Below are 269,836 nucleotides of genomic sequence, written 5' to 3' on the forward strand. Positions count from 1 at the left end.
ACACACACAAAAAAACTTTAAAAATTAGCCAGGCGTGGTCAGCTGTGCACACCTGTGCACTCTTGAGTCCAGGAGTTGGAGGCTGCAGTGAGCCATGATAGCACCACCGCACTCCCAGCCTGGGCAACAGAGACAGAGATCTCTCTCTCTCTCTCCTCTCTCTCGTCTCTTTCTCTCTCTAGAAAGAGTCTTTATTTATTTATTTATTTATTTATTTAAGACAGAGTCTCACTCTGTTGCCCAGGCTGGAGTGCAGTGGCGTGTTCTCTACTCACAACTGCTGCCTCCCGGGTTCAAGCAATTCTCATGCCTCAGCTCCATGTAGCTGGGACTACAGGTGCATGCCACCATGCCCAGCTAATTTTGGTATTTTTAGTAGAGACGGGTCTCACTCTGTTGGCCAGGCTGGTCTGGAACTCCTGACCTCAGGTGATCCGCCCGCCTCTGCCTCCCGAAGTGCTGGGATTACAGGAGTGAGCCACCACGACCCGCTGAGACCTTGTCTCTTAAAAAAAAAAAAAAAAAAAAAAAAAAAAAGAGACTGGGCGCGGTGGCTCACGCCTGTAATCCCAGCACTCTAGGAGGCCCAGGCGGGCGGATCATGAGGTCAGGAGATCGAGACCATCTTGGCTAACATGGTGAAACGCTTCTCTACTAAAAATACAAAAAATTAGCCGGGCGTGGTGGCGGGCGCCTGTAGTCCCAGCTACTCGGGAGGCTGAGGCAGGAGAATGGCGTGAACCCGGGAGGCGGAGCTTGCAGTGAGCCGACTTCACACCACTGCACTCCAGCCTGGGCGACAGAGTGAGACTCTGTCTCAAAAAAAAAAAAAAAAAAAAAGAAAAGAAAAGAAAGAAAAAAGACAAAACGGGGGCGCGGGGAGGGGGCAACAAAGAACAGAAACAGAACCTTGGGGAACAGAGACACAGCGCTGAGTTGAGCAGAAATCAGGTCAGGAGCAGCAGGCAGGGACGGAAGACACGGTTCCATCGAAAGAGTGGGATCCTGGGACCCAAGAGAGCGGGAGCACAGGGAGCAGGGATGAAGATGGCGAAAGCACGACCTGCCAGGGCACTTGCTGAGGAGCCACACTCCACACCTACCACGCGCTGGAACTGCCTTTTAATTGTCACGTGCTTGCCAAAACTCAAGACAACGACGCACAATGCTGGAGGTCGGAAGCCGAGGATGACCTGCCCAGGGCCGAACTTGGGGAATGCAAGAGGCCTAGTCGGCCCCAGGGCGCGGAAGGGACTCACCCGACCAGGCCATGTCCAGACGGGGGCCCCAGGGGGCGGTGGCCAGACCACGGCCGTAGCAAGTGTCCCCCCAAGGCGGCTGCGACTTATGAGGCCTCTACTTGCACCAGTCCGGGCCACGAGGACCCGTTCCCAACCTCCCTAAGCCTCCTGGCCGCACCTCTGTAGGGCGCGAGGACCCCGGGCAGGCGGTCCCGACGTGCACCGCGCACACCTGCGTCACTGAGGGGCGACTCCCACGACAGAGGCACGAGGTGGCCGGTTGCCGGGCAACGAGAGAGAGCATGGCTGCTCCCTGCTCTCATCCGGCTCCCAGAATCTTAGATTGAGGGCGGGAAGAACAAGTAGGTTGGGTCCTGCCTTCCTCTTTCACCTTTCAGACTGGGGGAATCCAATCCAATCACCCTTGTGTACAAGAGTGGGAATCTAACTTGGCCCCAGGTGGCTCGCACCCCCAAAAGGTATTCAGTGCCTCCAAGGCTGTGGCTCCTTACGAGCCCCAATCCCTACTCAGATTTGACCCTTGCTGGTGCCAGGTTTTCCTGGGACCTCCGGGAACAGCAGCTCCCTACACAGTTGGCGATTTTCCACGGTGAGACGTTGGTGGTTGCTTTTTGTTTAGTTCTTTGAAAGTTACTCAGCTCATTCTGAAGACTGCCTGGAAAACTGCACATTTAGACTGAAACCAAAACTCATGGGCACTTTGTCTTTTTTTTTTTTTTTTTTTTTTTTTTTAACAGTTGCTAAGGGGTTTCCCCCGTCACAATCATTCTGTCACAATCTGGCCAAAACTGAACAGCTAAAGCCTGTTCTACTAGTCTGAGCATTAGAGAACCCCATTGGTGGGTTTCAAACTCTGGAGTTCCTCTGTCTATTGCAAACTGATTCTGGCACCTCTCCACGGCTTTCTTTTCTTTTTTTTCTAGACTGAGTTTCACTCTTGTTGCCCAGGCTGGAGGGCAATGGCGTGATCAGGCTGCTCCCTGGTTATAAATTCTCACTTGCTCACACTGTACTTGGAGTTGACCCCAATCTCTTCCCCACTGCAAGACCCTATTGCAGTGATCCCTATATCTATCTCGATTGACCCCCCGCTTTGAATAAAGTCTTCCATGCCGTCTTTAACAAGTGTCATTGAATAATTTTTTTCTTTTCTTTTTTTTAAGACAGAGTCTTGCTCTGTCACCCAGCCTGGAGTGCAGTGGCGCGATCTCAGCTCACTGCAATCCCCGCCTCCCGGGTTCAAGCGATTCTCCTGCCTCAGCCTACTGAGTAGCTGGGACTACAGGCACGCGCCACCATGCCCGGCTGATTTTTGTATTTTTAGTAGAGACGGGTTTCCCCAGGTTGGCAAGGCTGGTCTCAAACTCCTGACCTCAAGTGATCCTCCTGCCTTGGCCTTGTAAAGTGCTGGGATTACAGGTGTGAGCCACCATGCCCAGTTGACCCCAGTGATTTTTAACATTCGACCCAGTGATGTTTCGCTTTGCCCTTTTTGCCAGTCTTCGTTCCTTGCTAAAACAGGCCATGTGTCTTCTCCATTCTGGATGTAGGGATTCTAAACACTGCTAGTGAAAAGCAAGGACTCCCTGACAAATGCATGCTTTCTCAGTGGCATTGTGCTCCTAGTGTGGATTAGAAATTCATTCATTCATCCTTGTGGCCTTGCTGTCATATGGCCTACAACATTTCCCCAGCTTCCTATAGTATGCAACAAACTTTCAGCTCCACCCCACTCCAGTTTTACTAAATGGTCTCACCTACATCTATTTTGCATCTGTATATTTTGTATACATTTGTTTTTTTCTTTGAGACAGAGTCTCACTCTGTTGCCCAGGCTGGAGTGCAGTGGTGCTATCTGGGCTTACTGCAACCTCCGCCTCCTGGTTCAAGTGATTCTCCTGCCTCAGCCTCTTAAGTACTTGGGATCACAGGCACGTGCCACCATGCCCAGTTAATTTTTGTATTTTTAGTAGAGACAGAGTTTCGCCATGTTGGCCAGGCTGGTCTTGAACTCCTGACCTCAAGTAATCTGCCCACTTTGGCCTCCCAAAGTTCTGGGATTACAGGTGTGAGCCACTGTGCCAGGTTTTTTTTTTTTTTTTGAAACAAGGTTTCACTCTGTCACCCAGGATCATGGCTCACTGTAGCCTCCACCTCATGGCCTCAAGCGATCCTCCTGCTTCAGCCTCCTGAGTAGTTGGGGCTACAGGCATGTACCACCATGCCCAGCTAATTTTGGTTTTAATCTTTGTAGAGATGAGGGTCTCCCGCATTTGCTTGTAACGGGCATCCAGAAGAACTTTGCACAGGGCCTTTGCACGTGCTGCAACTCCCCTGGGAGTCAGCATTGCCTCCCTCGTTGTCTATATGAGGCCTCCCCATCCTCTGTATCTCAGCTGTCACTTTGTCATGGCAGCTTTCCTACGATCCCTCCTGATTTGCTTATTTGGCACTCGTGCTTCATTCCTAAAACAGTCTTCCCTTGGTTTTCAAATATCACATTCTCCTGATTTTTCCCCAAACTCTCCAGCTTGAGTTCAGCCTAATGAACTTGGCTATTTATTTATTTGAGACAGGCTCTAGCCCTGTCACCCAGGCTGGAGTGCAGTGGTGCGATCATAGCTCACTACAGCCTCAAAATCCTCGGCTCAAGTGATCCACTCACCTCAGCCTCCTATGTAGCTGGGACTACAGGTGTGCACCACCACACCTGGCTATTTATTATGTTTTGTAGAGATGTGGTTTCCCTATGTTGCCCAGGCTGGTCTTGAACTTCTGGACTCAAGTGATCTACCCACCTGAGCCTCCCAAAGTGCTGAGATTATAGGTGTGAGCCACTGTGCTCAGCTAATTTCTGTTCTTTATAAATTACCAGGTCTCAGGTACTATTAACGCAGTACAAATGGACTAAGAAACTGACCGTAGTAAAAATACATTAAACTTGGTTATTTTATTTTTTTATTTTTATTATCATCATTTTTTTGATATAGAGTATCACTCTGTCACCCAGGCTGGAGTGCAGTGGCGCGATCTCAGCTCACTGCAACCTCTGCCGCCTGGGTTAAAGCAGTTCTTCTCCTGCCTCAGCTTCCCAAGTAGCTGGGATTACAGGAACCAACCACCACGCCCAGCTAATTTTTGTATTTTTAGTAGAGATGGGGTTTCGCCATGTTGGCCAGGCTGTTCTTGAACTCCTGACCTCAGGTGATCTGCCCACCTCGGCCTTCCAAAGTTCTGAGATTACAGGCATGAGCCACTGCGCCCAGCCTAAAGTTGGTTATTTAATTAATTTATTTGTTTTGAGATGGAGTTTCGTTCTTGTTGCCCAGGCTGGAGTGCAATGGCGCGATCTTGGCTCACTGCAACCTCTGCCTCCCGAATTCAAGCAATTCTCCTGCCTCAGTCTTCCGAGTAGCTGGGATTACAGGCATGTGCCACTACACCCAGCTAAATTTGTATTTTTAGTAGAGGTGGGGGGGTTTCTCCACGTTGGTCAGGCTGGTCTTGAACTCCTGACCTCAGGTGATCCGCCTGCCTTGGCCTCCCAAAGGGCTGGGATTACAGGCGTGAGCCACCGTGCCTGGCCTTGGTTATTTTAAATACAGAAAATCCTCAAGGCTTCATTATAGACCCTTTTCTTTTCTTGTACTCTTTCCTATTGTTATGGCTTTAGGTACCATTCAATTCCCATGACCTTTGACCTCTGAGTTAAACTTTGCATCTTCATGAGAATGTTTCAAAGGCAACTCAGCCGAGGCCAGGTTTGGTAGCTCACACCTAAAATTCCAGCACTTTGGGAGGCAGAGGCAGGATGATTGCTTGAGGCCAGGATCTGGAGGTTGCAGTGAGCTATGACTGGGCCACTGCACTCCAGCCTGGGTGACAGCGCAAGATCTCCTGTCCCAGCCTTTTTTTTTTTTAAAAAAAAAGGTTAAAAAAAAAAAAAGGTAATTCAGGCTGGGCGTGGTGGCTCACGCCTACAATCCCAGTACTTTGGGAGGCCAAGGTGGGAGGATCACTTGAGGTCAGGAATTTGAAACCAGCTTGGCCAACATGGTGAAACCGGGTCTCTACTAAAAATACAAAAAATAAGCCGAGTGTGGTGGTGGGCGCTTGTAATGCCAACTCCTAGGAGGCTGAGGCAGAATTGCTTGAACCCTGGAGGTGAAGGTTGCAGTGAGCTGAGATTTTGCCACTATACTCCAACCTGGGCGACAGAGCGAGACTCTGTCTCAAAAAAAAAAAAAAAGGTAATTTGCTGAGCCTGACCTTCTTCCAGAAACGCCACTAATTTCACAATCCAGAAACCCAGGACCCCTCCCTAAAAGCTCCTTCCCTAAGCCCCCCTCTATGTAACCCAAAGCCTGTCTGTCCATGTCCATTTTACCTGCCATGTGTCTCTTTGGCCTGCCATTTCTCCTGTCTCTCCTGCCACTACCCTGTCTCACATGCCATCACCCTTTGCCTGGACTATGACAATAGCTTCCTTGTTGGCTTCCCCCATCTACTCTGGCTCCACGCCACTCTGTCCTCCATACTGCAACCAGAATGGGCTTTTCATAATGCAAATCTCATCATGTCGCCCCTTTGCCTAAAGCCAATCAGCCGCTTTCCATTGTCTGCACAATTGAGTAGAACTTTTATTTTTTATTTTTTTGAGAGGGAGGCTTGCTCCGTTGCCCGGGTTGGAGTGCAGTGGCATGATCTTGGCTGCCTGCAACCTCTGCCTCTCAGGTTCAAGCGATTCTCGTGCCTCAGCCTCCCAAGTAGCTGGGATTACAGGTGTCCGCCGCCACACCCAGCTAATTTTTGTATTTTTAGTAGAGATGGGGTTTCACCATGTTGGCCAGGCCAGTCTCGAACTCCTGACCTCAAGTGATCCTCCACGTTGGCCTCCCAAAGTGCTGGGATTACAGGCATGAGCCACTGTGCCCAGCCTAGTAGAGCTTTTAAAGGACAGTTCAAGATGCTTTTTTTTGGTGGTTTTTTTAAGACAACGTCTGGCTCTGTCACCCAGGCTGGAGTAGGCAGTGGCGCCATCATAGCTCACTGCAACCTCTGCCTCCTGGGCTCAAGCAATCCTCCTGCCTCAGTCTCTCAAGTACCTGGGAACACAGACATGTGCCACCACACCCAGTTAATTTTTTGTATTTTTTGCAGTGATAGGGTTTCTCCATGTTGCCCAGGCTGGTCTTGAATTCTTGGACTCAAGGGATCCACCTGCTTGGGCCTCCTAAAGTGCTGGGATTACGGGCATGAGCCACCTTGCCTGGCCTATGCTTTAAATGGAGCAGGCTCACCTTGGCATTCTGCCACTGGGAGCAGAAAAGACCAGCTGCAGGCCAGTGTCCCCGTCTTTGGTATTTATCCAGATCACCTTCCCACTGAGCAAGGTGATCCCACTGGTTCTTTGATCTCCTTAGAGATGCTAGCTTCTGATTACCTGCCTCATTCTCTCATTACGTGATGAGTCATTTGGGCCCATTTTCCTGCTTTCCAAGCCCAACCTTTCCCAATCTGTGTCTCCCCTGTAGGTACCCTGGCTTAACACACTGGCAGTATTAGGTTGCAGCCAATCGTGCTGTGGAAATGTCGCTCTGCAGCCCAGCCCGGCTCTGTTAGCTCCCTCTGTCAATCTTCTGCTAGCTGTGACTGGCTTGCTCTGAGTCCCTTTATGACCAGTAGCTTCTGTCTCTGAGCAGAATTGGTCACATCTCATTTTAAGGTAACAGGTTAATTTGCATTGCAAGTGTGCAGAGGGAGGAGCCACAGCCTGAACCCCCAGATTTTATGAGACCTGAACTATATGATAGTTTTTTTTTTTAATTAGTATATATTTTTATACAGGGTCTCTGTCACCCAGGCTGGAGTGCAGTAGCACAATCATGGCTTATCGCAGCTTCCACCTCCCCAGGGGCTCACATGATTCTCCCATCTCACCCTCCCTAGAAGCTGGGGCTACAAGTGCACACCACCATGACCAGCATTTTTTTTTTTTTGTATTTTTTTTTTATAGAGACAGGGTTTTGTCATGTTGCCCAGGTTGGTCTCAAACGCCTTGCCTCAAGTGATCCTCCCGCCTCGGCCTCCCAAAGTGCTGGGATTACAGGCATGAGCCACCGCACCCGGCCTTTTTTTTTTTTTTAAGAGACAGGGTCTTGTTCTGTTGCCCAGGGTGGAGTACAATGGTGTGATCACTGCAGCCTCAACCTTCTGGACTGAAGTGATCCTGACTTAGCCTCCCAAGTAGCTGAGACTATAGGCATATGCTACAACGCCCAGTTAATTTCGTTGTTGATGGGGTCTTGCTATGTTGCCCAGGCTGCTCTCAAACTCCTGTACTCAAGTGATCCTCCCACCACAGCCTCCCAAAGTGCTGGGACTACAGGCATGAGCCACCATGTCCAGTGTCAAACTAGTATTTCTTTTTTTTCCCCTTTTTGTGGAGAGCAGCATCTCACTATATTGTCCAGACAGGTCTCCTAACTCCTGGGCTCAAGCTATCCTCCTGCCTCTGCCTCCCTAAGAGCTGGGATTATGGGTGTGAGCCACCACACCCGGCTCAAACTAATATTTCTAAGACACATTCCCAGAGGTGTGGGGCTAAGTGGATTCCATGAACCCCAGCATACAAATGCAGGCTTCTCACTGGAACCTATACCTCAGAGCCACGCTGGCCGGTCAATCACCACCATGCTCCATTGCCAGGCGGAAATATTTATTTGAAAAATTGAAAACACAGATGCAATGTATTATACAAAGAAAGGTCTTAATACCATAATAAAAGTATTGTTGGAGGGAAACAGAAGCCAGTGGCCACCTGCCCTGGGAAGGTAGGCACTCAGTGAAAAATGAAATTCATTTCAAGGAACTACCCTACTGGAAACCCGGGGGAAAGGGTAAACACAGAAGAGAAGAAAAACAAACCCAACCCTACCCCTGCAAACCGAAATGTGAAAGAGTTTGTTATCAGTTTGAGACAATTGCATTATCACCAAGATGTAACCGAACCCCCCTCGGTTTGCCCCTGTGAGTGGTAATCAGTTTCATTTAGGGCCTTCAAACCTGAGGTAGTTGAGGGTCACCTGAAAGACATGTCTGGAAAAATCTACTCTCAGAATCGAACCCAACAGCATTGAATTGTTTCCTGTTGCTTTGGCTCCTGACAACACCACGGTGTGGTGCTGATCTTGTGTTTGGTCTGGACCTGGGAGAGGAAGGAATTTGGCAGCAAACAGCCGGCCTGGTTTGCTGCGTCGATGGCTGGCAGGTCTGTGGTGGTGTTTTTCTATGCTACAGGTGGTACCGTCTCTGGAGGACAAGGATGGCAGAGAGAGGGCAAAGCCAGTTTGCTTGGAAAGCCAGTGTTGGAACTGGAGGCTTTCCCTGGCAGGACTTCCAGAGATTTGGAAAGGTGGTAGAAGGTAGCAAGATACTGACCAGTTATTAAAGACCAGGGTCAAGTGGAGCCAGGAGACCCCTCTAGACTAAGGAGCTAAGAGAGAGCTTCCAGCTGCAAGCTGAGAACTAGCTCCTCCACAGGGTCGAGGGACCAAAGCCACCTAATCTGACCAGAGCGACATGTACCTGTGATCCCCGTGTTACCTGGTGGCAGAAACCTTGGTGTCTGACTTGGTAGCTGGGACAGTTCCAAGAAAAGTTGCTCTAGACAGTGGTTCTCCCAGTCACTGGGTTAGAGGGACCCGTATTCTGGTGGGATTTTAGGGGTACTGCTATGGACGGCCGCATCAGCAAACATCTAAACTAGTCTCGTTGAAACTTCTTGCTCAGATGTAAAATAACCCTGCCAAGGTGGCTCTTCTCTTCTGTTTCTTTCTCTCTCTCTCTTTTTTTTTTTGAGATGGAGTCTCACTCTGTCACCCAGGCTGCAGTACAGTGGCGTGATCTTGGCTCACTGCAACCTCCATCTCCCAGGTTCAAGCGATTCTCCTGCCTCAGCCTCCCCAGTAGCTGGGATTACAGGTGCCTTCTGCCACACCCGGCTAATTTTTGTATTTTTAGTAGAGACGGGGTTTCACCATGGTGGCCAGGCTAGTATTGAACTCCTGACCTCAGGTGATCCACCCACCCCTGCCTCCCAAAGTGCTGGGATTACAGGAGTGAGGCACCACATCCAGTCTCTTTTTCTTATGTAAAGAAACATCTTTTCTCTAGAGGCCTTAGGGCACTGTCTTACAAACTTAAGTAACAGATGCTATTTTTCAACTTCTTGTTGATTCTAAGCCATTATTTTGTTACTGTCCCATCTTGTCATGACCCATTTACACTCACCCGAGACTTGTCACTAGTGATGTTCAGTGACTCATTTAAAAGGCTGGCAGGTTCATTTTTAGCTTTAAGATGTGATTCCCGTTTTAATCCAAGGTGTGTCACTAAATACCTCTTCATCTTCCTTTTTAGAAGAGTCACAATAGGAAAATTTGATTTTGTCTAGAGAATGGGGTAGCCGTTCTAATCTGAGCTATTACGAAAGTAATTATGTGACATCTGACAGTTACTTCCTCCTGTGACACTGACTTAGCCTCTGCTTCTGTTTAAGTGCTTTCTTAACCGTTACGACTCAGGCTAAGTCGATGAAGGTTTTAAACATTTCTGTGGCTTTAAAAACAAACAATTTTTTGTTTGTTTTTAAAGAGATGGAGTCTCGCTCTGTCACTCAGGCTGGAGTGCAGTGGTGCAATCATGGCTCACTGCAGCCTCAAACTCCTGGGCTGGGCTCGGACAGAGAATCTTTTTTTTTTTTTTTTTTTGTGACAGGGTCTCACTCCGTCGCCCAGGCTGGAGTGCAGTGGCACAGTCAGGGCTGACTGCAGCCTCGACTTCCCAAGCTCAAGCAATTCTCCCACCTCAGCTCCCCAGCTAGCCGAGACTACAGGCATGTGCGCCATCATGCCCGGCTAATTTTGTTTTTGAATTTTAGTAGAGACGAGGTCTCGCTATGATGCCCAGCCTGGTCTCAAACTCCTGAGCTCAAGCAGTCCTCCCGCCTTGGCCTCCTAAAGTGCTGGGATTACAGGCGTGAGCCACCGTGCTCAGCTGGGCAGAGAATCTTAATCTGATCCAGTACACTAGACTTTTTGCCCCATTCGTAATTTGTTTTTTGGGTTTTTTTGAGACGGAGTTTCGCTCTTGTTGCCCAGGCTGGAGTACAATGGTGTGATCTCGGCTCACTGCAACCTCTGCCTCCGGGGTTCAGGAGATTCTCCTGTCTCAGCCTCCTGAGTAGCTGGGATTACAGGCACCCGCCACTATGCTTGGCTAATTTTTGGTATTTTTAGTAGAGATGGGGTTTCACCACATTAGCCAGGCTGGTCTCGAATTCCTGACCTCAGGTGATCCACCTGCCTTGGCCTCTCAAAGTGCTAGGATTACAGGCGTAAGCCACGGGTACAGTGGTGCCCGGCCGCCCCATTGGTAATTTGAAACGTATGAGTTGGAATGGCTGAGATCTAGAAGTGAGGACTAGCTACTTTTGGAAATGTTGACCCGCATCAAGAACACACTGATTGGTTTAGTTGCCACAACTGGGACAGGGAAGCCACGCACCATTCCTTCTGAGCCTTGAATCAAAAAAAATACTAAGCAGAAAGCAGCATTCAACACAAGACTGCCCAATTTCTGGTGCTGATACTTCCTTAGCCCAGTATGGAGGTCACACCTCTGAGTATGGTCATCCGAGGTCCTGGGAGAGAGTTTTTTGAATGTCCCACTTAGAAAATGCACAGAGAGGAAATTGGGGAGGGGGGTGGGCTAGGGAGATGGGGGTTGGTTCACAGTGATCAAACAGAAGTCTCACAACCCGTCATGTAGCAAAACCTAGCAATGTTCTGTTGGGGCAGATCTTGGGAAGTGCATGATGGCTACCACCAATGAGTTGCTATAGATAAAGAAGGAAGACACTGTTTTTCCAAGATCAGAAGGTCACTTAAATGCTGGGGTCCATCTAGAACAGGAAAAGTGCTGTTGGGCTGCCCATCCCTGGCAAACTGTTCATGTGCCCTCTGTCCTCATCCTGTCCACAGGGCAGCGAGAGCCTGGGGCATATGGCTGAAAGGAGTTAGAGCCGCTGGCTCTGTCCTTTCTCATTTTCTCTGACTCAAGAGCTCCGAATGATCTCCTTGCTTTGGGATCCAAGTCAGTAACAGTCCAGCACCTTGGCCTTGCTTCTGATTCTTGAAGGCTGATGTAGCCAGGCAGAAAGATGAGCCTTGCTATAGTCACACCTGAAGTCCTGATTGCTCCAAGCATCTCTTTGTAGGCTGTTGCTGCTTAAGGGAGGTTAGTAATAAATACTAAGGGTAGCAAACCAAGTATAGGGTTCTTTCCTGATGGGAGCAATTGCGTCTGATCTTCCGGGTTTGTCAATTGCGTAGAAGGTGGAACGATCTTTTTATTCAAGAGGATGCCAAGGCAGACGTCTGCAGAAAGGAGTTGGGAATCGCTCCCACGCTCCCTCTCTGGGCCAAGGGAGATGGCCCACTTGACACAGACCGTTCATGGACAGTTCATTCCAGCGGGGAAGTAGTGTTGATCTAACCAGCTCCATTCAAGCATGTGATAAAAGTTTTTGAGCCTGGTCACAGGAACTCCTAAGAAACGTGTCCTGTGAAGGCCTGGGCTGTGTGAACCCTCTTGTCCCTCTTTCTGTTGTCTTCTCCCTTGTGAAGGTGGACAGAGGCTTTCCGCTGGGGTTCAGCTTTAGGAGGGAAAGGCACTCACTCCTTCTGCCTTTTGAGGAAAGCTGTCACTCAGCAGCTCCGCCTGACCCTGGAGCATGGACTGGGTGGGCCAGCACTTGCTCAGCGTGGAGGCGGAGGTGGAGCACCGAGAGGCCTGGACAGCACCATCGCCGGAGCTGCCACAGTGGGGGGCCCTGGAGACTCAGCTCCAGGGGTGTGCCCTTTGGGAGAGTTGGCGATGTGAGTGAAACTTAAAAAAAAAAAAAATACAACCAAAAAACCCAACCAACCACCATAAGAAGCAGTGGAAATCCATGGCACTGCCCAAAGAGGGGGAGAATGGCCTTGGCATTCACAGCCAGGACACTCCTGCTGTCCTTCTGACTGTGCAGATTTCAGGGTAGTGTCCTGGTTTGGAATCCATCAGCCCTCTGATGCTCACAAGTTTGTGCAAATGATGAAACTGAAAAGACTGAGAAGAAAACAGAAAAGAAAAGGCATAAGATCTTCCCTCTCCAAGCTGTCAACGAACAACAAGCAGCCCCTCTATTAAGGATACCCATTGTTGTGGGGGTCAAATAGTCAGCAGGACTGGATGGAAGTCCTCTCTGTTGAGTGGCCCTGTCCCCCACCACCCCTCTTTGCACCTAGGCTTGCTCATGGGCAGCACTGGCCAGCCTGGATGCTAACTAGGGAGGCGGGGAAAGAACAGAGATGACCATGAGTCCAAACAGAAAGGGTGTCGCTATGGAGGGAGTCTTTGGAAGTGTCATGCAGGTCCTCGGCATTGGGTAATGGCAGTGGTGTGGCTGCCCCTGGGACTCCAAGGATTTGGCCTGTGGCTGGGGAAATGACACACACGAGATAGGTAATAAGGATTTACACTGACATATGGGGTATCGGTTTGGCTCTATTCTTTTTCGGTTACCGCTTCTTGCAGTGTAGATGGAGATGCCTCTGTTCCTAAAAGACAATGATAATTTATGTTGCAAAGCGCTTCATGCATGCATACACTCACTTAACCAAAAAACCTGCCACCATGGGGGCTCAAAAATACATTATAATTATAACCATGGTGTAATCACCTAGTCCCCGAGTTTGGTGTCTAGGACTGACTAGGATCTGTCTATGGTTGGTGCCCAGAGTCTGTCAAATCCCATAACAGTCAACAATCTTGGTTGTGATCAAGTTGACTGCTTTCGACATGCAGACAGCAACATATAGACTCAAGGTGATGGATGGCAAGTCTCTGGACTGGCAGGCTGAATGTGACTCCATGCCACTCCGTTTCTCAACACCTGATCCCTTCTATCTTTTGGCAATTGTTGCCCTTCACTGGCTTTAGATAGTCAGAATCTTGTAATTCACTTGTCCCTGTCTGCCAGATCTCCACTGACCACTATTCTTTCGTTTTTCAACTCTCTGCTGGCCAGAAACTAAATTCCCAGGGAGTTAGCAAGGTTAGCTGGGCCTGGGAGGGAATGGCAGTGAATGAGTTATGATCAATGTTTAGGTCTTAAAAGGTGACAACAAAAGCTTTTAATTCACCATAATTTCACCCAGAGTTAGACTTAAAGGTTATTTACAACAGAAGAGAAAACAGGTTCCATGAGGAGAGAAGAGAAGGAAGAAGCCACTGATCTGGTGGGTTCCTTGTTCTGTTCCATTCTAGGGTAAGGCCCTGTCACACAGCTTCCCCTCCCTGCTGTGGGTCAGTGCCCATCCTTGGAGTCAGCTCACCTTCTTCCCAGCCCTCAGCAACACCAGCAAGCTCGTAGTGCTTTTTCCGAAGCTCTCCCAATTTTTGACGCTCCTTCTGCAATTCATTTTCTAGCTCTAGCACCCTAACCTGTAAGGAAAGTGAGTGGGATTTTCTTTTGATCAGCTCTCTGAGATTTAATTTTTATGTATATTTTTTTAGAGAGATGGGATCTTGCTCTGCTGCCCAGGCTGGTAGTGAACTCCTGGCCTCAGGAGATCCTCCTGTCTTGGCCTCCCAAAGTGCTGAGATTACAGGCATGAAACACCATGCCCAGCCTACATCTATCTTATTTTGATTACCCCCTTTCTGCTGCATTGTGAATTCCTCTTCTTCTGCATTATTCACCCTGTTTCCATACTTTATCTAGTCCTCAATTTCTGCTCTCTTTTTGCTCTAATTTTTCCATTCTCCCATTCATTTATCTATCCCAGTAGCTCTTATGTTTTACTCACTGTGATCCTCTACTGGAAGTGAATGATGCTTTACAAATACCTAAATGGGAGGTGGGCTTATCTTCTGTTGTTCTGATAAATCACTATCTAAAAACGACTCTAATGTTTAGCCTAACTGTATGGTGAGTGCCAATCTAGTTGTAACCCTTCTTCAATTCCAGTTCCCTGGAAACCCAGGTAGGAACCAAGTATGATGGTTCTGATATCTTTCAGGTATTTGTGCAACTTAGGCTTATTACTGCTACAGGAAAAAGCATGGACAATCTTACTAAAGGAAAAGGTGATCTTGCCTAGCTCTACTTCTCATTAATGTAATTTATTTTATTTCTTAATTCAAGGAATATTTGCTGGCCAGGCATAGTGGCTCATGCCTGTAATCCCAGCACTTTGGGAGGTCAACGTGGGTGGATCATTTGAGGTCAGGAGTTTAAGACTAGCCTGACCAACATGATGAAACCCCATCTCTACTAAAAATATACAAAATTAGCCAGGTGTGGTGGTGCATGCCTGTAATCCCAGCAACTTGGGAAGTTGAGGCAGGAGAATTGCTTGAACCCAGGAGGCAGAGGTTGCAGTGAGCCAAGATCACACCATTGCACTCCAGCCTGGGCAACAAGAGCAAAATTCCATCTCAAAAAAAAAAAAAAAAAAAAAAAGAATATTTGCTGAGCACTGATCATGTCCCTGCTTACCTTATAGAGGGAAAAGACAAATGAAGGAGAAAGATCAGATTGCAAAGAAATGACACAGGGAAATGTAATAAAGCCTAAAAATAGTCAGCCAGGTCTAGTCTCAAAAAGTCATTTTTCAGCTTTTGTGGCCTTAAGAGCTCAGCTGCCTGGAGACCTGGAGAATAATATTCCAGGCAGAAGAAACAGCCAGAGCAAAGGCTCTAAAGCAAGACAGATCTGGAGGTGTTGGGAGAAGGAAGGAAGTTGTATATGAGACATATGATAGAGGGGTAGGGTTGCAGGATGAAGTTGAGAACCATGCAAGGATCATTTTTCACCCAGGCTCATGACCTGATGAGGAGCTTGGATGTTGTACATGCAATGAAAAGCCACTGGGAGGATTTAAGCAGAGAGGGGACATCCTGAGATTTACATTTCTAAACTATCACATGGGGAATGAATGGACTGTAGAGGGTCAAGAGTAGAAGCAACTAGACCCAGTGAAGTGGTTCCTTTTTTGTTTTGAAAAAACTTTTTGTTATGGAAAAAGTAAAACATCTACAGAGGGATGGAGACTAGCAGAGTGACCTCACTGTGCTCTTCACCCAGCTCCACCAACTAACTAACCATATGACCAGACTTGCCTCTGCAATGCTCTTTGCTATTCTCCCCACCACCCGATCGTGCCATGGGATTATTATTATTGTTATTTTTAGAGATAGGGTCTCACTCTGTCACACAGGCTGAAGTGCAAGAGTGTGATCACAGCTCCCTGAAGCCTCAAACTCCTGGACTCAAGTGATCCTCCTGCTTCAGCCTCCAGACTAGCTGGGACTGCAGGCATGTGTCCCAGCTAATTTTTAATTTCTATGTAGAGATGGGGTCTCTCTATGTTGCCCAGGCTTGTCTTGAACTCCTGGCCAAGCAATCCTCCCAACTTGGCCTTCCAAAGTACTGGGATGATAAGCATGAGCCACTGCACCCAGCCTACTACAGGATTATTTTAAAATGACTATTCATATAACATTATAGGTAAGTTGCTTTTGCAGTGGTTCAGGAGACAGACAATGGTGGCTTAGGTTACAGTAGGAAGATGGAAAGAAGTGGAAAGATTAAGCTTTTGTTTTGTGATTTAGCATTAACAGGCTTTGCAGATGGATTGGATGTGGAGGGTGAGGGAAAGAGAGGAATCAAGGATGACTGTTTGTGGCTCAGCACCCAGTAGGCGGTGGGGGTGTCATTTACTGAGTTGAAACAAACAAGGGGAGGGACAGAGTAGGGTGTGAGGGACACCAAGAGGCCTGTTTTGGACATCAGTTACATTTGAGATACTTATAGGGCATTAGTGGGGAGCTATCAAGAAGGCTGCTGGATAAGTATGGGGCTCAAGGAGAAGATCTAAGCTGTGGAGAAGATTTTGGAATTTATCCACATATAGTGGTATTTAAGTCAAGAGGGGATGGGTGCAGTAGCTCACGCCTGTAATTTCAGCACTTTGGGAGACCGAGGCAGGTGTATCACCTGAGGTCAGGAGTTCGAGACCAGCCTGGCCAACATGGTGAAACCCTGTCTCTACTAAAAATACAAAAATTAGCTGGGTGTGGTGGCAGGTGCCTGTAATTCCAGTTACTTGGGAGGCTGAGGTGGAAGAATTGTTTGAACCTGGGAGGCGGAGGTTGCAGTCAGCCAAGATTGCATCACTGCACTCCCACCTGGGCAACACACTGAGACTCTGTCTCAAAAAAATAATAATAATAAAAATAAAGTCAAGAGGGACCGAGTGAGACTGCTAAGCAGAAGTCCCTTCAGTATTCAGACAGAAATTTGGCTTTGCTGGTGATCTGTGTCTTTTCCTAAAGATGCTGAGCCAGGTGCAGTGGCTCATGGCTATAATTCCAACACTTTGGGAGGCTCAGGTGGGAGAATTGCTTGAGCGCAGAAGTTCAAGACCAGCTTAGGCAACATAGTGAGACCCCCATCTCTACAAAAAATAAAGAAAGAGGCTGGGTGCAGTGGTTCACACTTGTAATCCTAGTACATTGAGAGGCCGAGGTGGGCAGATTGCCTGAGGTCAGGAGTTCGAGACCAGCCTGGCCAACATGGTGAAACCCCATCTCTACTAAAAATACAAAAATTAGCCGGGCGTGACGGTGCATGTCTGTAATCCCAGCTACTTCAGAGGCTGAGGTGGGACAATCGCTTGAACCTGGAAGGCGGAGGTTGCAGTGAGCCAAGATCATGCCACTGTACTCACTCCAGTCTGGGTGACAGAGCAAGACTCAGTCTCAAAAAAAAGAAAGAAAGAAAGAAAGAAAAATTAGCTGGGCATGGTGGTGTGCAACTGTAGTCCCAGCTACTCAGGAGGCTGAGTTGGGAGGATCTGCCTGAGCCCAGGAGTTCGAGTCTGCAGTGAGATGTGATGGCACCACTGCACTCCAGCCTGAGGAACAGAGTAAGGCCCTGACTCAAAAAAAGAAAAAAAATTGCTGAGTGACTCATCTTGGAGTACTTTAACAATTCCAATTTGAAATTCACCCCAAGACTGATGATCAATAATTCTAGAAAAATGATATCAATTTTTTTAAAGGATCTTGCTGATACCTATTTTGCATCGTATGACTTTATAGAACAACAGAGAGAAATAATGGCATTGCTTTTGACGAGTTAAAAGGATTTTCTCTTTTAAAACTAAAGGTCATACACAAATAATTCATACCAGAAGTCTAAAACAATGTTTATAGTAAGACTATTAAGTTTGTGGATACTAAGAGATCCTGGATAACATTTAGAGGAATGTTAGTCCAAGACTAGTGGGCAAGAGTTAAGAGTCTGATCTTGGCTGGGTGTGGTGGCTCACGCCTGTAATCCCAACACTTTGGGAGGCTGAGGCAGGAGGATTGTGTGAGGCCAGGAGTTGAGACCAGCCTAGGCAACATAGTGAGACCCTGTCTCTACTTTATTTAAGGAAAAAAGAAAATGGCCGGTGGCTCACACCTGTAATCCCAGCACTTTGGAAGGCCCAGGTGGGCAGATCACAAGGTCAGGAGTTCAAGATCAGCCTGGCCAGCATGGTGAAACCCTATCTCTATTAAAAATAAAAAATTAGCTGGGCATGATGACACATGTCTATAATCCCAGCTACTTGGGAGGCTGAGGTAGAAGAATCGCTTGAACCTGGGAGATGGGGAGTGAGGTGAGCCGAGATCATGCCATTGCATTCCAGCCTGGATGACATGAGACGACTCCGTCTCAAAAAAACCAAAATAACAAAATAACAAAAAAACAAGGATTCCGATCTTCACTAATAACCTCCACCTCCACTGTTTCTTCCGGCATGATTTACATTCAGTCTTGGGTTAGTAGGTGCACCTGTGTTCATTTCCACTCAGGTCTCTCTCCCTCTGCCTTTTCTCCACGGGAACAATATTTAGAGTCCATGTCTAGGCAATAGAGGCTATCTAGACTTAGCGATGGAGCTCTCACCTGGGAATCCATCTCTTGGCGTTTGATCTGTGTCAGCGTCATGCTTGAGAAGTCCATATTGTCTGCAAGGATGGAAACAAGAAGATCTCATCAAATTCTACCCTGCCTGACTGGCACCTGAGAGGTGGACAATGCCAACGCTCTGTGGAAACACCTGGTTTGCCATTTGTCAACACTGCATGAAAGTAACTGAGGGGGCTGGACATAGTGGCTCACTCCTGTAATCCTAGCTCTTTGGGAGGCTGAGGTGGGTGGATCACGAGGTCAGGAGTTCAAGACCAGCCTGGTCAACATGGTGAAACCCTGTCTTTACTAAAAATACAAAAATTAGCCAGGTGCAGTGGTGGGCGCCTGTAATCCCAGCTATTTGGGAGGCTGAGGCAGGAGAATCACTTGAATCTGGGAGCGGAGGTTACAGTGAGCCAAGATTGCGCCATTGTACTCCAGCCTGGGTGACAAGAGCAAGACTCCGTCTCAAAAAAAAAAAAAAGTCCCAGCTACTCAGGAGGCTGAGGCAGGAGAATGGCGTGAACCCGGGAGGCGGAGCTTGCAGTGAGCTGAGATCCGGCCACTGCACTCCAGCCTGGGCGACAGAGCAAGACTCCGTCTCAAAAAAAAAAAAAAAAAAAAAAAAAAAAAGGCAGGGCACAGTGGCACAGTGGCACAGTGGCTCACACCTGTAATTCCAGCAAACTTTGGGAGGCCAAGGTGAGCGGATTACCTGAGGCGAGGAGTTCGAGACCAGCCTTGGCCAACATGGTGAAGCCCCGTCTCTACTAAAAATACAAAAATTAGCGGGCGCAGTGGCGGGCGCCTGTAATCCCAGCTACTCGGGAGGCTGAGGCAGGAGAATCGTGTGAACCAGGGAGGTAGAGGTTGCAGTGAGCAGAGATCGTACCACTGCACTCCAGCCTGGGTGACAGAGTGAGACCCTGTCTCAAAAACAGAAATAAAGAAAAAATAAAATAAAAAGATGAAAAATATGAAAGAATTTAGACACAGTCCTGTGGGATTTGGTTGGGATCACAGGGAACGATGCAGAGAAGAGCTCAAGGATGCAAGATAAGAAAAGGGTCCCTTTGGAAAGGCTACCTGTCTCTTCAATCTGTGATTTGCCGGAAATGGTTGAGGCCACGACGCCGGCAGTGGCCTGGTTCACTCCCCGAGAGGCCTGCTGCAGCTGGGCTAGGTTGGGGCTGTCCTTATCAGCTTTCACCTACCAGGACAAAGCGGATTTAGGTTCATACAACACCTAGAGCAAGAAGGACTGAATCAAATAATTGCTCTGATGGTTCTTAGCAAACATATGTGGGCCAAATGGCAATCACCAATCAGCTTCTCAAAACCTGCTGCCTACAGTCAGCTCCTGACATTATCTATCATCTGAAAAATTATTCCTGGCTTCTTTGCTTGCTGGCTCCCAAACTCTAAGCATTATCACTTATTTGGACAGTGTACCCCGTTGTAGAAATCAATCCGGGATGACAAGAAATAAGGGCAAATAAAGAACACTGAGATACTGTGAAACTCTTCAAAGGATTTTGAGCACCCGGTTTACATGAGAATTAGTTGGGGGCATTGATAGTATGGAGTCAAAAAAATTTTTGTTGTTTTTTGAGATAGAGTTTCGCTCTTGTTGCCCAGGCTGCGTGATCTCAGCTCACTGCAACCTCCGCCTCCCTGGTTCAAGCGATTCTCCTGCCTCAGCCTCCCAAGTAACTGGGATTACATGTGTCCACCACCACACCCGGCTAATTTTTTGTATTTTTAGTAGAGACAGGGTTTCAACATGTTGGCCAGGCTGGTCTCGATCTCCCGACCTCAGGTGATCCACACATCTTGGCCTCCCAAAGTGCTGGGATTACAGGAGTGAGCCACTGTGCCCGGCCTGATTCAAATTTGAAGACTAATAAGGAGGAGTTGTGGAATCTCAGAGATAAGTCAGGTAACCTGTTTATGATGCCAACCTATTCCTTATTTGAGTGTTTCTTGAATGCCAGGACTGCTAATAGGAAGTTGGCATTGCTGGGACTCTCTAAGGCCACTTGTAACGGATGTGAGGAAAGTCACGAGGGACATGTGTGGTGCACTGGGTACAGACGTTCCTTGCTGTCACATGAAAGGACTCTAAGGCCGGGTGTGGTGGCTCACGCTTGTAATTCTAGCACTTTGGGAGGTTGAGGTGGGTGGATCACGAGGTCAGGAGATCGAGGCCATCCTGGCTAACATGGTGAAACTCTGTCTCTACCAAAAATACAAAAAATTAGCTGGGTGTGGTGGCGGGTGCCTGTAGTCCCAGCCACTGGGGAGGCTGAACCAGGAGAATCACTTGAACTCGGGAGGTGGAGTTTTGCAGTGAGCTGAGTTCGCGCCACTGCACTGCAGCCTGGACAACAGAGCAAGACTCTGTCTCAAAAAAAAAAAAAAAAAAAGCTGCTGTAAGAGGATGGTATGGGACCCTTAAGAGGCTGAATTTGTATTTGGAATCGAATCTACCTGAGCCCTGGATAAATCATCTGTTGTCAGGTCCAGTTCCACCCCACCATCCAAGTACTGTCTAACCTAGCCAAGTACTCTCTAACTCCTAAGTACTCTCTAACTGAACCAAGTACCATCTAACCTAACCAAGTACCATCTAACCTAGCCAAGTACTCTCTAACCTAGCCAAGTGCTGTCTAACATAGCCAAGTATATCCCTTAGTACTCTCTAACCTAGCCAAGTTCCATCTAACCTAGCCAAGTACTCTCTAACCCCTTAGTACTCCCTAACCTAGCTAAGTACCATCTAACCTAGCCAAATGCCATCTAACCTAGCCAAGTACTCTCTAACTCAGCCAAGTACTGCCTAATGCAGCCAAGTACTCTTTAACCTAGCCTAGTACTCTCTAACCTAGCCAAGTACTATCTAACATAGTCAAGTATATCCCTTAGTACTCTCTAACCTAGCCAAGTACTCTCTAACCCCTTAGTACTCTCTAACCTAGCTAAGTACCATCTAACCTAGCCAAGTGCCATCTAACCTAGCCAAGTACTCTCTAACCTCTTAGTACTCTCTAACCTAGGTAAGTACCATCTAACCTAGCCAAATGCCATCTAACCTAGCCAAGTACTCTCTAACTCAGCTAAGTACTGCCTAATGCAGCCAAGTACTCTTTAACCTAGCCTAGTACTCTCTAACCTAGCCAAGTACTGTCTAACATAGACAAATATATCCCTTAGTATTCTATAACCTAGCCAAGTTCCATCTAACCTAGCCAAGTACTCTCTAACCTAGTCAAGTACCATCTAACCTAGCCAAGTGCCATCTAACCTAGCCAAGTACTCTCTAACTCAGCCAAGTACTACCTAATGCAGCCAAGTACTCTTTAACCTAGCCTAGTACTCTCTAACTAGGCCTTCCAGGGTCCTAGGAGGTCCAGCACAGGTCCTACCTTGGATGCAGCCACGAGCTGGGCTGTGCTAGCAGCAATTTCATGCGAACACACCATTAGCTCCTCAAATTTCCCTCTGCCTTGTACCACCAGATCAGCTGCATCCCTGATGGAAAACGACAAGAGGGACTAGGTTTTGGGCAGATGAGCCGCAACTCCTCCACAATCCCACCTCCAGACCCCCCACATCACCCTGTGTCCCCTGGGAGAGCCAGGCTCCCTTGTAAACTTGGTCCTGTTGACTTCCTGATCAATAGTTTATTGATCAGGGAGAGATTCTTTTTCCCCTCCTTAGCTATTGTTTGGAGTGGATCAATGGAAGAGGGGTCAGGGGAGTAGCCTTGGTACCAATGGATACTTACACCATGACAGTGGCTCCCCAGCCCACAGCCTTGGAGGCTGAGATGAGTCCTTCTGTCCATCGAGAGTTCTTGGCATAAAACTCTTTAGGGGATGCTGTACCCTAGGGAAGAAAAAAATAATCGTAGCCACCTTTTATTGAGCATGTACTATATGGTAGGTGCTTTTATATATATATTATCCCAAATTATCCTCATAGTAACTCTGAGACATAAGCATTAGTATTCCCATTTTACAAAAAAGAAGATTCAGAGACAAAAATGGCTTTTCTGGCTGGGTGCAGTGGCTCTCGCCTGTAATCCCAGCACTTTGGGAGGCTGAGGCAGGTGGATCACTTGAGGTCAGGAGTTCAAGACCAGCCTGGGCAACATGGTGAAACCCTGTCTCTATTAAAAATATAAAAATTATGGCATGCGCCTGTAGTCCCAGCTACTTGGGAAGCTGAGGCAGGAGAATGGCATGAACCCGGGAGGCGGAGCGGAGCTTGCAGTGAGCCGAGATTGTGCCACTGCACTCCAGCCTGGGCGACAGAGCGAGACTCCGTCTCAAAAAAAAAAAAAAAATACAAAAATTAGCTGAGTGTGGTGGTGGGTGCCTGTAATCCCAGCTACTCAGGAGGCTGAGGCAAGACAATCACTTCAGCCTAGGAGGCGGAGGTTGCAGTGAGCTGAGATCGCGTCACTGCACTCTAGCCTGGGCAACAGAGCGAGACTCTGTCTCAAAACAAAACCCTGGCTGGGCGTGGTGGCTCATGCCTGTAATCCCAGCACTTTGCAAGGCTGAGGCAGGCGGATCATGAGGTCAAGAGATTGAGACCATCCTGTCTAACATGGTAAAACCCCATCTCTACTAAAAATACAAAAATTAGCTGGGTGTGGTGATGTGTGCCTGTTGTCCCAGCTACTCGGGAGGCTGAGGCAGGAGAATCGCTTAAACCCAGGAGGCAGAGGCTGCAGTGAGCCGAGATTGTACCACTGCATTCTAGCCTGGTGACAGAGCGAGACTCAGTCTCAAAACAAAATACAACAACAACAATGAAAAACCAAAAACAAAAACCCAAAACAACAAAACAACAAACAAACAAAAAGGCTTTTCCCAAGGTCATGCAGGAAATAAATGGAAGTAAATCTTGGGCTTTTCTGACTCCAAAGCCTGCAGCATTTCTACCATATGATGACATTTCTGTATTGTATATGTAGGAATAAATATTCTCATATGAATAAGTTATGATCTGAAAAAAGTCTAGCCACTCTCTGCGATTTGCCAATAAAAAAGGAGACTACACAGTGAATATATTTAAAAATATATTTCTACTTGGATTTGAAAAAATGTTTTTATGCTTTGGAAGTGTCTGATAGTCTGAGGATCTGCAGATAATCCTTGTCCAGTCCATCTTTCTATTTTAGAAACAGAAAACATCGCCTCTCAGGAAGATAAAAGGCACTAGCAAACCAGGCCTGGCTGCTTGCTTTATGGCACTGTTCTCAGGCTCATTAACCCCTCCCTGGACTTATGCCTCCCAAGCTGCAGTGGCATATGGGGAAATAAGAAAAAAAAGATGATGATAATCCCAGCAAAGGCATGAGACCGTGAAGTGGTGCATTGGTAACAGGCTGACAGCAGAGTCTATTTGTAAGGGTGAGTTGACTCTGCTGTTGGAAACAGACAAGGCAGAGCTCCCTGTGAAAAGTCAGTCTCAGGCTGGCTTTCAGGATCTGCTTCGTTTGCAAAAGTCCTCATGTCCCCCTCAGAGTACCCAGGTTTGCAATGTAAGCAGGGCTCCCACAGCAAGTTCCAACAATGTCTGCCTGTGCGAAGGGAGCTGGAGTTGGGACCCATGCCTGGTCACCCTCTGGGAAGGTCCTGGAGCTCTGACTTCTCCCCAGGGCCTCTGCTGATGTCTACAGGAGTGGCACCTCTGTGCTCTGGTAGACACACAGAACAAGATGGCAGCATCACAGAGTCTGGTGGAGCGAGAATCTGTCACCAATGCCTGCTCTTCCTGCCCAGGGCCCACATCCACACTCACCCTGCCGCTCTCCACAATCTCTCTCTGGAGGTCCTTAGAGGCTACAATCAGCACCTGAATAGCCTGCATGAGGCTGGTACAGCAACCAAGGATCCTGCCAAACAAACAAACAAACAAAAAGTCGGGGATACACTGAGACCAAGATCCAAGATCAATGAACACGACTGTTCTCCTTTCCACTCCTAGCCAAAGGCAAGCTTAGAATGGGAAAGGGAGGTAAGAAAGGTGCTGAGATTGCTGGAACATTCTGCGGGGAGGACCCGAAGGAGAGGCTGGGGAGTGACAGATCGATTGTGGGTCTCCATCGTAAGGAATAGTGAAGCTGTGATTCCTAGGGCTTCTTTTCTTCTTTTTTGAGACAGAGTCTCGCTCTGTCACCCAGGCTAGAGTGCAGAGGCATGATCTTGGCTCACTGCAACCTCCGCCTCCTAGGTTCAAGTGATTCTCCTGCCTCAGCCTTCCAAGTAGGTGGCATTACAGGCATGCTCCACCACGTCTGGCTAATTTTTGTATTTTTAGTAAAGATGAATTTTCACCACATTGGGCAGGCTGTTCTCGAACTTCCAACCTCAGGTGATCCTCCCTCCTCAGCCTCCCAAAGTGCTGGGATTACAGGTGTGAGCCACCACGCCGGCCCGGGGTTTCTTTTCTTCTATAGTGAAACAGCAATATTGCTGTCATCGTTAATACTGTCACTGACGATTACATCAACTCAGCCCTTCCCCGTGGCTGCTACTGCTCTCCTCTAATTCCATAATAAGTACACAAAGTATGGCCCGATGCCAGGAAGACGGATCCTGCTCCCCTAGGTCCCACCGTGCCGCTCAGACCAACCTTTCATTCACCTCCAGTTTGACTCCTGTATCTCCTGCTCGGGATTTGCTGAGCATCTCCTGTTAAAAAGAAGCATAGTTTCTAAACATGCCTTGAATATTAAGGACCCACTAATGTCCTACTATACTTTCAGTCCAACATCGTGTGGTAGCTGAGAAACCTGAATCTGGAGGTCCCTAAGTCCCTGCCCACATCCTTGGGAGAGTCAGAAAAAGAATCCAGACTCTAATCTATTCAGGGGGAGTGCAGCTGTAGCAGGCTGGCTCTATGATCTGTGTCTTTTTTTGTTTTTGAGACGGAGTCTCACTTTGTCACCCAGGCTGGAGTGCAGCGGCATGATCTCAGCTCACCGCAACCTCTGCCTCCTGGGTTTAAGTGATTCTCTCTTTTTTTTCTTAACAATTTAAAAACATTTTTAGAGACAGGGTCTCACTCTCTCACCCAGGCTAGAGTGCAGTGGTGCAATCATGGCTCACTGTAGCCTCCAATTCCTGGGCTCATGTGATCCTCCTGCAGCCTCTGGAGTAGCAAGGACTACAAGCATGCACCACCACGTCCAGCTAATTATTTTACTTTTTGTAGACAAGGGGTCTTGCCATGATGCACAGGCTGGTCTCAAACTCCTGGACTCAAGTGATCCTCCCAAGGTGCTAGGATTACAGGCATGAGCCACTGTGCCTGGCAAATTCTGGTTTCTGTCTTAGGGGGTCGCCATGGCCTTAATGAACGACTATGACAGGTCTAATGAGCAGTGTTGCAGAAGGGCAGCTGCAAAGGCATCGTTTCAGGAGATCCTGCAGGAACCTCCTACCTCTATTCTGGCCGTGGCAGTTTCAATAGCAGCTGAAGTGGCCGCCATCTCCTTGTCTACCAGGTCCCCCAGCTCTTCCTGCTTGATGTCCAGGCCCCTGGGCAGGAGCTCCTGTGAACACATCACAAAGGCTGAACTGACCCTTGGGCCTCCTCTCTCTTCTCCTCTGCCACCTGTAACCCTTACAAGATGGCAGTGGGAGGAGGCCACCCAGCCAACACCTTCTGCAAGCCACAGGGATTGTGGGGGGGTCTTTCGCAGACCCCATCTGGTCCTCTCTGTGACATGAACTCTGGAACCTCATGCTCCTCCTCACTCGGGATCCACCTCTTTCCAGAATGCCATCGCTGCCTCCCCCTGCAAGGTCATTCCACCACCACTAAGACCCCAGCCCCTTAGTTGTGCAGTGTCAATTGTACTAGCTACACAGGAGGTATTTTTACAATTCGTTCTTTTGCTTTTTCTTTTTGAGACAGAGATCTCCCTCTGTTGCCCAGGCTGGAGTACAGTGGCGCAATCTCGGCACACTGCAATCTTTGCCTCTCGGGTTCAAGCGACTCTCCTTCCTCAGCCTCCCAAGTAGCTGGGATTGCAGGTTTGCGCCACCACGCTCGGCTAATTTTTATATTTTTAGTAGAGACGGGTTTCACTATTTTGCCCAGGCTGGTCTTGAACTTCCGACCTCAGGTAATCCTCCTGCCTCGGCCTCCCAAAGTGCTGGGATTACAGGTGTGAGCCATCACGCCTGGCCCTAATTTTTTATTTTTTTTTAATTTTATTTATTTATTTATTTATTTATTTTTTGAGGCGGAGTGTAGCTCTGTCACCCAGGCTGGAGTACAGTGGCCGGATCTCAGCTCACTGCAAGCTCCGCCTCCCGGGTTCACGCCATTCTCCTGCCTCAGCCTCCCAAGTAGCTGGGACTACAGGCGCCCGCCACCTCGCCCAGCTAGTTTTTTGTATTTTTTAGTAGAGACGGGGTTTCACCGTGTGAACCAGGATGGTCTCGATCTCCTGACCTCGTGATCCGCCCGTCTCGGCCTCCCAAAGTGCTGGGATTACAGGCTTGAGCCACCGCGCCCGGCCCTAATTTTTTATTTTTTTGAGACAGAGTCTTGCTCTGTCACCAGAGATGGAGTGCAGTGGCTTGATCATACTCACTGCAGCCTCCACCTCCCATGCTCAAGCAATCCTCCCACCTCTACCACCACAGTAGCTGGGAGTACAGGGGTGCACCACCAAGCCAGGCTAATTTTTTTTTTTTTTTTAACAGAGATGGGGTCTTACTATGTTGTCCAGGCTGATCTCGAATTCCTGGGCTCAAGTGATCCTCCCGTCTTGGCTTCCCAATGTGCTGGGATTGAGTTACTGCACCTGGCCTACAACTTTTTCAAATACAGATGATATCTCCCACTTTGACCTTGACTTAACTTTGCCTCCACAGCGACCATATGAGGCAGGTATTATTCCTACTGTGTAGATAGGAAGCCAGGGATCAGAGGTAGAATGTCTTGACCACAGTTATGCTAGCAAATGGCAGGGCAGGGATTTGAACTAAAGTCTGACTAATAGCAAAGCCCACGATTTTTAAAACATGATGTGTTATACATACTAAGGTATAAAATATATATGAATGGTTCAAAGGATAAGAATAAAGACGCATGTTATCCACCACCCAACTTAAAACTTAAGGAATGCTATAAGAAACATCAATACCTTTGGAATCTTATTTGTACTTGTATGTGCCCTGATTCTATCTCCCTTCCTTCCTGCCTTCTACTCCAAGAGATACAGAATTCAAGAGAGTGGTTGTCATGTACTATTTTATTTTTATTTTTTAAAGACAAAAAATAAAAGCCTGTTGCCCAGGCTAGAGTGCAGTGGTGTGATCATAGCTCACTGCAGCCTCCCAATCCTGGGCTCAAGTGATCCTCCTGTCTCAGCCTCCTGAGTAGCTGGGACAACAGGCACACATCACTAGGCTCTGCTAACTTAAACTTTTTTGTAGAATCAGAGTCTTGCTTTGTAACCCAGGCTGTATCAAACTCCTGGCCTCAAGTGATCCTCCCACTCCGGCCTCCCAAAGTGCTGGGATTTTCAGACACGTGCCACTATGCCTGGCCTGTCTTCTTCTTCTTATTTTTTAATGCCATATAGCTGCAACCCTAAACAATATATTGTTAAGTTTGAATGTTTGCATCTTTATATAAAAGGAACCATACTGTATATATTTTTCCATGACTTGATTTTTCACTCAGCATTCTACGTGTGAGATTCATCCTGTAACCTAGTAATTCTGATTCTACATAGATACTTTAGAGCAACTGACATGTGTGCATGTATGATCATAGGGGCAAATGAATAACAACCCAAACTGGAAGTAACCCAAATGTCTATCACCAAGAGAACAGACAGATGAATTAAGCGATATTCACGCAATAGATATGAGACAGCAGTGAAAAAGAATGTATCTTCTTGGATTAATCTCACAGAATGTGGAGTGAAAAAGCAAGTTGTAGAAGAATATATACAGTAGGATTCCATTTACCTGTAGTCTATAACATGTGAAACTAACTCATTATTTAGGGAGGCAAAGATGAAGACAATCATTTTTCTTTCTTTCTTTTTTTTTTTTTTGAGACAGAGTCTCACTCTGTTGCCCAGGCTGGAGTACAGTGGTGCAATCTCAGCTCACTGCAGCCTCCGCCTCCTGGGCTCAAGGGATTACCCTGCCTCAGCCTGTCAAGTAGCTGGGATTACAGGTGTGTGCTGGGATTACAAAATGCGCCACCACACCTGGCTAATTTTGTATTTTTAGTAGAGATGCGGTTTCACTATGTCAGTCAGGCTGGTCTCGAACTCCTGGCCTCAAGTGATCCGTCCACCTCAGCCTCCCAAAGTGCTGGGATTACAGGTGTGAGCCACCATGCCTGGCCCTGATCTTTTCATTTTTATTTTTTCTTTTTAGAGACAGGGTCTTACTCTGTCACCCAGGCTGGTGTTCCAGTACGTGAGTACATGGTTCACTGCAGTCTTGAGCTCCTAGGCTTAGGTGATCCTCCTGCCTCAGCCTTCTGAATAGCTGGGACCACAAGTGCTCACCATCACACCTGGCCAATTTTTAAATTTGTTGTAGAGACAGGTCCCCACTAAGTTGCCCAAGTTGGTCTCAAATTCTTGGCCTCAATTGATCCCGGCTGGACGTGGTCTTTTTATTATCTTCTTCTGGAACTCCAATTAGACATTCTATCCTCATGGTTTTTATTTTTTATTTATTTTTTGAGTAGAGTTTCGCTCTCGTTGCCCAGGCTGGAGGGCAAAAGCACGATCTCAGCTCACTGCAAGCTCCGCCTCCCAGGTTCAAGTGATTCTCCTGCCTCAGCCTCCTAAGTAGCTGGGATTACAGGTGCCCACCATCACGCCTGGCTAATTTTTTGTATTTTTAGTAGAGATGGGGTTTCACCATGTTGGCCAGGCTGGTCTCGAACTCCTGACTTCAGGTGATCCACCTGTCTCGGCCTCCCAAAATGCTGGGATTACAGGCGTGAGGCACCGTGACTGCCCCTATCCTCGTATCTTAACCGATATACTCCAATTCATAACATTGGGGGAAAAAATGGAAAAAAATGGTACTGCATAGAAATGGTTTTCTTATTTTTCTTTCCCATAGAGTCCATGTCTTTTCTGTCCCTATATACATTTAACCCAATTTTTGGTATACAGGACATATTGACTACTTATTTATAGCGGAGGCAGGGTCTCGCTCTGCTGCCCAGGCTGGAGTGCAGTGGCACAATCATAGCTCAGTGTGGCCTCCAACTCCTGGGCTCACGTGATCCTCCTGCCTCAGCCTCCCAAGTAGCTGGGATTACAGGTGTGTGACATCACACCTGTCTAATTTTTAAAAAAAATTTATTTTGTAGAGATAGGGTCTCACTATGTTGCCTAGGCTGATCTTGAACTCCTGGCCTCAAGTGATCCTCCTGCCTCGGCCTCCCAAAGTGCAGGGATTACAGATGTGAGCCACCGTGCTCGGCCACTACATCTTTAGTAAATGAATAAATACTGTGTTATGTCCATTTTGGGTATTACCTGCCCATCTAGATAAAAATCCTCAGAGACAGGGGAGCTGCCTATACTTCTTCGATATTGCCTAGTGTAATGATGAGAACACAGCAGATTCTCAGCTAACAGTCAGTGAATTAAATATAGCTGGAAAGTCCTTCGGGAGGTTTTCCCTTTTTAAATTTTTTTTTTAATTTATTTTTAAAGAGACAGGGTCTCATTTTGTTGCCCAGGCCTGTCTCAAACTTCTGGGCTAAAGTGATGCTATTTTTTTTTTTTTTTTTTTTTTTTTTTGAGACGGATCTCACTCTTATGCCCAGGCTGGAGTGCAATGGCGTGATCTCGGCTCACTGCAACCTCCACCTCCCCAGTTCAAGCAATTCTCCTGCCTTGGCCTCCCAAGTACCTGGGATTACAGACATGCGCCACCACACTGGGCTAATCTTTGTATTTTTAGAAGACACAAGGTTTCACCCTGTTGGCCAGGCTGGTCTCCAACTCCCGATCTCAAGTGATCTGCCCGCCTCAGCCTCCCAAAGTGCTGGGATTACAGGCATAAGTCACTGCACCTGGCCAGATTTTCCAATTTTATTTTTATTTATTTATTTTTTTGAGACGGAGTCTCTCTCTGTCGCCCAGGCTGGAGTACAGTGGCCGGATCTCAGCTCACTGCAAGCTCCGCCTCCTGGGTTCACGCCATTCTCCTGCCTCAGCCTCCCGAGTAGCTGGGACTACAGGTGCCTGCCACCTCACCCGGCTAGTTTTTTTTTTTGTATATTTTAGTAGAGACGGGGTTTCACCGTGTTAGCCAGGATGGTCTCGATCTCCTGACCTCGTGATCCACCCGTCTCGGTCTCCCCAAAGTACTGGGATTACAGGCTTGAGCCACCGCGCCCGGCCTGGATTTTCCAATTTTAACAATCTCTTTCTAGAATCAAGTTGTAAGTGCAGAAAGAACTAGCTCAGAACATCACTGATTCTCTGGCCATTCACCAGCATGCACACCCAGAATGACAACGTTCCTCAACGATACTACTGCAAGTACCTCGCCGATGGCCTTGATCTTGCTCAGGCAGTTCCTCATGGCTGTGCTGTCAGCATTCTCAAGGGTTCCCTCTTCCTCCAGGGAGGCCAGGTAGGCGAGGGTTTCCCTGCCGTACTGCTTACAGGCCTCGGTCAGTGCTGGAGATACAAGGCAATAGACACCTGGTTTCTTTTTTCTTTTGAGACAGAGTCTCGCTCTTGTTACTCAGGCTGGAGTGCACTGGCGCAATCTCGGCTCATGGCAAACTCCACCTCCTGAGTTCAAGCAATTCTCCTGCCTCAGCCTCCCGAGTAGCTGGGACTACAGATGCACCACTGTGCCTGGCTAATTTTTGTATTTTTAGTAGAGACGGGGTTTTGCCATGTTGGCCAGGCTGGTCTTGAACTCCTGACTTCAGGTGATCTGCCCACCTCGTCCTCCTAAAGTATTACAGTGATTACAGGCGTGAACCATTGCACCCGGCCAGTCATTTTTGTATTTTTAGTAGAGACGGGGTTTCGTCATGTTGGCCAGGCTGTTCTTGAACTCCCGCCCTCAAGTGATCCGCCTGCCTCAGCCTCCCAAAGTGCTGGGGTTACAGGCATGAGCCACTGCACCCGGCCCAACAGAGACTTTTAAAGGCCCCCTGCTCCCCTGGTCCATGAACAGCCCCTCATGCCCTGGTACTCACAGTCGGCAGGCTCAGGTGGGGCTCTGAGGCTGGTGCTGGCACCATGAGAAATGGCGTCGCTGGTCAAGTGGGCCAGCAGGGTTATGGAATGCAGAAGTCCACTGATGTCTGCCAGGATTGGAAAGGAAGTTTCTCAGGTCTGGTTGATGGTGTCACTTTCATACCCTTTCCTCCCCTATTTTATGAGTTGTCTACATGCCTTTCTTGATGCAGAGGAACCTGTCACCATTTCTGCATTCAGGTGCTTCTCAACCCTGTCCAGCTGTCACAAATGACAGAGACTATCCTTGGCCATTCTTACCTTCCGGGCAGGCCAGATACTGGCTCCAGCTTTTCTCCAGTTGTTCAGTGCAGCTGGAAATGGACGTGACCGTGGAGAGGAGGTGATCTGTGAGAGGGAACACAGGGTAAGGTCACAGCAAGTTCTCATAGCTGGCTTCATCCTCGTTAATTAAGCACTGAATAGAGGAGCTTACCTAGTGTGTAAGCTTCCTGCCTAGACGTGAAGTTCATGAGTCTCTTGACTCAGACCATAGTTTTTTCCTTAGAGAAACACAGAATTGTCTGCTCCTGGTGGATGTTTTATCAGTGTGACCCACTGTCTAAAGCAGTGGCTATCGGCCAGGCGCAGTGGCTCATGCCTGTAATCCAGCACTTCGGGAGGCCGAGGTGGGCAGATCATGAGATCAGGAGATCGAGACCATCCTGGATAACACGGTGAAACCCCATCTCTACTAAAAGTACAAAAAATTAGCCGGGCGTGATGGCTTGTGCCTGTAGTCCCAGCTACTTGGGAGGCTGAGGCAGGAGAATGGCGTGAACCCAGGAGGCAGAGCTTGCAGTGAGCCAAGATCGCGCTACTGCACTCCAGCCTGGGCAACAGCGCATGACTCTGTCTCAAAAAAAAAAAAAAAAAAGCAGTGGCTATCACACCTGGGGGCTTTAGAAAATACTACTGCTGGGCCTGGTGTGGTGGCTCATGCGTGTAATCCCAGCACCTTGGGAGGCCAAGGTGGATGGATAGCCTGAGCCCAGGTCTTCAAGACCAGTCTGAGCAACAAACCCCAACCAAAAATTAGCTGGGCGTGGTGTTGTGTGCCTGTAGTCCCAGCTACTTGGGAGACTGAGTGGGGAGGATTGCGTGAGCCCAGGAAGTGGAGGTTGCAGTGAGCCACCGCACTGTGCTCCAGCCTGGGCAACAGAGTAAGACCCTATCTCAAAAAGAAAAAAAAAAAAAAAAAAGGAAAATACTAGTGTACAGGTTCTAATGCACAGAGTTTCCAAATGTAACTGATCTAGGATGGGGCCTGGGCACCCGTAAGCTAATGCTGACATGCTGTGGGGCTGAGAGCCCCTGAGCTAAGTCTCACATGAGATTCACCATCAACAGAGGGTCAGGCTGTAAGCACTTGGCCCCTGCCAGCCGGGCAGTTGCAAGTGTACCTGCAGACCCAGCGCAGCTGATGAGAGGAGGTTCTTCAAGCTGGTTCAGGGCGTCTTGTATCACCTGCTCCGCAGCCTTCCTGGATCCCACCAGAAGCATTTTTCGTTGGTCTTTGGCAAGCTGGCACACAGATTCCTAAAAACGGTCCGGGGAGGTGAGAGTCTGCCCTAGACTCCATAATGAACCTGAGCGGCATGACCTGGCTGGGGCTCCTAGCATCTTAGCTCAAGTCACGGCCAATGAGGTCCAAGCCAGTAAGCCTGAGACAGAGAAAGGCGCCTTAACTGTGTGCACGGGGTGTGTGGCTGCCCACGGAGGCTGTGGGGATGGATCACTGCACCCGGTTCTCATGGCTGGGAGGGAATGCCAAACTTCCCTTCTCATACAAAAAAGACAGCACTCTGCTTTCCCTCATGCGCTCTGCAGGCAGTGCAGGGCCTGCTGGCATCACACCTACAGAACGTCTGCACAATCGGGCCAAGGCCCCAAACTCCTTCTCAGCAGCCCCGGGGTCCTCCTGGCCTCTGTGCATGCGCAGAGGCCCTCAGTGGGAGTTCACAGGCGCTTGCTCGTGTCTGTGTCTGTGACTTGCCTCTGTGCTGGCCAGTTTGAGCTGAGTGTCCTGCAGTTCTTTCCGAAGAGCAGATAATTCCTCATCTCTATGAGCTGCGCCACTCACCAGGCTGTCCCGCTCCTTCTCTAGCTCGGCGATCTGGGCTGCCCAGTTTGCTTCTGACTGCAAAGGTGACCACAAGGAAAGAGGGAGACGCTGGTTGAGTTAAACAGTCCCTATTTCTCAGAGGTCCAACCCATCACCTGGCTACAAGGACTGGGAAGGTGATAGCTCTTTAACCTCCCGCTCTGATTCCCTCTCGCACTGATTACAGCTGGGGCTGACTTGGCCAGGTTAAGGATGGTGGATGACAGCAATGCCAAAGCCAGGGGTGGGGCAAGAAAGGAGGCCGGGTGTGGAGGCTCATGCCCGTAATCCCAGCACTTTAGGAGGCCGAGGTGAGAGGATCACTTGAGCCCTGGAGTTTGAGACCAGCCTGGGCAACATAGTGAAACCTTGTTTTTACCAAAGCAAATATAAAAATTATCTGGGCGTAGTGGCTTGTGCCTGTAGTCTCAGTTACTTCGGGGGAGCTAAGTGGGGAGAACCTGAGCCCAGGGGGGTGGAGGCTCCAGCGAGCTGAGATCACACTACTACATCCCAGCCTGGGTGACGGAAGACCCCATCTCAATAAAAAAGAGAAAGGAGGTATTTACCTGGGCAGAAGTTTCCAGGCTGCCTTGGAGAACCTGAAGCTCCCGTTGGCTTGTGGCGAGTTCTTGCTTCAAGCTCTCTAGAACTTCCAGCTGTTCTTGAGTCTGAAAGATAAGAAAAACAGAGGGACTCTGATCTGGGTGGTAGTGACAAAGAATATAAAAACGTAAACATGTCCCAAGTGATCAGTAAGAGATCTGTAAGCTCTACTGTACGTAAGTTACACCACTCAAAAAAGTGCAGGGTGTGGGAGGAAGAGGCGAGACCCCAGAGTGTACTGAAAATGTGGAATGTCAAGGAAGGAATTTTTATTATTTATTTATTTATATATATATATATTTATTTATTTTTGAGACAGAGTCTCGCTCTTGTCGCCCAGGCTGGAGTGCAGTGGTGCAATCTTGGCTCACTGCAACCTTTACCTCCCAGGTTCAAGCAATTCCCATGCCTCAGACTCCCGAGTAGCTGGGACTACAGGCGCCCGCCACCCCGCCTGGCTGATCTTTATATTTTTAGTAGAGACGGGGTTTCACCATGTTGGCTAGGCTGGTCTCGAACCCCTGACCTCAGGCGATCCTCCGGCCTTGGCTTCCCAAGGTGCTTGGATTACAAGTGTGAGCCACTGTGCCTGGCCTCCAGGAAGGAATTTTAGAAACATTTCCCAAATGTCATGCTTAAGTCCGTAATACTAAAGGCAAACTGGGTCTTAAATTCAGGCATCCCAACAGCTGGTATATGGCTGAACTACAGCACCTCGCCATCCCCAAATGACTCTGTTTCTTTGATTTCTTGATGGTGTTTGTCAAAGAGTGGGTTGTGACTCCTTAGTAAGAATTCACAGCTAACATTTAAAAAAATGGATTAAATAGAACAGAAAATAGCCGAATGAATTCACGTAGTAAGGATAAGTATTGCTTGGTGAAACTTACTTGTATTTCCATGAGATAGATGTAGTTTTTTATGTGGGGTCACAGAAAAGTGTGAAAGTCACTCCTCTAAATCTAGGACATTTGGTTTGATCTGTCCCATATCTCTAACTCCACCTCTAAGCCTCCAATCTGCCTGTCGGTCCTGCTCCAACACAATGGTGTTCTCTTTTTTTTTTTTGAGATGGAGTCCCGCTCTGTTGTCCAGGCTGGAGCGCAGTGACATGATCTCAGCTCATGCAACCTCCGCCTCCTGGGTTCAAGTGATTCTCCTGCCTCAGACTCTCAAGTAGCTGGACTACAGGTATGAGCCACCATGCCCGGCTGATTTTTTTGTATTTTTAGTAGAGATGGGGTTTCACCATGTTGGTCAGGCTGGTCTTGAACTCCTTACCTGAGGTGATCTGTCCACCTCAGCCTCCCAAAGTGCTGGGATTACAGGTGTGAGCCATTGTGCCTGCCTCTTTTTTTTTTTCCTAATAGAGACAGGTCTCACTCTATCGCCCAGGCTGGGGTGCAGAGGGGCAATCATAGCTCACTGCAGCCTCGATCTCAAACTGGGCTCAAGCAATTTTCCCACCTCAGCTTCCCAAGTAGCTAGGATTGCAGGCATAGATGCTGCTACACCTGGCTAATTTTTACTTTTTTTTTTTTGTCTTGCTCTGTTGCCCAGGCTGAAGTGCAGTGGCACGATCACAGCTCACTGCAGTGTCAAACTCCTGGGCTCAAGCAATTCTCCTGCACTGGCATCCCAAGTAGTTGGGACTACAGGCATGCATTACCACGCCCAGCTAATTTCTTAATTTTTTTTTTTTTTTTTTTTTTAGATGGAGTCTTACTGTCACCAGGCTGGAGTGCAGTGGCATGATCTCTGCTCACTGCAACCTCTGCCTCCCGGGTTCAAGTGATTCTCCTGCCTCAGCCTCCCAAGTAGCTGAGACTACAGGTGTCCTCTACCATGCCCGGCTACTTTTGTGTATTTTTAGTAGAGACGGGGTTTCGCCATGTTGGCCAGGAGAGTCTCGATCTCTTGACCTCGTGATCCACCCGCCTCGGCCTCCCAAAGTGCCAGGATTACAAGCATGAGCCACTGCGCCCGGCCAATGTCTTAATTTTTTGTAGACACAAGGTCTCACTTTGTTGCCCAGACTGGCCTGGAACTCCTGGCCTCAAATCATCCTCCCGCACGCTGGGATCCAGGTGGGAACCACTGTGCCTGGCTTGTTCTCAAGTTTTTGTAAATAATGCTTATCCCGCCGGGCGTGGTGGCTCACACCTATAATCCCAGCACTTTGGGAGGCCAAGGCGGGTGGATCACAAAGTCAGGAGTTCGAGACCAGCCTGGCCAATATGGTGAAACCCCGTCTCTACTAAAAATACAAAAATTAGCCAGGCGTGGTGGTGGGCACCTGTAGTCCCACATGCTCGGGAGGCTGAGGCAGGAGAATCGCTTGAACCCGAGAGGCGGAGGTTGCAGTGAGCCGAGATCGTGCCATTGCACTCCAGCCTGGGCGACAGAGCGAGACTCCATCTCAAAAAAAAAAAAAGCTCATCCCTCTGTCTCTGCTACCCATGTGTTTTCCTTTCCTCAAACTCTCCTCCAGTCTCATCCTTGGAAAGCCTTTGCTGATTAGACCCATGCAACTTGGGTCCTTCCATTACTTCGTGTATGCACTGGTGATGGTGTCTGGCTGTTCTGCATGGCCGCCATGGTGTGCTCCCTGCTGTGTGATGCCAACCGACCCACAGAACTGCCCGTGGAGCAGAAGGCCACAAAGCCCCCGTCACCAACTCAGCAGCCCCCTCCCTCATTTCCCGAGTGCTCCTCCTCCCACTCACCTTCCGCTGGCCCTGGTCACTGATGCGCTCCAATGAATCCTCCAGCTGTTTTTTCTCTCGTTCCAAATCTACCTGAGCTTGTCTGGCCACGGACACCTGTTTGGTCACCTCTGCATTCTGCAAAAGAAGAACAGTGTCTTGAACCAGGAGATCCCAGGCTTAGAGGACATCCTCCTTCTAGAACAATCACACTCAGGCTGTGCACACCCTAGAGTCAGCCACAGGAAACACCTTCCTACCCAGAGCGAAGCCGGAACAGAGCTATCACCTTCAGCTGCTTGACGCTCAAGTATTTACAGAATAATAAAGAAGGTGGGTGACCTACATGGGGCTGGCACCCAGGACAGAGCACAAGACACAGAGGCAAGGAAGACTGAAAAGGTGTGATTCCCGAGATGGTGGCAATGCCTTAGAGATCAATGTAGGGGTTGCTGGCCCCAGGGAAGCCACAGGCCTGAGCCACTCTCTTCCCCGAGGTGCAGGGCCTGCAGGATGGTGATAGGGGCTGAGGGTCCTACCTTCCGCAGCAGGTCAGCGTGGTTCTGAACCAGCTCGCTGTACTTCTCCTTCAGCTTGCTATATCGCTGTTCATTGGCTTGGGCTTTCCCTGTATTGTCAAAGACCAAAGTGAGGAGTCTACCCTAGGATGGACCCTTGCCTTCCTTGCAATGAGCCAGGGTCCCTAGAAGATCCTTCTTTTTTTTTTTTTTTTTTGAGACGGAGTCTTGCTCTGTCGCCCAGGCTGAAGTGCAGTGGCATGATCTCGGCTCACTGCAAGCTCCGCCTCCCGGGTTCACGCCATTCTCCTGCCTCAGCCTCCCGAGTAGCTGGGACTACAGGTGCCTGCCACCACGCCTGGCTAATTTTTTTTGTATTTTTAGTAGAGATGGGGTTTCCCCGTGTTAGCCAGGATGGTCTCGATCTCCTGACCTTGTGATCCACCCGTCTCGGCCTCCCAAAGTCCTAGGATTACAGGCGTGGGCCACCACACCTGGCCTGAAGATGCTTCTTGTTTTGTTTTGTTTTGTTTTGTGACAATCTTTCTCTGTCACCCAGGCTGGGTTACAGTGGCACAATCACTGCTCACTGCAGCCTCGACCTCCTTGGGCTCAAGCCATCCTCCCCCTCAGTCTCCCGAATAGCTGGGCTCATGGGCATATGCCACCACACCCGACTGATTTTTGTAGAGATGGGGTCTCACTATGTCAGCCAGGCTGGTCTTAAACTCCTGGGCTCAGGCAATCCTCCCACCTCTGGGATTACAGGCGTGAGCCACTGTGCCCGGCCAAAGATCCTCCTTTGATTTCAGGAATGCATATATATTTTTCTCCCTTGAAAATCCCACTTACAGAAACTTCTTTGGGAAGTCATCTTTAAAAAGAGTTCAACTGGTTAAAAATCAAGCCAGGGGCCAAGTGAGGTGGCTCACGCCTGTAATCCCAGCACTTTGGGAGGCCTCAGGAGGGTAGATCACCTGAGGTCAGGAGTTTGAGACCAGCCTGGCCAACATGGTGAAACCCCATCTCTACTAAAAATACAAAAATCAGTCGGGCATGGTGGTGTGCTCCTGTAATCCCAGCGACTCAGGAGGCTGAGGCAGGACAATCGCTTGAACCTGGGAGGCGGAGGTTGCAGTGAGCCCAGATCACATCACTGCACTCCAGCCTGGGCTACAGAGGGAGACTCTGTCTCAGAAAAAGAAAAGAAAAGAAAATAACAACAAAAAAAATCAAGCCAGGGATTCATGCCTCTTCAGCACTTACATACATGGCATTTATTCTATGGGCGCTTTCAGATTTTTAAAACATTTAATTGAGTTGTTTTAGAGACAAGGCTCTCTGTTACCGAGGCTGGAGTGCGGTGGTACAATCAGCTCACTGCAGCCTTGAATTCCTGGGCTCAAGTGATCCTGTCTCAGCCTCAAGCGTAGCTGGGGCTACAGGCATGTGCCACCATGCCTGGCTAATCTTTTTTATTTTTTCTAGAGATGGGATCTTGCTATGTTGCCCAGGTTGGTCTTGAACTCCTGGCCGGAAGCAATCCTTCCATCTTGGCCTCCCAGAGTGCCAGGATTACAGGCATAAGCCACTGTGCTCTCAGCTTGTATGTCAATTTCTTTGTTAGGACCTCAGTCCTCTCTCCTTCTCCCTTAGTATCCACTGCCCAGGGCAAGCACTTCAGGGCCATCTTCTGTATTTCCCATCTCTGTGCTCAGCGGTGCCTCACACAGGGCTTTGTGCCTGTAGGACTCAAACCCACCCTCTGGACTGAGGCTAAGAGCTGGCATTCCTGACTATTTCTAGAAAGACAGTCTGGGGCTCCCCCGCCCAGCCTCTGTGCCGCATCCTGAGTCCAGCTGGGCTCTGCTGCCTGCGCCTGCCCCCCCGGGCCCGCCCCTGCCCCCACCCACCGCTCACTTTCTATCTCAGACAGGCTCCGTTGAGCCTTCTCGGTGTCTTCCCGCTGCCTCCTGAGCTCGTCCAGTTCTGCCCGCAGGAACTCACAGTCGTCGGCCGCCTGCTGCCGCAGGTGCTGCTGCTCAGCCAGCTCTGCTTCCAGCTCGCTGACGCGGCCCTTCAGCTGCAGCACAACCCGCTGGCTCTGTGGGGGACTCGGGTCATGAGGCCAGCCGCCCACTGCCACGGGTCACGGGCACGGGCTGGAGAAGTGGGTCCTACCGTGCTTCCAAGTAAATACCCGGTTCCCCGAAGTCAACTCCCCACGTCCCAGGAGGGTTGGACCACCTGGTCATTAGGAGCTCCTCAATCAACAGCCATAACAGGGGATGATGACAGGGGAACCGTGGTCCTCTTTAGAGTGACTGGGGGTAGCACTGGCTGTCCCTGTGGGTAAAGTCACCTGAGCAGCCACTGTGAGGGGCGGTTGTTAATATGGCACCAACACTGCTGACAGCCATCTCTTCTTTTTTTTTTTGGCGGGGGGCGTAGGGGGACAGGGTACCACTATCACCCAGACTGGAGCACAGTGAGGTGATAGTGGCTCACTGCAGCCTCAATCTCCTGGGCTCAAGAGATCCTCTAGCTTCAGCCTTCCGAGTAGCTGGCATTACAGTTATGCACCACCATGCCCAGCTAATTTTTAAAAAGTTTTTTGCAGAGATGGGGACTTACTATGTTGCCCGAGCTAGTCTTGAACTGCTGGGCTCAAGCGATCCTCCTGCCTGAGCCTCCCGAAGTGCTGGGGTTACAGGCAGGAGCCACTGTGCCCAGCAAACCAATTTCTCCTTATCGCCATGTGAGAAGGTCTGGTCTTGTTCCCCAGAGCTTCTCAGCCTTGTGGGGACCAAGGTCATCTCTGGGCATCAATCACATGGATACTGTGCCTGGCCTAAATGCTGTCCTCACGGCATGTCAAATGGAAATGCATTATGACAGAGAACACATTTTGGATTTAGCATTTCTACCAGCTTTTATTTTGTTTTAGAGATGGGGGTCTCACTATGTTGCCCAGACTGGATTCAGAACTCCTGGGCTTGAGTGATCCTCCCACCTCAGCCTTCTCAGTAGCTGGGATCACAGGCGTGCACCACCACGCCTGGCTTGCTTCTACTAATTAACCTACCCTAAGGATGAAGTCCAAAAAAGTGTCTATGTGATGCAATTTTTTTTTCTTTTTTTTTTTGAGACAGAGTCTTGCTCTGTTGCCCAGGCTGAAGTGCAGTGGCGTGATCTCAGTTCACTGCAACCTCTGCCTCCCAAGTTCAAGCAATTCTCATGCCTCAGCTTCCCAATTAGCTAGGATTACAGGTGCCTGCCAACACATCGGCTAATTACTGTATTTTTATTGTAGACGGGATTTCCCAGGGTGAAACTCTCGACCTCAGGTAATCCTCCTGCCTTGGCCTCCCAAAGTGCTGGGATTACAGGTGTGAGCCACTGTGCCTGGCCAGTGTGATGCAAATTTAACATTCAAATCTACCGTGTTTTGGTGAATCGCAAAGGCAGAGCAGATCCAAGGCATACCTCCGTCTTCATGTTTTCCAGCTGTGCCTTCAGTCCACTTATCTCTCTGTATAGTCGCTCAATTAAGTGGTCCCTGGGAAGAGAAGGGGAATGAGTTTGCTTCCATAGTGCTTCTATCCCTCTCTTTTTAATTGTGAGCTCAGGGTAGGAAATCAAAAGCTGGTATTAATTTGGGGACAATTCTTTGAAATGCCATGAATTATACTCTAAATGTTAAAAGATACTAATCTAATACTCATAAGTCCATGGTTATTGATTTTCTTCTGAGATTAAAGGGGCCAATATTTGAGGGTCAAGACATTCTTTTTGTGTGTGTTTTTGGTTTTGTTTTAGAGACAGTCTGGTTTTGTTGCCCAGGTTGAAGTGTAGTGGCATGATCACAGCTCACCAAAGCCTTGATATCCCAGGCTCAAGTGATCTTTCCACTTCAATCTCCTGAGTAACCGGGACTACAGGTGTGTACAACCTGCCCAGCTAATTTTTTTACTTTTATTTAATAGAGATGAGGTCTTGCTATGCTGCCCAGGCTGGTCTTGAAGTCCTAGCCTTAAGCAATCCTCCTGCCTCATCCGCCCAAAACGTTGGGATTATAGGCGTGAGCCACTGCACCTGGCTCTTCGAGATGTTCTTTATCTAAGAAGCCCTGGTATCATTAAGAATTCCTCTTTGGTTAGTGTTTCGAGGCAGACCATGGCTTAACTTAGCTCCTGCACCATCTGCCTGAACCCAGGTTGGACTCACTTCTCATCCTTGTTCACGCCGTTTTGACTGTTGAAATTGAAGGGATCACTGCTGAATGAACTGCCAAAGATGTCATCAAACTTGTTGTCAAATAAACTCTGTGGTTGACCAAAAAGGAGTGAGAATAAGTCAGAGTGTCAGAGAATTCTGTGTGTGGGTCAGTTGGGTGACATGGGAGAATGCCCCCTTTCTCAATTTGATTCAGACAATTTAATTTTTTTTATTTTTTTTTGAGACAGGTTCTCACTCTACTGCCCAGGCTAGAGTACAGTGGTGCAATCATAGCTCACTGCAGCCTCCAACTCCTGGCTCAAGTGATCCTCCTGGTTCAGCCTCCTGAGTAGCTAGAAGTTTAGGTGTGTACCACCATGCCTGGATAATTTTTTTATTGTTATTTTATTTTATTTATTTATTTATTTTTAGGACCTGGTTCTTGTTCTCTTGCCTAGGCTGGAGTGCAGTGGCATGATAACGGCCCACCACAGCCTTGGTCTCCTAGGCTCAAGCGATCCTCCCATCTCAGCCATGTGTGCCACCATGTCTGGCTAATTTTGTAAAGATGGGGTCTTACTATGTTGCCCAGGCTGGTCTTGAACTGGCTTCAAGCAATCTTCCCACCTTAGCCTTGCAAAGTGTTGGGATTACAGCTGTGAGCCACTGCACCCAGCCAGACCCATTTATGATCCTTCTGGTTGCCACAGAGCAGGATGCTCAGCCTCGGTTGCTGCTAGGTGAAGAGAAAGCTGAACCTGGCTAGAGTCAATGGGCTTTGGCCAGGGTCTCCCCCAGCCTCTCCCCGTACTTGCAGGCAAGAGGAAAGGCCATGTTTCTCTCCCAAGTGGTCCTCACCTGTTGAGAGGCATCCATGTCCATGAGGTCATCCTTCTCTAGGACTGGCTCACTGTCGGGGGATGAGGTCTCTGCAGGGATCACCACCACGGGGCTGATGTGTTCTGACAGGGCTGAGGCTCGCAGGAAGTTGGGTGGGTTCTGAAGACGGAGACACATCCTCAAACAGTGCTCGCTTGCCAGGCCCTGCCGGCCTCTAAGAGGGTACTTGGGGCTTCTGCAGTGCCGACAGTGTGCGGTCGGGCACGCTTACCTCAGGCAGCTGGGGGATCTGAATGAGCCGCTTGAAGTACTGCAGGTTGCTGGAGCGGTAGAACAGCTCTTTCAACCTAGGGGTGGAGAAGAACCTGAGGGGTGCTGGGTGTCTTCATCAGCCCCATGTAGGGGACAGAGCAGCCACCTGGCCTTCCTGCCCCCTCCCCAGCCCCAAGGCACAGGCTGTCAAGGAGATAAGCTCCATGGTGCTGGGACTCAATTATGATGCTACAGAGGAGGATTATTTAAAGCTGGTCCTCAGTGACCTGGTAGTGAAGAAAGAGTAATTCATGCTACACATCCTTTGGAAGAGTAGACAATCCAAAAGCTGATTTCTTCATTTCTGTAGAATATACGTTGTTATCTTGCAGACTTAACTTCCGAGAAATGTTTGGTTTAGAGTAACATGAAAAGAAACGAACTTTCTCTGAGGATAAGCCAACTAACCATAGGAAAAGGGAAGGGAATTTAATTACAAAGGTAGCTCTCTTCTCTCTTCTTTCATTACTTATTTTTGTTTTTGGACTATTCGTTCTCTTCACAATTAGGACTATAAGTTCCTGGGAAGTGGGGACTGAGCTCTGCTGAGCTGTTTCCCATAGTGCCAGGGACAGGGGAACTGTTCAATAAACACTTGGAGAATTACAATCGTTTGGTACTATGTCCTAATCTTAGGTGGACATACACATGAAGAAACCAACATTGTTTTTTTTTTTTTTTCCTCTCTCTCTTTTTGTAGAGACAGGGTCTTGCTCTGTCACCCAGGCTAGAGTGCAGTGGTGCAATCATAGCTCACTGCAGCCTCGAATTCCTGGGCTCAAGTGATCTTCTGCTTCAGCCTCCCAAGTAGCTAGAACTACAGGGATGCACCATCATGCCCGGCTAATTTTTAATTTTTTGGTAGAAACAGGGTCTTGCTATGTTGCCCAGGCTGGTCTCTAACTCCAGGCTTCAAGCAATCCTACAGCCTTGGCCTCCCAAAGTGCTGGGATTACACGCATGAGCCACCCCACACCTGGCAAACTCAACATCTTTTTCGCATTCTCAAATCTCTATTTTGAATCTAAATACTGAAGACCAAGAAACCTGAAAGGATCCAGACTTATATATTCTTTATTTTAATTTTATTTATTTATTTTGTTTGAGATGGAGTTTTGCTCTTGTTGCTCAGGCTGGAGTGCAGTAGTGTGATCTTGGCTCACCGCAACCGCCTCCCAGGTTCAAGTGATTCTCTTGCCTCAGCCTCCCGAGTTGCTGGGATTACAAGTATGTGCCACCATGCCCGGGTAATTTTGCATTTTTAGTAGAGACGGGGTTTCTCCACGTTGGTCAGGCTGGTCTCGAACTCCCAACCTCAGGTAATCCGCCCGTCTTGGCCTCCCAAAGTGTTGGGATTATAGGCGTAAGCCAACATGCCCTGCCTATTTTTAAATATTTTTTTGAGATTGGGTCTTACTCCATCGCCCAGGCTGACGTATAGTGGCACAATCATAGCTCATTGCAGCCTTGACCTCTCTGGGCCCAAGGGATCCTCACACCTCAGCCTCCAAGTAGCTGGGAGTACAGGTATGTGCCACCACACCTGGCTAATTTTTTTGTGGTTTTGGTAGAGATGGGGTCTCACTATGTTGTCCAGGCTGGTCTCAAACTCCTGGGCTCAAGCAATCTACCCACCTTGGCCTCCCAAAGTTCTGGGATTACAGGCGTGAGCCACCACGCCTGGCCTATTTTAAGTTTTTTAGAGACAAGATCTGGCTCTGTTGCCCAGGCTGAAGTGCAGTGTCATGATCACGACTCACTGCGATCTCGACCTCCCAGGCTCACGCGATCCTCCCACCTCAGCCTCCCAAGTAGTTGGAACTACAGGCATGCACCATCATGCTCAGCTCAGACTTATCTATTCTGAGATGAAAGGGGTGCATGGGCCTTAACTCCTTCAGCCTGCAACACAGAACTTTCTCCAGCTTAGCCCAACAAACGAACCCCCTGGGTTACATCCTGTCAGATCCCAAGACAGGCCTGTCTCTGTGACATCACTGCTGCTTCCCCTGAATTCAAGGACAGGGAGGTCTCAGACAGCAGCCGCGTCTGTGTGGAACAGCAAAGCGGCTACTCAGGGGAGCTGTTTTTATAAGCTAGAAGCAAATGAAAGGAAATGAAATCACCTGACCACACGTCCCCATCTTGCTGGGTTGGAGCCAACAGTAATAGGCTCGACGGCTTTCACAAGCTACCGGAATTTGACATTCCAGGAAATCAGCCCCAGGGCCTGTCTCCTCGGACTAAAGAAGCCATTTATCATAGAATATGTACTCGGCTTCTCAAATGGAACAGGGGTACCAGGAAGCGGGTACAACCGCGCACTTGTCCTTTGCTTGCTCCTGGGGAACTGGGCAGGGAGGCTGAAACTTGGCATTTGGGAGCTACGGTCAAGGGTGAGGAAATTAACAGGAAAAACAAGAGGGTGTACTTTCACAGAGCGAAGCCAGGAGGCCTTCCTCAGCTCCCTCCGTCCTCCCAACTCTCACTCTATTCCTTCACTTTTGCCTGGTTTCCTCTCCCCTCCCCTCCTTTCCTTCTTTTTTTTTATGGAGTCTTGCTCTGTTGCCCAAGCTGTAGTGCAGTGGCATGATCTCAGCTCACTGCAACCTCTGCCACCTGAGCTCAAGCAATTCTCCTGCCTCAGCCTTCTGAGTAGCTGGGATTACAGGGCTAATTTTTGTATTTATAGTAGAGACAGGGTTTCACCATGTTGGCCAGGCTGCTCTTAAACTCCTGACCTCAAGTGATCCACTTGCCTCAGCTTCCCAAAGTGCTGGGATTACAGGCGTGAGCCACTGCACCCAGCCTAAATAAAGATCTTTTTTTTTTTTGAGATGGAATCTCATTCGGACGCCCAGGCTGGAATGTAGTGATGTGATCTTGGCTCACTGCAACCTTCACCTCCCGGGTTCAAGTGATTCTTCTGCCTTGGCCTCCCGAGTAGCTGGCATTACAGGTGTGTGCCACCATGCCCTGCTAATTTTTGTATTTTTAGTAGAGACAGGGTTTCACCATGTTGGCCAGGCAGCTCTTGAACTCCTGACTTCAAGTGATCTGCCCACCTCGGCCTCCCAAAGTGTTGGGATTACAGGCATGAGCCACCGTGCCTGGCCGACGTTGGCAGCTTTTATTGAGGCGGCAGTGCACAGCCAGCAGCAGAGGTCCTGTTCCTTGCAGAGCAGGGCTACCCCATAGGCAGTGAGCCCAGAATAGCAGCTGTCATACACACACACACACACACACACACACACACACACACACACTTTTAATTATATGCAAATTAAGGGGCAGATTATGCAGAAATTTCTAGAAAAAAAGTAACTTCCGGATTGTCAGGTTTTTGCCATGGAAAGGGGCGCTAACTTCTGGGTGTTGCCATAGCAATGGTAAACTGTCACAGCACACTGGTGGGGCGTGTCTTATGCAGAGATGCTTCCACCCCTTCCCTGTTTTACTTGTCCTTCATTCCTGCCTCCGGAGTCCAGTCCCCCATCCCACCTCAGAAACAGGTCAGATTTGTAGGGTATCAACCAAACCTGCTAGTGGATTGGACATGGGGGATGAGGAAAATGGTAACTTCCAGATCTCTGGCCTAAATGGATGATGGCAGTATTTGTTGAGATAGAAAAGAATGGGGAGGGGTTGGGCACAGTGACTCACACCTGTAATCCCATCACTTTGGGAGCCAGATCACTTGAGGTCAGGAGTTCGAGACCAGCCTGGCCAACATGGTGAAACCCCGTCTCTACTAAAAATACAAACATTAGCCGGGCATGGTGGTGGGCGCCTGTAATCCCAGCTACTTGGGAGGCTGAGGCAGGGGAATCACTGGAAATGGGGAGGATGAGGTTGCTGTGAGCCAAGATCGCACCACTGCACTCCAGCCTGGGTGACAGAGTGCGACTCTGTCTCAAAAACAAAAACAAACAAACAAAAAAAGAATGGAGAGAGAAAGGTTTTGTTTTTTTTTTTTGGAAAACCTAGAGTACAGTTTGAGATTTAAGTATGCTATACCGATGTCAAATTGGGGACAAGAGGCTGGAATTCAGAAGTAAGGTCTGGCTAGAGATACATTTGTAGGGCTTATCAGTCTATAAATGTTACAAGACCAGAACTTTGGGAGAGGGAAAAGAGAAGAGGCATAAGCAGGCAACTAATGAATGGATGAAATCTCTTTCTTCTATATGCTTTTATGGGATTTATTAGAGAACGAATAGTTGCCCTAGCTATAGGTAGATTTGCCTCTGTCTGAGCTATGTTCTGTCACTTTATCACCTTAGAATGAAGATAACCTCAGGCTGGGCGCGGTGGCTCATGCCTGTAATCCCAGCACTTCAGGAGGCTGAAGCGGGCAGATCACAAGGTCAAGAAATTGAGACCATCCCGGCCAACATGCTGAAACCCCATCTCTATTAAGAATACAAAAATTAGCTGGGCGTGGTGGTGTGTGCCTGTAGTCTCAGCTGCTTGAGAGGTTGAGGCAGGAGAATCACTTAAACCCAGGAGGCAGAGGTTGCAGTGAGCTGAGATTGCACCACTGCACACTCCAGCCTGGTGACAGAGTGAGACTCCATCTCAAAAAAAAAAAAAAAAAAAAGAAGATAACCTCACCCCCCAACCCAAGTATTTAAATTTTTTTTTTTTTGGGGTCTCACTTGTCACCTAGACTGAAGTGCAGTGGCACAATCGTAGCTCACTGCAGCCTCCAACTCCTAGGCTCAGGCCATCCTCCTGCCTCAGCCTCTCAAGTAGCTGGGATCACGGGTGCATACCACTGTGCCCAGCTAATTTGTTTTGCTTTTTTTTTTTTCTGTAGAGACGGGGTCTCGCTATGTTGCTCAGCCTGGTGTCAAACTCCCGGCCTCAAGTGATCCTCCCACCTCGGCCTCCCAAAGTGTTGAGGTTACAGGCATGAACCACTGTGTCCAGCCACCTCTCACAGTGCTCTTGCATGGCTTAAATTTTATAGTGCTCTTGGATTCACCTCCATTCCTGTTACTTGAACCACTTACTTTGTAAACTGCTCCATGAAGCGGTCCCGGTGGCCTTGCAGCGTGTCGGCTGGGAGGCCTGGAAGAAATTGGAAAGAGTGTGAGCGGGGAGATTGACCAGCGGGCACGGAAGCCATGGCGGGGCTCTCGACGGGGAGGGGCCCAGCTACCCTGGGGCATGTGGCCAGCACTGCCAGGGGCCATGACTGGCCTAGAGCTGTCCCGAGGTCTGGTAACCAAGGGAGCCCAGCAGGAACCAGCAGGAGTGTGCAGACGCTTATCCTCCAAATCCTTCCACTTCAATTCGTTCCTGAAGGACAAGCCATGCTGGGCACAATAGGGTGGAAATTGTGCCCCAGACTAGAGAAGAAATGGTGACCTGACCAGTAGCAGATTGGACCATGGCAGGCCCAGGAGGGAGCAGTTCTTTCTCAGCTATTGCCTGCATTTGTTTTAGGCTGAGGCTCAGGGCTGATATTAGTCTGGAAGAGATCCACAGAGCCTGCCCAAGAGGAGGGCTGTCAGAAGGCAAAGAACAATGGACTGAAGGCTGGGTGCAGTGGCTCACGCATGTAATCCCAGTACTTTGGGAGGCTGAGGCAGGAGAATCACTTGAGGTCAGGAGTTCGAGACCAACCTGACCAACATGGTGAAACCCTGTCTCTACTAAAATCACAGAAATTAGCCGGGAATGGTGGCACATGTGTGTAATCCCAGCTACTCGGGAGGCTGAGATAGGAGAATCACTTGAACCCGGCAGGCGGAGGTTGCAGTGAGCTGAGATTACACCACTGTACTCCAGCCGGGGCAACAGCAAGACTCTGTCAAAAAAAAAAGAACAAGGGATTGAGGCTTGGGATCTGAGTTCCAGTCCTGGGTTGGTTGGTAGCTAACTCTATGACGCTGCACACACAGTAGCCTCTTAGGACAGCCTCCTCCCCTACAGAGCCAGTTCTCTGAGGTCCTGTCAGATGTGCAAATCTGCATATTGCAGCTAAAGATCACAGCCCAGCAATCCTTTTAGTGTTTGCTTTATTTGTTTAATTTGTTATTTTGAAATGGGTCATACATTCATTGGATAAAATCAGGGAACACATGTATAAAACATGATTCTTGAAATGGCAAAAGATGGCTGGGCGCAGTGGCTCCCATGTGTAATCCCAGCACTTTGGGAGGCTGAGTGGGGAGCATCACTTGTACCCAGGAGTTTGAGACCAGCCTGGGCAACATAGCGAGACCCCTATCTCTACAAAAATTAAAAAATAAAAATTAGCCAGGTGTGGTGATGTGCACTTTGGTCCTAGCTACTCAAGAGGTTGAGGTGGGGGTATCTTTTGAGCCCAGGAGTTTGAGGCTGCAGTGAGCTATGATCGCACCACTGCACTCCAGCCTGGGTGACAGAACGAGACTCATCTTGAAACAAAACAAAACAAAACAAAACCAAAATAGCAAAAGTGGACAGTGAATGAATATGGCACTTGACCTAAATGATCTTTCTCCCAAAAACCCTTAACCCCAGTTAAATCAGGAGAAAAACATCAGGCAAACAGAATTCAGGAACATTCTACAAAAAACTCAAAATGATCAAAATCATCAAAAATAAGGGAAGTTTGAGAAGTGAAACATCATAGCCAAGAGGAACCTAAGGAGACATCACAACTAAATGTCACATGGTGTACCGGATGAGATTCTGGGGCAGAAAAGGACATTTGGTAAAAACTGTGACAATCTGAATAAAGTACAAACTTTTTTTTTTTGCGCTTCGGAATCTCGCTCTGTTGCCAGGCTGGAGGGCAGTGGCGCAATCTCGGCTCACCACAACCTCCGCCTGCCGGGTTCAAGTGATTCTCCTACCTCAGCCTCCCAAGTAGCTGGGATTACAGGCACGCGCCACCACTCCTGGCTAATTTCTGTACTTTTAGTGGAGATGGGGTTTCACCATGTGAGCCACTGCACCCAGCCTTAAGTACGAACTTTAATTAATAATAAGGTCTCAACACTGGTTCATTAGCTGTGACAAATATTTCATACTAATAGACAAACAAAGGGAAAATGGAACTGGGTATACGAGAACTCCTGGTACTATTTAACTTTTCTGTGGATCTAAAACAAAAATAAATGTTTATTTTTAGAAAAGAGGTTGCAGTGGCTCATGCGTGTAATCCCAGTATTTTGGGAGGCCCAGGCGGGAGGATCACTTGAGCTCAGGAGTTCAAGACCAGCCTGGCAAACAGGGTGAAACCCCCTCTCTACTAAAAACAATATAAAAATTAGCCGCCTGTAATCCCAGCACTTTGGGAGGCCGAGACGGGTGGATCACGAGGTCAGGAGATCAAGACCATCCTGGCGAACACGGTGAAACCCCGTCCCTACTAAAAAAATACAAAAAACTAGCCGGGCGAGGTGGCGGGCGCCTGTAGTCCCAGCTACTCGGGAGGCTGAGGCAGGAGAATGGCGTAAACCTGGGAGGCGGAGTTTGCAGTGAACTGAGATGGAACCACTGCACTCCAGCCTGGGCGACAGAGCGAGACTCCGTCTCAAAAAAAAAAAAAAAAAAAATTAGCCAGGCCTGGTGGTGGGCACCTGTAATCCCAGTTACTTGGGAGGCTGAGGTAGGAGAATCACTTGAACCTGGGAGGTAGAGGCTGTAGTGGGCTGAGATTGTGCCACTGCACTCCAGCCTGGGCAACAGAGCAAGACCCTGTCTCTAAATAAATAAATAAATAAATAAATAAATATTGTAAAGAGTATCCCTCCTACCCCTTTCTCAGCTCAGAGGCAGTGTGGGTCTTGGGTATTGCCCTGCCTTCAAAGAAGGCCTTTAAACCCAAACACTTAATTATCTGTCTCTTCTCATAACTCCCTAAGCCTGCCAAGTAGCTGGGACTACAGGTATGCCCCACCATGCCCAGCTTAACTCCCCATTTTACAAAAAGGCACTGGTGATGTTCTACTGAGCAACAGCGTACTTGGAAACAATGAAAAGTTCATCTGTATTCAGCACTCTAAGCAGCTGGTTCCTTCTCTCGGGGGCCCACTCCACCCTCTCCCTTCGGGCAGGCCTGCTTGCTGCAAAGCCTTTCTAATCCCTGGGCAGCTAATTCCAATCTCCCTTCCACGAAACCATCCCAGATTAGCATCTAGGTGATGCTACATCCTTCCCTTGTACTGTCTAAATAATGAGATTCATTACTTGTCAATGACCACAGTTACAGAGTATACTGTCTTATACTACATTTTTTTTTTTTTTTTTTTGAGGCACGGTCTCATTCTGTTGCCCAGGCTGGAGAGCAGTGGCACAAACACAGCTCACTGTAGCCTTGACCTCCGGGGCTCAAGTGGTCCTCCCGCCTTAGCCTCCCGGGTAGCTGGGACTACAGGCGCATGTCACCATGCCTGGCTAATTCTTGTACTTTTTGCAGAGACAGGGATTTCACTATGTTGCTCAGGCTGGTCTCCAACCCCTGAGCTCAAGTGATCTGCCTGCATCAGCCTCCCAAAGTAATGGGATTCCAGGTGTGAGCCACTGTGCCTGCCCCAGACACATCATTTTAAACCAGGACACAAAACTGTAAGAACTGGCTGGGTGCGGTGGGTCACACCTGTGATCCTAGCACTTTAGGAGGCTGAGGTGGGCAGATCACTTGAGGCCAGGAGTTCGAGACCAGTCTGGCCAACATGCGGAAACTCTATCTCTACTAAAAATTCAAAAAACAACAACAAAAAATTAGCTGGGTGTGCCAGCCCAAGCCTGCGGTCCCAGCTACTCCGGAGGCTAAGGCACAAGAATTGCTTGAACCCGGTAGGCAGAGGTTGCAGTGAGCCGAGATCGTACCCTTGCACGCCAGCCTGAGCAAGAGAGTGAGACTCTGTCTCAGGAAAAAAAAAAAAAAAAAAAAGTATAAAAACTTCTGCAAGATCAGAACCTCCAAGCTATATATATTCTGCTAAGGGCAGCCCGGGGAACTGAAGCTAGGTAAGGGATAGGTTTCCATTTAACGAGCAGCTGTGTTTTATAATTTACATTTCTTCATAAAATTCCATTTGCACAAAGGGATTGTGTGGATGAATGGTCTGGAAATCATGACATTAGCTCATGCAGGTCTAGGCCAGGTCTGCTGATGATTTGTGCGGTTCGAAGGATACACGACATACTTGAGGAATGGTGATGTGCTTAAGCTAGAGGCAGACAGAGAGGACCATCCTGGTGATGGCGGCTGCCAGTCCAGGTGGCCTGCCACTGCCATCATGCCATCTGCAGCAGGGAGGCATGGCCAGGGCTGCACAGGGCAGGAGCCTCACCCTCCTGGGTGGGGCTGGAGCCGTCCAAGTTGTGACTGCAGATCTGAGCTTCCCTGTGTTCTTGGGGGGCCAGGAACAGGCAGGAATCCTGCCTTCCCGGGCGCAGCTGCAGCCTCCCAAAACGCAGCTGCAGACTTGGGCTTCCCGCTTCACGGAGTGGGTGGCAGCCCTGCTGCCCCGCCCCCACCCCCAGCCCCGGCTGCAGACTCAGGCATCCCTGTACTCTTCAGGGCCTGAGAAGGCTCTCGTCCCCTCTTCTGAACCTGCTCCTGCTGCCTGGCTTCTTCCTGCTGTCGGCACCCACTGTGATCTTAGAGCAAAGTTGGGGCTGAGACCTGGTGCCATGCATGGCAGCGGGAGGCAGACAGATTCCTGGGTGGAAAGGTGGGTACCTGGTGGGGGCCAGGCTGCCAATCCCACAGACTGGAGTGGGAACGTGGGGTGCGTTTTCCGGGCCTGCCCATGGACCAGTGGGGGTGCATTTCCTCCCCTCTGAGGCCCATAAAAGCCCTGAGCTCAGCCAAGCTGAGCAGAGAAGGGACAACCAGCTACAGAGAGGAGCCACCCTCTCTGCTGAGAGCTTCAGAGACCTGCAGAGACGCTAGGATGACCAGTTGCGGAGAGGAGCTCCCCACTCCATGGCCTCTTTTCTGCTGAGAGCTGAACACTCGACAGAAACACCTGCCTACAGACAGACAGCAGTACCCACTGCATCTCCTCTGAGCTGTTCCAATATTCAATAAAGCTCCTCTTCATCTTGTCCACCCTCCACTTTTCTGCATACCTCATTCTTCCTGGATGCAGAACAAGAATGCAGGCAAAGGCGCCACTGGCCCCAGAGGTTTCCAGCCAGAAAACTGACACCCCAAAGATCCTGTAACACTGGGACACAAGAGTGGCAAGCCAGGGGCTTTACTGGAGACACATGCCAAAGTCTGGGCCCTGCTCTTTTATCCTCACAATGGTCAGGAACTCCGGGGCCTTTTGGAACAGAAGCAGACAGCCAAAGGCACTGAGAAGGACTGTGTTTCTCCGGGGACATCCTCAGGCTGGGATCCTCCCTCTGGCCTGAATCTCACGTAAGAAAATCTGGCCCGCGGTACTCACAGGAGTGGAGTTTGAAGAGAAGCTTGACAGTGTAGTCATAAAGGTGGCTGCAGTCCAAGATGACCTGGATTAGCGGGGCAAGGCGGCACTGCCCTGCTGCCGTCACAGACACAGAGCGGGACATGTCCAGGGAGTTGAACACTAGGAAATAAAAGTGAGGGAGAAAGGTGGTAGAGCCAGGGGATTACAAGCAGCCTCTTCAGAGGGGCAGAGGCAGGGGTCCAACATACACCAAGGACCCATTCTGTGCGCACGTTACCTCTCTAATTCATTTAACCCTAACGACGCTCCCATGAGATAGGTAAACGTATCCCCATTAGACAGGTAAAGAAGCAGAAGGTAAGTCACTTGAAGGCTGTCACAAAGTCAAGAAGTGGTTTTGTTAGCTGGGTGTGGTGGCAGACACCTGTAATCCCAGCTACTTGGGAGGCTGAGGCAGGAGAATCGCGTGAACCCGAGAGGCGGAGGTTGCAGTGAGCCGAGATCGTGCCATTGCACTCCAGCAGCAGAGCAAAACTCCATCTCAAAAAAAGAAAAATGGTTTTGGCTGGGTGCGGTGGCTCACCCCTGTAATCCCAGCACTTTAGGAGGCCGAGGTGGGTGGATCACCTGAGGTCAGGAGTTCGAGACTAGCCTTTCCAACATGGGAAAACCCTGTCTCTATTAAAAATACAAAAATTAGCCGGGAATGGTGGCCATGCCTGTAATTCCAGCTACTCAGGGGGCTGAGGCAGGAGAATCACTTGAACCCAGGAGGCGGAGGTTGCAGTGAGCCGAGATTGCACCATTGCATCCAGCCTGGGTGACAAGAGTAAGATATCATCTCAAAAAAAAAAAAAGAAAAGAAAAGAAAAGAAAGAAGTGGTTTTGTTGAGAGGTGGTGAGTTAACAGACTCGTTGGAAAGCCCAAGAGCTAATGGGGCCAGTGATGGTTAGACCAGGTGCCTTTGCTCCTGAGACTCAGAATATCCAGTGCATCATGAACAGGTGAACTACGTGCTAGTCTGTGCAGTGACCCCGATAGCCCAGGAAAGAAGAGATTTGCTCATCACCTGGGAGAGCTCCTACCATGGCGGACATGGAGAGGGAGCCTCATCTTCCTTTTTTTCCCTTTTACGAGACTGGGTCTCGGCCAGGTGCAGTGGCTCACAGCTGCAATCCCAGCACTTGGGAGGCCAGGTGGGGGGACTGCCTGAGCCCAAGAGTTTGAGACCAGCCTGAACAACATGGCAAAACCTCATCTTTACTGAAAATACAAAAATTAGCTGGGTGTGATGGCTCACGCCTGTAATCCCAGCTACTTGGGAAGCTGAGGAAGGAGAATCGCTTGAACCCAGGAGGTGGAGGCTGCAGTGAGCCAAGATTGCACCACTGCACTCCAACCTGGGTGACAGAGTGAGACTGTTCCATAAATAAATAAAACAAAACAAGCCAGGCGCAGTGGCTCACGCCTGTAATCCCAGCACTTTGGGAGGCCGAGGTGGGTGGATCACCTGAGGTCAGGAGTTCGAGTCCAGCCTGGCCAACATGGCGAAACTCTGTCTCTACTAAAATACAAAAATTAGCTGGGTGTGGTGGCGTGTGCCTGTAAACCCCGCTACTTGGGAGGCTGAGGCAGGAGAATCACTTGCGCCTGGGAGGCGGAGGTTGCAGTGAGCTAAGACGGTGCCACTGCACTCCAGCCTGGGCGACAGAGCAAGACTCCATCTCAAAAGAAACCAAACCAAACCACACCAAACCAAATCGAAACAGTACAAAACAAGAAAAATAAGAAAAAGGGCCGGGCGCAGTGGCTCACGCCTGTAATCCCAGCACTTTGGGAGGCTGAGACAGGCGGATCACGAGGTCAGGAGATCCAGACCATCCTGGCTAACACGGTGAAACCCCGTCTCTACTAAAATACAAAAAAAATTAGCCAGGCATGATGGCGGGCGCCTGTAGTCCCAGCTACTTGGGAGGCTGAGGCAGGAGAATGGCGTGAACCCAGGAGGAGGAGTTTGCAGTGAGCCAAGATCTCGCCACTGCACTCCAGCCAGGGTGACAGAGCAAGACTCTGTCTCAAAAAAAAAAAAAAGAAAAAAGAGAAAAGGACTTGGGAGAAGGAAGATATGTCAGGACTCAAGGCTGAAACTTGGGGCACCTGTCAACAGAAGTAGAAGTCCTGCCTCTACCCTCTTGAGTTTCAGAGACGAAGTTGATCCCTCAGTTTCTCACGCTGGGGCTCCCTCCTCACCAACCCCCTGCCCCCCATCCTCAGCCAAGCAACTGGCTGTCTGGCTGCAGACACTCAGCTCACACCACTGGCCAGGCTGATTTTCCTTCTTGCACTGGCCACCCACTGCCTCCGCAGACTCTGCATGCAGCAGGCAATGAAGTGACTCTCCCTGCGGTCCCTTTGTGAGTGGAACTGGCCCAGAGGGAAGCCCAGGGCTGCCTGTATTCTGCTTCCCCTGACCGCACTAATCCCTGGTAACTGGGTTAGTCTGGCGGCTGAAAAAAAAAAAAAAAAAAAAAAATCCCAAACTGTTCTAATTAAAAGACAGCTTTCCTTCTTGACACAAATTAAAAGCAGCTGTCACTGCAAGGCAGCCATCCCCAAGTCTACCGGCTTCCTCAGGCTCCAACTGGCAGGAACCACAGACTGTTCCACCTCCCCGCCTACCCTCGATTCCCGATGACTTCCAGGAATGCCCTTTGGCACCCAGGAACATCTAGGGCAGCGTCACTGTGGACAACATACTGAGTTACTCTGTGCCTCCTGGCGCTCTTCTGTTGAGCACACGTGGCTGTAACAGTGCATATCTCTTGGAGGTCTTGGAGGACTTCAGTGAGAATGTTGTGAAAAGTGCATGGATTGTGCAGTGATTCTTGACTTTAGCTTTCAGATTGGTTACGATCACCTGGGGGAAACCGAAAAACTCAAGTCTTCCTGCAATCCCCAGAACCGCCCCCACCATCTGTTTCAATTGGTCTGTGGTATGTTGGGATGTCAGTGTGTCTCAAAAACCTCCCCCTGCCGTCCCCCATTAGGCCAGGTGCCGTGGCTCATGCCTGTAATCCCAGCACTTTGGGAGGCTGAGGCGGGAGGACTGTTTGAGGTCAAGAGTTCGAGGCCAGCCTGGCCAACATGGCGAAACCTCGTCTCTACTAAAAATACAAAAATTGGCCGGGTGTGGTGGTGGGCACCTGTAGTCCCAGCTACTCAGGAGGCTGAGGCACAAGAATTGCTTGAACCCAGGAGGCAGAGGTTGCAGTGAGCTGAGACTGTGGCACTGCACTCCAGCCTGAGCGACAGAGCAAGGCTCTGTTTGAGAGAAAGACAAAAAAAAGGCCCCAGGTAGATTCTAATTTGCATCCAGGGTTGAAAACTGTATGTCCAAGCTCAGAGGTTGTCACGTTTTAGCACGCATCAGAATCACCCACAACAGTGCCATCCAATAGAATTCTATAATGATGAAAATGTTCATATAAACTTTCTAATATGTTAGCCATATGTGGTTTTCTGAAACATGCCTGAAATAGGACTAGTGCAGCTGAGGACCTGACTTTTAAATGTTATTTAATTGTAATCGAGTTCAATGATCACATGAGGCTAGTGAATGCCCTATTGGACAGTGCACACTGGGGGTGCTTCTTAAAGCACAGGAGGCTGGGCCTGGTGGCTCATGCCTATAATCCCAGCACTTTGGGAGGCTGAGGTGAAAGAATCACTTGAGCTCAGGAGTTCAAGTCCAGCCTGGTTATATAGCAAGACCCCATCTCTACAAAAAATTAAAAAATTAGCCAGGTGTGATGGCACACACTCATGGTCCCAGCTACTCAGGAGGCTGAGGTGGGAGGATCCCTTGAGCCCAGGGAGGTCAAGGCTGCAGTGAGCTATGATTGTGCCACAGTACTCCAGCCTCGGCGACCGAGTGAGGTCCCATCTCCAAAAAAACGAAACAAAACAAAACAAAAGAAAACAAGAGAGAGTAAAGAAAAACAGCAGTGACGAAATAGGTGAACAGAATTCATTAGTTTTAACTTCCAGCTGCAGGCTCTGGGAATCTCAGGATGAATTACTTAGAGTCTTCTGGACCAGAGCGACCCAAATTTAATTCCTGGATTCAAGCAATCTTCCCATCTCGGTCTTCTAAAGTGCTGGGTTTATAGGCGTGAGCCACTGCACCTGGCAGCCTGCAGTTTTTCAAAAAGCAAGCATTCTTTTATTGTTGAGCACCTGCTATTCACCGGGCACTGGGCTAGAACAGAGAGAATTTAAAGATGAGTAGGACATGGTTCCTGATTTTAGGGAAGAGCTCAGCATCTTGTGGTGACAATGTTAATGAACAATGCATATAAAACCAGAGCAGGCTGGGCACGGTGGCTCATGCCTATAATCCAAGCACCTTGGGAGGCCAAGGCAGGCAGATCACTTGAGGCCAGGAGTTCGAGACTAGCCTGGCCAACATGGTGAAACCCTGTCTCTACTAAAAATACAAAAATTAGCCAGGTGTGGTGACGCATGCCTGTAATCCCAGCTACTCAGGAGGCTGAGGCAGGAGAATCACTTGAACCTGGGAGGCAGAGGTTGCAGTGAGCTGAGATGGTGGCACCGCACTCCAGCCTGGGCAACAGAACGAGACTCTGTCTCAAAACAAAACAAACAAACACACGAAAAACACAGAAAACCAGAGCTAGGGGTCACGAGATGGCACAAAAAAACATGGCTGAGCTCACCACCTCTACCCCTTACTCATTCTCTCAGCTAATCAAGTCCTTTTGGACCTCATCACCATCTCCGATTACTCATGGTCCACTGTCTGTCAGGAACTGGAAGGATGGCCCAAAGGCTGAAACATTTGTCTTGCTCATCCCTAAAAACCACAGCAGCATACAAAAAACTAGCCAGGCGAGGTGGCAGGCGCCTGTAGTCCCAGCTACTTGGGAGGCTGAGGGAGGAGAATGGTGTGAACCCGGGAGGTGGAGCTTGCCGTGAGCCGAGATCGCGCCACTGCACTCCAGCCTGGGAGACACAGTGAGACTCCGTCTCAAAAAAAAAAAAAAAAAAAAAAAAACCACAGCAGCGGAAGGCAGGCAGGCAGCTGGTTCCAAGAAGAGGCGAGGGCCATGGGGAGAGAGCTTGCGTCAGCCGAACTGCTACTTCTAGGCTGCATTTTCCCAAGGATGACAATTCCAAGAATCTCACTCATGCCTTCATTCAGATCTAGCACATTCCAAAGCTAAATGCAGGCTAGGTGTGGTGGCTCATGCCTATAATTCCAGCACTTTGGGAGGACAAGGCAGGCAGATCACTTGAGCTCAGGAGTTTGAGACCAGCCTGGGCAATATAGTGAAGCCTCGTCTCTACAAAAAGTACACAAAAATTAGCTGGAGATGGTGGTGCATGCCCGCAGTCCCAGCTACTTGGGAGGCTGAGATAGGAGGATGGCTTGAGCCCCAGAAGCAGTGAGCCGAGACTGCACCACTGCATTCGAGGTTGGGTGACACAGCCAGACTATCTCAAAAGAAACAACAAAAAAAAGTGAAAGCTAAATGCAAATGATTTCTGAATTATCCACATACGTTGTTCCCATCCAAATCAAAAGGATGAAAAGTTAGCCACAACAATGTATACTTGTTCATATACTTTTATGCAAACATTTCCAATGCATTTTTTTTTTCAAGGAGTCTTGCTCTGTTGCCCAGGCTGCAGTGCAGTGGTGCGATCTCAGTTCACTGCAACCTCTGCCTCCCGGGTTCAAGCAATTCTCCTGCCTCAGCCACCTGAGTAGCTGGGATTACAGGCACACACCATCACACCTGACTAATTTTTGTATTTTTAATAGAGACAGGGTTTCACCATGTTGGCCAGGCTGGTCTTGAACTCCTAACCTCATAATCTGCCTGCCTTGGCCTCTCAACGTGCTGAAATTACAGGCATGAGTCACCACGCCTGGCCCCAATGCATTTTTTAAAAAAGAAATGCATCCACTCCACTGCCTTCAATCTGACTGGGAATAGCTTAGGGCATAGACTAGATTTTGTGTTTTATTTTTATTTCTCTACTGACTTTTGTATAACGCCCTGCTCAAATAGCTACCTAGTCGGCTGACTGTCCCTTTCTCACACAAACCCAGTTTCCAACCGTATCTGGTGTTTGTCTTTCTATTTTCTGAGACAGAATCTTGCTCTGTCACCTAGACTGGAGTGCAGTGGTGTGATCTCGGCTTACTGCAATCTCCGCCTCCTGGGTTCAAGTTATTCTCCTGCCTCAGCCTCCTGAGTAGTTGGGATTACAGGTGCTTGTCACCATGCCTGGATAATTTTTGTATTTTTAGTAGAGACGGGGTTTCACCATGTTGCCCAGGCTGGTCTTGAACTCTTGACCTCAGGTGATCCACCCACCTCGGCCTCCCAAAGTGCTGGGATTACAGGCATGACCCCTGCGCCTGGCCTGTTTCTGGGGTTTTTCTGACCACATCCTGTGCTGAAGACTGGTCAATGTATTATGGAATTTGTTGCCCTGTCCTAGCCGTAGTACAACACAAAACAGAATATTCCGGAAAGGAGGCCAGTAGTAGGCATTTCTGCACAGATGAACACGCTGAAGGAAGCTGAAGGAAATTCGGGGTCAGAGAGTCCAAGCCCCAAGAGTGGGTCCTGCATATCCACATGCAGAAAAGGCCACCAGGCTTGGGCATGAGACCACCAAGCTTGCGTACGGAGACCTGCAATGTGCAACGTCGTCTTTCAGAGTTGGATGCTTGTCTTGGAACGCCCTGAGTCTCAGAACGCTGGTGCTTATGTCCCCCAGGGAAGGGAGGGGAGCCTGCTGGGAGGTGTGGGGAGGAGAGTCGCTGGAGAGAAGGGGACCAGCTGAGGCTTGTCAGGGAAGCGTTGGGGGCTGATGGTCTGGAGGCACCACAGTTCTTGGCAGACGGGAGCCTGGAAGTGTGGCCACTCCCCCTGCTAGTGGAACAGGACTCTGTGAGCTTCTCACGTGGACTTGGGTGACAACCAGTCCTGGGTGACAACCAATCCTGACCGGCTTGTTCCCATGGCTGCCAACTCAACAACAGACACGAGCCCTTCCTCCTCAGCAGAAATCGTGCCCACGAGCCTGCCCAGCTCCAAGAAGCAGACAGGACTGGACCAAGGACTGGCCAGGGCCATGGCCACAGTCCAGTGGCTGCCAAAGAGGTAAGACCTGTCTTCAGGCTTTTGGAGGCCTGTGCTTCAGGAGGGAGGCCAGTAGGAAGGGGCAGTGGGTGGCCTTTCTGCTCAGACGTGAAACCACCCGCTTTGAAAATATCTAGGAGGCCAGGTGTGGTAGCTCACGCCTGTAATCCCAGAACTTTGGGAGGCTGAGTTGGGAAGACGCCTTGAGGCTGGTAGTTCAAGACCAGCCTGGGCAACACAGCAAGACCCCCATCTCTGCAAAAAATATAAAAAATCAGCCAGATGTGGTGGTGAGTGCCTGTAGTCCCTGCTACTTGGGAGGCTGAGGTGGGAGGATCACGTGAGCCTAGTAGTTTGAGGTTGCAGTGAGCTGTAACATGCCACTACAATCCAGCCTGGGTGACACAGCGAGATCTTCTCTTTTTTTTTTTTTTTTTTTTTTTGAGATGAAATCTTGCTATGTCACCCAGGCTGGAGTGCAGTGGCATGATCTTGGTTCATTGTAACCTCTACCTCCTGGGTTCAAGCAATTTTCCTGCCTCAGCCTCCCAAGTAACCGGGATTACAGGCATAAGCCACCAGGCCCGGCTAATTTTTGTATTTTTATTAGAGACACGGTTTCACCATGTTGGCCAGACTGGTCTTTAACTTCTGGCCTCAAGTGATGGGCCTACCTTAGCCTCCCAAAGTGCTGGGATTACAGGTGTGAGTCACCGCGCCCAGCTGAGATCTTGTCTCTTAAAAAGAAAAACACTGAAGAGGTTCAGTCCCTCCCTGCACGAGGGATGGAGATACCAGAGATGGGGTGTGAGTGTTTCCATTTTCCTGCCCCTTGTGCCACATACTTTGCAGGGAGAGGAGGACTGGGAATTAGGTAGTTCCCATGAGAGCCTGGCTTAGACAGGAGGGAAGAGACTCACCCGTTTGGAAGAGGTTGAGTTCACACTCCAGGTAGTCAAACATCTCCACTGTTAACTGGAAACTGGACCCAAGAGGAAAGAGAGCTTACACTCCACAGCCTGAGGTTGGTCTGTTACCTGTCCCCTCCCCCGTGCTCTACACTACTGCCTCCAGTCTCCAATGCTCACGTGTGTGCGCAAACACACACACAACTCCAGCTCCAAGTCTTAGCCTCATGAATATTATGGCCATGCAGCCTGGTGGAGAGTCAACAGTGACAGTGACAGGTCAGGGGCGGTGGCTCACGCCTGTAATCCCAGCACTTTGGGAGGCCGAGGTGGGCGGATCACCTGAGGTCCGGAGTTCGAGACCAGCCTGGCCAACACGGCGAAACCCCGTCTCTACTAAAAATACAAAAATTAGCCGGGTGTGATGGCGCGTGCCTGTAATCCCCGCTACTCGGGAGGCTGAGGCAGGAGAAACACTTGAACCTGGGAGGTGGAGGCTGCAGTAAGCTGAGATCGAGTCACTGCACTCCAGCCTGGGTAACAGGGTAAGACTGCTTCTCAAAAAAACAAAAATGAAAACAGTGACAGTGACAGAGGGAGAGGATAGTTACCAGTGTTGGAGTCGGAGGGCAGAAAGCGAGACAGACAGGAAAGCTCTGGGGTGTGAAATAGCCAGGCAGGGGTTCTGGATGAGGCATCACCAATAAATAAGTGGCTCCAAGGCCAAGTCACCCAGGGGCTTTGGTCCCCACCCCAGCCACGCCCCCTGAATCCCCAATCAGGCCCTCCATGACCCTTATGAGAAGTGTCGGCATTCACAAAAGCGTTCTCCCTCCCTGGGCTCAGGGCAGGAGCCACTTACAAGTTGTTCACGTCACTTTCTCCAGCCTCATCCAGCTGGCGGTCACTCATCTGCAGGTTGCCTGGGAACCTGGGATTCTGGAAGGAAGGCAGAGGAAGGGAGTCAGGACAGGAGACATGAAGAGCTCTCTCTCAGCCGGGCGTGGTGGCACACGCCTGTAGTCCCAGCTACTTGGGAGGCCGAGGCGGGAGGATCGCTTGAGCCCAGCAGTTCAAGGCTACAGTTCCAGGCCACTGCACTCCAGCCTGGTTACAGAGTGAAACCCTACCTCAAAACAAACAAAAAAGAAAAAAAAACACCAGCTGGTATCATCAATCATTGCTCAGTATCTATAGCATGATCCTGTCATCTGTGTGGTTTGTCCCTGTGGCAAAGGGAAAAGGCCGCAGCGATGGGTGGCCCTTCCATCATGGGGCATCTTCATGTACGAGTGGATACTTTAGGCTCTAGGCTGGGCGCGGTGGCTCACATCTATAATCCCAGCACTTTGGAGGCCAAGCAAGGTGGATCACTTGAGGTCAGGAGTTAGAGACCAGGCTGGCCAACATGGTGAAACCCTGTCTCAACTAAAAATACAAAAATTAGACGGGTGTGGTGGCGCATGCCTGTAGTCCCAGCTCCTTGGGAGGCTGAGGCAGGAGAATCGCTTGAACCTGGGAGGTGGAGGTTGCAGTGAACTGAGATGGAACCACCGCACTCCAGCCTGCGCAACAGAGTGAGACTCCGTCTCCCCCGACAAAAAAAAAGGAAAAAAAAGCCCCCATTGCAGACTTCGCTCCTGGGCTCCATGGTGCCAAGGCCTCTGAGGTTTGACCTGGCACCTGGGACACAGTTTTCCTTTGCCCCAAGTCATGCACCCTGAGATTACAACCTTTGACCTCAATTTCAGCACCTTCACCTCTACTCCATCCCCAGCTACGCACACCCACTCCAGACTCCACCATCACCTAAAACATCCCTGCCTAGAACTCTCCACTATAGCATCTCCCTCTCTGGCTGCATCACTCAGGCCTCTGCCCTTCCAGTCCTCTCCTGCCCTCAAGTCCACCCACTACTCATACTTAAGTCTCAGAGATGGCCAGTCCCTTCCTGCTCCCTCTCCTCTCCATTTCTCTGCCTGCCTTTGCCTCCTGGCTCAGTCTCAACATCATGACTGGTGGCCTGGCTCCACTTTCCCATGCCCTGCCTGCCTTTCCACCACACTGCTTCGAAGACCTGCTGAGAGCCTGGGTCCTTGTCATCGGCTCTGCACCTAGGGCCGGCTGCCAACTGTCCCTGGAGAAAGACTCACAGCTGGTGTCCCTATGCATTCACGCTCTCTGGCCTGAACGTCTGTCTCAGTCAGCTCGGGCAGCTATAACAAGACACCACACACTGGGTGGCTTAATCCATAGACAGTTCTGGAGGCCGGGGAGTCCAAAGTCAAGGTGTTGACAGATTCAGTCCCTGGTGAGGGGCCTCATCTTGATTACGTTGCTTACACGGCAGAGGAGGGGGAATCAGGCTCTCTCCTGTTTCTCTCTCTTTTTTTATTTTTGAGAGACATGGCCTCACTGTTACCCACGATGAAGTGCAGTGGCATGATCATCGCTCACTGCAGCCTCGAATTCCTGGGCTCAAGCGATCCTCCACCTCAGCCTCCTGAGTAGCTGGTACTACAGGCATACACCACCATGCGGGCTAATATTTTTTTTGTGTGTGTATTTTTAGTAGCGATGCGGTTTCACTACATCGGCCAGGCTGGTCTTGAACTCCTGACCTCAGGTGATCCGCCTGCCTCAGCCTCCCAAAGTGCTGCGATTACAGGTGTGAGCCACTACACCCAGCCAGAGAATGAATTTTTCTTTAATGTGTGTGGGATATTTTTGTTGTTGTTTTCAAGATGGACTCTCACTCTGTCGCCCAGGCTGGAGTGCAATGGCATGATATCAGCTCACTGCAACCTCAGCCCCTTGGGTTCAAGCAGTTCTCCTGTCTCAGCCTCCCAAGTAGCTGGAACTAACAGGCACACACCACCATGCCCGGCTAATGTTTTTGTATTTTTAGTGGAGATGAGGTTTCACCATGTTGCCCAGGCTGGTCCTGAACTCCTGACCTCAGGTGATCCACCTGCCTCGGCCTCCCAAAGTGCTGGGATTACAAGCGTGAGCCACCGCACCCGGCCAAAAAAAAATTTTTTTTAAGAGACAGGGACTCACTGTGTGGCCCAGGCTGGTCTCACCTCAACCCTTGGCCTCCCCAAATGCTGGAACCGCAGGTGTGAGCCACTCTGCCCAGCCTCCTTCCCCACTCTTGTATCGCTAATTGCTAAAAACTGGAAAAGTCCTTTGCTCCTCCACGCTTGGACAATACCAGCTTCCCCACTTTCTCTGCTTTCTAAAACCAGGAAAAACAAGACAACAGTGAGCTCCAGAGCCTTTGGAAGCAAAGCCAGCTGCATCCTCATTCGACCCCAATTCTCCAAGCCTACGTGACCATTCCCTTCTGCCCTTCCATGCTATTAAAAGCTAGGGGCCTGGCCATCGGCACCAGCTGCTTCTGATGCCGCTGAACTCTGCTCTCTTTCTATACACAAGGGAAAGGGACTCCCTTGGCCTCTATCACCCCTGCAGCGCCACTGCCCCAGCTCCCATCCCAGTCCCCTTCCTCCCTAACCATCTTCCCAGTCTTGCTTTCTCCACACCCTCCCTTCTCTCCTTTTCCACCTAAACTCCTACCCTAGGCCCTTCCTCCTCCCATTTCCCATTTAACACTGTAATTTTTTTTTTTTTTTTTTGAGAGAGAGTCTTGCTGTGTCACCCAGGCTGGAGTGCAACCTCTGCCTTCTGGATTCAAGACATTCCCAAGCCTCAGCCTCCTGAGTAGCTGGGATTACAGGTGCGTGCCACCATGCTCAGCTAATGTTTATGTAGAGATGGGGGTTTCACTATGTTGGTCAGGCTGGTCTCCAACTCCTGGCCTCAAGTGATCCTCCTGCCTCGGCCTCCCATGGTTTTGGGATTAGAGACGTGAGCCACCACACCCACCAGTTCAATTTAACACTTTCAACCCTACTCCCATCTTTTTTTTTTTTTTTTTTTTTTTTGAGATGGAGTCTTGCTCTGTTGCCCAGGCTGGAGTGCAGAGGCAGCATCTCGGCTCACTGTAACTTCCGCCTCCTGGGTTCAAGCCATTCTCAAGCCTCAGCCTCCTGAGTAGCTGGGATTACAGGTGCATGCCACCACACCCAGTTAACTTTTGTGTTTTTAGTAGAGATGGGGGTTTCACTATGTCGGTCAGGCTGGTCTCCAACTCCTGGCCTCAAGTGATCCTCCTGCCTCGGCCTCCCATGGTGTTGGGATTAGAGGTGTTAGCCACCACACCCACCAGTTCAATTTAACACTTACAAAACCTCCACTCCCATCTTTTTTTTTTTTTTGAGATGGAGTCTTGCTGTGTTGCCCAGGCTGGAGTGCAGTGGCGGCATCTCGGCTCACTGCAACCTCCGCCTCCCAGTTTCAAGTGATTCTCCTGCCTCAGCCTCCTGAGTAGCTGAGAGTACAGGCGTGAGCTAATTTCTTTTTGTATTTTTAGTAGAGATGAGTTTTGCCATGTTGGCCAGGCTGGTCTTAAACTCTTGACCTCAGATGATCTGCCCACCTTGGCCACCCAAAGTGCTGAGATGACAGGCGTGAGCCACTGTGCCCAGCCCCAGAAGATCTTAAATCCAGTTCTCACCTTTCCCCACCTCCTCGTGACACCTTTACCAGAGCCTGGTCCTCCCTCCAATCACACGCTATAAGTCCCTTCCCCTCCACACCCTAAGCCTCTCCCTCCTGCTTCTTTGCCTTGCAATCCAGCCCGAGGGCAGCCCGACTCCCCGCCTCGGCCTCTGACACCCTGGCCTGGCCCAGCCTCAGTTCTGGTTTATGTTGCCTTCTATGTGCCCACCCCTCTGCCTGACCCCCTATTGTCTCCCACAGTTGCCAGACCCCTGCACACCCCTCAGCTGTTCCCCTCCCCCACCTCACAGTATCCATCATGTCACCTTCTTCTCTCTTTTTTCTGGGAGACAGGGCCTCACTCTGTTGCCCAGGTGGGAGGGCAGTGATGTGATCATAGCTCACTGCATCCTTGACCTCCCAGGCTCAAAGCATCCTCCCACCTCAGCTTCCCGAGTAGCTGGGACTACAGTTGCATGCTACCACACCCGGCTAAGTTTTAAATTTTTTGTAGAGACAGGGTCTCTCTATGTTGCCCAGGCTCGAACTCCTGGGATTAAGGAATCCGCCCTGCTTGGCCTCCCAAAATGCCCCCACCCAGCCTCATTTCCTGCCAATCTTCAGGCAGTCCCTGCTTCTTTGACTGTCCCATGGACAACTCCTAATTCTGGCTCTCATCATTGTCCTCACTGGCCACTTGGATCTTTTAAGTCCACTTTGGAAAAGTGAACTTAAAATGCAGAGTGGCCCATGTCATTGCTTTACAGCCTGATCCCCAGTGGGTCCAAGGTGCGGCTCAGGTGGGTGCTGAGGCCTCTGTGACTGAGATGCTGTTTTCCACCCTGCCCAGCCTCACACCAGAGTGGATCTAAGCCAGGCATAGTGGCGAGTATCTGTGGTCCCAGCAACTCGGGAGACTGGGGCAGGAGGATCTCTTGAGCCCAGGAATTTGAGGCTGCAGTGAGCTAAGGTGATCCACCTCCAGCCTGGCCAACATGGTGAAATCCCGTCTGTACTAAAAATACAAAAAATTAGCCAGGCGTGGTGGCTCCTGCCTGTAGTCCCAGCTACTTGGGAGGCTGAGACATGAGAATTGCCTGAACCCAGCAGGTAGAGGTGGCAGTGAGGTGAGATCGTGCCACACTGCACTCCAGCCTAAGTGACAGAGTGAGACTCCATCTCAAAAAAATAAAATAAAATAAAAATAAAATAAAAAAATTAAAAGACGGGTCTGTAGGGGAGCTTGCTATCGAAATTGTAGGAATTGCTGGATGCCATGGCTCATGCCTGTAATCCCAGCACTTTGAGAGGCCAAGGCAGGTGGATCACCTGAGGTCAGGAGTTCGAGACCAACCTGACAAAATCCCATCTCTACTGAAAAAAAAAATACAAAATTAGCCGGGCATGGTAGCGTATGCCTGTAGTACCCAGCTACTCAGGAGACTGAGGCAGGAGAATCACTTGAACCCAGGAGGCGGAGGTTTCGGTGAGCTGAGATCGTGCCATTGCACTTCAGCCTGGGCAACAAGAGCAAAACTCTGTCTCAAAAAAAAAAGAAAGAAAAAGAAAAAAAGAAATTGCAGGAGTAGGTTTGCTCTGTCACTCAGGCTGGAGTACAGTGGCATGATCACAGCTTACAGCAGCCTTCAGCTCCAGAACTCAAGTGATCCTGTTGCCTCAGCCTCCTGAGTAGCTGGGACTATAGGCATGTGTCACCACCTCTGGCTAATTGTAATTTTTTGTAGAGACAGGGTCTTGCTATGTTGCCCAGGCTGGTCTCAAACTCCTGGTCTTAAGTGATCCTCCAGTCTTGACCTCCCAAAATGCTCAGATTACAGGCATGAGCCACTGTGCCCGGCCAGGAATTGTTTTTATTAACAGTAAAATTGGCCGGGCACGGTGGCTCAAGCCTGTAATCCCAGCACTTTGGGAGGCTGAGACGGGCAGATCATGAGGTCAGGAGATCGAGACCATCCTGGCTAACACGGTGAAACCCCGTGTCTACTAAAAAAAACACAAAAAACTAGCCGGGCGAGGTGGCGGGCACCTGTAGTCCCAGCTACTTGGGAGGCTGAAGCAGGAGAAAATGGCGTAAACCCGGGGGGCGGAGCTTGCAGTGAGCTGAGATCCGGCCACTGCGCTCCAGCCTGGGCGACAGAGCGAGACTCCGTCTCAAAAAACAAAAAAACAAAACAAAAAAAACAGTAAAATCAATGCTTCTGTAACATTTTCATAAGGCAATCTAGTGGCTAGGGTTACCCTTTCTTTTTTATGTTTTTTTGAGACAGTGTCTCACTCTGTCGCCCAAGCTAGAGTACAGTGGCATGGTTTTGGCTCACAGCAACCTCCGCCTCCTGGTCTTGGGTTCGAGCGATTCTCCTGCCTCAGCCTCCCGAGGAGCTGGGATTACAGGCACGCATCACCACCACGGGTAATTTTTGTACTTTTAGTAGAGATGGGGTTTCACCATGTTGGCCAGGCCAGTCTTGAACCCCTGACCTCAGGTGATCTGTCCGCCTGGGTCTCCCAAACAGCTAGGATTATAGGTGTGAGCCACCGTGCCTGGCCAGTTGTTCTTTCTAGTTGCAAAATGGGGCACAAAGGGTGCAGAAGACATGGGCCAAAATCCCAGCCCTCATCACGTCCCGTGGGCCTGGCAATGGCTTTCCTCTCCCACAGCTGGGGTACGTGATGCACACACTTCCTCAGAAGCCTGGGCTGCCTATTACCTGAAAGAGCTGACAACTGAGCCCAGGGAGGGGCTGAGGGGATAGAGCAAGGGAGGCGGTGGTGGCGGCAGAATTGTCCGCAGAGACTCACTTTGGTGTGGTACTCCATCTTGGTTCTCAGCAGTTTCAGGTAGATGCTGCACAGCTGGCCATACCCCTCGCTCAGGTGGCCCTTTCAGGAAGAGGAGGGGAAGCAGAGTCAACAAGAAGAACATGACGGTCGAGAGATCTGAGGCCAGAAATTCTCTGGTAAAGAATCTACCTTCTTTTTTTTTTCTCCCCTTTATGTTATTTATTTAGAGATGGGGTCTAGCTCTGTTGCCCAGGCTGGAGTGCAGTGGCACAATCTCTGCTCACTGCATCCTCTGCCTCCTGGGTTCAAGTGATTCTCCTGCCTCAGTCTCCTGAGTAGCTGGGATTACAGGCATGCGCCACCATGCCTGGTCAATTTTTGTATTTTTAGTAGAAATATGGTTTCACCATGTTGCCCAGGCTGGTCTCAAACTCCTGGCCTCGAGTGATCCACCTGCCTGGGCCTCCCAAAAGGCTGGGATTACGCTACAGGTGTGAGCACCATGCCTAGCTAATTTTTGTCGTTTTTAGTAGAGATGGGGTTTCACCATGTTGGCCAGACTAGTCCTGAACTTCTGACCTCAGGTGATCCACCCACCTCTGCCTCCCAAAGTGCTGGGATTACAGGCATGAGCCACCGCACCCAGCCATCTACCTTTATTCTTAAATGTAAATAGAATCAATCTATTTTTCTTGCTTAATATGCTGCAATTTTATTCAACTTCTTAAACTTTCTTTCATTATTTTTAGTGACCAATCAGTATTATTGTAATTTATTGAACTGACTCAATAAATTCAAATGAGCTGAAGCCAATTCAAACGGCTGAAATGTTTGCTATCATAAACCATTTCAATGAACATTCCTTAAAGCACAATCCTTTGTACAAACATAAGGACTTCCTTTGATAAATTTTGGACAAAGCTGCCTACTTAAGAATGTTGAGTCTGTCCAGGCGCGGTGGCTCATGCCTGTAATCCCAGCACTTTGGGAGACCGAGGTGGGCGGATCACTTGAGGTCAGGAGCTCAAGACCAGGCTGGCTAACATGGTGAAACCCGGTCTCTACAAAAAATACAAAAATTAGCTGGGTGTGATGGCGCACGCCTGTAGTCCCAGCTACTTGGGAGGCTGAAGCAGGAGAACCACTTGAACCTGGGAGGGAGAGGTTGCAGTGAGCCAAGATTGTGTCACTGCACTCCAGCCTGGGTGACAGAGTGAGACTCCATCTCAAAATAAAGATGAGTCTCCCACCTTTGGCAAAATCATAGTCTGCTTGTGGGCTCTTTTCTTCCGTATCTCTATCTAAGAACAGTGGAGGGAATATCTCTTCCAGATGGATTCAATAGACGAATAGCATCTACACTATAACTCATGGGATGGGGTCCTGAAGTGGAATCTGTCAGCCAGGCATGGTGGCTCATGCCTGTAATCCCAGCACTTTGGGAGGCCAAGAAGGGAGGATTGCTTGAGCTCAGGAGTTTGAGACCAGCCTGGCCAACATGATGAAACCCCATGTCTACAAAAAATTAAAAAATTAGCCGGGCGTGGTGGTGTGCACCTGTGGTCCCGGCTATTCAGGAGACTGAAGTGGGAGGATCGCTTGAGCCCAGGAAGTTGAGGCTGCAGTGAGCTGTGATCATGTCACTGTACCTCCAGCCTTGATGACAGAGCAAGAAACTGTCTCAAAACATCACCACCACCACCAACACACACACACAAGACTGCCTCCTTGGTACAGGGGAAGTAAAGGTAAATAATAAAATAACAAACGCTTGTACTCCTGCACTGAGGAAGTCCTCCCAAGGGACTATGAAGAATTCTGCAGCCTCAAATCACTACTGTGATCAGGGGAGAAAAATCTGCCCTAAATTCACAAAACCTTTAGCTGAGAATTTAATTTCGAGAGATCTCAATGGAAGCAAATGCCAATTCTCTCTGGAGGAACCTGCCTTCATTACAGACTTCAAAGAATTCCCCATAGATAAAATTCCAAGGAAGATGAGCAGCTTAGAGTAGAAAATAACCGAACATAAAGAAAACTACATGGCATGGGCAAAATGCACCAAAAGTGACGGAGGACAGAAACAAATCTCTAAAGACCTTAGATAGGCTGGGCACAGTGGCTTGCGCCTGTAATCCCAGCACTTTGGGAGGCCAAGGCAGGCAGATCACAAGGTCAGGAGATCGAGACCATCCTGGCTAACATGGTGAAACCCCGTCTCTACTAAAAATACAAAAAATTAGCTGGTTGTGGTGGTGGGCGCCTGTAGTTCCGGCTACTCGGGAGGTTGAGGCAGGAGAATGGCGTGAACCTGGGAGGCGGAGCTTGCAGTGAGCCGAGATCGTGCCACTGCACTCCAGCCTGGGTGACAGAGTAAGACTCTGTCTCAAAAAAAAAAAAGATAATAGAATTACAAAATATATATGAAATGACTTTGCTTCATATATCTAAAGAAATAAGACACTGTTTCAAAATATATGCAGAGCATAACAAATTGTAAAGGAGGAGAAGCAGGGCTGGACACAGTGGCTCCTCCTGCCTGTAATCCCAGTGCTTTGGGAAGCTGAGGTGGGCAGATTACTTAAGTCCAGGAGTTCGAAATCACCCTGGGCAACATGGCAAAACCCTGCGTCTACAAAAATTAGCTGGGTGTGGTGGTGCACACCTGTTGTCCCAGCTACTTGGGAGGCTGATGTGGGAGGATCACCTGAGCTTGGGAGGTTGAGGCTGCAGTAAGCCATGATCGCACCACTGTACTCCAGCCTGGGTGACAGAGTGAGACCCTGTCTCAAACAACAACCTCCCCTAGCAAAAAACAAGCGGATTTGGAAAAAAAAAAAAAAATAGAACTTCAAGAAATGAAAACTGTACTAATTGGGCTAGGTGTGGTGGCTCATGTCTGTAATCCTAGCAATTTGATAGGCTGAGGCAGATGGATCACCTGAGGTGAGGAGTTTGAAACCAGCCTGGCCAACATGGTGAAACCCCATCTCTACTAATCATATAAAATTAGCCGGGCATGGTGGCACATGCCTGTAATCCCAGCTACTTGGGAGGCTGAGACAGGAGAATCACTTGAACCTGGGAGGTGGAGGCTGCAGTGAGCGGAGATGGCGCCATTGCACTCCAGCCTGGGCAACAAGAGCAAAACTCCGTCTCAAAAAAAAAAAAAAAAAAGAAAAAGAAAAAAAAAAAGAAGAAAAGAAAAGAAAACTGTACTAAATGAAATTGAAAACCTTATGGAGAAGTTTAATAACACATTAGACCCAACTGGAGATGAGGCAAACAGAAGGCTAGAGCTGATAAAAATTATCCAGAATACAGCAAAGACAAATAGGTGGAAAAAACTGAAAGAGTGGTTTAGAGACGTGAGGGGTAGGATGAGAAAGTCTGACACACATGTAGCCAAAATCTGAGAAGGGGCTGGGCACGGTAGCTGATGCCTGTAATTCCAACACTTTGGGAGGACGAGGAGGGAAGATCACTTGAGGTCAGGAGTTCGAGACCAGCCTGGCCAATGCGGCAAAACCCCGTCTCTACTAAAAGTACAAAAATTATCTGGGTGTGGTGGTGCATGCCTATACTCCCAGCTACTTGGGAGGCTGAGGCAGGATAATCACTTGAACCTGGGAGGCGCAGGTTGCAGTGAGCCTGGGCAACAGAGTGAGACTCCATATTTAAAAAAAAAAAAAAATCTGAGAAGGAAAAGATAGAATGGAGCACAGGCAATGTTTGAAGTGACAATGAGAAATTTTCACAACTAATAAAAGACACTAACCCACCGTCCAAAGAATCCAAAATAAATTCACTCCTAGACACATTCTAAGATGTTAAAATGGCCAGAGATAAAACACATGTTAGCTTCAAAGGAGCAACAGTGTCTCACAGCCGACTCCATGAAAATAATCAAAGCCAGAAGTCAGTGGAAAGATATCTTGAAAATATCCTCTATGTGCTGAGGGAAAATAACTGTGTCACCTTAGAACCTAAACCCAGAGAAGATACCTTCTATGAGTGAGGTTGAAATAATGACATTCTCGTCCAGGCACGGTGGCTCATGCCTGTAATTTCAGCACTTTGGGAGGCTATGGTGGGTGGATCACCTGAGGTCAGGAGTTCAAGACCAGCCTGGCCAACATGGCAAAACCCCGTCTCTACTAAAAATATAAAAATTAGCCAGGCGTGGTGGTAGGAATCGTAATTCTAGCTACTTGGGAGGCTGAGGCAGGAGAGTCACTTCAACCTGGGTAGCAGAGGTTGCAGTGAGCTGAGATTGTGCCAGTGCACTCTGGCCTAGGCAACAGAACAAGACTCTGTCTCCAAAAAAAAAAAAAAACAAAAAACTAACATTCTTAAACAACCAAACACGGTGTTAGCCACCAGTAGACTCTCAATTGTGGAAGTTATAAAAGAAATAATTCAGGCAGAAAGAAAGTGATCTCAGATGGAAGGTCTATGGAGAGCACAGAATAAAACAAGGAAAATAAAACAATAACTTACAGAGTTTGAAGATAAACATAATAAAAACCAAAATGTTATGCTAACAGATAAATTGAGGAACTGAATGGAACTAAAATATTCTAAAGTCTTTGTGTTATACAAGAAACAAAGATATGAAAGGTAGACCTAGATAAACCAAGCAAGCATTTTGTAATTATTAGAGAACATGCCCAAAACAAAAAAAGTAGATTTGTTTTTTAACCTCCCAAATAGTAATGAGGAAAAAACAGAATGAGAAAAAAATACCCAGTTAATCCAAAAGAAAGCAAGGAATGAGAGAAATAGAAGCAGAACAGATGGGACAAATAGAAAGCATAAAATAAAATGGGAGACATAAATCTAAACATACCATGTAGTATAATAAATGTAAATGGACTAAATGCCCAGCTAAAAGACAAAGACTACCATCCTGAATAAAAAACAACAACCACAAACCACACAAAATCCAACCAAATGTTATTTATAAGTGTTATTTCTAAAACGTAAAAATACAGGAATGCTTAAAGTAAAAAGATGGTGAAATATATATCAGGCAAATTCTAACAAAAAGGAAAAAGACCTAAGCTTTACATGTTACAGGGAATGTTTTCTAGCACACAGTTGGGCAATCTGGGGACAACTCTCAATTTTGTTCTGGTACCTAGTTTTGTGACTTTAGGATAAGCTGCTTCCCTTTCTGGGCCTGTGTTTCCTCACCTATGATAGGTAGATAGGACTACATAGTTGCCAACATTTTATAGGTGCAGACAGATACAGGTAAGACTGTGCAAAAAGGCTAAAGTAGTAGTTCTCAACTGATAGAGGCAAAAGAACATATCAGAATCAACCAGGGAGATTTTTTTTTTTTTTTTTTTTTGAGACAGAGTCTCACTCTGTCACCCAGGCTGTAGTGCAGTGGCCCAATCTCAGCTCGCCACAACCTCTGCCTCCTAGGTTCAAGCAATTCTCCTGCCTCAGCCTCCCAAGTAGCTGGGATTACAGGCAAACGCCACCACACCTGGCTAATTTTTATATTTTTAGTAGAGCCAGGGTTTCACCATGTTGGCCAGGTTGGTCTCAAACTCCTGACCTCAGGTGATCTGCCTGCCTCGGACTCCCAAAGTGCTGGGATTACAGGTGTGAGCCACCGCACCTGGCCAAGGGAGATTCTTCAAAATGCAAACTACCCCTCTCCATATACACACCCACGGACATCAGAATCTGGGGTGATTGTGCTCTGTGTATGGAAACGCTCTTTTCCATTGACTGTGATATTGCCACCTACCTCCTCCCTCATCCTAAAGCACTGAGAATCTCTAAACAGGAAAGAAAAAGCTCTGGCATTAAGAACTGGGTATGCTAATTCTAATTCTCAATGTACTATGACTCCAACGGGACCAGTGGAAAGAGAAGAGAAGTAGGAACTGTGGGCTGGGTACAGTGGCTCATGTGTGTGATCCCAGCACTTTGGGAGGCTGAGGTGGGAGGATCACTTGAGGCCAGGAGTTCAAGACCAGCCTGGGCAGCATAGCGAGACCCCATCTCTACCAAAAAAAAAGAAAAACAACCAGGAACCATGGCCGTGTAGCTACTGCTGAGGGATCCCAACTCATGTCACAGCTTTGTGACATGAGTTTCCATTGGCAGGAGAAGCTTCCGGGCCCTGGAACTTTCCTGAAGCGTCCAGAGACCCCAGGCAAGACTATGGATATCATGGTACTCTTTGGGGGCATCCTTCGTCTCTCTCTGGCGCTCATGGGAGAAATCCTCAACAAGCTGAAGGAGATCAATTTATTTCACCCTTCAGTCCTTACTCTGCGGCCTCCGGGGAAGGACAGGAGGAGCAGGTGGCTCCTGGGTACATCTGCAAACTCACCCACATCCTGCTCATGTCACTCAATTCATTTCTGTATCTCAGAGAGTCCTTCAGGACCTGCAGAGGCAAAAGAACAGCCCATGAGAAAATGGAGAAGGAAGGAAAGACAAAGGGGAGGAGGATGGAGAGAGGCGGAGGTGAACCTGGGGCGGGGGGACAAGATGATGGGAGAGAGGTTCACCCACCTCTGATGGGGAACCCAAAGGCCAGGAGAAGGCGGCAGTGTGGGAGAGGACAGCAGCCTCTGTGGCCCAGGCAGTTACTTTCCCCACAAGGGTCCCTGGTTCCCTACCACCCCACAGCCCTAGGAACTCACGTTCGGGTGTCCATCTCGGAGGAGTTTATGGAACACATGGCAGAACTTCCAGCAGAGCACTGCGTTGCTAGACAGAGGCAGGCGGTTGACAACAGACCAGAAGGTCTGTGCCCCTTTCTCATGGTGGGTGCCCAGTATGCATGGTGGGGGGGGTTATGGAAAACAACGGCATGGGCTCTGCCTCCCGGGACCCAGCCTGCACCTAGCCACTGCAGGGGACTGAGCCTTCACCAGCCACTGCAGGGGATAGAGGCTGCACCCGGCCACTGCAGGGAACTGAGCCTGCACCCAGCCACTGCAGGGAACTGAGCCTGCACCCAGCCACTGCAGGGGACTGAGCCTGCATTCAGTCACTGCAGGGGACCGAGCAGTTGTGAAAGTCATGGTTGGCAGTGCCTTGGAGGGAGCGCCGCTCAGAGCTAAGATACCATAGAACTGTACATTCATTCTGGGAGTTTTAGGGCAGATGGGAATACTTGTTCTAATAAAATCCACTTGAGTAGACAATTTCCCGAGATGCAAGTGTCTCGAGAGACAGGTGTGTCTTTTTCTAATTTGCACAAATACCCTGTAGGCCACGGTGGTATTGGGTTGCCCTTTCTATGAGAATGCTGAGTTGATGATGGCTCCTTCGGGAATAACTACAGCTATTTGTTGTGGTGGTTGAGATAGGGTCTTGCTCTGTTGCCCAGACTGGAGTGCAGTGGTGTGATCATAGCTCACTGTAACCTCGAACTCCTGGACTCAGGCAATCCTCCTACCTCAGCCTCCCAAGGAGCTGGGGCTACAGGCATGCACCACTATGCCTGGCTCATTTTTAAATTTTTGAGAGAGATGAGGTCTTGCTGTGTTGCCCAGGCTGGTCTCAAGCTCCTGGCCTCAAGCAATCCTCCCCTCTTGGCCTCGCAAAGTGCTGGGGTTACAGGCATGAACCACTGTGTCTGGCCTTATGACACCTAACTTTTAAACAACATTTGAGGGCTTCCTCAGGTTCTTTCTTGTGCATTATTAAAAGTGAGGGTGTGCAGGCCAGGCGCAGTGGCTCACACCTGTAATCCCAGCACTTTGCGGGGCCGAGGTGGATGGATCACCTGAGGTCAACAGTTCAAGACCAGCTTGACCAACACGGCGAAACTCCATCTCTACTAAAAATACAAAATTAGCAGGGTGTGGTGGTGGGCGCCTGTAATATCAGCTACTCAGGAGGCTGAGGCAAGAGAATCGCTTGAACCTGGGAGGCGGAGGTTGCAGTGAGCCAGGATCACACCACTGCACTCTAGCCGCCTGGGTGACAGAGCAAGACTCCATCTCAAAAAAAAAAAAAAAAAAAAGTGAGGGTGTTCTTCCACTCCTCATTAAGGACCTTGGTCCTTGCAGGGAATCCTGCACCTTGACCCCTTGGCTCCTCGTCCAGGCAGCACCTCCGGCCCCTTTCCATTTAGCCAGCCTTGTACTTGCCTTGACAGCAGCAATCTTTTGTCTAAAATGCACTTTCCGTAAACCTGAACACTCCACTTCTTCTGTAAACCTGCCTGGCCCCATTCAGGGGCACCTTCAATGTCTCCACACCTTGAATTCCCCATATATGGGATCCTGGAACCGCTTCTCCCCAGGCCTAATTCCAAACACACCCACCCCCTGCAGATAGTCATCAGTTTGCACGTAATAAAGTGTTCACCAAGGTGGGGCGTGGTGGCTCACGGCTGTAATCCCAGCACTTTGGGAGGCTGAGGCGGGCGGCTCACTAGGTCAGCAGATCGAGACCAGCCTGGCCAACCTGGTGAAACCCTGTCTCTACTAAAAGTACAAAAATTAGCCGGGCGTGGTGGTGCATGCGTGTAATCCCACCTACTCGGGAGGCTGAGGCAGGAGAATCACTTGAACCTGGGAGGTGGAGGCTGCAGTGAGCCGAGATCGCACCACTGCACTCCAGCCTGGGGGACAGAGCGAGACTCCATCTCAAAATAAATGTCCTTCTGGCCTCACATGATTTTAAGTTCGGCATTCTAGATCTCTGTCATTAGTGAGCTCTTTGTGGAGTGAAGGGAGAATTTCCACTTTTGTAATTGTGTGCTTCGACAAGATTCACGGACCCACCCACTGGACACCGTTAGCTGTAAGGACAACTCTGTGCCCGGAACTTTAGGCTTTACTCAGCAAGGCTCAGGTCACAAGTGCGCTGTCATTTAGGGCAGAAAGACTCGCCTCAGGTAGGAAACTAAATGACTCACCCGGAGCACATGTTATTTTGCTTCTGAACTGGAAGTTCGCCAATGACATTTTCATTTAGAGAGGGGTGGGCTTAAACAGATGTTTGGGTCTGGAAGCTAAAGTCAGCTTTTGATGTAGGAGTCTTTCTTTTCTTTCTTTCTTTCTTTCTTTCTTTCTTTCTTTCTTTCTTTCTTTCTTTCTTTCCTTCTTTCTTTCTTTCTTTCTTCTTTCTTTCTTTTCTTTCCTCCTTTCTTTCTTTCTCTTTCTTTTTCTCTTTCTTTCCTTCTCTCTCTCTCCTTCCTTCCTTCCCTCTCTCTCTCTTTCCCCTTCCTTCCTTCCTTCCTTCCTTCCTTCCTTCCTTCCTTCCTTCCTTCCTTCCTTCCTTCTCTCTCTCTTTCTTTCATTCTTTCTTTCTACTTTTTTTTTTTTTAGACAGGGTCTCACTCTGTCGCCCAGCCTTGAGTACAGTGGCACAATCTTGGCTCACCGCAAACTCCACCTCCCAGGTTCAAGCAATTCTCGTGCCTCAGCCTCCCAAGTAGCAGGGATCACAGGTGCCCGCCACCATGCCAGACTAATTTTGGTATTTTTAGTAGAGATGGGGTTTCGCCATGTTGCTCAGGCTGGTCTCGAACTTCTGGCCTCAAGATATCCGCCCACCTTGGCCTCCCAAAGTTCTGGGATTACAGGTATGAGCCACCGCACCCGACCTTGGTGTAGGAGTGATTTCTGAAATAATTTTTGGTTCCACTTAAAGCACAGCCCCTGCAGACTGCAAGGAAGCAGTGAGGAGAGACCAGCAACCCCCAGCCTCCCCATACTCCCTTCTCCCAGTGGACAGTGCTTACTTTTCCTGAGAGCAGCCTCCTAAACCGAAGCTGAGTGCAGAGCTAGCCGGGGACCCTGGCTTTATTTTATTAAATTTAAAATTAATTTTGTTAATTAATTAATTTTTTAGAGACAGAGTCTCCTTCTGTTGCCCAGCCTGGTGTGCACTGGTGCACTCATAGCTCACTGCAGCCTCCAACTTCTGAGCTCAACTGATCCTCCCTGCTCAGCCTCCCAAGTAGCTGGGACTATAGGCATGCACCAACACACTTAGCTAATTTTTTATTTTTTGTAGAGATGGGTCTCACTATGTTGCCCAGGCTGGTCTTGAATTCCTGGGCTATGTGATCCTCCTGCCTGGGGCTCCCAAAGTGCTGGGATTACAGGTGCAAACCACCACACCGGGCTCAGGAACCCTGACTTTGAAATGGGCAAGGAGACCTTTCTGGCATTCTTTCACATTATAAGCATTTTTATGCCCCAAGTGTGTGTCAAAGACTGTAAAATCCATTCAGGGAGAAAAAAAAGAAAATAAGAAAAATAAGACTCAGTCCCCAGCCCTCCAGGAGTGAATACCAAGGTGGCGGGCCAACCTTTTCACCGTTTGGGCATCTGTGATAAATGTGTAAGCAGCATGTCTGAAGTCAGACTTCCTAATGCTTATTCAGTTTGTATCTAAGGCAGCTGATAAAAGACCCGATAGATAAATGGGCTGGGCATGGTGGCTCAGCGGGAGGACTGCTTGAGCCCAGCTAGGAGTTCAAAACCAGCCTGGGCCATGGCGAGACGCCATCTCTATAAAAAAATAGCCAGGCATGATGGCGTGTGCCTATAGTCCCAGCTACTCAGGAGGCTGAGGAGGGAGGATTACTTGAGCCTGACTGTGTCACTGCACTCCAGCCTGGGTGACAATGCATGACCCTGCCTCAAAAATAAATAAATAAATAAATAAATAATCTTTAATTAGGCATTTCAAACCCTACTGTATGGAGTTGATTTTTCAACATTTATTCACCATTTAGAAATTATGAATCAGAGACTCATAGAATGTTAGAGCTGAACTGCTAAATCTTTGAAATCTACTTTGTTTTTTTGAAACGGAGTTTTGCTCTTGTTGGCAAGGCTGGAGCACAGTAGCATGATCTTGGCTCACTGCAATCTCTGCCTCCCGGGTTCAAGTGATTCTCTTGCCACAGCCTCCCAAGTAGCTGGGATTACAGGTGCCTGCCACCATGCCTGGCTAATTTTGTATTTTCAGTAGCACGGGGTTTTACCATGTTGGCCAGGCTGGTCTCGAACTCCTGACCTCAGGTGATCCACCCGCCTCCACTTTCCAAAGTGCTGGGATTACAGGCGTGAGCCACTACCACGCCTGGCCTGAAATCTTCTTTGTCCAACCTTTGATTCGACAGAAAGTGACCTAAGGCTCATGGAGGCCCCACTCAAGGTCCCAGAGTGAGCCCGAGAGTTCCAGTGGCGGGATGTCAGAATCTCCTTGCAGGGTCCCTTCCCTCCTCCCAGGGAACCTCCCTGGCAGCATGTGACGTGACCCTGCCGCTGCAGGCCTGGCCTCTCTGCGCCTATGTCTCGTCCTGAACAGCACGCTGCCCGATGATAACTGTCTCTCCCTTACTCATATCGTTTATCAGACTGATCACAAATTATTCGTAGGTAAGGGTCAGGACTGAGTCATTTCCTCTGAGAAAATCAACTGGGCCATTTAAAATAAAGGCTTTTCTTGGTTTGCTTTGGCTCATCGCAAGGGTACCAAACGTGGTGCAGGAAAGCAAGGGGCCTGTATTTTTCGTGGGGAAAAAAAAAAAAAGAGCAAGATCTAGGTAGGCTTGTGTAGGACTGGACTTCTGGATTACCCCAGAGAGGTTCTGCGGCCCCCATGCTAATTCCAGCCAAAGCATCTTCCCACTAAAGGCAAGCTGCTTTCCCTCTAGCAAACAGCAGTTCACACACCACACTAAGCAATGCTGGGCTTCTCTGGCTAGCTAACCTGGAGGGTCGCCTCTAGGGGTTGAGGCTAGAAGGCTTCGGGAGAAGCTGCTCTGGCCTGCCTGGCTGTGGCACAGCAACCAAGAGCCCAGGCAAGGAGGAGCTTCCCATTGTAGACAGAAGTCCAGCCTCCGAGGCTGGGCGCGGCCTCTGAGGCTGGGCGCGGTGGCTCATGCCTGTAATTCCAGCACTTTGGGAGACCCAGGCAGGAGGATGGCTTGAGCTCAGGAGTTTGAGACTAGCCTGAGCAACATGGCAAAACCCTGTCTCTACTAAAAATACAAAAATCAGCCAGGGGTAGTGATACACACCTGTGGTCCCAGCTACTTGGGAGGTTGAGGCAGGTGGATCTCTTGAGTTTGGGAGGCGGAGGTTGCAGTGAGCTGAGATCACGCTATTGCACTGTAGCCTGGGCGACAGAGCAAGACTCTGTCTCAAAAAAAAAAAAAAAAAGTCCCAACTCTGCTTGTCTGGACCTCCACCTTGCTCTGGTGCAGCACACAGAGAGTTAAAAGCTCAGCCACCCCACTGGCAGCCTCTTTCCTTCAGCCTTTGGGGATTAAGCTGTCCAGCTCCTGGATTCTGCAACACGAAGGCAGATCCCTAGGTATTCATCAGCCAGCAAGGTCCTGCGCCTCTCTACAAAGCCATAGGCTGCTCCTATGTGTGGTGGGCTTACAGAGGGCTTTCAAGCCATCCATTCCCTAATCCACTTCAAGGCTCTTGCCTTCTCCCCTCTGGCATAGGTTGAACCTGTTCACGAAGGTAGAGAGCCCCTGCCTCGATTTAAGGCCAATCAACCTCTGAAGCTAAGACTTTCTTCTTTCGGCCAAGAGTGGTGGCTCATGCCTGTAATCCCAGCACTTTAGTAAGAGGCGTTCAAGACCAGCCTGGCCAACATGGCGAAATCCCGTCCCTACTAAAATTACAAAAATTAGCCGGGTGTGGTGGCATAAGCCTATCATCCCAGCTACTCGGGAGGCTGAGGCACAAGAATCGTGAGCCGAGAACATGCCACTGCCCTCCGGCCTGGGCAACAGAGTGAGACTCTGTCTCAAAAAAGAAAAAAAAAATACTGTTTTCTTTTTCTTTTTTTCCTTTCATGCTTAGAAAAGGAGAGGATTATTGATTACGCATCCCCCAGAGGAGTGGTCCCTGTGTCCCCGTGGGCAAAGAGAGGAAATGGAGGGCTTCGATAACAGGTGAAGATCCCTCCTGATCCCCAGGAGATCTCTCAAAGGAAAGTGACTTTCAAGTGACTTCGACATTCTACAGAGCTTGAGTCGGCCAGGTGCAGTGGCTCTCCCCCATAACCCAGCAATTTGGGGTGACAGAGGATGGAGGATTGCTTGAGGCCAGGAGCTTGAGACCAGCTTGGGCAACGAGCAATACCCCATCTCTACAAAACATAAAATAAATTAGCCAGGTGTAGTGGTGCACACCTGTAGTCCCAGTTACTCGGGAGGCTGAGACGAGAGGATTGCGTGAACCCAGGAGTTGGAGGCTGCAGTGAGGTATGATCGTGCCATTGCACTCCAGCCTGGGCAACATGGCAAGACCCCGTTTGGAAAAAGGAAAGAAAGGAATGCTTAAGTCTTTAAGGAAAGGAGCAGGATCTTTGGTAAGTTGAAAGGCCTGAGCTCCACGGCCTCTTTGGTGTCTGCCACCCGGAAGGTCTGTGGTCTCTGCAGCCAGCGCTCTCTGAGAAGCTGCCGTCATCAGAAGAAGCAGCAGGGACCTGGCCTGTGCAGGACTGCCGCTTCCTGGAGCTGAGCAAGGGAGCCTGGCCCTGACCTCAGTCCCCACGAGTTGACCTGCCTCGGGGTCGGCCTCGGGGTCGGTCTTCCAAGCAACATCCAAAAGGATATTTCTGGCGTGTTTTTCCTTTACAGCCACTTCCTGCGTATTAATGGCCTTATTGATGCTGACAGTCTGAAAAACAAGAAGGGGGGAGGGGAAATGAGGATGAGATGAATAAGCCTCTGAGAGTGGCTGAGACCCTCCCAGATGCCTGCCCCTTTCTCCTCCTCCAGCCATCCTCCCCCAGCCCCACGGGTGGTCAGTCCCTCTGCAGGCGCCCAGCTGGGGGCAGAGGTGGGCAGCGCTCCCGGGAGTCAGCTGGCTGGGCCGTCCTGAGGGAGCGGGCACCGCTGCCTGGCATTGGCTGTGCCCAGCTGCTGCTCCCGCCTGCCACTCACTCCCTTGGCACAACAACATGGCAATTAAAGCCCGCACAAAGAGATGCTTTTCATCCCCCAAGGAAACATTATTTCTCCCGGAGCAGGAGGAAGAGGCACAGAGATCAGGGAGCGACCGTGGCCCAAGAGCATCCAGCTGCCCTTCTCTCCCCTCTAAACCTTCCACGGAGCCTTCCCTGGCTGACCAGCACCGGCAGTGGCCACTAAGTCTTTGTTTTCCCACACTCTTGGGCATTTTCCAACTCCTAAGCAAATTCCCTTGTACTTCCTTAATGACATCAAATGACATTAAACATTCCCTCTTAATCGTTTTTAAAATCGTAACTTTTTTTTTTTTTTTTTGAGGAGTCTCGCTCTGTCACCCAGGCTGGAGTGCAGTGGCCCGATCTCAGCTCACTGCAACCTCTGCCTCCCAGGTTCAAGCGATTCTCCCACCTCAGCCTCCCAAGTAGCTGGGCCTACAGGCATCCGCCACCACACCCAGCTAAGTTTTGTATTTTTAGTAGAGACGGGGTTTCACCATGTTGGTTGGCCAGGCTGGTCTTGAAATCTTGACCTCAGGTGACCTGCCCACCCCAAAGTGCTGGGATTACAGGCCTTGTGTTTTTTCCTTTTGAGATGGAGTCTTACTCTGTCGCCCAGGCTACAGTGCAGTGGTGCGATTGTGGCTCACTGCAACCCCTGCCTCCCGCGTTAAAGCAATTCTCCTGCCTCAGCCTCCCGAGTAGCTGGGATTACAGGCGTGCACTACCATGCCCAACTAAGTTTTGTATTTTTAGTACAGACGGGGTTTTGCCATGTTGGCCGGGCTGGTCTCGAACTCCTGACCTCAAGTGATCCTCCCGCCTCTGCCTCCCAAAGTGCTGAGATTACAGGCGTGAGCCACTGCACCCAGCCAAATCATAACTCTTTTTAATTTTGCAAAGTGCATATACATAGCAGTACATTTGCACAAACACAGAAATGGGATTATACCATGTAGGCTGTTTTCTTAAGTACAGATTTTTTCCTTTTTCTGTTTTGATGTCATTCTATCCCTATAACCTATGTTAAAAACCTGTTATGTATCACATACATACACCCACACATACACATAAATACCTACATACTGAAGAGGTTAATTTTGCCATTGTTTTACACAAATTAGATTGTCATATATAGACTTCTCCACATCTTGGTTTTCTCACTTGAATATATCTCCTGGAAAATTCTGCAAATGGGCTGAAAAACCTCTAGTTTTTTTTTTTTTTTTTCCTGAGACAGGATCTTGTTCTGTCCCCCAAGCTGGAGTGCAGTGGCACAGTCATGGCTCACCACAGCCTCCATCTCCTGGGCTCTAGCGATCCTCCTGCCTCAGCCTCCTGAGTAGCTGGGATTACTGGCGCATGCCACCATGCTCAGTTATTTTCTTTATTTTTGGTAGAGACGGGGTCTCGCTGTGTTGCCCAGGCTGGTCTCCAACTCCTGGCTTCAAGTGATCCTCCCACCTCAGCCTCCCAAAACACTGGGATTACAGGCATGAGCCACTGTCCCCAGCCAGGAATTATCTTTAAAATTTTAGGTGTGATAAATATGTTGTGGTTAATTTTTAAAGAGTTTTTTTTAAACAGGTTCATACTGAAATATTTACTGGCAAGATGATACAATGTCTAAAATTTACTTCAAATAATCTGGAAAATAAAAAATTTGGTGGTTGATGGTATAGACTCACGGATCAGCAAACTACAGTTACAAGCCACAACCAGACTAGACTAACACCTGGTTTTGAAAATAAAGCTTATGGCCGGGCACCATGGTTCACGCCTGTAATCCCAGCACTTTGGGAGGCCGAAGCGGGTGGATTACCTGAGGTCAGGAGTTTGCGACCAGCCCAACCAACACGGTGAAACCCCATCTCTACTAAAAATACAAAAATTAGCTGGGCGTGGTGATGGGTGCCTGTAATCCCAGCTACTTGGGAGGCTGAGGTGGGAGAATTGTTTGAACCTGGGTGGCGGAGGTTGCAGTGAGCCGAGACCCCACCACTGTACTCCAGCCTGGGTGAGAGAGTGAGACTCCATCTCAACAACAACAACAAAAACAAAAGAAAAAGAAAACAAAAGAAAGCTTATTAGAATTCACCCACTCTTATGTATTTATGTATTCATTTAATATCAGCTGAGGCTGCTTCTGTGTTACAAAGGCAGAGTTGAATGGTTGCGATGGAGACCATGTGGCCTACAAAGCCTAAAATATTTACTAACTGGCTCTTTTCAGAAAATGCTGACCCCTTGTCCATAGGATATATGTTTGGCCACGAGTTCCTTGTTGATGCTGGGGCTATACCAGGGCTTCTTGGATTAGTCTTCATATTTGTATATGTTTGAACTTTTCTATAAAGAAAGGTTAAAAAAAAAAAAAAAAAAAACCTTTGGGTTGGGTGCGGTTGCTCACACTTGCAATCTCAGCACTTTGGGAGGCTGAGGTGGGCGGATCACGAGGTCAGGAGATCGAGACCATCCTGGCTAACATGGTGAAACTCCATCTCTACTAAAAATACAAAAAATGAGCCGGACGTAGTGGCGGGCGCCTGTAGTCCCAGCTACTCGGGAGGCTGAGGCAGGAGAATGGCGTAAACCCGGGAGGCGGAGCTTGCAGTGAGCCGAGATCGCGCCACTGCACTCCAGCCTGCCCTACAGGGCAAGACTCTGCCTCAGAAAAAAACAACCAAAAAAAAACAAAAAAACAACTTTGACCCGGTAATCTCACTCCTAGGAGTCTATCCTTTGGAAATAAAAACTTTTTTTTTTTTTTTTCCTGTTTAGACAGAGTCTTACTCTGTTGCCCAGGCTGGAGTGCAGTGGCATGATCTTGGCTCACTGCAAACTCCACCTCCTGGGTTCAAGTGATTCTCCTGCCTCAGCCTCCCGAGTAGCTGGAACTACAGGCGTATGCCACCATGCCTGGCTAATTTTTATATTTTTAGTAGAGACAGGGTTTCGCTATGTTGACCAGCCTGGTCTCAAGCTCCGACCTAAAGTGATCCACCCGCCTCGGCCTCACAAAGTGCTGGGATTACAGGCGTGAGCCACAGCACCTGGCCAGCATTTTTTTTTTTTTAAAGAGATAGGGTTTTGCTGTCCTGCTATGTTGCCCAGGCTGGAGAGACTTGAACTCCTAGGTTCCAGCGATCCTCCTACCTCAGCCTCTTAAGTAGCTGGGACTATAGCTGTGCACTGCCACATCCAGGTGCTGTTTTTTTTTAATTCTCGGATATGTTCTTTTTTTTTTTTTTTTTTTTGAGATGGAGTCTTGCTCTGTCACCAGGCTGGAGTGCAGTGGTGTGATCTTAGCTCACTGCAACCTCTGCCTCCCAGGTTCAAGTGATTCTCCTGCCTCAGCCTCCTTAGTAGCTGGGACTACAGGTGCCTGCCACCACGCCCAGCTAACGAATATGTTCTTAAATCCATGTCTCCTTATATATTTTCTTCTCCCTACCAGACTTGACTTTTAAACAGTATAACCTCTGTTGTGAGTTGAATTGTATACCCCCGCCCCACAAAAAGATATGATCACGTCCAAACCCTTCCCCCCCGTACCTATGAATATGATCTTATTTACAAATAGGGCGTTTGCAGATGTAATGAGTTAAGATGAGGTCATACTGGAGTAGGGTCATATTACGGAATGTAACACGACTGGTGATCCTTGAAGAAGATGTAGGGATCCAGAGACATGCAGGGAGGATGCTGCGTGAAATGAGACAGAGACGAGTGATGCGTCTACAAGCCAAGGAATGCCAAGGACAGTCAGTGGCCACGAGAAGCTAGAAAGGATCCTTCCCAGCCGGGTGCAGTGACTCACACCTGTAATCCCAGCACTTTGAGAGGCAGAGGCGGGAGGATCACTTGAGGTCAGGAGTTCAAGACCAGCATGGCCAACACAGCGAAACCGTGTCTCTACTAAAAAATACAAAACTTAGGCAGGTGTGGTGGTGCATCCCTGTAGTCCCAGCTACTAGGGAGGTTGAGGCAGGTGGATTGCTTAAGCCCAGGAGGTTGAGGGTGCAGTAAGCCACTGTACTCCAGCCTGGGTGACAGAGCAAGACTCTGTCTCAAAAAAAAAAAGATCCTTCTCTAGAGCTTTCAGAGACAGCATTGCTCTACCTTGCAAGATGGTGAGAGAATGCAGCCACCCAGTTAGTAGCAATTTGTGACAGCCCCAGGAAATGAATTACAGGGTCCTTTCCCCATCAGATGGGGTCCTCTGGGAGGACAAGAATGACATGTGATGCTTCCCCTACAGTACATGATTTGGGGCTCTCCTGAGCATAGCCGTTGGCTCTGCAGGGTGAGGGTGAGAGCAGTCAGGAAGGAATCTCTGGCCGGCACGTTGGGAGGCTGAGATGGGAGGATCACTTGAGGCCAGGATTTTGAGATCAGCCCAGACAACATGGTGAAACCCTGTCTCTACAAAAAATACAAAAGTTAGCCAGGTGTGGTGGTGCGTACCTGTAGTCCCAGCTACTAGAGAGGTTGAAGTGGGAGGATTGCTTAAGCCCAGCAGGCAGAGGTTGCAGTGAGCCATGATCATCCCCACTGCATTCCAGCCTGGGTGACAGAGCAAAACCCTGTTTCAAAACAACACCACCAACAACAACAACAAAAATGCAAGAAAGAAGTGACAAGTTGATTCCCCTAAACCTCTCCATGAAGCAGTACTTCTTCTCTCCTATGGAGACACAGTGCTTACAGCTTCCTCTTGTTTTTTTTTTTTTTTTTTTTTTTTTTTTTTTTGAGACGGAGTCTCGCTCTGTCGCCCAGGCTGGAGTGCAGTGGCGCAATCTCGGCTCACTGCAAGCTCCGCCTTCCGGGTTCACGCCATTCTCCTGCCTCAGCCTTCCGAGTAGCTGGGACTACAGGCGCCCGCCACTGCGCCCGGCTAATTTTTTTCTATTTTTTAGTAGAGACGGGGTTTCACCATGGTCTCGATCTCCTGACCTTGTGATCCGCCCGCCTCGGCCTCCCAAAGTGCTGGGATTACAGGCGTGAGCCACCGCGCCCGGCCAACAGCTTCCTCTTAACACATCCTTCTCTGGACCTTAGTCCTCAGTGACAGAACTGTCCCAAGCACTGCTGTCTTCCCTGCACATTTCCTCAAGTGCATTAAGGCCATTTAAACCATGTTCTTTCCCCGGGCACCATGACAATGGTAAGATTCTGGCTGCAGACAGACCCCTGAGCAAAGTCTCCATACTTCCAGAGTTCATCAAGGTTGCCTGCAGTCAGAAAGGACTTACAAGGCATATAAAAACGTAGAAGGACAAGAAACCCAAATCTGTAAGATGCTGACTTGGACATGGTTAAGTTCCAGGGGGTTTGGGAGGGCCTATAAGGAATACAGGCCGTGAGGAAGAGGACCACACCAGGTAGTTGGAAATGCTGGAAATGGGGCTGGATGCTGGAAATGGGGCTCATGCCTGTAATCCCAGTACCTTGGGAGACTCAGGCGGGAAGATCACTTGAGGACACGAGTTCAAGACCAGCCTGGGCAACACACTGAGCCCTCATCTTTAAAATTCCCATAAGCCACGTAAAATAATATAACATGAGTTTGTAACTACGGATCCTCTGAGTGTGTGTGTGTAGCTGAGAATCAGGAAAGTTCTGTGCAGTTGTGTTGAAAGGAGAGAGAAACCTTTTAAACTGAGATGCTGCTCAAGGAAGACTTCTTAAAGGGAAAGGAGGGATAACTCGGCCCAGCTACTGTCCCTGCCGTTACTCACTTCTCTCATGTATGCCTCATAGGAACTCTGGGGTGCGGAGGGCTGTTGTTCAGAAAGGCGGAGAAACTCACCCGAGGTCATACTCTTCGGTTCCAAGCCCCGAACCACCACCCACTCTGTACTGTGGAGGTGCTCGGGCTGGCAGGGGACTGGGTCCAGGGTTCTGGACACAGACGACAGGCCATCCGGGCAGAGGAAGTGCCACAAGTAAAGGCATCAAAGTGGAAGAACATGGAGCGTGCAGCCTGAGGGGCAGGGGGCAGGGGGCATGGGGGAGAAGCCAGGAAGCAGGTGAGGCTGCCTATGAGAGGCCAGTGAGCTTCTGAGTGGCAAGAAGGGATGACAGCAGGTGGAGGGGAATGGGCCAGCAGCAGCGGCAGCTGGGGTAGAGCTGGATGGAGCCTGGAGGTGGGAATTCAGGGAGGAAGTTACTTTTTTTTGTTTTTGTTTTTGAGACAGAGTCTTGCTCTATCGCCCAGGAAGTGCAATGGCGCGATCTTGGCTCACTGCAACCTCCGCCTCCTGGGTTTGAATGATACTCCTGTCTCAGCCTCCCAAGTAGCTGGGATTATAGTTGCACACTACCATGCCTGGCTAATTTTTATATTTTTAGTAGAGATGGGGTTTCGCCATGTTGGCCAGGCTAGTCTGAGGTGATCTGCCTGCCTCGGCCTCTCAAAGTGTTGGGATTAGAGGCGTGAACTACCGTGCCTGGCTGTATTTTTATTTAATGTATTATTATTATTATTTGGAGACAGGATCTTGCTCTGTCACCCAGCCTGGACTGCAGTGGTGCAATCATACCTTACCACAGCCTCCACCTCCTGGGCTCAGGTAATCCTCCCACCTCAGCCTCCTGAGTAGCTAGGACCACAGGCACGTACCACTATGCCTGGCTAATTGTTTTTTTTTTTTAAATAGAGACGGGGTCTCATTAGGTTGCCCAGGCTGCTCTTGAACTCCTGGCCTCAAGGAATCCTCCTGCTTCAACCTTCTAAAGTCCTGGGATTATAGGTGTGAGCCACTGTGCCTGGCCAGAAGCTATTTAATAGCATAAGTACAGGAAAAATGGAGCCAAAATGAAAGATGTGAAAATGGAAATGACCCAATATAATGTGGGCTATAAAACGAGCTTCAGTAGGACTGGCAGATAGGAGCTCCAGGTTACAGGGAGACAGCGGAGGGATGCGTCCATGGTGCCTCCAAGATGATGCAGAGACTTTGGGAGGCCGAGGGGGGCAGATCACTTGAGGCCAGGAGTTCAAGACCAGCCTAGCCAACATGGTGAAACCCCATCGCTACTAAAATACAAAAAATGAGCTGAGTGGCTCATGCTTATAATCCCAGCTACTTGGGAGGCTGAGGCAGGAGAATTGCTTGAACACGGGAGGTGGAGGTTGCAGTGAGCTGAGATCCCGCCATTGCACTCCAGCCTGGGTGACAGAGTGAGACTCTGTCTCAAAAAAAAAAAAAAAAAAAAAAAAAAGATGATGCAGACGCTCTGGACCTAGATAGGGGGAGATAGCAGCAAGGGCCACAGGCTGGGAGACACTTTAAGAAAAGGACCCAAAGGAACAATGAACAATGAAGCCAGATGGCTCTTGGGTAAGAAATAGCCATTTTTAAAAGAATGAGGAAGTGAACTAGCGATAACAGTGGTGATAATCATGAAGCCGATGGCCCTAATGAGTGCTTAGACCAGGCCCCTTTGTATGAATTATCTTACATAAAGTCTTACAACTCTACAACCTGTCAGTAGGCACGTATTAGTATTAATCAGCTCCATTGTGCAGATGGAGAAAAACCAAGGTACCTGAGATCTCTTAGGCTTAGAAAGGCTAAGTAAGCCTGGGTGGGGTGGCTCATGTCTGTAATCCCAGCACTTTAGGAGGTTGAGGCTGGAGGATTGCTTGAGACCAGGAGTTTAAGACCATCCTGGGCAATACAGTGAGACCCCCATCTCTACAAAAAAAAACTTTTTTTTAAATAGCCAGGTGTGGTGGTGCACACCTGTAATCTCAGTACTTTGGGAGGCTTAGGTGGGAGGATTACTTGAGGTCAGGAGTTTGAGAACAGCCTGAGCAATGTAGTAAGACACCATCTCTACGAAAAAAAAAAATTTTTTTTTTTTTTCTTTTTGAGACAGAATCTTGTTCTGTTGCCCAGGATGGAGTGCAGTGGTGTGATCTCAGCTCACTGCAATCTCCGCCTCCTAGGTTCAAGTGATTCTCCTGCCTCAGCTTCCCCAGTAGCTGGGATTGCAGGTGCACACCACATGTCTGGCTAATTTTTGTATTTTTAGTAGAGACAGGGTTTTGCCATGTTGGTCAGGCTGATCTTAAACTCCTGACCTCAGGTGATCTGCCAGCCTTGGCCTCCCAAAGTGCTCGGATTACAGATGTGAGCCACCGCGCCCAGTCTAAAAAAAAGAAAGAAAGAAAGAAAGAAAAAATTAGCCAAGTGTGGTGGCTCATGCCTGTAGTCCCAGCTACTTGGGAGGCTGAGGCAGGAGGGATCACAGGAGGATCACTTGAGCCCAGGAGTTTGAAGCTGCTGTGAGCCATGATCACACCACTGCACTCCAGCCTGCGGACCAGAGTGAGACCCTGTCTCTAAAATAAATAAATAAAAATAAAAAAGAACTGCTAAGTAAACTGCCCAGGCCTGTAACATCAGCAAGTGTAGGACAGGGGTTCAGACTTTGCAGCGTGACCGAGCTCAGGCTCAGGATCACAACCTTGGCACTAGACAAGGCCCTCTACGTAACAGAGACACGATCAGAATCCACAGACTGGAAAAATGGGTTAAACTTCACAAGATGAAATCTAGTAGGTATAAAGGAAATTTTCTATACTTAGGCCTAAACTCACTGGCACAGGGGAGCTGTGACTCAAAGCAGCACTTGTGAAAATAATTAAGGTGTTTTGGCTGGGCGCGTGGCTCACGCCTGTAATCCCAGCACTTTGGGAGACTGAGGTGGGTGGATCATGAGGTCAGGAGTTCAAGATCAGCCTGGCCAAGATGGTGAAACCCCCGTCTCTACTAAAAATACAAAAAAAATTAGCCAGGTGTGGTGGTGGGCGCCTGTAATCCGGCTGCTAGGGAGGCTGGGGCAGAGAATTGCTGAAACCCGGGAGGCAGAGAATGCTGTGAGCCGAGATCGTGCTACTACACTCCAGCCTGGGGGAAACTCTGTCTCAAAAGAAAGAAAAAAGGTGTTTCTTAAGAAAGGATTAAGGTGTTTTATTTGGCTGCTAACTTAGTAACAGCAAGATTTTGATATGGTTGATGAACATGCAAGTCTGATCTCTCTGGATGCATTAAAAGGAGTATAGCGTTCAGAATGAAGGAGCGTATGGTTCCAGTTCTCTACACAGGTAAGGCCATGCGTGAAACACTATTCAGTTTCAGGTTTTATACATTATGAAGGAAACTAACAAGCTGGACCATTTCCAAAAGACAGTGACCTGGATTGAAATGGATTTAAGGTCTGAAGAAAATTTAGAGAAACATCAATATTCTGAAGCGTGACCATCTGGAAGCAGGAAAAACTCCAGAGGCTTGAACCTAGACCAATGGGCAGAAGTCCATCCAGAGAGGCAGTTTCTGGATGAACTTAAAGCTGTCTCATGAAAGAGAACTGCTCATTATTAGAAACACACATGCAGAACAGAGGCAGCCTCTCTGGGTTATTGTGAAAAAGATGGACAGGCTCCGATGACATTAGATGACTTCTAGGTCTCTTCCCATTTTTAGACTCTGAAAAGGCCGATCAGATGACGGAGGGCTCTGGATATCAGGCCGAGGAACTGTGATCTGATGGGTACTGGGGATCCACAGAAGGCTCCTGAGGAGGGGAGGAACCTGATACAAATGACCCTCCGTCCTCCTGAATGAGTTACTTCTCCAGTGCGCTAAGGAAAGTGGGGAACACCCTGGGAGTCACCGCCTCCCAGTATGAATCCAGTGCAACTGACAAGGACCTGGCCTAACCACTGGCTTGTGGAAAGAAGTTTCTTCCTAAACCAGCAGCCAGAAGGCACCTGTAAGCTCTGCCTGAGCTTGCCAGGACTGTCCCAGACTCTCCTCCTGCAGCTCTCGGGGAGCTCACAAGAGCTCTCAGGCACTGTTATCATCACACCCAAGCTCCCAAGCAACACTTCATCAGAGGGACTGTATTCATGAGGCAGAGTCCACCCCATGGTTTGGGCCCCATTGCCTGTGGCAAGGCTTCTTGGGGGCTCATTCTGGGTTCTAAGGCAACCTGTGGGTCCCCCAGGGGGCTGGGGAATGTCAGATACTGAGAGGTTTCCAGGGCGGAAGTTCCCTGCTAAGACCAGTTTCCCGTGGCTCTCCACCCCACCCTCCACCATACACACCCCCTGTTCTTTCTACTTTCCAAACCCTGACGTCCTTCAAGCTCATACCCAACGGTACCGTTTTCTTTTTTTTTGAGATGGAGTCTTGCTCTGTCACCAGGCTGCAGTGCAGTGGCGCAATCTCGGCTCTGTACAACCTCCTCCTCCCTGGTTCAAGTGATTCTACTCAGCCTCCCGAGTAGCTGGGACTACAGGCATGTGCCACCATGCCCAACTACTTTTTATATTTTTAGAAGAGATGGGGTTTCACCGTGTTGGCCAGGATGGTCTCAACCTCTTGACCTCCTGATCGCCCACCTCGGACTCCCAAGGTACCTGTTTTTTTTTGTTTTTTTTTGTTTTTTAAAGATTTAACCAAGTTACTCAGGCCAACAATGTATTTTTCTCTCTTCCTTCTTTCTTCTCTTTTCTCTTTTCTTCTTCTTCTTTTTTTTTGTTTTTTGTTTTTTGTTTTTTGAGACAGAGTCTTGCTCTGTTGCCCAGGCTGGAATGCAGTGGCACAATCTTGATTCATTGCAATCTCTGCTTCCCGAATTCAAGTGATTCTCCTGCCGCAGCCACCAGAGTAGCTGGGATTATAGGCCTGCACCACCATACCTGGCTAATTTTTATATTTTTAGTGGAGACAGGGTTTCACCATGTTGGCCAGGCTGGTCTTGAACTCCTGACCTCAGGTAATCCACCTGTCTCAGTCTCCCAAAGTGCTGGGATTACAGGCGTGAGCCACCTCGCCCAGCTCTTTTTTTTTTTTTTTTTTTGGTAAGAGACAGGGTCCTGTTCTGTCACCCAGGCTGGAGTGCAGTGATGTGATCATAGCTCACTGTAGCCTTGAACTCCTGTGCTCAAGCGATCCTCCAGCCTCAGCCTCCCGAGAAGCTGGGACTTACAGGCATGTGCCACCACACCCAGCTAATTATTTTTGTATTTTCTGGGGAGATGGGGTCTCCCTGTGTTGCCAAGGCTGGTCTTGAACTCAGGCTCAAGTGGCCCTACCCTGACAGCCTCCCAAAGCACTGAGATAAGAGTTGTGAGCCACCGCACCTGGCCTTTATTTTTCTTTTTCTGAATTCCTATTTCTCTCAACATGTTTGACACTGAGTATTACCTTCCCTCCCTACGCAGACTAGAATCCCAAGGGCAGATACCCTGCCTTCTCCTTCCCTATAGGCCCACAGTTGCGAAGGCAGGTCATAAGTCCATAAATCATCAGGACTGGCTGCTTCCCAGCATTCCCTGCTCTAATGTGTACCAGGTAGAGGCCGGGCATGGTAGCTTATGCCTATAATCCCAGCACTTTGAGAGGCCGAGGCAGGAGGATCTCTTGAGCCAGGAGCTCAAGACCAGCCTGGGCAACATGGTAAGATCCCATCACTATTAAATATATATAAATATATATATACACACACACACACACATATATATACATACACAAACATACACACACACACACAAACATACACACACACACACATATATATATATATATTTTTGAGATGGAGTTTCACTCCATCTGTCTCCCAGGCTGGAGTGCAGTGGTGTGAGCTCGGATCACTGCAACCTCTGCCTCTCAGGTTCAAGTGATTCTCCTACCTCAGCTTCCCAAGTAGCTGGGATTACAGGTGCCCGCCACCATGTCCAGCTAATTTTTGTATTTTTTATATATATATTTTTTTAGCAGAGACAGGGTTTTACCATGTTGGCTAGGCTGGTCTTGAACCGTGCCTGGTCTTTAAAATTTTTTTAGATGGAGTCTCAGGTACACCAGGTGCGATGGCTCATACCTATAATCCCAGCACTTTGGGAGGCTGGGGTGGGAGGATTACTTGAGGTCCGGAGTTCAAGACCAGCCTGGCCAACATGGCGAAACCCTGTCTCTACCAAAAATACGAAAAGTAGCCAGATATGGTGGTGCATGCCTGTAGTCCCAGCCACTTGGGAGGCTGAGGCAGGAGAATCACTTGAACTGGGGAGGCGGAGGCTGCAGTGAGCTGAGATGGTGCCACTGCACTCCAGCCTGGGTGACAGAGTGAGACTCAGTCTCTACAAAAAAAAAAAAAAAAAAAAAAAGTCCCAGGTATGTGATTCACAGTCTGTTGAGAAAATCGACTCCCTTCTCCTCCCCGCCGCAGGCTCTCTGAAGGACATCATTTGGTTCTGAACTGTTCCCGGCCCCTCCACAGGCCAATGCCTGGGGGCCCCTCCCAGCGCCAAGGGTGGGCAGTGCGGAGCTCAGTGTCTCACCTCTGGAGGGGGCTCTGGGTTAGGGAACATCCTCTGAGAACAGGCTGTTCTCTGGACTTCCCTGGAGTCACACAGGACCTAAGACCAAGCCGTGTCTCCCCTGAAAGGGTGGCATTGTCCACCACTTCCTGACTCAGCAGGCCCCGTGTCCCGGCTGGTTCCGGAGAGCCAATTACCAGCAGGCACCGCAGGAAGCGCGCCTTTCTCCCAGCCTCTCTTCCTCCCTCCCCAGCACTCCCTGTCATCTGCTTGCCTAGGGCAGCCCGGCCAGGCAGTGGCCAATGGGAAACCCTCTGGCCTTGCTTGTGTGGGGAGCTGGGCCTGGCCCTGGCCTGTGGGGCCAGTTGGACACTGTCCGGTCACACACACACAGATCTTGGCAGGAGCCCAGCCCTCAGGCTGCCAAGGCCAGGCTGGCACACAAAGGTCTCATGGCAGGAGCAGGCACAGGGATGTGCCCCGGGTGGGGGTGGCAGGTCCCAGGCAAGGGGCCAGAGAAGGAAAACCTGAGAACAGGCAGCACAGATGGGAAAGGAGAAAGGCAAAAGAAAGGCAGAGGAGGCCGGGCGTGGTGGATCCACCTGTAATCCCAGCACTTTGGGAGGCGGAGGTGGGCGGATCACCTGAGGTCAGGAGCTCGAGACCAGCCTGGCCAACATGGTGAAATCCCGTCTCTACTAAAAATACAAAATTAGCCAGGGGTGGTGGTGCACACCTATAGTCCCAGCTACTCAGGAGGCTGAGGCAGGAGAATCACTTGAACCCAGGAGGTGGAGGTTGCAGTGAGCAGAGATAGTGCCACTGCACTCCAGCCTGGGTGACAGAGAGAAACTCTGTCTCAAAAAAATATAAAATAAAGGCCAGGCGCGGTGGCTTATGCCTGTAATTCTCGCACTTTGGGAGGCCAAGGTGGGTGGATCACCTGAGGTCAGGAGTTCAAGACCAGCCTGACCAACATGGTGAAACCCTATCTCTACTAAAAATACAAAAATTAGCCAGGCATGGTGGTGGGCGCCTGTAATTCCAGCTACTCAGGAGGCTGAGGCAGGAGAATCACTTGAACCCAGGAGATGGAGGTTGCAGTGAGCTGAGATCGTGCCATTGCACTCCAGCCTGGGCAACAAAAGGGAAACTCCGTCTCAAATAATAATAATTTTCTTTTAAAAGAGGTTGTAATCCCAGCACTTTGAGAGGCCGAGGCAGTCAGATCACTTGAGGCCAGGAGTTCAAGACAAGCCTGGCCAACATGGTGAAACCCCGTAGAAAAATTAGCTGGGCATGGTGGCAGGTGCTTGTAATCCCAGTTACTCAGGAGACTGAGGTGGGAGGATGGCTTGAGCCCAGAAATTCAAGGTTGCAGTGAGCTACGATCATACCATTGCACCACTCCAACCTGGGTCTCACACACACACACACACACACACACACACACACACAAAGAAGAAGAAGAAGAAAGAAAAGAAAAGAAAAACAGAAAAAAAGCTGGCCATTTTATTTTTTTGTAAGACAGAGTTTCTCTATTTTCGCCCAGGCTGGAGGGCAGTGGCGCGATCTCGGCTCACTGCAACCTCCACCTCCCGGGTTCAGTAGAAAAAAAGGTTGCAGTACAGGTGGCAACAGCTCAGGTTAACAGCTGGTACCTTCCACCTGAGTGAGCATGACAGGGAGAGTACAGAACCAAATGGAGATCAGGTGAGCCTGGGCGAGTAGACAGACAGGTGAGGCAGGGAAAGCCAAACAGTATCCCCGCCATGGGGAGCCTTCCGTGCTCCGTAGACTGCTCTGGTCCTAGCTACAACACTTGGAATTTGCTGCCCAACATCAGGGTCTTTTTAATTCTTCTCTTGATCAAAAATAATAATAATAGAGCCATTGTCACCAGATTATTGGTAGCAGCAGGAGCCACTGACCCTCACTTGCGCCTCTTCCTCCTCCCAGGCACTGCACTGCTAATTTACTTCTCATCCTCCTTTGGGCCTAGAGGGCAGGAAATCTGGGGTCCCTATTTTCCAAGACAAGCTACTGGCAAGTAGCACAGCTGGCAAGAAGTGAAGCCAGAGTTCAAACCCAGGTCCATCTGAGAGCGCCTCCTCTCCCACACTGTGCTGCTTTCTTTCTTTTTTTTTTTTTTTTTGACAGAGTCTGCTCTGTTGCCCAGGCTAGAGTGCAGTGGTGCATCTCCACTCATTGCAAGTTCCGCCTCCCGGGTTGACACCATTCTCCTGCCTCAGCCTCCTGCGTAGCTGGGACTACAGGCGCCCACCACCACACCTGGCTAATTTTTTGTATTTTCTTAGTAGAGACAGGGTTTCATGTTTCAGGTTTCATCCACGTTAGCCAGGATGGTCTCGATCTCCTGACCTCGTGATACGCCCGCCTTGGCCTCCCAAAGTGCTGGGATTACAGGCGTGAGCCACTGTGCCCGGCTGTGCTGCCTTCTTTAACTCCCAGGGTCCAACACAAACCTGTCATCAACTAACGTCCTCCACCCTACTGTCTGCCTCACCTTCTTACCCGTGACATCTGGCCCCCTTGTTTTTTGTGTTTTTTGTTTGTTTGTTTGTTTTTAAGAGGCAGGGTCTTCCTCTGTTGCCCAGGCTGGAGTACAGTGGTGCAAACATGGCTCACTACAGCCTCAACCTCCTGGGTTCAAGCAATCCTCCCATCTCAGCCTCCCAGGAAGCTGCGACGACAGATGCATGCCACCACACCTGGCTAATTTTTAAATTCTTTTGTAAAGATGGGGTTCGCTATGTTGCCTAGGCAGGTCTCAATCTGGCCTCAAGTGATCCTCCTGCCTCAGCCTCCTGAGTAGCTGGGATTATAGGCACATGCCACCACATCCAGCTAATTTTTATAGAGACGGGGTCTTACTATGTTGCTCAGGCTGGTCTGATACTCCTGGGCTTAAGCGCTTTGGCCGTCCCAGCCTCCCAAAGTGCTGGGACTACAGGCGTGAGCCATGCGCTGGGCCCTAGAATGGTGAATTTTATGGTATGTATATTTTTTTACCACCACCACACACACACAGACACACACACACACAGTTACAAGGTAGGTGAGCCTCCAAAACATGGTACGTGAGAGAAGCGAGACATGAAGTGTGACACAATGTGTGATCTTATTTGTATGAAATGCTCAGAATGGGGCAGATCCATAGAGACACAGAGCTGACTGCTGGCCACTGGGGTCTGGTAGGAGAGGAGTGGGGAGTGATTGCTTAATGGGGATGGGGTTTCCTTTTGGGGTAGTGAAAATGTTCTGAAATTAAACAGTCATGTTGGTTGCACGACACAGCGAATGTGCCGAATGTTGTTTAATTATACACTTGAATTGGTTACAATAGTGAATTTCACGTTATATATATTTTGTCACAATAAAAAAAAAAGATAAAAAACACTGAGAAACTGATTTTTTTTTTTCTTTATTTGAGATGGAGTCTCACTCTGTCGCCCAGGCTGGAGTGCAGTGGCGCAACCTTGGCTCACTGCAACCTCCGCCTCCCGGGTTCAAGCGATTCTCCTGCCTCAGTCTCCTGAGTAGCTGGGATTACAGGCACCTGCCTGTAATGGTAAGACCCCATCTCTACAAAAAATAAAAATTTAGCTGGGGATGGTGGTATACCTGGAGTGTGGCTACTTGGGAGGCTGAGGCAGGAGGATCGCTTAGCCCAGGAGTTGGAGGCTGCAGTGAACCATGACTGTGCCACTGTACTCTATCCTGGATGACAGATGGAGACCCTGACTCCCCACCCCCAAAAAGGTGGATCTTGTCCTCAAAGGGACAAAGACTGTACTTCTTCCTGTCCTTTCCTTCCTTCTCTGACTATACTCATGCCTGTAATTCCAACACTTTAGGAGATTGAGGCAGAGGATCAATTCAGCCCAGGAGGTGGAGGTTGCAGTGAGCCCAGATTGTGCCACTACACTCCAGCCTGGGTGATACGGCGAGACTCTGTCTCAAAAAACAAAAACAAAACAAAAAACGGCTGGGTGCAGTGGCTCACGCCTGTAATCCCAGCACTTTGGGAGGCTGAGGCAGGCGGATCACCTGAGGTCAGGAATTTCAGACCAGCATGGTCAATATGGTGAAACCTCGTCTCTACCAAAAATACAAAAATTAGCTGGGCGTGATGGCACGCACCTGTAATCCCAGTTATTCAGGAGGCTGAGGCAGAAGAATCGCTTGAACCCAGGAGGTGGAGGTTGCAGTGAGCCGAGATCGCATCACTGCACTCTAGCCTGGGTGGCGGAGTGAGACTGTCTCAAAAAAAAAAAAAAAAAAAAAAAAACCCAAAAAAAATAAAAACAAAAACAGAAAATGTACTTTATGAAGAAAAGAGACCAGTTATGGGTGTACAAGTTACTTATGTCTATGAGTAGCACACAATAACGAATAGTGTCAGAAAACTAAACCCCCAATGAGACGAAGCTTCCAGAACAGGTGTAGGATACACACAAGGGCTACCTTAGTACATGAGATGCAAAAGGAAGAAGGGAGGGATGGGTGTGCTGCTTTCAGCCAAGGGTGATCATAAACTCTGATTTAGCTCCTGCCTTTTCTTTCTGGAACAATCTTTGAACTGAAAAAGCCAGAAAGAACACCAAAATAGACAACCCAAGTCCAAGGTGAGTTCGGCAACAGCAGGAACGCCCTGGGTGCCGAGTGAGCTGGAGGCTTCTGACTTGGAAGGGGTAACACACAGTACAAGAGACTGAGAGACAGCAAAGCTAATGACGCCATCAGGGATCTCGGCCAGATTGCGGAGAAAGACAGTGGTACCCAAAGTCCGGACGTGGGTAAGGATGATCGGGATTTGCCAGAGAGAAGGTAAAACACATTATCCATGAGAGATTCCAGAACGGAAAGGAGGCACCGATCACCAGGCACCAACTGAAAGAAGTCATGTGAGACGGATCTTATTTCCCTGTGAGATTCTAGACTAACGTTTCCCGGACATGAAACGGACATGGTGTGCGTCTGAATCTCCATCATCAAGGCATTTAATAAAGTCTCTCAACCGGGTGCGGTGGCTCACGCCTGTAATCCCAGCACTCTGGGAGGCCGAGATGGGCAGATCACTTGAGTTCAGGAGTTCGAGACCAGCCTGGCCAACATGGCGAAACCCCGTCTCTACTAAAAATGCAAAAAAATTAGCCGGGCATGGTGGCATGCATTTGTAGTCCCAGATACTTGGGAGGCTGAGGCAGGAGAATTGCTTGAGCACGGGAGGCGGAGGCTGCAGTGAGCTGAGATCCTACCACTGCACTCCAGCCTGCGTGACAGAGCAAGACTCTATCTCAAAATGAAAACAAAAACAAAGTATCTCATAACATCATCCTAGACAAGAGTAAGAAAGGACAGGCTGCCAGGAGTCCAAACTGTCAGGCCTCTGAGCCCAAGCTAAGCCATCATATCCCCTGTGACCTGCACGTATACATCCAGATGGCCTGAAGCAACTGAAGATTCACAAAAGACGTGAAAATAGCCTTCACTGATGACATTCCACCATTGTGATTTGTCTCTGCCCCACCCTAACTGATCAAGGTACTTTGTAATCTCCCCAACCCTTAAGAAGGTTCTTTGTAATTCCTCCCACCCTTGAGAATGTACTTTGTGAGATCCACCCCCTGCCCACAAAACACTGCTCCTAACTCCACCGCCTGTCCCCAAACCTGTAAGAACTAATGATAATCCCACCACCCTTTGCTGACTCTCTTTTCAGACTCAGCCCGCCTGCACCCAGGTGAAATAAACACCCATGTCGCTCACACAAAGCCTGTTTGGTGGTCTCTTCACACGGACACGTGAGACACAAACCACCGCCCACCAGCCAAACCTGGTCTCAGCCTGCTTGTGCGTGGCCTGAGAGCTAGGACTGGTTTTTATGATCTTGTTTAGGGACAGAGTATTGCTCTGTTGCCCAGGATACAGTGTAGTGGTGCGATCATAGTTTATTACAACCTTGAACTCCTGGGTTCATGCAATCCTCCCACTTCCACCCACCTCCCAAGCAGGTGGGCCTACAGGTGGGCACCACCACGCCAGGCTAATTTAAATTTTTTCGGGGGGACTGGGCACAGTGGCTCACGCCTGTAATCCCAGCACTTTGGGAGGCCGAGGTGGGCGGATCACAAGGTCAGGAGATTGAGACTATCCTGGCTAACACGGTGAAACCCCATCTCTACTAAAAATACAAAAAAATTAGCCAGGCGTGGTGGTGGGTGCCTGTAGTCCCAGCTACTCGGGAGGGTAAGGCAGGAGAATGGCGTGAACCCGGGAGGTGGAGCTTGTAGTGGCTGAGATAGTGCCACTGCACTCCAGCCTGGGCGACAGAGCGAGACTCTGTCTCAAAAAAAAAAAAAAAATTTTTTTTGTAGAGACGGGGGTCTCACTTTGTTGCCCAGTCTGGTCTTGAGCTCCTGGCTTCTAGTGATCCTCCCGCCTTAAGCTTGCCAAAGTGCTGGGATTATGGGCGTGAGCCACACAGCCGGCTGGGTTTTCAATTTTTTAAGGGTGGGGGAGGAGGAGGAGGAGAAGAGTAGCAGCAGGCCACAAAGCCAAAAACATTTACCATCTGGCCCTTTGCAGAAAATGTTTGCTGGCCCCTGGGCTGGGCAGGGCAGCCTATGAGGGTGGATGTCCACATTACAGAGGCTGATTACTGGCCCCCATCACTTTGGGGTGAGGCATGCTGGCGCCCGAGCCTGTGTCCTCCTCCTCATGTTTACCAGGGAGGTATATGTCAGGCACAGTGATGAATCTAACTGATGCTGGGAACAACAGTAACTGCATTTAGATGACTTTTTTTTTTTTTTTTTTTTGACAAGGTCTTGCCTGTGGCCCAGGTTGGAATGCAGTGGTGCAATCACGGCTTATTGCAGCGTCGACCTCCTGGGCTCAAGCAATCCTCCCACCTCAGCCTCCCAAAATAGTTGGGAGCACAGGTGCATGCCACCATGCTCAGCTAATTTTTTTTTTTTTTTTTTTTTGAGATGGAGTTTTGCTTTGTCACCTAGGCTGGAGTGCGATGGCGTGATCTCAGCTCACTGCAACTTCCGCCTCCCGAGTTCAAGTGATTCTCCTGCCTCAGCCTCCCAATCCCTCTCAGCTGGGATTACAGGCACCCACCACCACTCCTGGCTAATTTTTTTGTAGTTTTTAGTAGAGATGGGGTTTCACCATGTTGACCAGGCTGGTCTCGAACTCCTGATCTCAGGTGATCCTCCTGCCTTGGCTTCCCAAAGTGCTGGGATTATAAGCGTGAGCCACTGTACCCAGCCGCTAATTTTTTATTATTTGTAGAGGTGGGGATCTCCCTTTGTTGCCCAGGCTGGTCTCAAACTCCTGGCCTCAAGGCATCCTCCTGCGTCAGCCCCGCAACGTGCTGGGATTACAGGCGTGACCCACCGCGCCCAGCCTCAGCCTGGTTCCTTGTGTGAGTCTTGGTTTCTTGGTCGCCTCTTCCCTGTATGCCAGCTGCCTCCCTCCATAAGAGGACATCTGTGATGACCCTCGGGGTGCCCACTTAGGTTTTCAAAGGGGCCTGGAATGTAGAGCACAGGGTAGGAGACTTGGACACCAGGTCTTAGGGAAAGGAGAAGCTGGCCCGTGTGCCCTCCTCTCACCCACAGGGAGCTGTGGCTTCGAAAGGGGTTCCTCCCTTGTAAGGCTGCTGCTTCTGTCGTCATGGAGGAAGCCTTGGTTCCGCTTCCCCAGCACCCCAAACTGCAGAGTCACGCTCACAGGTATTGCACCCAGAGGGCTCATTCCCCGTTCATCAGTCACTGGTTGGGCAAGTCACCCTCCCTAGAACGCCCAGCCTTGGGTGAATCCACCAGACATATCCTGATATTTCACTGTTCACAGAGCCAGACTGGAGTGGCCTTTTGTAATGGCCCTGGCCAGAGCTTCCGATAGGCAGCTTGTCAGCAAGAGTGGGAAACCCTGGGCTGCGCCCTCCCCACAAACCACCAGCATTGCCCAACTTCCTCTCTTCATGCCCTCTACCATCCTCTCATTTCCCCAGCTCTCTTTCTTTCTTTTTTTTTTCTTGAGACAGTTTCACCGTCACCCAGGCTGGAGTGCAGTGGTGCAATCTCGGCTCACGGCTACCTACCTCCACCTCTTGGGTTCAAGCAATTCTCCCACCTTAGCCTCCCAAGTAGCTGGGATTACAGGCATGTGCCACCAACTCCAGCTAATTTTGTATTTTTAGTAGAAACAGGGTTTTACCGTGTTGGTCAAGCTGGTCTCGAACTCCTGACCTCAAGTGTTTCACCCGTCTCAGCCTCCCAAAGTGCTGGGATTACAGGTGTGAGCTACCACGCCTGGCTAATTTTTGTATTTTCAGTAGAGATGGGGGTTTCACCACGTTGCCCAGGCTGGTCTTGAACTCCTGACTCCAGGTTACCTGCCCGCTTCAGTCTCCCAAAGTGCTGGAATTACAGGCGTGAGCCACGGCACCCAGCCATTTCCCCAGCTTTCTAACAGTGAGGTTAGTTTTGTCTTTTCTCTTTTATTAATATACTGCAACTTTTCTCCGTTGATCTGAAGACGCAAGGTGAGTGACGCCTGACTTACAGTAGGTCCCCCAGCATGGGAACCATCCCTTACCCAGTTCTGGGTCTCTTGAAGTGCCCAATTTCTAAAAGTGACCTTTCTGTCAAGTGAATGAGTCAAGCCCCAGCCACATCCCAGCACTAGAAAACCTGATGCCTCTCCCTTGAGAACATCCTTTTTTTTTCAAGTCTTTTTTTTGTAGAGATGGGGTTTCACTATGTTGCCCAGGCTGGTCTCAGCCTCTTGGGCTCAAGTGAGCCTCCCACCTCGGCCTCCCACCCAACATCTTTGACATCCCACCTTTTGTTCTATTTCTGCAGGAATCACTGTGCCTAGAAAGGAAGACTTTGGTCAGTGGTTCCCAGACTTGGCTAGGCCAGGATATCATCTGAGAATCCTGTACCCCTAGTTTATATACATACCCCTAGATTCCTTTGCTTCACCCCCAGATTGGACTCATTTGGCCTGGGGAGGGTCCATGGCATTGTTAATTCTGGTGATGTTACAGAAGAACATTCTATGTCAGAGTCTAATAAAAAAAAAATCAGCTAAAAGAAAAACAGTGGCTGGGCACTGTGGCTCACACTTGTAATCCCAGCACTTTGGGAGGCACAGGTGGGCGGATCACTTGAGGTCAAGAGTTCGAGACCAGCCTGGCCAACATGGCAAAACCCCATCTCTACTAAAAATACAAAAATCAGCCAGGTATGGTGCGTGTGCCCACTGTAATCCCAGCTACTTGGGAGGCTGAGGCAGGAGGATTGCTTAAACCCGGAAGGCAGAGGTTGCAGTGAGCCAAGATCACACCAGCCTGGGCAACAGAGCAAGACCCTGTTGCAAAAAAAAACAAGAAAGAAAAGAAAAGAAAAACAGTAACAAAAAGGAAGAATGAGGGCAAAGAGAGAAGAAACAATAAAGATGGTGGAAATGTGAAGAATGAAGTCAGTTTCTCAGCTCAGACAAGCATACCTTGATGTAAGTAAATTTTTTTCTGGAAAATGTGAATTGACGCTGAGGCCAAATTAGGAGATTATTGTTCATTTCACAGAAGACATTGGTATCCGATGCCCTTAAATAGCCATCTCCGTTAGTACATTTAAGATAGGATTCAGTTTACAGAAGTGTGATTTATACAGAATCACATCTGTTACATAAAGCTCAGAAAAATAGCTCTCCTCCCATGTCATCTTGCTAACTATAGAACTGGCCCAGTATAGATGGTCACCTATTTTCTTCTAAAAGACACCACCCCTGCTCTCTGTCATCTATTTCTGTTTCACTGTAATCATGGGTAACAGATTCTTAGGGGCCACCCAGATCTCTTTCTGGTCTTCCCTAAACTCAGAGAACAACTGCTCTGAATTGTTTCCATATTCACGCATTCATTTGACATATATTTCTGGAAGGCCTATCATATGCCTGGCACTGCTTTAGAAATACAGTGAGTGTGCGGTGGCTCATGTCTGTAATCCTAGCACTTTGGGAGGCCAAGGTGGGTGGACTGCTTGAGCCCAGGAGTTCAAGACCAGCTGGGGCAACATGGCGAAACACTGTCTCTACAAAAACAAAAGAAAGTATCCAGACGTGGTGGTGTGTGCCTATAGTTCCAGCTACTTGGGAGGCTGAGGTGGGAGGATCACCTGAGCTCAGGAGGCAGAGGTTGCAGTGAACCAATACTGCGCCACTGTACTCCAGCCTGGGCAACAGAGCAAGACTCTGTCTTAAAAAAAAAAAAAAAAGGCCAGGCACAATGGCTCATGCCTGTTATCCAAGCACTTTGGGAGGCCAAGGTGGGTGGGTCACTTGAGGTCAGGAGTTCAAGACCAGCCTGGCCAACATGGTGAAACCAGTCTCTACCAAAAATACAAAAATTAGCCAGGCATGGTGGTGCATGTCTGTAGTCCCAGCTACTCGGGAAGCTGAGGCATGAGAATTGCATGAACCTGGGAGGCGGAGGTTGCAGTGAGTTGAGATAGCGCCACTGCACTCCAGCCTGGGTGGCAGAGCGAGGCTCTGTCTCAAAAACAGACAAACAAATAAACAAAACTAAAATAAAACAGCAAAGAACAGAGAAGATGATCTCTGTCGTCACGGGGCTTATATTTTAGCAGGAGAGACAAGCAGTAAACAAATCAGATGGCGAGAGGTGCCCTGGAAGAAAGATAAGGGCAAGGATAGGGCTGCAGTGTTCTAGGCAGCATTATAACTTCCCAAAGGTCACTGAGGGAGGCTGTACTGAGGTGACAGAGGGATACAGACTTTAAAGTGCTGAGAGGCTGACATGGTGGCTCACACCTATAATCTCAGCACTGGGAGGCCGACGAGGCAGGATTGCTTGAGACTAGGAGCTTGAGAACAGCCAGGGTGACATAGGAAGATCCTGTCTCTACAAAAAAATTTAAAATGAAAAAATTAGCCTGGCTTGGTGGCATAGTCCCAGCTGCTGGGGAGGCTGAGGTGGGAGGATTGCTTGAGCCCAGGAGTTTGAGGCTTCAGTGAGCCATGATAGTGCTACTGCACTCTAGCCTGGACAGCAGAGTGAGACCCTGTCTTAAAAAATAAATAACGTGATGAGGAAGTGAGCCTGGCACACACCTGGGGAAAGAGTTTTGGCACAGGAGCAGAAGCCCAGCTGGCAGGCATGAGGAAGTGTGGCTAGAGCCAGAAGTCAGGGGCACGAGGGGCCAAATCGCTAGAGGTCTCGTGGCCCACGGTAAGGACTAGCCTTTGTTCCATATAAGACCGGGGCCACTGGAAGGTGTTTTGTTTTTGGGGGGTTTTGATAAAGACGGGGTCTTGCCATGTTGCCCAGATTGGTCTTGAACTCCTGGCCCCAAGCGATCCTCCTGCCTTGGCCTCCCAAATTGCTGAGATTACACGTGTGAGCCAGTGTGCCCAGCCTCGCTGGAAGGTTTTGAGCAAAGCAGTAAAACGATCTGATTCACTAGGATCCCTCTGGCTGCTGTGCTGAGAACAGACTGCAGGGACCAGCATGGCTGCAGGGACCACAGTGAAGATGCTGCTGCCTTCAATCAGGCCAGAGATGACGGTGGAGGCAGAGGAGGCGTCGAGACGTGGTCGGTCTCTGAATTTATTTTGAAGCTAGAGCTGATGGGATTTGCTGATGTTCTGGATCTGGGGTGTGAGGAAGGAAGGAGTCAAGGATAACATCATGATGATTTGCCTGAGCAACTAGAGGGACTGAGCTGCCGTTAACAAGCTGGGGGGACCCATGGGAGAGTTGGTTTGGGGCTACGTTAGATATGAGACACCTACCAGGCATCCCCGTGGAGCTGTGAGTGAGCAGTGGGCTGTGCCGCATCTGGAGTTCAGAAAAGGTCTGAGCTAGGCCGGGTGCAGTGGCTCACACCTGTAATCCCAGCACTTTGGGAGGCCGAGGCGGGCGGATCTCTTGAGGCCAGTTCGAGACCAGCTTGGCCAACATGAAACCCTGTCTTTACTAAAAATACAAAAATTAGCCAGATGTGGTGGTGTGTGCCACCCAGCTAACTCAGGAGGCTGAGGCAGAAGAATTGCTTGAACCGGGAGGTGAAGGCTGCAGTGAGCTGAGATCATGCCACTGCACTCCAGCCTGGGTGATAGAGCAAGACTCTGTCTTAAAAAAGGAACAGGTCTGAGCTACATTTATAAATTTGGATGGGATGTAAGAGTGCATAAGAGCACCAAGGAATGAGTGCAGATGAGACGTCTGGGGACAGCCTGAGGACACCTCGATGTTCAGGAGAGACAGGAGGCCAGGTGTGTGCAGTGGCTCATGCCTGTAATCCCAGCACTTTGGGAGTCCAAGGGAGGAGAATTGCTTGAGCCCAGGAGTTTGAGACCAGCCTGGGCAACACAGCGAAACCCCGTCTCTACCAAAAATACAAAAATTAGCAAGTCTTACAACCCAGTCTCTAAATAAATAAATAAGGATAGGAGGGCATCAGTGATGGAGATAGAAAAGAAACAGCCTGTGAGGTTGGGGGAAGCCATATGAAGAAATGCATTTTGGTCGGGCATGGTGGCTCATGCCTGTAATCCCAATGCTTTGGGAGGTTGAGGCGAGAGGATCCTTTGAGACCAGGAGTTGGAGGCTGTAGTGAGCTATGATTGCAGTACTGCACTCCAGCCTGGGCAAGACAGCAAGACTGTCAAATAAGTAACAATCTATCTATCTATCATATATATACATGTATATACACACATATATACATACATATATACACACACACACACATATATATATTTTAAGGAAATTGGCCGGGTGCAGTGGCTAACGCCTATAATCCTAGCACTTTGAGAAGCTAAGGTGGGCAGATCACCCGAGGTCAGGAGTTTGAGACCAGCCTGGCCAACATGGTGAAACCCCATCTCTAATAAAAATAAAAAATGTAGCCAGGCATGGTGGTGGGTGCCTGTAATCCCAGCTACTCGGGAGGCTGAGGCAGGAGAATCGCTGGAACCTGGGAGGCAGAGGTTGCAATGAGCTGAGATCGTGCCTCTGCCCTCCAGCCTGGGCAACAGAGTGGGACTCCATCTCAAAAAAAAAAAAAAAAAAGCCAAAAAAACAAAAAGCTCTCCCCCTGTGATGGTAGATGGAGGAGAGAAAGGGAGGTTGGGAGCTGGAGGCATGGAGTGCTCTGCAAGATTTCTGCTGTGAAGACGGACAGAGAGAGAGGGCAGCCGCTGGGAGGAGGTGGGCTCAAGGCTTCCTTGTTTCCGGCGGGAGACATGATAACGCGTTCGCATGTGCATGAGAAGAGGACAGGAGAGTGGCAGGGATGGAGATGGGGCCTGGTGCCCAGCAGGAGGGCAGGCTGGGCCAGATCCCACAGGACAGACACAGATGGAGGCGGACATGTGGGTGAGGGCAGTGCCAGTTTCCACAGATCATGTCTCTTCACAGTGAAACAGGAAGCGAGGTCAGGGCTGAGAGCTCAGGATTTGAGGAATGCACAGGATGCCCGGAGATGCACTCAAGGCCCAGGCAAGTGGCACTTGGAGAAAGGAGCTAAGCCAGCCTCCGCCTCCTCTTCTCCAGCCCACTTCTCCCCAGAGCCTCTCCCTTGTCCTCAAACCAACTCTTCTCCTCCTCCTCATTGCCTTTCTGGCTTGTAAAGTGCTTGAGGCTGGGCACAGTGGCTCACGCTTGTAATCCTAGCACTTTGGGAGGCCGAGGCAGGAGGACTGCTTCGGCCTAGGAGTTTCAGACCAGCCTGGGCAGTAGTGAGACCCTATCTCTATAAAATGTCTCTATAAAAAATTAGGCTGTGGTGGCTCATGCCTGTAGTCATAGCTATACAGGAGGCTGAGGCAGGAAGATCACTTGAGGGCAGGAGGATCACTCGAGCTCAGAAGGTCAAGGCTGCAGTGAGCTCTGATCGTGCCACTGCACTCAAGCCTGGAAGACAGAGCCAGACTTTGTAAAACACACACACACACACACACACACGCACACACCCCTTCAAAGCACAGACCTCACTGAACTCAGGTCAGAACCAAAGGAAAGAGACTGAGTGAGCAGTGAGGCTGCGGTTACACGCTGGAGGCCACGGAATCAGGCGAGCAGAGGCACTGGTGGATACTCCCTGCTCTGGACCCAGGGAGTGAGAACAAGCCGGGGAGGATTTTGCTAATCAGTTTTCTAAAGTGGAAAGAGGGGTTGTTGCTAATTCCGGAGGTGGATTTCATCATTGGCTGCACGGCTGTGACGTGACTTCCTCAGAAAGCAAAGCTGCCAGAGACTCTCCCTTCTACTTCTGTCTTGGGGGTGAAGAAGAGCCCTTCCTTAGGGGAGTGGGAGAAAAAAGAGCTATGAGATTCAGAAGTATAGGGGTGTTGGCGGAGGGGGGAGTCATCCAACAGGCCTCAGGCAGGGTAAGCCCCACCCAAGTCTCCAGGCCTGACAGCCTACTGGTCTCCTGGTGGCCACAACGTCGCCAGAACCCCTCTTTCTAAAGCACAGCTCCAATCAATCATGCCAGAAACTTCCAGAAACATCCAGGGCTCATGGAGAAACTGCTCCACTGCCTGGCCTAGCACTCAAGGCCTGGAGATCCGGCCCCCACTTGCCTTTCCAGTCTTAGAATTCATTCCTGTCCTTCCCTTTCCCGAATACGTCCTGCCTAATTTGACCCTCATGCCTTCGCTTCATGCCACCTCTCTAACCAAGATTAACCACCCTGCCCAAACCATCTCCATTTGTTTAAGTTCCATCATTCATTCAGATAGTCATGATTTTATACATTCATTGAATTCACCCATCACATCTATACAGTCATCCCTCTGTGTCTGTACGTAAGTGTATTTTTGTTTAATTATTATTATTAGTTTTTGAGACATCTTGCTGTGACGCCCAAGCTGGAGTGCAGTGGTGCGATCTCACTACAATGCCTCAGCCTCCTGCCTCCTGAGTAGCTGGGAATTACTGGCACCTGCCACCACGTCCAGCTAATTTTTGTATTTTTACAATTAGTAGGGATGGGATTTAATTATGTTGGCCAGGCTGGTCTCGAACTCCTGACCTCAGGCCACCTTGGCCTCCCAAAGTGCTGGGATTATAAATATGAGCCACCATTGTTTAAGTTTTTATAGAGATGGGATCTTGCTATGTTGCCCAGGCTGGTCTCAAACTCCTGGGTAGGTGTATTGAGCACCCAGTCAAGTGTTGCATTAAGTCAACTCACAGATCACTAAGACTTAGTCCTGGTTTCAAAGAGTGAGGTCTAGATGGGGAGAAAGATGATGGCACTGTGTCCACCTTGTGAGAAGAGAGAGACTGGTAGGTATAGACTGTATGGAGGACTGGGGTGTGGGCATCTATCTGAGGCTTAAGGGTTGGTGATGGCTGCCTGGAGGACGAACCAACCTAACCAGCAGAGAAGCTGGTCTGGAAAGGGGGCCTGCCAGGTCATTCAGGTAGCGATGACAGCATGATCGAGCCACAGAAATGAGCAAGGCCCAGTGTTGGAGACTGGTGAGCAGTCACTGTTTCTAGCAAGTAGAAAAGCAGAGATGGGGTGCTATAGCTTAAATATGTGAGTCACCTCCAAAATTCATGTTGAAATTTAATCTCCATTGTGATGGTATGAAGAGGTAGGGCCTTTTTAGGACATGATTAAGTCATGAGGGCTCTGCCCTTGTGAAGAGGACAAATGCCCTTATAAAAGAGGCTTTGGAGGCCGGGCGTGGTGGCTCCTGCCTGTAATCCCAGCACTTTGAGAGGCCAAAGGTGGGTGGATCGTTTGAGCCCAGGAGTTTGAGGCCAGCCTGGGCAACATGGTGAATCCCTGTCTCTAAAAAAAAAAAGAGGTTTTAGGCTGGGCGCAGTGGCTTATGCCTATAATCACTTCGGGAGGTCGATGAGTGTGGATCACCTGAGGTCAGGAATTCGAGACCAGCCTGGCCGACATAGTGAAACCCCATCTCTACTAAAAGTACAATAACTAGCTGGGTGTTGTGGTGGGCGCCTGTAATCCCAGCTACTTGGGAGGCTAAGGCAGGAGAATCACTTGAACCCGGGAGGTGGAGGTTGCAATGAGCTGAGATCCGCCATTGCACTCAAGCCTGGGCAACAAGAGCAAAACTCCGTCTCAAAAAAAAAAAAAAGAGGCTTTGGAGAGCTGCTTGCCCCTTCTATCTCTTCTGCATGTGAAGGCACAGCATTCTTCTCTTCCACCTCTTTTTGCTATGTGAGGATGCGGCGAGAAAATGCCATCTATGGAACAGGCTCTTGCCGGTCACTGAATCTGGTGGCTCTGTGATCTTGGACGTCACAGCCCCCAGAACTGTGACAAATAAACGTCTATTGTTTGTAGACCGAGTCTATGGTATTTTGTTATAGCAGCAAGAATGGACTAAGACTGGGGCCATGACCTGGAAGCCTAATTTATAGGGTCATAGGGTAGCTGCCCAAGGAAACTTCCCCTGTACTCACTACCCAGCTTGAAACACATTAGCAAAAAGAATTCTTAAATGTGAAAACCTCAAAGCCTAAGTCCTTAAACATAAGTAAGCCAATGGATACATACTCTTAGGTGAACGTACAAGGATTTCACCCCGGTAGTGGAAAATGTTATTAATAGAGGGCAGATCACAATGAAATGATACATCACCCCCTGCTCATCTGGAATTATAGCAATACTAACATTGACTGAATGATACACGCCAAGGCATTGATCTAAGCACTTTATATGCAGTAATTCATCTGCCCTCACCACAACCCCGTATGGAAGGTATTATGACTATGCTCACTGTACAAGAGGGAAAGCCTGGCAAAAGGAGACCTCAGTAACCCACCCAGGTAAGTACACAGTGGAAACTGGTTTTGAACCCATGAACCCAGAACCCATGGATGGCCTGGACCACTCTGATATATTATTTCTAGATCTCCAGCATGGTGAAAACAAAAATTAAAGTCTACAAAACCATATTAGGGTACGGCCCCATTTTCTTTAAATATGCGTGTATTTGTCTATGTGTACCTGCTTGTGTTTGATGGAATCAAATGAAGATTTGGCTGTTTTTGACTTATACAAAAGGCAATTTCATATGGTTCAACCTAGTGTACGCACACAAACACAAACACACACACAGAAAAGTCTGTAAGAACCTACACTAAATTGTTAGCAGTAGTTTTAGATGGTGGAAAAATATTTGATCTTTATTTTCTTTGTACCTTTTCATATTTTCTGAAAAGTGGCAGAAGTTTAACACTTTTGTGGATTATCTGTTTCCTTACTGCTGGTGCTGATGGCCTCAGCTATGTGGTATTAAAATCTACTCAATGTGCAGGAGGCCCCGCCCCGCAAACTACAGTATCAGGGCCCAACGCACTCAAGGCTATCTCTTCTCGGGGACAGAGAAGCCAAAGTGTGTACTTCAATGAAGCAAGTGCTTAGAACAGCACCTGGCATATCAAGGGCACTCTATAAACCTTTTTCAAATAAATGAATGGTCACTTTCTCCACCCCACTTCCTCTACCACTGGGCAGAATCAATCATTCCTACTTGAGTTTCTATGGGAGTTTCCTTAAATCTCTATAGAATAAAGAAGCCAGTAACCTGCCCAGGTAAGTGATAGAGACAGATTTTGAACCCCGGGACCCAAGGCCTCCACCACTCTGAAATACTGTTCCTAGATCAAAGTGAGGGGCCCTTTGAGATTTGACTTCTCTGAGCCTCAGTTTTCTCCAGCTTGAACATGAAAATAGGAATCACGCTTTTCTGAGAATTGCATGAGGCATGGTGCTCTGTCACTCCCAGCCTCATTCCAGTTGATGTTACTTGGGTAGGGCTGAGAGGGCCTTGTTTATTGTGTGTAACATCAAGTCCACAGCCAGGGCCATGGCCAGAGAACTGCCCATGTGACCTTGGCTCCCTTACTGGAGATTTGTTGGATATAAGAGGCAGCATCTTCCCTCTAACTTCTAGAAAATCTGGCAGAAATGGATGAGCGTTCAGTGCTCTGTAGACCATCTGGCTGACAGCTGGATCCACAGTTGAGTAGACCTCAGAGGATGGTCAAGGGGAGCTGGGCACAGGGAAAGGGCCCTGAGGTTTAGACTCAGGCAACTCTCAGCAATGAGCCATGAGCTAAATCTGGAGTCCAGGATTTCAGCCAGACTGTAAGCCAACTACACACCATGAACAGGGGTTCCAGAGTTCCCTGGCAGCCAAGGAAAATCCCCTGCTGGGAATGAATGGGCTCACCCCTCTGTTACAATTCTTATCCAAGCATATTTAGAATGGTGCAGCCATTTCTGCATCTAATCCCATTTCCTGGATCATTTACCACCTTCCAACAGCTTACAAAATTTTCTCATTTACATTTATTTCTATTATCTATCACTCACCCCCTCAATCCCTGCAGGAGCTCAGCTCCACGAGGCAGGAATCTTTGTTTGGTTCAATGAAGTATCCCAAGTGCTTGGAACAGCACCTGGCATATGGAAGACACTCTATAAATCTTTTCTGAATAAATGAATAAATGAAATGTCACCTTCCCCACCCCACTTCCTGTACCATTTGGCAGAATTAGTCATCTTGCCTCTGAATGTCTATAGAACTTTCCTTAAATCTCTAATATTGTACTAATCACACTATTGTGATTATTAACATTAATCTAATATTGTAATTTTATCTCCTGTACTTTTTTTTTTTTTGAAACAGAGTCTCGCTCTGTCGCCCAGGCCAGACTGTAGTGGCGCGATCTCGGTTCACTCCAACCTCTACCTCCCGGGTTCAAGAGATTCTCATGCCTCAGCCTTCCAAGTAGCTGGGATTGCAGGCACGTGCCGCCTCACCCAGCTAATTTTTGTATTTTTAGTAGAGACGGGGTTTCACCATATTGGCCGAGCTGGTTTCAAATTCCTGACCTCAAGTGATCCACCTGCCTTGACCTTCCAAAGCGCTGGGATTACAGGTGTGAGCCACTGCACCTGGCCTGTACCTCTTTCAAGGCAGAAGCCATCAAAGGATCACTTTCTCTCTTATATTATCTACACCTGGCATGAGGTCTGGGTGGGTCCTCGGTGTCTGCTGACTCAGGGGACAATCTTCACATATATAGGGCAAAAAAGACAATAGCCAGGACCCTGGTTGTAACCATTGGAAACATCCCTACCCAGCACCAGGGCTGGTGACATGATCTTGAGCTAGGTGGAATAGGGAGGCAGTGATTTTGTTAAGACTTCTTTCTAGCCTGAGAAAAATCCAGCGAGAGAAAGTTATTTTAGGTCCCAGAATACGAGGCTGAACTGAGTCCTCCAAAGAGAGGTTAACATAGAAAGTTAATGAAATGTTCATTTCAAAAAAACTTTGCCCAACCCACGGTTTGCAACTCCCACACTTATCCTGGTACCAGTGACAGCCATCTCCAGGCCCGAGGACCAGTAGGCAGCGTAAACCCGTTGGCCAGAATAGCGTATCCATGTCTGATTGTCAAGTGGAGGCAGTCCCGCTTACTGGCTCTACTAGAGACTTGCTGGTTATTTTTTAACACAGGCCCTCACACCTGTGCCCACTCCTCCTCTCTATTCCTCTGGCCCTGCTCCTGACAAACCTACTCAACATTCATTCCCCAGTGTTGTATGTTCAGCCTGTGTGCAGCACCTCTCTCTCAACTAGAACGTCTTCTCCTTTTGTCTTTTAATCATTCATGCATTCAGCACCTATTGTGCGTCCTGTGTTTCCTTCAATTGCAGCTCCCCTTCCTTTTTTTTTTTTTTTTTTGAGATGGAATCTTGCTCTGTCACCCAGACTGGGGTGCAGTGGCGTGATTTCGGCTCACTGCAACCTCTGCCTCCCAGGTTCAGGCGATTCTCGTGCCTCAGCCTCCTGAGTAGCTGGGATTACAGGCATGAGCCACCACGCCTGACTAATTTTGTATTTTTAGTAGAGACAGGTTTTTTCCATGTTGGTCAGGATGGTCTCAAACTCCCGACCTCAGGTGATCCTCCCACCTCGGCCTCCCGAAGTGCTGGGATTACAGGTGTGAGTCACCGCACCTGGCCTGCTCCCCTTCTTAAAGCACAGCTCTTCCAGGATAAAAGATAAAAAGATAAAAAGATTCGGCTTTGGGAGGCCACGTTGGGAGGCCGAGGCAGGAGTATTGCTTGAGGCCAGCAGTTCAAAACCAGCCTGGGAAACATAGCAAAATCCTGTCTCTGCCAAAAAGTTAAAAATTGCTGGGCATGGTGGCATGGACCTGTAGTCCCAGCTACTTGGGAGGCTGAGGTGGGAGGATCACCTGAGCCCGGGAGGTTGAGGCTGCAGTGAACTGAAACTGGAATGGCACCACTGCATTTCAGCCTCAGGGACAGAGCGAGACCTTCTCTCTAAAAAGGAAAACAAAGCCAGCACAGTGGCTCATGCCTATAATCTCAGCACTTTGGGAAACCAGGGCGGGCAGATCGCTTCTTGAGATCAGGAATTCAAGACAAGCCTAGGCAACAAGGTGAAACCCCGTCTCTATAAAACAGACAAAAATCAGCCAGGTGTGGTGGTGTGCACCTGTAGTCCCAGCTACTCGGGAGGCTGAGGCGGGAGAATCACTTGAGACTGAGAGGTTTGAGGCTGCAGTAAGCCATGACTACACCACTGCACTCCAGCATGGGTGATAGACCAAGATCCACCTCAAAAAAAAAAAAAAAAAAAAAGATTTGGGTTCTGTATCGTGGGAACTTTGTTAGCCCACAGAGATATGGAGTGTGCCTACTTTTCAAGCATCAACCAGAGGTAGTTTCTGAACAAACCCTGTGGTTTCATGACCTTACCCTTTTAGTGTGCCTGAAATTCCCTTACTTTCCTCGTTCCAGGGGATCATCTTCCCCTCTGCCCCCAGTTTTCTTAATGATACCCTTCCTTAAGTTGCTAGTTGGTTAACCCCACCTTCTCCAGGCTGACACAGGCCCCATCGTTTGTGCCGTGCACAACATGTATTGCAACTACTAACAGGTCTGATTGCCCCAGCAGACTGAGCTCACCCAGCAGTGATCATTCTGCAAGAAGCAATGCTCTCCCCTTTCCCCTGAAGTTTTCAGATTTTATTTATAGCCTAAATGAAAAAGCAAAAATATTACTAATGGTAGCCATGGTTTACTAAGCCCCTCCTATGTGCCAAGTTCTGTATTTTTTATTTTATCTTTTTTTTAGACAGGGTCCTGCTCTGTCACCCAGGCTGGAGTACAGTGGTGTAATCACAGCTCACTGCAGCCTTGAACTCTTGGGCTCAAGTGATTCACCTGCCTTGGCTGGGAGGATCCCCAGTAGCTGAGACCACAGGCTCATGCCACCAAACCCAGATAATTTGTTTTTTAATTATTTTTTTTAGTAGAGATGGGGTCTTGCTATTTTGCCCAGGCTGGTCTCGAACTCCTGGGCTCAAGTAATCCTCCCACCTCAGCCGCCCAAAGCACTGGGATTACAGGCATGAGCCACCATGCCTGGCTTGTGTCAAGTACTTTATATGAGCACCTCAACAGCACTGCAAGTCTGCAGACACCAATCTTAGAGATGAGGAAACAATATGACGGACGAGATTAACTAACTTGTCTATGATCTGAGAGTCGGCAAGTGGTGGCAACGGGACCTTAGCCTCTGTTACTCCAGAGCCCAGGCTCAGCATCTGGAGCAGCCTCAGGACCCAGACGAGTCTCCCTTAATCCTCTGTGCACAGGGGACAGGGCCGTGGAGTCTGGCTGGGATCCCACTCACTCAACCATTCCCATTTACAAATATACCTCCCACTCTGACCCCTCTCTACCTGCCCATAGGAACCTCCTCCAAATTAAAGATGCATTAGGACTTCAAGGAATCTAAAGGAGACATGGGGAATTTATTTGTTTTCTTAAACGACCCATGGATTAATTTCTTTGGGGCTCTGGAGCAGGTGGAATCTTCTCCGATTATGGAAATCTTTGGCTCAGGGGCAGCTGTGAGACCACGTGCCTGTCCTGGTTTTGAACTGGGACCTCTCTGGGCAAGAAGGGAGACAAAGGTGGAAGGGAAACAGCGCTTGGACTTGAGCTTCAAGAAACTCACCTAGCTGCGTGCGTGTTTCGGGGGAGATTGGAGTAGGGGAAAGACAGCAGGAAGCGGGGAAGTGGGAGGGAGAGAGAGTGTGATCCGGGCAAAACGGCTCCCTGGGAGGGGCTCTCTTAAAACCCATGTTTGCATCTGGACTTAGCCCCTGACCAGAAGTGCAACTCTGACCAGAGGGGCCTCTGAAGACAGGTGCTCCTAGGACAATAAATCCTGCTTCACAAGGCCGACGTGAGGAAGAAAATAATCCAGGTGAGACTGTTCTGTCAATTGCAAATGTCTATTGATGCGTGGTCGCACTTGGTGCATTTCGAGGAAATCTCTCTCTCTCAACTCTGTAAGCCTTTTTGACAGACAAGGACTCAGCCATCCTCAGCCCTGGATCCCTTAGTATCTTAACATCCTCACCCAGGGGCCTGCATAAAAAGGGGGTATTCAGTATGCATGTGACTTGAATGGAACCTCATCTTGGTGAGATAAAATCTTAATGATCAGTGACGATGAAAGATACTAATCCACAAATGGTAAATCAAACATTCTTTTCTCCTAAGCAATTTTTTTTAAGAGACAAGGTCTCACTCTGCCAACCAGGCTGGAGTGCAGTGGTGTTATAGCTCATTGCAACCCTGACCTTTTGGGCTCAGACTCCCAAGTAGCTGGAATTACAGGCACGCATCACCATGCCTGGCTAATTTTTTCATTTTTTTGTAGAGACAGGGTCTCACTATATTGCCCAGACTGGTCTCAAACTCTTGGGCTCAAGTGATCCTCCTGCCTCAACCTCCCAAAGTGCTGGGATTACAGGTGTGAGTCACTGTGCCTGGCCAATTTCCGTTCTTTATAAATTACCAGGTCTCAGGTATTGTTAAAGCAGCACAAATGGACTACGCAACGGACTATAGTAAAAAACACATTTTACTGTGGTACACATACACCATGGAATATTATGCAGCCATAAAAAGGAATGAGATTACGTCCTCTGCAGGGACATGGATGACGCTGGAAGCTGTTATCCTCAGCAAAATGACACAGGAATAGAAAACCAACATCACATGTTCTCCCTTATGAGTAGGACCTGAGTGATGAGAACACATGGACACATGGCAGGGAACAACACACACGAGGGTCTGTCAGAGGGTGGGGAAGGAGAGTATCAGGAGGAATATCTAATGGATGCTGGGCTTAACACCTAGGTGATGGGTTGATCTGTGCAGCAAACCAGCATGGCACATGTTTATATGTCACAAACCTGCACATGTACCCTTGAACTTAAAAGTTGAAGGAAAAAAGTACATTTTACGGGGCCACCCAGTACTTACTTGGGTACACACATAGATACAATCAAAATCCATTTCATGATCTAATGCTTACCCTCTCACGTGGAATATACCTGGATGTTTTCTCATCTATTTCACTCTTGTTTTTATTTTTTTGAGATGGACTCTTGCTCTGTTGTCCAGGCTGGAGTGCAGTGGCGCGATCTCAGCTCACGGCAACCTCTGCCTCCTGGGTTCAAGCAATTCTCCTGCCTCTGCCTCCTGGGTTCAAGCAATTCTCCTGCCTCAGCCTCCTGAGTAGCTGGGATTACAGGTGTGTGCTGCCTTAGCCGGCCAATTTTTGTATTTTTAGTAGAGCTGGGTTTCACCATGTTGGCCAGGCTGGTCTCTGACTCCTAACCTCAGGTGTTCCACCTGCCTTGGCCTCCCAAAGTGCTGGGATTATGAGTGTGAGCCACTGCGTGCCTGGCCTATTTCACTCTTTCATATGCTGGCAGCAACCCACTAAATGGATCTTGTGGCCAGGGCTGAAAATGCTGCTCTATTTGCTGGGCAGGTCACCCATCAGTCTTTGGCATCATTTTGCACAGCGATCTCTCCAGCTGGGCACTTAACTTATACCACATCCCTTCTGCTGACACCAGCAGCAACAACAGGTTGATCAGAAGTCTTTTCTGCTCTACAGTCAATATCATTTACTCAGAACATCTGAAATACCTTCTTTCCACCTCTCTCATCTGCCTGCTGGGTAAGTCAAGTGTCTCACATTTGAGGAAGCAGTGAGATTCAGGAAGAAACTCCTGAATTTTAAAAACAGCTATAGGGCTATAGGGAGCAGGGCACAGTGGCTCATGCCTGTAATCCCAGCACTTTGGGAGGCCGAGGTGGGAGAATCGCTTGAGCCCGGGAGTTCTAGACCATACTGGGCAACATATCAAAACCTCGTCCCTACCAAAAATCAAAAAAGGCAGTCAAGCATTGTGGTAGTGCCCGCTTGTTGTCCCAGCTACTTGGGAGGCCGAGATGGGAGGATTGCTTGAGCCTAGGAGTTCGAGGCTGCAGTGAGCTATGATCGCACCACTGCACTCCAGCCTTGACAACAGAGTGAGACTTTGTCTCGAAAAACAACAACAACAACAAAAACAGATAGAGGGGATTTACAAGGCTCTGAGTCCACATATAGACACTCATCCTTCTTTCCTAAGTCTTTTCCCCTAGGGGACCCAGAGGCCAAAGGCCACAACCCCCAGCTCATCTTTTGAAATTAAGTTGTGTCCACTCTAGAATCTAGACACTAAATCTTTTTCCTCACCTTTTATTTATTATATCGCTATAATGCATACTTTGACTGTCAGAGAACTGGACACAAGACCTGGTTCTACCCCTGGTATGGAATATCAGATGTCACTTTTCTGAACTAATTTTCTTATCTGTAAAACGTAGCTAATCATTTCTGCCCTGCCTTCCTCATGGGGTTGTAGTGAGAACAAGTGTGAAAATGCTTTTATATAGGCCAGGTGTGGTGGCTCATGCCCGTAATCTCAGCACTTTGGGATGCTGAGGATCGTTTGAGGCCAGGAGTTCAAGACCAGCCTGGGCAACATAGAAGACCCCGTCTCTACAAAAACAAATAAATAAATAAAATAAAAATTAGCCTCGCTTGGTGGCTCATGTCTGTGGTCTTAGCTACTCAGGAGGCCGAGGTGGGGACAATAGCTTGAGCCCAGGAGTTCAAGGCTACAGTCAGCTACAATTGTGCCACTGCATTCCAAGCTAGGTGACAGAGTGAGACCTTGTCTCTAAAAAAAAAAAAAAAAAAAAAAAAAGAAAGAAAAAAAATGCCTTGTATACTGTAAAGCACCACAGAAATATAAATTATTATGTAAATGGTATGTTCTTTGGTTATAATTGATAGTGTTGACTCCATTTTCCAAATTACAGTACTGTGCATTCTCTGTGTTTAGTGAAAGGCACAGCCTCCATCATCAACCCCTAAAAGGCATCCGCACTTTCTCCCTGAGTGCAGGGTTAAACCAGCTCTCCCTTGGGCAGATATCTGATGTCATCAAAAATTCATGGGTCGCAGCAGCTGGTAAATCCAGTGTCTCCGGTGGTGTGTACCCTCATTCACAAAAATCACCAGGCCTGGGAGAATTGCTCCCAAGAGCCGTCAGCTGAAATATGGCCTGGGCTCAGCTCTGCAGGCCAATCAAAAAATTAAAGCATGAGCGGGAAATCAAGAGTCACCTTAGGCCCAGATGAGACCAGAGATCATCCTGATCAGAACAGTCAAATTAGCTGGGCATGGTGGTGTGCGCCTGTAATCCCGGTTACTCGGGAGGCTGAGGCAAGAGAATCGCTTAACCCGGGAGGCGGAAGTTGCAGTGAGCCGAGATCGCGCCACTGCACTCCAGCCTGGGTGACAGAGCGAGACTCCATCTCGGAAAAAAAAGAAAAAGAACAGCCACCAGGTGTATGGAAGACTTACTACTCCAGCTTCTATGCCTTAAAAGGATTATTTCCAACCTTCTCTGTTATTATGTTCATGATACAGATGAAGGTAAGAGGTTACAGAAGAAATTTGCTCAAAATCATGCAGGGACGCAGCGTACGGTGGCTCACACCTATAATCCCAGCACTTCGGGAGGCTTAGGTGGGTAGATTGCTTGAGCCCAAGAGTTCGACACCAGCCTGGGCAACGTGGCAAAACTCTGTCTCTGCAAAAAATACAAAAATTAGCTGGGTGTAGTGGTGCGTGCCTGTAATCCCAGCTACCCAGGAGGCTGAGATTGGGAGGCTCGCTTGAACCTGGAAGGCAGAGGTTGCAAATGAACTGAGATTGTGCCACTGCACTCCAGCCTGAGCAACAGAGCAAGACCCTGTTTTAAAAAAAAAAAAAAAAAAAAAACATGCAGAGGGCCAGGTGTGGTGGCTCACGCCTGTAATTCTAGCACTTTGGGAGGCTGAGGTGGGTAATGGTTTGAGCCCAGGAGTTTGAGACCAACCGGGCTGGCCAACATAGTGAAACTCTGTCTCTACTAAAAAATGCAAAAATTAGCTGGGCATGGTGGTGTGCGCCTGTAGTCCCAGCTACTAGGGAGGCTGAAGCATAAGAATCGCCTGAACCCGCGAGGCAGAGGTTGCAGTGAGCCGAGATCACGCCACTGCACTCCAGCCTGAGCGACAGAGGGAGACTCTGTCTCAAAAAAAAAAAAAAAAAAAAATCACCCAGAGTCAGGTAAACTACAATCTGCTTTTTCTCACTCTGCGTAAGCAAGAGAAATCTCCAAGGCTGATATTGGACTCTGTCAAGGATGTTCCTGAAAGGCTGCATTTGAGGTCAAGCCTGCAGCCAAAGGCCCCCAGAGCGAGGACTTCAAACCAGAGACGGGAATTGAATGGCCAGAACAGAAAGTACTTTTGGCCTCTTGCAGGAATGAAAAGCAGACGCCAGTTCCCCAGGGTGGGTAAGGTTCTTCTTGCTACACAGTCACAGGTCTGTGCTCTTTACAAAGAGCTGCAGACAATTGTTTCTGGACAGGGTGCCTGGCTGCTCAATGATTAATGAGAATCTAATATCACTTTCGTTTGGACCCCAAGCTAAAAGAGGAAGGAGGCAATAGATGCGCCTCCCCAGAGCATCAAAATTCTCCAGAGATTTCCCAGTGCTTACGGGCCAGGGTCAGAATGCCTTGGTTGGCATTCAAGGCCTTGCTGGTCTGGCCCCAAACAACCATCTCGATGTTTCCTGATTTCAAACCTCTGTACCAGCCAAATGTCTTCAGCCTCACCCAATGGGCTCTGCCCATCCCCTTCCTGCGATTCTCCCAACAGGCAATGCCTACCCCACCCAACCTCCAAGGGCCAACTGAGGTCTTGGTCTTCCATCTGAACTCTGCATTCCAGTCCTTTCTCAGACCCTCATGGTCCTCAAAGCTTTGGCCTTCTGATCTAGGCCTGTATTGATAGCTAACTGTTGAGTTGGCCTGTATCTCTCTGGATCTTTCACTTTCATGCTAAGGGCCTTGAGAAGCAGGGAGGGAGGCCTTCAGCGATGTTTCTTTGTGTTCTTTACCCAGCACTTGCTGTAGAAATTATGGGAATTAAATAAACGCTGTTGATTAATGAGGGATGGATAGACAGAGGTCCCTGAGTCCTATAAGCTGGTCCTCGCAGGCCAAGCTTTGCAGGGAACCTGGGTGCAGGGCTGGGAGGATGCTCAGTGATGATTTGGTTTAGTGGCCACTGGACTAGAGTAGAGCTTCAAAGCTTCAGATCCCAACCCCCCTAATCATAGCCCAGACAGGTGACTCTTCTGGTCTTGCTCAGATACCTCTAGGAAAGAACTACTGCTTAGTTTTCTACATCTCCACCCCCATAGCTGCACAGAGGATTTTTTTTTTTTTTTTTTTTTTTTTTTTTGAGAGGGAGTTCTAATACATGCCCAAAGAAAGCGAGCTTTCATGGCAGACAGACAGGGAATGCTGGTCCAACCTCTGGGCACTCACTGCCCAGTCATGGACAGGTAGTTCTCTCCAAATAAAGACAGGAACCCATGGAGCCCCTCACCCAGCCCCCAACCCCAGGGGCCATGCTCAGTCAGTCTGAGACTGATGCAGGCCATAGAAGAGGACTCTCACCTGTCATCAGCCCCCATCCCATTGTCTCCTAGCCAAGACAGAGTGCCAAAGGCCACGGCCAGGCAGAAAACCAACCTCCCTTGGTTGCCTCGAAAGGGCACCCTCTGGGGAAAAGTAATTCTTAACAAGATAAACTCAAATTCTAGCATCTCCTCATCTCTATGGTAAGGGCAGACTCAGACCCTCTACCCTCCCCACCCCACGGCCCAAATACACACACACACACACACACAGCTCCTTTCCTCGAAAGCCCTGATTGCCTCCCTCCCACAAGACCAGCCTGACCCATAGGCCCTTGAGGTTGCAAGGCTGGACGGTAGAGACAGTACCCTGGTCGAAACTGGGGGTTGGGGTGGTGGAGATGGCAAGGGCACCCTTAAATCTCCATTCAGAGTGAGAGCCAATCAAGACCCCTAGGAAAACCTGCAGTTTCCGGGCCTCCAGGTGCTCCCTGCGAACCCCCCTCCCATCAGAATCCCCCATATCACATCCTGGTATCCGCTGAGAGCTGCTCCTTGGTCTCAATCAATAAGCAATGATTTCTTCAAGCTCCTACTGTATTCGCGGTGGAGGTGGGGGTGGAGGGCTGCTCTGGGGGAGGGCACAGACCCCTCCAGAGAAGCCCATTTCTAAAGGAAAGGGGGAGTCATGCTTAGGAGGTGAAGGTGTTGGCTGCACCCCAGGCCCACAGAAGCTGGGGTTCCCAAGTAGCCAACCTAGAACCTCCCCCGTCTCTGCCAAGGGCTTCATTCCTGCCCCCTCACTTCCTAGGATGGTTGAAACCCTGGCTTCTCCCTGTCCTCCCAGCGCCACCTGTGCCTCCCTGCCCACGGGCTCAGCCCCACACATCTTGCCATCGATCTCCTGTAGGTGTGCGGGCAGGGGGCTCCGGAGGGCACGGTACAAGCCCCTTCCGGCGGCGCTGCCCTCCCTCTGCCAGGCAGGTCTCCCGAGGTGGGCGGCGAGCCCCGCAGCCCCGACCCTGGAGTCCAGCGCGATCTCCCGGGCAGCCCGGCGGCGGCACGGCGGGAAAGCGAGAGCCCATCCCGGCCGGCCAGCCGCCTCCAGAATCCTGGCCCGGCTCCCTCCTCCGGCACGCCTGGAGTTGGGGCCAACAGGCAGGATCAACAATCCAGAAACTTTCAATGGATCGCGCCGGCTAGGAGGGGGAGAAGGGAGGGCGCCAGGGCTGGGGGGTGGGGAGGGGGCTCGGGGCAAAGCCCCTGCTCACACTTACCATCTTGCTCACATCCATGACCGAGGCTGCGGGGCACCCCCCCACCCCTGGAGATCCCGCTTCCCCCAAAGCTGCTCCCGGCTAATCGCGCCCCGAGGGTGCCATGCTGCGGGGAGGGCGGCCGGCAGGGCCCCCGCGGACCGGGGCAGGCGGCGGCGGCGGCGGCGGCACCGAGGCTGGACCGGAGAAAGGAAGGGGAGGGGGAGGGGAGGCGGTGAGGGGGAGGGGGAGGGGGAGGGGGGCGGGCGCGGAGCCGCAGCGCGCGCCGGGGGCGGGGGAGGCGCGGCCCCGCCGGCAGAGACCGGCGCGCCCGAGCCCCCGGGGACCGGGAAATCCCGGAATCAGCTGGCGGGGGCGCGGGGGGAGACCGGGAGGCGGGTTCCCGGGCCCGATCCCGCGGCCCCCGGGCGCGCACAGCGAGGGTGTGATTTGAATAACAAAAGGTGGCTTCTCCCCAGAGTTCCCGGTGGCGGGGATCGCCGAGCCCCGAGCCAGAGGCCGCCGGCCCGCCAGGAAGCGTGTGTGTGTGTGTGTGTGTGTGTGTGTGTGCGCCCGCGTGTGTGTGCATGCGTGAGTGTGCATGCATGCGTGTGTTTTGGTGGTGGGATCAGTGGGACTCAGGAAGTGAGCAGGGGAGGTGGTGGAAAAGGAGGGAGAATGGGGGGCGCAGGAGGCCGACATTCCAGTGGGGGCAGGGGGTCCGCTCAGCCCCTCCCCATTTGGCTTCCCTGGACAAAGGGGGAATTCACAGCCAGTTTGCCTCCTGCGGCTAATCTGGAGGGGCCTCCCGAATGAGTCTGGGGTCTCCAAACAGATGGGCAATTGGGAGGAAGTGGAACAGGTATCCCCAGGAAGGCTCTGAGCGTCCCCCTCCCACGTGAGCCACAGCCAGCCCTTCCTGGAGTGAGGGAAATTGGCTCTGTGGCTCCAAAATGATGTCTGCCCTGAGCTGGGAGCTCCTTTTCCTCAAGCCAGAATCCCGATGTCCCTTTCCTTATTCGATGCCGAAATGCACGGCAGACGTTCCCCTCTGCAGTAGACACAGCTGGTGACCTCAAAAGGACTCCTGTCAAATGCTCCTTTGGGGCAAGTTCTCCGGGAAAAGCCTGGCCATCCAAGCCTATAGTTTCAACACAGTCTGTCCCACCAAAATCAGATGGCAGTAAGGTTTTGGATGCAGCAGGGACCTCAGAGTCCACCTAGATCAACCCCACTTTATACGGAGATGAAACAGATCCAGAGAGGGAGGTGCCCCAGGTCACACACCTGGCAGGGACTAGGGGTCAGGGCAGACTTCAGTAAGGACCATCCAGCCCACACCCAGAAGGGCTTCCCAGGCTGCCACGGGGCAACCCTGAAGTTGGGGCTTGATGCACTGGGGGCTCACGCCTGTAATCCCAGCACTTAACACCTGTAATCCCAGCACTTTGGGAGGCTGAGGCAGGCAGATTGCTTGAGGCCAGGAATTCAAGACCAGCCTGGCCAAAATGAGGAAACCCCCATCTCTACTAAAAATACAAAAATTAGCCGGGTGGGGTGGTGTGCACCTGTAATCCCAGCTATTTGGGAGTCTAAGACAGGAAAATCGCTTGAACCCAGGAAGCAGAGGTTTTAGTGAGCCAAGATCGCACCACTGTGCTCCAGCCTGGATGACAGGAGACTCCGTCTCAATAATAATAATAATAATAATAAATAATGAACAGGTGATGGGATCCAGAACAGCTGTGAGGCCAACCTCTGCACCCACATGAAGGGATCCACAGGAAGAGGCCCCGAGGAGAAGGCATCTCCCATCATGGCCCCAGGGCCTGCTGGGCTTGCCTTATTATGGCCCCTTCCCATCAAAGCTGAGTTCTTATCGATGAAATTGGGACTATTTATCTGCCTGCCTCCTAGGGGTATGTGAGAACATCAAGATATAAGAGATAATGTAAGCCGGGCTTGGTGGCTCACGCCTGTAATCCCAGCAGTCTGGGAGGCTGAGGCAGGTGGATCACTTGAGGCCAGGAGATCAGACCAGCTGGGCAACATGGCAAAATCCCGTCTCTACTAAAAATACAAAAATTAGCTGGGTGTGGTGGCGCACGCCTGTAATTCCAGCCACTCAGGAGGCTGAGGCAGGAGAATACTTAAGCACGGGAGGCAGAGGTTGCAGAGGGCCAAGATCATGCCACTGCACTCCAGCCTGGGTGGCAGAGCGAGACTGGGGTCTTGCTGTGTTGCACAGGCTGGTCTCAAGCTCCTGGACTCAAGCAATCCACCTGCCTCAGCCTCCCAAAGTGCTGGAATTACAGGTGTGAGCCACCATGCCCAGCCTTCCCTCTATTTTTATTTGTTTTTTTCTTTTCTGGTTTTCCTTTTCTTTGTTTTTTATTTGCTCCTTGTTTCTCTATTTTTTTTCTTTTTAGACAAAGTCTCACACTTGTTGCCCAGGCTGGAGTGCAATGGTGCAATCTCGGCTAACCACAACCTCTGCCTCCTGGGTTCAAGAAATTCACCTGCCTCAGCCTCCTGAGAAGTTGTGATTACAGGCATCCGACACCATGTCCGGCCCTGGCTAATTTTGTGTTTTTAGTAGAGACGGAGTTTCTCCATGTTGGTCAGGCTGATCTCAAACTCCTGACCTCAGGTGATCCTCCCACCTCAGCCTCCCAGAGTGCTGGGATTACAGGCGTGAGCCACTGTGTCCAACTGTTTCTCTATTTTCACAATCTGTTCTTCCTCCTGTTTTCTGGCTCAACTAATGGTTCTACCTCCACTGAGCTGGTTAAGCTGGAAACTTCAAAGGCAGCCTTAATTCCTCCAGCAACAATCCCCGCTCCCACTCCATCTAATCAGGTCCCACATCCCTGTGATTCTTCCTTGCACGTAGCTTCCAATCTACATCTTACTGATTGTTCCTTCCCTGGATAAGACTTTCGACAACAGCCTCTGCCTCCAGTCTCTTCCTGTCCAATTCATCGTATACACATCTAATTGTGACTCCCCACCGGCCAGCCCATCCCAAATAGAAAAAAAAGAAAAAAACAACAGGCCAGGTACAGTGGCTCATGCCTGTAATCTCAGCACTTTGGGAGGCTGAGGTGGGAGGATTGCTTGAGGCCAGGATTCGAGACCAGCCTGGGTAACAGAGTGAGACTGTCTCCAAAACAAAACAAAAAAGACTCTTCTGGCCGGGTGCAATGGTTCATGCCTGTAATCCCAACACTTTGAGAGGCTAAGGCGGGCGGATCACCTGAGGTCAGGAGTTCAAGACCAGCCTGGCCAACATGGTGAAACCGTCTCTACTAAAAATACAAAAATAGCCAGGAGTGGTGGTGCGTGCCTGTAATCCCATCTAGTCGGGAGGTTGAAGCAGGAGAATCACTTGAACCCAGGAGACAGAGGTTGCAGTGAGCCGAGATCGTGCCACTGCACTCCAGCTTGGGCCACAGAATGAGGCTCTGTCTCAAAACAAAACAAAACAAAAATCAAATCCCTTCTATGGTTCATTTGGTTCTCAATACTATAGATATATCTGCCCCCATTCTTGTCTATCCTCTCATCCTCCCACCTTGCCCATCCATCCAACTGCTCATCTGTACCCGGGATGCTCCTGGAACGTCCTTCCCTCCTCCTGAGCTTAGAAGTGTCTTTCTCATCCTTCAGGACTGACCTCAAATGTTACCTTTCCTGACCCATCTGGACACAGCCGGTCCCTCGGGAGTCCCTTCCCACAATGGACAGCTTTGAACACAGCCTGCATCTCCCTAGGATGGGAGGGTCTGAGCCCAGGACTCCCTGGCTCACCTGTGAGCAAACTCAGGCCAAACATTGGCCTCACTGGTCTTTGAACCTTGAGTGCCCTGCCCCTTACTTCCAGCTAGAATTCCACCCCCACAGCACTCCACGTTTAACATCCACTGAAAAGCACAGAACAGGCCTAGAAGGTGCTCAGTTCCCTGACATAATTCAAACAGAAGGTGCGGTGGACGCGTCTTGGTAGAGGCTGACACCTACTGGTGAATCGAGATTCTGCAGCCTAGCCCTAAAGACCACAATGAGGTTCTCATTGCCAGACTCTGGCAAGGCTATAGCCTCCTTTAGGGGCACAGAAGTCCATTAATTCCCAGTAATGATATTTAAGCCAAACAATATTGCTTATGAAAGGGCCTTAAGTAACGTATGTTGCTATGCTAATGCTAGTAGTAGGCGTATGCAGAGGGCTGTAATGTTTACAAAAGGCATTTTTACTCATTATTTCATCTGACCCTTAAAAAGTCAGGAAAGGGGCCAGTTGTGGTGGCTCATTCCTGTAATCCCAGCACTTTAGGAGGCCAAGGCAGGAGGATTGCTTGAGCCCAGGAGTTCGAGACCAGCCTGGGCAACATAGTGAGATCCCCATCTCTATTTCCATTTAAATTAATTTTTTTTAAGTCAGGAAAGGCATATAATGGGATTATTATAATGCCTATTTTGCAGGGATTGTGGAAGAGTGCATGGATGAGACCTGGGAAGGGCAGTGGGTTGGGGAGGGGTAGTCTAAAGGTTCTGTAACTTTGCCTACAATGTTTTAATTTTTATAAGGAGAATGTAATGAAATGTTATTACCTGCATAATAATGATGGCTATTAAAAGAAATAAGACAGTATGACCGGGCACGGTGGCTCACACCTGTAATCCCTGGGCACTTTGAGAGGCCCAGGTGGGTGCACCACTTGAGGTCAGGAATTCAAGACTAGCCTGGCCAGCATGGTGAAACCCCATCTCTACTAAAAACACAAAAATTAGCTGGGCATGGTGGCGGGCACCTGTAATCCCAGCTACTTGAGAGGCTGAGAGAGGAGAATTGCTTGGTCCTGGGAGGCGGAGGTTGCAGTGGCCAAGATCACACTGCTACACTCCAGCCTAGGTGATAGAGTGAGACTCTGTCTCAAACAAACAAACACAACCAAAATGGAAATAAGAAAGTATGGGTAGGTCCTGGAGCCCGACAGATCTCAAGATGAATTTCGGCTCCATTTCTTTCTAGATATGAGCAAATTCCTTAACCTCTCTGAATTTCAGTTTTCTTACCTGAAAAACAGGCTATAAACATGATTCCTCCCAGGGTCAATGTAAGAATTAAGTAAACCCATGTATATAAAGCACCCAGCACAGTGGGTGACTGGCTCTTGGCTCAATGCACCTGTCTCTCAGCTTACTTGGTGGCTAGCTCTTGGAAGCTTCTGGATAATTATTTGTTTTGTTTTGTTTTTGAGACAGAATTTCACTCTTGTTGCCCAGGCTGGAGTACAATGGCACAGTCTCAGCTCACTGCAACCTCCGCCTCCCAGGTTCAAGCGATTCTCCTGTCTCAGCCTCCCGAGTAGCTGGGATTACAGGTAAGCACCACCACGCTTGACTAATTTTCGTATTTTTAGTAGAGATGGGGCTTCACCATGTTGGCCAGGCTGGTCTTGAACTCCTGACCTCAGGTGATCCACCTGCCTCGGCCTCCCAAAATCCTGGGATTACAGGTGTGAGCCGCCGCACCCGGCCTGGATTGTTTCTTTTAGAACTAAAAATAGAACTACCATCTGACGTGGCAATCCCGTTACTGGGTATCTACCCAAAGGAAAATAGATCATTCTGCCAAAAAGACACCTGCACACGTATGTTCATTAAAGCACTATTCACAATAGTAAAGACATGGCATCAATCCAGGTGCCCATCAACAGTGGGTTAGATAAGGAAAAGGTGGTACATATCCAACAAGGAATATTATGCTGCCATAAAAAAGAATGAAATCATGTCCTGTGCAGCAACATGGATGCAGCTGGAGGCCATTATCCTAAGTGAATTAACACAGAAACAGAACACCGAATACTGCATGTTCTCACTCATAAGTGGAAGCTCAACACTGGGTGCAAGTGGACATCAAGATTGGAACACCAGACACTGGGGACTCCAAAAGGGAGGAAGGGGACAAGTGTTGAAAAACTACCTATTGGGTACTGTGCTCACTATCTGGATGACGGGATCATTAGAATCTCAAACCTCAGCATCACACAATATACCCATGTAACAAACCTGCACATGTATTTTCCCCTGAATCTAAAATGAATTTTTTTTTTTTTTTTTTTTTGAGATAGAGTCTCGCTCTGTTGCCCAGGCTGGAGTGCAGTGGTGCAATCTTGGCTCATTGCAACCTCCATCTCCTGGGGTTCAAGTGATTCTCCCACCTCAGCCCCCTGAGTAGCTGGGATTACAGGCGCCTGCCACCACGCCCGGCTAATTTTGTGTGTGTGTGTATTTTTAGTAGAGACAGGGTTTCACCAGGTTGACCAGGCTGGTGTCGAACTCCTGACCTCAGGTGATCCACCGCCTTGGCCTCCCAAAGTGCTGGGATTATGAGTGTGAGCCACCTCGCCCGCCCACAGTCATTAAATCTAATGAACAGCTGTGCAGTGCTTTGCTGACCACACAGTCTACAAGTGGAAGCCACTCACCTGCAGCATGCTGGGGGCATGGCCAAATGCTGCCTATGCTGTCCTCTCTGATGCTCCCAGCAACCCTCACCAAGGTGGACACTGAGATACAGAGACATTACTGACCTGCCCAGGATCTTGCAGGGAGTAACCACGACGGGTCATCTACCTGCCTGTTTCTTGCTTCCCCCCATATCCACAGCCCCCTTTCCCCAGGGGTCCACTCGGCACAGCAAGGGCTGAGATCACCTTTGGCTGACAATCTGTCAGCCTTTTAGGAGCGAGGCCATCCGCTGGGATATGTCTGCCCCATGGCACTGTCTGGGCACCAGCTGGGGATGTTGGAGCTGCCCCTGGGGATCCCCGAGGGCTGCAGCATAAATGAGTAATGAGATGAGGCCTGCAGCGCCACTTAGAGCCAAGAAAAGGTCAAGTGCTCTGCAATCATCAGGTCCTCTCCAGGACCAATGTCAGACTGGAGAGGGGGGTAGATCCTACAGGCCCAGGAGCATAGCCCACTACATAAGGTGCCTGAAAGTGGACCCTGCTGGTTAGGAAAGGGCCAGGGCCTCCTAAGAGGGAGGGCTTAGAGGCTCCGAGTACCCCCTCACTCTGGTACCAACAAAAATGTGCATGAACATGGCCGGGCACGGTGGCTCACACCTATAATCCCAGAACTTTGGGAGGCCAAGGTGGGCAGATCACCTGAGGTCAAGAGTTCGAGACTAGCTTGGCCAATATGGTGAAACCCCATCTCTACTAAAAATACAAAAAAGAAAAAATTGGCCAGGCATGGTGACACGTGCCTGTAATCCCAGCTACTCGGCAGGCTGAGGCAGGAGAATCGCTTGAACCCAGGAGGCAGAGGTTGCAGCGAGCCGAGATCGCACCACTGCACTCCAGCCTGGGTGACAGAGCGAGACTCCGTCTCAAAAAACAAAACAAAACAAAACAAAAAATTGTGCAGAAACCATGTGACTCAGCCTCAGTTTTATCCTCTGTGAATCTAGGATTCTGGTTCTAATCCTGCTTACCCATGGCTGCTTTTGGGACTTTCACTGCTGCTAAGCCATCTCAGAAGTGTGCTTCCCTTCAGAGGAGGGGACACATGAAAGGCAGAATGAATGGATGAACAACAGTTTCAAATCAAGAGAAAAGTTCTCCTGGAGCTCTCAGGCAATTCACCAGGATGCTCTGGGTCAGGGTGTGCATGGCTGCTCCAAGGCTCTGCTGACCCTGGCAGCAGCTTGTTGGTCTGCAGGGACCTGGACAGACCAGTCAGGTCCGTCCCCATTTTGGGAGGCACCGTGCACTCGCACATGTGGATGCAGCTGTGAAGGGGAAGATCAGGGTGCAGCATGCTTGAAGAGGTGGGGCAGCGGGGCTGAACACGAGTGGCAGTGTGACCAGGTGTGAGGCGTGGTGTGAGCCAGGTGAGTTCTGTGCTGGAAGCAGAGCCATCTCACTGAGCAGATACACAGGGAGGGTGAGGGAGCTCCAGCTGGGCAAGGAGTTCCAGCTAGAACTCTTAGATCCTCCTGTGTAGGCCACAGAAAGCCAGCACAAGCTGCTATGCAGGGAGGGGTATGCTGGTCAGCCAGCCACAGACAGACTCAGGTACAAAAGAACTGGGCACTTCTTGGCTTTTGGAGCTCCAGCTGAGGCTGGCTGGGGTAGCTGGGGCTGGTTGGAGTAGCTGAGACTGGTTGGCGTAGCTGAGGGCTGGATGGAGTAGCTGAGGCTGGTTGGAGTATCTGAGACTAGTTGGAGTAGCTGAGACTGGTTGGAGTAGTTGGGGCTGGTTGGAGTAGTTGGGGCTGATTGGAGTAGCTGGGGCCAGTTGGAGTAGATGTGGCTGGTTGGAGTAGCTGGGGCTGGTTGGAGTCACTGGGCAGGATCATGGAGGAGCATCAAGCCTCAGAGGGTGACTCCTATGGTCCCTCCCCTTGTAGATTCAGCGGAGACCTCTGAACACTTTGCCCCTGATATTAATAGATCTGTTTTTCCTCCTGACACTGCTGTTCCCCCCATATTAAACACAGGTGTCCATGGTCCCTTTCCACAGATTTCACATCACAGGGGAAAGGGTGACTTCAAGCGTGGCTGAGCTATATGGAGATGCCAAGTGCACCCCCAGAACCTTTCCATTCTGCAAGATAGACCCCCTAAGCTGCCGGAAGTCAGGGGGTGCAGAGGTGAGCCAGGAAGACAGAAGCCTGAAATGGAGCCATGACTTCAAGAAGGGGGCAAGGAGAGACATGAGACGTCCTGTGGGAAGGAAGGCGGCACAGAGACATCCTGCCCAGAGAGCAGACCCTGGGACTGGGAGGCAGTGGGGACATTAAGAGGGATCAGGGTCAGGCTCGGTGACTCAGGCCTATAATCCTAGCACTTTGGGAGGCCAAGATGGGAGGATTGCTTGAGCACAGGAGTTTGAGGCCAGCCTGGACAACATAGTGAGACCTGGTCTCACTGGGCCTGCAGGTGCATGCCACCATGTCTGGCTAATTTTTTAATTTTTTCTTAGAGATGGGGTCTCACTGTGTTGTCCAGGCTAGGAATATTTTTTTTTTTTTTTTTTTGAGACAGATTTTTGCTCTTGTTACCCAGGCTGGAGTGCAATGGCACAATCTTGGCTCACTGCAACCTCCGCCTCCTGGGTTCAAGCAATTCTCCTGCTTCAGCCTCCCGAGTAGCTGGGATTACAGGCATGTGCCACCGCATCTGGCTAATTTTGTATTTTTAGTAGAGATGGGGTTTCCCCATGTTGGTCAGGCTAGTCTCGAACTCCCAACCTCAGGTGATCAGCCCACCTTGGCCTCCCAAAGTGCTGGGATTACAGGCATGAGCCACCGCACCATCATAGCAAAGCACTTTTCCAATGCTCATTGCCCTTCGAGTGAACCTAAATTACTATTAGCAGTAGTAGCAGCCAGTGACACTGAACACTATTTTCCAAGCACCCACTATGCATGGCCATGCCTACCTCTGAGTCTGAGAGGTCAGAAATAAAGGAGCCAGACAGAGGGTGAAGGAAAACAGAAGTTGTTATTGCCGGCTGCGGTTCTTCACCCCAGCTGCACACTCCAATTACCTGGGAAGCCTGGGCCCCGCCCCAGGGATTCTGATGTAATGGGTCTGGGATCAGCCTGGGCATCAGAACTTTAAACTTCCCCCAGGAGGTTGTGATGTGTAGCCAAGACTGTGAACAACTGAACTACCGCAGCCAGGACTCAGGAATCCCCGGCCTGGTCTTGGCTGAAGCTGAGGGCTGCAGGAAGTGAGGAAGTGTGGCACTTCCCTTACTGCTTTTCCTACATGGGGAATTTCCAGGCTCCCACCTGGAATTTTCCATCTCTTGGTCAAAGGTTCAGCATAGACGGAGACCTCTGAACACTTTGCCCCTGATATTAATAGATCTGTTTTTCCTCCTGACACTGCTGTTCCCCCCGTATTAAACACAGGTGTCCATGGTCCCTTTCCACAGATTCCACATCACAGGGGGAAGGGTGACTTCAAGCGTGGCTGAGCTATATGGAGATGCCTAGTGTACTCCCAGTACCTTGCCATTCTGCAAGAGAGACACCCCTAAGAAAAACACCTGACCTGGTCTTAGGATCCCACTATTAGCTGGCGGGTTCTGGGCAGCAAAGATCCGCCAGATTTCTAAAGCCTCTCCAGGCAGGCTGCGGGTAGCCGGCAGGGGTCAGAGGGCCTTTTAGAGGCACCAGGACAGACAGGAGCCACTCAGCCAAGTCCCTGAGTCAGCAAACAGCCTGGACACCTTGCCTCAGGGGTGCCCCAGGCTGCCAGACCTCTCTGCCCCTGCCGGCCAAATCCTCCCGGATTTGTAAGTGGTAAGTTGGAGCACCCTTAATGTTCAGGAGCTTCCAGCCTTGTACCGGGACAGGTTTTCCCACCGCTTCTCCCCTGGAGGACAAGTCCAGGGACGTGTCTCTGCCCGGTTATCTCTCTCTCTCTTTTATTCTTTTTTTTTTTTTTCTTTTTTGAGACAGAGTCCCCCTCTGTCACCCAGGCTGGAGTGCAGTGGTGGGATCTTGGCTCACTGAAACCTCTACCTCCTGGGTTCGAGCGATTTTCCTGTCTTAACCTCCCGAGCAGCTGGGATTACAGGCACACACCACCTCGCCTGTCTAATTTTTGTACTGTTAGTAGAGACGGGGTTTCGCCATGTTGGCCACGCTGGTCTCGAACTCCTGGCCTCAAATGATCCAAAGTGCTGGGATTACAGGCATGAGACACCCCACCTGGCTCTGCCCAGTTATCTCCAAAGCAGTGTTCCAGGGGCATGGACCAGGCTGAAGGCAGGAAGTACCAGCTCAGAGTCGCCTGTAGTGGCTCAGAGCTGGTGTCCCCGCCCTGGGGAGGTTGGCAGCCAGGCTAATTCCATGTTATCACGGCTTACAGGAAGCCAGCTTGGCCCGGCTGTCAGCCAGCAGCAATTTACCGGCCTTGGGGGCAGAGGGAGGGAGAAGAGGGAAGAGAAAGGAAAACACAGCCCTCTCCCCATTACACAAAAAATTGATCCTGGGTTATTTTTAGGTGCTTATTCATCCCACACATTTCTTTTTGAGAGCCACGACATGAGCTCTGCAACCAAAGCCATTTAGCAAGCGACAGCTGCCCACATAGATGAAGGGAGGGGCATGGGAGGACTCAGCCTGCATGAAAACGGGGGAGGGTGAGAGTCTTCAAGGACCTGAGGCCAGGCATGGTGGCTCACGCCTGTAATTCTAGCACTTTGGGAGGCAGGTGGATCACCTGAGGTCAGGAGTTTGAGACCAGCCTGGCCAACATGGTGAAACCCCGTCTCCATGAAAAATACAAAAATTAGCTGGGCGTGGTGGCACGTACCTGTAATCCCAGCTACTCGGGAGGCTGAGGCAGGAGAATCGCTTGAACCCAGGAGGCAGAGATTTCAGTGAGCTAAGATTGTGCCACTGCACTCCAGCCTGGGTGACAGAGAGAGACTGTCTCAAAAAAAAAAAAAAAAAAAAAAAAAGCACTATATGTATGTTAATTTTTTCATGGTTTTAAGTTTACATTTTCTTTTTTTAAGAGATAGAGTGTTGCTCTGTTACCTGGAGTGCAGTGGTGTGATTATAACTCACTGCAGCCTCCAACTCCGGGTCTCAAACAATCCTCTCACCTCAGCCTCCTGAGTAGCCAGGACTACAGGTGCACACCACTGCTCCTGGCTAATTTTTAAACTTTTTGTAGAAATGGCGTCTTGTTTTTGTTGCCCTGGTTGGTCTTGAACTCCTGGGCTCAAGCGATCCTCCTACCTTGGCCTCCCAAAGTGCTGGGATTACAGGCATGAGCCACCATGCCCAGCTACATGTTAATTATTACTGTTAGTGGGGAAAAAAAAAAACAAAACTCATTTATAATACTATATGAGAGTAGGATAGAATGCGAAGATCAGAGCCACAGAAAGTCTGAAGTGGGGAAGAGGTAAAATAGAAAGTCACATTCACAGTCGAACTCCTACCAATGATGAGTGTGGAAGAGGCTTTATATCTTTTTAGATGTGAATGCTAAAACTTAGTTTCTCCCCTTGAACAGGGTAATACCCACTCTTGAGGGTCGTAAAGGGTTAATGCAAATAGAAACCCCCAGCAAAGCTCACAGGAGGTGCTCCTGAGGTCAGCTGAGTGTGACAGTTAATTCCATGTGTCAACATGATTGGGCCACGGGGTGCCCGGATATTTGGCTAAACAGTATATGTGGGTGTGTCAGTGAGGGTGTCTCTGAAAACCCTGGTAAATAACCTATATATGTCGGCTGCATTCATTAGGATATGTGATTTGGGTAATAAAGGTTTGGGAGAAAAAAAACCAAAAACAAATCTGATCTCATTAAGCAGAGGAATTCCTATTCCTCCCCAGGCTGGGGGCCTGCTCTGGGAATCTCACTGGCAACGAACCACTTGATGAGATGTGTCCACAACTGTCAGATATCACCCACATCAAGCCTTAGGCACACACTAGTTATGTAATCTGAGGCATCTTACTCTCTGTGGACCTCAGGGTATCTATTAATAAAATAGGTATAGACTAGGCATGGTGGCTTACACCTGTAATCCCAGCACTTTGGGAGGCTGAGGCGGGAGGATTGCTTATGGCCAGGAGTTCGAGACCAGCCTGGACAACATAGTGAGACCCCATCTCTATAGAAAATAGAAAAATTAGCAGGCTGTGGTAGTGCATGCCTGTAGTCCCAGCTAATCAGGAGGCTGAGGCAGAAGGATCACTTCAGCACAGGAGGTTGAGGCCTTATGCCTGTAATCCCAGCACTTTGGGAGGCTGAGGCGGGTGGATCACCTGAGGTCAGGAGTTTGAGACTAGCCTGGCCAACATGGTGAAACACTATCTGTACTAAAAATACAAAAAATTAGCCAGGCGTTGTGGCGGGCGCCTATAATCCCAGCTACTTGGGAGGCTGAGGGACTTGTTCTCGGACCACTGAGTGATCACCGGGGCCAAGGCCTTTGTCTTTCTCGTTCGTGGCTGAATCCCTGCCTCCCGAGCTGTGCCTGGCATGGAGCAGACACTCAGTCAGTACTTGTTGAATTTGTGAGTGAATGCATGCAAAAAATCACTTCACTGTGCCAGGCCCTATTCTGAGTGCTGGGCACACAAAGTCTTTGCACTCTAGCCTGGATGACAGAGTGAGACTGTCTCAAAAAAAAAAAAAAAAAAAAAAGAAAGAAAGAAAGAAAAAGAGAAGACAAGCAAAGAAAATAAATAAGCCAGACGCAAAGGGATAAATATTGTATGAGTCCACTTATATGAGGATCTAGAATAAGCAAAGTCATGTTAACACAAAGTAGATTATTAGTAAGAGTTTCTGTTTGGGGTGATGAAATATTATGAAAATAGCAGGGATTGTTGTACAGCATTATAGATGTAATTAATGCCACTGAATTGTATACTTAAAAAATGGTTACAGGCTGAGTACAGTGGCTCACGCCTGTAATCCCAACATTTTGGGAGGACAAGGTGGGTGGATCACTTGAGGTCCACTTGAGGTCATGAGCCTGGCCAACTTGGTGAAACCACATCTCTACTAAAAATACAAAAATAAGCCGGGCATGGTGGCGCGTGCCTATGGTCCCAACTACTCAGGAAGCTGAGGCGGGAGGATCACTTGAGCCTGGGAAGTGAAGGCTGCAGTGAGCCATGATCGCACCACTGCACTCCAGCCTGGGTGACAGAGCGAGACTCTGTCTCAGAAAGAAAAAAAATAAAATAAAATGGTGACAATGGCAAACATTATGTTATATATATTTTATCCCAATTTTTTTTTTTAAAAAAAGCACAAACATACACACACCAAAACAGATGGTAGGCACAAACCATGGGTTAGTGAAATAGACAAAATCTATATATTTATCGGAATTTAGTTTTTAATAAAGGTGGCATTTCAAATTAGTAGGGAAAGGGCAGGCTATTCAGGGGGTACCAAACAGTGAGAAGAAATTCTCACTCTGGGGGAAAAACATCCCAGCTTGCGTAAGGAGCCAAAGGCACAAAGCAAAGCTATGAACTTAGGAAAAAAAGAAAAATCTGTTTACAACTTTAGTATTGAGAAGACCTTTTCCTTTTTAAGACAGAGTCTTATTTTTATTGCCCAGGCTGGAGTGCAATGGCATGATCTTGGCTCACTGCAACCTCCGCCTCCTGGGTTCAAGCAACTCTCCTGCCTCAGCCTCCCAAGTAGCTGGGATTACAGGTGCCTGCCACCACACCCAGCTAATTTTTGTATTTTTAGTAGAGACAGGGTTTCTCCATGTTGGTCAGGCTGGTCTCGAACTCTTGACCTCAGGTGATCCGCCTGCCTCAGCCTCCCAAAGTGCTGGGATTACAGGCGTGAGCCACTGCGCCTGGCCGAGAAGACCTTCTTAAGCAAGATATAGAATGATGAAACCGTAAAGGAAGACATTTGTCCTGCAGTGGTACAGTCTTTGAACAGGACAATCTGGCAGGGTCTAATAGATTTCAAATACACACATAGTCTCACCCCCTGGGAATCTATCCTAGAGGAATGTTCCCACAAATTCACAGTGAGCCATGTTCAAGGACATTCCCTGAAGCACTATTCCCAAGGGAAAGGCAAAAACAACTTGAATGTTCCAGCAATAGTAGAAAGTTGACCCAGCAATCCCTTTGCTGGGTATCAACCCAAAGGAAAATAAATCGTTCTGCCGAAAAGACATATGCACATGTATGTTTATTGCAGCACCATTTACTGCAATAGACATGGAATTAACCCAGGTGCCCATCCATGGTAGACTGGAGAAAGAAAATGCAGTACATATACACCACGGAATACTATGTAGCCATAAAAAAGAACAATATTGGCCAGGCATGGTGGCTCATGCCTGTAATCCCAGCAGTTTAGGAGGCGAGGTGGGTGGTTCAGCTGAGGTCAGGAGTTCGAGACCAGCCTGGCCAACACGGTGAAACTCTGTCTCTACAAAAAATACAAAAATTAGCCAGTCGTGGTGGCAAGGGCCTGTAATCCCAGCTACTTGGGAGGCTGAGGCAGGAGAATCGCTTGAACCTGGGAGGCGGAAATTGCAGTAAGCTGAGATTGTGCCATTGCATTCCAGCCTGAGGGACAAGAGCGAGACTTTGTCTCAAAAAAAAAGAGAGAAAGAAAAGAAAAAAGAACAATATCATGTCCTTTGCAGCACACAGATGCAGCTGGAGGTCATTTTCCTAAGTGATTAAACAGAAAAGAAACAGAAAACCAAATATTGCATGTTCTCACTTATAAGCAGGTGCTAAACACTGAGTGCATGGACATAATGCTGGGAAGAATAGACCCTGGGGACTCCAAAATGCAAGAGGGAAGGAGGGGGAGAAAGGTTGAAAAACTACCTGTTAATACTAGGTATTATATGGGTGACGGGATCATTTGAAGTCCAAACCTTAGCATCACACAATATGTCCATGCAACAAACCTGCACATGTACCCCCTGAATCTAGAATTTAAATACACACACACCCACACACATTTAAATGAAGGAAAAGAAAATTAGGGTGCTTTCATACTAAGAAATACTATGCAGGAGTTAAAAAGAATGTGGTTGATCTAAAGATATCGACAGATAAAAATTTCAAAAATAAACTCTATACCCTGGGACACTCCAAAAGGATTTACTTGCTGACTTGCCAGCCTCTTCCTCATGTTTTTTTTAGACAGAATCTTGCTCTGTTGTCCAGGCTGGAGTGCAGTGTTGTGATCTCGGCTCACTGCAGCCTTCACCTCCCAGGTTCAAGCGATTCTCTTGCCTTCCCAGTAGCTGGGATTACAGGCACCTGCCACCACACCCAGCTAGTTTTTGCATTTTTAGTAGAGATAGGATTTCACCATGTTGGCCAGGCTGGTCTCGAATTCCTGACCTCAGGTGATCCCCCCTGCCTTGGCCTCCCAAAGTGTTGGGATTACAGGCATGAGCCACTGTGTCCGGCCTCTTCTTCATTTTTTGAAGGAATTCTGGAGGGTGGAGAACAAATCTGCCCAGCTTTAGGACTAGTTTGTGGAGGTCATTTGAAGACCTGCCAGAATTGAGAAAAGGGTTGGAATGTCCTCCCAGCAGCTAAATTTTGTGGGCAGGAAAGGAGGCACAGAAGTCGCTGGGTTTGGGTATTGGCATTCGTGCAGTGGGAGCCAAGGGAGGAAAAGGGAAAGGAAAAAGGCTGTCAAAACAGCAGGAGGCCGGGCGCCACGGCTTGTGCCTGTAATCCCAACACTTTGGGAGGCCGAGGTAGGAGGATCACTTGAGCCCAGGAGTTCCAGACCAGCCTGGCAACGTGGCAAAACCCCATCTCTACAAGAGATTAAAAAAAAAAAAAAAAATCACCTGTAGTACTAGCTACTCAGGAGGCTGAGGTGGGAGGATCATCTGAACCTGGGGAGGCTGCAGTGAGCTGTGACTGTGCCACTGTAATCCAGTCTGGGTGACAGAGTGAGACGCCATCTCAAAAAACCACACACATACACACAAAAACAAACAAACGAACAAACAAAAAACAGGAAGAAAGCAAACTAAGGCAGGACTATGCGAATGTGAAAAGGGCCAGGGCCATACATACCAAGTACAGTGAAATTCCAATGACTCGCCAGTCATTCGCTGGGTGGAAATACATCAAGTGATATTGACATGTTCTCACACACTGCTTTGGGTCATTTTGTCTCGTCCTACTTCTGGCCAGTCCCAGGGTTGAAAGTGTTATGGCAAACCCAGAGCAATCTTGTAAATGGCTTTCCCCCAAATCCGGAAGCCTGCTAAAACATTTGGCCTTGGACTCACTAGGTGTTCTAGCGTCCCCCACGCTGGTGCCTATGACACTCCCCTTCTTCTAGCTCCTTCCCATCTTAGTAAGGGGAGGGAATGCCCGTTGCTGGACATGCATCCTCATCTTTAATATTCACAATGCTTTGTGGAAATTACTGTTATTAGAAAGGTAAGCAGGGCCAGCTGCGGTGGCTCATGCCTGTAATCCCAGCACTGTGAGAGGCCGAGGCGTGTAGATCACTTGAGGTCAGGAGTTCGAGATCAGCCTGGCCAACCTGGCAAAACCCTGTCTCTACAAAAAATACAAAAATTAGCCAGGTGTGGTGGCATACACCTGTAATCCCAGCTACTTGGGAGGCTGAGGCAGGAGAATCACTTGGGCCTGGGAGGCAGAGGTTGTAGAGAGACAAGATTGAGCCACTGGACTCCAGCCTGGGTGACAGAGCGAGACTCCATTTCAAAGAAAAAAAAAAGAAAGATAGGCAAGAACAAGGCCAGAAACAGGATCAGCCCTGGGGCTATTCGCCTCAAAAGCTCATGGTCTTCCCCTTAGCGGATGCTGCTAAGAAAGCATTTTATTGAGTACCCACTATATGTGAGCACTTTTAAGTACTCCAAGGGATGTAAAATAACTCAGGTGGGTGGATCACGAGGTCAAGAGATCGATACCATTCTGGCCAACATGGTGAAACCTGGTCTCTACTAAAAATACAAAAATTAGCTGGGTGTGGTGGTGTGCATCTATAGTCCCTGCTACTCAGGAGGCTGAGGCAGGAGAATTGCTTGAACCCGGGAAGCAGAGGTTGCAGTGAGCCATGATAGCGCCATTGCACTCCAGCCAGAGGAGTGGAAGAAAGGGACTATAGAGGAAGACTCCGTCTCAAAAAACAAAACAAAACAAAACACACACAAAAAACTCAGGTTCTGCTGTCAAGACAGCCTAAGTCTACTGCCGAAGTATTTAAGATATGGTACATGGTAAAAAATGGCAGCATGGACCTGGATCAGTGACTCACACCTGTAACCCCAGCATTTTGGGAGGCTGAGGTGGGTGGATCACTTGAGGTCAGGAGTTCGAGCCCAGCGTGGCCAACATGGCAAAAGCCCGTTTCTATTAACAATACAAAAACTAGCTAGGCATGGTGGTGTGCACTGGTGGTCCCAGCCACTTGGGAGGCTGAGGTAGGTGAATCGCTTGAACCCAGGAGTCAGAGGTTGCAGTGAACCGAGATTGCACCACTGCACTTCAGCCTGGGCGGCAGATGGAGACTGTCTCAAAAACGAAAACACACAAAAAAAGGCAGCATGATTACTTGATTGGTAAGAGAAGCATTACGAGAATGCTACAGAAGTTAAGAGCAGGGAGGGAATGCAACCGGTAGACAGGATCAGCAAAATACCATCAAGACGAATAATGTTTGGGGCATATGAAAATAGTAAAAGCACGTGTTTGTTGGCCTCCTTCCAGCTCTTTCCATCGTGCCCTGAGGAATCCCTCTGGCCGTTACAAAAAGAGAAAAAAAGCAAACAATGACAAAAAACCAACAATACCACAAAACCAACAAAGAACCCCCTTCATCCTCAAAGGCCTCAACGCCCTCTCTGCATCTCTTTGTTTATTATTATAGAGAATGGGGAAAGCATAAAGAGGGAAGAGGACCAAAGACAGAGCATCGGGGAAGGCCTGCATTTAGGGTGGGAAGAGCAGTCACTGCAGGAAGCAAAGAAACTCAAGAGACACCAAGTAACCGGCGTGGTGGCTCACGCCTATGATGCCAACACTTTCGAAGGCCGAGGTGGGAGGATCATTTGAGCCCAGGAGTTCAAGACCAGCCTGGGCAACATGGCGAAGTCCCGTCTCTACCAAAAATACAAAAATTAGGCAGGTGTGGTGATGCCCTCCTGTAGTCCCAGCTACTCAGGAGGCTGAGGAGGGAGGATCACTTGAGCCTGGGAGGTCGAGGCTGCAGTGAGCCATCTTTGCATCACTGAATTCCAGCCTAGGTGACAAAATGAGACCTTGTTTCAAAAAAAAAAAAAAAAAAGGCCAGGTGCGATGGCTCAGGCCTGTAATCCCAGTACTTCGGGAAGCCAAGGCAGTTGGATCACCTGAGGTCAGGAGCTCGAGACCAGCCTGGCCAACATGGCAAAACCCCGTCTCTGCTAAAAATACAAAAAATAGCCGGGCTTGGTGGTGCATGCCTGTAATCCCAGCTACTGAGGAGGCTGAGGCAGGAGAATCGCTTGAACCTGGGAGGTGGAGGTTGCAGTGAGCTGAGATCACGCCGCTACACTCCACCCCGAGCAACAGAGTGAGACTCAGTCTCAAAAAAAAAAAAAAAAAAAAAAAAAAAAGGGCAGGGAAGGACACCAAGTCGAAGATAAGGACTGTGGGGGGCCCTGAAAAAAGGGGGAGTGGGTCCGATCCTGCAGAGATCCCCAAGGATGTGAAGCAGGGAATGGGGAGGAAAAGGTGCTATACGTGCTGTTAGGTCCTGATGTCATCTTGGGGGCAGCCGCAGCAGAGCAACTCAGGCCTAAGTCCAAATGTGTGCCTTGGAGCCACTGAGGGGAGATGGGCAGAGGGAGGTGGTGAGAGAGATTTCTCTTTGGGAAAGGCTGGTGGTGAAGGGCAGGGAATCACAGGAAGTTCCCTGAGAGTGTGGAAAAATCCAGAGGAGACAGTCAGGCTTTTAAGGATGGAGAAGATTTGCACGTGGTAGGAGGCAGAAGGAACGGAGTGAGGAGGAAGCGCAATGGGAGAGAGATGGATGGGTGGGCAGGGTCTCTGAGGAGGGGTGGACTGGAGAGTGGGTGAGCCACGAGGGGTGAAGGTGGAGGGGAGGGAGGGGGCGTAGCTGGCGATGTCATGGGGGATGATATCAGAGATGACGAGGAGGCTCACACTGGAGGGTCTCCACTATTTTTGTTTGTTTGTTGTTTGAGACAGGGTCTCGTTCTGTCACCCAGGATGGACTACAGTGGTGTGATCACAGCACATGGCAGCCTGGAACTCCTGGGCTCCAGTAACCCTCCCACCTCAGCCTCCCAAGTAGCTGGGAGTACAGACCTGCACCACTATGCCCAGCTATTTTATTATATTTGGCAGAGATGAGGTCTTGCTACATTGTCCTGGCTGGTCTCAAACTCCTGGTCTCAAGCAATCCTCCTACCTTGGACTCCCCCAGTGCTCAGACTACAGGTGTGAACCACCATGCCTGGTTGGAAAGAGGTATTTATTTATTAAATTAAAGTAATTAATTAATTAATTTTTGAGATTGTGTCTCTTTCCGTAGCCCAGGCTGGAGTGCAGTTGCACGATATCAGCTCACTGCAACCTCCATCTCCCAGGTTCAAGTGATTCTTCTGCCTCAACCTCCCTAGAAGCTGGGATTGTAGGCAAGCACCATCACGCCTGGCTAATTTTTGTATTTTTAGTAGAGACAAGGTTTCAGCATGCTGGTCAGTCTGGTCTCGAACTCCTGACCTCAAATGATCCACCCGCCTCGGCCTCCTGAAGTGCTGGGATTACAGGCGTGAGCTACGGTGCCTGGCCTGGAAAGAGGTTTTTAAAGGTTAGAGGATACAAGGGCCTGTTTATAGGCTGAGAGGAGGAATAATTATTGAAGACATGAAGGAGAATGGCGACAGGGACAGAGCAAGGTCTCAGAGGACACCAGCACAGGTGGCTAAGATCTGAGCCGTTTCCTGCAGCATCACCACACCAGCGACCCACGCTGAGGCTTCCTCAATGAAAATCCCCACCTTTTTTTCTACATGAACTGCTGCAAGCCACGGCTGCCCATCTGATATTTGCATGCCTGTGAGTTTCAGATGTAACTACAAGAATTTACACTTATCCTAATTACGTTTCATAAACTGTCTTTATGATCATCTGTTCTGGTACAACGACCAAGAAAACATTCAGTGGGTGGTTTGGCAAGTTCTGTTTTGAATCAGCTGTGCACCAGGTGTGTGTCAGGCCAGTAGGAAGGTCCCGAAAAGAGTCTTTGCTCTCCAGATGTCTGTAGTATAAGTGGGAAGGCAAACTCAAAGACAGATAATTTAAACAAATACAGTGTCCAGGCCAGGAGGGGTGGTGTACACCTGTAGTCCCAGCTACTCAGGAGGCTGAGGTGGGAGGATCGCTGGAACCTAGGCAGTCAAGGCTGCATTGAGCTATGATTATATCACTGCACTCCAGCCTGGGTGACAGAGTGTGTCATCCTGGTGGCACTGCTCCTACCCCTACAGCAGGCGAGGCTGACTGACATAGGAGGCAGATGGTCAGTTCAGGGTGCTTGCCAGGGGACAGGAGCAGATCTGAGTTATTGATGCATCACTGACCGCTATGCAGGGATAGCTCTGAGAATGGCCAGGGTGGAGATAGGATCAGTGAGGAGGGTGCTGCTAAGTTCTGGGTGTAACAGACAAGTCCTGACCACGAGCAGTGAAAATAAGAAAGAGATGAGAGAACAGAACCAGGGAGTATTTAGGAGGTAAAACCCAGCAGGAGATGGTAATGGAAGGGAGCGGGAGGGGAGTGGAGTAGTGAGTGACAAGTTGACTTCTAGTTTTCTGACTCAACTAATCAGTAAAGCAACGGTCCTACTAAGGTAAGATTACATGGGATCAGAACACAGGGAGGTGTCAGCCTCTAGCAGGTGTCAGCCTCTAGCAGGGGAACAGATACCTTCATCTATATATATGCAGACATATATAAAATTATTATTATTATTATTGTTATTATTATTTTGAGACAGAGTCTTGCTCTGTCGCCCAGGCTGGAGTGCAGAAGTGCAGTCTGGGCTCACTGCAACCTCCACCTCCCAGGTTCAAGCAATTCTTGTGCCTCAGCCTCCCGAGTAGCTGGGATTACAGGTGTGCACCACCATGCCTGACTAATTTTAGTATTTTTAGTAGAGACAGGATTTCACCATATTGGCCAGGCTGGTCTTGAACTCCTAGCCTCAAGTAATCAGTGTGCCTTGGCCTCCCAAAGTGCTGGGATTACGGGCATAAGCCATCATGCCCGGTCCAGATACCTTCCAGCTCAACAAAGAGAAGGAAGAGATTAATCTGGGTTCATATATACTGAGATGTCTGGTTGGCTGGGTTTGGTGGTTTGCACCTGTAATCCTAGTTCTTTGGGAGGCCAAGGTGTTCGAAACCAGCCTGGGCAAGATAGTGAATATAGTGAGACCCCGTTTCTATAAAAAAGAAAAAATTAGAAAGGCATGGAGGTGCACACCTGTAATCCCAGCTAGCCAGGGGGTGGAGGGGGGAGGATCGTTGGAGGCCAGGAGTTGGAGGTTACAGTGAGTTATGATCAAGCCACTGCACTCCAGCCTGGGTGACAGAGCAAAACCTTATCTCTATAAAAAATAAGAATAATTAAAAATAATAATAATAAGAGTCTGGTCGCAGGAAGCAGAGGGCATTTCCATCTGATAAATTTGGTTTTCTGTGTAAAATTAGGAGGGATGGAGTTGTAGCTTGGAGGGACAGGAAGATTTGAGGCAGTCTCTGTGGAGAGAACCATGTGGGGCACAGAAGGGCCACTGAGCAGTGGTGAAGGCCCAGTGGGATGTGGAGGCCGTTATATCCTGTGGCTTTGCTAATGGTATGTTTTCTCATACTAAAGCTTCTCAGTTTTCCATAGTCTTTTTTTTTTTTTTTTTTTTTTTTTTTTTGAGACAGAGTCTCACTCTGTTGCCCAGGCTGGAGTGCAGTGGTGCGATCTCAGCTCACTGCCACCTCCACCTCCTGGGTCAAGTGATTCTCCTGCCTCAGCCTCCTCAGTAGCTGGGATTACAGGTGTGCCATCACCACACCTGGCTAATTTTTGTATTTTCAGTAGAGACAGGGTTTTGCTATGTTGGCCAGGCTGGTCTCGAACTCCTGGACTCAAGTGATCCACCTGCCTCGGCCTCCCAAAATGTTGGGATTACAGGCATGAACCACTGTTCCTGGCCTTTCCATAGTCAAATTTATCAACTTTTCCTTTATAGCTTCTAGGTTCGTGGTATGCTTTAGGAAGCCTTCCTTTTATATGGCAATGTAAAACAAACCAACAAAACAAAACAATTGGGCAGGCCTGTATATACGGACTGAAACAATAACCAAGATCTATGTTACTCAGTGCAATACCACTGCAGACCCACACGGCCGATATGCTTGCAGTTGCACACAGGTAGCTGCCTCTGCGGAGAAGGACCAAAGGATGGGGGATGTGGGATGCACTGGTCACCCTCTTGTATGGTAGATTTAAAACAAATTTTCATGCTTTATTATTTAATCAATCAATTAATTAATTAAATAATAATAATAATTATTTTTTTTTTTAATTTTTTTTTGAGATGGAGTCTCCCTCTGTGGCCCAGGCTGGAGTGCAGTGGTGTGATCTCCGCTCATTGTAACCTTATCCTCCCGGGTTCAAGCGATTCTCCTGCCTCAGCCTCCCTAGTAGCTGGGATTACAGGGGCGTCGTCACCAGGCCCGGCTAATTTTTGTATATTCAGTAGAGACGGGGTTTCGCCATGTTGGCCAGGCTGGTCTCAAACTCCCAACGTCAGGTGATCCGCCCACTTCGGCCTCCCAGAGTGTTGGGATTACAGGCGTGAGCCACTGCGCCCAGCCCATGCATTATATATTTAAAAAATAAATACAATCCGGCCGGGCGCGGTGGCTCACGCCTGTAATCCCAGCACTTTGAGAGTCCGAGATGGGCGGATCACGAGGTTAGGAGATGGAGATCATCCTGGCTAACGTGGCGAAACCCCATCTGTACTAAAAATACAAAAAAATTAGCCGGGCGTGGTGGCGGACGCCTGTAGTCCCAGCTACTCGGGAGGCTGAGGCAGGAGAATGGCGTGAACCCGGGAGGCGGAGCTTGCAGTGAGCCGAGATCGCGCCACTGCACTCCAGCCTGGGCGACAGAGCGAGACTCCGTCTCAAAATAAATAAATACATACATACAATCCAACAAAAGAAAATTATAAAGAAAGAAAAAGGACAAGAAGGCTGTGGGTCAACAGCGACACTGATATTCTCCGCTGCCTGGTCTTCTCCAGCAGCATTCGGGAAACTGGGCATGGTGGACCCAAGGTTAGATAGAGCAGGTGTTACTGAAGTCACAGGGCAAGGGAGATGTGAGAGGAATGGAAGGCAAGGACCCTGCTGTCCAATGGGAGAAAAGACGGATGTGTTTCAGACACAGAACTGTTCCCGACCCCAAGAACACAGGTCACCTGGGACCAGAGGAAAGAAACTAAGGTGCTAAGGTTAAGTACTAACTAAGGTTAAGAAATTCACAAGGGCACACACACCTAACAGAGCGTTTTGTTCTGGCTCCAGGGCCTAATTAACCTTCACCGTTATGCCACGCTGCGTTTCGCAAAATCATACTAAGCAAAAAAGCAGGACACGAAACCATTTATATAGTATGAGCACAGTTTTGCAAAAAGGGTTATAAATATATATATGTATATATGTGTATATATATTTATAGGTGATGTATTTATAGGCAGACATTGGAAAGAAATATGCTCAAGTGTTAAGAGTGGTTATGAGTGGTGATTTTTAAAACTGTTTTTCTAGACTTTCTAAAATTAACATTAACATAATTAACAGGAAAAAAAATGTTATTTAAAATAGCCACTGGGATGGGCAAGAATCAAAGACGTTCTATAAAAATAGATTTTCTGGGAAAAGGTACCCTGGCAACATACCCTGAGAATTTGAATAAACAAAAAGTACTTTACTTGATTCATGGAGTGATAATGGAAAGAACATGAGATTTAGAAGACCTGGATTCAGGCTTCTTAGAAAAGTGTTAACTCACTAAGCCTCCATTTCCTTATATAAATATAAGCATGAAAACAGCAAAACTTATTTCACAAGGCGGTTGTTGTAGAGACCAAGACAGACACTGCAAATGAAAAAATTCTATAAACCAAACTGTGTTCTTTAATATTATTTATTCATTTATTCAAAATGGAGACAGGGTCTCCCTCTGTCACCCAGGCTGGAGGGCAGTGGTGCAATCATAGCTCACTGCAGTCTTGAGCTCCTGGGCTCAGGTGATCCTCCCATCTCAGCCACCCAAGGCATGTGCCATCACACCCGGCTAATTAAACAGTTTTTGTGTGTGTAGAGACGAGGTCTCACTATGCTGCCCAGACTGGTCTCAAACTCCTGGCCTCAAGGAATCCTCCCACCTCGGCCTCACAAAGTGCTGGGATTACAGGCATGAGCCATTGCACCCGGCAGTTTGATGCTATTAATTCTACCTTTTACTTCTTTATTAATGCATTTGCATATGCCCAGTTCAAAATGATACTGTAATTGTAAGACACAATACCAATTCTAAACTAATCAGTGATTTTGGTTTTATGAAACAGGTATTTCCAAACCCAAATCAGGAGATGATTTGTATTACTGAGCCATGATAATTATGATGAGTATCTCAAGCCCCCATATTTCAACTCAAAAATTATCGTCAAGTACACTTCAAGATGACACCTTCCCTGGATTTCCTGTTCCAGGGCTCCATGATTTTCCTAGAAGCCAAGGCCATGACCTTTGCTAACTGGCAGCTATTGGAAGCTTTCAGTCCTCTGCCCATAATGGCTTATAAACCCTTTTTGGCACCAAAAAGATCAGATCAGTTTTCCAAAATGCCTTCCCCTGAACTCATATTCCTCTTGCCTCAACGGCGGGGGTCTGGGAGTGTCCCTCCTCCTGTTGAGAACAGCCTCTCCATAGGATTCCCTCACTTGGGACTTCCCAACTTTTGTTTTGTTTTGTTTTGTTTTTGAGACAGAGTTTCACTCTTGTCGCCCAGGCTGGAGTGCAATGGTGCGATCTCAGCTCACTGCAACCTCTGCCTCCCAGGTTCAAGTGATTCTCCTGCCTCAGCTTCCCGAGTAGCTGGGTTTACAGGTGGCCGCCAGCACACCGGGCTAATTTTTGTATTGTTAGTAGAGACAGGGTTTCACCATGTTGGCCAGGCTGGTCTCGAACTCCTGACCTCAAGTGATCCACCCGCCTTGGTCTCCCAAAGTGCTGGGATTACAGGTGTGAGCCACCATGCCCGGCCGGGACTTCCCAACTTTTCAAGCCATCATGCCCTTGGGCCAACCTCCTGGCCAATGACAGCACCATCAGCTCACTGCTGGACCAGCTGCAACATCTGCAACATCCTCCCAGTTTTCACTCTTGGACACCTGTAGCCTATCTCTATACGCAATCAAAATAATACGTTTTTTTAAATTGAGATATAACTCAGACACCATAGAATTCACCATTATCTCTATATGCAATCAGAATAATACATTTTTTTAAATTGAGATATAACTCAGACACCATCGAATTCACCATTTTAAAAAAGCATATATTTCAGTGATTTTTAATATATTTTCAAGGTTATACAATCATCATCACTAATTCCGGAACATTTTCATCACCCCAAAAAGAAACCCTGGCCGGGTGTGGTGGCTCACGCCTGTAATCCCAGCACATTGGGAGGCCGAGGTGGGCAGATCACTTGAGGTCAGGAGTTTGAAACCAGCCTGGCCAACATAGTGAAACCTTTTTTCTACTTAAAAAAAAAAAAAAAAAGCAAAAAAAATTAGCTGGGTGTGGTGGCGTATGCCTATAATCCCAGTTATTCGGGAAGCTGAGGCATAAGAATCACTTGAACCCAGGAGGCAGAGGTTGCAGTCAGCCAAGATTATGCCACTGCACTCCTGCCTGGGTGATGGAGTGAGACTCTGTCTCAAAAAAAAAAAAAAAAAAAAAAGACAAAAAGAAACACCATACCTGTTAATAGTCACTCTGTATTCATCCTTCCCCCAACCCCAGCAAGTGCTAATCTACTGTCTCCATGGATTTGTCTATTCTGAACATTTCATATAATGGGGTTATAATAAGTGGCCATTTCTGTCTGGCTTCTTCATTTAGCATAATGTTTTCAATGTTCAGGCATGTTGTAGCATGCATCAGCACTTCATTCCTTTATTTATTTAGGAGACAGAGTCTGGCTCTGTCGCCCAGGCTGGAGTGCAATGGCGCGATCTCAGTTCACTGAAACCTCTGCCTCCTGGGTTCAAGTGAGTCTCCTGCCTCAGCCTCCTGAGTAGCTAGGACTACAGGTGTGCACCATGACGCCCAGCTAATTTTTGTATTTTTAGTAGAGACAGGGTTTCACCGTGTTGGCCAGGCTAGGCTTGAACTCCTGACCTCAGGTGATCCACCTGCCTCAGCCTCCCAAAGTGCTGGGACTGCAGGCATGAGCCACCGTGCCCGTCCTTAAAAATTTTTTACTGTCATAAAATATACATAAAATTTATTATCTTCACTATTTTTCTTTTTTTGAGACAGGGTCTCACTCTGTTGCCTAGGCTGGGGGCCTGCGGTGGTGCAATCACAGTTCACTGCAGCTCCAAATTCCTGGGCTCAAGCCATGCTTCCACCTCAGCCTCCCGAGTAGCTGGGACTAGAGGCACACACCACCATGCCTGGCTAATTTTTTTTTTGTATTTTTTCTAGGGATGGGGTTTTGCCATGTTGCCCTGGCTGGTCTCGAACTCCTGAGCTCAAGCAATCTGCCTGCCTTGGCTTCATAAAGTGTTGGGATTACAGGCATGGGCCACTGTGCTCAGCTCATCATCACTGTTTTTAAGTGTACCATTCAGTGGTACTAAATATATCCACAATTTGTGTAACCATCGCTGCCGTTCATCTTGTAAAACTGAAATGGTCCCTATTAAATATAATTCCCCATTCTCCCCTCTCCCCAGCCCCTAGCAAACAGCAGTCTAATTTTTTGAGACAGGGTCTTGCTCTGTCATTCAGGGTGGATGGAGTACAAAGGCACAAACACAGCTCACTGCGGCTTTGACCTCTTAGGCTCAAGCAACCTTCTTACCTCAGCCTCCAAAGTAGCTGGGACTACAGGCATGCTGACTGTACTTAGCTAAGTAAAATCTTTTTTTTTTTTTTTTTTTTTTTTGTAGACACAGGGTCTTGCTATGTATCCCAGGCTGGTCTCAAACTCTTGGGCTCGAGCGATCCTCCTACCTCTGCCTCCCAAAGTGCTGGGATCACAGGTGTGAGCCACCACACCTGGTCTCACCAGTCTACTTTCTGTCTCTAGGATTGTCACTAAGTACCTCATATAATGGGAGTCATGCTCTATTTATCATACAGTATTTGTCTTTGTTGTGACTAGCTTCTTTCACTTAGCATAATGTCCTCAAGGTTCACCCATGTTGTAGTATGTATCAGAATTTCCTTCCTTTTTAATTTTTTTTTTTTTTTTAGATGGAGTTTCGTTCTTGTTGCTGAGGCTGGAGTGCAATGGAGCAATCTCCGTTCTCTGCAACCTCCCCCTCCCGGGTACAAGTGATTCTCCTGCCTCAGCTTCCTGAGAAGCTGGTATTACAGGCACCTCCCACCAAGCCTAGCTAATTTTTGTATTTTTAGTAGAGACAGGGTTTCACCATGTTGGCTAGGCTGGTCTTGAACTCCTGACCTCAAGTGATCTGCCTGCCTTGGCCTCCCAAAGTGCTGGGATTACAGACGTGAACCACCGCACCCGGCTAGAATTTCCTTCCCTTTTAAGGCTGAATAACATTCCATCATATAACACATTTTGCTTATTCATCCAGCTGGTGATGAACACTTGGCTTGCTTCCATGTTTTGGCTATTGTGAAAAATGCTGCTATGAACGTGGATATACAAATATCTCTTCAAGGATCTGCTTTCAGTTCTTTTGGGTATAAACCCACAAGTGGAATTGCTGGATCATATGGTAATTCTATTTTTAATTTTTTGAGGAGCTGCCATACTGTTTTTCACAGCATTGTACCATTTTATATTCCCACCAATCGTGCACAAGGTTTCCAATTTCTCCACAACCTGGCTAGCAATTTTTATTTCATGTTTTTCTTTTCTTTTTTTTTTTAATTTTTGAGATGGAGTCTCGCTTCGTCACCCAGGCTGGAGTGTAGTGGTGCGATCTCAGCTCACTGCAACCTCCACTTCCTGGGTTCAAGCGATTCTCCTGCCTCAGCCTCCCAAGTAGCTGGGATTACAGGCATGCACCACTCCACGTCTGGCTAATTTTTGAGTTTTTAGTAGAGAGAGAGTTTCACCATGTTGGTCAGGCTGTTCTTGAGCCACCACACCCAGCCAGTTTTCATGTTTTTCTATAGTAGAAATCCTAGCAGATATGAGGTGTTACCTCATTGTAGTTTTGATTGGCATTTTCTTAGTGATTAGTGATGGGAATCTTTGCATGTGCTTATTGACCATTTGTATATCTTCTATGAAGAAATGTCTATTCAATTCCTTTGCCCATTTTTGAAGTGAATTTTATTTCTATTATTGAGTTTTAGGAATTCTGTGTATATTCTGAGTATCAATTCCTTATCAGATAACATGATTTGTAAGTATTTTCTCCCATTCTATGAGATGTCTTTTTACATTCTTTTTTTTTTTTTTCTTTTCTTTTCTTCAAGAGAGTCTTGGGCCGGGCGCGGTGGCTCAAGCCTGTAATCCCAGCACTTTGGGAGGCCGAGACGGGCGGATCACAAGGTCAGGAGATCGAGACCATCCTGGCGAACACGGTGAAATCCCGTCTCTACTAAAAATACAAAAAACTAGCCGGGCGAGGTGGTGGGCGCCTGTAGTCCCAGCTACTCCGGAGGCTGAGGCAGGAGAATGGCGTAAACCCGGGAGGCGGAGCTTGCAGTGAGCTGAGATCCGGCCACTGCACTCCAGCCTGGGCGACAGAGCCAGACTCCGTCTCAAAAAAAAAAAAAAAAAAAAAAAAAAAGAGTCTTGCTCTGTCGTCCAGGCTGGAGTGCAGCGGTATGATCTCAGCTCCCTGCAACCTCCACTGCCTGGGATCAAGTGATCCTCCTGCTGCAGCTTCCTAAGCAGCTGGGACTACAGGTGCGCATCACCACACCTGGTTAATTTCTGTATTTTTTGTAGAGATGGGCTTTCACCATGTGCCCCAGGCGGGTCTCAAACTCCCGAGCTCCAGTGATCTGCCCAACTCGGCCTCCAAAAGTGCTGGGATTACAAGTATGAGCTACCATGCTTGGTCCTTCTTACATTCTTGATAGTGTCCTTTAAAGCAAAAACATTTTTAATATTGATGAAGAACAGCTTATTTTTTCTTCGGTTGTCCATGCTTTTGATGTCACATTGAAGAAGCCATTGCTTAATCCAAGCTCATAAAGATTTACACCTATGTTTCCCTCTAAGAGTTTTATCAGTTTAGCTCTTACATTTAGGTTTCTGATCCATTGGGAGTTAATTTTTGTGTATAGTATGAAAAGTCTTGCCATCTTTGTTGACTATCAATTGACCACGGATATGTGGGTTTATTTCTGGACCCCCAATTCCATTGCACTGTTCTATGTTTCTATCCTTATGCCAGTAACACCACTTTGACTACTGCAGCTTTGTAGTAAGTTTTGAAATTGGGGAGTCCACCAACTTTGTGTGTGTGTGTGTTTTTTTTTTTTTAAGATGGAGTCTAACTCTGTCACCCAGGCTAGAGTGCAGTGGTATGATCTTGGCTCACTACCACTTTTGTCTTCCAGCAATTCTCCTGCCTCAGCCTCCCCAGCATCTGGGATTACAGGTGCCTAACACCACGCCCAGCTAATTTTTTCTACTTTTAGTAGAGACAGAGTTTCCCTATATTGGCCAGGCTGGTCTCGAACTCCTGACCTCAAGTGATCTGCCTGCCTCTGCCTCCCAAAGTGCTGGGATTACAGGCATTAGTCACTGAGCCCGGCCTTGTTCTTCTTTTTCAAGACTGTTTTGGCTATTTGGGGTCCCTTACATTTATATATGAATTTCAGTATCAGCTTGTCTATTTCTGCAAAAGTGCATTTGATATTTTGATAGGAATTGCATTGAATCTATAGATTGACTAGCAAAGTATTGCCACGTTAACAATATTAAGTCTTCTGACTCAAGAACATAAAATATCTTTCCATTTATTTAGGTCTTCTTTAATTTCTTCCAACAATATTTTATAGTTCCAATACACAACTATTGCATATCTTTGGTTAAATCTTTTCTATTGGTTTTCTTTTTTCTTTTTTGAGACACAGCCTCGCTCTGTCGCCCAGGCTTGAGTGCAGTGGTGCGATCTCAACTCACTGCAGGCTCCGTCTCCCGGGTTCATGCCATTCTCCTGCCTCAGCCTCCCAAGTAGCTGAGACTACAGGCGCCCACCACCACACCCGGCTAGTTTTTTGTATTTTTAGTAGAGACGGGGTTTCACTGTGTTAGCTAGGATGGTCTCGATCTCCTGACTTCACGATCCACCCATCTCGGCCTCCCAAAGTGCTGGGATTACAGGCGTGAGCCACCGTGCCTAGCCTCCATTGGTTTTCTTAATTTTATTTTTGGATTTTTCATAGCTGGTATATAGAAATACAACTAATTTTTAAAATATTAATATTGGGCCAGGTGTGGTGGCTCATGTCTGCAGTCCCAGCACTTTGGGAGGCCAAGGTGGGTGGATTGCTTGAGCCCAGAATTTGAGACCAGCCTGGGCAACATAGCAAACCATTATCTCTACAAAAAACAGATACAAAAGTTAGCTGTGCGTGGTGGTGCATGCCTGTGGTCCAAGCTACTTGGGAGGCTGAGGTTGGAGAATCACTTTAGCCCAGGAGGTTGAGGCTGCAGTGATCCATGCTTGCACCACTGCACTCCAGCCCAGATGACAGAGCAAGACCCTGTCCCAAAAAAGAAAAGAAAATGAATAAACTATTAATATTGCATCCTGCAATTTTTCTTGATTTATTTATTAGCTCTAATAGTTTTTGTTGTTGTCATAGAAAACTTTGTCGTGTTTTCTATGTATATGAGATAATGTCACTGAAAAACAGAGATGATTTCACTTCTTCCTTTCCAACACGGGTGCCTTTTACTCATTTCTCCTTCAGCTGCCCTTGTTAGAACCTCTAGTTCTTTTTTTTTTTTTTTTTTTTTTTTGAGACGGAGTCTTGCTCTGTCACCCAGGCTGGAGTGCGGTGGCCGGATCTCAGCTCACTGCAAGCTCCGCCTCCCGGGTTCACGCCATTCTCCTGCCTCAACCTCCCGAGTAGCTGGGACGACAGGCGCCCGCCACCTCGCCCGGCTAGTTTTTTGTATTTTTTAGTAGAGACGGGGTTTCACCGTGTTAGCCAGGATGGTCTCGATCTCCTGACCTCGTGATCCGCCCGTCTCGGCCTCCCAAAGTGCTGGGATTACAGGCTTGAGCCACCGCGCCCGACCTAGAACCTCTAGTTCTAGCAAGTTCTAGTCAATCTTGAATATAAGTGGTAAGAGCAGACATCCTTGTTTTGTTCCTGGTCTTAGGGGGAAAGCTTTCAGTCGTTCACTATTAAGTATGATGTTAGCCGTGGGTTTTTTTTTTGTTTGTTTTTGGTAGATTTCCTTTATTTGGCTGAGGAATGTTAATTTCTCACTCATTTTTGAAGGATAGTTTTATGAGAGATAAGATTTTTGGCTGGCAATTTTCTCCTTTCATCACTTTGAATATATCATCTCACTGCCTTCTAACCTCTGTGGCTTTTTTTTTTTTTTTTTTAATGAGAAGCCAGCTGTTAATCTTATTAAAAATCCCTTGTATGTGATGAGTCACTTCTCACTGCTTCCTCTTTGTCTTCTGACAGTGTGACTATGACGTGTCTTGGTGTATTTATCCTACTTGGACTTTATCCTACTTGGAGGATATTTATCTGAATTTATCCTACTTGGAGTTCACTGAGTTTCTCAGATGTGTGGACTACTATTCATTTTTCATCGAATTTAGCATGTTTCCAAGTCATTATTTCTTCAAATATTCTTTCTGCTCTTTCTTCTTCCACAGGGACTCCTATTATACATATGTTGATATTCTTGATAGTATCCCATAGGTCATTAATCTTCATTATTTTTCTCTCTGTTCCTTAGACTGAATAATCTCAATTGGCCTATCTTTAAATTCACTGATTCCTCTTTCATCTTCTCAAATCTGCTGTTGAGCCCTTATACTGATTTTATTTTATTTTATTTTTTGAGATGAAGTCTTGCTCTGTCGCCCAGGCTAGAGTGCAGTGGTACCATCTCAGCTCACTGCAACTTCCACTTCCTGGGTTCAAGTGATCCTCCTGCCTCAGCCTCCTGAGTAGCTGGGATTACAGGCACACACCACCACGACCAACTAATTTTTGTATTTTTTTTTTTTTTTGAGATGGAGTCTCGCTGTGTCTCCCAGACTGGAGTGCAGTGGCGTGATCTTGGCTCACTGCAAGCTCCTCCTCCCGGGTTCATGCCATTCTCCTGCCTCAGCCTCCCGAGTAGCTGGGACTACAGGCGCCTGCCACCACACCCGGCTAATTTTTTGTATTTTTAGTAGAGACGGGGTTTCATCGTGTTAGCCAGGATGGTCTCGATCTCTTGACCTCGTGATCCCCCTGCCGCGGCCTCCCAAAGTGCTGGGATTATAGGCGTGAGCCACCGTGCCCGGCCTAATTTTTGTATTTTTAGTAGAGATGGGGTTTCACCATGTTGGCCAGGCTGGTCTCAAACTCCTGACCTCAGGTGTTTGGCCTCACCTTGGTCTCTCAAAGTGCTGGGATTACAGGCATGAGCCACTGTGCCTGGCCTCCACTAAGTTTTTTGTTTCAGTTATCGTATTTTTCAATTCCATGATTTTCTTTTGCATTCCTTTTTACCATTTCTATCTGTTAATTCATCATCTCTCTCTCTCTCTCTTTGAGATTCTGTTTTCATACTTTTCATTCATTCTTTAGACATAGTTTCCTTTAGTTATTTGACTATATTTATAGTAACTAATTTAAAATATTTGTCTAGGCTAAACTCACACCTGTAATCCCAGGACATTGGGAGGTCAGGGCAGCAGAATAATTAAGGCCAGGAGTTCAAGACCAGCCTAGGCAACACAGTGAGATGCCCTTGCTCCAAAAAATGTTAAAAATCAGCCAGCCATGGTGGTGTGTGCTTGTAATCCTAGTAATTTGGGAGACTAAGGAAGGAGGATCATTTGATAAATAAATAAATAAATTGTCTAATAATTCCAACTTGTGGCTTTCCTCAGGGACTGTTAGCATTGATGACTTTTTCCCCCTAAGGATCATATTTTTTTCTTTCTTTGCATGTTTCACAATTTTTGTTCAAAATTGGACATTTCAAATAATATAATGTGGTCATGCTGGAAGTCAGATTCTGCCCCTCCTCTGTAGGGTTTGTTCTTGTTCCTGTTTATTGTGGTTGCTGTTTGTTTAGTGACTTTCCTCATAGTTATGCAAAGTCTGTATTGTACATCATGTGAGGCCATTTAATTCTTTGTGCAGTTAACTTAGTGGTTAGCTAATGATTAGCCAGATTTCCTTAACTTCTTGAAACCAATACATCTACTTTTTGCTGAGAGTCTCTGGATCCATGGAAACTTTCAACACCCAGTCAGGTAGTTTCTAACTCTGCAGCTTTCACGTTCTGCTTGCACAGAGCCTCAAGGTCAGTCCGAGGGGAGTTATTATTGCTTTCTCAAGTCCTTCCTGGGCACACACACAGCCAATACATGCACATGGCCATCTGCATGCCAGGAGGATGTCAGAGCTTATAGAAGCCCCCTATGGCTGGGCGCAGTGGCTCATGCCTATAATCCCAGCAATTTGGGAAGTTGAGGCAGGTGGATCACCTGATGTCAGGAGTTCGACACCAGCCTGGTCAACATGATGAAATCCCATCTCTACTGAAAGCACAAAATTAGGTGGGCCTGGTGGTGTATGTCTGTAATCCCAGCTACATGGGAGGCTGAGGTAGAAGAATTGCTTGAACCCAGGAGTTGGAGGTTGCAGTGAGCCGAGATCGTGCCATTGCACTCCAGCCTGGGCAAAAAGAGTGAAACTCCATCACAAAAAAAGAAAAAAAAAGCCCACTATGGACATCTCACTCCTTAGCCTTTTAAAAAAACTTTATGTTAGTCTATTGTTTGCCCCAACTGTTATCCATGACCTTAGGCAACTGTGATGTTAAAATATGCAACAAATGGGCCAGGTGTGGTAGCTCACACCTGTAACCCCAGCACTTTGGGAGGCCAAAGCAGATGGATCACCTGAAGTCAGGAGTTCGAGACCAGCCTGGCCAACATGGTGAAACCCCCGTCTCTACTAAATATACAAAAATTAGCCAGGTGTGGTGGTGCATGCCTGTAATCCCAGCTACTTGGGAGGCTGAGGCAGGAGAATCGCTTGAACCCGGGAGGCAGAGGTTGCAGTGAGCCGAGATCGCGCCATTGCACTCCAGTCTGAGGGACAAGAATGAAACTCCATCTCAAAATAAAAAATAAAAATAAAAATAAATAAAATAATAAAATATGCAACAAATGTCCCTTGAGAGAGGCGTTTAGCACTGGGAGAGTTTAAGTAAGGTCAAAAAAGACAAGTCTTTCAGCCAGGCGCGGTGGCTCATGCTTGTAATTCCAGCACTTTGGGAGGCCAAGGCGGGTTGATAACCTGAGGTCAGGAGTTCAAAACCAACCTGGCCAACATGGTGAAACCCCATCTCTGCTTAAAAATACAAAAATTAGCTGGGCATGGTCGTGGGCGCCTGTAATCCCAGCTACTTGGGAGGCTGAGGCACGAGAATTGTTTGAACTCAGAGGCAGAGGTTGCAGTGAGCCGAGATCGCACCACTGCACTCCAGCTCTGGGCAATAGAGCGAGACTCCATCTAAAAAAAAAAAAAAAAAAAGACAAGCCTTTCAAGTAGGGTCTTCAAGGGAATCCCTAGACAGGTCACAGAATGACTATTCTCTGTTGCTGCCTAATTCTCCAGCTTCATCTCTACCCCACTGTGCCCCACTCTATGCTCCAGCTGCTCTGGCATTCTTGCATTTCTTGAACAAGTTTACTCCTGCCTTGGAGCCTTTGCACATACCGTTTCCTCTGCCTGAAAAAAAAACAAAAAAAACCCCAAAAAATCCCCTCTTTCCCATGATCTCTGCTTGGTTGGTTCTATTACTTCATTACGGCCTCTGATCAAATGGGACTTCATCAAATGGTTTTCCAATCACCCACCCTCTCTAATGTAACCTCCTTCCTTCCCAACTCCTACCCCATTACTCACTGTTTTTTTCTCTGCCTTTTTTTCCATAGTGCTTATTACAACATGGCATCATATCAGAGATTCACTTGCTTACTGTCTGATTTCTCTACTGGAACCTACATTCTATGAGGATGGACTCATTCTAACTCACAGTTTAGCCCAAGAGCCTATAAACAGTACCTGGATCTGCTAATAAATACTTTCTTAAAAATGAAGTGGCCCCATGATGAATTTGTATTCTGTCAGCTTAGCCGAGCTGGACTACACCCCACAGAATTCTCCTTCCCTTGTTGTTGCAAATTAGCAAGAGATACTTTGCCCAAGATGTGCATGGCAGCCATGAAGGAGCGGTCATATTCCTTTATCTTTTATTTTATTTTATTTTATTTTATTTTATTTTATTTTATTTTATTTTATTTTATTTTTTGAGACAGCATCTCACTCTGACACCCAGGCTGGAGTGCAATGGCACAATCTCAGCTCACTGCAACCTCCCCCTCCCAGCTTCAAGCGATTCTCCTGCCTCAGCCTCCTGAGTAGCTGGGATTACAGGCGCCCACCACCACACCTGGCTAATTTTTGTATTTTTAGTAGAGACGGGGTTTTGCCACATTGGCCAGGTTGGTCTTGAACTCCCGACCTCAAGTGATCCATCTGCCTCAGCCTCCCAAAGTGCTGGGATTACAGGCGTGAGCTGCTGTGTCTGGCCTCCTTTATTCTTAAGAACCTGGTACAGGGCACCAGGCACAGCTGAAGCTTGTGTGCGTGCCGGTTATCTGCTGGGCCATCTGGTTGGCATGGAGCAGCAGCCAGGCTCATGCTCTTCCAGCTCCTGCTTTGAGATGGAGCAGGGACCCCCTTCTAGGGGCCTGCAGGCCACTGCATCATGGAAATAAAGGAGAATCTTAAGTTCCTTCAACGGAAATTCCAGGCACCTACCTAACCTTAAGAAGTAAGTCAGCACCTTGATAAGCTGAAAGGTAATAGTAGCCCAAAACGATAGCCAAGGAAGCTAGAATCAAGGGGTATTTGGTTCTCCTATACAAACTAGGCCAGGCCTATCAACCATTCTCTATCAGTTTATCCCCACCTGCTTTTAAATAAGGGTTGCTAACTTAAAAACCAAACCAAACCATCTTCAACCTCACACTCTCCTCCAGCTATGACCCCCTCCTTCCTTTCCCAATTAAACTTCTTGAAACACCTGTCTTCACTGACTGTCTCTGCTTCACAGATTCCGCTCTTGCTAGATCAACAATACATCTTGTTTGTTTTTTTGTTTTGTTTTGTTTTGTTTTGAGATGAGGTCTCGCCGTGTCACCCAGGCTGGAATTCAGTTGTGTGATCACGGCTCACTGCAGCCATGACCTCCTGGCTCCAGGGATCCTTCCACCTCAGCCTCCCGGATGACAGGCACGCACCAGCATGCTTGGCTCATTTTTGTATTTTTTGTAGAGACAGGGTCTCATTATGTTGTCCATGCTGGTCTCAAACTCCTGGGCTCAAGTGATCCTCAGGCCTTGGCCTCCCAAAGTGTTGGGATTACTGGTGTGAGCCACGGTGCCCAGTCAACAATAAATCTTTATGTGCAAAATCCAGATTTACTTTTTTACTTTTTTGGTTAGTTCCCATCTAACTAGAGCTTGTTTCCCAGGACTTGCCATTCCATTGTTCATTAAACCCCCTTCCCTTACCTCCATGGGCCAGGCTTTCCTGGTTTCCTTCCTTTCCCTCTTCATCCTCATTTCCTTGGTTGGATTCTTCTCAACCTGTACGCTAAATGCTGGTGTCCTCAAGGTAGACCCAGCCCCACTTCATCCTCTGCACTCTCTCCTTTGGCGGTCTCCAACAGCCCATGCCTTTAACTACCACCTATACACCAACCTAACGTCCATCTCTCTGACCTCCAGATCTGCTTAGCAATATCTCACAGTGACCTCAGAACCAAGAAGTCCCAAATCCACCCCTGACCACCTCTGCAAATTTGATGACACCATCCTACTTTCAGCTGTAGCCAAAGCCAGGATCCTGGAAATAGTCTGTGACTAGCCTCCCTCTCACATCTCCTCAATGACCAAGTCCTCAAAATGCCAGCTTTCATTGACTGATGGATTGATTGATTGAGACATAGTCTCACTGTGTCACCCAGGCTACAGGCGCCTGCCACCACACCTGGCTAATTTTTTTATGTTTTTAGTAGAGACGGGGTTTGGCCATGTTGCCCAGCCTGGTCTCAAACTCCTGAGCTCAGGCAATCTGCCCACCTTGGCCTCCCAAAGTGCTAGGATTACAGGCATGAGTCACAGCACCCGGCCCAAACTCCAGCTTTTAAGCATCTCCACCCATTTCTCTCCGCCTCTGTGGTCACCATTCTAACAGATCCCTTGTCCACCTCCAATCCTGCCAACCCATTCTTCACATTGAAGCCTCTCTTTCATCCATCCTCTTGCCTCATTAAAATCTTTCTGGGGTTGCCACTATATGCCAGAAGTATTTTTTATTAAATACAGATGCAATCATAACATTCCTCTGCTTCCAACCCTTTGAAGGTTTGCTACTGTTCTTAGGATAAAATATAACTTTTTTTTTTTTTTTTTTTTTTTTTTTTTAGACAGAGTCTCACTCTGTTGCCCAGGCTGGAGTGCAGTGGTGCCATCTCTGCTCACTGCAACCTCTGCCTCCTGGGTTCAAGTTCTCCTTCCTCAGCCTCTTGAGTAGCTGGAATTACAGGCACGTGCCACCAGGCCCAGCTAAAAAAAAATTTTTTTTTTTTTGAGATGGAGTCTCGCTCTGTCACCCAGGCTGGAGTGCAGTGATGCAAATTCGGCTCACTGCAACTTCCGCCTCCCAGGTTCACGCCCTTCTCCTGCTTCAGCCTCCCCAGTAGCTGGAACTACAGGCGCCCACCACCACACCTGGCTAATTTTTTTGTATTTTTAGTAGAGATGGGGTTTCACCATGTTAGCCAGGATGGTTTCAATCTCCTGACCTCATGATCCGCCTGCCTCAGCCTCCTAAATGCTGGGATTACAGGCATGAGCCACCGTGCCTGGCCCAAATTTTTGTATTTTAAGTAGAGACAGGGCTTCGCCATGTTGGCCAGGCTGGTCTCGACCTCCTGACTTCAGGTGATCCGACTGTTTGGGCCTTTCAAAGTGCTGGGATTACGCACATGAGCCACCGCGCCCAGTGATAAAATATAACATTCTCAGCAGGGCCCCAAGGCCCTGTGCATCTGCCCTTAATCCCCTTCTTGTCAACCCTGCAGGCGCTCTGCACTGTTCCTGCAATGAGAAGCATCTTCTCCACCTTCTGGCCTTTGCACATGCTGGGACAACCATCAAGAATGCTCTTCTTGACCTCCTCTTCCAGCTAATTCCCACTGTTCCTTCAGATCTCAGCCAAAACTTCCCTTCCTGCTATCCCCAGACCAAGGTGTTTCTCCCTTATCCACCCCACAGCACCACAGCACCTGCTTTTTTTTTTTTTTTTTTTTTTTAAGAGACAGGGTCTTGTGCCTTCATCCAGGCTAGAGTGCAGTGGCATGACCACAGCTCACTGCAGCCTCGACCTCCCAGGCTTGTGATCCTCCTGCCTCAGCCTCCTGAGCAGCTGGGACTACAGGTGCACACCACCATGCGTGGCTAATTTTTTATTTTTTTAGAGGCAGGGTCTCACTATGTTGCCCTGGGTGGCCTTGAACTCCTGGCCTTAAGCGATCCTCCCACCCCCCAAAGTGCTGAGATTATAGACATGAGCCACAGTGCCTGGCCAGCGCACTTGCTCTTCTTTATGACTGCATCATACTTGTCATCCCATTTTGAACATCTATTCACCCACCAGACACATGAAGGTGGCATCTGGTCCTGTCGTGTCCACCCACCATCTCCCCAGGGCTGGCACCTTCCCTGCTCATGGTCAATAAACATCCATTAAGGCACAGTCTTGCTCTGTCACCCAGGCTGGAGTCCCGTGGTACCTGGGATTACAGGCACACCACCACACCCAGCTAATTTTTGTATTTTCAGTAGAGATGGGGTTTCACCATCTTGGCCAGGTTGGTCTTGAACTCTTGACCTCATGATCCACCCATCTTGGCCTCCCAAAGTGCTGGGATTTCAGGCGTGAGTCACCCCACCCAGCTTATCATATATATATTTTTAAGAGACAGGGTCTTGCTGTGTCACCCAGGTTGAAGTGCAGTGGTGCAATCATAGCTCACTGCAGCCTCGAACTCCTGGGCTCAAGTGACCCTCCCGCCTCAGCCTCCTCAGTATCTGTGACTACAGGAGGCTACATGCTACTACAGCCGGCTAGTTTTTTTTATTTTTTCTAAAGGTGGGATCTCACTATGTTGCCCAGGCTGGTTTTGAACTCCTGGGCTCAACCCATCCTTCTGCTTCAGCCTCCCAAAATGCTGAGATGACAGGATTGAGACACTGTGCCTGGCCAACATCCTCATTTTACAGACAGAAAACAAAACAAAACAAAACAAAAAACAGTAGCCCAGAGGGAATTAATACTCCCATTTCCCAGGAGACAAGCATTATAGTTGCGTATGCAGGTCTTTAACCTTGGAATGCTCAAAAAAGCACCGATAGAGCGAGAAAATACATACACACACTCCAAAACACACCTGCTACAAAACTCAGACACAGGAGCAAGCTATTCTGTCCATGTTGCCTCCACCTCCTTGCTGATGTATCCCCACACTATTGCCCTGGAGGGATTGTATGCTAATCCGTCCCCGCTCTGCTGGTCAGGCAAGGACATGGTGCTATGGGATGGGGCATGCTATTTAAGGACTTTGGGAGGAGGCCGGAGGATTTAAATTACCTGCAAGAGGTATTCATCATTCACTTGAGTCTTTTTTTTTTTTTTTTTTTTTTTTGAGACGGAGTCTCCCTCTGTCTCCCAGGCTAGAGTGCAGTGGTGCTATTTCGGCCCACTGCAACCTCCACCTCCCGGGTTCAAGCGATTCTCTTCCTCAGCCCCCTGAGCAGCTGGGACTACAGGTGCGCACTACCATGCCTGGCTAATTTTTGTATTTTTAGTAGAGACGGGGTTTCACCATGTTGGTCAGGCTGGTCTCGAACTCCACCTGCCTCGGCCTCCCAAAGTGCTGGGATTACAGGCTTGAGCCACCGCGCCCGTTCTCACTTGAGATTTATGAAGGGTCTTCAAGGTGCTGGATGGGGACACTGGATGAGGGCTGTTTGACCAAATGAGTTGTAATGGTCCCTTGTGACCCCAAAAGGGGTTCCTGGGCAGGGACTGGTCTGAGCCAAAGAGCAAGCAAGAGAAGCCTTTGCTTCTCTTGCTTCCCCAACTCAGACTCGTTGGGGAGATGCACAGGAGAGCAGGGCGTGTGCATGTATGTGGACGTGTGTGTGTCTGTGTGTATATGTGTTGCAGATGCACCCTGGGGAAGCCGGAGGGGCAGGAGAAAGCCAGCTCAAAACAGACCACTTTGAGCTCCCACCTTTCTGGCATGGAGGCTATCTGAAGCCTGGAGCCTCTGGAGGTGCAGCATGCCTCATTCCATAGCACCATGTACTCCACCTGATGCTGGAGGTCACTGACATCTGTGAATCTCCCATCCCTCCCCATCCTTGCCACCTGGCATTGTAGAAAAAAGGACACTTGCTCCCAATTTGTTACAGGGTCTGTTCCGGTCTCTGAAGTTCATTAAGGAGAAAAGAGAAACAAATGGACATTTGTACAGCATTTGACAGTTTACAAAACGTCCCTAATGAAAGGTCGTGAAGCTTGGGTGGAATCCTCGCTCTGCAGCCAACCAGCTACATGAATTTGAACAAGCTATGTAATTCTCTGAAGTGAATTCCTTGTCTGGGTCAGGCATGGTGGCTCACGCATCCCAGCACTTTGGGAGGTTGAGGTGGGAGGATTGCATGAGGCCAGGAGTTCGAGACCAGCCTGAGCGACATAGTGAGACTCCATCTCTATATTAAAAAAAAAAAAAGGCTGGGCACGGTGGCTCAAGCCTGTAATCCCAGCACTTTGGGAGGCCGAAGCAGGTGGATTGCCCGAGCTCAGGTGTTTGAGACCAGCCTGGCCAACGTGGTGAAATCGTGTCTCTACTAAAAATACAAAAAATTAGCCAGGCGTGGTGGCATACGACTGTAATCTCAGCTACTCAGGAGGCTGAGGCAGGAGAATTGCTTAAACCCAGGAGGCAGAGGTTGCAGTGGGCCGAGATTGCGTCACTGTACTCCAGCCTGGGCAACAGCGACAGAGAAAGACTTTGTCTCAAAAAAAAAAAAAAAAAAAGTATGTAAATAGCAGTACCATTTTGGCTACTTGCCCTCGCTTTTGTTTTCTTATATCCTAAACAGAAGCTGAACTCCCACTTGCTTTTTTTTTTTGAGACGGAGTCTCGCTCTGTCGCCTAGGCTGGAGTGCAGTGGCACGATCTTGGCTCACTGCAAGCTCCGCCGCCTCCCGGGTTAACACCATTCTCCTGCCTCAGCCTCCCTAGAAGCTGGGACTACAGGTGCCCGCCACCACGCCCTGCTAATTTTTTTTTTTTTTTTTTTTTTTTTTTGTATTTTTAGTAGAGACTGGGTTTCACCGTGTTTGCCAGGATGATCTCGATCTCCTGACCTCGTGATCTGCCCGCCTCGGCCTCCCAAAGTGCTGGGATTACAGGCGTGAGCCACCGTGCCCAGCCCCACGTGCTTTTTTGGGCCCAGTATTCACAGTTTTTCAGCGCTAATCCATGTTGATTAAATATAAACCACTGATTAGTATCCCACTGTACCAGTGTATTTGGCTACCCTCATATAGATGGACACTTAGGTTGCTTTTGACATTTTATGACTAAAAATGAATTATTCTGTGCTTCGGTGACTAATTCTGATTACACATCCTTGTTCACACGGCGCTAGAAGTGAAACGCTGGGGCTCAAAGTATGCGCATTTAAAAATCTATTTCGGCCGGGCGTGGTGGCTCATGCCTGTAATCCCAGCACTTTGGGAGGCCGAGATGGGCAGATCACGAGGTCAGGGGATCGAGACCATCCTGGCTAACACGGCGAAACCCTGTCTCTACTAAAAATACAAAAAACTAGCTGGGCGTGGTGGCGGGCGCCTGTAGTCCCAGCTACTCGGGAGGCTGAGGCAGGAGAATGGCATGAACCCGGGAGGCGGAGCTTGCAGCGAGCCCAGAGTGCATGCCACTGCACTCCAGCCTGGGCAACAGAGCAAGACTCTGTCTCAAAAAATAAATAAATAAAAATAAAAATCGATTTCTAGGCTGGGCAGAGTGTAATCCCGGCACTGTGGGAAGCCGAGGTGGGAGGATCGCTTGAGCCCAAGAGTTGGAAACCAGCCTGGGCAACATAGTGAGACCCCGTTTCTACCAAAAAAGCCACCCAAAAGCCAAACTTCTATTTCCAAATTGATTTGCATAGTAGTGAAGACAATGGACACTTCTGACATCAGGGAACAGGTGCCTCAGCCACTCCATCTACTTGCCAACACTCATTTTGTTGGGCTTTTGAATTTCTGCTGTGAAATGATATTGCTTGTGCTTCTTACGGTCCACATTTCCTCTTCGGTGAAATGCCTACTGATGTCTTTGCCCACTTTTCCACTGGGCTGCTGTTTCCTTCTTATTAGCTCTGTGCTAGTTCTTCATATATTCTGATTCCCAGTTCTTTGTCAGTTTTCTTTTTTTTTTTTTGGAGACGAAGTCTCGCTCTTGTCACCCAGGCTGGAATGCAATGGTGCGATCTCAGCTCACTGCAACCTCCACCTACCGGGTTCAAGTAATTCTCGTGCTTCGCCTCCCAAGTAGCTAGGATTACAGGTGCCCGCCACCATGCCTGGCTAATTTTTGTATTTTTAGTAGAGACAGGATTTCCCCATGTTGTCCAGGCTGGTCTCCAACTCCTGACCTCAGGTGATACGCCCACTTCAGCCTCCCAAAGTGCTGGGATTACAGGCGTGAGCCACCGAGCCTGGCCTGTCAGTTTTCTGTACCACAAAGAGCTTATTCAGTCTGTGGTCTTTTTTGTTTTGTTTTGTTTTTTGTTTCTTTTTTTGAGACAGAGTCTCTGTCACCTAGGCTGGAGTACAGTGGCGTGATCTTGGCTCATTGCAACCTCCACCTCTCAGGCTCAAGCAATTCTTATGCCTCAGCCCCCCTAGTAGCTGGGATTACAGGTATGTGCCACCACACCTGGCTAATTTTTGTATTTTTAGTAGAGATAGGGTTTCTTGGCTAGGCTGGTCTCAAACTCCTGGCCTCAAGTGATCCACCTGCCTCAGCCTCCCAAAGTACTGGGATTACAGGCATGAGCCACCACACCCGGCCCCAGCCTATGGCCTTTTTATGTACAATGGCATCTTTTATTGACAAAGTTGTCAATTTTATCAACATCTTCCTTTATATGCTTTTGGTGTCTTAAGAATTTTTTTTCCCCATTGAAACTAAGATCATAAAGATATTCTCTTGTATTTTCTTTGAAAAGTTTAAAAGCTTTGGTTTTCACAGTTAGGCCTTTAATACGCTCGGAATTTATTTTTAGTTAAGGCATAAAGTAATATTCTAATTTTATTTCTCTCTATGCAGAACCAGTTGCTCTAGCGTCATGTATTGAAGAATTCCTCTTAGCTGGGGTTCCCATGGAAGCAGGCTCTGAGACAAGGATGTCAGCGCAGGGAGCTTACTTGGTATTTGGGAGGGGCCCTGGAAAATGCTGGAAGGAGATCAGGAAGGGGAGACAGGGATTCTCTTATCAATTGATGAGCACTTATTTTCCTTCTATGTTTTTGTTTTTGAGACAGAGTTTCACTCTCTTGTCTAGGCTGGAGTGCACTGGTGCAATCCTGGCTCACTGCAGCCTTGACCTCCTGGGCTCAAGCCATCCTCCCGCTTTAGCCTTTCAAGTGGCTGGGACTACAGTGCAGGTGCATGCCGCCACACCTGGTAATTTTTTTCTTTTTTCTTTTTCTTTTTTTTTTTTTTTGGAGATATAGGGTCTTGTATGTTGTCCAGGCTGGCCTCAAACTCCTGGACTCAAATGGTCCTCCAGCCTTGGCCTCCCAAAGTGCTGGGATTCCAGGCGTGAGCCACTCCTCCCAGCCTAATGAGCTTTACTATGCGTCTAAAAGGAAATTTGTTTTCTTTATCAAGCATTTTTGTGGCAGCAGGATTTTCAGGCTGTCTGGCCCACTCTGAGGCTGTCACCGAAAGTCTCAGGGAGTCCCTGGCCTTCCCTCCAAGAGTCTAGAGGCACCTCCCAGAAGCCGGAGCCAACCCCTGTGGCTGGCACCCAGCGCCTTTCTCACGTCTGAAATTTTTACAACTTTCCAGTTTATCTCCTTGCTGGTCTCTCTTGTTGCCACCTCTTCTTTATCCTGCTGTGAAAATCTATTTTTCTAAAACACATCTGGGCCAAACACGGTGGCTTATGCCTGTAATCCCATCACTTTGGGAGACTGAGGCAGGAGGATCACCTGAGGTCAGGGGTTCGAGACCAGACTTGGCAACACAGCAAAATCCCATCTCTACTAAAAATACAAAATCAGCCAGGCGTGGTGGCGGGTGCCTGTAATCCTAGCTACATGGGAGGCTGAGGCAGGAGAATCGCTTGAACCCAGGAGGCAGAGGTTGCGGTGAGCCGAGATCATGCCACTGCACTCCAGCCTGGGTGACAAAACGAAACTCCGTCTCAAACAAAAGAAAACAAAACAAACAAAAAACAATGTGGCTCTTGCCAGTCTCTCCATCTTTAAAGTCTCTGATGACAGACAAGCTGGGCCCAACCTTCCTTCCCAGCCTCCTTTCCACGGTGCCTTCCTCTCTTCCCAGCCCCTATTCCTGAACCCTCCCTGTTCCCAGAACCTGGCCATCTCCCATGCCTCCAGGCCTTTCCACGTGATGTTTTCACCACTGAATTTTCTCTCCAGAGTGCTGGATTTTCTCTCTTGGGCCCCTGGCTGTAAGAGTTCTTCCGTGCTAGCCCATGCGGTGCCACCTTTATAAGCTTATCCTCCCCCACTAGAAAGAGGCTTCCCGTCCCCCGGAAGGCCGCTTACCATCCCCTCCACACCTCAGTCGCTAAACTCACTCAGTCTACTTGTTAGTTAGGAGTCTCTCTCCTCCACTAAACTGAGGGCAAAGACTGGGGTCCTTCCCACATCCTGGACACAACACAGCACCTGCCCACACCACCAACAGCCCTCTGTGGGCCACAGTCTGGGAGGTAGGACCGCCCCAGTGAAGCCACCAGAGGGTTCCTTCCCTAGGGCAGGGCAGGAGCTTGCTGAGCTGTTGGGTGGTGGGAAAGGGAGACCTCTCACCACACACACAGAAGACCCTCAGCCCTACAATGACAACCAAGGCGGAACTGCCAGGGGCGGGCCGGGTCCGGGCTCCAAAGGGGAGTCCATCGTGCTGCGTCTGCAGGGGGAGGGGGGCATGAGCTCTTGGTGGAGCCCCTCGACGGGTGAGGGATGGGCAGGCAGCCAAGCGCACAAGTGCAGCCCGGCTGACAGGAAGCCGCACTAAGGGGATATCTGCTTGGGTATCCAGGACACAAAGCCCCACCTGTCAGGCCCCCCACGCACACCCTCCTCCCGCCGTCCGGGTTCTGGCTCCGTTCCCACCGCCAGCAGCTGCCTACTCCCTTCCTCCCTCCCTTGGTGGCCTTTGGTCCTCTCCCGGGACAGCTGCACCACATCAGCAGGTGGGAGGTGGTTTGCACGGGCCTCCCAGCTCTGTCCCCCAACAGCCAGCTTCAAATTCCAGAGCCTCCTCAGGCACCAGCAGCTGAGAGTGACCCCGTGGCCCCTGCGTGTCCCTGACTTGGGTGACAAGCAGAGCAGCAGTGCTTCCTACTGAACAGCTGACCGGGGCTTTCATCAAGGCCCCCTTTGTCCTCTGAGGTCCCTGGCTCAGGTCCACCCTGCGGCCACGCGTAGGACCCCTGTCTACTGCAGAGCCTCTGGGCAGCCTGCCGGCAGCCAGTCAGCATGATGTGAAAGCAAACAAGCAGACCGAACGCCCAAAGAGAGACACAGGCAGGCCTCAATGTCTGCCTTATAATAAAGGTAATATCAGGCGGGGCGCGGTGGCTCACACCTGTAATCCAGCACTTTGGGAGGCCAAGGCGGGAGGATCACTTGAACCCAAGAGTTAGAGACCAGCCTGGGCAATATACTGAGACCCTATCTTTACTATAAAATTAAAAAAATTAAAATATATTTAAAAATGGGCCAGGCACGGTGGCTCACGCCTGTAATTCCAGCACTTTGGGAGGCCGAGTCAGGTGGATCACTTGAGGCCAGGAGTTCGAGACCGGCCTGACCAACATGGTGAAACCTCATCTCTACTAAAAATACAAAAATTTGCTGAGTACGGTGGTGTGCATCTGTAATCCCAGTTACTTGGGAGACTGAGGGAGGAGGATCACTTGAAACCAGGAGGTGGAGGTTGCAGTGAGCTGAGATCGCACCATTGTACTCCAGCCTGGGTGACAGAGCAAGACTCCTCCTCAAAAAATAAAAATAAATAAATAAATAAAGACTGCACCTCAAAAATAAATAAATAAAGGTAATAACTCACTGTAGAAAATTATTTATACATGCATACATGCACGTATATATAAATGTGTGTCCATAGATACACATTATATGCATATATAAATAAAAATGTTGGCTGTGCTGTGGCATTCAGGGGCAGGCTCCGCGGAGCACAGCTTTTGACTGCAGCTGTGCCTCCACAAAGAAACCACAAGAACAAATCCAGGGGGAGGATTGCTGTTCAAAGAAGTGCTCTGATACTTCTCCCTTAGGTAGCTCCCTGAGCAACCTCAGCCAGGACTGGCTGTTGGACGAGGGATGTCAACTAAGTGGATTGTGATGGGTGTGCTAAGGGCGCTGGTGGAAAACTTGTAAATAGTGTCATTGTCATCCGTCACTAGGCACGCATGGAGATCTTCGAGCCTGGGCTCCCGGTCTGAAGCCCTGATGGCATTATTTTCTTTATTTTTCTCTGAGAGAGGGTCTTGCTCATGCCTGTAATCCTAGCACTTTAGGAGGCTGAGGCGGGGGGATCGCTTGAACCCAGGATTTCAAGATCAGCCATGGGCAACATGGCAAAACCCTATTTTTACAAAAAATTTTAAAACATTAGCTGGGTGTGGCAGCACACGCCTGTAGTAGTCCCAGCTACTCAGAAGGCTGGGGTGGGAAGATCGTCTGAGCACAAGGCTGTTCAGGCTGCAGGGGGCCGTGACTGCACCACTGCACTCCAGGTGACAGAGTGTGACTTTGTCATACACACACACACACACACACACACACACACAAAAGGTAAAGGACTTGAATAGTCATTTATCTGAAGAAGACATACAACTAGCCAATAAGCACACTAAAAGACGCTTAACATCATTAGCTATGAGGGAAATGCAAATTAAAACCACAATGAGGCTGGGTGTGGTGGCTCACACCTGTAATTCCGGTACTTTTGGAGGCTGAGGCAGGCAGATCATCTAAGGTCGGGAGTTTGAGACCAGCCTGACCAACATGGTGAAACCCCGTCTCTACTAAAGATACAAAAATTAGCTGGGTGTGGTGGCACACGCCTGTAATCCCAGCTACTCAGGAGGCTCAGGCAGGAGAATCGCTAGGACCCAGGAGGCGGAGGTTGCGGTGAGCCAAGATCATGCCATTGCACTCCAGCCTGGGCAACAAGAGTGAAACTCCATCTAAAAAAAAAAAACAAAAAACCAAAAAACCAAAAAACAAAAAAACACCATGAGATACCAGATACCATTTCACGCTTACTAGGATAGCTATAATTTTTTAAAACAGAAAATAACAGGTGTTGGCAAGAATGTAAAGAAACTGAAACCCTTGTACACTGCTGGTGGAAATGTACAATGGTGTGACCACAGTGGAGAAGTTTGGTTATGCTTCAAAAAGTTAAACGTAGGGCCGGGCACAGTGGCTCACGCCTGTAATCCCAGCACTTTGGGAGTCTGAGGCAGGTGGATCAATGAGGTCAGAAATTCGAGACCAGCCTGGCCAACATGGAGAATCCCCATTTCTCCTAAAAACACAAATTTAGCTGGGTGTGGTTGTGCCCACCTGTAATCCCAGCTACTCGGGAGGCTGAGGCAGGAGAATTGCTTGATCCCAGGAGGCAGAGGTTGCAGTGAACCAAGATTCTGCCATTGCACTCCAGCCTGGGTGACAAGAGTGAAACTCTGTCTCAAAAAAAAGTTAAACGTAGAATTACTATATGACCCAGCAATTCCACTCCTAGATATGCATATGGAACAAGTGAAAACAGGTAGTCAAGTAAATACTTGTACAGGAATGTTCACAGTAGCACTATTCACAATAACCCCAAAGCAGCAAATGTGGATCGGCAGATGAAATGGATAAACGAAGGTGGTCTAATCCATGCAATGGGATGTTGTGCAGCCATTACAGGAATCGAGTTCTGATGCATGCTGCAGTGTGGATGAGGCTTGAAAACATGCTAAGTGAAAGGAGCAGGACACAAAAGGTCACACGTGTGTGATTCCATTTATATAAAACTTCCAGAAAAGGGCCGGGTGTGGGTGGTTCATCCCTGTAATCCCAGCACTCTGGGAGGCCAGGGCAGGAGGATCGCTCGAGGTCAGGATTTCAAAACCAGCCTGGACAACATGCGAGGCATGGTGGTGCGTGCCTGTAGTCCCAGCTACTTGGGAGGCTGAGGCAGGAGAATCGCTTGAACCCGGGAGGTGGAGGTTGCAGTGAGCCAAGATCGAGTCACTGCACTCCAGCCTGGGTGACAGAGTGAGACTCTGTCTCAAAAAAACAAAAAACTTCCAGAATAGGGCCAGGTGCAGTGGCTCACGCCTTTAATCCCAGCACTTTGTGAGGCTGAGGCGGGTGGATCACTTGAGGACAGGAGTTTGAGACCAGCCTGGCCAACATGGTGAAACCCCGTCGCTACTAAAAATACAAAAAGTTAGCTGGGTGCCTGTAATCCCAGCTACTCAAGAGGCTGAGGCAGGAGAATTGCTTGAACCTGGGAGAAGGAGGTTGCAGTGAGCTGAGATTGTGCCACTACACTCCAGCCTGGGCAACAAGAGCAAAATTCCGTCTCAAAAAACAAACTAATAAAAAACTTCCAGAATAGGCAAATCCATAGAGACAGAAAGACGAGTGGTTGCCAGGGACTGGTGAGGAGGGGACAGAGGAATAGAGAGTGACTGTGTGATGGGCATGTGGTTTCCTTTGCAGGGGGTGGGGAGGGGTGAAAATATCTTGGAACTACACAGAGGTGGGGGCTGTACAACACTGTGGAAGTCCTGAATGGTGAACTGCGTCTTTTAATATGGTTAATGATTAATTTTATGTTGTGTGAATTTTACTTCAATTACAACCAACCAACCAACTGTGAGGCACAGTTTCTAATAAGCAGCCAGCAGTTTCCAGTTTCCGTTCAGTCTCCCCACCCCGTCCCAATTCCGCTCCCCAAAGGCAGTTTGCATTTTAAACTCTTTTCCCTTCTGGTCAGTAATGACAAACTTGATATTTCCAATTAATATATCTGCATGGCTTTTTCTTTAACTATTGATTGAATTATTGCTGTATTGGTCAAGCTGGAGCAGAGTGGTTTGATCATAGCTTACTGCAGCCTCCAACTCCTCGGCTCAAGCAATCCTCCTGCCTCCAGTCTCCCAAGTAGCTGGGACTACAGGCACACACTGCCATACCTGGCTTTTTTTTTTTTTTTTTTTTTTTTTGAGACAGAGTCTTGTTCTGTCACCCAGGCTGGAGTGCAGTGGGGCAATCTTGGCTTACTGCAGCCTCCGCCTCCCAGATTCAAACCATTCTCATGCCTCAGCCTCCCAAGTAGCTGAGATTACAGGCATGCACTACCATGCCCGGCTAATTCTTTTTTTGTATTTTTAGTAGAGATGAGGTTTCACCATGTTGGCCAGGCTGGTCTCAAAATTCTGGCATGAAGTGGTCTGCCCACCTTGACCTCCCAAATTGCTGGGATTACAGGCATGAGCCACTGTGCCCAGACACTTTATTAATTTTAAATATTACCTAAGTACTTCCTATCATGACAGATACGAAATAATTCTCTTGGATATCCTACCATCTCTCTTCCCCATCTTCTGAACAAGAGTTACACAAATATTTTAGTAAATAATCACTGTTTAAATTATGATGATGCAGCCAGGCACGGTGTCTTATGCCTGTAATCCCAGCACTTTGGGAGGCTGAGGCAGGCAAATCACTTGATCTCAGGTATTCAAGACCAGCCTGGCTAACATGGCGAAACTTGATTTCCACCAAAAATACAAAAATACAAGGAGGAAGGGAGGGAGGGAGGGAGGGAGGGAAGAAGGAGGGAGGGAGGGAGGGAGGGAAAGAGAGACAGAGAGAGAGAGAGAGAGAAAGAGAGAGAGAGAGAAAGAAAGAAAGAGAAAGAAAGAAAGAAAGAAAGAAAGAAAGAAAGAAAGAAAGACAATAAATCACTCCGCACACGGCAGCAATGCTGATAACAAGCAATACCTAACATCCAGTGTTGCTCTCGAAAAGTTCAGAACCATCCAATTCTCTTTTTTTTTTTTTGAGATGGAGTCTTGCTCTGCCACCCAGGCTGGAGTGCAGTAGTGCAATCTCAGTTCACTGCAACCTCTGCCTTCCGGGTTCAAGCGATTCTCCTGCCTCAGCCTCCCCAGTAGCTGGGATTACAGGCATGCGCCATCACACCTGGCTAATTTTTGTATTTTTAGTAGAGACGGGATTTCACCATGTTGGCCAGGCTGGTTTCGAATTCCTAACCTCGTGATCCACCCACCTCGGCCTCCCAAAGTGCTGAGATTACAGGCCTGAGTCACCACACCTGGCCCCAATTCTCATTTCTTTACTAGATGCCTGTTTTTCCTCTTTGGAAGCTTCTGGAATCCCCTCATTAACCCTGGTGTTCTAAAATTTCACAGTGCTGCACCTTGGTGCGTCCTTTGTCATTTATTATGCTGGGCATTCGTGGTCTGCAGATGTGTTTCTGGTTAATGTTCTTGTACAACTTCATTTCCTTACCTCTGTTGTCTCTGTTTTCTCTTTTTGCAACTCCAAATACTTTCATATTGATCCTTCTAGATTGGTTCTTTCTTTTTTCTTTTTCTTTTTTTTTCTTTCTTTCTTTCTTTTTTTTTTTTTTTTTTTTTTGAGGAGGGGGACAGGGTCTCACTCTGTCTCCCAGGCTGGAGTGCAGTGGTGTGATCACAGCGCACTGCAGCCTCAACCTCCTGGACTCAAGCAATCCTCCCACCTGAGGCTCCTGAGTAGCTCAGACTACAGGCAGCAGCATCACACCCGGCTACTTTTTTTTTTTTAAAGAAATGGGGTCTCACTATGTTGCCCAGGCTGATCTCAAACTCCTGGCCTCAAGTGATCCTCCCACCTCAACCTCCCAAAGTGCTGGGATTACATGCATGAGTCACCGCACCCAGCCTGGATTGCTTCTCTGTCGCTCTTATCTGTTCTCTATACTTTCCAACACTTGGCTTTTTTGGCTACTTTCTGAGAGTTCCTTGACTTTATCTTCTCTGCATTCTGGTGAAATGTTGAGTTCTTTCCACAACGTTCTATTTTTGTTTTATGAGGCACTGTCCTCTTGAACTCTATGAGAACACTATGGAAAAGTTCCTTCAGTCTTCTGAAATAGCACTGTCTTTGTTTCCTAAAGATTGCCTTTTCCCCCATTGCTTATTTTAGTGCTTTTGTTCCTATCGTTTCTTGATTCTCCGTACACATCAGCCGATGCTTGGTTAGATGTTTATATAATTATTAGATGTTTATATTAGCTGGGAGGCTCTAAAAAGTTAATTGGAAATTCCGTGTGCACGGCGGAGCTCATCAGCTGGCAAACTCCTTTTTTGGGACGATGGGCAGGCAGCCAGCACTCTCACTGGGGACTCCTAAATGTCAGATTGTGCAGGCTTTTTCTCTGAGACCTTGGGTTTCTGCAGAGAAACATCCTCTGATCACCTGGATGGGATGTGGATGTCTCGTGGCTTGTACCTGGCTCATCTGGAAGGAGGCAACGTTCTAGACTTTCAGTTATCCTCCTTGTTTTCAGCATCTGCTATACCCAAACCTCTGCCACATGAATTCTCTTGAGTTAGGAGCTCCTCTGGGTCAGCCTCTCCAGCCCACTCCACTGCTCCAGCCCCAGGCAGTTGCAGGATAAATACTTGCCTGCTGATATTCAGCAGGGGTTGTGGGGCGATACCAGTTTTTTATTTTTATTTTTATTATTTTTAGATGGAGTCTCACTCTATCACCCAGGCTGGAGTGCGGTGGCGCGATCTTGGCTCACTGCAACCTCTGCCTCCTGGGTTCAAGCCATTCTCCTGCCTCAGCCTCCCGAGTAGCTTGGATTACAGGTGTGTGCCACCGCGCCCAGCTAATTTTTGTATTTTTAGGAGAGACGGGGGTTTCACTATGTTGGCCAGGCTGGTCTCAAACTCCTGACTCCAAGGGATCCACCTGCCTCGGCCTCCCAAAGTGCTGGGATTACAGGTGTGAGCCACCGCACCCAGCTGGTACTAGTTCTTAGACATCCTCTCCACCTGCCTTCAGTTCTGCCCCCGTGCCTCCAGCATGATGCCTCCCAGTTCAAGCCTCTCTTGGCATTTGCTTTCCTCCTGTCAACATCTCTTTTCTTTTTTTTTTGAGACATGGTCTTGCTCTGTCACCCAGGCTGGAGTGCAGTGGTGTGATCATGGCTCACTGCAGTGTTGACCTCCCAGGCTCAAGCAATCCTCTTGCCTTACTCAGCCTCCCGAGTAGATGGGACAGGTGCGAGCCACCATGCCTGGCTAATGTTTGTATTTTTTGTAGGGATGGGTTCTCACTGTGTTGCCCAGGCTGGTCTTGAACTCCTGGGCTCAAGCTATCCACCCAGTTCGGCCTCCCAAAGTGCTGGGATTACAGGTGTGAGCCACTGCACCCGGCCTATCATTTCTTCTTTTCTTTCCAAAATGTGTTAAAAGAGCTTATTCGATAATGATCCCTTTCTCATTTTCTTTGTCCTTGTGGGTTTTATCATTCTTATTTCTTTACTATTATGTATGCAGCTAATCTTGGAAAGGTGTGTAGCCATTCTGCTACTTTAGCTAAAGCCCTTTCTTTTCTTTCTTTCTTTCTCTCTTTTTTTTTTTTTTTTTGAGACCGGGTCTCTCTCTGTTGCCCAGGCCGGAGTGCAGTGGTGTGATCTTGGCTCACTGCAGCCTCCACTTCCTGGGTTCAAGTGATTCTTGTACCTCAACCTCCCGAGTAGTTGGAATTACAAGTGCCTGTCACCACGCCTGGCTAATTTTTGTACTTTTAGTAGAGACTAGGTTTCACCATGTTGGCCAGACTGCTCTTTTTTTGTTTTTTTTTGAGGCAGAGTCTGGCTCTGTCGCCCAGGCTGGAGGGCAGTGGCCGGATCTCAGCTCACTGCAAGCTCCGCCTCCCGGGTTTACGCCATCCTCCTGCCTCAGCCTCCTGAGTAGCTGGGACTACAGGCCCCTGCCACCACGCCCGGCTAGTTTTTTGTATTTTTTAGTAGAGACGGGGTTTCACCGTGTTAGCCAGGATGGTCTCAATCTCCTGACCTAGTGATCCGCCCGTCTCGGCCTCCCAAAGTGCTGGGATTACAGGCTTGAGCCACCGCGCCTGGCCTGCCAGACTGCTCTTGAACTCCTAACCTGAAGTGATCCACTGGCCTCAGCCTCCCAAAGTGCTGGGATTACAGGCGTAAGCCACTGTGCCAGGCCCAATGTCTTTTTCACTTGCATATTTTTGAGTGCTTTACAACTCACAGGTCCTCCCCCATCCCAAAATGCTTCCTTCTGCCTTTCCAAGGATTTTTTTTTTTTTTTTAATGGTTTGATTTTTCTCTTCTTGAAATTTAACTTTTTAAATCAACCTGGAATTTATCCAGGCATGCAGCCTAAGGTGAGAATCTAAAACATTCTCTTCTCAAAAACAGCTAACCAAATTAGCCTCGCCTAATTTATCAAATGATGAGTCTATTCCTACTGACCTGCAAGGTCATCTTTATCATATAGTTAATTTCCATGTGTATAAAGGTAAGTTTCTGGGCTATGTATTCTATCTACTGATCTGTTCATTTTTAAGCTATTAATTGAGTCATTGTTTTAATAATTAAAAATGTGTTTTCACCTGCAATCCCAGCACTTTGGGAGGTTGAGGCGGGAGAATCCCTTGAGGCCAGGAGTTTGAGACCAGCCTGGGCAACACAGTGAGACCCATCTCAAAAAAAAATTTAATTTTTCAGTTAAAAAAAATTTAATAGGACAACTTTCTCCTGGATGTATTCTTCTTCAGAATTTAAAAGTCATCCTCATTTATTCTTCCAGATAAATTTTAGAATTTAAAAGTTCCAAAATGTTGGGAGGCTGAGGCAGATGAATCACTTGAGGTCAGGAGCTCGAGATCTGCCTGGCCAACATAGTAAAATCCATCTCTACTAAAAATACAAAAATTAGCCAGGTGTGCTGGTGCACACCTGTAATCCCAGCTACTTGGGAGGCTGAGGTAGAAGAATCGCTTGAGCCCAGGAGGCGGAGGTTGCAGTGAGCCAAGATTGTGCCACTACACTCCAGCCTGGGCGACACAGCGAGACTCTGTCTCAAAAACAAAAAACAAAGAAGTTCCAAAAAGAATCCTATTGGGGTTTTGGTTATAAATGAGATAAGTCTAAGTTACTCTAGGAAGAGCTGACATAACAAATTCCATAGTTTCCATCCAGAAACAAAGTATGTCTTTCCATTAATTCATCTCACATATTTCTTAGTAAAGTTTTATAATTTAAAAACATTTTTTGTAGAGATTGAGGTCTCACACACTATGCTGCTTAAGCTGATCTCAAACTCCTGGGCTCAAGTGATCCTCCCAGCTGGGTGCTGGGATTATAGGCGTGAGCCACCATGCCCAGCCACGTTTTATAACTATCGACAGGTCTATTCTGTGTAAAGTATCCTCCCAAGTCACGCTTTATCCTTTTTCCTATTTACTATTAAAAGACTAAGAAAAGTAGCTAATATTTAGAGGGCTCATTAGATGCCAGGCACTGTTGTAAGCATTCTTAGAAGCACCATCTCACTAAATTCTTGCAACAAGTTTAGTAGGTATCTACTATGTCCACTTACACATGAAGAAACTGAGGCACAGAGAGACAAGTGATTAGGCCAGCTGTCACAGTGGTAGAACCAGGTTTCAAACCCAGGCAGTTCTACTCTTGGAGCCCCTGGTCTTATCTAAAAATCACTATTTTTGCTATTCAGCTGTAAAAAGAAATGAGAAAGTCTGTTGTAAAGCTGACGTAAAAATACTGCCAGGATTCCAGCCAGGTGTGATGGCTTGTGACTGTAATCCCAGCACTTTGGGAGACCGAGGCAGGAGGATCGCTTGAGGCCAAGAGTTGGAGGCCAGCCTGGGCAACATAGCAAGACCCCAACTCTAAATACAATTTTTTTTTTTTTAAGTCAGGCACAGTGGCACACACCTGTAGTCCCAGTTACTCAGTAGGCTGAGGGAGGAGGAATACTTAAGCCCAGGAGTTCAAGGCTGCAGTGAGCTGTGATCATACCAAACACTCCAGTCTGGGTGAGAGAGTGAGATCCTCCCTCTTAAAAAAAAAAAAAAAAAAAATTCCAAATATATATATACAAGCAGCAAGGAAGATAATATTCAAATATATTCATATTCACTTGTGTGTGAAAATAAAATACTTGGATGGACACAATAAGAGATCAGTCGATTAGTGGTTCTCTCTTAGGATTGAGTGGGAGCTAGGCAGTGGGGAGTCAGGAGTGGAAGGGACTCCTTTTACTTTTGTTTTCTGGAACCACTTGAATGTATTATCTATTTAAAAACTAAAATATATTAGCAGATATGCAGTAACTATGTTTTAAGTGAATGACAAGAGATTTCATTTTTTTTTCTTTTTTTTTTTAGAGATAGGGTCTCTCTATATTGCCCAGGTTGAACCTGAACTCCTGGACTCAAGTGGTCTCCTGCCTCCATCTCCCAAGTTACTAGGACTATAGGCACTTGGCTTTCAAAGATTCTTACAAAGGTATTTTCTGGTCTTGCTATTTTGGTGAACAGGATCTGTTTTCTGCTACAAACTAGTTGCCGATATACTAGAAAATATACTCTTGATTTTTATGTAGCTCACTTCCAGTACTCTTATTCTCTATATTGAACTTAGTTATTAATTCTAAGACCTTTTTTCCATTGATCTCCTGGATTTTCAGTGGATAGAGCAAGGGTCTAGGCTGGTTCCATCAATGTGTTTCAGCAGATCAGGATAGAAAATGGGGATGGTGACGGCTGTGGGGAAGGAAAGAGTGAGTTCTCCATATAAAGACATTCAGTTCCAAGTTTTAAAGAACATGGCATGGGCCAAAGAAAACGGGCCCGCAAAAGAATCCAGCCCTCGAGACGCCAGTCTGTAGCCTCTGCCGCAGAGTGGTCTCTGCTTATTCACATCGTCCTCCTCTCTTCCCCTCAGCCACACCCTCCAATCCTCCGAGGCCCTGCTCCAGGTCCGGGCCCACGAGACCCTGAAGGCGGGCTCCTCCTTCATCTGGCTCCTCTGAGCTTCTCTGTTCTTTTCCATGGTTGTCAGGTTTGGAATGACCAACCACAAGCTGTGCAGCCACGGAAGCAGCACTGATTTTTTTTTTTTTTTTCCTTTGAGACAGTCTCACCCTGTTGCCCAGGCTGGAGTGCAGTGGTGTGATCTCGGCTCACTGCAACCTCCACCTCCCAGGCTCAAGCGATCCTCCTGCCTCAGCTTCCCTAGTAGCTGGGATTACAGGTGTGCACCACTACACCTGGCTAATTTTTGCATTTTTAATAGAGATAGGGTTTTGCCATGCTGGCCAGGCTGGTCTGGAACTCCTGGCCTCAAGTGATCCACCCGCCTCGGCCTCTCAAAGTGTTGGGATTACAAGCGTGAGCCACCGTGCCCGGCCGGCACTGAGTTCTTGAATAAACAGTTTGAGACAGTTCATCCCACCCTTTTCACATCCTCTCCACTGTGGTTATGAAAGTGACTGCGGCAAGAGCAACTTGAACCCAGCAATCAAGCTGGGTTCAGCCCTGACTTGTGGTGCCTGGCCCTGCAGGCGCTTGGGAAACCTTTTCTGTGGCATGATGGCACTGTTGAGGGCACACTGACATTCCAGCTAACCTGCTCACCCAGAACCCTGAGGGGCCTTTGCAGAGAAAGAAGACGACGACGACAGGTCCCCTGTCCTCAAGGGACCACGCAGTCTCCATGAGGGTGGGATCTGCTTTCTCACACCTGATACTTATAGTGAGTCCTGAAAAACATATTTGCTGGTTAACTGACATGGAACTTACTATCCACAGTCACTCAAAACACAGCCATGACACAGACAAAAGACAACACCTGAGGAAAACCCATGAGAAGGGGACAGAAACGTCTCCTGGGGTTACGGTGACCTGGTGAAAACTTGTAACCCCTAAACAAGAATGACTGCTGTAGTCTCTCCGGATGGGATGAGAATATTCACATTTCATTCTCATAAAAACGCTACCAAGGCCAGGCACAGTGGCACATCCTACCTGTAATCCCACTTTGGGAGGCTGAGTTGGGCGGATCACTTGAGGTCAGGAGTTCCAGACCAGCCTGGCCAACGTGAGGAAATCCTGTCTCTATTAAAAATACAAAAATTAGCCAGGCGTGGTGGTGCACGCCTGTAATCCCAGCCACCTTAACGGCTGAGGCAGGAGAATCGCTCAAACCTCGGAGGCAGAGGTTGCAGTAAGCTGAGATCGTGCCACTGCACTCGAGCCTGGGTAACAGCAAGACTCTGTCTCAAAAACAAAACAAACAAACAAAAACACTATCAAATGCCAGCCTGGTGTGGCTCATGCCTGTAATCCCAGCACTTAGGGAGGCTGAGGCAGGAGGATCACTTGAAGCCAGGAGTTCAAAACTGACCTGGGCAACATAGTGAGACCCATACCTATTTTTAAAAAAAATGTTTTTTCGCCGGGCATGGTGACTCACACCTCTAATCTCAGCAGTTTGGGAGGCTGAGGCAGGTGGATCACGAGGTCAGGAGATCGAGACCATCCTGGCTAACACAGTGAAACCCTGTCTCTGCTAAAAATACAAAAAATTAGCTGGACATGGTGGCGGTCGCCTGTAGTCCCAGCTACTCGGGAGGCTGAGGCAGGAGAATGGCGTGAACCCAGGAGGTAGAGCTTGCAGTGAGCCAAGATTGTGCCACTGCACTATAACATGGGTGACAGAGCGAGACTCCGTCTCAAAAAAAAAAAGAAAAAAAAATTTTAATTAAGCTGGGCATGTTGGAGCATGCCTGTAGTCCCAGCTACTCAGGAGGCTAAGACAGGAGGATCACTTGAGTCCAAGAGTTTGAGACCAGACTGGGCAACAGAGCAAGACTCTGTCTCTACTAAAAATAATTAGGAATTAGCTTGGCCTGGTGGTGCACACCTGTAGTCCTAGCTAATCAGGAGGTTGAGGTGGGAGGACTGTTTGAACCCAGGAGGTTGAGGCTGCAGTGAGCTATGATCACACCACTGCACTCCTGGCTGGGTGACAAAGTGAGACCTCATAGCAACAACGGTAACAACAGGACACTGAAAATCCCAACTCTGCCAGGTATGACTGTACTCATTTTATTATTTATTTATTTATTTATTTATTTATTTATTTTGACAGTCTCGCTCTGTCACCCAGGCTGGAGTGCAGTGGCATGATCTCAGCTCACTGCAACCTCTGCCTCCTGGGTTCAAGCGATTCTCCTGTCTCACCCTCCCAAGTAGCTGGGACTCAGGGTGCCTGCCACCATACCCAGCTAATTTTTGTATTCTATTTTTTCTTTTTTTTTTTTTGAGATGAGTCTCACTCTATTGCCTAGGCTGGAATGCAATGGCGTGATCTTGGCTAACTGCAACCTCTGCCTTCTGAGTTCAAGCGATTCTCCTGCCTCAGCCTCCCGAGTAGCTGGGATTATAGGCACGCACCACCATGCCTGGCTAATTTTTGTATTTTTGTAGAGACGGGGTTTCACCATGTTGACCAGGCTGGTCTCGAACTCCTGACTTCATGATCTGCCTGCCTCGGCCTCCCAAATTGCTGGGATTACAGGCGTGAGCCAACTGCGCCCGGCCTAATTTTTGTATTTTTAGTAGAGACACGGTTTCACCATGTTGGCCACGCTGGCCTTGAACTCCTGACCTCAGGTGATCCACCTGCCTTGGCCTCCCAAAGTGCTGGGATTACAGGCATGAGCCACTGTGCCCGGCAAGGCTGGGTAATTTATAAAGAAAAGAGGTTTATTTGGCTTATGGTACTGCAGGTTGCACAGAAAGCATCATGCTTGCATCTGCCTCTGAAAGGCTCTCAGGCTTGCTTCCACTCATGGCTGAAGGGGAAGGGGACCTGGCGTCCATACAGATCCTATGGTTACAGAGAATGAAGAAAGACACTGGACTCCAGCCTGGGCACCAGAGTGAGACTCATCGTGTCTCCAAAAAAAAAAAAAAAAAAAAAAAAGAGAGAGAGAGAGAGAGGAACAAACGAAACAGAGCGAGGGAAGGTGCCAGGTTCTTTTTAACAACAAGCTATCAAGGAAACTAACAGAGCAACAAGCCACTCACCCCCTCCACTCAGGGACGGCATTAATCTGTTCATGAGGTATCTGCCCCCAAGACCCAAAATACCTCCCATTAGGCCCCCATCTCCAACACTGGTGATCAGATTTCAACATAAGGTTTGAAGGAGGTCGAACATCCAAACTATAGCAGGAATGAAGACTTCTGGTAGAAAAAAAAATATGAAAATATTATTAACATAAAGGGCCAGTCGCAGTGGCTCACGCCTGTAATCCCAACACACTGGGAGGCCGAGGTGGGCGGATCACTTGAGGCCAGGGGTCAAGACCAGCCTGGCCAACATGGCGAAACCCTATCTCTAGTAAAAATAGAAAAATTAGCCAGGTATGGTGGTGCATGCTTGTAATCCCAGCTACTTGGGAGGCTGAGGTGGGAGGACTGCCTGAACCCAGGAAGCAGAGGTTGCAATGAACCGAGATCATGCCACTGCACTCCAGCCTGGGCAACAGAGCGACACTCAGTCTCAAAAGTAAAAAAAAAGCCAGGCACAGTGGCTCATGCCTGTAATCCCAGCACTTTGGGAGGCTGAGGCATATTTTATATTATGCGTATTTTACCACAACTTAAAAATTGGAAAAGAAAGAAAGAAAAAGGCATTTATACTTATTTAAAGATGTATTAAAACATGGAATAAGGTGGAATTTCAAGCTTTTAAAAAGATCTGTTTCTGGAACTAGAGAATTTGCATTACCTAAATAGTTGGCTTGGCGAAGTGGCTCACGCCTGTAATCCCAGCACTTTGGGAGGCCGAGACAGGCCGATCACCTGAGGTCAGGAGTTCAAGACCAGCCTGGGCAACATGGTGAAAGCCCATCTCTACAAAAATACAAAAATTAGCCAGGCATGATGGTAGGTGCCTGTAATTCCAGCCACTCAGGAGGCTGAGGTGGGAGGATCACTTGAACCTGGGAGGTGGAGGGTGCAGTGAGTCAAGATCAGGCCACTGCACTCTAGCCTGGGCAATAGAGCGAGACTCCGTCTCAAAAAAAAAAAAAAAAGTTGATTAAGCTGTTATGTAGACTGGGTGCGGTGGCTCACACCTGTAATCCCAGCACTTTGGGAAGCCAAGGAGGGCGGATCACCTGAGGTTGGGAGTTTGAGACCAGCCTGACTAACATGGAGAAACCCCATCTCTACAAAAAATACAAAATTAGCCGGGTGTAATGGCTCATGCCTGTAATCCCAGACACTCAGGAGGCTGAGGCAGGAGAATCGCTTGAACCCAGAAGGCGGAGGCAACAAGAGCAACACTCTGTCTCAAAACACACACACACACACGCACACACGAACAAAACAAACAAAAAAATCAAATGTATAGATGAGCTTGGAAGTACCTCCAGGTACCAGAAGGCCATAGTATTCATCTACAATGCAGTTGGAGAGGTCTTTTTTTTTTTTTTTTTTTTTTTTGAGACAGAGTTTCATTCTTGTTGCCTAGGCTGGAGTGCAATGGCACGATCTCGGCTCACCGCAACCTCCGCCTCCCAGGTTCAAGCAATTCTCCTGCCTCAGTCTCCCTAGTAGCTGGGACTACACGCATGCGCCACCACGCCCGACTAATTTTGTATTTTTTAGTAGAGAAGGGGTTTCTCCATGTTGGTCAGGCTGGTCTTGAGTTCCCAACCTCAGGTGATCCACGCCTCGGCCTCCCAAAGTGCTGGGATTACAGGCGTGAGCCACCGCGCCCGGCCACTGAGAGGTCTTTAAATATAAAACAAAACATAAAGTAGATCGATCATTTCCGATCCTACTTAAAACCTTCCAGTGGCTTCCTAATTGCAAATCAAAGCCACATGCTATGGGATAAACAAATCAGCTCTAAGGGACCAAAGGAGAGACCACTGACTGTGTGTGCCTCAGGGATCGGAACTGAGCTCCTAGCCAGAGCTGCTGACACGAAGCCTTTGGTGAAGAGTCTAGGGAAAAGCCAGGGCCCCTGGCCTGGGCTGCATAGGTGTGCCAAGTTCCCCCAAGACTCATGCAGCATGGAAACCCTGCCCTGGAAAACCAATAAAAATTGACCTGGAACCAGTGAACCTGGTAAGAACCTAGCAGAGACGGCCATACAACTGTCCCAAGAAATATCTCCATAAGTCAAGACACATGCAGGACCCCACAGAATATAAGCTCCACCAAAGATGATCTCACAGACAACAATGACAAAACAAATAGTCTTACACCCGTCCTAGTGGTAGTTCTTACATAACAGCCTTTTTTTTTTTTTTTTGAGATGGAGTTTCACTCTTGTTGCCCAGGCTGGAGTGCAATGGCGTGATCTCGGCTCACCGCAACCTTCACCTCCCGGTTCAAGCGATTCTCCTGCCTCAGCCTCCCAAGTAGCTGGGATTACAGGCATGCGCCACCACGCCTGGCTAATTTTGTATTTTTAGTAGAGATGGGGTTTCTCCATGTTGGTCAGGCTGGTCTCGAACTCCTGACCTTAGGTGATTCGCCCACCTTGGCCTCCCAAATTGCTGGGATTACAGGCATAAGCCACTGCACCCGGCCTACATAACAGCTTAATCAACTGTTTTTTTTTTTGGAGACCGAGTCTCGCTCTGTTGCCCAGGCTGGAGCGCAGTGCAGTGACCTGATCTCGGCTCACTGCACCCTCCACCTCCCAGGTTCAAGTGATCCTCCCACCTCGGCCTCCTGAGTGGCTGGAATTACAGGCACCCACCATCATGCCTGGCTAATTTTTGTATTTTTGTAGAGATGGGCTTTCACCATGTTGCCCAGGCTGGTCTTGAACTCCTGACCTCAGGTGATCAGCCTGTCTTGGCCTCCAAAGTGCTGGGATTAGAGGTGTGAGTCACTGCACCTGGCCAACTATTTGAATAATGCAAATTCTCTAGTTCCAGAAACACATTTTTTTAAAGCTTGAAATTCCACCTTAGTCCATGTTTTAATACGTCTTTAAATAAGTACAAATGCCTTTTTCTTTCTTTCTTTTCCAATTTTTAAGTTGTGGTAAAATACACATAATATAAAATTTACCATCTGAACCATTTTTAAGTGTACAGTTCACTGGCACTGAGTACATTCACACTGTTGTACAACCGTCACCCCTATCCATCTGTAGAACTCTTCCTCTTGCAAAACTGAAACTCTATCCTATTAAACAATTACTCCCCATCTCCCTTCCCCCAAGTCCCTGGCAACCACCATTCTACTCTGTGTTTCTATGTTTGTGACTACTCCAGGCACTTCATAGAAGTGGAATCATACAGTATTTGTCTTTTTAGGACTCACTTATTTCGCCTAAGATAATGTATTCAAGGTTCATCCATGTTGTAGCGTGTAACAGGATCGCTATCTTTTTTTTTTTTTGAGACAGAGTTTCACTCTTGTCGCCCAGGCTGGAGTGCGGTGGCACAATCTTGGCTCACTGCAACCTCCACCTCCTGAGTTCAAGCGATTCTCCTGCCTCAGCCTCCATAGTAGCTGGGATTACAGGTGTCTGCCACGGTGCCTGCCTAAGTTTTTGTTAGAGACGAGGTTTTGCCATGTTGGGCAGGCTGGTCTCCTGACCTCAGGTGATCTGCCTGCCTCGGCCTCCCAAAGTGCTGGGATTATAGACATGAGCCACCGCGCCTGGCCAGATCTTTACCTTTTTAAGGCTCCATAATATTCCATTGTATAAATAACCACATTTTGCTTATCCATTCATCCACTGATGCACACCTGGGTTGCTTTCACATTTTAGCTGATGTGTAAATAATGCTGCTGTGAACATGGGTCTATAAACATCTCTGTGTGAGCCTGCCTTCAATTCTTCTGGGTATCTATCCAGAAGCAAAATTGATGAATCATATGGTAATTCTATTTTTATTTTATTTATTATTATTATTATTATTATTATTATTATTTTGAGATGGAATCTTGCTCTGTTGTCTAGGCGGGAGTGCAGTGGCACGATCTTGACTCACTGCAACCTTGGCCTCCTGGGTTCAAGTGATTTTCTCCTGCCTCAGCCTCCCAAATAGCTGTGATTACAGGTGCCCGCCACCGTGCCTGGCCAATTTTTTGTATTTTTAGTAGAGATGGAGTTTCACCATGTTGGCCAGGCCGGTCTCAAACTCCTGATCTCAAGTGATCCACCCACCTTGCCCTCCCAAAGTGTTGAGATTACAAGCGTAAGCCACCGCACCCAGCCTATTTTTAATATTTTGAGGAACCACCTGACTGTTTTTCACAGTGGCTGCACCATCTTACATTCCCACCAACACTGCACAAGAGTTCCAGTTTCTCCACATCCTCACCAGTACTCATTATTTTCTGGGGTTTTATTTATTGTTTGTTTGTTTTTGATAGTAGCCATCCTAATGTGAGAGGTGGTATCTCACTGTAGTTTCGATTTGCATTTTCCTAATGATTAATGATTTTGAGCATTTTTTCACATGCTTATTGACCATTTGTATGTATCTTCTTTAGATAAATGTTTATTCAAGTCCTTTGCCCATTTCTGAATTGGGTTTTTCATTGCTGAGTTTTAGGAGTTCTCTATATGATCTGGTTATTAATCCTTTATCAGATATATGATATACAAATATTTTCTTTCATTCTGTAGGTTGCCTTTTTTACTGTTGATAGTGTCTACTGATGCCCCAAAAGTGTTAATTTTCAGGAAGTCCAATTTGTCTGGTTTTGTTGTTGTTGCCTGTGCCTTTTGGTGTCATATCTCAGAAATCAATGCCAAATCAAATGTCATGACACTTTTGCTCCGTGTTTTCTTCTCAGAGTTTCATAATTTTAGGTCTTACATTTAGGTCATGGATCAATTTTGAGTTAATGTTTGTATATGGTATAAGATAAGCGTCCAACTTCATTCTCTTGCATGTGGATATCCAGTTTTCCAAGCACTATCTGGTGAAAAAAAAAAAATTGTGTTTTCCTCATTGAATGCTCTTGGCACTCTGTTGAAAAATCATTTGATCATATATTGAGGAGAGTTTATTTCTGGGCTCTCTATTCTATTTAATTGTTCTATATGTTTGTCTTTATGCCAGTAGCACACTGTTTTAATTACTATAGTTTTGTAATAAGTTTTGAAATCAGGAAATGAGTCCCTCAGCTCTGTTTTTCTTTTTCTGGATGGTTTTAACTACTCAGAATCCCTTGAGATTTCATATTAATTTTAAGATGGGTTTTTCTGTTTTTGCAAAAACATCATTGGGATTTTGATAGAGATTGCAATAAATCTGTAGATTGTTTTGCCACATCTTAACAATATTAAATCTTCCAATCCATGAACATGGGATGTGTTTCCTTTTATTTATGTCTTCTTTAATTTCTTTCAGAATTTTTTTGTAGTTTTCATTGTACAAGCCTTTCAACTCTTTGGTTAATTCCTAAGTATGTTATTCCATTTTTTGTTTTTGGTGTTTTATTTTTTAACTTTTTTTTGAGACAGAGTTTTGCTCTTGTTGCCCAGGCTGGAGTGCAATGGCTCAGTCTTGGCTCACTGCAACCTCTGCCTCCTGGGTTCAAGCAATTCTCCTGCCTCAGCCTCCCCAGTAGCTGGGATTACAGGGGCACACCACCAGGCCAGGTTGATTTTTGTATTTTTAGTAGAGACGAGGTTTCACCATGTCAGTCAGGCTGGTCTCCAACTCCTGACCTCAGGTGATCTGCCCACCTCGGCCTCCCAGAGTGCTGGGATTACAGGCATGAGCCACCGTGCCCGGCCCCAGTATTTTATTCTTTTTGGTGCTATTGTAAATGAAACTGTTTTCTTAACTTCCTTTTCAGATTGTTCATTGTTCATGTTTAAAAATGCAACTGACTTTTGCATATTGACTTTGTATCTGGCTACTTTGCTGAATTTGCCTATTGGTTTTAACAGACTTTTTGGTGGTATCCTTAGGATCATAGCATTTAAAATAAGATCATATCATCAGCTACAGAGATAATTTTACTTCTTCCTTTCCAATTTGGATGCCTTTTATTTCTTTTTCTTGCCTAATTGCTCTGTTTAGGACTTCCAGTACTATGTTGAATATAAGTGGCAAAGTTGGGCATCCCTGTAATGTTCCTGGATCTTAGAGGAAGAGCATGTGGTATTTTACCATTGAATGTGATGTCTGCTGCGGGTTGTTAATACATAACTTCTATTATGTTGAGATAGTTTCCTCTACTCCTAGTTTGTTTGTTTTTGAGACAGGGTGTCATTCTGTTGGAGTTCAGTGGCACAATCATGGCTCACTGCAGCCTCAACCTCCTGGGCTTAAGTGATTCTCCTTTCTCAGTCTCCCAAGTAGCTGGAAATACAGGCACATGCTAGCATGCCTGGCTAATTTTCCTTTTCCTCTTTTTTTTTTTTTTTTTTTTTTTGTGGAGATGGGGTTTTGCCATGTTGCCCAGACTGGTCTTGAACTCCCGGGCTCAAGTGATCCTCTGACCTTGGCCTCCCAAAGTGCTGGGATTACAGGCATGAGCCATTATGCCTGGCATATTGAGTGTTTTTATCAGGAAAGGGTGCTGGATTTTGTCAAATGCTTTTTCTGCATCAATTGAGATGATCATGTGGGTTTTTCCTTCATTCTGTTAATGTGGTGTATTATATGGACCAGTTTTCATAAGTTAAACCATCCTTGCATTCTGGCAATAAATCCTACTTGGTCAAGGTGTATAATTTTTTTAATATGCTGCTTAATTTGGTATACTAATATTTTATTGAAGATTTTTACATCAATGTTTATAAGGAATACTGATCAATAGTTTTCTTGTAGTGTCTTTGTCTAGCTTTGGTATCAAGGTAATCCTGGCCTCATAAAATGAATTAAGGAGTGTTCCCTTCTCTTCAATTTTTTGGAAAAGCTTGAGAAGAACTGGTGTTAGTTCTAAATGCTTTTGTAGAGCCAGGCATGGTGGCAAATGCCTGTAGGCCCAGCTACTTGGGAGGCTAAGGTGGGAGGATCACTTGAGGCCAGCAGTTCAAGGCCACAGGGCACTATGATCATGCCTATGAATAGCCACTGCACTGCTACTTGGGCAATACAGTGAGACTCTATCTTGTAATTTTAAAAAATTAATGCCTTTTTAAGAGTTAAAATCATGTACTGGTTAATCATGTACAGAAATTAGTGGAAGTTAATTAAGGGAGGCTTTATTTGATGTTAACTTACCATTCCACAGACTATAAAGAATATTATAAAAAATCCTCTAAAGTGACACATGCCCCAAACGACCAAGACATAAGCAAACCTTTTAAATTACTCATCTTTCATATGTGTGTTTGTTCCCCTACTATTATCACTGTTTCCTGTCTTTTGTCTCCCTATGAGAATTGCACACGATCTGTGGCAATATCGTGCTCCTGAAAGTCCAGAATTTCCCCCAAATTGTTAATATGTTGTGGGTATAATGTGTAATATAGTACATCCTGTGTTATTAGGATATTCCCTATGAAAGACTTACAAATTAGCAATCTTCTAAGATTCTGAGTTCTAATGTCCTCATTTGTGGGTAAATTATGTCCAACTCTTAGATTGCAACATCACTTGAGTAACTCTTTAGCAAACTCTTTAGCAAAGTATCACAATTACATTGCTTAGGCTTTTTAATACTAGCATTAATAATTCATGATGCGGGCCGGGCGCGGTGGCTCAAGCCTGTAATCCCAGCACTTTGGGAGGCCGAGACGGGCGGATCACGAGGTCAGGAGATCGAGACCATCCTGGCTAACACGGTGAAACCCCGTCTCTACTAAAAATACAAAAAACTAGCCGGGCGAGGTGGCGGGCGCCTGTAGTCCCAGCTACTCCGGAGGCTGAGGCAGGAGAATGGCGTAAACCCGGGAGGCGGAGCTTGCAGTGAGCTGAGATCCGGCCACTGCAGTCCAGCCCGGGCTACAGAGCAAGACTCCGTCTCAAAAAAAAAAAAAAAAAAAATAATTCATGATGCGTGTATACTGATCACCAAGCAAGGACCAATAAAATCTTGGCTATAACAAAGGAGGAGAAAAAGATGGTGAAATGTAGACATTTACAGACATACAAAGTTTAAGGGAGTTCACTGGGCAGAGAGCTTCTTATAGAAAGAGCTATGTAGTTTCTCTCCCAAGAGATACAAGTTCAGCCCCAAGGAAAGTTCAGAACTCCTAGGATAGTCCTATTTATAGTCTGGAAGGGACATTTGAGATCAAAAACACCATCCTAAAGTTTTATACTTTTTTGGACATTATCCTGATCACCCAACGAGCCCAAGATGGAAACCAGAGGAGAGGACAGAGGGGAAGCCGTCTGGCTCCAGGGAAGGCATGAGTGGAATTTCAGTCCAGACCTCTCTCTGAGGTATGCCCTGTTTCCTGGCCTCTGCATCTGCAGCTGACTTTTCACCAGGAAAGATCCCAGGGCCTCATCCCTTATCACCTGCTGCTTGTCAACCAGTACTTGGGAGAGAGAGGGCTCCTCCACCTAGTCCCCTGCCATTCTTGGGGTGAGGGGGCAGCGCAGCTCTCATAATGCCTCCCTCTGGTAGCTCTTCTGGGTTTGGTGAGAAGCACACACTCATCTGGGGTTACTTTCCAAAGAGAAGGTATTTTTAAATAGAAACGAGAAGTAATTATAAAGAAATGACTGCCTGGCAACAGAAATCTAAATCTCAAGCCCCAAGCTGGTGACAGTTGTAGCATGAACATCTGGTGATTCTATAATTAAAACACTGACACCTCACCATCGCTCGGTTCCCTGCAGCCCCACAGAAAACCTTGGTGTAACTTTGCTCTTCTTTACGGGGGAAAAAAAATTATTTTCTTCCCTTTCTTCTCCGTTCAGACATAACATCATCAACATAGCTCTTTAAATATCTGTGCCGGGAAGCTATATTTAGCTACTATTTGGCCCTCAAAATGAGCCTGATTTCCTGTGGCAAAAAGTTCTCAGCAACAAGGAGAGAGGCCAGGAGTGTTCCAGGCACTGACAAACAGCTTTAAAGCTTGAGACGCCCAAATGGTGTGAAAAAGTGAGTGGAGTGCTTTTTCTGGATAGGTGGCTCACACTCCAATAGTAGGGGGAAAAATCACAAAGGGGTGTATGTTTGGTCTGAACGTTTCCAAAGTTTGGTCTGAACGTTTCCAAAGTCATCCTGGAGAACAGCTTGACGAGGGGCAACTCCTTGGGCCCATATGTAGGACACAGATAGCCCTCCTTCACAGGCAGGAGGGGAATCCATTCAATCATTCATTCACTCATTTGCTCTCACTTATTCACTCACTCTCTCATTGACTCCCTCATTCACACACTCCTTTATTCACTCACATTCCTTCACCCTCATTCACGCATTTACTCACTCTGTCAATCTCTGATTTACTCACTCATTTAATCCCTCATTCACTCATTCATTCACTCTCACTCATTTACTCATTCATTCACTCATTCACTCACTCATTTATTCACTTACTCATTCACTCACTCACTCATTTACTCATGCAGTCACTCATCCATTCATTTATATACTCCTTCATTCACTCACTCATTCACTCACTCACTGACTTGCTCACTCATTTACTCACATATTCAATCATTCATTCACTCATTCATTTCACTCACTCATTCACTCTCGCTCACTCATTTACTCACATATTCAATCATTCATTCACTCATTCATTCACTCATTCACTCTTGCTCACTCATTTACTCACATATTCAATCATTCATTCACTCATTCATTCATTCACTCATTCACTCTTGCTCACTCATTTACTCACATAATCAATCATTCATTCACTCACTCATTTACTCACATATTCAACCATTCATTCACTCACTCATTTACTCATCCATTTGGTCACTTACTCCTTTACTTACTTATTCATTCACTCACTCAACACATTTCCTCAGTAGCCCTTATGTGCAAAGCCCTGTGGCCTACAGGAGCTCTAGGTCATAAGCAGAGAAGACACAAACCAGGGGCCATCCCTGAAAAGGGCCCTTGGAGGGGCACAAAGTTCCATGGGGAACCTGGCGGGCAGTGGGCGCTTCCACTGGAGGCATTAGGGAAGGCTGTGGGGAGAAGAAACAGCCACCAGCACTGGCTATAGCTCCAGACCCTCTCATTCAATGCACACAATGAGCCCAGGTGTCAGTTGAAGATCCCATATTATGGGTGCAATGACACATTTCCCTGGGTCTCCACAAAGTAATAAGGGACAGAACTGAAGCTGGAACTAAGACGGACTGCAAAGTCTTACCAGTATCCGGTGCTAGCTGCACTGCAACAGGGGGAGGCAGACAGCAAACTTTCTGCAAGGCTGCTTAGGAAGGTTCTACTCCATCTCTGCCTCCGAGACCCAGGGTACACAGAGCAGCTCCTCTTTAAAGCAGGCAATGGACATTCTCCACCCTCTGATGCAACCCGGGCTATTCCAACTTTCCCTCCTTGGAAATCATCCTGTCCTGTCCCTCTGCATATGTGGGTCTCTAGAGTCCCCAGGGATGAAAGGTCTAGTGGGGCAAGGGAAAGCGCATTCACTTAGCCCTGACTAAAGGTTTGCTGCCCAACGTGCCATTCTTTTTTTTTTTTTTTTTTTTGAGGTGGAGTCTCGCTCTGTTGCCCAGGCTGGAATGTAGTGGCAATGATCTCGGCTCACTGCCTCCTAGGTTCAAGCAATGCTCCTGCCTCAGCCTCCCAAGTAGCTGGGACTACACGTGTGCACCACAATGCCCAGATATTTTTTGTATTTTTAGTAGAGACGGGGTTTCACTATGCCGGCCAGGTTGGTCTCGATCTCCTGACCTCAAGTGATCTGCCCGCCTCGGCCTCCCAAAGTGTGGGATTACAGGCATGAGCCACTGTGCCCAGCCTCTTTTTTTTTCTTTTTTTTTTTACATTTTATTTTATTTCATTTTGTTTTATTTTTTCTTTTTGTTTGAGACAGAGTCTCACTCTTTCATCCAGGCTGGAGTGCAGTGGCACGATCTTGGCTCACTGCAACCTCTGCCTCCAAGGTTCAAGTGATTCTCCTGCCTCAGCCTCCCAAGTAGCTGGGACTACAGGCGTGCACCATCATGCCTGGCTAATTTTTGTATTTTTAGTGGAGATGGGTTTTCACCGTGTCAGCCAGGCTGGTTTTGAACTCCTGACCTCAGGTGATCCTCCCACCTTGGCTCCCAAAGTTCTGGGATGACAGGCATGAGCCGCCACGCCTGGCCTTTTTAACATTTTATTTTGAGATAATTTTAGATTTTCAGAGGAGTTGCAAAAATAGTGCAGAGTTCCTGGACACCCTTTGCCCAGTTTCCCCTTGTATTAACTAACATCTTCTATAACCATGGAAGAGTCACTGAAACTAAGAAATTCACTCTAGTACAATACTATTAACTATACTACAGACTGAATTTGGATTTCACCAGTGTTTCCACTACCATTTTCCTCCTTCTGTTCCAGAGTCCAATCCAGGATCCCATGCTGCACTCCCTGCCATGTCTCCTTGGCCTCCTCCCATCTGTGACAGTTCCTTAGCCTTTCCTGGTCTTTCATGACCTTGACACTTTAGAAGAGTCCTGGTCAGGTACTTTATAGAATATCCCTCAATATGGGTTTGTCTGATGTTTTTTCATGATAAGACTGAGGGTATGCACATTGGGCAAGAAAACCACAGAGCTGGCTGGGCACAGAGGCTCACACCTGTAATCCCAGTACATTGGAAGGCCAAGGCAGGAGGATCACTTGAGCTCAGGAGTTTGAGACCAGCCTGGGCAACATAGTGAGACCCCGTCTCTGCCAAAAAATTAAAAAATTAGCTGGGCATGGTGGTGTGTGCCTGTAGTTTCAGCGACCCAGGAGGCTGAGGCAGGAGGGTCACCTGAGCCCAGGAGGTCAAGGCTGCAGTGAGCTATGATTGTGCCAGCGTAATCCAGCCTGGGCAACAGAATGAGGCCCTGAGAAAAAAATGAATGAAAAGAAAGAAGGAAGGAAAGAAGGAAAGAAGGGAGACAGAGAGAGAGAGAGAGAGAGAGAGAGAGAGAGAGAGAGAGAGGCCAGGTGTGGTGGCTCATGCCTGTAATCCCAGCACTTTGGGAGGCTGAGGTGGGAGGATCACTTGAGGTCAGGAGTTCGAGATCAGCCTGGTCAACATGGTGAAACCTCATCTCTACTAAAAATACAAGAAAAATTAGTGGGGTGTGGTGGCGGGCGCCTGTAATCCCAGCTACTCGGGAGGCTGAGGCAGGAGAATCGCTTGAATCCAGGAAGTGGAGATTGCAGTGAGCCGACATCATGCCACTGCACTCCAGCCTGGGCAACAGAATGAGATCCTGTCTCAAAAAATTAAAAAACATAAAAGATGTCTATCTGGCTCACAGTTCTGCAGGTTATATAAGCACGGCACTTGCATCTGCTTAGCTTCAGGTGAGGCCTCAGGAAGCTTTTACTCAAGGCGGAAGGGGAAGGGGAAGCAGGCGTGTCACATGGCGAGAGAGGGAACAAGAGAGAGCCAGGCTCTTTTAAACAACCAGCTCTCATATGAACTAATAGAATGAGAACTCACTCATGACTGCAGGGAGGGCACCAAGCCATTCCTGAGGGATCCGCCTCCATGATCCAAATACCTCCCACTCGGCCCCACCTCCAACATCGAGGATCACATTTCAACATGAGATTTGGTGGAGACAAATATCCAAACCACATCACCCTATAATTACTTTCCAGTTTGGAAAGTTCCAGACAAAAACAATCATCACCAATTTATGTCATGTTCATGATTCCTGACTTTTCTTGACTTTTCTTTTTTTTTTTGGAGACAGAGTCTTGCTCTGTCGCCCAGGCTGCAGTGCGGTAGTATAGTCTCGGCTCACTGCAAACTCCGCCTCCTGGATTCAAGAAATTGTCCCACCTCAGCCTCCCAAGTAGCTGGGATTAGCACACTGCCATGCCCAGCTAATTTTTTGTACTTTAGTAGAGACGGGGTTTCACCACGTTGCCCAGGCTGGTCTTGAATTCCAGAGCTCAATCTACAGCCTCGGTCTCCCAAAGTGCTAGGATTACAGGCATCAGCCACTGTGCCCGGCCTTTTTTTTCTTTTTTCTTTTGGAAAACGGTCTCACTCTGTCGCCCAGAGCCTCGAATCTCTCAGGCTTAAGTGACCCTCCCACCTCAACCTCCCAAGTAGCTGGAACCACAGGTGCATGCCACCACACCCAGCTAATTTTGAAATTTTGTTTTGTAAAGATGGGGTCTCACTATATTGCCCAGGTTGGTCTCAAACTCCTGGGCTCAAGCAATCCTCTCACCCCGGCCTCCCAAAGTGCTGGAATTACAGGCATGAGTCACCATGCTTGGCCAACTCCTGACTTCTTACAAAGCCCCTGCCCATGTTCAGTCTTACTTGACCCATGCATGATGAAATTGATGGAATACCTATGGTATTAAGTGGCAATTACATACTGAAGGGAGAATTATGGATCATTGGTGATAAATACACAAAAACCCAACCAAACAAAGACAGTTACCCCAGGAATAACAAAAATGTGTGCAGGAAAGGAAAAAGATTCCAAGTACAGAAGGAACTCAGCTGCCCCTAGCACTTAGAAAGTCGAGATAAAGTCAACAGTGAACACAGAGTTAAAACTCTGCTGGGACGGGGGGAAAATATTTGTCATGGGAGGTAAGGGGACATTTGAGTAAGTGAATGTTGGATCTTTATCTTCCATAATGGCAGATTCGTAACAATGGCTACAAACTATACCAGTGAAAAGAATTAGCCGGGGCCGGGTGTGGTGGCTTACACCTATAATCTCAGCACTCTAGGAGGCTGAGGAAGGCTGATCACCCGAGGTCAGGAGTTCAAGAACAGCCTGGCCAACATGGTGAAACCCTGTCTCTACTAAAAAAAAGCCGGGCGCGGTGGCTCACACCTGTCCTCCCAACACTTTGGGAGGCCAAGGTGGGCAGATCACTTGAGGTCAGGAGTTCAAGACCAGCCTCGCCAACATGTGAAATCCCGTCTCTACTAAAAATACAAAAATTAGCCAGGCATGGTGGCAGGCACCTGTAGTCCCAGCTACTCAGGAGGCTGGGGCATGAGAATTGCTTGAACCCAGAGGTGGAGGTTGCAGCGATCTGATATTGCACCACTGCACTCCAGCCTGGGTGACAGAGCGAAACTCTGTCTCAAAAGAGAAAGAAAAAAAAAAAAAGAATTAGCAGGGGCCAGTCATGATGGCTCACACCTGTAATCCCAGCACACTGGGAGGCCGATGTAGGAAGATTGCTTGAGGCCAGCAGTTCAAGATTGGACTGGACAACATAGTGAGACCCCATTTCTAAAAAAAAAAATATTTAAAAATTATATTAGTTTTCTAAGGAAGCCTTATGGTAAAAATAAATAAATAAATAAAAATTAAAAAATAATAAATTAGCTTAGCATGGTGGTGCATACGCCTGTAGTCCCAGCTATGTGGGAGGCTGAGGTGGGAGGGTCGCTTGAGCCCAAGAGTTGGAGGGTACAGTAAAGTATGATGATACTACTGCACTCCAGCCTGGGCAACAGAGGAAGACTCTGTCTCTAAAAAACATAATGAAAAAGATTAGCTGATTACCTGATTGCTTCTGGGAATCAAGAAATGGTTGGAGAAGGAGAAAAAGGCTGAGAGACTGCTGTTTTTTGGTAACAAGCCTGTATAACTATTCGGTTCTGGCAACTCTGTACATGTATACCTTTAATGAAAATAAAATGCAGAACAACTCAAGATCAACAACTGATGACAGGCAGACACAAACCCCAGTCCTCTGACTTGGAGCCAACGTTCTTCCCAGCCCATCTGTACCCTTTCTCTCCAGCCTTTGCCTTTCCAGATTGGATAACTCTCTCTGCATCCCTCATCATTTTAGTTGTCACTTCTGAGCTGGCTTTGTGCCATAATGTCTTTCCTGAGGTCACAGAACTAGAAACACACAGATTGCTCCAAGCATGCAGTTCTCCCAAGGCCCTGAACAAAGACGGGTCACAGTCCAGGTAAATACCTGAAATTTCCCAGCAATTCTTTTCGTGGTTCTGCTCGCCGCTCTCTGAAACCACACAGCGCAAACTCAGGGAGTTCCCCCTGCATATCCTCGCTTAGATATCCCTCAACTCAGGCCTAACCAGGGAGCAAATAAACCCAGAGACCAGGATGCATTAATCTACTTATCCAACATCTGTGCACCTGCTCTGTGCCAAAGAGTACCCTAACCCCAACATTTAGATGTTGGCCTTGTGCAGTGGCTCACACCTGGAATCCCAGCACTTTGGGAGGCCGAGATGGGAGGATCGCTCGAGCCCAGGAGTTCAAGGTCAGCCTGGGCAACATAGAGAGATTCTGTCTCTATTTGATAAATTAATAAAAATTAAAGAGAAATAACCTTAGATGTTACCAAGTACTAGTACGAGAAGACTAATAGGAGCTGGTATTTCTCAGTGCTCACATGTTAGGCATAATGTTGAGTACTTTTCTTGCTTTTAATTGCTTAATCCTTTCCATGACCCTATATTGTCCAGGCTGGTGTCGAACTCCTGGGCTCAAGTGATCCACCTGCCTTGGCCTCCCAAAGTGCTGGGATTACAAGCATGAGCCACTGTACCCGGCCCTCCCTGCTCTTTTAATGGATCTCTACTGAATGGATTCAGATTGACCCATGTCTGCCATCCTCTCTGTAACACAGTCTGCTCGGTACCCATAGCAGGTAAACTGTCTGGTTCCAAAGTCCAGGCTCAGAACCTCTCCAGTCTTTAGACACAACCTAGACCCAGACACAAGGCTGGGTCTCCCTCAGATTTGGGCAATTACTTGTGGCACGGACCCTAGGGGAGTTATTTTTCCTTTTCTAATCCTCGGCTTCCTCTAGGAAACTGGATTAAATCAGAGACCACACATTAGACAACTCCAGGAACTGGGAAAATAAGGCTCAATGCATGAAGCTGGTGGAAGATAATAGAGAATGGTGGGGACTCTGGCAAACCAATGTGTTTATGCACTGGCTACAGGTTTCAAGCTCTTTAAAAAACAAAACCAAAACCAAAACCAAAAACAAAACAAAAAAAACAGAGTCTTGCTCTGTCACCCAGGCTGGAGTGCAGTGGTACGATCTCAACTCACTGCAACCTCCACCTCCCGGGTTCAAGTGATTCTTGTGCCTCAGCCTCCCAAGTAGCTGGGACTACAGGTGCCTGCCATCATGCCTGGCTAATTTTTGTATTTTTAGTAGAAATGGGGTTTCACTATGTTGGTGAGGCTGATCTCAAACTCCTGACCTCAAGTGATCTATCTGCCTGCCTTGGCCTCCCAAAGTGCTGGCATTACAGGTGTGAGTCACCGCGCCCAGCCTCAAGTTTCTTCTTAAAAGTCAAAGGGAGTCTCTCCGAACCTCCTCTGGCTCAAAAGGCTGATCCCCACTTCCAAAAGAAGTTAAAGAAACATATCTGTGGTTGCTAGCCTGCCATCACTTATTAAAGAACCTCTCAGATCCCTGCCAGGTCTAACATTCTCTATGTCAAACAGGTTTAGTCGTTTGGGCCACAGGTTTACTGCAATGGCATGATATTCAGACACTCCACGTGGCCTCTGATTTAGTGTCAAAAAGTTTTTCTCCTGGCCTGGGCAACATAGCAAGACCTCACCTCTACAAAAAATCAGAAAATTAGCTGGTCATGGCCATGCATGGTAGATCACACCTGTAATCCCAGCACTTAGGGAGGCCAAAGTGGGCGGATCACTTGAGGTCAGGAGTTCGAGACCAGCCTGCCCAACATGGTGAAACCCCATCTCTACTAAAAATACAAAAACTAGCCAGGCATGATGGTGGGTGCCTGTAATCCCAGCTCCTCAGGAGGCTGAGGCAGGAGAATTGCTTGAACTTGGGAGGTGCAGGTTGCAGTGAGCCGAGATTGCACCACTACACTCTAGCCTGGGCCACAGAGTGGGACTCTATCTCAAAAAAAAAAAAAAAAAAAAAAAAAAAAAATTAGCTGGGCATAGTGGCACACATCTGTAGTCCCAGCTACTCAGGAGGCTCTAAGAGGATGGCTTGAGTCAAGAAGTTCGAGGCTGCAGTGAGCTATGTTCATACCACTGCATTCCAGCCTGGGTGATACAGCAAGACTCTGTCTCAAAAAAAAAAAAAAAAAAAAAAGCTTTTCTGGAAAATTATTTTTGTTATATGCTACAAGCTAGGCCTACTGGGAAGGCCAGGATCCGAAGACACCCCCAAAGTTGTGCAACGCTCAGCCTGTGGAACTGTACCTGGGGAGCCCTAAGCAGAGAGCAGAAGACGGTATGTAGGCAGAAGTAACCAACTGCAAAAAGTCTTCCCCACTGGGTAAGTTCTCTGGGTGAATAACTCTGGGAGACCAGTTCTTCTCGGGGGCAAAGGCCCATGTGATCAATGCAGAAGTTACCCACAGAAGCTATGTGCAGCTACTGTTAACCAGGAGAAAGAGTCTCATAGAGAGGGAAGAGGCAAACAGGATCCCACGTGCAAAGCTAAGAATCAGGACAGCAAAGCTAGCCTAACAAGGGCCAGGTGTCAAAAGGCAGTGGGCTCCGACAGGGCTGCTACCTCAGTAGTGTAACTGACAGTGTAACTGACAGGCTGCAGCTTCAATAACTGCACGCTAGGCGTGGTGGCTCACGCCTGTAATCCCAGCACTTTGGGAGGCAGAGGCAGGAGGATCACTTGAGGCCAGGAGTTTGAAAGCAGCCTGGCCAAAATAGTGAGATCCCCGTCTCTAAGAAAAATTTTCAAAATTAGCCAGGCATGGTGGTGTGCATGTGTCGTCCCAGCTACTTGCGAGGCTGAGGTGGGAGGATCGCTGGAGCCCAGGAGTTTGAGGCTGCCGTGAGCTGTGATTACACCACTGCACTCCAGCCTGGGTGACAGAGTGAGACGCTGTCTCTAAAAAAGTAAAAATAAAAAATAGTAATAACCGTACTTTCACAGAATCACCAAGTGTCTGAGCCTCTGAGACAATCTCATCCCACACCCCTCATTACAGACCCAGACTGAAGACCTATAGTTATAGTGGGCAGGGACCATGCAGATCAGAGAGAGCCACAGCTTGGAGAAGCAAGACTTCCCCATTCCTAATCCAGGGCTCTGGGAGTTCCTGGCTCCTCCGCAGCCAAACCCAGAATGCTGGGACGTTCCAGATCACCACCATGAGCCTGAGTATCTGGATGCAGCTTCCCCTGGGGGAAGCACCTATTCACTCCCCACTCCCTTTCCTAGCTGTAGGCTCTCTTTCCAGCAGAGACGCCATCGTGATCCTACAGTCGCATTGGGATTTCCCACTTGCCTTTTTTTAACGGACAGCATAGCACTTGATCAAAAAAAAAAAAAAAAAAAAAAAAAAAACCTTTTTAAAGGTTAAGTAAATTATATCTGTGATTCTCCAACTTGGAATCGCACCACAGAACTCCATGGCTCAGCAGGAAAAAAAATGTTTTGAACAGGCTGCTGAATGGTTTTTCCAGGATAAGACTTCTGTGCGTGAGTGCCAGGGATGGAAATCCAGCGTTTGATCCGCAGCCACAACAAGCACCAATGAAACGGCAAGTATTCCTGTAGGTCTGAAAGGGCAGCCTGTCTGTGCAGCGAGACATGGGACCCATCAGGCCTCCTGCCCTGAAGCAGGAGTTACCTGTTACCCTGTATTCGTTTTCTATCACTGTTGTAACAAATTGCCACAGGCTCAGCAGCTTAAAACAACAGCCACTAATTGGGAGGCCGAGGCAGGCAGATCATGAGGTCAGGAGTTCGAGACCAGCCTGGCCAACATGATGAAACCCTATCTCTACTAAAGATACAAAAGATTAGCTGGGCGTGGTGGTGCGTCCCTGTAATCCCAGCTACTCGGGAGGCTGAGGCAGGAGAATCCCTTGAACCCAGGAGGCAGAGGTTGCAGTGAGCCGAGATCGAGCCATTGCACTCCACCCTGGGCGACAGAGCAAGACTCCATCTCAAAAAAAAAAACACAAAGCAAACCCAGCCATTTATTATCTCACAGTTCTGCAGGTGGGAATGCAACAGGTCTCACTGGGCTAAAATCGAGGCATCAGCACCCCTGTGTTCTGTCCTGGAGGTCCTCGGAAAATCTGCTTCCAAGTCCATTCAAGTGGTTGGTGGAATCGAAGATCTTGCAGTGCCAGGCCCGAGGTCCCCGTCTCCTTGCTGGCTCTCGGTCAGGGGCCACCCTTAGCTCCTAGAGCCCTCCCTCTGGTCCTCCCACATCTCAGAGTCAGCAGCTGTGCATGAAACCCTTCTCATGCTGGGAATCTCTCTTGTGCTTGTAGCTAGAAAAGTTGCTCTGCTTTTAAGGATCTATGTGATCAGACTGGGCCCACCTGGATCATCCAAGACCCTCCCTGCCTTAAGATCCTTAATTACATTTGCAAAGTCCTTTCTGCCTTGTAGAAGGCCTCCTGCCCTGAAGACCCTTCTGCAATCCTCCCACCTCATTGTCCCAAGTAGCAGGGACTACAGGTGTGTGTCAGTGCGCCCAGCTAATTTTTTATTATTATTACCATATATATATATATATATATATTTTTTTTTTTTTTTTTTTTTTTGATACAGAGTCTCGCTCTATCACCCATGCTGGAGTACAGTGGCGCAATCTCAGCTCACTGCAACCTCCACCCCCGGGGCTCAAGCAATTCTCTCACCTCAGCCTCCTGAGTAGCTGGGATTACAGTTGTGTGCCACCACGCCCAGTTAATTTTCGTATTTTTGGTAGAGACGGGTTTTCACCATATTGGCCAGGCTGGTCTGGATCTCCTGACCTCAGGTGATCCGCCTTCGCCTCCCAAAGTGCTGGGATTATAGGCGTGAGCCACCGCGCCCAGCCTAATTTTATTTTTTGAGGCTGAGTCTCACTCTGTTGCCAGGATGGAGTGCAGCGGCGCGATCTCGGCTCACTGTAACCTCTGCCTTCCGGGTTCAAGCGATTCTCCTGCCTCAGCCTTCTGAGTAGCTGTGATTACAGGCACCTGCCACCATGCCTGGCTAATTTTTGTATTTTTAGTAGAGACAGAGTTTCGCCGTGTTGGCCAGGCTGGTCTCCAACTTCTGACCTCAGGTGATCTGCCCACCTTGGCCTCCCAAAGTGCTGGGATTACAGATGTGAGCCACTGCACCCGGCCTAAAAAACTGCCTAAAGTGCTGGGATTACAGGTGTGAGCCACCGTGCCCAGCCATTGCCACCTAATTTATTTTCTATTTAACAGACATCCTCAGCCTTAGCTGGGATAAAGCCCTCTGCTAGATGTTGGGGCAATATACTAAAGGTTGAATGAGAAATGTAGGGCCTGTGTACCACTAAGGAAGGTAGACACAAGACACGAATGAATGGAAGCCACAACTTCAGCATGTGGAATAGCAACACTCTGAGTGTGACTAACGACGGAGCTCAATTTCCTGGCTCCAAGTTACAGCAGCTCTAGGAAGATGCTGCTTGCAGATGCGTGGTTCATGAATCAAACGCTCCCCAGTTCTAGGGCAGCATCAGGAACGCTTTCGAGGGGAGGCAGAATTTGAGAGAGACCTCAAAGGATGCATCAACAGGGTAAGGGGCAGGTTCTTAGACACTGTCGGGGGAGTTCTGTTGTGTTGGTTCTTTTTAGGGGCAGAGTCTCACTCTGTCACTCAGGCTGGAGTACAGTGGTGCCATCATAGCTCACTGCAGCCTCCAACTCTGGGCTCAAGCGATCCTCCCACCTCAGCCTTCCTAGTAGCTGGGAATACAAGCAGGCACCACCACACCTGGCTAATTAAAAAACTATGCAGCCATAAAAAAGGATGAGTTCGTGTCCTTTGTAGGGACATGGATGCAGCTGGAAACCATCATTCTGAGCAAACTATCGCAAGAACAGAAAACCAAACACCGCATGTTCTCACTCATAGGTGGGAATTGAACAATGAGATCACTTGGACACAGGAAGGGGAACATCACACACCGGGGCCTATTGTGGGGAGGTGGGTAGGGGGAGGGATAGCATTAGGAGATATGCCTAATGTAAATGATGAGTTAATGGGTGCAGCACACCAACATGGCCCATGTATACATATGTAACAAACCTGCACATTGTGCACATGTATCCTAGAACTTAGAGTATAAAAAAAAAAAGAAAGAAAGAAACACACACACACACAAAAGAAACACATACACACACCAAAATTTTTTTTTGGTAGAGACAGGGTCTCACTATGTTGCCCACGCTGGTCTCCAACTCCTGGCCTCAAGTGATCCTCCCGCCTCCGCCACCCAAAGTGCTGTGATTACAGGCATGCGGCGCCACGCTCAGGCAGGAGTTGTTTTTTTCTGTTAAGTTTGCATTTTGAAACATAAAGAAAACTGCACAAAACCGTACTGCTTAACGAATTATCAAAAACCATTACCGGGGCTAGCAGAATGCTAGCGAGGCCTCAGAAACTCCCGTTCCCCACCCTCCCAATCACCAACCTCCCCTGCACCCAAAGATAACTTTTACTGGTCTGTTATGAGAATCACTTCCTTTTTTCTTTACAGTTTTACCATCTAAGCCAAGCAAATTGAAGTATACAGAAAATGCCCTTTTGTGTCTGCGTTTCTCTTTACTCATCATTGTGTTTGCAGCATTCATCCGTGTTGCTGAATATAACTAAAGTTCTTTTCATGGCTGTATAGTATTCTGATGAAAGACTATATTATGTATACATCCATCTACTGTTCATGGGCTTTTGGGGTGTTTCCAGGTTGGGACTGTTATAAAATATGATTATGAATATTCTTCTAAATGTCTATTGGTGCATGTGCTATGAATTTTTTTTTTTTCTTCCTGAGACTGAGTCTCACTCTGTTGCCCAGGCTGGAGTGTAGTGGCACAATCTCGGCTCACTGCATCTCCATCTTCTGGATTCAAGCAATTCTCCCTCAGCCTCCCCAGTAGCTGGGATTGCGGGCATGCACCACCATGCCCAGTTTTTGTTTGTTTGTTTGTTTGTATTTTTAGCAGAGACAGGGTTTTACTGTGCTGACCAGGCTGTTCTTGAACTCCTGACCTCGAATGATCCGCTGTCTCGGCATCCCAAAGTGCTGGGATTGCAGGCATGAGCCACCGCGCCCAGCTGTGTTATGCATTTCTGTTGGGTAATAACTAGCAGTGGTATGGCTAAATTACTGAGAATGCCTGTCTTTAATTTTAGTATAACACTAGACATTATCCAATGTGGTAGCCCCAGTTTACAGTCCCACCTGCAGTGTCTGGGCTTTTTTTTTTTTTTTTTTTTTTTGAGACAGAGTCTCACTCTGTCTCCCAGGCTGGAGTGCAATGGTTCGGTCTTGGCTCACTGTAACCTCCGCCTCCCGGGTTCAAGTGATTCTCCTGCCTCAGATTCCTCAGTAACTGGGACTACAGGCGCATGCCACCACACCTGGCTAATTTTTTGTATTTGTAGTAGAGACGAGGTTTCACCATGTTAGCCAGGCTGGTCTCGAACTCCTGACCTCGTGATCTGCTCGCCTAGGCCTCCCAAAGTGCTGAGATTCCCGGCATGAGCCACCGTGCCCGGCCGGGCAGTTTTATCACTCCACATCCTTGCCAATGCTTGGCACTGTCAAGTTTTTTTAAAAAATATTTTTAATTTCAGCCATCCTGATGGGCATGTAGAGGTATCTCATTAAATGTTTTTCTTTCTTTTTTTTTTTTTTTTTTTTGTAGACAGAGTCTTGCTCTGTCCACCAGGCTGGAGTGCAGTGGTGCGGTCTTGATCTCGGCTCACTGCAACCACCACCTCCCAAATAGCTGGGATTACAGGCACACCCCACCATGCCTGCCTAATTTTCGTATTTTTAGTAGAGATGGGATTTCACCATGTTGGCCAGGCTGGTCTCAATCTCCTGACCTCGTGATCTGCCTGCCTAGGCCCCCCAAAGTGCTGGGATTACAGGTGTAAGCCACCGCATCCGGCCACATTAAATGTTAATTTGCATTTTTGTGATGCTAATGAAGCTGCACATTTCATAAATTTATTGGCCATTTGTTTATCCCCTTTCATTAACTCTCTCCTGCTTATTTTGTTTTAAATTAGGTTTGTCTTTTTGTTTGTTTTTGAGACACGGGTCTCACTCTGTCACCCAGGCTGGAGTGCAGTGGCGTGATCATGGCTCACAGAAGCCTTGACCTCCCCAGGTCCCCTGCCTCAGTCTCCTAGTGCCGAGTAGCTGGGACTACAGGCGCACACCTGGCTAAGTTTTTGTATTTTTTGTACAAGCGGGTTTCTGCCATGTTGCCCAGGCTGGTCTCGAACTTCTGGGCTCAAAGGATCCACCCACCTCAGTCTCCCAAAGTGCTAGGATTACAGGCATCGGCCACAGTGTCTGGCCTTTTTTTTCTTTTTTCTTTTTTTCTTTAAGTTTTTTGTTTGTTTGTTTCTCTTACATTTTTTACATATTCTGGATATAGGCCCTTTGATAATTATGTGTGTTGCAAATATTTTCTTCTGGGAGGAATTTTCAGTGTCCAAATAAGTCAACTGGAAAAGATTTAGCAAAATAAGGCTGGGCGGGGTGGCTCACGCCTATAATCCCAGCACTTTGGGAAGCCCAGGTGGGTGGATCACCTGAGGTCAGGAGTTTGAGACCAGCCTGGGCAACATGGTGAAACCTCATCTCTATCAAAAAGAGAAAAATTATTCAGGCATGGTGGCATGTGCCTGTAGTCCCAGCTACTCGGGAAGCTGAGACAGGAGAATCGCTTTAATCCAGGAGGGGGAGGTTGCAGTGAGCTGAGATCACACCACTGGATTCCAGCCTAGGTGACAGAGCGAGACTCCATCTCAAAAAAAAAAAAAAAAAGACTTAGCAAAATAAATGTCTGTACCTTTTCTAAGTCACACATTTCTTTCTTTCTTTTTTTTTTTATATACTTTGAGTTCTAGGGTACGTGCACAACGTGCAGGTTTGTTACATATGTATACATGTGCCATGTTGGTGTGCTGCACCCATTAACTCATCATTTACATTAGGTATATCTCCTAATGCTATCCCTCCCCGCTCCCTAAGTCACATACTTCTAAGCCACTGACCCGGCTTCCGCTTTAAAGGGAGATACAGAAAGAAAGCATAAAATTTGGGGCCAGACAAGCCAGGTTCAAACCTCAGTTCTGCCACTTCCTGAGTGCTCTCAAACAAGTCTTTTCATCTCTCTGAGCCTCAGTGTGTGTATTTGAAAACTGACCACAACCATCTACTGCATGCTTTGCTCTGTGGCTTCAGAGGGGTCATGTGTCAACACGCCTTTAAACTACAGAGTGTTAGTTGTTGTTAAACACAAGCCATAGGCCACACTGGCTTCCTGAGCTGTCTCGTGGCAGTATTAGCAGAGGCAGCAGCAGCCACCTTTCTGATCCAAGAAAAGATGCCATTCTCTCTTTCTCTGAGCCAGCAGACACCTTAAGTCACAGCCCCTCTCCCCTCGCAAGTCCTGCCCACAAGCTGGGAACGGAGCTCCTCCCTGGCTGCCCAGGCAGGAAAACAGGAAGCAGCCACCACCCTGCCGGGAGGTGGGGCTAACAAGTTCTCTTTCCCAGGTGGGCATCTCTCCAGGTCGCCAACCCTCCTTGATGCAGGAGGAGAGCTGGCCGCCAGCCCACTGCACAAGGCTGTGCCCGCTGCCACACCCAGGTCTCCGCCACACCTCGCCTTGAGGTAGTGGAATAAGTGGGCCAATGAATGGGGAGCAGAAAACGGTCTTCATCAGTGCCTTGCAGAAGTGCCAGACAGGAACCCTTTCAGTGCCCAAGTGGGGCAGGGAATCTGATCTCCCGGGCCATAGGGACACGCCCCATCCTTCTTAACGTGCGGCACCAACTCTTTATTTTTATTTTTTTAATTTTCTTTTTCAGAGATGGGGTCTCTGCACTCCAGCCTGGGAGACACAGTAAGACACTGTCTCAAACAAAAAGGGAAAAAAAAAAAAAAAAAAGGACAGGGACCAGGCACCAGGGACGCTGATGGTGCCACATCAGGCAGGGTCTCGGGGGAGGCAGCAAAAGTTTTTGAAAAAGGACAGTTATAAAAGTAGTTGTTAGTGAAGAAGGAGTGTGGTGGTGGGGGGGAAGCGGGGTGAAAAACTACCTATGGGGTACTATGCTCACTACCTAGGTGACAGGATCGTACACCAAAACTCAGTGACATGCAGTTTACCCATGTAACAAGCCTGCGCATGTACCCTCTGAACTTAAAAGTTGAGGGAAAAAAATGCAGAGAAAACAGAAAAAAAAAAAAAAAAACCCACAAAATTCTAACAAGTGAATAAAAATAAAAAACTGGAACAGAACAGAAAATAAAAATAAAAAAGCATTGTTGGGCCAGGTGCAGTGGCTCAATACCTCAACAATTTGGGAGGCTGGGGCAGGAGGATCGCCTCAGGCCAGGAGTTTGAGACAAGCCTGGGCAACATAGTGAGATCTTGTCTCTACAAAAAAAAAATAATAATAATAATTAGCTGGGTGTGGCAGCACATACCTATAGTCCCAGCTGCTCAGGAGACTGAGGTGGGAGAATCACTTGAGCCCACGAATTCGAGGCTGCAGTGAACTATGATTGCATCACTGCATTCCAGCCTGGGCAATACAGCAAGACTCTATCTCTTAAAAAACAAAAAAGCTGCCAGGCACGGTGGCTCATGCCTGTAATCCCAGCACTTTGGGAGGCCGAGGCAGGCGGATCACCTGAGGTCAGGAGTTCGAGACCAGCTGTGGCCAACATGGTGAAATCTAGTCTCTTCTAAAAGTACAAAAATTAGCTGGGCATGGTGGCGGGTGCCTGTAATCCCAGCTACTCAGGAGGCTGAGGCAGGAGAATAGCTTGAACTCAGGAGGCAGAGGTTGCAGTGAACTGAGATTGTGCTACTGCACTCCAGCCTGGGCGACAAGAGTGAGACTCCGTCTCAAAAAAAATAAAAAAGAAGAAGAAAATCGCAGTGTTGCATTTGAGGGACACTCTGTCCAGGACAGACGATTTAGAGGGCACGCAGGATGAGATGACAAAAATACAGGCAAGATGTAATAAGAACAGGAAATGCAAGAAACACAGGATGAATGGGTGAGACAAGTCTCACAGAGGCACTCAACAGAATGCGGCTGTGAGGGCAGGAGGGAGGGACGGATCAGAATTGACACCAGAAAGAAGGTGGGGACCACTGTCCCACCATGGGGCCACCCGAGGCGGTACAGTCGTCCACTGGGAAGTGGTCACTCATGCTGGGAAGTCAGGAGGGAGATGCAGGGAGTCAGTGCCACAGAAGTGAGAACAGAAACCATCAGACAGAGGTGAGGGCAAAGGAAGTGGACAGCAGGTAGAAGAGAAGTGGGGTGAGGACAGCGGAGAATAGCTATCAACCCCTGAAAGCCTCAATTTCCTCCTCTGTAAAATAGGATTTTTTTTTTTTCTTTGAGACAGAGTTTCACTCTTGTTGCCCAGGCTGGAGTGCAATGGCGCAATCTCGGCTCTCTGCAACCTCTGCCTCCTGAGTTCAAGTGATTCAGCCTCCTGAGTAGCTGGGATTACAGGTGCACGCCACCACGCCCGGCTAATTTTGTATTTTTACCAGAGACAGGGTTTCTCCATGTTGGTTAGGCTGGTCTTGAACACCTGACCTCAGGTGATCTGCCTGCCTTGGCCTCCCAAAGTGCTGGGATTACAGGTGTGAGCCACCGTGTCCAGCCTAAAATAGGAATTATAATTCATACATGTGTTGCAAGGATTGAAAAGAGTGGCTCGTGTAAGGCCTTTACCACTTGCACACAGTATGTGGGCAGTAAATTTTTCTTTTTTTTTTAGAGACAAGGTCTTGCTCTGTTGCCCAGGCTGGAGTGCAGTGGCGTGATCTCGGCTCAATGCAACCTCCCCACTTCCTAGGTTCAAGTGATTCTCCTGCTTCAGTCTCCTGAGTAGCTGGGATTACAGGCACGCACCACCACGCCCAGCTAATTTTTGTATTTTTAGTAGAGAAGGGGTTTCACCATGTAGGCCAGGATGGTCTCGAACTCCTGGCCTCAAGTGATCCACCTGCCTCAGCCTCCCAAAGTGCCAGGATTACAGGCATGAGCCACTGTGCCTGGTCAGTAAATGTTGACTATTACCATTACCATCACTGGGAAGAAACTCAGGACAGTACAAAACCAGGGACCAAAAGAGAGCTCTTAACTTCCTTCTTACGTTTTCAATACCCAGTAAAGGAGCAAGGCGGGGGAGACAGAAGGTCACAGAAGTTTAAGAAGCCAGCTCTGGGCCGGGAGCAGTTGCTCCTGCCTGTAATCCCAGCACTTTGGGAGGCCAAGGCGGGCGGATCACTTGAGGTCAGGAGTTCAAGACCAGCCTGACCAACATGATGAAACCCCATCTCCACTAAGAATACACAAATTATCCGGGTGTGGTGGCACATGCCTATAATCCCAGCTACTCCTGAGGCTGAGGTAAGAGAATCACTTGAACCCAGGAGACACATGTTGTAGTGAGCCGAGATGGCGCCATTGCACTTCAGCCTGGGTGACAGAGTCAGACTCCATCTCAAAAAAAAGAAAAAAAAAAAAAAAAAAGAAGCCAGCTCTGATTGTCAAGTAAATGGAAAAATGGGGTTAACATGCAGCTCTCCTTGCAAGAAGGCACCTGCTCAGACTTCAGGCAAGGTGTGACTTCTTTGTGCACCTGCTCCACAAGCAGAAGCGGGAGGGGCACCAGGTTCAAGGCTCAGGGTGCTACACAGCCTGGCTCTGAGCATTTGCATTCCCAAAGAACAAACCTGACACAGATGCTTCCAACCTGCAAGAAGCAGGTTTAGGGTCATCTTGGTTTTCTGAGTATAACCAGAATCAACTGAGCCACCCAAAGTCCGTGGGGTGCCAGGGGTGTGGGAACCCATCAGGACCCACAGTCACCATCTTGATTGCGCATGAGAACCACCTGGGACTTTACAAAGTGTCAATGATCACCCCATATCAGTGAGACAGAGTCCTTATGCAGGGGGCCTAGAGAAACAGTATTTTATTTTATTATATTATATTTTATTTTATTTTATTTATTTTGAGACGGAGTCTCACTCAGTCGCCTAGGCTGGAGTGCAGTGGCGCGATCTCGGCTCACTGCAAGCTCCGTCTCCCGGGTTCATGCCATTCTCCTGCCTCAGCCTCCCAAGTAGCTGGGACTACAGGTGCCCGCCGCCATGCCCGGCTAATTTTTTGCATTTTTAGTAGAGATGGGGTTTCACCGTGTTAGCCAGGATGGTCTCGATCTCCTGACCCCGTAATCCGCCTGCCTCGGCCTCCCAAAGTGCTGGGATTACAGGCGTGAGCCACTGCGCCTGGCCTTATTTTTTTTAAAGAGCTCTCCAGCCAGGGTTGAGAACCGCAGATCTTTCTAGCTCAGCCCTAAAATTTTTTAGCTGCTGAACAAAGGCTAAGCATCTGCTGAAGATCATGAGCAAGAGGGCAGAAGTACCCCCAACGTAAACACGAAAGAAAGGAACCTGCCATTTGGTTGTGAAGTCCTGGCTTCTCGGTTCACTCACTGTGTGACCTTGGACTAGTCACTTAGCCTCTCTGAGCCTGAGCTATTAAAATGAAATCATAGATGTAAATCACCCAGCATGTTCCTGGTACCCATCAGGCCCTCAATAAATATTTGTTTCTATCTCTTTCTCTCTAGGATCCAAGGCTCTTCTCAACACAGGATGCATTAAGATCCTTTGCTCTGACGTATGCGCCACCCACAGATTTTTTGTTGTTGTTGTTTCTGGCTTTTATTTATGTATTTTTTTTTTTACAGGGTCTGGCTCTGTCACCCAGTCTGGAGTGCAGTGGTGTGATCCCGGCTCACTGCAGACTCAACTTCCTGGGCTTAAACAATCGTCCTCCCTCTGCCTCCCGAGTAGCTGGGACTACAGGCAGCACCACCATGCCCAGCTAATTATTTGATTTGATTTGATTTTTTTGTAGAGACAGGGTCTCGCTATGTTGCCCAGGCTGGTCTCGAACTCCTGGGCTCAAGCCATCCTCCCACCTCAGCCTCCCAAAGTGCTGGGATGATAAACATGAGCCACTGTGCCTGGCCCACCCAAGGAGACTGAGACTTTCTAAAGGTTTGTTCCCACCTCTGTGTCTTTTCCTCTAATCCCAGAACTCACCTACTGCAGAGCACTGTTGCTCAAACATCAGCATGCACAGACTACCCGGTGCTCTGGTGAACATGACAGGCCCTGATTCAGTAGTTCTGGGTGGTGCCCGACATCCTAATGGCCCTGGTAATGCTGGTGTTTCAGTGCCTGACCACATCAGAGCGCCAAGGCTTGTCCAGGAGCCGGGCAGCGGCCAGTCTGCCTCCCGGCTGACTCACAAGCCCCCTAGAGCTGGTCTCCTTATCTTACTCATCTCTGTGTCTCCTCCACGGTATGTGCTACTAAACGGATGTGGAAGAAATAAACAAACCATGGAGAAAACCATTTTCCAGCTAAGTAAAAACAGACGGGTTATTTTATTTGTCCTGTGATTGACAGCCCTCCTGGCTGATTCTAGAATTGCCCTCTTGGCTGGTGGGAGGACAGTGTGGTCGAACGGGCCTGACACTTGGAACCTGGAGTCCTGGTTTTTAATCCTGGCCCTTCCACTCACCCGTGGGATGACCCTGGGCAAGTTACCAAGCTCTTTGAGTCACGATGTCCTCATCCATAAAATGAAAATGATAATGACTAACCATCGTGTGGTCCCAATGATGGCTAGAAACATGCTTTATAAACTGTAAAGTACTCCTGATAAGGTCTCCTTATTACGGCTGGTTTTTTATGAGGGCAGGAAGTACTTTTCACTTCCCTGAAGCTTGAAGGTGGCTTGTGATGGATTGGGTGGGGAACACACCAAGGGTCTGGTTGGAGATGGGGGCAGTGGCTGGGCCATCAGGCAGGTCAGTGGTGCCTACTCTAGCAGGGACAGTGGCCAGGTGAAATGTGAGGACGGTGCAGGAGAGTTGAGGAGGCAAGGCTTCCTGGAGGAGGCTGGCAGGAGTAGGGATGCAAGGCTGGTCTGAGATTATAGATGCCAGGACAGAAGAAGGCAGGCAGAGCAGTGAGAGTCTTTTGATGGGCATGCTGCCAGGCTCTAGACTGGGTATGTAGGAGGCAAGGCTAGACCAAGAGCGAACCTGGAGCATTACGAGAAAACATCAAGTAATTATAGGTCGGGCACGGCGGCTCACACCTGTAATCCCAACACTTTGGGAAGCCAAGGCGGGAGGACTGCTTGAGCCCAAGAGTTCAAGACCAGCCTGGGCAACACAGCGAGACCCCATCTCTAAAAAAAAAATTTTAGGCCAGGAGCGGTGGCTTACACCTGTAATCCCAGCACTTTGGGAGGCTGAGGCAGGCGGCTCACCTGAGGTCAGGAGTTCGAGACCAGCCTGGTCAACACATGAGACCCTGTCTCTACCAAAAATACATAAAATTAGCTGGGCGTGGTGGCGCTCGCCTGTAATCCCAGCTACTCGAGAGGCTGAGGCAGGAGAATCACTTGAACCCAGGAGGCAAAGGTTGTAGTGAGTCGAGATGGTGCCACTGCACTCCAGCCTGGGCAACAGAGTGAGACTCTGTGTCAAAAAAATAAATAAATAAATAAATTTTAAAGGTCAGCTAGGCATGGTGGCATGCTCCTGTAGTCCCAGCTACTCAGGAGGCTAAGGCAGGAGGATCACTTGAGCCCAGGAGTCCGAGGCAAAACTGAGCTATGATCGTGCCACTGCACTCCAGACTGGACAATAGAGCGAGACCATCTCTTAAAAAAAATAAATAAAGCAATTATTAATATATCCTGTGGCCCAGGGCTGAACTATCCACCTAGACCCAGGGTTCCCTTGCTGACCCCACTCACCACTAACCATGAGATTCAGGATGTAGGCGAGAGCAAGACACAGACCTGCCCTCAATAAGCTCAGCGTTCACTGGGGGCCACAGAGAGAAATGATGCCAGCACAAGGTCACAGGAACTAGGAGAGGTCACCAGCCCTGCTATAGTTCAGAGGAGGGAGTGGCCAATTTTGCCCCTCTCTCTACCCCAGCCAATGCGTCTCCACTGCACCCGCTGGGAAGTTTATCTGCCTAGTCTAGATGTTTCTTTATTTATGTTCCTCCATCACTGGAATGCCCCATCCTCTCCTCCACCCAGCAAACGCTAACTCCCGCTAAAAGATGTGCTTCAATCCTCGGGGAGGGCTCCCAACCCCAAAGCCTGTGTTTTATCCACATGCTCTTGGTAATTATCCTACTACCTAATACCACATCTATCCGTCTAAGGAAAACTTAATCACAGCCTACTTGATAGATCACGCGTCTGCTGTCTCGGGTTCGTCTCCCCAGGCAGATTGTAACAATAATCACTGAACTAGTGCTCCACAGTTTACAAAATGCCTTCAGGAATATGGCTTCATTGAATCCGCACAAGAAATCAGCCAGGTAAGTATTATGTTTATTTGACAATAAGGAAACTGAGGCTTAGAAAGGTTAGACAACTTCCCTGAGATCCCGTGGCCCGTATACACGCCCAGCTATAAGACTCAAATGCCTTCTAACTCCAATGCCAGCATCTGCTCAGTACTCACAGGCTGCCCGAGGCAGTGGGTAAAGGTTGAGACCACTTCCAGCTGTGTGACTTCTGGTGAGTTACTTAACCTCTCTGTGCCTCAACTGTCCCGAGAGTAAAATGTGAACCTCATCCGTTCTTGCCAAGATTTAAAAAGGTAATACAATGATGTCCTTAGAATAGTGCCAAACACAATAATTAGTTAGTTATTATTATACCTTGGCTGATTCTCATGGTCTCCTAACTCATTAAATTTTTTATAATTCATTTTTATATCTCATAATACATTTTTCCCCTTTTTTCCCTTTGCTTACCAAGCTCTGCAACCTCATGATACATTTGATAGGTAGTCATTAAACAAAATAATTTTTTGTAGATTGACTAACGTTGGGTTTTAGGGCTTTTCTTTTCTTTTCTTTCTTTCTTTTTTAGATGGGGTCTCACTATTGCCCAGGCTGGAATGCAGTGGCACACTCTTTGCTCACTGAAGCCTCAGGCTCCCAGGCTCAAGCAATCCTCCCACCTCAGCCTCCAAAGGTGCTGGGACAACAGGCATGTGCCACCACATCCAGCTAATTTTATTTTTTGGAGAGATGGGGTCTTACTATGTTGTCCAGGCCGGTTCTTTGTCTTTACTCTCCTACACTCCTAAAGAGTTTCAACACCAGAGGTTGGGTGCAGTGGCTCACACCTGAAATCCCAGCACTTGGGGAGGCTGAGGTGAAAGATCGCTTGAGGCTAGGAGTTCAAGACCAGCCTGGGAACACACAGTGAGACCTCTATCTCAAAAAAAAAAAAAGTTACAAATAAGAGTTTCAACATCAGAAAAATTCTCTTTTTCTGCTCCACTCTACCTCATCTCCACCCACCCCACCCAGGTCAAATCTGACCAATCACAAATGTCCCACAGAATGTAAAACACCAGAAAACACTGACCTAGACTCTCCTGTTGGGCCGTCCCTGGATAACAGGGAAACATACCACACATGGGTGGAAACTTTCACAAACCTAATTTCTTTCACTATTATAGGTCAAAGTCTTACGCATATTTCTCTGTTGCTCTAGTTTTTACTTATTTGAGACTCTAGAAGGAATGGGTTGTTAAAAAATAATATCTATTCATTTTCTTACGTCATTTATTAAAAGAAAAATAAAAAATAAAATAGGGCTGGGTGTCATGGCTCATGCCTGTAGTCCCAGCACTTTGGGAGGCAGAAGCAGGAGGATCACCTGAAGCCAGGAGTTTGAGACCAGTCCGGGCAACACAGTGAGACCCCCGTCCCTATGAAAATATAAAAATAAAAGGAATATACACACTGTTTCATGGAGCAAGAAGCCTCATGTGACTAGGAAGCTAGCGGAGGTACTAACATCCAAGACCAATGGAAAATTTCCTTCTTTTCAGGGGTCGGGTCCATGAAACCAGAGAACAAGCCTCAAACCCAGCTGGATCCTGGGAGGCAGAAGTGAAATGAAGTGAAGTGAAATGACCATTTCCTACTTCCCTCCTGGAGTAGGATAACCAGGTAGTGGAGACTCCCTGTTTCACACCATCCAAAAACACCTGCGTGGAGGCACTTCCTTTTTTCTTTCTTTCTTTTTTTTTTGTAGAGACAGGGTCTCACTGCTGCACACTGCATGAGGTTTTCTTTCTTTTCTTCACTTTTTTTTTTTTCATTTTTTTGTAGAGACAGGGTCTCACTCTGTCACCCAGGCTGGAGTGCAGCGGCACGACCATAGCTCGCTGCAGCCTCAACCTCCTGGCTCAAGTGACCCTCCTGCCTCAGCCTTTTGAACAGCTGGGACTACAGGCATATGCCACCACACGAGGCTAATTTTTAATTTTTTAAAAAAGAGAGGTGGGATCTCACTGTGTTGCCCAGGCTGGTCTCAAACTCCTGGGCTCAACTGATCCTCCCACCTCGCCGACCTCAGCCTCCCAAAGTGAGGGGAATACAGGTGTGAGCTAACGCACCCAGCCTCATTTTTAAATTTTTTGTAGAGACATGGTCTCACTATGTTGCCCAGGTGGGGGGCCAAATGTTTTCAGAATAAGAAGAGGGGATAAAGTCCCCTGGGGGTGAAACGCTTTATTCTTTCTTTTTTTTTTTTTTTTTTGAGACGGAGTTTCGCTCTTGTTGCCCAGGCTGGAGTGCAGTGGCACGATTTCACCTCCCAGATTCAAGCGATTCTCCTGGCCTCAGTCTCCCAAGTAGCTGGGATTACAGGCGTCTGCCACCACGCCCGGCTAATTTTTTGTATTTTTAGTAGAGACGAGGTTTCACCATGTTGGCCAGGTTGGTCTTGAACTCCTGACCTCAGGTGATCCACCTGCCTCTGCCTCACAAAGTGCTGGGATTACAGGTATTCTTTGAAAGATTCCATACACAGAACTTTCAGTCAGATTCCCACTGTCTTCTCTAACTAAAATCCCAAAGCCCTTTCCCTCCAACTGTGTTTGGGGGAAGTATTCCTTGCGCAACACACCAGGGGACCAGCCTCTGGCAAGGGGGGGCGCGGGGGGAGACCCAACTGGATCTTCAAAGGTTCCACTCTGAGCGCAAGAGTGTAGAACAAATCTGCCCCTCCAGCGTTGGCACTGGGATTAAAAGAAGCGTTGTACTCTTTGAAATGGATTTTACATACAAATGAACTGATGAACACCATCAACATGTCAGCTTAATTCAGTCCAATCAATACACCAGGCATTAAAAACTCGGAGGTAAAAATGGATTGTGGCTTTTTGTTGATGACACTGAGGAATTTTGGCCCCGAGCCCTGGTCAGGCAGGACAAATAGGGCAGTCTGCCTATTAGCTGTCAGGCACATCTTAGGGGATAAAACCAAGACCCCAAGTCAGGGCTCGGGGCACCATGGTCTCCACTTTAGCCCCCAAAGTAATTTTCCCACAAAGTGGCCACACTTTGCATTTCCTACATTCCTTTTCCCTGCTCCGACCCCTTCGGCCCGGCCTCAGAGTTGACAGCTGGGGCTGGCCAGAGCCAAGCAAGAGGCATCGAGAAAGGGGGATGCTAAGGAGTGGGGGGTGGGAGGGGATGTCAGTGCAACCAAGAAGTAATCGGAGGGGAAGAGAGGACGCCTCACCCTTCACATTGCCAGCCTGGCTCCCCCACTCTCTGACCCCACACTTGAGCCTCCAAGCGGCTACCGTGCGCTTCCCTTGTTTAGGGGCACCCCTTCCATTTCGCCCCTTTTCAGTTCCTTCCCCTCTCACCTCACCTTGGGACTCCTGCCCGGTCCCCAGCAGATCAGGCTCCTCTTGGCCGCACGCATCCTGCCATCTCCTCCGAGCCCGCCTCTGCCCTTCTCCCCAGGCCAGCTGGGGTACCCTGGGGTCTCCGACCTTCCTGGGATCGCCCAGATCTGCACACCAATGTCCCCGCTCGCGACCCCCTCGCCCCGTCCTCAACTGGGGCCTGCAAGACTCCTACTCCCTTCAAAGCCCCTCTCGGACACCGCGTCCCTCAGGGTGCCCCAGGGATGCCCCGGGGTCCCCCGTCCTCACCTGAGTCCGCTCGAAGCTCTCGCGCTCCGCCGCCTCCAGCCCCGCGCCGACCCCGCGCCGGCTCAGCACCTTGGGCAGCGGGTTGGGCACTTGCTTCATGGAGCTGGCCATCCGATCCATGTCGCCGCGAGTAGCCGAGTCAGGGGCCCTCGGCCGCCCCGGGATCCCCACGGCGCCGCCCGCCCCGCCCTACCCGCGGGGATCCGGCGCTAACGGTACGGCTCCCGCCTGCCATTGGCTATGAGTTCTGCCAGTCTTCCTGAGACCCCGCCCCTCGCCGAAAGGCTTCCCCGCCCGCCCCCGCCCCTTCAGGAGCCCCTCAGCTGGCTCGGCCCCGAGTAGCCCCTCGGGGCCTCGAGGCGCTTGGTGACTGGTCTGGAGTCGTGTCAGTCACCGTGGTCCCGCCGTTCCCGGCAGGGCTGGGGCGGGGTGAAGACGGGGCGGGGCCTGGATGGGGCGTGGCCTGGGCGGGCTGCCCTGATCTGCCCTCGCTCGCCTGGTCCCCGCCCGCGGGCCGCCCTCTCCTCCCCTCCGCCGCAGTCCCCGCGCGCCCCGAGCGCGCTGCCCTCCGCCAGGCGCCGCCCACTGCCCTGCCCGCTCGTGCAGGGGGCTACCCCGCGAGGGCCCGGGGCAGTGGGCAGGAATGACGCGGGCCGGGGAGTGGGGCCTCCCCCGGGGGAATCCTGGCCCGCCTACGAATAGCCCGTTAGCTCCTTCCGGGCCTGGGACTGGGGAGCGCCGGACTGGCCAGCTACGCGGCCGCAGCCCGGGGAAGCGCAGCCCCGCGGGCGGGCGCAACGTGGGCGCCTGGCCGGATCCGGCCTCAGTGGGTGGCCGCCCCCACCCAACTGCCAGGCTTCCCCGTCCTGCACCTCCCCATCCTGCTCCTGCCCATGCCTTCTGCAAGGATCGCAGAGCCCAGGTCCCGGAGCTCCAGGCTGAGTCCGCGGGCACCTCCCGGGACCTCCCTTCCAGACCTTATTAATGAACCCGTCAGAACTTATTTATTGGTAGAAAGCCCTGAAGACACTTTCTTTTTATCTTAGGCTCTGAGCCGCGCGTCCCATCCTGCTCAGACGTCAACCAGGGTGTCAGCAAGCAGAGAGAAGTGTGATGCTTAGCAGGAATGCTGGAGAAAGTTAAAAGTTTTCCATTAAACTCCAATTTAGGTGTTTCTTTGTTTGTTTGTTTCATTTGGAGTCAGTCTCCCTTTGTCGCCCAGGCTGGAGTGCAGATCATAACACACCGGGGCCTTGAGCTCCTGGGTCCTACCGATTTTCCTGCCTCAGCCTCTCGAGTAGCTGGTACTACAGGTGCACGCCACCACGCCTGGCTAATTTTTTTTTGCAGAGATGGAGTATTTCTATGTTGCCCAGATTGGTCTCGAACTCCTGGCCTCAAGCAAGCCTCCCACCTTGGCCTCCCAAAGTGCTGTGATTACAGACATGAGCTACAGCAGCCGGCATAAATGTATTTTTTAAAAGTTATTTGAAACTCAGAGTAATGAATGGCACCTTTAGGCATTACAATTTGGTGATTCAAGTGTGTGTGTGTGTGTGTGTGTGTGTGTGTGTGTGTGTGTTTTGTTTGTTTTAATTTGGCCAGGCGCGGTGGTTTGCACCTGTAATCTCAGCGCTTTGGGAGGCTAAGGCAGGTGGATCATTTGAGCTCAAAAGTTTGAAACCAGCCTGGGCAACATAGCAAGACTCCATCTGTACAAAAAAAGTTAAAATTAGCTGGGCGTGGTGGTGGTGCAAGCCCATAGTGCCAGCTGCTCACAAGGCGGGAGGATTACTTGAGCCAGGGAGGCAGAGGTTGCAGTGAGCAGAGATCGTGCCACTTCACTCCAACCTGGGAGACAGAGTGAGACCCCATCTCAAAAAATATATATATTATATATATATTTTTGTAGCGAGGGGTATGTTGCTGGGTTGCCCAGGCTGGTCATGATCTCCTGGGCTCAAGTGATCATACCACCTCAAAGCACTGGGATTACAGGTGTGAGCCACCCTGCCGGTCTGTTTTGTTTTGTTTTGTTTAATAAGACCATTTGGTAAAAATTCACACATTCAATAGAGAAGTGAAAGAGGGGTGGGCATTTGCCGTTACTAGGGAGACACTGAAGGCTTTTGCTCAGACGGGTACACTGAGGAGCTTGTGTTGTGGGGATGGATTATGGGGGCCTGATGGAAGGGGAGAAATCAGTGAGGAGACTAGTGTAGGTGAGAGATGATGAGGGCCTAGAAGAGAAGGGAGAGGAGGAAGTTCTGTCTTGTGGGAGGTTACGCAAATAAGGCTTGGACACAGAGATTGGAGGGTGGGCAATGGCGGTGCCATTCAGGCTACATTTGCATAAGAAGGACTGGACTGGTTTCACCTTTACTTAAATTGTGTATCTGTGGGAGGCTTTGGGAGTGCCCCCTCCCTTGGGTTCCTTTGGGAGAGATTAGATGTCACCTGATTTTTCATGTCTAGGGAGAGGGAGATGACAATTAACTGAATGTGGGAGAACGATAGGGGCGCTGACAGAGAAAGAGGGAATTACCTTAGCTGGGCACGGTGGCTCACGCCTGTAATCCCAGCACTTCGGGAGGTCGAGGCAGGCGGATCACTTGAGGCCAGGAGTTCAAAACCAGCCTGGCCAACATGGTGAAATTCTGTCTCTACTAAAAATACAAAAAAGTAGCCAGGTGTGGTAGCATGCACCTGTAATCCCAGCTACTCAGGAGGCTGAGGTTGGAGAATCACTTGAGCCTGGGAGGCAAGGGCTGCAGTGACCTGAGATCACACCACTGAACTCCAGCCTGGGTGACAGAGTGAGACTCCATCTCCAAAAAAAAAAACAACAACAGCAACAACAAAAATCTCAATTAAAAAAATTATTTATTTAGAGATAGGGTGTAGTGACTTCCCACTGTTCCAGCAGTCCCTGGTGCTTTGCCAATTTACCCATCCTGGTTGATACCCTTAACTCGGGTCACACCTTTGTACATAGTTCTTTCCTCTTTTTTTTTAGAGACAGACCCTTGCTCTGTTGCCCAGGCTGGAGTGCAGTGATGCAGTCATACCTCACTGCAGCCTGAAACTCCTGCGCTCAAGCAATCCCCCTGCCTCAGCCTCCTAATACACTGGGCCTATAGACGTGAGGCACCAAGCTTGGCCTGACCTCAATTTTTTTTTATTATTTTATTTTATATTGTTTATTTCTTTATTTAGACATGAGGTCTTACTATGTTGCCCAGGCTGGTCTTGAACTCCTGACCTCAAGCGATCCTCTCACCTTGCCCTCCCAAAGTGCTGGAGTTACAGGCATGAGCGACCATGGCCAGCCATGACCTCAATTTTAGACAGAGTAAGATCAGCAAAGATACAGCCATGGGCTGGTGGGTGGATGGAAACAGGAAACTGGGGATAAATAAATAGGAGAAACTAAAGTAACTCTAAGGCCGAGTGAGGAAGGCAGTGTTGGGGGACCTGCGGGGGGTACATCAGTAGACTGGGAATTGTTGGGAGATAAAGACTATCCACGAGGGTGGTGTTGGCAGCTGTGAAGTTGTATTGGAGTCGTAGCTGGAAAGAGATTACACACTGAAAGGAGTAATGAGAGTTTAAGAAGAAACTATGGACCAGGTGAGGTGGTTCATACCTGTAATCTCAGTATTTTGGGAGGCCAGTACAGGAGACAGTGTGAGTCCAGGAGACCCCTCTTTACAAAAAAAAAAAAAAATTTTTTTTTTCGAGATGGAGACTCGAGATGGAGGCCGAGGTGGGCAGATCACTTGAGGCCAGGAGTTTGAGACCAGCCTGGGCAAAATGATGAAACCCTGTCTCTGATAAAAATACAAAAATTAGCTGGGTGTGATGGCATGCGCCTGTAATCCCAGCTATTTGGAAGTCTGAGGCACAAGAATCGCTTGCACCCGGGAGGTGGAGGTTGCAGTGAGTTGAGATCATGTGACTGCACTCCAGCCGGGGCGACAGAGTGAGATTCTGCCTAAAAAAAAAAAGGAAAAAGCCAAGTGTGATGGTGCACACCTGTAATCCCAGCTCCTCAGGAGACTGAGACAGGAGGATCCCTCGAGCCCAGGAGGTCAAGGCTGCAGTGAGCTATGATTGTACCACTGCACTCCAGCCTGACAGACAGAGACCGTCTCTCAGGAAAAAGGAAGAGAAGGAACTATGTACAAAGGTGTGACCTGGGTTAAGGGAATCAACCAGGACTGGTAAAGCACCAGATGTTACTGGAACGCCAGGAAGCTGTTACCATCTCTAGACCTAAAGGGAAAAGGGGAGGGAGCCGTGCTGGAAACTGATGGGGGCTTTGGTCATGGGAAAGTAGGCATTTACCCAGAGCTGTGACCTTAGGTAGAAAACCGACAGTCACCGTGGAAAGTGCTGTGCCAGGGAGGCAGCTGGGGAATGAATACTGTGATCTCTCTCTCTCTCTCTTTTTTTTTTTCTTTTTTTTGAGACAAGGTCTCATTCTATTGCCTGGGCTAGAGTGCAGTGGCACAATCTCGGTTCACTGCAACCTCCACCTCCCGGGTTCAAGTGATTACCTTGCCTCAGCCTCCCAAGTAGCTGGGATTACAGGTGCCCACCACCATGCCTGGCTAATTTTTGTATATTTATATTTATTTTTATTTTATTTACTTACTTATTTATTTGAGACAGAGTCCTGCTCTGTTACCCAGGCTGGAGTGCAGTGGCAGGATCTCGGCTCACTGCAGCCTCCACCTCCCAGGTTCAAGTGATTCTCCTGCCTCAGCCTCCTAAGTAGCTGGGATTACAGGAGCCCACCACTAATCCCTGCTAATTTTTGTAGTTTTAGTAGAGACAGGGTTTCACCATGTTGGCCAGGCTGGTCTCGAACTCCTGACCTCAGGTGATACGCCCACCTCGGCCTCCCAAAGTGCTGGGATTACAGGCGTGAGCCACTGCGCCCGGCCATCTCTCTCTTTCTCTCTCTGTCTCTTTCTCATCTACTTTGATTTCCTGCTAGTGCCTCCCATTAGTTAAACCCAGTTGGAAGCCAAGGGCAAGGGTGATGTGGTCAGTGCTGTTCCCATCCCTTCTTCTAGGCACAGAGCCAGTTGGAGAGTTTGGAGTGCTGAATCTGGAGAGGCAAACAGAGATTTTTAGGGCAGAGGATTCTCAGGGGTGTACCTCCAAGGAAAAACACCAGAAAAGCAGACGAGATGCTTAATAACATTGCCTCTTGGAGCCCATTCTCTGTCTTGTGCCCTCGTCACTCCCTGAACCCAGCTAAAGAATGATTTATGACCCTTTGCCCAGAGTTTATGCCTTCAATAAACACGGCCCCTTTAAACAGGAATTAAGGGCTCAGCCTAGTTCTTAGTAGGAATAAACCAGAATAGGAATCAGGAATTTGTGGTTTGGAGGGACCCTGTGGGGAAAGGACTCAAGCAAGTTACCTTCCTCTGTGAAACTCAGAGGGAGTTAAAACTAAGGACCTTGGCCGGCGCAGTGGCTCACGCCTGTAATCCCAACACTTTGGGAGGTTGAGGTGGGCAGATCACGAGGTCAGGAGTTCGAGACCAGCCTGGCCAATATAGTGAAACCTCATCTCTAATAAAAATACAAAAATTAGCTGGGCGTGGTGGCGTCCTGTAGTGCCAGATACTCAGGAAGCTGAGGCAGGAGAATTGCTTGAACCTGAGAGGCGGAGGTTGAAGTGAGTCAAGATTGCACTGCTGCACTCCAGCCTGGGCGGCAGAGCGAGACTCCATCTCAAACAAACAAACAAACAAAACAACAACAACAACAACAAAACTAAGGATCTCGCACTTGCCTTAGCAGCAAAACCCTTTGCCAAGAGTTGAGGGAAACCCCTCCCAAGATATAAACTACAGGACTCTGTGAGATGAATTCAACTCTGACCTTTTGTCCCAGCAATTTAGGAAACAGTTCTTGTGCTTTTTTTTGATGGGAGGTGGGGTGGGGACAGGGTCTTAATCTCTCGCCCAGGCTGTAGTGCAGTGGCGCAATCACCGCTTACTACAGCCTCCAACTCCTGAGGATTGCTCAAGAAATCCTCCAGCCTCAGCCTGCCGAGTAGCTGGGACTGCTGGCGTGTACCACCACGTCCAGCTAATTTATGTTTTAATTTTTTTTTACTGAGACAGAGGTCTCATTATGTTGCCCGTGCTGGTCTCAAACTCCTGAGCTCAAGCATTTCTACTGCCTTGGCCTCCCAAATTGCTGGGATTACAGGTATGAGGCATTGTGCCACCCCTCTTGTACTTTTGAGGGATGCTGGTTTCCAGACATGAAACCCTAATCTCTCAGAAACCCGTAGGATTAAGTATCCTATCACCTGTCTCTTATAACAGGTGAAATATGTCCCATTTCACACTCAGTTTGGATCTGGTTTAGCATCTGATATGAAGATGGCCACATTGTTCTATCAGGTTTCCAGAGCCCAAGTCCCCTTTTTTTTTTTTTTTTTTTTTGTATTGAGACAGAGTCTCACCCTGTCGCCCAGGGTGGAGTGCAATGGTGCGATCTCAGCTCACTGCAACCTCCACCTCCCAGGTTCCAGTGGTTCTCTTGCCTCAGCCTCCCGAGTAGCTGGAATTACAGACGTGTGCCACCACACCTGGCTAATTTTTGCATTTTTAAAATTAGAGACGGGGTTTCACCATGTTGGCCAGGCTGGTCTTGAACTCCTGACCTCAAGTGATCTGTCTGCCTCGGCCTCCCAAAGTGCTGGGATTACAGGCGTGAGCCACTCTGTGCGGGGCCTAAACCTTGACACTTCTGAATAGTACTGACCAGATATTTTAAAGGATCTCCCTCCATGTGGGCTTACCTTGTATTTTCTCATAATTAGATAGATGCTATTAAATTTTGGTAAAATATCAAAGAAGTGATGTGTCCTTTTAGCACATTTTCTCAAGGATACATACGTATATGTTATTACTGATGACCACCTCAATCACTCGGTTAAGGTGGCGTCTGTCATGTTTCTTCACCGTAAAGTTATTATTTTCTTATTTGGGAGAGTGTTCCACAGGAAGCAGTTGTATGCAAACACACCCCTAAAGGCTGACGAAGCTGAGAGGCTGAAGAAAGAGGCTAACACATGCTGTCTCTCAGAGAAAACAACATTTAATAGGGACTTAGGAACAGAAGCCATATTGTAAGTGGCTAAGAGACAAGATGGCGGACACCTGCACCATTACCCCCTGACCCAAGGCTTGTATACCGCAGGGAAGGAATGTCTAGGGCAATTGAAGTTGACTCCTCAGAGAAAGGCAAGAATGCTGTGTGAATCTGTCTAAAGGAAGGACTTTATGGTCAAAGTTGTTTTGACCTAAGGGCAGGATTTATGGTAACTGTAGATAAAGTAGGCATCTTACAGGCATTCCTAGAACAGGGATTAATCAGAAGTCAACGTGGTGGGTTAGCATCCAAGATGGAGTTGCTTTATCTTTGACAGGGAGATACTTTTAGTCTGTGCAAATGTGCTGGAGTCTCGCCCTGTCACCCGGGCTGGAGTGCAGTGGCACAATCTCAGCTCGCTGCAACCTCTGCCTCCCGGGTTCAAGCAATTCTCCTGCCTCAGCCTCCTGAATAGCTGGGATTACAGGCATATATCACCATGCTTGGCTAATTTTTGTATTTTTAGTAGAGATGGGGTTTTGCCATTTTGGCCAGGCTGGTCTCAAGTTCCTGACCTCGTGATCCGCTTGCCTTGGCCTCCCAAAGTGCTGGGATTACAGGTGTGAACCAAGGCACTTGGCCAGTGCAGTTTCTTCTTAAACTTTTTTTGCCCATTTTTAAGTTGGACTGTTTGTCTTCTTCTGGAACTAATAAGTGAGTATTTTAGTTGTGGGTTCTTGGACAAGTTGCTTAATGCTTTGAGCCTCTTACCCAGTTGTAAATTAGGAAGAGTAATAATGCAACCTTTCATTCACTCAGCAAACATTCCTTGGGCTCTTACTCTGGAGGAGGCACAGTACTAAAAAGGTTATACAATCACTGTTTGGTTATGGATACCTGTGTTTTTTAGGAAGCACGTCCTCGCTTGAGCCCAGGAGTTCAAGGCCATCCTGGGCAGTATGGTGAGACCCCATCTCTACAAAAAGCAAAAAGATAGCTGGGCGTGGTGGCATTTACCTATAGTCCCGGCTACTTGGAAAGCTAAGGCAAGAGGATCGCTTAAGCCCAGGAGTTCAAGGCTACAGTGAGCAATGATTGTCCCACTGCACTCCAGCCTGGGTGACAGAGCAAGACCCTGTCTAAAAAAACAAACAGGCTAGGCATGGTGGCTCAAGCCTGCAATCCCAGCACTTTGGGAGGCTGAGGTGGGTGGATCACTTGAGGTCAGGAGTTCAAGATCAGCCTGGCTAACATGGTGAGACCCCTCTCTACTAGAAATACAAAAATTAGCTGGGCATGGTGGTGTACACCTGTAGTCCCAGCTACTTGGGAGGCTGAGGCAGAAGAATCGCTTGAACCTGGGAGGCAGAGGTTGCAGTGAGCCGATATTGTATATATTGTGCTCCAGTCTGGGTGACAGAACAAGACACAGTCTAAAAATAAATAAATAAGAATAAAAAATAAATTAAATAAAAAACAAACAAAAAGCACATGCTACACAAGAAGGGAAGTGCTAGAAAGGCCAGACCCAGTGGCTCACACCTGTAATCCCAGCACTTTGGGAGGCTGAGGCAGGCAGATCACCTGAGGTCAGGAGTTCAAGACCAGCCTGGCCAACATGGTGAAACCCCGTCTCTACTAAAAATACAAAAATTAGCTGGGCGTGGTTGCGCACATCTGTAATCCCAGCTATTTGCGAGGCTGAGGCAAGAGAATCACTTGAACACGGGAGGTGGAGGTTGCAGTGAGCCAAGATCGTGCCACTGCACGCCAGCCCGGGCGATAGAGCCAGACTCTGTTACAAAAAAAAAAAAAAAAAAAAAAGTAAGTGCCAGAATAGAATGATGAGAATGCCATGTTTCTCCAGATGTTTGGGGCATTAAAGAAGAAGAGCATATCATTTATGCAAAACTATATTTCTTAAGGCCGGGCGTGGTGGCTCACGCCTGTAATTCCAGCACTTTGGGAGGCTGAGGTGGGCGGATCACCTGAGGTCAGGAGTTTGAGACCAGCCTGGCCAACGTGGTGAAACCCATCGCTACCAAAAAATATAGATGGCATGCACCTGTAATCCCAGCTACTCAGAAGGCTGAGACACGAGAATTGCTTGAACCCGGGAGGCAGAGGTTGCAGTGAGCTGAGATAGTGCCAGCGTACTCCAGCCTGGGTGACAGAGTGAGACCATGTCTAAAAAAAAAAAAAAAAAAAGAAAGATATCTCTCTGAAAAGGATAAAAGTGGATCTAAAAATACTGACTTCTAGGGATGTCCATGAAAATTGCCAAGTGAAAAAGCAGGAAGTTGCAGGTAGAGCATATAGAATGATCGTACTTTGGTAAAAACAAGCAAAAGAAAAATCCCATGTAGCTGTATATATCCTTTTGTATGTGAAAGAACACACACACACACACACAGGTGTGGAAGGATATAATCCCAGATGCTAGTTTTGGTTATAAGATGGAGGTAGGGTTTATATGCAGAGATTATTGTCTTTATATATACTTTAAAAATAAAGGGAAGAAAACATAAACATAAAATAGTTGACAAACACAGAAACAACAGAAACACACCCAAAGAAGCAGCTGAGCATGATGACCCACACCGAGTAGTTGGCTCCTAAGTCTCAACTACTTGGGAGGCTGAGGTGGGAGGATCACTCGAGCCCAGGAGTTCAAGGCCAGCTTGGGCAGCATAGCAAGACCCCTGTGCCTAAAAGAAAAGAGCTCTCAGCTTATTACTAGCTAGTGTGTATCAGGAACTCCAAGACTGAAAGCTGTATTATCTAAAGTCTTTGCCAGATCCTGTAAAAAAAAAATAGAGATGGGATTTCACCATGTTGCCTAGGTGGGTCTCGAACTGCTGGGATTAAGCAATCCTCCCTCTTCAACCTTCCAAAGTGCTGTGATTACAGGCATAAGCCACTGCACGCAGCAAGTCTTTCCCAGATCTTGAAATGTTCATGTCAGTACTCAAAGTGTTAGTTGTGTGTGTCTGTCTGCACGTGCAGGTGTGTATAGAGGGAGTCAGGGTAGATTGAAGACAAGGGTGGTGCCTAGTAAGGGGGCAGCAGAGACCTGCCAGGAGTGGTCTTGGGTGCCCCATACCTTTATTTTTTGATTTTTTATTTTAATTTTTATGTATGTTTATTTTGAGACAGTGTTTCACTCTGTCACCCAGGCTGGAGTGCAGTGGCGAGATCACAGCTCACGGCAGCCTCAACTTCCTGGGCTCAGGTGATCCTCCCACCCCAGCCTCCTGGGTAGCTGGGACCACAGGCATGCACAACGCCCCTGGGTAATTTTCCTTTTTTTTTTTTTGTAGATACGGAGTTTCACCATGTTGCCCAAACTGGTCTTGAACTCCTGGGCTTAAGCAATCCTCCTGCCTAGGCTCCAACGTGCTGGGATTACAGGGACAAGCCAATGCGCCTGGCCCTATTTTTTTATTTTTTAGACTCATCAAGTGCAGTAGTGAGAAGGTGTTAAAGAATAGAACAAAGCCAGGTGCAATGGCTTGTGCCTATAATCCCAGCACTTTGGGAGGCTGAGGCAGGTGGATCACTTGCGGTCAGGAGTTTGAGACCAGTCTGGCCATGACGAAAACAGGTATCTACTAAAAATACAAAAATTAGCCGGGTGTGGTGGTGCACCCCTGTATCCCAGCTACTTGGGAGGCTGAGGCAGGAGAATTGCTTGAACCCAGGAGGTGGAGGTTATGGTGAGTGGAGATCGTGCCACTGCACTCCAGCCTACGTGACAGAATGAGTAAGACTCTGTCTAAAAAAAAGACCAGGTGCAGTGGCTCATGCCTGTAATCCCAGCGCTTTGGGATGCCGAGGTGGGTGAATCACCTGAAGTCACAAGTTCCGAGACCAGCCTGGCCAACATAACGAAACCCCGTCTCTAATAAAAATACAAAAATGAGCCAGGCATGGTGGTGGTCGCCTGTAATCCCAGCTACTCGGGAGGCTGAAGCACGGAGAATTGCTTGAACTCGTGAGGCGGAGGTTGCAGTGAGCCAAAATCGCACCACTGCACTCCAGCCTGGGTGACAGAGCAAGACTCTGTCTCAAACAAACAAACAGAGTAGAAAAAGGAGTTTGATCTGTAACTGACTATGAACCATCAGCTGAGATAAGAGATAACTCAACTACCTTTGGACCAGCCTGGCACCCCATTCCTCTACAGCTTGAAGCAGGAGTTAGGGCAGAACCTGAAACTGGAGCCAGGAGCTGCACCAAGTCAGGAGCCAGGGAGGCAGGAACTGAGCCAAAACGGGAACCCCAGCCGGACAGGCAGCCCACAAGCCGGAAGTCGGGAGACAGCTCAGAATCGGCCCAGGTGATGGATGGGGATCAAGCGTCCTCAGGACAAGTTGATCTCATCCTACACTAGCAAAATAATGCCATGGCCCAAGATGAGGCATCCTTTGAGGAAAATATAACAAGTTCATTTGTGGACACACTGAGTTTCAAATACCACAGAGATGGCCATCAGGCAGTGGGACCATCCAAAGGGTTGTCAGAGCTGTCAGCTGTCACCCTCATAGAGATGACAGATGAAGCAGTGGGCCTGGATTAGAAGAGAGAAGAGGGGCTGGGTGGGGTGGTTCACGCCTGTAATCTCAGCACTTTGGGAGGCTGAGGTGGGTGGATCACCTGAAGTCAGGAGTTTGAGACCAGCCTGGCCAACTTGGTGAAACCCCGTCTCTACTAAAAATACAAAAATTAGCCGGGCGTGGTGGCAGGCGCCTGTAAACCCAGCGACTCAGGAGGCTGAGGCAGGAGAATCGCTTGAACCTGGGAGATGGAGGTTGCAGTGAGCCCAGATCACATCGCTGCACTCCAGCCTGGGCGACAGAGGGAGACTCTGCCTCAAAAAATAAAAGAAAACAAAACAACAACAACAACAACAACAACAACAACAAAATCCAGCCAGGGATTCATGCCTCTTCAGCACTTAACATACATGGCATTTATTCTATGGGGGCTTTCGGCATTTTAAAAAATTTAATTGAGTTTTTTTAGAGACAAGGCCCATAAGTCAAAAGAGAAAAAAAAAAAGTGGATATCTCTGGGATATCATATGTCTCCCAGGATATAAACTGGAACTCAAGCAGTAAGCATGACTGAGTGGAAAGTGACATGAAGTTATCTTCTAAGGAAGTAAAATGTTACATATCTTCTGTGATGATAACATGGGTATATGCCTATGTAACACTTCTTCAGGTTATACACTTAAGATTAGTATACTTTATATACTATACAGGCTGGGCGAAGTGGCTCATGCCTGTAATCCCAGTACTTTGGGAGGCCAAGGCAGGTGGATCACTTGAGGTCAGGAGTTCAAGACCAGCCTGGTCAATGTGGCGAAACCCCGTCTCTACTAAAAATACAAAATTTAGCTGGGCGTGGCGGTTCACACTTGTAATCCCAGTTACTCAGGAGGCGAAGGCAGGAAAATCACTCGAACCCAGGAGGTGGAGGTTGCAGTGAGCCGGGACTGCCTGGCAACAGAGTGAGACTCTGTCTCAAAGAAAAAAAAAAAAAAAGACTTTGGGAGGCTGAGACAGGAGGATCACTTGAGGCCAGGAGTTTGAGGCCAGACTGGGAAACATAGTGAGATCACTGTGTCTACAAAACATTAAAAAAATCAGCTGATGCTGGCGGCTGCAAATTTTTTTTTTTTTCACTCTTGTCGTCCAGGCTGGAGTGCAATGGTGCAATCTCAGCTCACTGCAACCTCTACCTTCCTGATTCAAGTGATTCTCCTGCCTCAGCCTCCAGAGTAGCTGGGAATACGGGAATGCACCCCCACACCCAGCTAACTTTTTTTGTATTTTAGTAGAGATGGGGTTTCACCATGTTGGTCAGGCTGGTCTCGAACTCCTGACCTCAAATGATCCACCTGCCTTGGCCTCCAAAAGTGCTGGGATTACAGGTGTGACCCACCGCGCCCAGCCAAAAATTTTTTAAAAATTAGCAGACTGTGGTGGTACATGCCTGTAGTCCCAGCTACTCTAAAGGCTGAGGTGGGGGGGATCACTTGAGTCTGGGAAGCCAAGGCTGCAGTGAGCTATGATCACACTGCTGCACTCCAACCTGGGCAACAGAGCTGGATGCTATCTCAAAATAATTTTTTAAAACAAATAGTTCTCTAAGGCTAATAACAACCAATAAAAGCAGCCTCTGACCAAGCACTGTGGCTTACATCAGTAATCCCAGCACTTTGGGAGGCCAATGCAGGAGGATTGCTTGAGGCTAGGAGTTCGAGACCAGCCTGGGCAACGTAGCGAGACCCCGTCTCTACAAAGAATAAAAGAAAAAAATCAGCTGGACGTGGTGATGCGTGCCTATAGTCTCAGTTACTGGCGAGACTGAGTTGGGAGAATCACTTAATGGCAGAAATTTGAGGCTGCAGTGAGCTATGAGTGTGCCATTGGGCTCCAGCCAAGTCAAGAGAGTCAGATTCTACCTCTAAAAAAAATCTTTTTTTTTTTTTTTTTTTGAGACAGAGTCTTGCTCTCTTGCCCAGGCTGGAGTGCAGTGGCATGATCTTGGCTCACTGCAACCTCCACCTCTTGGGTTCAAGTGATTCTCCTGCCTCAGCCTCCCGAGTAGCTGAGATTACAGGCATGTGCCGCCACCCCCGGCTAATTTTTGTACTTTTAGTAAGGACGGGGTTTCGCCATGTTGTCCAGGCTGGTCTTGAACTCTTGACCTCAGGAGATCCGCCCGCCTCGGCCTCCCAAAGTGCTGGGATTACAGGCGTGAGCAAAAATTTATTTAAAAATACCAAACAGTTCTCTAAGGCTAATAACAGCAAACAAAAACAATCTCTTTCACATCCCCTCCTTTCTCTCCTTCTTTCCTTTCCCCCACTTCCCCTCTCTTCTCTGACTCTCACTTTCCAGAGCAGCCCTGGGACTTCTTTATTATTATTATTATCATTATTTTAAAATAGAGACGAGGTCTTAAAATCCTGGGCTCAAGTCCTCCTCCCACCTCGGCCTCCCAAAGTGCTGGGATTACAGACATGAGCCACTGCGCCCGATCTAAAAATGAAATTCTAAGTCCTCCACAAACCCAACCCCTGTTGGCCCAGGAAACCCCAGAGAAAGCTTGGAGGCTGAGTTCACGGCCGTGACAGGAAGGGAGATCAGACACAGCTCATTATCCCCGCTCCCTCACTAACTACCATTAGAATTTCTTCCCTAGGGGCTAAACAGAAACCAGCCCTTTCAGTTTTTCATTATTACCAATAATGACCCTTACTAGCTCTTCCTCACAGATGCAGAACAAAGACGAGATGAAATTCATCCCCTCTGCACCTCTTCCTAGAACATCCGCCTCCTCTATTCCCTTTACCTTCAAGTGCACACCTTATCTTATGTAAAGTGTAGACTCACTGGGCACACGTATGCAATCATTCAGCTCACTGCCACCACCCTACCTTTTTTTTTTTTTTTTTGAGATGGAGTCTCACTGTGTTGCCAGGCTGGAGTGCAGTGGCACAATCTCGGCTCACTGCAATCTCCAGCTCCCGGGTTCAGTGAACTATAATTGTGCCACTGCACTCCAGCCTGGGTGATAAAGCAAGACCCTCTCTCTAAAAAAAAAAGAGGGAAAAAAATGCCGGTGCTGTGGCTCATGCCTGTAATCCTAGCACGTTGGGAGGCTGAGGCGGGCGGATCACCTGAGGTTGGGAGTTTGAGACCAGGCAGCTCAACGTAGTTGAAGCCCCGTCTCTACTAAAAATACAAAAATTAGCCGGACATGGTGGCGCATGCCTGTAATCCCAGCCGCTCGGGAGGGAGGCTGAGGCAGGAAGAATCGCTTGAATCCAGGAGGCGGAGGTTGCAGTGAACCGAGATCACACCACTGCACTCCAGCCTGGGTGACAGATCGAGACTTAGTCTCAAAAAAAAAAAAAAAAAAAAAAAAAAAATAGAAACAAAAACAAAGAAAACACCAACAACAAGAGCTGACACAGCAATGGCTTTTTTTTTTCTTGAGATAGAGACTTTCTCTGTTGCCAGGCTGGAGTGCAGTGGCACGATCTTGGCTCACTGTAACCTCACTGTAACCTACACCTCCTGGGTTCAAGTGATTCTCCTGCCTCAGCCTCCCGAGTAGCTGGGACTACAGGCACGCACCACCACACCGAGCTAATTTTTGTGTTTTTAGTAGAGATAGGATTCCACCATGTTGGCCAGGATGGTCTCTATCTCTTGACCTCGTGATCTGCCTGCTTTGGCCTCCCAAAGTGCTGGGATTACAGACGTGAGCCATTGCACCCAACCAGACTTTTTTGTTGTTGTTGTTGTTGTTTTGAGATGGAATCTCACTCTGTCCCCCAGGCTGGAGTGCAGTCATTTGATCTCCGCTCTCTGCAACCTCTGCCTCCCGGGTTCAAGTGATTCTCCCTGCCTCAGCCTCCCGAGTAGCTTGGATTACAAGGCATGCGCCAGGACACCTGGCTAATTTTTGTATTTTTAGTAGAGATGGGATTTTGCCATGTTGGCCAGCCTGGTCTCGAACCTCTGACCTCAGGTGATCCGCCTGCCTTGGCCTCCCAAAGTGTTGGAATTACAGGTGAGAGCCACCACCCCTAGCCTGTAATGGACGTTTGTTAAGCACTTACTACATAGCAGGCTCTGTCTCTGAGCTTTTTATCCATTCTCTCATGAAGACTTTGTGGCAACCCGATGAGCCTAGTATCATTACAATTTCCATTTTACCAGTAAGGAAACTGGGGTTAATGGAGGATTCAGGTTCAAGAACTTAACTCAAATCACACAGCTAGTAAATGGTGGATCCACACCCAGGCAACTGGAGTCCAAGCTTGCGCTCCCAGCCATGCTCAACACCGCCTGCAACATGGAGATCATGCATGCGTGTAGCAGGGCTCGCTATAAGAAAACTGCTTGGGGTCAGGCATGGTGGCCCACGCCTGTAATCCCAGCCCGGGCAACATGGCAAAAACCCCATAGCTACTGAAAACACACACACACACACACACACACACACACACACACAATTAGCCGGGTGTGGTGGCACATGCTGTGGTCCCAGCTACTCAGGAGACTGAAGCAAGAGGATCGCTTGAGCCTGGGAGGTCAAGGCTACAGTGAGCCGAGAGACCCTGTCTCCAAAAAAAAAAAAAAAAAAAACCTGCTTATAAATGGAAGGAGTTATCATTGCTTAAGACACTGAGGTCCAAGGAGGAGTAGTGATCTCCTTGCCACAGTGACCCCTTCATGAAGCACTGGAGCCACTGGTTGGGAGCAGGGAGGAAAAGTCATCCAGGCTGTCACCCTGCTCCTCCCAGGAGGGCGGATATCCAGCCTGGTGCCTCCTAGCTTGCCTTGTCTCAGCTCTTATGAACTTGGTGAATGTCTGACTGCCCCAGGAGAGCTTTAATGGAACCGTAGAGTCACAGCCTCAGCTGAAACAGTGGATTCTTAATGGAGAAGACAAGGTCATTACCAAACACAGCAGGAAGGCAGAGCACGGGCGAAACAAATAAAAAGAGTGGCTTCTATGGAAGCAGCCTCATTCCAGCTGATCCTTGGCCCTTATATTCCCAACCAGGACTTCTCCCATTTCTGCTCCAGGTATCCCGTGTCTTCTGAGGCCAAAGTTCTTCTATATGCCTGGGTTCCTCGCCTGCCAGAGGCTCACCTCACCTGGGTCGTCACCCCCCAGCTTCTGTCCTATCCCAGAACATATTGGAATTTGGGCCTGGGGGTTGGAGAGGATTAGCTCACAGGCAGGGATAAGTTTATTTAGGAAAAGTTTCCTAGCAATTCTAAGATGAGGCTGCTTCTCCCCTGTTGCCGACTGATAGCCACTATGTAGAGTTATTGTTGTCATTTTTTTCCTATGAGACAGGGTCTTGCTCTATTGCCCAGGCTGGAGTGCAGTGGTGCCATCACAGCTCACTGCAGCCTCGACCTCCCAGGCTCAAGGGATCCTCCCACTTCAGCCTCCCAAGTAGCTGGGACTACAGGTGTGCGCCACCACACCTGGCTAATTTTTATATTTTTAGTAGAGATGGGGTTTCACCATGTTGGCCAGGCTGGTCTCGAACACCTAACCTCAAGTGATCCATCTGCCTTGGCATCCCAAAGGGTTGGGATTACATGCGTGAGCCACCACGCCTGGCTCAATGGATAGTTTTTTATTGAAGTACAAGTATGTCTCCACTTGTCCTTAGTCCTTAATAATATTTGTTCCTCCTGTATTTCTGGGCTCGGGGGAGAGTGGACTTTCAGGCCCCCTTGTGGATGAACGAGGTCTTGTAGCTTGATCTGTAATGAGTCATGAGGATTGACCAGTGCTACTTATGGCTCAGGACATATAGTTGCTTGTTGGGAGTTCATTTTACCCTGCCACTGCCACTGAAAGGGTGGTTGAGACAGAACCTCTGTTCACCTGGCTCCCTGAGTGACTATGTGAGCACAACTTCTGGCTACCTATGTTCAGCGTGCAGTATGAGTGGAACATAAACAGAGATTTGGGCTTTTTGTTCTGCATCATCACTTAACTTATCCTGACTGACTTCAGTGGAAGTTGCAGAGAAAACACTTTTTGCAGAGCTTAGAACAGTGGTCTCCTTGGCCAGGTGCAGTAGCTCACACCTGTAATCCCAACACTTTGGGAGGCCTAGGTGGGTGGATCACCTGAGGTCAGGAGTTCAAGGCCAGCCTGGCCAACATGGTGAAACCCTGTCTCTACTAACAATACAAAAAGTTGCTGGGCGTGGTGGTGCACGCCTGTAATCTCAACTACTCGGGAGACCAAGGCAGGAGAATTGCTTGAACTGCGGAGTTGGAGGCTGCAGTGAGTCGAGATTGCACCACTATACTCCAGCCTGGGTGACAGAGCAAGACTGTCTCAAAAAAAAAAAGAGAGAGAGAGAGAACAGGAGTCCCTAGTGCTTTTGGCACTAGGGACCAGTTTCTTGGAAGACAACTTTTTCGGTCTTTTGATGGGGGATGGTTTGGGGATGATTCAAGCATGTTACATTTATCATTAGATTCTCACAAGGAGCATGCAATCTAGATCCCTCACGTGCGCAGTTCACAGTGGGGTTTGCACTCTTATGAGACTCCATTGCTGCCACTGATCCGACAGGAGGCGGAGCTCAGGGAGTAGTGCGAATGATGGGGAGCGGATATAAATACAGATGAAGCTTCACTTGCTCGCCCGCCACTCACCTCCTGCTGTGAGACCCAGTTCCTAACAGGCCACAGGCTGGACCAGTACTGGTTCATGGCCCAGGGGTTAGGGACCCCTGGCCTAGAATGTAGAAGTCACTCAATCACTGCTCCTTCCTTCTCCCACATTTTAATGTAGTACTGTTTTATTATTTTATTGTATTCATCTTTGAGACAGGGTCTTCTCTGTCACCCAGGCTTCAGTGCAATGGCACAATCTCAGCTCAGTGCAACCTCCACCTCCTGGGCTCAAGCAATCCTCCTGCCTCAGCCTTCCAAATAGCTGGGACCACAGGCATATGCCATCACACCTAGCTAGTTTATCTATTTTTTGTAGAGATGGGGTTTCACCATGTTGCCAAGGCTGGTCTCGAACTCCCAGGCTGAACAGATCTGCCCACCTCACCCTCCTAAAGAGCTGGGATTACAGGCATGAGGCAACGTGCCTGCCCCTAATGTAGTAGTTTTATATTGCATCATAATAATGTATTACTCTGTTTACATGTATTGCTAGAATGTGAGTGTCACAAGGCTAGGGACCTGATTTATACTCTCAAATAACATTTAAGCATTCCATGTCTTGTTTTGTTTTGTTTAGACAGGATGTTTCTCTATTACCCACGTTGCAGTGAAGTGGTACAATCATAGCTCATTGTAGCCTCAAACTCTTGGGCAAAGTGATCCTCCTGCCTTAGCTTCCCAAGTAGCTAGAACTACAAATACCTGCCACCATGCCTAGCTAATGTTTAAAATTGTTTCTAGAAATGGGGTCTCACTATGTTGACCAAGCTGATCTCAAACACCTAGCCTCAAGGGATCCTCCCAGCTCAGCCTCCCAGAGTGTTGGTATTATAGATGTGACCCACCACACCCAGCCAATGGTTCTTTTGTTTTTTTGAGATGGAGTCTCACTCTGTTGCCCAGGCTGGAGTGCAGTGGTGTGATTTTGGTTCACTGTAACCTCTGTCTCCTGGATTCAAGAAATTCTCCTGCCTCAGCCTCCTGAGGAGCTGGGATTACAGGTTCACGACACAATGCCTGGCTGATTTTTGCATTTTTAGTAGAGGTGGAGTTTCACCCATATTGGCCAGGCTGGTCTCAAACTCCTGACCTCAAGTGATCCACCCACTTCGGCCTCCCAAAGTGCTGGGATTACAAGCATAAACCACCACACCCAGCCAATAGTTCTTAATAAATATTTGCAGAATAAATAAATCAAGCACTTTTTTGAAATGGAGTTCCATCATTTGAGCAATTTTTTTAAATGATTGGAGACTTAGATTTTTTTCAAATTCATAAATTAGAAGAAAAAATATCCTCATGGAGTTGTAAGAAATGAAAAAAAAATCACAGGGGTTGTGCTATGATTTGAATGTGTCTCCCCAAATGCATGTGTTGGAAACTTGGTCCCCAGTGCAACAGCGTGGGGATGTGGGGCATTCTGAAAGGTGTTTGGGTCATATAGGCTTCACCCTCACAAATGGATTACGGTTGCTGTAGAGAGGCTTGTAGGAGTGGGTTTGCTCTCATTTTGCCCTTCTGCCTTCTGCCATGTGAGGAAGCCGCAAGAAGGCCCATGCAAGACGCCAGCACCTTGATCTTGGACTTCCCAGCCCCTAGAACTATGATAAATACATTTCTGGTTTGTATAAATTACCTAGTCTGTGGCAGTCTGTTGTAGCAGCACAAATGAACTAAGACCATATGGAAGCACTTTATTAATTTTAAAATTTAAAATTATGTATATATGCAAGAGATTACTGCAAATTAAAGAAACTAAGGCCTTCAAGGTTGAAATGACTAAGCTCAAACCTAGACTAACACATGAGATTTTGAGACTTAAAAGTCCAGAGTTGAAGGGGCCCCAAGAGTCCCTTCCAGGAGTCTCCCTTGGAACACCAACCACATGGATCTCAAGGGTACTACATGTGCATGCTGCCCTTTGTTGGGCAAATCCTCCGATGAGACCACAGTGTGAAATTAGCTGGGTGTGGTGGCGCATGCCTGTCATTCCTGCTTCTCAGGAGGCTGAGGCACAAGAATTTCTTTGAACCCAGGAGGTCTAGGTTGCAGTGAGCCGATATCATGACACTGCACTCCAGCCTGGGCAACAGAGCAAGATTCTGCCTCAAAAAAAAAAAAAAAAAAAAAAAAGAAAGAAAGAAAGAAAAGAAGAAAAGAAAAGAAAGACACCAGGTGCTGTGGCTCTCACCTATAATCCCAGCACTTTGAGAGGCCAAGGGAGGCAGATCACTTAAGGTCAGGAGTTTGAGACCAGCCTGGCCAACATGGTGAAATCCCATCTCTCCTATAAATACAAAAATTAGCCGGGTGTGGTGGCGCACACCTGTAATCTCAACTACTTGGGAGGCTGAGGCATGAGAATTGCTTGAACCCGGGTGGCAGAGGTTGCAGTGAGCTGAGATCATGCCACAGCATTCCAGCCTGGTAGATAGAGTGAGACTCTGTCTCAAAAAAGAAATATTTTTTAGATTCAGTAGGTACATGCCCAGCTTCGTTACAAGGGTATATGCATGACACTGAAGCTTGGGCTTCTATTGATCCTATCACCCAAATAGTGAACATTGTACCCAATAGGAAATTTTTCTTTTTTTTTCTTTTTTGAGATGGAGTTTCACTCTTGTTGCCCAGACTGGAGTGCAGCGGCACGATCTCAGCTCACTGCAACCTCCATCTCCCAGGTTCAAGCGATTCTCCTGCCTCAGCCTCCCAAGTAGCTGGGATTACAGGCATGTGCCACCACACCTGGCTAATTTTGTATTTTTAGTAGAGACGGAGTTTCTCCATGTTGGTCAGGCTGGTCTTGAACTCCCGACCTCAGGTGATCCTCCTGCCTTGGCTTCCCAAAGTGCTGGGATTATAGGCGTGAGCCACTGCGCCTGGCCGTCAATAGGAAGTTTTTCAACCCTTACCTCCCTCTCCTTCCCTCCCCACTTTTGTATAATATTGTCTCCAATATCTATTATTCCCCCCCCTTTTTTTTTTTTTTTGAGACAGAGTTTCATTGTTGTCACCCAGGCTGGAGTGCAGTGGCATGATCTCGGCTCACTGCAACTTCCGCCTCCCGGGTTCAAGCGATTCTCCTGCCTCAGCGTCCTGAGTAGCTGGAATTACAGGCACCCGCCACCACGCCCAACTATTTTTTTGTATTTTTAGTAGAGACATGGTTTCACTATGTTGGCCAGGCTGGTCTCGAACTCCTGACCTCAGATAATCCACCTGCCCCGGCCTTCCAAAGTGCTGGGATTACAGGCATGAGCCACCACGCCTGGCCCTATTCCTATCTTTATAAAAATTTTTTTGGCCAGGCACAATGGCTAATGCCTGTAATCCCAGCACTTTGGGAGGCCAAGGCAGGTAGATCACGAGGTCAAGAGATCAAGACAATCCTGGCCAACATGGCGAAACCCCGTCTCTACTAAAAATACAAAAATTAGCTGGGTGTCTTTTTTTTTTTTTTTTCTTGAGATGGAGTTTCACTCTGGTCGTCCAGGCTGGCGTGCAATAGCGCAATCTTGGCTCACTGCAACCTCTGCCTTCTGGGTTCAAGCAATTCTCTTACCTCAGCCTCCCAAGTAGCTGGGATTACAGGCATCTGCCACCAGGCCTGGCTAATTTTTTTGTATTTAGTAAAGACGAGGTTTCACCATCCTGGTCAGGCTGGTCTAAGAACTCCTGACCTCAGGTGATCTGCCCGCCTCAGCCTCCCAAAGTGTTGGAATTACAGGCATGAGCCACCGCACCGGCCACTGTGAATACCTTCTATTCCTCCCTCCTCGTTTGGTGAAACTGAAGCCCAAGGAGATAGTGTCTCCTGTCAGACTCTCAGGTGTGTTATCTTGTAGAGGATCTTAATTGCTTTGTGTGTAGTTCAAATTGCTTTGTGTGTATTTCATTGCTCTCCAATGACATGTACCCTCTGAAGATTGAGCTCAGTCTTCCTTTACTTTTGTCTCTTCCCTGCCCGCCTCCCAAAGAGATTGCACACGACTCTGGTAAAGACTCACAGAATAGACTTTTCTGTAAATCTGCCAGTTGTCAACCGAGCCGTGGTGGGAAACTTTAAAAGATGGTAGGAGACTGTTGCCATCTGCTGGTAAATTTGTAGAACTACAGTTAGAAGTCCCTCTTCATAGAGTTATCAACCAGGAATTTGACTGTCTTGCAAGCTTGGATGTCTGGATCTCTTCCCCTAGGTGCTCTGCTGTCATTCAGAGTTGACCCTGGGCAAAGGATGTCTGGCAGTATTTGTATTTGGTGGCATATTACGCAGATGTTTCCCAAGTCTTTCATTTGTGCAAGATAGAATTAATCCCTGAGGCCTGGGTGGTGTGGCTCACATCTGTAATCCCAGCACTTTGGGAGTCTGAGGCGGGAGGCTCATTTGAGGCTAGAAGTTTGAGACCAGCCTGGGCAACATAAGACCCTGTCTCTATAATTTTTTTTTGAGATGCAGTCTCGCTCCGTTGCCTGGCCTGGAGTGCAGCCGTGTGATCTCCACTCACCGCAACCTCCACCTCCCGGATTCAAGCGATTCTCCCGCTGCAGCCTCCCAAGTAGCTGGGATTACAGGTGGGTGCCACCACACCTGGCTAATTTTTGCATTTTTAGTAGAAACAGAGTTTCACCATGTTGGTCAGGCTGGTCTTGAACTCCTGTCTTCAAGTGATCTGCCAGCTTCTGCCTCCCAAAGTACTGGGATTATAGGCATAAGCCACTGGGCCAGCCCCCCAATTTTTTAATAATAATAATAATACTTTTTTTTTTTTTTTTTTGAAACAGGGTCTCGCTCTGTCACCTAGGCTGGAGTGCAGTGGCTCAATCTCTGCTGATTGCACCCTCCAACTTTCCAGGCTCAGATGATCCTTCCACCTCAGCCTCCCACAGTGCTGGGATTACAGGTGTGATCCACTGCACCAGACCTCATAATAACAATTTACTATTATTATTATTATTATTATTTGAGACAGAGTCTTGTTCTGTCGCCCAGGCTGGAGTGCAGTGGCACGATCTCGGCTCACTGAAACCTCCGACTCCCTGGTTCAGGCAATTCTCCTGCCTGAGCCTTCTGAGCAGCTGGGATTACAGGGATGCACCACCACACCCAGCTAATTTTGTATTTTTAGTAGAGACAGGGTTGCACCATATGGGCCAGGCTGGTCTCAAACTCCTGACTTTGTGATCCGCCTACCTTGGCCTCCCAAAGTGCTGGGATTACAGGCATGAGCCACTACACCCAGCCAATAATAATTTTTTTAATTAAAAAAAAAATTAATCCCCAAACGCAAGAAGGCTGCAGTCTGGTAGCAGAGCTAAGAACATCAATAACCATATTACAATTGTATAAAAGCTAAAAGCTCCGTACACGGGAAATAAAAGGTACCAGAGGCCAGAGAGAGCCACTGCTGTTTGGGGACATGACAAAAATCACTGAGGCCTTCTGAAAAATGTGACCTTGACATTCTTTTTTTTTTTTTTTTTTTGAGATGGAGCCTGTCTCTGTCACCCAGGCTGGAGTGCGGTGGTGCGATCTCGGCTCACTGCAACCTCTGCCTCCCAGATTCAAACAATTCTTCTGTCTCAGCCTCCCAAGTAGCTGGGACTACAGGCACCCGCTACCATGCCCAGCTAATTTTTGTATTTTTAGTAGAGCAGGATTTCACCCCATCATGCTGGTCTCGAACTCCTGACCTCAGGTGATCCCCCTGCCTCAGGCTCCCAAAGTGCTGGGATTACAGGCATGAGCCACAGTGCTTGGCCGTAACCTTGACATTCTTATCAAAAGGAAGAGGCATTCCGCCCTTTTATGTCTAGCTTGGCAAGCAGAATTTTATTTTGTTTTATTTATTTATTTATTATTATTATTATTATTATTATTATTATTATTATGTTTTTAGATGGAGTTTCATTCTTGGTGCCCAGTCTGGAGTGCAATGGCATGATCTTGGCTCACTGCAACCACCACCTCCTGGGTTCAAGTGATTCTCATGCCTCAGCCTCCCAAGTAGCTGGGATTATAGGGACCTGCCACCACGCCTGGCTAATGTTTTGTATTTTTAGTAGAGATGGGGTTTCACCATGTTGGCCAGGCTGGTCTTGAACTCCTGACTTTAAGTGATGCGCCCTCCTCGGCCTCCCAGAGTGTTGAGATTACAGGTGTGAGCCACCATTCCTGGCCCCTTACAATTAATTATATTCTACAGCCCGCATAATCTGGAACTCTGGTGGTCCACTCTGCCCTTGTACACAGCAGGCAGGAAGTCCTGGAGAATTAACACTCACCCCTGCCCCACCACATCAGCCATCAGCCAATGACTGCCGGGAGTTGGTGTATAAACACCCTTGCTCCCTTGCCCCGTGGGCGGGGCTAACTCTGAGACATGGATTCTACATCATTGCCCAGAGCTCCTCAACACCATTTAGCATCGTCGTCCACATTGGTAACTTGCTTGATAATACACACTTATTGGAGGCTTTCCCTTTTCTCTCTCAGGTTGGTGTCTCCTGAGATCACCTTCAAAACATATTACATGTAAATTCTTATCTTAAGGTTTATTTCTGGGGAAACAATATCTAAAACATCATCCAAGACCTGAGATAAAAAATTAAGAAGATTGGACTTTGAGCAATAAGCGCTTCCTCAGTGCCAGGTACTAATAGCCAATAGCTCTCATGATTGATTTTGTATTTTTACAATGTAAATGTAAATAAGAATCGCTTGAACCTGGGAAGCAGAGGCTGCAGTGAGCTGAGATGGTGCCACTGCACTCCAGCCTGGGCAACAGAGCGAGACTACATCTAAAAAATAAAAAACGGGGCCTGTAATCTCAGCACTTTGGTTTGGGAGGCAGAGGTGGGCGGATCACCTGAGGTCAGGAGTTTGAGACCAGCCTGGCCAACGTGGTGAAATGCTGTCTCTACTGAAAATACAAAAATTAGCACGTACCCGTAATCCCAGCTACTCAGGAGGCTGAGGCAGGGGAATAGCTTGAGCCCAGGAGGCAGAGGTTTCAGTGAGCTGAGATTGAGCCACTGCACTCCAGCCTGGGCAACAGAGCAAGACTCTGTCTCAAAAAAACCAAAACAAAGCAAAATGAAACAAACAAAAAGCAAAGCAAAACAAAAGAAAAAAACAAAAAACCAGTGGGCAAAGAAGCCTTAATAGACATTTCTCAAAGACATACAAATGACCACCAAGTACATTAAAATATGTATGTATATATTCCACATCACTAATCATTAGGGAAATGCAAATCAAAACCACAGTGAGATATAGCACTTCACATCATTAGATGGCTATTATCAAAAAGACAAGTGAAGCCTGGGCAACATGGCAAAATCTCGTCTCTACCAAAAAAAAAACAAACAAACAAAAAAAAAATACAGAAACTAGCCAGATGTGGTGACACACACCTGTAGTCTCAGCTACTCAGGAAGCTGAGGTGGGAGAATCACTTGAGCCCAGGAGGTCAAGGCTGCAGCGAGCTATGATCCTGCCACTGCCCTCCAGCCTGGGTGACAGAGCAAGACCATGTCTCAATTAGAACAAAACATTTAAAAAGGATAAATGATAAGTGTTGATGAGATGTGGAGACCAGGGAAGCCTTGACTCTGTGGTTGGGAATGTAAATTGCTTCAGTCATTATGGAAAACAGCAGGTAGTTTCTTCAGAAAGTTCAAATAGGCAACCGGATTGCCAGTACAGCCCAGCAACCTCACTTCTGGGTACCTATCCCAGGTAATTGAAATAAACATGTCACCAGGCACGGTGGCTCACGCCTGTAATCCCAGCACTTTGGGAGGCTGAGGTTGGCAGATCACCTGCGGCCAGGAGTTCAAGACCAGCCTGGGCAACATGGTGAAACCCCATCTCTACTAAAAATACAGAAATTATCAGGCGGGGCTCGGTGGCTGACGCTTGTAATCCCAGCGCTTTGGGAGGCCAAAGTGGGAGGATCACGAGGTCAGGAGATTGAGACCATCCTGGCTGATACGGTGAAACCCCATCTCTACTAAAAATACAAAAAATTAGCCAGGCGTGGTGGTGGGTGCCTGTAGTCCCAGTTACTCGGGAGGCTGAGGCAGGAGAATGGCGTGAACCTGGGTTGGGGAGCTTGCAGTGAGCTGAGATCGTGCCACTGCACTCTGGCCTGGGCAACTAAGCGAGATTCCATCTCAAAAAAAAAAAAGAAAAAAAATTATCCAGGCGAGGTGGCACACGCCTGTAGTCCCAGCTACTCGGGAGGCTGAGGCAGGAGAATGGCATAAACTCAGAAGGCAGAGGTCCTTGGGAGGCAGAGGTTTCAGTGAACTGAGATTGTGATTGCGCCACTGCACTCCAGCGTGGGTGACAGAGAGAGACTCTTGTCTCAAAAAAAAAAAAAAAAAAAGAAAGAAAGAAAAGAAAAAAAATCAACATGTCAATGAGGTATCTGTACTTCCACGTGTACTAAAGCATTATTCACAACAGCCCATATATGGAAGCCACCTAAGTGTCCATCAGTGGATGAATGGATAAAGAAGATGTGATCCACACACACACAGACAATGAAATATTATTCAACCTTAAAAAAGAAGGAAATCCTGCCATTTGCAACAACATAGATAAACCTGGAGGACATTATGCAAAGTGAAATAAGCCAGGGACAGAAAGACAAATACTGCATGATTTCACTTACTCCCTAGGTAGCATCTAAAAAGTCAAATTCATAGCACCAAAGAGTAGGATGGTGGTTACCAGGAGCTAAAGATGGTGGTGGAGGGGAGGTGTGACTGTCAAGGGATGACTGGAGGGAGATCTCTGTGACGTTGGAATAGATCGGGATCTCAGTTGCTATGATGTGAATCTGTACATGTGATAAAACGACAGTAATTCAGAACTATGCACACGCTTTATACCAGTGTCAATTTCCTGGGTTTGATACTGCATTATAATTATGTAAGACGTAGCCACTGGGGTAAACTAAGTAAAAGATAGATTTGGGGGCTGGGCATGGTGGCTCACACCTGTAACCCCAGCACTTTGGGAGGCTGAGGTGGGCAGATTATTTGAGCCCAAGAATTTGAGACCAGCCTGGGCAACATGGTGAAACCTTGTCTTTGCCAAAAATACAAAAGTTAGCCGGGTGTGGTGGACCATGCCTGTAGTCCTACCTACTTGGGAGGCTGAGGTGGGAGGGTCACCTGAACTCAGGGAGGTAGAGGCTATAGTGAGCTGTAATTATGTCACTGCACTCCAATCTGGATGACAGAGCAAGACTCTGTCTCAATAATAAAAAAGGTACACCTGACCTCCCCATACTATTTTTGCAACTTCTTGTAAATCTATAGTAATTATAGATATTAATAGTTAATAACTATAAGCAATAATTATAGATTCACAAAAAGTTGCAAGAAATTGCAAAAATAATTTTATTATTTTATTTTTATTTATTTATTTATTTTGAGACAGAGTCTCACTCTGTCGCTCAGGCGGGGGTACAGTGGCGTGATCTCGGCTCACTATAAGCTCCTCCTCCTGGGTTCACACCATTCTCCTGCCTCAGCCTCCCAAGTAGCTGGGACTATAGGCACCCGCCATCACGCCCTGCTATTTTTTTGTATTTTTAGTAGAGACGGGGTTTCACCGTGTTAGCCAGGATAGTCTTGATCTCTTGATCTCGTGATCCGCCTGCCTTGGCCTCCCAAAGTGTTGGGATTACAGGTGTGAGCCACCGTGCCTGGACTTTTTATTTTTTAATAAAAAAAAATTTTTTTTTGAGACAGGGGCTCGCTCTGTCACCCAGGCTGGAGTGCAGTGCTGTAATCTTGGCCCACTGCAACCTCCAACTCCTGGTCTCAAGTAATCCTCTTGCCTCAGCCTCCTGAGTAGCTGGGACCACAGGCATGTGCCACCACACCCAGCTAATTTTTTGTATTTTTGTAGAGACAGTGTTTCACTGTGTTGCCCAGGTTGGTCTTTATTATTATTATTATTATTTGAGACAGGGTCTTGCTCTGTTGCCCAGACTGGAGTGCAGTGGTGAGATCATGGCTCACTGCATCCTCGACCTCCCAGGCTCGAGCAATCCTCCCACCTCAACCTCCCAAGTAGCTGGGACTACAGGCACACGCCACCATGTCTAGTAATTTTTTGTAGTGGTGGGTCTCACTGTGTTGCCCAGGCTGATCTCAAACTCCTGGGCTCAAGTGATCCTCCTGCCTCAGCCTCCCAAAGTGCTGGGATTACAGCCATGAGCCACTGCGCCCAGTTGATTATTTTTGTAAAAAGCTTGTTTAAGCTATATAGACATAAGCACCCTTAGTTTGGTAGGTAGATAATATTCACATTTACCAATTAGTGTCTTTCTTTCTTAAGAGAAAACTCTGCCCAACTCGGAGCTACTGCAATTTACATGGTACTAACAGGCTGTGAGGTGTTGCACAGAAATAAGTTTATTTCCTTTTCCAAATGAACTAAACTTATTCCTCTAAATAATGTTAAAACATTCACCAAGCATTTTCCCAAAGTGTCTTAAAATTACCCTTGCTTTTTTTTTGCACGAACAAACAAAAACCCAAGGCAGAATTCAGTATCAGGGTCCGCTCGGGGGTTGAGGACCTCCCAGGCAGCCAGCCATGCATACTGAATTAGTTTGCTTTCCTTGAAGAAAACTCGGGTTTTATGGACAAAGAATGTTATGAACAAGTCAACTCTATGAACAACCTTTATTAAAATATCTCTGGGAGAAAACACCCACTCCTCCCCAGCAGGCCCATGGAACCTTCGGAAAAGATCCTGCAGGTTCCCCCGAGGGCTGCAGAGTCAAGAGCCGGGTCCAGGCGTCCTCGGATGAAAATTCAGCTGAGTCACAATTGTTTCTGAGTTTTCAATAAAGAAATGTATCTTTGCACCCATTTTTTCTTTGGATTGGTACAGACTTTCTTGCCTCTTTTGGTAGTGAATCTGTGAAAGAGCGACATGGATAAGTTAATATTGAGACTCTTTGCCTCCTGGGATGGGATAGAAAGGGAAGGAGGGGCGGTTCCCTCACTGGTCTTCTGGCCTTGCCACAAACCTGTTGCTGTCTGTCCCTGTCCCCTCTTCTCCTGGGCCTTGCCTCCCTCCTCTTTGCTACCTTGATTTCCACTGGAAACTATGCCTTCAGACCCACCTCTCCCAGGTACCATTTACCATTTTCCACCAGTTCTAGCCTGTAGCTTGTAACCTGCACCAGGATACTTAATTTTTTTTTTTTTTTTTTGGAGACAAATTCTCGCTCTGTTGCCCAGGTTGGAGTGCAATGACGTGATCTCAGCTCATCACAACCTCCATTTCCCAGGTTCAAGCAATGCTCCTGCCTCAGACTCCCAAGTAGCTGGGATTATAGGCACGCATCAGCACGCCCAGCTAATTTTTGTATTTTTAGTAGAGATGGGTTTTTGCCATGTTGGCCAGGGTGTTCTCGAACTTCTGACCTCAGGCGATCCGCCCACACCGGCCTCCCAAAGTGCTGGGATAACAGGCGTGAGCCATCACACCTAGCCTTTATTTTGTTTTATTTTTTTTTTTGAGACGGAGTTTCACTCTTGTTGCCCAGGCTAGAGTGCAATGGTGCGATCTTGGCTCACCGCAACCTCCACCTCCCAGATTCAAGTGATTCTCCTGCCCCAGCCTCCTGAGTAGCTGGGATTACAGGCATGTGCCACCATGCCTGGCTAATCTTTTATTTTTAGTAGAGACAGGGTTTCTCCATGTTGGTCAGGCTGGTCTGGAACTCCCGACCTCAGATGATACACCTGCCTCGGCCTACCAAAGTGCTGGGATTATAGGCGTGAGCCACCATGCCTGGCCTATTTTATTTTATTTTTTTGAAACAGTTTCTCTCTTGTCATCCAGGCTGGAATGCAGTGAGGCAATCTCGACTCACTGCAAACTCCGCCTCCCGGGTTCAAGCGACTCTCCTGCCTCAGCCTCTGGAGTAGCTGAGCTTACAAGCCTGCGCCACCTCGCCCGGCCGGTTCTTTCGTTGTAACAGAACAGCTTTGTTGGGACACAGTTCATACGGCACATACAGTTGACTCTTGAACAATACGGGTTTGACCTCTGTGGGGCTACTTATAGGCAGCGTTTTTCCAACCAAAAGAGGATGGAAAATACAGTACTCAGTGATGCAAAACCTGCATAAATGCAGGGGAAATTGTATGCCGAAATCCTGGCACCAATCCCCTGTGGGTACTGGGGGATAACTGTAATTCACTTTTTTTTTTTTTTTTTTTTTCTTTTTTTCTTTTGTTAGGGATGAAGTCTGTCTGTGTTACCCAGGCTGGAGTGCAGTGGTGTGATCATAGCTCACTGCAGCCTTGAACTCCTGGGCTCAAGCAATTGTCTAAACCTCCCCACCGTGTACAGCTCCATCCATTTAAAGGGTATAATTATAATTCAATGGTTTTTTATTATAGTCATAGATTATGCAACCATCACCACAATCAACTTTAGGATATTTTCATCACCCCAGAAAGGAACCCTACACTCAACATGTTATTTAATTGTTAATCACATTTTCAAGGTTATTCATCACAGCTGATGATTCTTGAACCCCTTACCTCACTGTGGGGGTTGGCTGGGCCCAGTGGCTCACACCTGTAATCCCACCATTTTGGGAGGCTGAGGCAGGCAAATCACCTGAGTTCAGGAGTTCAACACCAGCCTGGCCAACATGGTGAAATTCTGTCCCTCCTAATAACACAAAAATTAGCTGGGCATGATGGCATGTGCCTGTAATCCCAGCTACTTGGGAGGCTGAGGCAGGAGAATTGCTTGAACCTCGGAGGCAGAGGTTGCAGTGAGCCAAGATCATGCCATTGCACTCCAGCCTGGGCAACAAGAATGAAACTCAGTCTCAAAAAGAAAAAAAAGAAAAAGAGGTTCTACCTGAAGCTCAGTCACACTTGTTAGTGTGCAGAGGGGGGGTTTCCAGGTTCCCATCCCAAGGCTCATCCTGGGGGTCTGCCCAGCACCCATCCTGTTCCATGGCTGACAGGGTCCCTGAAAGCCCGTCTGAGAAATACTCACATTACAGCCTGCTGGGAGCAGCTGTTACTGGTGAATTCATAGCTTTGCACCCGGGTCCAGGGAAGGGACTTGTGGCTGTGTTGGAAGCAGCATGTCTTGGCTATGTCAGTCCCACCTAAAAATCAGGGAGAGGAAGGGCTTTGGAGACGCTCCTTTCCGTCCACTCCCAGGCGGTCCGGGAAGGAACCCCAGGAGGGGAACAGGACAGCTACGTACGTGTGGCAGTTCCAAGGTGGAGACTCAAGAGCGACGCCAGGATCACAGCAGAGGCCACGGACAGGCCCACCATGATGCTGCAAATCAGGCCCTTCACAGGTTTCTCCCAAACTGCTCCTGCCTGATCCCCTTTTATGAGGCTGAGATGGCTCTGAAAACAATTCCAGAGAATTTTGTGGTTGGGAACAAAAGCAGCACTTTTGACCCATCGAAGGAAAAGCAACCTAACACTCGTGGGAAGGAAATTAGACAGCGAAGAAAGATAATCTGGGGCCGGGCGTCGCGGCTCACGCCTGTGATCACAGCACTTTGGGAGGCCGAGGCGGGCGGATCACTTGAGGTCAGGAGTTCAAGATCAGCCTGGCCAACATGGAGAAACCCTATCTCTACTAAAAACACAACAATTGGCCGGGTGTGGTGGCAGGCACCTGCAATGCCAGCTACCCTGGAGGCTGAGGCAGGAGAATCACTTGAACCTGGGAGGTAGAGGTTGCAGTGAGCTGAGATGGCACCACTGCACTCCATCCTGGGCAACAGAGTGAGACTCTGCCAAAAAAACAAAAAAAAAAAAACAAAAAACCAACCAACCAAGCAACAAAAAAACCAAGTGACAGATGGTAGAGATCCCTTTATTGAATTCCATCAACAGGGACAAAAAAGGAAGAGCATTTGGGAGAAGAGCGCAGGCAGGCAGGCCCCAGGGAGTCCGGTTCCCAGTGCTGTTGGCTGAGTCAACACTTCCTTGTTTAAAAAGAAAAAGCAGAGGAAATTAAGTAATATTCCAGTGAACTGAACTAAGTGACTTTATAGCACAATTGGTTATTGCAGATAGGTTTTTGGCTCTTGGGCAAAGTTTTGTTTGCTTATTTCCGTGTGGAGCTGTGGATGGTCTCAAGATATGAACACAGAGTAGCCCAACCTTGACAATGGATATTTAAAAACATGGTCCAGGCAGGTGCCAGCCCATCCATCTTCTTGGGGCCACACCAGCAGGGCCAGGGCTGGCTGGGGGCATTGGAGAGATCTCTTCTAACAGATCCCAAACCTGAAAGATCATCACAATCACCTGACGCTTAAAACAATACACAACAAACGAAAAAACAAACAACCAACAACAACAGCAAACAAACATATATATATATGAGCCACCACGTTAGCCATACCTGGTCAATTTGAATTTTTTTTTTTTTTTAATGTGGCCAGGCGTGGTGGCTCACGCCTGTAATCCCAGCACTTTGGGAGGTGGAGGTGGAGGGATCGTCTGAGGTCAGGAGGTTGAGATCAGCCTGGCCAACATGGTGAAACCCTGTCTCTACTAAAAATACAAAAATTAGCCGGGCTAATTTTGTGGTGGCGCATGCCTGTCATCCCAGCGACTTGGGAGGCTGAGGCGGGAGAGTCACTTGAACCTGGGAGGTGGAGGTTGCAGTGAGCCAAGATCGCACCACTGCACTCCAGCCTGGGAAAAAAGGGTGAAACTCTGTCTCAAAAAAAAAAAAAAAAAAAAAAAAGAAAAAGAAAAAGAAAAACTGTAGAGCTCAAAGGTTGCCAGGCTGGTCTCAAACTCCTGGTCTCAAAGCAATCTGCTCACTCCAGCCTCCCAAAGCACTGGGGTTATAGGGGTGAGCCACCACACCTGGCTTCAGCCAAATTTTTAAAAGAACTTAACAGAACTTTGTGATAGAGCTGTCGTAGGTGGGGAGAGGATAGATGGAGAGTTGCCTGTCACTCAAACCAGGCAGAATAGTCTGGATGATCATGAGAGGGTGGTTTGTTTATGTTTTTGTTTTTGTTTAATTGAGATGGAGCTTTGCTCCTGTTGCGCATGCTGAGTGCTATGGTACAATCTCGGCTCACCACAACCTCTGCATCCCGGGTTCAAACGATTCTTGTGATTCAGCCTCCCAGGTAGCTGGGATTACAGGCACATACCACCATGCCCAGCTAATTTTGTATTTTTAGTAGAAATAGGGTATCACCATGTTGGTCAGTCTGGTCCCAAACTCCTGACCTCAAGTTATCCATCCACTTCAGCCTCCCAAAGTGCTGGGATCACAGGCATGAGCCACTGCACCCAGCCGTTTGTTTTTTTGAGATGGAGTTTTGCTCTGTCATCCAGGCTGGAGTACAGTGGCGCGGTCTTAGCTCACTGCAGCCTCCACCTCCTGGGTTTGAAGGATTCTTCTGCCTCGGCCTCCGAGTAGCTAGGATTACAGGTGTGCACCACCGTGCCTGGCTAATTTTTGTATGTTTAGTAGAGACAGGGTTTCACCACGTTGCCCAGGCTGGTCTTGAATTCCTGACCTCAGGTGATCTGCCCACCTCGGCCTCCCAAAGTGCTGAAATTGCAGGCGTGAGCCACCCCACCCAGACTATTTTTTTAAATTAAATAAAAATTAACTGAGTATAGTGACATGTGTACCTGTAGGCCTGTCTACTCAGGAGGCTGAGGCAGGAGGATCACTTGAGTCCAGGAGTTCAAGGCTGCAGTGAACTATGATCATGCCACTGTACACCAGCCTGGCTGACCAAGCAAGACTCTGTCTCTTCAAAAAAACAAAAAATTATTGGTCGGGTGCGGTGACTTACCCCTGTAATGCCAGCACTTTGGTAGGCTGAGGTGGGTGGATACCTTGAGGTCAGGAGTTCAAGATGAGTCTGGCCCACATGATGAAACCCCATCTCTACCAAAAATACAAAAATTAACCTAGCGTGGTGTCGTGTGTCTGTAATCCCAGCTACCTGGGAGGCTGAGGCAGGAGGATGGCTTGAACCCGGAGGCAGAGGCTGCAGTGAGTCGAGATTGTGCCACTGTACTCCAGCCTGGACAACAGAGTGAGACTCCATTTCAAAAGGAAAAAAAAATTCTTCTTTGACTGAAATCTATATTCCCATTTCTTCTACCTGTTGACCCTGTTCTTTACAAAAATGCTTAACTTGTCTTTTTTTTTTTCTATTGGAAGATAAAAGGAAATTGAGGCTTGGGCAGGTTTGAAGACTGTTCTTTTTATTTCAGTTTCTCTAGCAGGCCCTGAGACAAGGATTCTGGTGCAAGTCATTTATTTGGGAGGTGATTCCATGGGAGCCCCAGGAGAGGAGGGGGAAACTGAGGCAGGGAAGCAGAGGCAGTAACGCAGGGGGAGTTATCAAGCAGGTCATGGCGTGAGCAGCCAAGGAGTTCTGGGAGCCTGTGCAGGGCAGACCTCAGAGCTGGCTTAGCGGCGGGGGGAGGCTCAGGTACCCCCCAGTTTCCTGCTGTCACTGGTTGAAGGCTGTACCCCACACTCCTGGCTTGTCTTATGAGCAAACTGAGGGTTCTCTGTGACCAGGAACAAGGCCCTCAGGAAGAGTCCCCAGGAAGTGGCCTTTGGTTTACAAAAGTGACCACTGAAGGGATATGGGGAGTTGCCCGACAGTATCCACTGAAGCCATGATCACGTTTGCCCCAGATGTTCTCTTCTTTAGGCTGAACTTTCCTTTTTAAAATTTTTTTTCTTTGAGATTGAGTCTCGTTCTGTCACCCAGGCTGGAGGGCAGTGGCTGAAGCCATCCTTCCACCTCCCAAAGTGCTGGGATTACAGTGATGAGCTGCCACCCTACATGGCCTTCTTACAAAGACATATTGGATTTAGAGCCCACTGTAACCCAGTATGTCCTCCTCTTCACTAATTACCTCTGCAAAGGCCCTATTTTCAAATTAGTTCACACTCTTTTTTTTTCTTTTTTTTTTTTTTTTGAGACAGAGTCTCCCTCTGTCGCCCAGGCTGGAATGCAGTGGTGCAATCTTGGCTCACTGCAATCTCCGCCTCCTAGGTTCCTGCGATTCTCCTGTCTCAGCCTCCTGAGTAGCTGGGACTACAGGCGCACACCACCATGCCCGACTAATTTTTGTATTATTGGTAGAGATGGGGTTTCACCATTTTTTTTTTTTTTTTTTTAATTCTTTTGAGACGGAGTCTCACTCTGCCGCCCAGGCTGGAGTGCAGTGGCCGGATCTCAGCTCACTGCAAGCTCCGCCTCCCAAGTTCACGCCATTCTCCTGCCTCAGCCTCCCGAGTAGCTGGGACTACAGGCACCCGCCACCTCGCCCAGCTAGTTTTTTGTATTTTTTAGTAGAGACGGGGTTTCACCATGTTAGCCAGGATGGTCTCGATCTCCTGACCACGTGATCCGCCTGTCTGGGCCTCCCAACGTGCTGGGATTACAGGCTTGAGCCACCGGGCCCGGCCGGGGTTTCACCATGTTGGCCAGGTTGGTCTTGAACTCCTGGGCTCAGGTCTCCCTTGGTCTCCCAAAGTGCTGGGATTACAGGTGTGAGCCAGCACACCCAGCCAAAAACCTTTTTTAATTACCTGGGGCTGGGCATGGTGGCTCACTCCTGTAATCGTAGCACTTTGGCAGGCCGAGGCAGGAGGATTGCTTGAGGCCCGGAGGTGGAGGTTTCAGTGAGCTATGATCCCATCGCTGCACCCCACCCCCACTCCCCAAAAAAAAGAAAGAAAAGAAAAAGAAAGACAATGGCTGAGACGTAATCACTTTACGAGAAGGAAACCCACATGGTAAATATAAAAAGCAACTTGGTTTTATTAGTCATCACAGAAATACACATTTAAACCACAATGTGCCAGTATTCATACACTCACCAGAATGACTACAATGGGAAAAGACGGAAAACACCAAATGTTAGTGAGGAAGTGTTGCATGGCAAGTCATACTGCTGGGGGCAGTGGAAAACTACTGACAGTTTTTATTAAAGCCAAACATACGCACACTCTATAATCGAGCAGTTCCACTCCTAGGCATGTACCCATCAGAAACGTGTTCGTGGCCGGGCACGGTGGCTCATGCCTGTAATCCCAGCACTTTGGGAGGCCGAGGCAGGCGGATCACCTGAGGTCAGGAGTTTGAGACCCAGCTGGCCAACATGGCGAAACCCCGTCTCTACTAAAAATACAAAAAATTAGCGGGGCGTGGTGGCGGGCGCCTGTAGTCCCAGCTACTCCGGAGGCTGAGGCCAGAGAATGGCATGAACCCGGGAAAGGGAACTTGCAGTGAGCTGAGATCACACCACTGCACTCCAGCCTGTGCAACAAGAGTGAAAGTCCATCTTAAAAAACAAAAACGTGTTCCTACGTCCACCAAAAGACACGCACCAGAACATTCATAGCAACATTATTTATAATAGCTCCAAACTGGGAACGACCCACATGTGTGTCAATAGCAGAATGGAAAATAAATTGTCATTTATCAACATAATACAACACTATTCCACAGTGAGAATGAACTACAATTACACACAACTCACAACCTAATGCTGAGGGGAAAAAGCCAGATATGAACCAGGTGTAGTGACTCACACTGCTAATCCCAGCACTTTGGGAGGCTGAGACAAGAGGATCACTTGAGCCCAGTAGTTGGAGGCAAGCCTGGGCAATATAGCAAGACTCCATCTCTACAAAAACTAAGAAAAATTATCAGAGCTTGGTGGCACGCGCCTGTGGTCCCAGCTACTTGGGAGGCTGAGGTGGGAAGATTGCTGGAGCCCAGGAGTTCAAAGCTTAGGTCTACCCAACAGGGTGAGACCCTGTCTCAGGGGGAAAAAAAAAAAAAAAAAAGCTAGATATGAAAGAATAATACAGGATTCCACCTGTGTAAAGTACCAAATCAAACAAGCAAAACTAATCTTTTTTTTTTTTCTTTCTTTTCTTTTCTTCTTTTTTTTTTTTTTTTTTTTTTTTGAGATGGAGTCCTGCTCCGTTGCCCAGGCTGGAGTGCAGTGGTGCAATCGTGGCTCAGTGCAGCCTCTGCATGTTGCCACCATGTTTGCCCAGGCTGGTCTCGAACTCCTGTCCTCAGGTGATTCATCCATCTTGGTCTCCCAAAGTGCTGGGATTACAGGCGTGAGCCACCGTGCCTGGTGACATGTTTATTTCAATTACCTGGGATAGGTACCCAGAAGTGAGGTTGCTGGGCTGTACTGGCAATCCTGTTGCCTATTTGAACTTTCTGAAGAAACTACCTGCTGTTTTCCATAATGACTGAACCAATTTACATTGCCAACAACAGAGTCAAGGCTTCCCTGGTCTCCACATCTCATCAACACTTATTATTTATCCTTTTTAAATGTTTTTTTCTAATTGAGACATGGTCTTGCTCTGTCACCCAGGCTGGAGGGCAGTGGCAGGATCATAGCTCGCTGCAGCCTTGACCTCCTGGGCTCAAGTGATTCTCCCACCTCAGCTTCCTGAGTAGCTGAGACTATAGGTGTGTGTCACCACATCTGGCTAGTTTCTGTATTTTGGTTTTTTTGTTTGTTTGTTTGTTTTTGTTTTTTGGTAGAGACGAGATTTTGCCATGTTGCCCAGGCTTCACTTGTCTTTTTGATAATAGCCATCTAATGGTGTGAAGTGCTATATCTCACTGTGGTTTTGATTTGCATTTCCCTAATGATTAGTGATGCTGAGCTTTTTTTTTCTTTTCTTTTAATGTACCTGGTGGTCACTTGTATGTCTTTGAGAAATGTCTATTAAGTCTTCTTTGCCCTTTTTCTTTCTTTATTTATTTCTTATTTTTTTGAGACAGAGTCTCAGCTCTGTTGCTCAGGCTGGAATGCAGTGGCTCAATCTCAGCTCACTGCAGCCTCTGCTTCCCAGGCTCAAGCTATTCCCCTGCCTCAGCCTCTTGAACCACCATGCCCAGCCCACAGAACTAATCTTTAAAGGATGGAGTCATGCTGGGCGCAGTGGCTCATGCCTGTAATCCCAGCACTTTGGGAGGCCAAGGGGGCGGGGGGGCAGATCACTAGGTCAGGAGTTCGAGACCAGCCTGATCAACATGGTGAAACCCCATTGTCAGGCCTCTGAGCCCAAGCTAAGCCATCATATCCCCTGTGACCTGCACGTATACATCCAGATGGCCTGAAGTAACTGAAGAATCGCAAAAGTGAAAATGGCCTGTTCCTGCCTTAACTGATGATATTACCTTATGAAATTCCTGCTCCTGGCTTAACCTGGCTCAAAAGCTCCCCCACTGAGCACCTTGTGTCCCCCACCCCTGCCCACCAGAGAACAACCCCCTTTGACTAATTTTCCATTACCTACCCAAATCCTGTAAAACAGCCCCACTTCTATCTCCCTTCGCTGACTCTCTTTTCAGACTCAGCACGCCTGCACCAGGTGAAATAAACAGCCTCGTTGCTCACACAAAGCCTGTTCGGTGTCTCTTCACTTGGACGCGAGTGAACTTTGGTGCCGTGACTGGGATCGGGGGACCTCCTTTGGGAGATCATTCCTCATCCTCCTGCTCTTTGCTCCATGAGAAAGATCTACCTATGACCTCTGGTCCTCAGACCAACCAGCCCAAGGAACATCTCACCAACTTTAAATCGGGTTAGCGGCCTCTCTTTACTCTCTTCTCCAACCTCTCTCACTATCCCTCAACCTCTTTCTCCTTTCAATCTTGTGGCCACTCTTCAATCTCTCTCTTCTCTCAATTTCAGTTCCTTTCCTTTTCTGGTAGAGACAAAGGAGACGCGTTTTATCCGTGGACCCATAACTCCAGCCCCAGTCACAGACTCCGGAAGACAGTCTTCCCTGGGTGTTTAATCACTGCGGGGACGCCTGCCTGATTATTCACCCACATTTCATTGGTGTCTGATCACCGCGGGGACGCCTACCTTGGTCATTCACCCACATTCCCTTGGTGGCAAGTCAGTTGTGGGGACGCCTGCTTTGGCTGCTCACCCACACTGCAGCCCAGGGTGGCTCACCCACCCCTTCTCTCCGTGTCTCTACCCTCTCTTTTCTCTCCACTTTTCTGGGTGGCAAGCACCTCCCACCCCTTTTCCACTTTCCTGGGTGGCAAGCACCTCCCACCCCTTTTCCGCTTTCCTGGGGGGCAAGCGCCTCCCACCCCTTTTCCGCTTTCCTGGGGGGCAAGCGCCTCCCACCCCTTTTCCGCTTTCCTGGGGGACAAGCACCTCCCACCCCTTTTCCGCTTTCCTGGGGGATAAGCACCCCCCCAACTCTTCTCTCCATGTCTCTACCCTCTCTTATTTCTCTCCACTTTCCTGGGGGGCAAGCACCCCCCAACTCTTCTCTCCAGGTCTCTACCCTCTCTTTTCTCTGGGCTTGCCTCCTTCACTATGGGCAACCTTCCACCCTCCATTCCTCCCTCTTCCCTTAGCCTGTGTTCTCAAAAACTTTTAAAACCTCTTCAACTCACACCTGACCTAAAACCTAAATGCCTCATTTTCTTTTTTTTCTTTTTGAGATGGCGTCTCGCTCTGTCACCCAGGCTGGAGTGCGTGGCGTGATCTCAGCTCACTGCAAGCTCCGCCTCCCGGGTTCCCGCCATTCTCCTGCCTCAGCCTCCGGAGTAGCTGGGACTACAGGGGCCTGCCACCTCGCCCGGCTATTTTTTTGTATTTTTAGTAGAGACGGGGTTTCACCGTGTTAGCCAGGATGGTCTCGATCTCCTGACCTTGTGATCCACCCACCTCGGCCTCCCAAAGTGCTGGGATTACAGGCGTGAGCCACCGAGCCTGGCCGCCTTATTTTCTCCTGCAACACAGCTTGACCCCAATACAAACTCGACAGTGGTTCCAAATAGCCAGAAAACGGCACTTTCGATTTTTCCATCCTTCAGGATCTAGATAATTCTCGTAAAATACACAAACGGTCTGAGGTGCCTGACGTCCAGGCATTCTTTTACACATCGGTCCCTCCCTAGTCTCTGTTCCCAATGCAACTCGTCCCAAATCTTGCTTCTTTCCCTCCCGCCTGTCCCCTCAGCCCCAACCCCAAGCATCGCTGAGTCTTTCCAATCTTCCTTTTCTACAGACCCGTCTGACCTCTCCCCTCCTCCCCAGGCTGCTCCTCGCCAGGCCGAGCCAGGTCCCAATTTTTCCTCAGCCTCCGCTCCCCGACCCTATCATTCTTTTATCACCTACCCTCCTCACACCCAGTCTGACTTACAGTTTTGTTCCGTGACTAGCACTCCCCCACCTGCCCAGCAATTTCCTCTTAAAAAGTTGGCTGGAGCTAAAGACATAGTCAAGGTTAATGCTCTTTTTCTTTATCCGACCTCTCCCAAATCAGTTAGCTCATAGGCTCTTCATCAGATATAAAAACCCAGCCCGGTTCATGGCCTGTTTCACAACAACCCTCAGACTCTTTACAGCCCCAGACTCTGAAAGGTCAGAAGTCTCATTCTCAATATACATTTTATTACCCAATCCGCTCCCAACATTAAATAAAACTCCAAGAATTAAATTCTGGCCCTCAAACCCCACAACAGGACTTAATTAACCCTGCCTTCAAGGTGTACAATAATAGAGTAGAGGCAGCCCAGTAGCAACGTATTTCTGAGTTGCAGTTCCTTGCCTCCACTGTGAGACAAACCCCAGCCACATCTCCAGCACACAAGAACTTCCAAACTCCTGAACCCGCAGCTGCCAGGGGTTCCCCCAGAACCTCCTCCCCCAGGAGCCTGGGTCAAATGCTGGAAAGCTGGCCACTGGGCCAAGGAATGCCTGCAGCCCAGGATTCCTCCTAAGCCGTGTCCCATCTGTGCGGGACCCCACTGGAAATCGGACTGTCCAACTCACCAGCAGCCACTCCCAGAGCCCCTGAAACTCCGGCCCAAGGCTCTCTGACCCCTTCCCAGATCTCCTCGGCTTAGCAGCTGAAGACTGATGTTGCCCAATCACCTCGGAAGACTCCTGGACCATCACAGACGCTTTCAGTAAATCTTACAGTAGAGGGTAAGTCTGTCCCCTTCTTAATCGATACGGAGGCTACCCACTCCACATTATCTTCTTTTCAAGGGCCTGTTTCCCTTGCCTCCATAACTGTTGTGGGAATTGACGGCCAGGCTCCTAAACCTTTTAAAACTCCCCAACTCTGGTGCCAACTTGGACAATATTCTTTTTAGTTATATACTCCTTTTTAGTCATCCCCACCTGCCCAGTTCCCTTAATTAGGCCGAGACATTTTAACCAAAGTATCTGCTTCCCTGATCATTCCTGGATTACAGCCACATCCATTGCCACTCTTCTTCCCAACCAAAGCCTCCTTCGCGTCTTCCTCTCGTATCCCCCCACCTTAACCCACAAGTATAGGACACCTCTACTCCCTCCTTGGCAACGAATGATGCACCCCTTACCATCCCATTAAAACCTAATCACCTTTACCCTGCTCAATGCCAATATCCCATCCCACAGCACGCTTTAAAAGGATTAAAGCCTGTTCACTCGCCTGTTACAGCATGGCCTTTTAAAGCCTGTAAACTCCCCTTACAATTCCCCCATTTTACCTGTCCTAAAACCAGACAAGGCTTACAGGTTAGTTCAGGATCTGCGCCTTATCTGCCAAATTGTCTTGTCTATCCACCCCGTGGTGCCCAACCCATATACTCTTCTATCCTCAATACCTCCCTCCACAACCCATTGTTCTGTTCTGGATCTCAAACAGGCTTTCTTTTCTATTCCTTTGCACCCTTCATCCCAGCCTCTCTTTGCTTTCACTTGGACTGACCCTGACACCCATCAGGCTCAGCAAATTACTTGGGCTGTGCTGCCTCAAGGCTTCACAGACAGCCCCTGTTACTTCAGTCAAGCCCAAATTTCTTCCTCATCTGTTACCTATCTCGGCATAATTCTCAAGAAAACACACATGCTCTCCCTGCTCATCGTGTGTGGTTAATCTCCCAAACCCCAATCCCTTCTACAAAACAACAACTCCTTTCCTTCCTAGGTATGGTTAGTGCAGTCAGAATTCTTACACAAGAGCCAGGACTGCACCCTGTAGCCTTTCTGTCCAAACAACTTGACCTTACTGTTTTAGCCTAGCCCTCATGTCTGCATGCAGCGGCTGCCACTGCTTTAATACTGTTAGAAGCCCTCAAAATCACAAACTATGCTCAACTCACTCTCTACAGTTCTCATAACTTCCAGAATCTATTTTCTTCCTCCCACCTGACGCATATACTTTCTGCCCCCCTCCACTACCTCTCAGCAAGCCAAACTCATTGCCTTAACTTGAGCCCTCATTCTTGCAAAGGGACTACGCGTCAATATTTATACTGGCTCTAAATATGCCTTCCATATCCTGCACCACCATGCTGTTACATGGGCAAAAAGAGGTTTCCTCACTACACAAGGGTCCTCCATCATTAATGCCTCTTTAATAAAAACTCTTCTCAAGGCCACTTTACTTCGAAAGGAAGCTGGAGTCATTCACTGCAAGGGCCATCAAAAGGCATCAGATCCCATCGCTCAGGACAAGGAGTCATTCACTGCAAGGGCCATCAAAAGGATCAGATCTCATGGCTCAGGACAATGCTTATGCTGATAAGGTAGCTAAAAAAGCAACTAGCCTTCCAACTTCTATCCCTCATGGCAGTTTTTCTCCTTCTCATCTGGCCACTCCCACCTACTCCCCCACTGAAACTTCCACCTATCAATCTCTTCCCACACAAAGCCAATGGTTCTTGGACCAAGGAAAATATCTCCTTCCAGCCGCACTGGCCCATTCTATTCTGTCATCATTTCGTAACCTCTTCCATGTAGGTTACAAGCTGCTAGCTGGCCTCTTAGAACCTCTCATTTCCTTTCCACCATGGAAATCTATCCTTAAGGCAATCACTTCTCAGTGTTCCATCTGCTATTCTACTACCCCTCGGGGATTGTTCAGCATCCCCTGCTTCCCTACACATCAAGCTTGGGGATTTGCTCCTGCCCAGGACTGGAAAATTGACTTTACTCAGATGCCTCGAGTTAGGAAACTAAAATACCTCTTGGTCTGGGTAGACACTCTCACTGGATGGATAGAGGCCTTTCCCACAGGGTCTGAGAAGGCCACCACAATCATTTCTTCCCTTTTGTCAGACATAATTCCTTGGTTTAGCCTTCCCATCTCTATACAGTCTGATAACGGACCAGCCTTTATTAGTCAAATCACCCAAGCAGTTTCTCAGGCTCTCAGTATTCAGTGGAAACTTCATACCCCTTACCATCCTCAACCTTCAGGAAAGGTAGAATGGACTAATGGTCTTTTAAAGACACACCTCACCAAGCTCAGCTTCCAACTTAAAAAAAAAAAAAAGCCTTCTGTCAAAAATAGAGCCCCAAAACTCCCCAACCAAACAAGTGATTACACACTGAACCCCCTTGGACACTCTCTAATTGGATGTCCTGAGTCCTCCCAATTCTTAGTCCTTTAATACCTGTTTTTCTCCTCTTATTCAGACCTTGTGTCTTTCATTTAGTTTCTCAATTCATACAAAACCACACCCAGGCCGTCACCAATCATTCTATATGGCAAATGCTCCTTTGAACAACCCCACAATACCTCCCGTTACCACAAAATCTTCCTTCAACTTAATCTCTCCCACTCCAGGTTCCCACGCCGCCCCTAATGCTCGAAGCAGCCCTGAGAAACATCCCCCATTATCTCTCCATACCACCCCCAAAAATTTTCGCCGCCCCAACACTTTACCACTATTTCGTTTTATTTTTCTTATTAATATAAGAAGACAGGAATGTCAGGCCTCTGAGCCCAAGCTAAGCCATCATATCCCCTGTGACCTGCGCTTATACATCCAGATGGCCTGAAGTAACTGAAGAATCACAAAAGAAGTGAAAATGGCCTGTTCCTGCCTTAACTGATGTCATTACCTTGTGAAATTTCTTCTCCTGGCTCATCCTGGCTCAAAAGCTCCCCCACTGAGCACCTTGTGACCCCCCACCCCTGCCCGCCAGAGAACAACCCCCTTTGACTGTAATTTTCCTTTACCTACCCAAATCCTATAAAACGGCCCCACCCCATCTCCCTTTGCTGACTCTCTTTTCGGACTCAGCCCGCCTGCACCCAGGTGATTAAAAAACTTTATTGCTCACACAAAGCCTGTTTGGTGGTCTCTTCACACGGATGCGAGTGAAACCCGTCTCTACTAAAAATACTAAAATTAGCCAGGTGTGGTGGTGTGCGTCTGTAATCCCAGCTACTCAGGAAAATCGCTCGAACCCAGGAGGCGGAGACTGCAGTGAGCCAAGATCGCACCATTGCACTCCAGTCTGGGCGACAGAGCAAGACTCCATCTCAAAAAAGAAGAAGAAGAAGAAGGAGGAGGAGGAGGAGGAGGGGGAGGGGGAGGGGGAGGGGGAAGAGGAGGAGGGGGAAGAGGAGGAGGAGGAAGAGGAAGAGGAAGAGGAAGAGGAAGAAGAAGAAGAAGAAGAAGAAGAAGAAGAAGAAGAAGAAGAAGAAGAAGAAGGAGTTAAAAAAAAAGATGGGAGTCAGAAGAGTGGTCACCCTTTGGGGCAACTGACTTAAAGGGGCTGCAAGGGGGACTTCTGTGGCCTGGTATGCTCTGTTTGCTAGTTCACCGTTTAACCCTTGTGGAAATTCTTTGAGCTGTACTCTTAGAGTTTGCATACCTTTCTTCTTCTTCTTCTTCTTCTTTTTTTTTTTTTAAGATAGGATCTCACTCTGTCACCCAGGCTAGAGTGCAGTGACTCTGTCATAGCTCACGGCAGCCTCAACTTTCCAAGGCTCAAGAGATTCTCCCTCCTCAGTTGCCCAAGTAGCCAGGACTACAGGTGCACACCACCATGCCCAGCTAATTTTTTGATTTTTTTTTTTTTTTAAGAGATGGGGGGGTCTCTCTGTGTTGCCCAGGCTGGTATCGAACTCCTGGCCTCAAGCGATCCTCCTGCCTCAGGCTCCCAAAGTGCTGGGATTACAGGTGCCAGCCACCGTGCCTGGCCTGTGTACTTTTCTATATGTATATTATGTTTCAATAAATTAATAAACAGGAATGAAATGATATGGTGAATAAACAAAACAAATAATTCTGCAGTTAAGGAAATGTTATATGGGAGCCACAGCCTCCCTATCTTCTCTCCCTCTTTCCTTGAGATAAGACTATTTCTCTCTCTCTGTCTCTCTTTGCCACTTTCCTGGGAATATCCATTTCTTTTTTTTTTTTTTTTTTTTTTGTGTGCCAGAATATTTCTCATTTCAAGGGAAAGGGCTGGCTGGCTACAGCATGTCAGACCCCAGCTGTTTTCCATACTTCTGCCTTTCCCTGCCTTTGGCAATGGAGTCTATCCTCTGAAAACTCTCTCCTACAATGAGACACCCCCACACTTTACCCCCCTCTCCCCACCAAACAAGGCCCATTACCTCCTTCCAAACCCCAACGTGGCAGGTTCCCAGAAACAAAGTCCCCGACCCTTACCCAGGGTCTTTGGCTCAGTCTCCATTCCAGATTCCTGGCTTATCCTCCAGAGCTTGCTAGTGCCGTTCCAGTCCCTGGGATCTGGGGTACCCCTGGGACCCCAAGTCAAGACCTCCTCTTGGCTTACATGAGGACATTTACAAACAGCCATTCCCAAATAAGGTCACATTTCTGAGGGTCTGAGTGGACAATGAATTCTTGGGGTATGTTATTCAACCCAGTACAGATGTATTGCAGAAATAATACCCCCACCCTGTAGATTGCCTTTCTACTGTCTTACGGGTCTCCCTCCCTCCCTCCTTCCCTCCCTCCCTCCCTTCCTTCTTTCCTTCCCTGCCTCCCTCTCTTTTTTTCTTTACCTTCTTTTCTTCCTTCTTTGCCATCTCTCTCCCTCCTCTCTTTCTCCTTCCTTTTCTTCTTTCCTTCCTTCCTTCCTTCCTTCTTTTCTTTTCTTTTCTTTCTTGCCTGCCTCCCTCCCTCCCTCCCTCTTTCTCTCTCTTTCTTTTCTTTTTCTTTTTCTTTGTTTGTAGTGGTGTGATCATAGCTCCCTGTAACCTCAAAATTCTGGGCTCAAGCAATCCTCCCACCTCAGCCTCCTGAGTACCTGGAACTACAGGCGTGCACCACCATGCACTGCTAACTTAAAAAAAAAAAAAATTGCAGAGATGGGGTCTTGCTGTGTTGCCCAGGCTGGTCTTGAATTCCTGGCCTCAATCTCCTGGCCTTAAGCAATCCTCCCACCTTGGCCTCCCAAAGTGCTAGCATTACAGGCAGGAGCCACTGTGCCCAGCCTCTTATGGATGTCTTCTAATGGATTTTAATATAGTTTTATTTATCAACTTTCCTCCTGTATGGGTAAGTGATTATACCCTGTTTATAAAACATGTGAGGCCTGACATGGTGGCTCACACCGGTTATCCCAGCACTGTGGGAAGCCGAGGCAGGCAGATCACTTGAGGTCAGGAGTTCGAGACCAACCTGGCCAACATGGTGAAATCCTTTCTCTACTAAAAATACAAAAATTAGCCGGGTGTGGTGGTGAGTGCCTAGTCTCAGCTACTCGGGAGACTGAGGCAGGAGAATAGCTTGAGCCTGGAGGGCGGAGGTTGCAGTGAGCCAAGATCACACCACTGCACTCTGGACCTGGGCGATAGAGACTCCATCTCAAAAAAAAAAAAAAAAAAAAAAAAAAAAAAAAATTGAGTCCTTTCACCCAAGGGGCATGTCTGTCTATAAATGGCTTCTGCTGAAACTCCTTTTTTTTTTTTCTTTTTCTTTTTTTTTTTTTTTTTTTGAGACAGAGTCTTGCTCTTTTCACCCAGGCTGGAGTGCAATGGCACGATCTCGGCTCGCTACAACTTCTGCCTCCTGGGTTCAAGCAATTCTCCTGACTCAGCCTCTGGAGTAGCTGGGATTACAGGCACCTGCCACCACACCTGGCTAATTTTTGTATTTTTAGTAGAGACGAGGTTTCGTCATGTTGGCCAGGTTGGTCTCAAACTCCTGACCTCGTGATCTGCCCACCTCGGCCTCCCAAAGTGCTGGGATTACAGGTGTGAGCCACCGTGCCTGGCTGAAACTCCTTCTTGGTACTTGTGTCTGAGGCCCCCTCAGTCAGGGCCTTGAGTATGCCCTTGATGTCAGCCCATAGCCGGCGGCCCTGGCTCCTGTTCTCTTCCCTCCAGGCCCTTCCCTGTGGCTGAAGCCGCTGCCCCGTACCCTCCAGGTTGCTGCCTGGGCTCCAGGTTCCTCTGTGTGGATCTCCCAGGAGCCCCCATTGGCTGTGATTCCCAAGGTCTAGGCTGCCATTTGGGCTTCCCACTTCTCGGCCTCCCAAAGTGCTGGGGTTACAGGCATGAGCCACCGTGCCTGGTTGTAAGTTTTAATGAGGTTATAAGGGTGGAAATCTGATCCAATATGACAGGTGTCCTCATAAGAAAAGAAGCCAGGCATGGGTGACCCATCCTTGTAATCCCAGCACTCCCAGGCAGGAGGATTGCTTCAGCCCAGAAGTTCAAGAAGTAAGGTTTTTTCCACCCCTTTTTAATTTATTATTTATTTATTATTATTTTTTTGAGACGGAGTCTTGCTCTGTTGCCCAGGCTGGAGTACAGTGGCGTGATCTCCGCTCACTGCAAGCTCCACCTCCCGGGTTCACGCCATTCCCCTGCCTCAGCCTCCCGAGTAGCTGGGACTACAGGCGCCCACCACCACGCCCGGCTAATTTTTTTTGTATTTTTAGTAGAGACGGGGTTTCACTGTGTTAGCCAGGATGGTCTCGATCTCCTGATCTTGTGATTCGCCCACCTTGGCCTCCCAAAGTGTTGGGATTACAGGCGTGAGCCACCGTGCCCAACCACCCCTTTTTTATTTTGAGACAGGGTCTCACTCTGTCACCCAGGCTGGAGTGCAGAGGTGTGATCACAGCTCATGGCAGCCTCCATCTCCCCAAGCTCAAGTGATTCTCCCACCTCACCCTCCCAAGTAGCTGAGACCACAGGCATGCACCACCACACCTGGCTACTTTGTTTTTATTTTTATTTATTTATTTATTTAGAGACAGAGTCTCGCTGTGTTATCCAGGCGTGTTACCTGTGATTTCAGCTCACTGCAGCCTCCGCCTCCTCTGGCTCAAACAATCCTCTTACCTCAGTCTCTTGAGTAGCTGGGATTACAGGCATGTGCCACCACGCCCAGCTACTTTCTGTATTTTTAGCAGAGATGGGGTTTCACCATGTTGGCCAGGCTGGTCTTGAACTCCTGACCTCAGGTGATCCACCCACCTCGGCCTCCCAAAGTGCTGGGATTACAAGCGTGAGCCGCCGTGCCTGGCTGTAAGTTTTAATGAGGTCATAGGGGTGGGACTCTTATCCAGTATGACAGGTGTCCTTATAAGAAAGAAGCCAGGCATGGGTGACTCATGCCTGTAATCCCAGTACTCCCAGGCGGGAAGATTGCTTCAGCCCAGAAGTTCAAGACCAGCCTGGTCAACATAGTGAGATCCCATCTCTACAAAAAATAAAAATTAGCCAGACATGGTGGCGTGTGCCTGTAGTCCCAGCTACTCAAGAGGCTGAAGCGAGAGGCTCCCTTGAGCCCAAGAGTTTGAAATCAGTCTGGGCAATGTAGTGAGACCCTATCTCTACATAAAATACAAAAATTAGCCGGGCGTGGTGGCACACGCCTGTAGTGCCAGCTCCTTGGGAGGCTGAGGCAGGAGGATTGCTGGAGCCCAGGAGTTGAAGGCTGCAGTGAGCTGTGGTCACACCACTGCACTCCAGCCTGAGCAACAGAGCAAGACCCCTATCTTAAATAAATAAATAAATAAATAAATAAATAAATAAATAAATGCAACAGAGAGACAGTAAAGAGATTTTGTTTGTTTGTTTTTGTTTTTAAGATGGAGTCTTGCCCTGTCACCGAGGCTAGAGTGCAATGGTGCGATCTTGGCTCATTGCAACCTCTACCTCCCGGGTTTAAGCAATTCTCGTGTCTCAGCCTCCCAAGTAGCTGGGACTATAGGCACCCGCCACCACGCCCAGCTAATTTTTGTATTTTTAGTAGAGACAAAGTTTCACCATGTTGGCCAGGTGGGTCTGGAACTCCTGACTTTAACTGATCGACTGCCTTAGCCTCCCAAAGTGCTAGGATTACAGGTGTGAACCACTGGGGCTGGCCAACAGTAAGGAGTTTTAGGCAGGGGAGTCACATGATGAGAGGACTCATTGATAAAGATGAGTCTGGCTGCTGTAAGGACACAATACTAGAGAGGGACAGAGGGACGTGGAGGCCTAGCGTGAAGCCTTCTTTGGATCAGCCTCCGTAACCCTTCAGCAGAAGGTTCTGGAATGTATATATGTAGCAATGTTTGCTGAGTTCTT

At 48.3% G+C, this 269,836-nt stretch overlaps 2 protein-coding genes across 4 annotated transcripts; both read right to left on the reverse strand.

Moving 5' to 3' along the window:
• Positions 1-7,963: 7,963 nt before the first annotated feature.
• HIP1 (huntingtin interacting protein 1) lies at positions 7,964-220,265 on the reverse strand. Of its 3 annotated transcripts, XM_037990489.2 has the most exons (32): positions 220,083-220,265; positions 82,338-82,401; positions 75,427-75,569; positions 75,111-75,167; positions 68,774-68,854; positions 62,253-62,329; positions 61,403-61,464; positions 53,322-53,462; positions 47,934-47,991; positions 42,878-42,953; positions 42,625-42,765; positions 41,776-41,873; positions 41,035-41,107; positions 39,469-39,652; positions 37,570-37,658; positions 37,052-37,168; positions 34,289-34,390; positions 33,612-33,755; positions 33,019-33,154; positions 31,877-31,963; positions 31,576-31,683; positions 30,906-31,042; positions 25,796-25,906; positions 24,985-25,043; positions 24,151-24,244; positions 22,124-22,224; positions 21,762-21,867; positions 19,423-19,546; positions 18,331-18,392; positions 13,703-13,811; positions 12,852-12,925; positions 7,964-12,434 (listed from the first exon to the last, which is right to left on the reverse strand). In XM_037990489.2, the coding sequence occupies exons 1-31, from the start codon at positions 220,200-220,202 to the stop codon at positions 12,873-12,875; spliced, it is 3,114 nt and encodes a 1,037-aa protein (XP_037846417.1). In that variant the 5' UTR covers positions 220,203-220,265; the 3' UTR covers positions 7,964-12,434; positions 12,852-12,872. The 3 variants fall into 3 exon arrangements, with proteins under 3 accessions (XP_037846417.1, XP_008016554.1, XP_037846418.1); XM_008018363.3 differs by lacking the exons at positions 7,964-12,434; positions 220,083-220,265 and adding an exon at positions 124,310-124,499 and having other exon boundaries at positions 12,526-12,925; XM_037990490.2 differs by lacking the exons at positions 7,964-12,434; positions 220,083-220,265 and adding an exon at positions 95,052-95,176 and having other exon boundaries at positions 12,526-12,925.
• A 28,870-nt stretch (positions 220,266-249,135) lies between these two features.
• Positions 249,136-251,875, reverse strand: CCL26 (C-C motif chemokine ligand 26). Its single transcript, XM_008018365.3, has 3 exons — positions 251,718-251,875; positions 251,502-251,616; positions 249,136-249,392 (listed from the first exon to the last, which is right to left on the reverse strand). The coding sequence occupies exons 1-3, from the start codon at positions 251,788-251,790 to the stop codon at positions 249,296-249,298; spliced, it is 285 nt and encodes a 94-aa protein (XP_008016556.1). The 5' UTR covers positions 251,791-251,875; the 3' UTR covers positions 249,136-249,295.
• Between the last annotated feature and the right edge of the window lie 17,961 nt (positions 251,876-269,836).

Source organism: Chlorocebus sabaeus, chromosome 28 (assembly GCF_047675955.1).
Source record: "Chlorocebus sabaeus isolate Y175 chromosome 28, mChlSab1.0.hap1, whole genome shotgun sequence".
Taxonomy (NCBI): Eukaryota; Metazoa; Chordata; class Mammalia; order Primates; family Cercopithecidae; genus Chlorocebus; species Chlorocebus sabaeus.

Coding starts and splice junctions, on each gene's coding strand:
- HIP1 (XM_037990489.2), bottom strand. CDS start 220,202: ATGGATCGGATGGCCAGCTCCATGAAGCAAGTGCCCAACCCGCTGCCC. Junction 47,992..53,321: donor TCTCTTCAAACTCCACTCCT/GTGAGTACCGCG, acceptor AATTTCTTCCAG/GCCTCCCAGCCGACACGCTG. Junction 31,964..33,018: donor CAGCTGCGCTGGGTCTGCAG/GTACACTTGCAA, acceptor TCCCTCTCACAG/ATCACCTCCTCTCCACGGTC.
- CCL26 (XM_008018365.3), bottom strand. CDS start 251,790: ATGGTGGGCCTGTCCGTGGCCTCTGCTGTGATCCTGGCGTCGCTCTTG. Junction 251,617..251,717: donor CCACCTTGGAACTGCCACAC/GTACGTAGCTGT, acceptor CCTGATTTTTAG/GTGGGACTGACATAGCCAAG. Junction 249,393..251,501: donor TGCTCCCAGCAGGCTGTAAT/GTGAGTATTTCT, acceptor GCTCTTTCACAG/ATTCACTACCAAAAGAGGCA.